The sequence below is a fragment of the Scyliorhinus torazame genome, chromosome 22 (genome assembly GCF_047496885.1).
Source record: "Scyliorhinus torazame isolate Kashiwa2021f chromosome 22, sScyTor2.1, whole genome shotgun sequence".
NCBI classification, from domain to species: domain Eukaryota; kingdom Metazoa; phylum Chordata; class Chondrichthyes; order Carcharhiniformes; family Scyliorhinidae; genus Scyliorhinus; species Scyliorhinus torazame.
In genome coordinates, this window is record NC_092728.1 from 35,327,390 (window position 1) to 35,615,747 (window position 288,358).

The 288,358-nt window shown below is 50.0% G+C and overlaps 1 protein-coding gene across 1 annotated transcript; it reads right to left on the reverse strand.

Moving 5' to 3' along the window:
- Positions 1 to 94,290: 94,290 nt before the first annotated feature.
- On the reverse strand, positions 94,291 to 230,159 carry ufc1 (ubiquitin-fold modifier conjugating enzyme 1). The gene is made up of 6 exons (XM_072488044.1): positions 229,956 to 230,159; positions 190,157 to 190,224; positions 177,245 to 177,308; positions 136,248 to 136,324; positions 105,419 to 105,509; positions 94,291 to 95,049 (listed from the first exon to the last, which is right to left on the reverse strand). The coding sequence occupies exons 1-6, from the start codon at positions 230,076 to 230,078 to the stop codon at positions 94,966 to 94,968; spliced, it is 507 nt and encodes a 168-aa protein (XP_072344145.1). The 5' UTR covers positions 230,079 to 230,159; the 3' UTR covers positions 94,291 to 94,965.
- Positions 230,160 to 288,358: the final 58,199 nt, after the last annotated feature.

Sequence of the window (288,358 nt, forward strand, 5' to 3'; positions counted from 1 at the left end):
CCACATCTATCAGAACCTGATCAATTAAACTCCCTCATCTATCAGATTCTGATCAATCAGACCCCACATCAATCAGAATAGATCAACCAGACCCCGCATTAACCCCAATGTGGTGAATCAGACCGCCACATCAATCAGAATCTGATCAATCAGAACCCACATCAATCAGAATCTGATCAATTAAACTCCACATCAATCAGAATCTGATCAATCAGTACCCACATCAATCAGAATCTGATCAATTAAACTCCCACATACAAAGAACAAAGAAATGTACGGCCCTCCAAGCCCGTGCCGACCATGCTGCCTGACGAAACTACAATCTACCATAATCTGATCAATCAGTTCACACATCTATCTGAATCTGAGCATCTAGACCCCGCATCTATCAGAATCTGATCAATCAGAACCCTCCATCAATAAGAATCTGATCAATCAGACCCCACATCAATGAGATCTCCCCATGTTTCAGAATCTGATCAATCAGACCCCCACATCTATCAGAATCTGATCAATCAGACCCCACATCCATCAGAATCTGAATAATCAGAACCCCACATCTATCGGAATCTGGTCAATCACACCCCGCATCTATCGGATGCCGATCAATCATTCCCCACATCTATCAGAATCTGATCAATTAAACTCCGTATCTATCAGAATCTGATCAATCAGATCCCACATCAATCAGAATCTGATCAGTCAGACGCCACATCTATCAGAATCTGATCAATCAAACTCCACATCTGTCAGAATCTGACCAATCAGAATCCGAATCTACCAGAATCTGATCAATTATATCCCCACATCAATCAGTCCCCCACATCAATCAGAATCTGATCAATCTGAAGCCACATCTATCAGAATCTGATGAATCAGACCATACATCAATCAGAATCTGGTCAATCAGATCCCAAATCAATCAGAATCTGATCAATTACACTCCCACATCTATCAGAATCTGATCAATCAGTCCCCCACATCTATCACAATCTGATCAATCAGAATCCCCACATCAATCAGAATCTGATCAATTAGATCCCCACATCTATCAGAATCTGATCAATTAAACTGCCAGATCTATCAGAATCTGATCAATCAGACCCCACATCTAACAGAATCTGATCAATTAAACTGCCAGATCTATCAGAATCTGATCAATCAGACCCCCACATCAATCAGATTCTGATCAATCAGAACCCACATCAATCAGAATCTGATCAATCAGACCCCACATCTATCAGAATCTGATCAATCAGAACCCCCCATCGATCCGAATCTGATCAATCAGTCCCCACATCAATGAGAATCTGATCAATCAGACCCCACATGAATCAAAATCTGATCTATCAGAATCTGATCAATTAAACTCCCTCATCTATCAGAATCTGATCAATTAAACTCCCACATCAATCAGAACCTGATCAATCAGACCCCACATATATCAGAATCTGATCAATCAGAACCCCCCATCGATTCGAATCTGATCAATCAGCCCCCACATCGATGAGAATCTGATCAATCAGACCCCATATGAATCAAAATCTGATCAATCAGAACCCCCCACCTATCAGAATCTGATCAATTAAACTCCCTCATCTATCATAATCTGATCAATCAGACCCCCACATCTACCAGAATCTGATCAATCAGTCCCCTCCATCTATCAGAATCTGATAAATTATACTCCCACATCTATCAGAATCTGATCAATCAGTCCCCCACATCTATCAGAATCTGATCAATTAAACTCCCACATCTATCAGAATCTGATCAATCAGTCTCCACATCTATCTGGATCGCATCAATCAGTCCCCCCATTTATGAGAATGTGATCAATAAAACCCCCATAACTATCAGAATCTGATCAATCAGTCCCCCACATCTATCAGACTCTGATCAATCAGACCCCACATCAATCAGAATCTGATCAATCAGACCCCACATCAATCAGAATAGATCAATCAGACCCCGCATCTATCAGAATCTGATCAATTAAACGCCCACAACAATCAGAATCTGATCAATCCGTCCCCCACATCAATCAGAATCTGAACAATCAGAAGCCACATTTATCAGAATCTGATGAATCAGACCACACATCAATCAGTATCTGATCAATTAAACTCCCACATCTATCAGAATCTGATCAATCAGATCCTCCAATCAATCGGAATCTGATCACTGATACACCCTCATCAACCAGAATCTGATCAATCAGACACCCACATCTATCAGAATTTAATCAATCGGAACCCACACCAATCAGAATCCGATCAATTAAACTCCCACATCAATCAGAATTTGATCAGACCCCACATCGATCAGAATCTGATCAATCAGATCCCCACATCTATCAGAATCTGATCAATCAGAACTCACATCAATCAGAATCTGATCTAGTAAACTCCCACATCTATCAGAATCTGATCAATCAGTCCCCACATCTACCAGAATCTGATCAATCAGTCCCCCACATCTATCAGAATCTGATCAATCAGAACTCCCCACTTGAAGCACAATCTGATCAATCAGACCCCACATCAATCAGAATAGATCAATCAGACCCCGCATCTATCAGAATCTGATCAATTAAACCCCCACAACAATCTGAATCTGATTAATCCATCCCCCACATAATCAGAATCTGATCAATCAGAAGCCACATCTATCAGTATCTGATCAATCAATCCCCCACATCTATCAGAATCTGATCAATTAAACTCCAACATCTATCAGAATCTGATCACTCAGTCCCTACATCTATCAGAATCTGATGAATCAGGTCCCCCATCTATCAGAATCTGATCAATTAAACTTCCACATCTATCAGAATCTGCTCAATCTGTCCCCCACATCTATCAGAATCTGAACAATTAAACTCCCACATCTATCAGAATCTAATCACTCAGTCCCCACATCTATCAGAATCTGATCAATCACTCCCCCCATCGATCAGAATCTGATCAATTAAACTCCCACACCTATCAGAACCTGATCAATCAGTCACCCATATCTATCAGAATCTGATCAATTAAACTCCCACATCTATCAGAATCTGATCAATCAGTCCCCACATCTAACTGGATCGCATCAATCAGTCCCCCCATATATCAGAATCTGATCAATTAAACGCCCAGATCTATCAGAACCTGATCAATCAGACCCTACATCAATCAATATCTGATCAATCAGACCCGGCATCTATCAGAATCTGATCAATCAGACCCGACATCTATCAGAATCTGATCAATCAGAACCCCCCATCGATCCGAATCTGATCAATCAGTCCCCACATCAATGAGAATCTGATCAATCAGACCCCACATGAATCAAAATCTGATCTATCAGAATCTGATCAATTAAACTCCCTCATCTATCAGAATCTGATCAATTAAACTCCCACATCAATCAGAACCTGATCAATCAGACCCCACATATATCAGAATCTGATCAATCAGAACCCCCCATCGATTCGAATCTGATCAATCAGCCCCCACATCGATGAGAATCTGATCAATCAGACCCCACATGAATCAAAATCTGATCAATCAGAACCCCCCACCTATCAGAATCTGATCAATTAAACTCCCTCATCTATCATAATCTGATCAATCAGACCCCCACATCTACCAGAATCTGATCAATCAGTCCCCTCCATCTATCAGAATCTGATAAATTATACTCCCACATCTATCAGAATCTGATCAATCAGTCCCCCACATCTATCAGAATCTGATCAATTAAACTCCCACATCTATCAGAATCTGATCAATCAGTCTCCACATCTATCTGGATCGCATCAATCAGTCCCCCCATTTATGAGAATGTGATCAATAAAACCCCCATAACTATCAGAATCTGATCAATCAGTCCCCCACATCTATCAGACTCTGATCAATCAGACCCCACATCAATCAGAATCTGATCAATCAGACCCCACATCAATCAGAATAGATCAATCAGACCCCGCATCTATCAGAATCTGATCAATTAAACGCCCACAACAATCAGAATCTGATCAATCCGTCCCCCACATCAATCAGAATCTGAACAATCAGAAGCCACATTTATCAGAATCTGATGAATCAGACCCCACATCTATCAGAATCTGATCAATCAGATCCTCCAATCAATCGGAATCTGATCACTGATACACCCTCATCAACCAGAATCTGATCAATCAGACACCCACATCTATCAGAATTTAATCAATCGGAACCCACACCAATCAGAATCCGATCAATTAAACTCCCACATCAATCAGAATTTGATCAGACCCCACATCGATCAGAATCTGATCAATCAGATCCCCACATCTATCAGAATCTGATCAATCAGAACTCACATCAATCAGAATCTGATCTATTAAACTCCCACATCTATCAGAATCTGATCAATCAGTCCCCACATCTACCAGAATCTGATCAATCAGTCCCCCACATCTATCAGAATCTGATCAATCAGAACTCCCCACTTGAAGCACAATCTGATCAATCAGACCCCACATCAATCAGAATAGATCAATCAGACCCCGCATCTATCAGAATCTGATCAATTAAACCCCCACAACAATCTGAATCTGATTAATCCATCCCCCACATAATCAGAATCTGATCAATCAGAAGCCACATCTATCAGTATCTGATCAATCAATCCCCCACATCTATCAGAATCTGATCAATTAAACTCCAACATCTATCAGAATCTGATCACTCAGTCCCTACATCTATCAGAATCTGATGAATCAGGTCCCCCATCTATCAGAATCTGATCAATTAAACTTCCACATCTATCAGAATCTGCTCAATCTGTCCCCCACATCTATCAGAATCTGAACAATTAAACTCCCACATCTATCAGAATCTAATCACTCAGTCCCCACATCTATCAGAATCTGATCAATCACTCCCCCCATCGATCAGAATCTGATCAATTAAACTCCCACACCTATCAGAACCTGATCAATCAGTCACACATATCTATCAGAATCTGATCAATTAAACTCCCACATCTATCAGAATCTGATCAATCAGTCCCCACATTTAACTGGATCGCATCAATCAGTCCCCCCATTTATCAGAATCTGATCAATTAAACCCCCAGATCTATCAGAACCTGATCAATCAGACCCTACATCAATCAATATCTGATCAATCAGACCCGGCATCTATCAGAATCTGATCAATCAGACCCGACATCTATCAAAATCTGATCAATCAGGACCCCCCATCTATCAGAATCTGATCAATCAGTCCACACATCGATCAGAATCTGATCAATTAAACTCCCACATCTATCAGAACCTGCTCAATCTGTCCCCCACATCTATCAGAATCTGATCAATAAAACTCCCACATCTATCAGAATCTGATCAATCAGTCCCCACATCTATCAGAATCTGATCAATCAGTCCCCCACATCTATCAGAATCTGTTCAATTAAACTCCCACATCTATCAGAATCTTATCACTCACTCCCCACATCTATCAGAATCTGATCAATCAGATCCCCCATCTATCAGAATCTGATCAATTAAACTCCCACATCTATCAGAATCTAATCAATCAGTCCCCCACATTTATCAGAATCTGATCAATCAGACTCCCACATCTATCAGAATCTGATCAATCAGACCCCACATCCATCAGAATCTGAATAATCAGAACCCCGCATCTATCGGACGCCGATCAATCAGATCCCACATCAATCAGAATCTGATCAATCAGACCCCACATCTATCAGAATCTGGTGAATCAGAACCCACATCAGCCACATCTATCAGAATCTGATCAATCAAACTCCACATCTGTCAGAATCTGACCAATCAGACCTAGAATCTACCAGAATCTACCAGATCCCGAAGGTGAGGGGAACGGAATATACGGCTATAGCCATTTCGGATCATGCCCCACACTGGGTGGACTTGGAGATAGGGGAGGAAACAGGAGGGCGCCCACCCTGGAGAATGGACATGGGACTAATGGCGGATGAGGGGGTGTGCCTAAGGGTGAGGGGATGTATTGAAAAGTACTTGGAACTTAATGACAATGGGGAGGTTCAGGTGGGAGTGGTCTGGGAAGCGCTGAAGGCGGTGGTTAGGGGGGAGCTGATATCAATAAGGGCACATAAAGGGAAGCAGGAGAGCAAGGAACGGGAGCGGTTGCTGCAAGAACTTTTGAGGGTGGACAGACAATATGCGGAAGCACCGGAGGAGGGATTGTACAGGGAAAGGCAAAGGCTGCATGTGGAATTTGACTTGCTGACTACAGGCACTGCAGAGGCACAATGGAGGAAGGCGCAGGGTGTACAGTATGAATATGGGGAGAAGGCGAGCAGATTGCTGGCACACCAATTGAGGAAAAGGGGAGCAGCGAGGGAAATAGGGGGAGTGAGGGACGAGGAAGGAGAGATGGAGCGGGGAGCGGAGAGAGTGAATGAAGTGTTCAAGACATTTTATAAAAAATTATATGAAGCTCAACCCCCGGATGGGAGGGAGAGAATGATGGACTTTTTGGATCGGCTGGAAATTCCCAAGGTGAAAGAGCAGGAAAGGGTGGGACTGGGAGCACAGATCAAGGTAGAAGAAGTGGTGAAAGGAATTAGGAACATGCAGACGGGAAAGGCCCCGGGACCGGACGGATTCCCAGTTGAACTTTACAGAAAATATTTGGACTTGCTCGCCCCGGTACTGACGAGGACCTTTAACGAGGCAAAGGAAAGGGGACAACTGCCCCCGACTATGTCTGAAGCAACGATATCGCTTCTCTTAAAGAAGGAAAAGGACCCGCTACAATGCGGGTCCTACAGACCAATTTCCCTCCTAAATGTGGATGCCAAGGTCCTGGCCAAGGTAATGGCAATGAGAATAGAGGAATGTGTCCCGGGGGTGGTTCACGAGGACCAAACTGGGTTTGTGAAGGGGAGACAGCTGAACACGAATATACGGAGGCTGTTAGGGGTAATGATGATGGCCCCACCAGAGGGTGAAACGGAGATAGTAGTGGCGATGGATGCCGAGAAAGCATTTGATAGAGTGGAATGGGATTATTTGTGGGAGGTGTTGAGGAGATTTGGTTTTGGAGAGGGGTATGTTAGATGGGTGCAGCTATTGTATAGGGCCCCAGTGGCGAGTGTGGTCACGAATGGACGGGGATTGGCATATTTTCGGCTCCATAGAGGGACAAGGCAGGGATGTCCTCTGTCCCCATTACTGTTTGCACTGGCGATTGAGCCCCTGGCGATAGCGCTGAGGGGTTCCAAGAGATGGAGGGGAGTACTTAGGGGAGGAGAAGAACACCGGGTATCTTTATATGCGGATGATTTGCTACTATATGTGGCGGATCCGGCGGAGGGGATGCCAGAAATAATGCGGATACTTGGGGAGTTTGGGGATTTTTCAGGGTATAAATTGAACATGGGGAAGAGTGAGCTGTTTGTGGTGCATCCAGGGGAGCAGAGTAGAGAAATAGAAGACCTACCGTTGAGGAAGGTAACAAGAGACTTTCGTTACCTGGGGATCCAGATAGCGAAGAATTGGGGCTCATTACACAGGCTAAATTTAACGCGGTTGGTGGAACAGATGGAGGAAGATTTCAAGAGATGGGATATGGTAGCACTGTCAATGGCAGGGAGGGTGCAGGCGGTTAAGATGGTGGTCCTCCCGAGATTCCTCTTTGTGTTTCAGTGCCTCCCGGTGGTGATCACGAAGGCTTTTTTTACAAGGATAGAAAAGAGCATCATGGGTTTTGTTTGGGCCGGGAAGACTCCGAGAGTGAGGAAGGGATTCTTACAGCGTAGTAGGGATAGGGGGGGCTGGCACTACCGAGCCTAAGTGAGTACTATTGGGCCGCTAATATTTCAATGGTGAGTAAGTGGATGGGGGAGGAGGAGGGAGCGGCGTGGAAGAGATTAGAGAGGGCGTCCTGTAGGGGGACCAGCCTGCAGGCTATGGTGACAGCCCCATTGCCGTTCTCACCGAGGAACTACACCACGAGCCCGGTGGTGGTAGCTACACTGAAGATTTGGGGACAGTGGAGACGACATAGGGGAAAGACCGGAGCATTGGGGGGGTCCCCGATAAGAAACAACCATAGGTTTGCCCCGGGGGGAATGGATGGGGGATATGGAATGTGGCAAAGAGCAGGAATAACGCAACTGAAAGATCTATTTGTGGATGGGAAGTTCGCAAGTCTGGGAGCACTGACCGAGAAATATGGGTTGCCCCAAGGGAATGCATTCAGGTACATGCAATTGAGGGCTTTTGCGAGGCAACAGGTGAGGGAATTCCCGCAGCTCCCGACACAAGAGGTGCAGGACAGAGTGATCTCAAAGAAATGGGTGGGGGATGGTAAGGTGTCGGATATATATAGGGAAATGAGGGACGAAGGGGAGACTATGGTGGATGAACTAAAAGGGAAATGGGAAGAAGAGCTAGGGGAGGAGATCGAGGAGGGGCTGTGGGCAGATGCCCTAAGCAGGGTAAACTCGTCGTCCTCGTGTGCCAGGCTAAGCCTGATTCAGTTTAAGGTATTACATAGGGCACATATGACTGGAACACGGCTCAGTAAATTTTTTGGGGTGGAGGATAGGTGTGCGAGGTGCTCGAGAAGCCCAGCGAATCATACCCATATGTTTTGGTCATGCCCGGCACTACAGGGGTTTTGGGTGGGGGTGACAAAGGCGCTTTCAAAAGTAGTAGGAGTCCGGGTCAAACCAAGCTGGGGGTTGGCTATATTTGGGGTTGCACAAGAGCCGGGAGTGCAGGAGGCGAGAGAGGCCGATGTTTTGGCCTTTGCGTCCCTAGTAGCCCGGCGCAGGATATTGCTAATGTGGAAAGAAGCCAAGCCCCCGGGGGTGGAGACCTGGATAAATGACATGGCGGGGTTCATAAAGCTAGAGCGGATTAAGTTCGTCCTAAGGGGGTTGGCTCAAGGGTTCACCAGGCGGTGGCAACCGTTCGTCGAATATCTTGCGGAAAGATAGATGGGGGAAAAAAAAAAGAAGGCAGCAGCAGCAGCCCAGGATTTGGGGGGGGGGGGGGGGGGAGGGAGGGGGAGGGATGGGGGGGGTGGGCGGGGGGGGTGTTGCCTGTGACAAGGCAGTTGCCAATTAGGGCTAGTTTTCATTTTTGTTATTTAATATTTATTTATTTTTTGTTTTTTGTTTATATAAAAAAGGTCATTGTTATCTGTATTGTTATAATGTTGTGTAAAGGATGCACAATGTGCTGTGTTGGTTGACCAAAAATTTTCAATAAAATATTTATTAAAAAAAAAAAGAGCAGTATTACGGTGGCGGAGAGGATGCTAGATGGGGACTCATCTTCCGAGGTAGTATGGGCTGAGGTTAGAAACATGAAAGGAGAGGTCAACCTGTTGGGAGTCTTCTATAGGCCTCCAAATAGTTCTAGGGATGTAGAGGAAAGGATGGCGAGGATGATCCTGGATAAGAGCGAAAGTAACAGTGTAGTTATTATGGGAGACTTTAACTTTCCAAATATTGACTGGAAAAGATGTAGTTCGAGTACATTAGATGGGTCGTTTTTTGTACAGTGTGTGCAGGAGGGTTTCCTGACACAATATGGTGACAGGCCAACAAGAGGCGAGGCCACGTTGGATTTGGTTTTGGGTAATGAACCAGGCCTGGTGTTGGATTTGGAGGTAGGAGAGCACTTTGGGGACAGTGACCACAATTCGGTGACGTTTACGTTAGTGATGGAAAGGGATAAGTATACACCGCAGGGCAAGAGTTATAGCTGGGGGAAGGGCAATTATGATGCCATTAGACGTGACCTGGGGGGGATAAGATGGAGAAGTAGGCTGCAAGTGTTGGGCACACTGGATAAGTGGAGCTTGTTCAAGGATCAGCTACTGCGTGTTCTTGATAAGTATGTACCGGTCAGGCAGGGAGGAAGGCGTCGAGCGAGGGAACCGTGGTTTACCAAAGAAGTGGAATCTCTTGTTAAGAGGAAGAAGGAGGCCTATGTGAAGATGAGGTGTGAAGTTTCAGTTGGGGCGATGGATAGTTACAAGGTAGCGAGGAAGGATCTAAAGAGAGAGCTAAGACGAGCAAGGAGGGGACATGAGAAGTATTTGGCAGGTAGGATCAAGGAAAACCCAAAAGCTTTCTATAGGTATGTCAGGAATAAGCGAATGACTAGGGAAAGAGTAGGACCAGTCAAGGACAGGGATGGGAAGTTGTGTGTGGAGTCTGAAGAGATAGGCGAGATACTAAATGAATATTTTTCGTCAGTATTCACTCAGGAAAAAGATAATGTTGTGGAGGAGAATGCTGAGACCCAGGCTAATAGAATGGATGGCATTGAGGTATGTAGGGAAGAGGTGTTGGCAATTCTGGACAGGCTGAAAATAGATAAGTCCCCAGGTCCTGATGGGATTTATCCTAGGATTCTCTGGGAGGCCAGGGAAGAGATTGCTGGACCTTTGGCTTTGATTTTTATGTCATCATTGGCTACAGGAATAGTGCCAGAGGACTGGAGGATAGCAAATGTGGTCCCTTTGTTCAAAAAGGGGAGCAGAGAAAACCCCGGCAACTATAGACCGGTGAGCCTCACGTCTGTAGTGTGTAAAGTCTTGGAGGGGATTATAAGAGACAAGATTTATAATCATCTAGATAGGAATAATATGATCAGGGATAGTCAGCATGGCTTTGTGAAGGGTAGGTCATGCCTCACAAACCTTATCGAGTTCTTTGAGAAGGTGACTGAACAGGTAGATGAGGGTAGAGCAGTTGATGTGGTGTATATGGATTTCAGCAAAGCGTTTGATAAGGTTCCCCACGGTAGGCTATTGCAGAAAATACGGAGGCTGGGGATTGAGGGAGATTTAGAGATGTGGATCAGAAATTGACAAGCTGAAAGAAGACAGAGGGTGGTGGTTGATGGGAAATGTTCAGAATGGAGTTCAGTTACAAGTGGAGTACCACAAGGATCTGTTCTGGGGCCGTTGCTGTTTGTCATTTTTATCAATGACCTAGAGGAAGGCGCAGAAGGGTGGGTGAGTCAATTTGCAGACGATACTAAAGTCGGTGGTGTTGTCGATAGTGTGGAAGGATGTAGCAGGTTACAGAGGGATATAGATAAGCTGCAGAGCTGGACTGAGAGGTGGCAAATGGAGTTTAATGTAGAGAAGTGTGAGGTGATTCACTTTGGAAGGAATAACAGGAATGCGGAATATTTGGCTAATGGTAAAGTTCTTGGAAGTGTGGATGAGCAGAGGGATCTAGGTGTCCATGTACATAGATCCCTGAAAGTTGCCACCCAGGTTGATAGGGTTGTGAAGAAGGCCTATGGAGTGTTAGCCTTTATTGGTAGAGGGATTGAGTTCCGGAGTCAGGAGGTCATGTTGCAGCTGTACAGAACTCTGGTACGGCCGCATTTGGAGTATTGCGTACAGTTCTGGTCACCGCATTATAGGAAGGACGTGGAGGCTTTGGAGCGGGTGCAGAGGAGATTTACCAGGATGTTGCCTGGTATGGAGGGAAAATCTTTTGAGGAAAGGCTGATGGACTTGAGGTTGTTTTCGTTGGAGAGAAGGAGGTTAAGAGGAGACTTAATAGAGGCATACAAAATGATCAGGGGGTTAGATAGGGTGGACAGTGAGTACCTTCTCCCGCGGATGGAAATGGCTGGCACGAGGGGACATAGCTTTAAACTGAGGGGTAATAGATATAGGACAGAGGTCAGAGGTAGGTTCTTTATGCAAAGAGTAGTGAGGCAGTGGAATGCCCTACCTGCTACAGTAGTGAACTCGCCAACATTGAGGGCATTTAAAAGTTTATTGGATAAACATATGGATGATAATGGCAGAGGCTGAGTAGACTGGGACTACACTCATTGGAATTTAGAAGAATGAGGGGGGGCTCTGATAGAAACATAAAAACTGAATAGTTATGATAGAAGCAGGGAGGTTGTTTCCACAGGCGGGTGAAACTAGAACCATGGGGCATTGCCTCAAAATAAGGGGGAGCTGATTTAGGACTGAGTTGAGGAGAAAATTCTTCATTCAAAGGGTTGTAAATCTCTGGAATTCCCTGCCCAGTGAAAAAGTTGAGGCTACCTTGTTGGATGTTTTTAGTCCATCGCCGGCATCTCTACATCATGGTTACCATCGACACTGCAAACTGCCGGCTCAAAGTGGAAAGGATCTCCAAGAAGATCGCGCGTATAAACACTGACATTAAGTTTCTCCAAAGATGCAAGAAAACAGACGAGATCGCGAAAAGGCTACAGGTCACAAACCCACTGAAGTCGACCTACAACACAGACTACGCTGAGAGACTCTGCCATCGCACCTCTCTCACACTCCTCAACCACCTCATACACCAGCTCTACAGCAGACGCCGCAATCTGGAAACCAAGATAGAGGCCATATTCTCAACCTGCGCTCAGGACGCAGCAGACCAGCTGCGGAACACCGCCAAACAGATGAGACAACAATATTACGCCACCTATATGCACACCAAGAACAGGAAGCTTGAGAAACTCGGCATCACCACCAGCAGCAACCAAGCCACCCCCGGTACCATAGTAGAAAACAATACAGGGAAATCTATTGTCAACTTGTCGGACTACACCCTTCAACCAGACGACATCGAAGTCCTCAGCAGAGGGCTCAATTTCTGCACCACCACCAAAATGGACCCCATCAGTCTCGCGACAGACACGAAGGAATTCATCAGGCGAATGAGGCTCCAGGAATTCTTCCACAGGCCACATGAGGCCGACAGCGAACCCAATAAGTCAACCAATGAACCGGAACAGCCGACCGAGAGATCTGTGGTGCGGCAACTGAAGAGGAAAGAGTCGAAGTGGACCCCTCGGAAGGCCGCTGCCCGAGACTTGACATGTATGCTCAAGCCGTCAGGAGTCGCGTCAATGCCAGATTCATCAGTCGCATTCACAAGACAGCCCCGAATATCACCCAAGCACAACGCAACGCCATCCGCGCTCTCAAGACCAACCGCAACATCGTCATCAAACCAGCATACAAAGGAGGGGCCACCGTCATACTGAACAGAACGGACTACTGCAAAGAAGTGTACCGACAAATCAACGACCAGGAACACTACAGACAGTTACCCGCAGATCCGACCAAGGAACACACCCGCCAACTCAACAGACTGATCAAGACCTTCGATCCAGACCTTCAGAGCACCCGACGTGCTCTCATCATCACATTGGAGATCTCTACTGCCTCCCGAAAATACACAAGGCCAACACACCAGGCCGTCCTATTGTATCAGGCAATGGGACCCTGTGTGAAAACCTCTCTGGCTACATCGAGGGCATCTTGAAACCCATCGTACAAGGAACGCCCAGCTTCTGTCGCGACACGACGGACTTTCTACAGAAACTCAGCACCCATTGACCAGTTGAACCAGGAACATTCCTCGTCACAATGGACGTCTCGGCACTCTACACCAGCATCCCCCATGATGACGGCATTGCTGCAACAGCCTCAGTACTCAACACCGACAACTGCCAATTTCCAGACGCAATTCTGCAACTCAGCTTCATTCTGGATCACACCTTCACCTTCGACAACAAGTTCTTCATCCAGACGCACGGCACAGCCATGGGAACCAAATTCGCACCTCAATATGCCAACATCTTCATGCTCAAGTTTGAACAAGATCTCCTCACCGCACAGGACCTTCAACCGACGTTATACACCAGATACATCGATGACATTATTTTCCTTTGGACCTACGGCGAAGAATCACTGAAACGACTACACGATGACATCAATAAGTTCTATCTCACCATCAGACTCACCATGGACTACGCTATAAAATCGGTTGCATTCTTGGACACACTCATCCCCATCAAGGACGGTCACCTCAGCACTTCGCTTTACTGCAAGCCCAAGGATAACCTCACGATGCTCCACTTCTCCAGCTTCCACCCTAAACACATTAAAGAAGCCATCCCCTTTGGACAAGCCCTCCGTATACACAGGATTGGCTCAGAAGAGGAACATAGAACATAGAAAATACAGCACAGAACAGGCCCTTCAAAGAACAAAGAACAAAGAAATGTACAGCACAGGAACAGGCCCTTCGGCCCTCCAAGCCCGTGCCGACCATACTGCCCGACTAAACTACAATCTTCTACACTTCCTGGGTCCGTATCCTTCTATTCCCATCCTATTCATATATTTGTCAAGATGCCCCTTAAATGTCCCTATCGTCCCTGCTTCCACTACCTCCTCCGGTAGCGAGTTCCAGGTACCCACTACCCTCTGCGTAAAAAACTTGCCTCGTACATCTACTCTAAACCTTGCCCCTCTCACCTTCAACCTATGCCCCCTAGTAATTGACCCCTCTACCCTGGGGAAAAGCCTCTGACTATCCACTCTGTCTATGCCCCTCATAATTTTGTATACCTCTATCAGGTCGCCCCTCAACCTCCTTCGTTCCAGTGAAAACAAACCGAGTTTATTCAATCGCTCCTCATAGCTTATGCCCTCCATACCAGGCAACATTCTGGTAAATCTCTTCTGCACCCTCTCTAAAGCCTCCACATCCTTCTGGTAGTGTGGCGACCAGAATTGAACACTATACTCCAAGTGTGGCCTAACTAAGGTTCTGTACAGCTGCAACATGACTTGCCAATTCATATACTCAATGCCCCGGCCAATGAAGGCAAGCATGCCGTATGCCTTCTTGACTACCTTCTCCACCTGTGTTGCCCCTTTCAATGACCTGTGGACCTGTACTCCTAGATCTCTTTGACTTTCAATACTCTTGAGGGTTCTACCATTCACTGTATATTCCCTACCTGCATTAGACCTTCCAAAATGCATTACCTCACATTTGTCCGGATTAAACTCCATCTGCCATCTCTCCGCCCAAGTCTCCAGACAATCTAAATCCTGCTGTATCCTCAGACAGTCCTCGTCGCTATCCGCAATTCCACCAACCTTTGTGTCATCTGCAAACTTACTAATCAGACCAGTTACATTTTCCTCCAAATCATTTATATATACTGCAAAGAGCAAAGGTCCCAGCACTGATCCCTGTGGAACACCACTGGTCACAGCCAGTTGTTGTGCCGAACCTTTGTCCGAGATTAATCATAGATTATCATTGAATTTACAGTGCAGAAGGAGGCCATTCGGCCCTTTGAGTCTGCACCGGCTCTTGGAAAGAGCACCCTACCCAAACTCAACACCTCCACCCAACACCAAGGGCAATTTGGACATTAAGGGCAATTTATCATTGGCCAATTCACCTAACCCGCACATCTTTGGACTGTGGGAGGAAACCGGAGCACCCGGAGGAAACCCACGCAGACACGGGGAGGACGTGCAGACTCAGCACAGACAGTGACCCAAGCCGGAATCGAACCTGGGACCCTGGAGCTGTGAAGCAATTGTGCTATCCACAATGCTACCGTGCTGCCCTTGAGAACAAATAAATCTACACTATATCATTTTACCGTAATCCATGTACCTATCCAATAGCTGCTTGAAGGTCCCTAATGTTTCCGACTCAACTACTTCCACAGGCAGTGCATTCCATGCCCCCACTACTCTCTGGGTAAAGAACCTACCTCTGATATCCCTCCTATATCTTCCACCTTTCACCTTAAATTTATGTCCCCTTGTAATGGTTTGTTCCACCCGGGGAAAAAGTCTCTGACTGTCTACTCTATCTATTCCCCTGATCATCTTATAAACCTCTATCAAGTCGCCCCTCATCCTTCTCCGTTCTAATGAGAAAAGGCCTAGCACCCTCAACCTTTCCTCATAAGACCTACTCTCCATTCCAGGCAACATCCTGGTAAATCTTCTTTGCACCTTTTCCCAAGCTTCCATATCCTTCCTAAAATGAGGCGACCAAAACTGTACACAGTACTCCAAATGTGGCCTTACCAAAGTTTTGTACAGCTGCATCATCACCTCACGGCTCTTAAATTCAATCCCTATGTTAATGAACGCAAGCACACCATAGGCATTCTTCACAGCTCTATCCACTTGAGTGGCAACTTTCAAAGATGTATGGACATAGACCCCAAGATCTCTCTGCTCCTCCACATTGCCAAGAACTCTACCGTTAACCCTGTATTCCGCATTCATATTTGTCCTTCCAAAATGGACAACCTCACACTTTTCAGGGTTAAACTCCATCTGCCACTTCTCAGCCCAGCTCTGCATCCTATCTATGTCTCTTTGCAGCCGACAACAGCCCTCCTTACTATCCACAACTCCACCAATCTTCGTATCGTCTGCAAATTTACTGACCCACCCTTCAACTCCCTCATCCAAGTCATTAATGAAAATCACAAACAGCAGAGGACCTAGAACTGATCCCTGCGGTACGCCACTGGTAACTGGGATCCAGGCTGAATATTTGCCACCCACCACCACTCTCTGACTTCTATCGGTTAGCCAGTTCGTTATCCAACTGGCCACATTTCCCACTATCCCATGCCTCCTTACTTTCTTCATAAGCCTACCATGGGGAACTTTATCAAATGCCTTACTAAAATCCATGTACACTACATCCACTGCTTTGCCTTCATTCACATGCTTGGTCACCTCCTCAAAGAATTCAATAAGACTTGTAAGGCAAGACCTACCCCTCACAAATCCATGCTGACTATCCCTAATCAAGCAGTGTCTTTCCAGATGCTCAGAAATCCTATCCTTCAGTACCCTTTCCATTACTTTGCCTACCACCGAAGTAAGACTAGTAATTCCCAGGGTTATCCCTTGTCCCTTTTTTGAACAGGGGCACGACATTCGCCACTCTCCAATCCCCTGGTACCACCCCTGTTGACAGTGAGGACGAAAAGATCATTGCCAACGGCTCTGCAATTTCATCTCTTGCTTCCCATAGAATCCTTGGATATATCCCGTCAGGCCCGGGGGACTTGTCTATTCTCAAGTTTTTCAAAATGCCCAACACATCTTCCTTCCTAACAAGTATTTCCTCGAGCTTACCAATCTGTTTCACACTGTCCTCTCCAACAATATCGCCCCTCTCATTTGTAAATACAGAAGAAAAGTACTCGTTCAAGACCTCTCCTATCTCTTCAGACTCAATACACAATCTCCCGCTACTGTCCTTGATCGGACCTACCCTCGCTCTAGTCATTCTCATATTTCTCACATATGTGTAAAAGGCCTTGGGGTTTTCCTTGATCCTACCCGCCAAAGATTGTTCATGCCCTCTCTTAGCTCTCCTAATCCCATTCTTCAGTTCCCTCCTGGCTATCTTGTATCCCTCCAATGCCCTGTCTGAACCTTGTTTCCTCAGCCTTACATAAGTCACCTTTTTCCTCTTAACAAGACATTCAACCTTTCTTGTCAACCATGGTTCCCTCACTCGACCATCTCTTCCCTGCCTGACAGGGACATACATATCAAGGACATGTAGCACCTATTCCTTGAACAAGTTCCACATTTCATTTGTGTCCTTCCCTGCCAGCCTATGTTCCCAACTTATGCACTTCAAATCTTGTCTGACAACATCGTATTTACCCTTCCCCCAATTGTAAACCTTGCCCTGTTGCACGTGCCTATCCCTCTCCATTACTAAAGTGAAAGTCACAGAATTGTGGTCACTATCTCCAAAATGCTCCCCCACTAACAAATCTATCACTTGCATTACCCAGTACTAAATCCAATATTGCCCCTCCTCTGGTCGGACAATCTACATACTGTGTTAGAAAAGCTTCCTGGACACACTGCACAAACACCACCCCATCCAAACTATTTGATCTAAAGAGTTTCCACTCAATATTTGGGAAGTTAAAGTCGCCCATGACTACTACCCTATGACTTCTGCACCTTTCCAAAATCTGTTTCCCAATCTGTTCCTCCACATCTCTGCTACTATTGGGGGGCCTATAGAAAACTCCTAACAAGGTGACTGCTCCTTTCCTATTTCTGACTTCAACCCATACTACCTCAATAGGGTGATACTCCTCGAACTGCCTTTCTGCAGCTGTTATACTATCTCTAATTAATAATGCCACCCCCCCCACCTCTTTTACCACCCTCCCTAATCTTATTGAAATATCTATAACCAGGGACCTCCAACAACCATTTCTGCCCCTCTTCTATCCAAGTTTCCGTGATGGCCACCACAACGTCGTCCCAAGTACCGATCCATGCCTTAAGTTCACCCACCTTATTCCTGATGCTTCTTGCGTTGAAGTATACACACTTCAACCCATCTCCGTGCCTGCAAGTACTCTCCTTTGTCAGTGTTCCCTTCCCCACTGCCTCATTACACGCTTTGGCGTCCTGAATATCGGCTACCTTAGTTGCTGGACTACAACTCCGGTTCCCATTCCCCTGCCAAATTAGTTTAAACCCTCCCGAAGAGTACTAGAAAACATCCCTCCCAGAATATTGGTGCCCCTCTGGTTCAGATGCAACCCTTCAGAGGAGGAGCATAACAGACATCTACAGACGCTAAAAGATGCCCTCGTACGAATGGGATATGGCACTCGACTCATCGATCGACAGTTCCAACGCGCCACAGCAAAAAACCACACCAACCTCCTCAGAGGACAAACAATCGACAGAGTACCCTTCGGCGTCCAGTTCTTCCCCGGAGCGGAGAAACCTCGACATCTTCTTCGCAGCCTTCAAAACGTCGTCAACGTAGATGAACATCTTGCCAAGGTCATCCCCACACCACCACTATTTGCCTTCAAACAACCACGCAACCTCAAACAAACTATTGTTTGCAGCAAACTACCCAGTCTTCAGAACAGCAACCACAACACCACACAACCCTGCCATGGCAATCTCTGCAAGACGTGCCAGATCACCGGCAAGGGTACCACCATTACACGTGAGAACACCACCCACCAGGTACGCGGTATATACTCGTGCGACGTAACCAACGTGGTCTACCTGATATGCTGCAGGAAAGGATGTCCCGAAGCATGGTACATTGTTGAGACCATGCAGGCGCTGCCACAACGGATGAACGGACATTGCGCAACAATCGCCAGGCAGGAATGTTCCCTTCTAGTCGGGGAACACTTCAGCAGTCAAGGGCATTCAGCCTCTGATCTCCGGGTAAGCGTTCTCCAAGGCGGCCTTCCGGAGGCACGACAACGCAAAATCACCGAGCAGAAACTTATAGCCATTGGATTCATGTCGCATTACATTCATCCCCCACCATCTATCCTGGGCATGCAAAATCCTACCAACTGTCCTGGTTTGAGACAATTCACACCTCTTTAACCTGGGGTTACCCCTATCTCTGGATCTGTAAAGACTTAATTACCTGCAAATGCTCGCATTCAAAGCATTGTCTTGCATCTTTGACTTTGTCTATATATATATATGTTTCTGGAACACACCTCTTCATTCACCTGAGGAAGGAGCAGTGCTCTGAAAGCTAGTGATTTGAAACAAACCTGTTGGACTTTAACCTGGTGTTGTAAGACTTCTTACTGTGCTCACCCCAGTCCAACGCCGGCATCTCCACATCATGGATGTTTTTAAGGCAAAGATAAATAGATTTTTGAACAGTAAAGGAATTTAAGGGTGAGCGGGCAGGTAAGTGGAGCTGAGTCCACAAAAGATCAGCCATGATCTCATTGAATGGTGGAGCAGACTCGAGGGGCCAGATGGCTTACTCCTGCTCCTAGTTCTTATGAAACTGCCTCCATATTTTGAGCGTGGCCACCACTACCGGACCCCCCCAAATGCCTTTTTGGGGCAAACGGAAGCGCCCTCAACCCCGGTTGCCAGCGCCTTCAACTCCGACCCCTTACAGGAACCTGCCTCCATCTTCACCCACAATGCCTCCATCTGTCTCCCTGCTCCAATCCCTCACTTTCTCACCATTCACTGTCCAATAATAATATAATACGTTTAGTAGGGCCAGGCCCCCCCCCCCTCGACCATCACCCTCTCTGGCGCACTGTCCTCCTCATCCTTGCTACCTTACCTGCCCACACAAATGACAGCCTCTCCACCCCCATAATAAAACGATTTCGGCAAAAAGACAGGCAAGCAATGAAACGAGAATAAAAACCGCAGCAAAATATGCAGCTTAGCCGCATACACCCCGCCTGCCAACAATAGGGGAAGGCCCACCTCAGCAAATCCTCCACCCTGCCCACCAAACTTGTAAAGTTCAATTTACGGAGCTAAGCCCAGTTCCGAACCATGTGCACTCCCAGATACCTATTGAGGGTTGTTGGCACCCAAAATGGCACCCTCCACACCCCAACTCCCACTCCGGAGAAGACACTACGAAACACTCACTTTTTCCCCAAATTTAAATTGTATCCTGAAAAAGCCTCGAATCTCCGAAGCAGTCCCATTATATGGCCCACTGAGGAGCCCGGATTGGAAATATACAACAGCAGACCATCAACATACAGAGACATCCTGTGCTCCACCTTATTTCCCTCCATTTATCCGAGCACTTCAGTGCTATGGTCAAAGGCCCTATTGCCAGCGCACACAGAAGGGGGAACATAGGCATCCCTGCCTCATTTCCCCTGTGCAAAGAGAAGTACCCTGAATCCATCTTGTTTGTACACACACTCGCCACCCTGTCCTTGTACAACAGCTTCACCCATGTCACAAACTTAGGCCCAATTCCAAACCTCTCCAACACCACAAACAAATAGCTCCACTCCACAGGATCAAATGTCTTTTCTGTATCCAGAGCCACAACCACCTCCAACTCCTTCTGTCGTGTTGGGTGTTCTGGTTCACAAACAAGCCAACAATGCTGGAAGTGGTGTAACACTATTTTATTAACTGTCCAACTATGCTAACACACTGTAAACGCGGGTATAAGCAATACCAGCTTAACTGTGGACCCTTTCCTATCAATAGCTATGGTGAGGCACTCAGCACATGGTGAATGCCTATGATGCAGGCTGTGAGCTCTGTGCTCTGAGCTGGTTGCTGCTAGAATGAGCGGGAACTCTCCTGTCCCCTGTCTTTATAGTGCTTGTGCTCTCACTGGTGATTGGCTGCGGTGTTATGTATGCTGGTTGGTCCTACTGCATGTCCATCAGTGTGTGTATGTGATTGCACCATAATGTACTGATGTATATTATGACATCCCCCTTTTTTTACAAAGAACATGTGCCTATGTGAGAATAAATAATGTGTAATCAGTGTATCTGACCATGTGTGTGCAGTATTTACATTACTATGTACATGAGGCTAGTCTATATACACGGGAAGGTGCCTGGTGCAGAGAAAAGAAAAACAAGGTGTTACACCAACAACAAAACTAATAACGAATGCTATAAACAAACTAGAGAAATGCTAAAACAGGATGAAAGAACAAAACATTGAGTCCAACAATGCAAGGCTCATAAATCAAGTCTCTGAGGTGGGCAACGAATTCGGGTTGACCATCTCAAGGGTGGGTCAGGAGCCACTGGCTGAGGATCGGGCCAGGCCACGGCCAAGTGAGAAGGATGCAGAGTATCCGGAAGCTCTACAAAGTCCAGGTCGAGGACAACAGGAGGGCGTGGCACCGGTGGAGGATCGCGTAGCGAGCGTGGAACCAGACGAAGGGCACGCCGATTGCGACGGTGAATGGAGCCATCAGGAAGACGAACCAGGAATGAGCGGGGAGCCACCAGCCGAAGAACCACAGCAGTCGCAGATCAGCCACCCTCCGGAAGATGGATTCGGACGTTGTCACCTGGCGCCAGAACAGGAAGATCAGTCGCTCGAGCGTCATGCGCCGCCTTGTGCTGCGCGTGAGACTGTTGCATCCGCTGAAGGACCGGAGCATGGTCGAGGTCTGGGACGTGAATGGACGGTACAGTGGTCCTGAGGGTGCGACCCATCAGCAGCTGGGCTGGTGACAGGCCCGTGGACAGTGGAGCCGAGCGATAGGCCAGCAAGGCGAGGCAGAAGTCGGATCCTGCATCAGCAGCCTTGCAGAGGAGCCTCTTTACGATGTGGACGCCCTTTTCTGCTTTGCCATTTGACTGGGGCTGCAGGGAACTGGACATCACGTGTACAAAGTTGTACCTGCTGGCGAAGTTAGACCATTCCTGGCTCACGAAGCAGGGGCCATTGTCTGACATCACAGTGAGTGGGATGCCGTGACGAGCAAAGGTCTCTTTGCAGGCACGGATAACAGCCGATGACGTGATGCCACGCGATAGCTGGAAAAATAATCAACTATGAGAACATAGTCCCTGCCGAGCGCATGGAACAGGTCCACGCCTACCTTAGACCAAGGGGATGTGACCAACTCATGGGGGCTGAAGGGTCTCCCGTGGTTGGGCTGGCTGGAACCGCTGACAGGTGGGGCAATTGAGCACAGTGTTGGCAATGTCCTCATTTATGCCAGGCCAGTAGACAGCCTCTCGGGCCCTCCGCTGGCTTCTGGATGGCCGTGATGGCTGCCACTTTGTCCGCATCCGGCCGCACACCCAACTGGGAGATGTGGTCCCCCAAGAACTTGAGTTCGGTCTGGCCGAAAGAACATTTGGCTCGGTAAAGGCGCGGGCCTTGATCCCATATTCGCTTAAAAACGCGTTGGAGGCGAATGGTATGCTCCTGTGGGATGGTGGACCAGATGATGATGTCATCCACATAGACGCGCACATCCTTGGTGCCCTCTATCATCTGCTCCATGAGGCGGTGGAACACTTCAGATGCTGATATGATTCCACATGGTATTCTATTGTAGCAGTACCTGCCAAATGGGGTGTTGAAAGTACACAGCTTTCGGACTTCCGGGTGCGGCGATGACCAGCTGAGTCGCACGTTTCGGCACCTCCCGTTGGAATGGACTTTTGGGCTCTTATTAGGAGCCCCAACGGCAATTTTTAACAGCCAAAATCACTGTGCGGTGAAATAGAAGGGAATCCCCCCGGATATATATGGAAAAAGGAGAGGATAGCGGCCGGATTGCAGTGGATCCTTTGGAGCAGCGGCAAGGAAGGGAAGGTGGCCTTTTGGTATGGGGCCCGGAGCAACAAGAGTTTCTGCGGCGCTGTGTGGAAGAGCTGAAGAAGGAGGTGTTGGCCCCGATGCTACAGGCGATTGAAGGGCGCAGTGTTGGCAATGGAGGCGCAGAGGACCCAGGAGCTGGAGCTTCGGGTCGTGAAGGCAAAGGCTGCTGAAAATGAAGATGAAATACAGGGCCTGGTGGTGAAGACAGAGACGCACGAGGCACAGCACAAAAGGTGTGTGGAGAGGTTGGAAGCCCTGGAGAATAATTCGAGGAGGAAGAATTTAAGAGTCCTGGGTCTTCCCGAAGGCGCAGAGGGGGCGGACGTCGGGGCATATGTGAGCACGATGCTTCATTCGCTAATGGGATCGGAGGTGGAGGGAGCTTATCGAGTTTTTATCATAGAATTTACAGTGCAGAAGGAGGCCATTCGGCCCATCGAGTCTGCACCGGCTCTTGGAAAGAGCACCCTACCCAAAGTCAACACCTCCACCCTACCCCCATAACCTAATAACCCCACCCAACACTAAGGGCAATTTTGGACACTAAGGGCAATTTATCATGGCCAATCCATCTAACCTGCACATCTTTGGACTGTGGGAGGAAACCGGAGCACCCGGAGGAAACCCACGCACACACGGGGAGGACGTGCAGACTCCGCACAGACAGTGATCCAAGCCGGAATCGAACCTAGGACCCTGGAGCTGTGAAGCATTTGTGCTATCCACAAGGCTACCGTGCTGCCCATTCTGAGCCCGAGTTCTGGCGCGAAGACCAAAGGCTGGAGAAATACCACGAGCTATAGTGGTGAGGTTTCACCGCTACAACGGCAGAGAGATGGTCCTAAGATAGGCGAAGATAACTCGGAGCTGTAGGTGGGAGAACGCGGTGATCCGCGTATACCAGGATTGGAGTGCGGAGGTGGCGAGAAGGAGGGCAAGTTTCAATCGGGCTAAGGCGGTGCTTCACAAAAAGGTTAAATTTGGAATGTTGCAACCGGCGAGACTGTGGGTCACACACCAAGGGAAGCACCACTACTTTGAGACGGCAGAAGAGGCGTGGACATTCATTGTGGACGAGAAGCTGGAATAGTCTGGCGAGAGAAAGAGCTTCTGGGATAAAGTGGTGGGGTGATTATGTGGGGCGAGGAAGGGGAAGGGGGTGGATGATTTTTCAATTTGTTAATTTTTCAGTCCTGTAACTTTTCTCTCTTCCCCTCGTTGGGGGGAGGGGGGATGACGAACTGTGGGCGCTGGTGGGAAGGAAGGGGGAAGGAGAAGGGAACTGCGCCATTAGGGACAGGGCCGAGTGGGAAACGCGGGCGTTGCTCCCGCGCTATGGTAATTATGGCGGGAACAGGGACGCAGGAAGGAGGGGGCCTCGCACAGTGAGGGGCCGAGGGCAAACTGGGAAGCCGAGGTCAGCCAGAGTTCGCTGACTTCTGGGAGCAACATGGGGGGTGTAATTACGCTAGAGGGGGGTCTAGCGGAGGGTGGGGGAGGGAGTTAACTGGGTTGCTGCTGCTAAGGGGAAGGGGGAGCTATTATGGGGCGGGGTGGTCGAGACGGGAGGGCACCGTCGGTGGGATATACGGGTACGTGGGAACCGGGTAAGGAGCTGGGTTAAAAAAGGGGATGGCTAGTCGACAAGGGGGGGGGGGTAAAGAGCCCCCCAACCCGGCTGATCACGTGGAACGTGAGAGGACTGAATGGGCCGATTAAAAAGGCACGGGTACTCGCACACCTAAAGAAATTAAAGGCAGATGTGGTTATGTTGCAGGAGACGCACCTGAAACGGACAGACCAGGTCAGACTATGTAAAGGATGGGTGGGACAGTTGTTTCATTCGGGTTTAGATGCGAAGCATAGGGGGGTGGCTATTTTAGTGGGGAAACGGGTACTGTTTGAGGCAAAGACCATAGTGGTGGACTGTGGGGGTAGATACGTGATGGTGAGTGGCAGATTGCAAGGGGAGGCGGTGGTTCTGGTGAACGTATACGCCCCGAACTGGGATGATGCAAACTTCATGAGGCGTATGTTGGGGCGTATCCCGGACCTGGAGGCGGGAAAGTTGGTAATGGGGGAAGACTTCAATATGGTGCTTGATCCAGGGCTGGACCGGTTGAGGTCCAGGACCGGGAGGAGGCCGGCAGCAGCCAAGGTGCTTAAGGACTTCTTGGAGCAGATGGGAGGAGTCGACCCCTGGAGATTTATTAGGCCGAGGAGTAAGGAGTTCTAATTTTTCTCCCATGTTGACAAAGTATATTCACGGATAGACTTTTTTGTCCTGGGAAGGGCACTGATTCCGAAGGTGACAGGGACGGAGTATACGGCCATAGCCATCTCGGACCACGCTCCACATTGGATAGATCTGGAGGTAGGAGAGGAAAAAGAACAGCACCCACTCTGGAGAATGGATATGGGCTTATTGGCGGATGAGGGGGTATGTCTAAGGGTGAGGGGGTGTATCGAAATGTACTTGGAGCTTAATGACAACGGAGAGGTTCAGGTGGGGGTGGTCTGGGAGGCGTTGAAGGCGGTGGTCAGAGGGGAACTGATATCCATAAGGGCACATAAAGGGAAGCAAGAGAGTAAAGAAAGGGAGCGATTGTTGAGAGAACTTTTGAGGGTGGACAGGCAATATGCAGAGGCACCGGAGGAGGGACTGTACAGGGAAAGACAAAGGTTACATATGGAATTTGACCTGCTGACCACGGGTAAGGCAGAGGCACAGTTGAGGAGGGCACAGGGTGTACAGTATGAGTATGGAGAGAAGGCAAGCCGGCTACTGGCCCAACAATTGAGGAAGAGGGTAGCGGCGAGGGAGATAGGCGGGGTGAGAGATGAGGAGGGAGAGATGGAACGGGGAGCGGAGAGAGTGAACGGGGTGTTCAAGGCATTCTATGAGAGGTTGTAGAAGGCTCAGCCCCCGGAAGGGAAGGAGGGAATGATGCATTTCCTGGATCAGCTGGAATTCCCGAAGGTGGAGGAGCAGGAGAGGGCGGGATTGGGAGCACAGATTGAGGTGGAGGAGGTGATAAAGGGGATTGGGAGCATGCAGGCGGGGAAGGCCCCGGGACCGGATGGGTTCCCAGTGGAATTTTATCGGAAATATATGGACCTACTGGCCCCGCTTTTGACGAGAACCTTTAATGAGGCCAGGGAAAGGGGGAAGCTGCCCCCGACTATGTCGGAGGCGACGATATCGTTACTTTTGAAGAAGGAAAAAGACCCGCTGCAGTGTGGGTCCTACAGGCCCATTTCTCTTTTGAACGTAGATGCTAAGCTCCTGGCCAAGGTGATGGCGACGAGGATAGAGGATTGTGTCCCGGGGGTGGTCCACGAGGATCAAACTGGGTTCGTTAAGGGGAGCCAGCTGATCACAAACATACGGAGGCTGCTAGGGGTGATGATGATGCCCCCACCAGAGGGGGAGGCGGAGATAGTGGTGGCGATGGACACAGAGAAAACATTCGACAGAGTGGAGTGGGACTACCTGTGGGAAGTGTTGAGGAGATTTGGTTTTGGAGAAAGGTTTATTGGATGGGTACAGCTGCTATATAGGGCCCCAGTGGCGAGTGTGATCACAAACAGGCAGAGGTCTGACTACTTCCGTCTTTATAGAGGGACGAGGCAGGGGTGTCCCCTGTCTCCGTTACTGTTTGCATTGGCAATTGAGCCCCTGGCCATAGCATTGAGGGGCTCCAGGAAGTGGAAGGGAGTACTCAGGGGAGGAGAAGAACACCGGGTATTGTTGTATGCAGATGATTTATTGCTGTATGTTGCGGACCCAGTGGAGGGGATGCCTGAGATAATGCAGACACTCAGGGAGTTTGGGGAATTCTCGGGGTACAAATTGAATATGGGGAAGAGTGAGTTGTTTGTGGTGCATCCGGGGGAGCAGAGTAGGGGAATAGATGATTTACCGCTGAGGAAGGTAACAAGAGATTTCCGGTACTTAGGGATTCAGATAGCCAGGAGTTGGGGAACCTTACATAGGCTAAATCTAACACGATTGGTGGAACAGATGGAGGAGGATTTTAAGAGATGGGACATGGTGTCCCTGTCACTGGTGGGTAGGGTGCAGGCGGTCAAAATGGTAGTCCTCCCGAGATTCCTTTTTGTGTTTCAGTGCCTCCCGGTGATGGTCACGAAGGCTTTTTTCAAGAAAATCGAGAAAAGTGTCATGAGTTGTGTGTGGGCTGGGAAGACCCCGAGAGTGAGGAGCAGCGTAGCAGGGATAGGGGGGGACTGGCACTACCGAGCTTAAGTGAGTACTATTGGGCCGCCAATATCTCAATGGTGTGTAAGTGGATGGGAGAAGGGGAGGGAGCGGCATGGAAGAGATTGGAGATGGCGTCCTGCAAAGGCTGTTGCCGTTCTCCCCGAAGAAATACACCACAAGTCCAGTGGTGGTGGCAACACTGAAAATTTGGGGGCAGTGGAGACGGCATAGGGGAATGACGGGAGCCTCGGTGCGGTCCCCGATAAGAAATAATCATAGGTTTGTCCCGGGGAGAATAGATGGGGGATTTAGAGCATGGCAGAGAGCTGAGATTGTGCAACTGAGGGATCTGTTCTTAGACGGGACGTTTGCGAGTCTGGGAGCGCTGGCGGAAAAATATGGGTTGCCCCAAGGGAATGCATTTCGGTACATGCAACTGAGGGCTTTTGCGAGGCAACAGGGGAGGGAATTCCCGCAGCTCCCGACGCAGGAGATTCAGGATAGAGTGATCTCAGGGACATGGGTGGGGGATGGTAGGGTGTCGGATATATACAGGGAAATGAGAGACGAGGGGGAGATCATGGTGGATGAGCTGAAGGGAAAATGGGAAGAAGAGCTGGGGGAAGAGATTGAAGAGGGGCTGTGGGCAGATGCCCTACGTAGGGTAAACTCTTCGTCCTCGTGCGCCAGGCTTAGCCTGATACAATTCAAGGTTTTGCACAGGGCGCATATGATCGAAGCAAGGCTCAGTAAATTTTTCGGGGTAGAGGATAGGTGTGGGAGATGCTCGAGGAGCCCAGCAAACCACACCCACATGTTTTGGTCATGCCTGGCACTGCAGGGGTTCTGGGTGGGGGTGGCGAATGTGATTTCGAAGGTGGTGGGGGTCCGGGTCGAGCCAAGCTGGGGTTTGAATATATTTGGGGTTGCAGAAGAGCTGGGAGTGCAGGAGGCGAGAGAGGCTGATGTTTTGGCCTTTGCGTCTCTAGTAGCCCGGCGACGGATATTGCTTATGTGGAAGGAAGCCAAACCCCCGGGCGTGGAGACCTGGATAAACGACATGGCAGGGTTTATAAAACTAGAACGGATAAAGTTTGCACTAAGGGGTTCGGCTCAAGGGTTCACCAGGCGGTGGCAACCGTTCATTAACTACCTCGCAGAACGATAAAGGAAATGGGAAGGTAACAGTATCAACCCAGGGGGTAGGGGGTGGGGGGGTGGAGGGCTCAGGTGGGTCCTCAGGGGTGTTTTTGTATAGATATTTGTACTTGGTTATGTATAGTGGATTGTTTGATTTTATTATTTGGGAGCGCTATTATTTTTGTTATGGCAGTTGCCATTTAGTTTATATATTATTTATTTATTTGTTAAAAACGGTCACTGTTATTTATATTGTTTTATTGTTGTAAAAAGGGAAAAACCTTTGTACTGTTTTGTTTGGCCGAAAAATTTGAATAAAATATATTTAAAAAAAAGAAAGTACACAGCTTTCTGCTGGACTTGTCCAATTGAATCTGCCAGAAGCCCTTTGATGCATTCAGCTTGGTGAATATGTTGGCTCGAGCCATTTCGCACGTGATCTCCTCACGCTTGGGGATAGGATAATGCTCCCGCATGATGTTGCGATTTAAATTCTTCGGGTCGATACAGATCCGGAGCTCGCCGGAAGGCTTCTTGACGCACCCCATGGAACTGACCCAGTCGGTTGATTCCGTCACTCTGGAAAGCACTCCTTGGTCCTGCAGCTGCTGCTTGAGGCGGTCCTTGAGGGGTGCTGGGACTCTGCGAGGTGCATGAACAACAGGCCTGTTTGAGCAGGGTTTTGTATGTGTAGGGAAGCGTGCCCATTCCTTCGAAGACATCTCGGTGTTGAGTGATGATGGCATTTAGTTGCGCCCTGAAGTCCGCATCTTGGAAGTCAGACGTGTCCTCTGGAGAGAGGGAATGTACGCGCTGCACGAGGTTGAGGAGCTTGCACGCCTGTGCGCCTAGCAGGGAATCCTTTGAGGAGCCCACGATCTCGAAGGGTAGGGTGACTTTTCGCGAGCTGTGCGTCACCTCGAGTTGGCATGACCCGGTGGCGGGGATGACGTTACCATTATAGTCGACCAGTTGGCAATTGGATGGAAGAATTGTTGGTTTGACCCCCAGGGTTTGAAACACTTACCATGCGAGGAGATTGGCGGAAGCACCAGTGTCCAGATGGAATCTGATCTGGGATCGGTTGACCGTCAGGGTGGCACACCAAAGAACAAAGAACAAAGAAATGTACAGCACAGGAACAGGCCCTTCGGCCCTCCAAACCTGTGCCGACCATGCTGCCCGACTAAACTACAATCTTCTACACTTCCTGGGTCCGTATCCTTCTATTCCCATCCTATTCATATATTTGTCAAGATGCCCCTTAAATGTCCCTATCGTCCCTGCTTCCACTACCTCCTCCGGTAGCGAGTTCCAGGCACCCACTACCACGCGTCGTCCGGATCAATGCTGTGCACCAACAGCGGCTGGTGCTTTCGATTCGGGGACAGCCTGTTCTTGGTTATGACAGCGACTCAAAAAGACTCCCTGTCCTCGGTGTCCCTGGTCTGCGTGAAGTCAGGATCGGACTCGGTGAAGGTGGGTTGGATTGCCCGAACATTCCTGCGAGGCTGGTTAAATCGTTGAGAGTTGGCAGGCTGGGCTGTTCAACAGCACCCTCGCACCCTCCCGTACATCTCCTCATCCGCCAGTAATCCCACATCAAGACGCCACAGCGGACGCTGGTCCCTCTCCTCTCCTAACTCCAGCTCCACCCAGTGCGGGGCGTGGTCTGAAATGGCTATGGCCAAATACTCCGTTCCTTCCACTTTCGGGATTAGCACCCTACTCAAAACAAAAAAATCTATCTGGGAGTAGGCTCTATGTACATGGGGAAAGAATGAGAATTCCCTGGCCAGGGGCCTAGCAAACCTCCATGGATCCACTCCCCCAATCTGGTCCATAAACCCCCGAAGCACCTTGGCCGCAGCCGGCCTCTTCCCTGTCTTGGATCTGGAGTGATCTAATGCTGGATCCATCACCGTGTTGAAATCCCCCCCCCCATTATCAAGCTTCCTGCCTCCAGGTCCGGAATCCGACCCAGCATGCGCTTCATAAATCCGGCATCATCCCAGTTCGGGGCATATACAAACAAAGAACAAAGAAATGTACAGCACAGGAACAGGCCCTTTGGCCCTCCAAGCCCGTGCCGACCATGCTACCCGACTAAACTACAATCTTCTACACTTCCTGGGTCCGTATCCCTCTATTCCCATCCTATTCATGTATTTGTCAAGATGCCCCTTAAATGTCACTGTCGTCCCTGCTTCCACCACCTCCTCCAGTAGCGAGTTCCAGGCACCCACTACCCTCTGCGTAAAAAACTTGCCTCGTACATCTACTCTAAACCTTGCCCCTCTCACCTTAAATCTATGCCCCCTAGTAATTGACCCCTCTACCCCGGGGAAAAGCCTCTGACTATCCACTCTGTCTATGCCCCTCATAATTTTGTAGACCTCTATCAGGTCGCCCCTCAACCTCCTGTGTTCCAGTGAGAACAAACCACGTTTATTCAACCGCTCCTCATAGCTAATGCGATACCAGGCAACATTCTGGTAAATCTCTTCTGCACCCTCTCGAAAGCCTCCACATCCTTCTGGTAGTGTGGCGACCAGAATTGAACACTATACTCCAAGTGTGGTCTAACTAAGGTTCCATACAGCTGCAACATGACTTGCCAATTCTTATACTCAATGCCCCGGCCAATGAAGGCAAGCATGCCGTATGCCTTCTTGACTACCTTCTCCACCTGTGTTGCCCCTTTCAGTGACCTGTGGACCTGTACTTCTAGATCTCTTTGACTTTCAATACTCTTGAGGGTTCTACCATTCACTGTATATTCCCTACCTGCATTAGACCTTCCCAAATGCATTACCTCACATTTGTCCGGATTAAACTCCATCTGCCTTCTCTCCGCCCAAGTCTCCAAACAATCTAAATCCTGCTGTATCCTCTGACAGTCCTCATCGCTATCCGCAATTCCACCAACCTTTGTGTCGTCTGCAAACTTACTAATCATACCAGTTACATTTTCCTCCAAATCATTTATATATACTACAAAGAGCAAAGGTTCCAGCACTGATACCTGTGGAACACCACTGGTCACAGCCCTCCAATTAGAAAAGCATCCTTCCATTGCTACTCTCTGCCTTCTATGACCTAGCCAGTTCTGTATCCACCTTGTATACGTTTACCAGTACCACCCACACCCCCTGCAACCTACCGCTCACCATCACGTATCGACCCCCATTATCCACTACGATATTCTTGGCCTCAAACGACACCCGCTTCCCCAACAGTATTGCAACCCCTCTGTTCTTCGCATCCAGCCCCGAATGGAATACCTGTCCTACCCATCCACTTCTCAACCTGACCTGGTCTGCCACCTTCAAATGTGTCTCCTGAAGCATGACCACGTCTGCCTTCAGTCCCTTTAAGTGTGCGAACACTCGGGCCCTCTTAACCTGCCCATTCAGGCCCCTCACATTCCAAGTTATCAGCCGGATTGGGGGGCTTCTCACCCTCCACCCCCCCCCCCCCCTGCCGACTAGCCATCTCCTTTTCTAGGCCAGTCACGTGCCCACGCCTCCAGTCCCCCAGAAGGCGGACCCCTGCCGTGACCACCTCTCCTATTTCCAGTTCCCCATTGGCCAATGCAGCAGCAACCCTATACCCCCCCCCCCGCGCTAGATCCATATCTAGCTCTTTTGCTCCCCCCAGAACACTCCCGTAAGTCAGCTGACTCCTGCTGACCCTGGCCTCTCCCGCCTTCCCATCGACCCCCCCAGTGTGGGAATCCCCCCCTCCCCCTCCTCCCTAGCAGTCAGTGTGGGCTCCTCCAACCCCCATCGCCGTCCTTCTCTAGCGCGGGAAAAAGCCCGCGCTTTCCTGAGCCGGCCCCGTCCCCTCTGGCGCAGCTCCCTTTGCGGCCTTATCTTAATTCCCCCATCCCCGAGCCTCCCCTCCCTCCAACACCGGAGCCCACACTCTCCCACAGTCTCCCCATCAAATCCCTTCATCCATCCCCATCCAGCACCCAACCAAGGGAACATTCCCTACACGTAGTTAAAACCATGTATACAGCAAACATCCCCCCCACAACAACAAACCCTCAAGTTGAGTCCAACTTTTCAGTCTGTATAAAGCTCCAAGCCTCCTCAGGCGTTTCGAAATAGTGGTGCCGATCTTGGAATGTGACCCACAATCGCGCTGGCTGCAGCATACCGAACTTCAGCCCCTTCCGATGGAGCCTGATTAAAGCCAGCTCTTTTCTTGGCCACCTCCGCACTCCAGTCCAGGTAGATTCGGATCTCCGTGTTCTCCCAGCTGCTGCTCCGCTCTTTCTTGGCCCATCTCAGGACACACTCTCTATCCATAAAGTGGTGGAACCTCACCACTACAGCCCTTGGCGGCTCGTTGGCTTTGGGTCTCCTTGCCAGGACCCGATGAGCCCCATCCAGCTCCAGGGGCCTTGGGAAAGCTCCCGCGCCCATCAGCGAATTGAGCATCGTGCTCACATATGCCCCGGCATCGGGCCCCTCAACTCCTTCAGGGAGACCCAGAATCCGAAGATTCTTCCTTCTCGACCTATTCTCCAGGTCCTCAAATCTTTCCGCCCACCTCTTATGCAGTGCCTCGTGTGCCTCCACCTTCACCGCCAGGCCCAAGATCTCATCCTCGTTCTCCGAGGCTTTCTGCCGCACCTCCCGGATCGCCGCTAGCTCCTGGGTCTCCACTAGCTTCTCAATCGCCGCCTTCATTGGCGCCAGCATTTCTGTCTTCAGCTCCTCAAAGCAGCGTTTAAGAAACTCCTGCTGCTCCTGCGACCACTGCGCCCATGCTGCTTGGTCTCCACCCGCCGCCATTTTGCTTTTTCTCTCCCTCACTTTTCGCTGCTCCAAGATCTCTTTTTTCACCGCTCCACTCCTGGTCCAATCCATATACTGTCGGGGGGACCTTGCTGTCACCTTCCCACACTGGAAGCAGTCAAACAAGTGCCGTTGGGGCCCCTCTAGAGATCCCTAAAGTCCATTCCCGGCGGGAGCTGCCGAACGTGCGACCTATTCAGGCATGGCCACAACCGGAAGTCAGTTAGCGACATTATCAACTCCTGGTGGCTCTACCATCATCCAATATGTTGATGACCTACTCCTTGCCAGCCCTGACTTCAACGCTAACCAGCGTGACACCGTTTACCTGCTCATCCGTCTCCATTCATGGGGATATGTGATCCCGCCCACTAAAGTTCATAAAGGCCAACGGCAGGTCAAATTTTTGGGTGTCCTAATAAGTGCTACGGATCTCTCCCTTACTCAGGAACGCATTACTCCTATACTGCAGACCCCATTTCCTACATCGCCCAAGCAGGTGCGAGCCTTTTTAGGATTGGTGAACTTTTGCAGACAATGGATTCCGAATGTTACTGTCCATACTAAAGATTTAACTCCGTACTCCTCTCAAAATGCTCCTCTTAAGTTTGAACTTCCTGATTCAGCAAAACAATCTTTTGTTACTCTCAAAAACGCCCTGGCTACCGTCCCAGCGCTAGGTCGACCTATGTATGACAGACCCTTTCAGTTGTACGTTAACGTTCTTGATGAATGTTCTAACACAAGAACACGGTGACCGGCGTCGCCCGGTCGCCTACTATTTTACAAAATTGGATCTTGCAGCTTGCGGTCTACCTCCCTGCACCCAAATTCTTACAGCTGTCCATTTGTTAGCACAGGCAGCCTCTAATCTGACCCTTCACCAGCCAGTACAAGTGCATACCTCTATTGTGGCTCTCCTAACGTCTCAGCAAACCCAGCATCTGACTCAAGCCCGCTTGAGCCGCTATGAGGTTTCACTATTGCAAAACCCCTACCTCTCTTTTCATTACTGTTCTACCTTAAATCCTGCTGTGTTCCTCGAACAGCCGCCCGATAACCTTGCGGACCCGCCACACGATTGTTTGCTTCGGAATCACTTCCTTACCGTGCCTCGCCCAGATTTAACGGACCGGCCTATTGATAATCCAGATCTAATTTTTTATGTTGATGGCAGTTCCTCCATTTCTCTCACTGGCATCCCACAGTCGGGATATGCCGTGGTAACCGACATTGACGTGCAGGAAGCAGCAGCCTTCGCGACCCCTGTCTCCGCACAAAAATCCGAGCTATTTGCCCTTACTCGAGCATGTATTTTGGCCACAGATAAAAGTACTAATGTTTACACTGACTCTAGGTATGCCTTTGGCGTGACCCACGATTTTGGTCGCCTCTGGCGGGAGCTCCCATTCTCACCTCTGCGGGAGCTCCCATTCAAAATGCTCTTTGGGTTAAAAATCTCCTCGATGCTATTCAGATTCCCCATCAATTGGCAATTATTAAATGTGCTGCGCACACAAAGGGAGACACTCCTGTTCAATTAGGGAATGCCCGTGCTGATTCGGCTGCTAAGGCTGCGGCTATATCAGCCTCTCTGATTGTTCCCAGTGGGGCTAATCAGGCTCTAAACCAGGTACCTGCATTAGGAACGAAGGGCATGCCAGACATAACTGAAGTTCATAATTTACAGAGGGATGCCTCTGATTCCGAGCGCACACTATGGAAGTCAATGGGGTATTCACACTCCTTGACACGAGACCGCTGGCTTACTCCCGTTGGTCAAGTTTGTATTCCGAATTCTTTATTGCCGGGACTTATTGATTATTTGCATTCTTGTACCCATCTTGGCAAGGAGGGAATGGTACAGCTACTCCTGAAAACTTGGTGACACCCAGATTTGAAAACAGCAGCGCAAACGCGGCTGCATCGATGCGTTATTTGCATGAAACATAATAAGGGTAAAGGCATTAAATGCCCTCCAGGAACCACTCCCTTGCCAGATGGCCCTTTTGCCTGTCTACTGCTTGATTTTATCGAATTGCCAAAAGCACAGTGCTATAAATATGGTTTAGTAATAATCGATGTGTTTAGTAAATGGATTGAAGCCTTCCCCACCACTAATTGTACGGCACATACAGTGGTGAAGTTGTTGTTAACGGAAGTCATTCCTCGTCTTGGGGTACCCAAAATGGTGAGCTCAGACAACGGACCACATTTTGTACCTCGGATCAATACTGAATTGTGCGAAGCACTCGTAATTAAACAGCAACTGCACTGCGCGTATCACCCGCAGGCTGCATGAATTGTGGAAAGAGCCAACGGGACTTTAAAAGAAAAATTATCGAAATTAACTGAAGAAACTGGGTTAAATTTTCCCCTGTGGTTGTCCCCCTCTCGAACAGGTATACCCCTTTGGATACTGTCGGGGGGGATAGCCTATCAGGGGAAAACAGCAGCAGCCAGAGCAGTGGCACCATGGCTGGCTCTGATGTTCAGAAGGGAGGGTCAAAGCGCAGGAGAGCAATAGTAATAGGGGACTCTATAGTCAGGGGCACAGATAGGCGCTTCTGTGGACGTGAAAGAGACTCCAGGATGGTATGTTGCCTCCCTGGTGCCAGGGTCCAGGATGTCTCCGAACGGGTAGAGGGCATCCTGAAGGGGGAGGGCAAACAGGCAGAGGTCATTCTACATATTGGTACTAACGACATAGGCAGGAAGGGGCATGAGGGCCTGCAGCAGGAGTTCAGGGAGCTAGGCGAAAGTTAAAAGACAGGACCTCGAGGGTTGTAATCTCGGGATTACTCCCTGTGCCATGTGCCAGTGAGGCTAGAAATAGGAAGATAGAGCAGCTAAACACGTGGCTAAACAGCTGGTGTAGGAGGGAGGGTTTCCGTTATCTGGACCACTGGGAGCTCTTCCGGGGCAGGTGTGACCTATATAAGAAGGACGGGTTGCATCTAAACCGGAGAGGCATAAATATCCTGGCCGCGAGGTTTGCTAGTGTCACACGGGAGGGTTTAAACTAGTATGGCAGGGGGGTGGGCACAGGAGCAATAGGTCAGAAGGTGAGAGCATTGAGGGAGAACTAGGGAATAGGAACAGTGGGGCTCTGAGGCAGAGCAGACAGGGAGAAGTTGCTGAACACAGCGGGTCTGGTGGCCTGAAGTGCATATGTTTTAATGCAAGAAGTATTACGGGTAAGGCAGATGAACTTAGAGCTTGGATTAGTACTTGGAACTATGATGTTGTTGCCATTACAGAGACCTGGTTGAGGGAAGGGCAGTATTGGCAGCTAAACGTTCCAGGATTTAGATGTTTCAGGCGGGATAGAGGGGGATGTAAAAAGGGAGGCGGAGTTGCGCTACTGGTTCGGGAGAATATCACAGCTGTACTGCGGGAGGACACCTCAGAGAGCAGTGAGGCTATATGGGTAGAGATCAGGAATAAGAAGGTTGCAGTCACAATGTTGGGGGTTTACTACAGGCCTCACAACAGCCAGCGGGAGATAGAGGAGCAGATAGGTAGACAGATTTTGGAAAAGAGTAAAAACAACAGGGTTGTGGTGATGGGAGACTTCAACTTCCCCAATATTGACTGGGACTCACTTAGTGCCAGGGGCTTAGACGGGGCGGAGTTTGTAAGGAGCATCCAGGAGGGCTTCTTAAAACAATATGTAGACAGTCCAACTAGGGAAGGGGCGGTACTGGACCTGGTATTGGGGAATGAGCCCGGCCAGGTGGTAGATGTTTCAGTAGGGGAGCATTTCGGTAACAGTAACCACAATTCAGTAAGTTTTAAAGTACTGGTGGACAAGGATAAGAGTGGTCCGAGGATGAATGTGCTAAATTGGGGGAAGGCTAATTATAACAATATTAGGCAGGAACTGAAGAACATAGATTGGGGGCGGATGTTTGAGGGCAAATCAACATCTGACATGTGGGAGGCTTTCAAGTGGCAGTTGAAAGGAATTCAGGACCGGCATGTTCCTGTGAGGAAGAAGGATAAATACGGCAATTTTCGGGAACCTTGGATAACGAGAGATATTGTAGGCCTCGTCAAAAAGAAAAAGGAGGCATTTGTCAGGGCTAAAAGGCTGGGAACAGACGAAGCCTGCGTGGAATATAAGGAAAGTAGGAAGGAACTTAAGCAAGGAGTCAGGAGGGCTAGAAGGGGGTCACGAAAAGTCATTGGCAAATAGGGTTAAGGAAAATCCCAAGGCTTTTTACACGTACATAAAAAGCAAGAGGGTAGCCAGGGAAAGGGTTGGCCCACTGAAGGATAGGCAAGGGAATCTATGTGTGGAGCCAGAGGAAATGGGCGAGGTACTAAATGAATACTTTGCATCAGTATTCACCAAAGAGAAGAAATTGGTGGATGTTGAGTCTGGAGAAGGGTGTCTAGATAGCCTGGGTCACATTGAGATCCAAAAAGACGAGGTGTTGGATGTCTTAAAAAATATTAAGGTAGATAAGTCCCCAGGGCCCGATGGGATCTACCCCAGAATACTGAAGGAGGCTGGAGAGGAAATTGCTGAGGCCTTGACAGAAATCTTTGGATCTTCACTGTCTTCAGGGGATGTCCCGGAGGACTGGAGAATAGCCAATGTTGTTCCTCTGTTTAAGAAGGGTAGCAAGGATAATCCCGGGAACTACAGGCCGGTGAGCCTTACTTCAGTGGTAGGGAAATTACTGGAGAGAATTCTTCGAGACAGGATCTACTCCCATTTGGAAGCAAATGGACGTATTAGTGAGAGGCAGCACGGTTTTGTGAAGGGAAGGTCGTGTCTCACTAACTTGATAGAGTTTTTCGAGGAAGTCACTAAGATGATTGATGCAGGCAGGGCAGTGGATGTTGTCTATATGGACTTCAGTAAGGCCTTTGACAAGGTCCCTCATGGTAGGCTAGTACAAAAGGTGAAGTCACACGGGATCAGGGGTGAGCTGGCAAGGTGGATACAGAACTGGCTAGGTCATAGAAGGCAGAGAGTAGCAATGGAAGGATGCTTTTCTAATTGGAGGGCTGTGACCAGTGGTGTTCCACAGGGATCAGTGCTGGGACCTTTGCTCTTTGTAGTATATATAAATGATTTGGAGGAAAATGTAACTGGTATGATTAGTAAGTTTGCAGACGACACAAAGGTTGGTGGAATTGCGGATAGCGATGAGGACTGTCAGAGGATACAGCAGGATTTAGATTGTTTGGAGACTTGGGCGGAGAGATGGCAGATGGAGTTTAATCCGGACAAATGTGAGGTAATGCATTTGGGAAGGTCTAATGCCGGTAGGGAATATACAGTGAATGGTAGAACCCTCAAGAGTATTGAAAGTCAAAAAGATCTAGGAGTACAGGTCCACAGGTCATTGAAAGGGGCAACACAGGTGGAGAAGGTAGTCAAGAAGGCATACGGCATGCTTGCCTTCATTGGCCGGGGCATTGAGTATAAGAATTGGCAAGTCATGTTGCAGCAGTATAGAATCTTAGTTAGGCCACACTTAGAGTACAGTGTTCAATTCTGGTCGCCACACTACCAGAAGGATGTGGAGGCTTTAGAGAGGGTGCAGAAGAGATTTACCAGAATGTTGCTTGGTATGGAGGGCATTAGCTATGAGGAGTGGTTGAATAAACTCGGTTTGTTCTCACTGGAAAGAAGGAGGTTGAAGGGAGACCTGATAGAGATCTACAAAATTATGAGGGGCATAGACAGAGTGGATAGTCAGAGGCTTTTCCCCAGGGTAGAGGGGTCAATTACTAGGGGGCATAGGTTTAAGGTGAGAGGGGCAAGGTTTAGAGTAGATGTACGAGGCAAGTTTTTTTACGCAGAGGGTAGTGGGTGCCTGGAACTCGCTACCGGAGGAGGTGGTGGAAGCAGGGACGATAGTGACATTTAAGGGGCATCTTGACAAATACATGAATAGGATGGGAATAGAGGGATACGGACCCAGGAAGTGTAGAAGATTGTAGTTTAGTCGGGCAGCATGGTCGGCACGGGCTTGGAGGGCCGAAGGGCCTGTTCCTGTGCTGTACATTTCTTTGTTCTTTGTAAATTGGCAAAAGTATTACCCTTGGCACTGTTTCACATGCGAGTGACTCCCCATTCGCGGACCGGACTGTCAGCTGCAGAGATAGTCTATGGTCGGCCAATGAGGACTCCCTGGGCTGCCCATGAAAAACCCGTAGAGGGAGTAGACCTCCACGTGATGGGGGAACAAATGCAGAACTATTTGAAGCAATTAACACTTGCTCTGAAGTTTCTCCACTCACAGGTAAAACAGGCACATCTCCCAGTAATGGCAGGGACAGCCGTCCCTCGATATCCAGTGATCAAACCCGGAGACCACGTGTTGGTGAAAAACTGGGACAGAAAGAAACTAGGACAACGCTGGAGCGGACCCTTCCTCGTACTGCTGACTACACCAACTTCCGTCAAACCTGAAGGACGTTCACCTTGGATACATCTATCCAATTGCAAGAAGATAGTCTCCAACCCAGACGAGAACACAGGATGAAGAACTTCATTATAATTTTTGGACTCTCTGGACTATTTAGCCTTAATGGCCACTCGGTAGTAAAAAAAACGACCTAAACGAGACCTGCCTTCCAATACCTATTTATATATGTCATATCATTATGCCGAAAAATTGAACGTAAGCAAGTGTTGGGTTTGTACCCACATCCCCGTCCATTCGAGGGAAGGAATACCTCTCCAATCCCTCCCCTTTCATATCGCAGAGACGGTTGAATGGATTTTACGACAAAATCAAACAGGGAGCAGGGAAGATCGGGCGGATATGGAAATATGGAGATTTGCTGGCTATGACATGACTAAATTTTCAGCTTTGTATCAACCTACCTATAATCATGCCTTGACTCCACCCTCCCTCACTGTCCACTCGTATAATGTTCAAGGGTCCATGTGTTTTAATAAATCAGGGAAAGGAAAGTTAATGGGGCAAAGTAGGTGCAACCTTACAGTTGACTGGCAAGGACCGGTACCAGGCATATCCAACAAGGGCATGTTTAACTGTGATTGGTCCAGGGTATGGAATATAACCTCTAACATTTCATGGGGACAGACATCCCCAATCCCCTGGATGACATCAGCTGATGATTTTACGGCCTATAATGGAACCTATTTCATATGCGGCACTACAGCATAACCATGGCTCCCCATTGATTGGACAGGATCCTGCTTTCTGGGATATGTTGTACCTCAAATGCGTCACCTACCCACCCTTAAGCACTCCCCCTCGCGAGCAAAAAGGATTATTTCTAAAACGGAACAGTTCTTTATGATAGCCTTTCCCTTGTACGGAACGGGCAAGGCATCCGACGAACTGATCCACATGGCCACAGCATTGGAACAACTGGCGAATGTAACGGCAGCAGAAGCCAGGGAAACTGGACAGGCACTGGCTGAGGTCTCAGCTGAGCTAGTAGCTGTCCGGACCGTGGCATTACAAAATTGACTGTCTTTGGATTATCTGTTAGCCTCGCAGGGCGGAACGTGTGCTATCATGGGTCAAGAGTGCTGTACTTATATTCCAGATGGCTCTGAAAATATCACTAACCTGGCCGACCATATTAAGAGACAGGCTGCTCAAATTCAAGAGATTAGCAGTGAATTTCATGACTATGGTTTCATGGTTAGGATGGTTGGGTCACGGATTATTTAATTGGATCTTTAAGGCCTTCATTCTACTACTCCTAATTCTACTAGGGATAGGATTTCTTGGTTGCTTGTGTAAATGCATTTTCAAATGAGTCATGGATATACCTATTTAACTAGTTGTCATGATATGACAAAAGGAGGGAATGTGATATGGTACGAATTAAGTAATGGCAAGATGGGAAAAATGGTCAATGGGAAAACTGGTCAAAAGGTTTGATACTATACAAGAAAGACTGAAACTATTCATTCCAGCTCCCCAGGCCCAGGTAAAGAATGCTGCCCTAACCATTTTCAGAGCTGTATGGCCGTAGGCCAACTCGGCATAACTTGAAGTCTGAAAAGATCAGCGAAGGTCGAGCCATTCCAAAACACCGGACCTCGGCAACTCCTGATAAAATTAACTCGTCATAACCCAGGGCCGTAGGAATTTAAAACAAAGATAATTCAGGAAGAAACAAGTCTATTCTGACCTTTCAATGTTCCCTCCGAGGACTAAATAATGGTATGAGTGATATGACCAAACATGATCTGGTCTTTGCTTCCGTTTGTATTTCCGATCAAACTCCTGACCATGCTGTTGTCACAAAATCTTGATAAAGTTAATGTATAAATATTAAGCTAATTCTCTGCAAAGCGCGGAACTTGTGACAGACTTAGCAGTTTTGTTGACTGCCCTCTGACTTCAAGTTTCAGCCATTACTGCAAGCAGTTGTTTTCGAAAATAAAGCTTGCTATTCTGTCTTAACGAGTGTGTTGAAAAGTACTCGTTCAAGACCTCTCCTATCTCTTCAGACTCAATACACAATCTCCCGCTACTGTCCTTGATAAGACCTACCCTCGCTCTAGTCATTCTCATATTTCTCACATATGTGTAAAAGGCCTTGGGGTTTTCCTTGATCCTACCCGCCAAAGATTTTTCATGCCCTCTCCTTAGCTCTTCTTCAGTTCCCTCCTGGCTATCTTGTATCCCTCCAACGCCCTGTCTGAACCTCGTTTCCTCAGCCTTACATAAGTCTCCTTCTTCCCCTTAACAAGACATTCAACCTCTCTTGTCAACCATGGTTCCCTCACTCGACCATCTCTTCCCTGCCTGACAGGGACATACATATCAAGGACACGTAGTACCTGTTCCTTGAACAAGTTTCACATTTCACTTGTGTCCTTCCCTGACAGCCTATGTTCCCAACTTATGCACTTCAATTCTTGTCTGACAACATCGTATTTACCCTTCCCCCAATTGTAAACCTTGCCCTGTTGCACGTGCCTATCCCTCTCCATTACTAAAGTAAAAGTCACAGAATTGTGGTAACTATCTCCAAAATGCTCCCCCACTAACAAATCTATTGCTTGCCCTGGTTCATTACCAAGTACTAAATCTAATATGGCCTCCCCTCTGGTCGGACAATCTACATACTGTGTTCGAAAAGCTTCCTGGACACACTGCACAAACACCACCCCATTTAAAATATTTGATCGAAAGAGTTTCCACTCAATGTTTGGGAAGTTGAAGCCACCCATGACTACTACCCTGTGACTTCTGCACCTTTCCAAAATCTGTTTCCCAATCTGTTCCTCCACATCTCTGCTACGATTGGGGGGCCTATAGAAAACTCCCAACAAGGTGACTGCTCCTTTCCTATTTCTAACTTCAACCCATACTACCTCAGTAAGCAGATCCGCCTCGAACTGCCTTTCTGCAGCTGTTATACTATCTCTAATTAACAATGCCACCCCCCCTCCCACCTCTTTTACCTCCCTCCCTAATCTTATTGAAACATCTATAACCAGGAACCTCCAACAACCATTTCTGCCCCTCTTCTATCCAAGTTTCCGTGACGGCCACCACATCGTAGTCCCAAGTATCGATCCATGCCTTAAGTTCACGCACCTTATTCCTGATGCTTCTTGATGTATACACACTTCAACCCATCTCCATGTCTGCAAGTACTCTCCTTTGTCAGTGTTCCCTCCCCCGCTGCCTCACTACATGCTTTGGCGTCCTGAATATCGGCTACCTTATTTGCTGGACTACAAATCCAGTTCCCATTCCCATGCCAAATTAGTTTAAACCCTCCCGAAGAATACTAGAAAACCTCCCTCCCAGGATATTGGTGCCCCTCTGGTTGAGATGCAACTCGTCCTGCTTGTACAGGTCCCACCTTCCCCAGAATGTGCTCCAATTATCCAAATACCTGAAGCCCTCCCTCCTGCACCATCCCTGCAGCCACGTGTTCAACTGCACTCTCTCCCTATTCCTAGCCTCGCTATCATGTGGCACCGGCTACAAACCAGAGATGACAACTCTGTCTGTCCTGGCTTTCAACTTCCAGCCTAACTCCCTAAACTTGTTTATTACCTCCACACCCCTTTTCCTACCTATGTCGTTGGTACCAATGTGCACCACGACTTCTGGCTGCTCTCCCTCCCCCTTAAGGATCCTGAAGACACAATCTGAGACAACCCCGTCCCTGGCACCTGGGAGGCAACATACCTTCCAGGAGTCTCGCTCGCGACCACAGAATCTCCTATCTATTCCCCTAACCATTGAATCTCCTATTACTGTTGCTTTTTTATTCTCCCCCCCTTCCCTTCTGAGCCCCAGAGCCAGACTCAGTGCCAGACACGATATAGGTAAAAAATGGGACAAGGTCCTACAAGCTGAATTCAGGGAATCATAGAATCATAGAAGTTTACAGCATGGAAACAGGCCCTTCGGCCCAACCAGTCCATGCCGCCCAGTTTTTACCATTAAGCTAGTCCCAGTTGCCCGCACTTGGCCCATAACCCTCTATACCCATCTTACCCATGTAACTATCTAAATGTTTTTTAAAAGACACAATTGTACCCGCCTCTACTACTACCTCTGGCAGCCCATTCCAGACACTCACTACCCTCTGAGTGAAGAAATTGCCCCTCTGGGCCCTTCTGAATCTCTCCCCTCTCACCTTAAACCTATGCCCTCTAGTTTTAGACTCCCCTACCTTTGGGAAAAGATGTTGACTATCTACCTTATCTATGCCCCTCATTATTTTATAGACCTCTATAAGATCACCCCTAAGCCTCCTACGCTCCAGGGAAAAAAGTCCCAGTCTATCCAGCCTCTCCTTATAACTCAAACCATCAAGTCCCGGCAACATCCTAGTAAATCTTTTCTGCACTCTTTCCAGTTTAATAATATCCTTTCTATAATAGGGTGACCAGAACTGCACACAGTATTCAAAGTGTGGCTGTACCAATGTCTTGTACGACTTCAACAAGACGTCCCAACTCCTGTATTCAATGTTCTGACCAATGAAACCAAGCATGCCGAATGCCTTCTTCACCACCCTGTCCATCTGCGACTCCACCTTCAAGGAGCTATGAACCTGTACTCCTAGATCTCTTTGTTCTATAACTCTCCCCAACGCCATACCATTAACTGAGTAGGTCCTGGCCTGATTCGATCTGCCAAAATGCATCACCTCACATTTATCTAAATTAAACTCCATCTGCCATTCGTCGGCCCACTGGCCTAATTGATCAAGATCCCGTTGCAATCCTAGATAACCTTCTTCACTATCCACTGTGCCACCAATCTTGGTGTCATCTGCAAACTTACTAACCATGCCTCCTAAATTCTCATCCAAATCATTAATATAAATCACAAATAACAGTGGACCCAGCACCGATCCCTGAGGCACATCACTGGTCACAGGCCTCCCGTTTGAAAAACAACCCTCTACAACCACCTTCTGTCGTCCAGCCAATTTTGAATCCAATTGGCAACCTCACCCTGGATCCCGTGAGCTTTAACCTTCTGCAACAACCTACCATGTGGTACCTTGTCAAAGGCTTTGCTAAAGTCCATGTAGACAACGTCTACTGCACTGCCCTCATCTCCCTTCTTGGTCACCCCCTCAAAAAACTTAATCAAATTTGTGAGACATGATTTTCCACGCACAAAGCCATGCTGACTGCCCCAAATCAGTCCTTGCCTCTCTAAATGCTTGTAGATCCTGTCTCTCAGAATACCTTCTAGCAACTTACCTACTACAGTTTTGGGAAGGGAGCATGTTGGAGCAGTGCTTTGGCTTCCTGAAGATGCGGTTCAGGTGCCTGGACCGCTCTGGAAGGGCCCTCCAGTATGGCGCTGGGAGAGATGCCCGCATCATCTTGGAGTTTCAGCGGGAGCGGAGTGCAGAGGCTGCTGGTGGGTGAGTATTGAAGTTTAAAATAACTTACCTTGCAGGGGCAATCACTGGGAGTTTCAGCGGGGGCTGAGTGCAGAGGCTGCTGGTGGGTGAGTATTGAAGTTTAAAATAACTTACCTTGCAGGAGCATCTCTTGGAGTTTCAGCGGGAGCGGAGTGCGGGGGCTGCTGGTGGGTGAGTATTTAAGTAAACACTTACCTGGTCCCGTTTCTGTTCCTCTTTGCTGTTGTATTTAAAAAAAAAATTTTTTTTTAAGGCGGGAACAGGAAGTTCGACCCGCGGACTTCTGGGAAGCGGCGTGCAGGGGTTGCCGGTAGGTGAGTATTTAGGTTTAAAATAACTTACCTTGCAGGGGCAATCACTTGGAGTTTCAGCGGGAGCGGAGTGCAGAGGCTGCTGGTGGGTGAGTATTGAAGTTTAAAATAACTTACCTTGCAGGGGCAATCACTGGGAGTTTCAGCGGGAACGGAGTGCGGGGGCTGCTGGTGGGTGAGTATTTAAGTTTAAAATAACTTACCTTGGAGGAGCATCTCTTGGAGTTTCAGCGGGAGCGGAGTGCGGGGGCTGCTGGTGGGCGAGTATGAAAGTAAACACTTACCTGGTCCCGTTTCTGTTCATCTTTGCTGTTGTATTTTTTTTTTTAAATTATTTTTTAAGGCGGGAACAGGAAGTTCTGGGAAGTCCCTCACCAATAAATTCTGGTGGAGAGGAAACCCGAGGCACTACACGTGTAGTGTCTCCCACCTGCCCTCCTCCTCTAACCTAATAATAAAACCCATTGGTGTGAGGTAAGTACCATATTGTATTATTATTATTATTTAAAAAAAAAAATTTAGTTGTTAGCCAGATCTTGGTTGAAAGTTAGAGGGATGGCAGGGAAGGGAGTGCAATGTTCCTCCTGCAGGATGTTTGAGGTGAGGGATGCCGTTAGTGTCCCTGCTGATTTTACCTGCAGGAAGTGCTGCCATCTCCAGCTCCTCCAAGACCGAGTTAGGGAACTGGAGCTGGAGTTGGAAGAACTTCGGATCATTCGGGAGGCAGAAGGATAGCAGATTCAGGGAATTAGTTACACCAAAGATTGGAGATAGATGGGTAACTGTAAGAGGGACTGGGAAAAAACAGTCAGTGCAGGGATCCCCTGCGGTCGTACCCCTGAGAAACAAGTATACCGCTTTGGATACTTGTGGGGGGGACGACTTACCAGGGGTAAGCCATGGGGTACGGGCCTCTGGCACGGAGTCTGTCCCTGTTGCTCAGAAGGGAAGGGGGGAGAGGAGCAGAGCATTAGTAATTGGGGACTCTATAGTCAGGGGCACAGATAGGAGATTTTGTGGGAGCGTGAGAGACTCACGTTTGGTATGTTGCCTCCCAGGTGCAAGGGTACGTGATGTCTCGGATCGTGTTTTCCGGGTCCTTAGGGGGGAGGGGGAGCAGCCCCAAGTCGTGGTCCACATTGGCACCAACGACATAGGTAGGAAAGGGGACAAGGATGTCAGGCAGGCTTTCAGGGAGCTAGGATGGAAGCTCAGAACTAGAACAAACAGAGTTGTTATCTCTGGGTTGTTGCCCGTGCCACGTGATAGTGAGATGAGGAATAAGGAGAGAGAGCATTTAAACACGTGGCTACAGGGATGGTGCAGGCGGGAGGGATTCAGATTTTTGGATAACTGGGGCTCTTTCTGGGGAAGGTGGGACCTCTACAGACAGGATGGTCTACATCTGAACCTGAGGGGCACAAATATCCTGGGGGGGAGATTTGTTAGTGCTCTTTGGGGGGGTTTAAACTAATGCAGCAGGGGCATGGGAACCTGGATTGTAGTTTTAGGGTAAGGGAGAATGAGAGTATAGAGGTCAGGAGCACAGATTTGACATCGCAGGAGGGGGCCAGTGTTCAGGTAGGTGGTTTGAAGTGTGTCTACTTCAATGCCAGGAGTATACGAAATAAGGTAGGGGAACTGGCAGCATGGGTTGGTACCTGAGGCTTCGATGTTGTGGCCATTTCGGAGACATGGATAGAGCAGGGACAGGAATGGATGTTGCAGGTTCCGGGGTTTAGGTGTTTAAGTAAGCTCAGAGAAGGAGGCAAAAGAGGGGGAGGTGTGGCACTGCTAGTCAAGAGCAGTATTACGGTGGCGGAGAGGATGCTAGATGGGGACTCATCTTCCGAGGTAGTATGGGCTGAGGTTAGAAACAGGAAAGGTGAGGTCACCCTGTTGGGAGTTTTCTATAGGCCTCCAAATAGTTCTAGGGATGTAGAGGAAAGGATGGCGAGGATGATCCTGGATAAGAGCGAAAGTAACAGGGTAGTTATTATGGGAGACTTTAACTTTCCAAATATTGACTGGAAAAGATATAGTTCGAGTACATTAGATGGGTCGTTTTTTGTACAGTGTGTGCAGGAGGGTTTCCTGACACAATATGTTGACAGGCCAACAAGAGGCGAGGCCACGCTGGATTTGGTTTTGGGTAATGAACCAGGCCAGGTGTTGGATTTGGAGGTAGGAGAGCACTTTGGGGACAGTGACCACAATTCGGTGACATTTACGTTAGTGATGGAAAGGGATAAATATACACCGCAGGGCAAGAGTTATAGCTGGGGGAAGGGCAATTATGATGCCATTAGACGTGACTTGGGGGGGATAGGTTGGAGAAGTAGGCTGCAAGTGTTGGGCACACTGGATAAGTGGAGCTTGTTCAAGGATCAGCTACTGCGTGTTCTTGATAACTACGTACCGGTCAGGCAGGGAGGAAGGCGTAGAGCGAGGGAACCGTGGTTTACCAAAGAAGTGGAATCTCTTGTTAAGAGGAAGAAGGAGGCCTATGTGAAGATGAGGTGTGAAGTTTCAGTTGGGGCGATGGATAGTTACAAGGTAGCGAGGAAGGATCTAAAGAGAGAGCTAAGACAAGCAAGGAGGGGACATGAGAAGTATTTGGCAGGTAGGATCAAGGAAAACCCAAAAGCATTCTATAGGTATGTCAGGAATAAGTGAATGACTAGGGTAAGAGTAGGACCAGTCAAGGACAGGGATGGGAAGTTGTGTGTGGAGTCTGAAGAGATAGGCGAGATACTAAATGAATATTTTTCGTCAGTATTCACTCAGGAAAAAGATAATGTTGTGGCGGAGAATGCTGAGACCCAGGCTATTAGAATAGATGGCATTGAGGTACGTAGGGAAGAGGTGTTGGCAGTTCTGGACAGGCTGAAAATAGACAAGTCCCCGGGGCCTGATGGGATTTATGCTAGGATTCTCTGGTACGCCAGGGGAGAGATTGCTGGACCTTTGGCTTTGATTTTTATGTCATCATTGGCTACAGGAATAGTGCCAGAGGACTGGAGGATAGCAAATGTGGTCCCTTTGTTCAAAAAGGGGAGCAGAGACAACCCCGGCAACTATAGACTGGTGAGCCTCACGTCTGTAGTGGGTAAAGTCATCTAGATAGGAATAATATGATCAGGGATAGTCAGCATGGCTTTGTGAAGGGTAGGTCATGCCTCACAAACCTTATCGAGTTCTTTGAGAAGGTGACTGAACAGGTAGACGAGGGTAGAGCAGTTGATGTGGTGTATATGGATTTCAGTAAAGCGTTTGATAAGGTTTCCCACGGTAGGCTATTGCAGAAAATACGGAGGCTGGGGATTGAGGGTGATTTAGAGATGTGGATCAGAAATTGGCTAGCTGAAAGAAGACAGAGGGTGGTGGTTGATGGGAAATGTTCAGAATGGAGTTCAGTTACAAGTGGCGTACCACAAGGATCTGTTCTGGGGCCGTTGGTGTTTGTCATTTTTATCAATTACCTAGAGGAAGGCGGGGTGGGTGAGTAAATTTGCAGACGACACTAAAGTCGGTGGTGTTGTCGACAGTGTGCAAGGATGTAGCAGGTTACAGAGGGACATAGATAAGCTGCAGAGCTGGGCTGAGAGGTGGCAAATGGAGTTTAATGTAGAGAAGTGTGAGGTGATCCACTTTGGAAGGAATAAAAGGAATGCGGAATATTTGGCTAATGGTAAAGTTCTTGGAAGTGTGGATGAGCAGAGGGATCTAGGTGTCCATGTACATAGATCCCTGAAAGTTGCCACCCAGGTTGATAGGGTTGTGAAGAAGGCCTATGGAGTGTTGGCCTTTATTGGTAGAGGGATTGAGTTCCGGAGTCAGGAGGTCATGTTGCAGCTCTTGGGACGGTCAATAGAGAATTAAAGGTGCTATATTTAAATGCGCGCAGTGTACGGAACAAGGTAGATGAGCTTGTGGCCCAGGTTGTGACTGGCAGGTATGATGTGGTAGGCATCACAGAGACATGGTTGCAGGGGGTTCAGGACTGGCATTTAAACATCCAGGGATTCACAACCTATCGAAAAGACAGGGAGGTGGGCAGAGGGGGCGGGGTTGCCTTGTTAATTAGGAATGAAATTAAATCAATAGCTCTAGATGACATAGGGTCAGATGATGTGGAGTCTGTGTGGGTAGAGTTGAGGAACCACAAAGGCAAAAAAAACATAATGGGAGTTATGTACAGGCCTCCTAACAGTGGTCAGGACCGGGGGCACAAAATGCACCACAAAATAGAAAGTGCATGTCAGAAAGGCAAGGTCACAGTGATCATGGGGGACTTCAATATGCAGGTGGACTGGGTAAATAATGCTGCCAGTGGACCCAAGGAAAGGGAATTCATTGAATGTTTACAGGAGGGCTTTTCGGAACAGCTTGTGATGGAGCCCACGAGGAACAGGCCATTCTGGACTTAGTGTTATGTAATGAGCCAGACTTGATTAAAGATCTTAAAGTAAGGGAGCACTTAGGAGGCAGTGATCATAATATGGTAGAATTCAATCTCCAATTTGAAAGAAAGAAGGTAGAATCAGATGTAAAGGTGTTACAGTTAAATAAAGGTAACTACAGGGGCATGAGGGAGGAACTGACGAAAATCGACTGGGAGCAGAGCCTAGTGGGAAAGACAGTAGAACAGCAATGGCAGGAGTTTCTGGGAGTAATTGAGGACACAGTACAGAGGTTCATCCCAAAGAAAAGAAAGGTTATCAGAGGGGGGATTAGGCAGCCATGGCTGACAAAGGAAGTTAGGGAATGCATCAAAGCAAAAGAGAAAGCCTATAATGTGGCAAAGAATAGTGGGAAGTCAGAAGATTGGGAAGGCTACAAAAACAAACAGAGGATAACAAAGAGAGAAATAAGGAAAGAGAGGATCAAATATGAAGGTAGGCTAGCCAGTAACATTAGGAATGATAGTAAAAGTTTATTTAAATACATTAAAAACAAACGGGAGGCAAAAGTTGACATTGGGCCGCTCCAAAATGACGCTGGTAATTTTGTGATGGGAGACAAGGAAATAGCTGAGGAACTAAATAAGTACTTTGCGTCAGTCTTCACAGTAGAAGACATGAGTAATATCCCCAAAATTCCGGAGAGTCAGGGGGCAGAGTTGAATATGGTAGCCATCACAAAGGAGAAAGTGCTAGAGAAACTAAGAGGTCTAAAATTGTTAAATCTCCGGGCCCAGATGGACTACATCCTAGAGTTCTAAAGGAGATAGCTGAAGAAATAGTGGAGGCGTTAGTAAGTCACTGGAGTCAGGGAAAGTCGCAGAGGATTGGAAAATCGCTGTTGTAACCCCCCTGTTCAAGAAGGGAACAAGGAAAAAGATGGAAAATTATTGGCCAATTAGCCTAACCTCGGTTGTTGGCAAGATTCTAGAATCCATTGTTAAGGATGAGATTTCTAAATTCTTGGAAGTGCAGGGTCAGATTAGGACAAGTCAGCATGGATTTAGTAAGGGGAGGTCATGCCTGACAAACCTGTTAGAGTTCTTTGAAGAGATAACAAATAGGTTAGACCAAGGAGAGCCAATGGATGTTATCTATCTTGACTTCCAAAAGGCCTTTGATAAGGTGCCTCACGGGAGACTGCTGAGTAAAATAAGGGCCCATGGTATTCGAGGCAAGGTACTAACATGGATTGACGATTGGCTGTCAGGCAGAAGGCAGAGAGTTGGGATAAAAGGTTCTTTTTCGGAATGGCAACCGGTGACGAGTGGTGTCCCGCAGGGTTCAGTGTTGGGGCCACAGCTGTTCTCTTTATATATTAACGATCTAGATGACGGGACTGGGGGCATTCTGGCTAAGTTTGCCGATGATACAAGGATAGTTGGAGGGGCAGGTAGTATGGAGGAGGTGGGGAGGCTGCAGAAAGATTTAGACAGTTTAGGAGAGTGGTCCAAGAAATGGCTGATGAAATTCAACGTGGGCAAGTGCGAGGTCTTGCACTTTGGAAAAAAGAAGAGAGGCATGGACTATTTTCTAAACGGTGACAAAATTCATAATGCTGAAGTGCAAAGGGACTTACTTGGGAGTCCTAGTCCAGGATTCTCCAAAGGTAAACTTGCAGGTTGAGTCCGTAATTAAGAAAGCAAATGCAATGTTGTCATTCATCTCAAGAGGCTTGGAATATAAAAGCAGGGATGTACTTCTGAAGCTTTATAAAGCATTAGTTAGGCCCCATTTAGAATACTGTGAGCAATTTCGGCCCCACACCTCAGGAAGGACATACTGGCACTGGAGCGGGTCTAGCGGAGATTCACACAGATGATCCCAGGAATGGTAGGCCTAACATATGAGGAACGTCTGAGGATCCTGGGATTATATTCATTGGAGTTTAGGAGGTTGAGGGGAGATCTAATAGAAACTTACAAGATAATGAATGGCTTAGGTTGATGTAGGGAAGTTGTTTCCATTAGCAGGGGAGACGAGGACCCGGGGGCACAGCCTTAGAATAAAAGGGAGTCACTTTAGAACAGAGATGAGGAGAAATTTCTTCAGCCAGAGAGTGGTGGGTCTGTGGAATTCATTGCCACAGAGGGCGGTGGAGGCCAGGACGTTGAGTGTCTTTAAGACAGAAGTTGATAAATTCTTGATTTCTCGAGGAATTAAGGACTATGGAGAGAGAGAGCGGGTAAATGGAGTTGAAATCAGCCATGATTGAATGGTGGAGTGGACTCGATGGGCCGAATGGCCTTACTTCCGCTCCTATGTCTTATGGTCTACAAAACTCTGGTACGACCGCATTTGGAGTATTGCGTACAGTTCTGGTCACCGCATTATAGGAAGGACGTGGAGGCTTTGGAGCGGGTGCAGAGGAGATTTACCAGGATGTTGCCTGGTATGGAGGGAAAATCTTATGAGGAAAGGCTTATGGACTTGAGGTTGTTTTCGTTGGAGAGAAGAAGGTTAAGAGGAGACTTAATAGAGGCATACAAAATGATCAGGGGGTTAGATAGGGTGGACAGTGAGAGCCTTCTCCCACGGATGGAAATGGCTGGCACGAGGGGACATAGCTTTAAACTGAGGGGTAATAGATATAGGACAGAGGTCAGAGGTAGGTTCTTTACGCAAAGAGTGGTGAGGCCGTGGAATGCCCTACCTGCAACAGTAGTGAACTCGCCAACATTGAGGGCATTTAAAAGTTTATTGGATAAGCATATGGATGATAATGGCATAGTGTAGGTTAGATGGCTTTTGTTTTGGTGCAACATCGTGGGCCGAAGGGCCTGTACTGCGCTGTATCGTTCTATGTTCTATCATGGCGGCCTGCTGCCTCCTCCACAACATCACGCAACAGAGAGGATGATGAATGCCAGGCTTCCTCCGATGAGGAGGGTGCGGGGGAGGACGAGCATGGACAGGACGTGTGGCAGGCACAGGGGGCCAACGTGCATGGGACACTCTGATCGCCTTCAGGTTCACAGACTGGGAGTGACTGGCGAGGGGCATGGACACTGCATCCTACCTGCACACCCCCCCCCCTCCCCGTTGACCTGCAACCCCCTCCGTGATGCATACCTGCCGCACTACTGGGGTGGTGCCCTGGGTTGGCAGTAATAGCGGGTCTGATCTGGTCCATGGGATGGAGAATGATGACAACCCGCTCTGTGATGAGCTCTGGTGCTCCAGATCGTTCAAAAAATGTAGCACTTTCCACCGTCCATCTGGCTGATCACTGCAAGCGAGCTGGTCATGCCATCATATGATCCCATCGAATCCTCTGGGGTGGCGGAGATGGGGACGGTGGGGTAGTGGGGGAGGGGTGGGTGGGGTGGGCCACCGGAGCGGTGAGCGCTGGCACAACTAAGTCCCTGAGCCAAGCTCACCCCCAACGTCCACCAGCACCCCATACCCACATCCCCTCTGCAGCCAGCCCAGACCAGACCACCCCTCACACCATTCTGACAGAACACCAAGGCAGGTTGCAGCATTGTGCACAGGTGTTTAATGTGAAAACGTAGCTACAGATTTGTGCCTGAGCCTCTCTCACTAAACTGTGCCCTGCAGCCATGCCAGCTGAGCTGGTGTCTAATTTTCTGGCCTTACGAGTCCTAGCTGGATCCCCAGATGGTATATTAGGAGAGGAGGAGTGCATCAAATTGCACCTGCTGTGATTCACGCCCTGTGACCTGGGTCCCTTTCTGGACGGACCGGGCCTGGATGGGCCCGGCTGCTGCTCGGATGTCCCAGATGGCGTGCTGCTTCTCTGTTTTGCCCACCAGATACACAAGGGACAGCAAGGGGGTGCTGGAGTCTGAGATGCTGCAGTGTTCCAGCACCTCCCCTGCGGGCCCCATCACCTCTGGGTGCCTGATGGACCCCGAGCTCCTCCATAGGAGGGGGGTGAGCGGAGATATTATCGAAGGCTCACCTGCCACCGACAGTCCTGGAGGTCTGCCGCCATCTCAACCATGGTCTGCATGCTCAGTGCCATGGAGCACAGGGAATGGACCACCTCCCTCTGAGACTGTGCCCCATCACCCACTGACTGTGCTACCACCTTCTGAGTCTGTACTACATTAACCAGTGACTGACTGCGCCACCACCTTCTGGGACTGGGCCACCTCCCTCTGTGTCAGTGCCACCAACGCGCTCAACCATGGCCTGCTATGACTGGGCCATGCTCAGGAGCGCCACTGCAATATCCAGGTGGCTGTGGCACATGGCTGCCTGTGAGACGGCAGCCATGTCCTGGGCCTCGGCCACCACCTGCACAGAGGGCCCTTGGCCTTGGACTAACTGATCTATAGCCAAAACTCTCGACCCCAAGGCTTCCACCATGGAAGCCACTCATGCAGTGTTGGTCTGGGTGGCACGCATGGCCAGCACCACCACCAGCTCTTGCACACGGTTGGACTCCTCGACCTGCGCCTGCAGGTATTGGATGCTCATCGAAAAACCCTCATATAGTCCATGGCTCTGAGACTGCATCTCCACTGTCCATTCCAGAAGCCTGAAACCCATCTGGACAGCAGGTCGTGCTTGGGGTAACCTGCCTTCCGACTCTCCATGTCCTCAGGAGTTCCTACCTCCACCAACAGTACCAGAGCTTTTGTGTGGTGTGCACTAGGTAGTGTCTCAGGAGCCTCTTCACTAAAGTGCTCAACCGAGGTGAGTGTCTCTGGGGCGATGGACAATGTTGGAGACAGCTGTAATGGGAAATCAGTGTCATCATTGGACTCGGGCTCCCATCCATATCGATGCCCTTCTCATTGCTCGACATTTGGGGGCTCTGCCTGTGGCTGGGGGCGGGGGACACCAGAAGGACCCGCCCCATCACCAGTAGCTCCTGCAAGACACAAGCAAAAAGCATAATTATAACACGGGCCGGGGGGGAGTGGGGTGTGTGGAGTGGAGGTGAAGGGGTGGTGACGGTGTGGGGTTGAGGGTGGTGTGGGGCTGAGGGTGGCATGAGGGTGAATGGTGTAGGGGGTCTGACACACGAGTCACAGGGAACCTCAATTCAGCGGGGTCTCACTTCCTCGCCTGAGACTGATCTCTACCCGCCGACTGTCCTTTCTTCAGGCCTGCCAACCACATCCAGGACCCTCTGCCCTGCCGCGGTGAGGGTCCGCCCATTAGCTATCTTCCAGTCCTCTGGCACCTCTCCTGTGGCCAGAGAGCAATTGAAAATTATTGCCAACACCTTTATTTCCTCCTTTGCCTCACTCAGAAGCCTGGGATATATTTCACCTGGCCCTGGAGATTTGCCTACCGTTTAGCAGACTAGATCACTCATAGAACATAGAACTGCACAGCACAGTACAGGCCCTTCGGCCCACGATCTTGTGCCCAACTAGTCTGAAGCTAAGATCAAATCAACCTACTCCCAATCATTCTAGTGCCATATGCCTATCCAATAACCACTTGAAAGTTCCGAAAGTGTCCGACTCCACTACCATAGCTGGGAGTGCGTTCCACGCCTCAACCACTCTCTGAGTAAAGAACATACCTCTGACATCCCTCCTACATTTTCCACCATGAACCTTATAGTTATACCCCCTTGTAACAGCTACATCCACCCAAGTAAAAAGTCGCTGAACGTCCACTCCATCTATCCCTCTCATCATCTTTTCCACCTCAATTAAGTCACCTCTCATCCTCCTTCGCTCCAATGAGAAAAGCCCTAGCTCCCAAAACCTTTCCTCAGAAGACCTACCCTCCAATCCAGGCAGCATCCTGGTAAATCTCCTTTGCACCCTTTCCAATGTTTCCACATCCTTCCCATAATGAGGTGACCAGAACTGCACACAATACTCCAAATGTGAACATAGAACAAAGAACAAAGAAAGGTACAACACAGTAACAGGCCCTTCGACCCTCCAAGCCCATGCCAACCATGCTGCCCAACTAAACTACAATCTTCTACACTTCCTGGGTCCGTATCCCTCTATTCCCGTCCTATTCATATATTTGTCAAGATGCCCCTTACATGTCACTATCGTCCCTGCTTCCACCACCTCCTCCGGTAGCGAGTTCCAGGCACCCACTACCCTCTGCGTAAAAAACTTGCCTCGTACATCTACACTAAACCTTGCCCCTCGCACCGTAAACCTATGCCCCCTAGTAATTGACCCCTCTACCCTGGGGAAAAGCCTCTGACTATCCACTCTGTCTATGCCCCTCATAATTTTGTAGACCTCTATCAGGTCGCCCCTAAACCTCCGTCGTTCCAGTGAGAACAAACCGAGTTTACTCAACCGCTCCTCATAGCAAATGCCCTCCATACCAGGCAACATTCTGCACCCTCTCTAAAGCCTCCACATCCTTCTGGTAGTGTGGCGACCAGAATTGAACACTATACTCCAAGTGTGGCCTAACTAAGGTTCTATACAACTGCAACATGATTTGCCAATTCTTATACTCAATGCCCCGGCCAATGAAGGCAAGCATGCCGTATGCCTTCTTGACTACCTTCTCCACCTGTGCTCCCCCTTTCAGTGAACTGTGGGCCTGTACACCTAGATCTCTCGGACTTTCAATACTCTTGAGGGTTCTACCATTCACTGTATATTCCCTAACTGCATTTGACCTTCCAAAATGCATTACCTCACATTTGTCTGGATTAAACTCCATCTGCCATCTCTCCGCCCAAGTCTCCAAACAATCTAAATCCTGCTGTATCCTCTGACAGTCTTCATCACTATCCGCAATTCCACCAACCTTTGTGTCGTCTGCAAACTTACTAATCAGACAAGTTACATTTTCCTCCAAGTCATTTATAGATACTACAAACAGCAAAGGTCCCAGCACTGATCTCTGAGGAACACCACTAGTCACAGCCCTCCAATTAGAAAAGCATCCTTCCATTGCTACTCTCTGCCTTCTATGACCTATCCACCTTGCCAGCTCACCCCTGATCCCATGTGACTTCACCTTTTGTACTAGTCTACCATGAGGGACCTTGTCAAAGGCCATATAGACAACATCCACTGCCCTACCTGCATCAATCATCTTTGTGACCTCTTCAAAAAAAATCAAGTTAGTGAGACACGACCTCCCCTTCACAAAACCATGCTGCCTCTCACTAATACGTCCATTTGCTTCCAAATGGGAGTAGATCCTGTCTCGAAGAATTCTCTCCAGTAATTTCCCTACCACTGACGTAAGGCTCACCGGCCTGTAGTTCCCTGCGTTATCCTTGCTACCCTTCTTAAACAGAGGAACAACATTGGCTATTCTCCAGTCCTCCGGGACATCACCTGAAGACAGTGAGGATCCAAAGATTTCTGTCAAGGCCTCAGCAATTTCCTCTCCAGCCTCCTTCAGTATTCTGGGGTAGATCCCATCAAGGCCTGGGGTCTTAACTACCTTAATATTTTTCAAGACGCCCAACACCTCGTCTTTTTGGATCTCAATGTGACCCAGGCTATCTACACACCCTTCTCCAGACTCATCAATGAGCAATTCCTTCTCTTTGGTGAATACTGACGCAAAGTATTAATTTAGTCCCTCGCCCATTTCCTCTGGCTCCACACATAGATTCCCTTGCCTATCCTTCAGTGGGCCAACCCTTTCCCTGGCTACCCTCTTGATTTTTATGTACGTGTAAAAAGCCTTGGGACTTTCCTTAACCCTATTTGCCAATGACTTTTCGTGACCCCTTCTAGCCCTCCTGACTCCTTGCTTAAGTTCCTTCCTACTTTCCTTATATTCCACACAGGCTTTGGCTGTTTCCAGCCTTTTAGCCCTGATACATGCCTCCTTTTTCTTTTTAACGAGGCCTACAATTTCTCTCGTTATCCAAGGTTCCCGAAAATTGCCGTATTTATCCTTCTTCCTCACAGGAACATGCCCGCCCTGAATTCCTTTCAACTGACACTTGAAAGCCTCCCACATGTCAGATGTTGATTTAGCCTCAAACATCCGCCCCTAATCTAGGTTCTTCAGTTCCCGCCTAATTTTGTTATAATTATCCTTCCCCCAATTTAGCACATCCACCCTAGGACCACTCTTATCCTTGTCCACCAGCACTTTAAAACTCACTGAATTGTGGTCACTGTTCCCGAAATGCTAGTGAAACTTCTACCACCTGGCCGTGCTCATTCCCCAATACCAGGTCCAGTACAGCCCCTTCCCTAGTTGGGCTGTCTACATATTGTTTTAAGAAGCCCTCCTGGATGCTTCTTACAGGAGGCCTGTAGTAAACTCCCAACATTGTGACTGCACCCTTTTTATTCCTGATCTCTACCCAGAGAGCCTCGCTGCCCTCTGAGGTGACCTCCCGTAGTACAGCTGTGATATTCTCCCTAACCAGTAACGCAACTCCGCCACCCCTCTATCCCACCTGAAACATCTAAATCCTAGAATGTTTAGCTGCCAATCCTGACCTTCCCTCAACCAGGTCTCTGTAATGGCAACAACATCATAGTTTCAAGTACTAATCCAAGCTCTAAATTCATCTGCCTTACCCGTAATACTTCTTGCATTAAAACATATGCACTTCAGGCCACCAGACCCGCTGTGTTCAGCATCTTCACCTTGTCTGCTCTGCTTTAGAGCCATACTGGTCCTATTTCCTAGTTCTCCCTAAATGCTCTCACCTTCTGACCTATTGCTCCCGTGCCCACCCCCCTGCCATACTAGTTTAAACCCTCCCTAGCAAACCTCGCGGCTAGGATATGTATGCCTCTCCAGTTTAGATGCAACCCGTCCTTCTTATATAGGTCACACCTGCCCCGGAAGAGCTCCCAGTGGTCCAGATAACGGAAACCCTCCCTCCTACACCAGCTGTTTAGCCATGTGTTTAGCTGCTCTATCTTCCTATTTCTAGCCTCACTGGCACGTGGCACAGGGAGTAATCCCAAGATTACAACCCTAGAGGTCCTGTCTTTTAACTTTCTGCCTAGCTCCCTGAACTCCTGCTGCAGGACCTCATGCCCCTTCCTGCCTATGTCGTTAGTACCAATATGTACCATGACCTCTGCCTGTTTGCCCTCCCCCTTCGGGACGCCCGCTACCCGTTCTGAGACATCCTGGACCCTGGCACTAGGGAGGCAACATACCATCCTGGAGTCTCTTTCACGTCCACAGAAACGCCTCCCTGTGGCCCTGACTCTAGAGTTCCCTATGACTATTGCACTTCTGAGCTTTGACCCTCCCTTCTGAACATCAGAGCCAGCCATGGTGCCACTGCTCTGGCTGCTGCTGTTTTCCCCTGATAGGCTATCCCCCCTGACAGTATCCAAAGGGGTATACCTGTTCAAGAGGGGGACAACCACAGGGGATTCCTGCACTGACTGCCTGTCCGTTCTGGTGGTCACCTATTTCTCTGCCTGCACCTTGGGTGTGACCACATCTCTATAACTGCGATCTATGACGCTTTCCGCCACCTGCATGCTCCTAAGTGCATCCAACTGCCGCTCCAACCGAACCATGCGGTCTGTGAGGTGCTCCAGTTGGGTGGTCTAACCAAGGTCTTGTACACTTGCAGCATAACCTCACGGCTCTTGAACTCAATCCCCCTGCTAATAAATCCTAACACACTATAGGCTTTCTTCACGGCTCTATCCACTTGGGTGGCAACTTTCAGAGATCTATGGACATGAACTCCGAGATCTCTCTGTTCGTTCACATTCCTCAGAACCCTGCCGTTAACCCTGGAATCCGCATTCAAATTTGTCCTGCCAAAATGAATCACCTCACACTTATCAGGGTTAAACTCCATCTGCCATTTTTCAGCCCAGCTCTGCATCCTATCAATGTCTCTTTGCAGCCTACAACAGCCCTCCACCTCATCCACTACTCCACCAATCTTGGTATCATCAGCAAATTTACTGACCCACACTTCAGCCCCCTCCTCCAAGTCATTGATAAAAATCACAAATAGCAGAGCACCCAGCACTGATCCCTGTGGTCCACCGCTGGTAACTGGTCTCCAGTCTGAAAATTTTCCATCCACCACCACTCTCTGTCTTCTATGTGATAGCCAGTTACTTATCCAATCGGCCAAATTTCCCTCGATCCCACACCTCTTTACTTTCTTCATGACCCGACGATGGGGCACCTTATCAAACGCCTTACTAAATTCCATGTACACGACATCAACTGCTCTGCCTTCATCTATGTACTTAGTTACCTCCTCAAAGAACCTCCTGTCTATGTTTTTTTGTTGGTTATGGGCCAGGGTTTAGAAACTCCAAAGTATATCATGTAGTTCACCTGACAGACAGTGTTTATTCATTTTGGTTACGATGAGCACAAATGCCTGCTTGTCAGCTGTTATTCAACAGAAGCCTTTGCACTTTTAATCAAACACAAGCTTTATTTTATGGATTTAATTAACATTTTTATAAACACACACAGTAAGCATTTTTATCAACTACCAACATAAATACCCCACACAGCTATAGTATTCTATGTATTTTCCCTCTTAAGCTGTTCCAATTTAATAACAAGATTCCATTACCCAGAAACCCTTTTCAAAGGTGTGGCCCAGCACACAGCACTCAAGGCCTGATATACACTCTTGTTTCCTTTTCAAAACAGCAGGTTTGAATTTCTTCCAGAAGAAAATTATTTCTTTTCAACTTATCAAGCAGTCTGGAAACAGCTTTTCAAATGCAGATAGAGAGACACTTCTTTTTTCAGCCTGCGCAGAACACCAGTTCAAACTCAAAGCGAAAGTAACAACCCAGCACCAGAGCCCAGCTCCACCCACACAATGACATCACTGAAGCCATGTGATAAGACAAAAACATTTCTTAAAGGGACACACCCATGGCACCACCCTTTTTCTTGATTGGAACATATTGGCCCTGCACTCTCTCTATTTCTTTCTTGAATGCATCTGACTGTTCTGACACAGATTTACCTAAAAGTGTCCACTCCCAGTCCACTCTGGCCAAATCATACCTGATCTTATTAAAATCGGCCTTCCCCCAGTTCGGAACTTTGATTTCAGGCCCATCGTTGTCCTTTTCCATAACTATCATGCATCTAATCGAGTTATGATCATTGTTTGCAAAATATTCCCCCACTGATATTTCAACCATCTGCCCAACTTTGTTACCGAAGCCCAGGACCACCCCCTCTCTTGTAGGTACTTCTACATACTAGCTGAAAAGATTCTCCTGGATGCATTTTAACAATAGTCGATTTCGGCGTGAGAACAGCTGGTGAGTGGTGAGTCAGTTTCAGCGGGAGCATTGCGGAAGGAGGTTGCTGGGAGGTAAGTCAACCTTTAAAAGCACTTGTCTTTGCAGGGGCAGGCCAGTCGATTTCGGCGTGAGAACAGCTGGTGAGTGGTGAGTCAGTTTCAGCGGGAGCATTGCGGAAGGAGGTTGCTGGGAGGTAAGTCAACCTTTAAAAGCACTTGTCTTTGCAGGGGCAGGCCAGTCGATTTCGGCGGGAGAACAGCTGGTGAGTGGTGAGTCAGTTTCAGCGGGAGCATTGCGGAAGGAGGTTGCTGGGAGGTAAGTCAACCTTTAAAAGCACTTGTCTTTGCAGGGGCAGGCCAGTCGATTTCGGCGTGAGAACAGCTGGTGAGTGGTGAGTCAGTTTCAGCGGGAGCATTGCGGAAGGAGGTTGCTGGGAGGTAAGTCAACCTTTAAAAGCACTTGTCTTTGCAGGGGCAGGCCAGTCGATTTCGGCGGGAGAACAGCTGGTGAGTGGTGAGTCAGTTTCAGCGGGAGCATTGCGGAAGGAGGTTGCTGGGAGGTAAGTCAACCTTTAAAAGCACTTGTCTTTGCAGGGGCAGGCCAGTCGATTTCGGCGGCGTGAGAACAGCTGGTGAGTGGTGAGTCAGTTTCAGCGGGAGCATTGCGGAAGGAGGTTGCTGGGAGGTAAGTCAACCTTTAAAAGCACTTGTCTTTGCAGGGGCAGGCCAGTCGATTTCGGCGGCGTGAGAACAGCTGGCTGGTTAGTCAATTTCAGCAGGAGCTGAGAATTTTTTTTTATTTTTTTATTTTAAATTAGTTTTTTAGGCGGGAACAGGAAGTCGACCCGCGGACGTCTGGGAAGACCCTCCCCAATAAATTCTGGTGGAGAGGAAACCCGAGACACTACACGTGTAGTGTCTCCCACCCGCCCTCCTCCTCTAACCTAATAATAAAACCCATTGGTCTGAGGTAAGTACCATATTTTATTATATTATTATTATTTTTTAGCCAGATCTTGGTAGAAAGTTAGAGGAATGGCAGGGAAGGGAGTGCAATGTTCCTCCTGCAGGATGTTTGAGGTGAGGGATGCAGTTAGTGTCCCTGCTGATTTTACCTGCAGGAAGTGCTGCCATCTCCAGCTCCTCCAAGACCGAGTTAGGGAACTGGAGCTGGAGTTGGAAGAACTTCGGATCATTCGGGAGGCAGAAGGGGTCATAGATAGCAGCTTCAGGGAATTAGTTACACCAAAGATTGGAGATAGGTGGGTAACTGTAAGAGGGACTGGGAAAAAACAGTCAGTGCAGGGATCCCCTGCGGTCGTACCCCTGAGAAACAAGTATACCGCTTTGGATACTTGTGGGGGGGACGACTTACCAGGGGTAAGCCATGGGGTACGGGCCTCTGGCACGGAGTCTGTCCCTGTTGCTCAGAAGGGAAGGGGGGAGAGGAGCAGAGCATTAGTAATTGGGGACTCTATAGTCAGGGGCACAGATAGGAGATTTTGTGGGAGCGTGAGAGACTCACGTTTGGTATGTTGCCTCCCAGGTGCAAGGGTACGTGATGTCTCGGATCGTGTTTTCCGGGTCCTTAGGGGGGAGGGGGAGCAGCCCCAAGTCGTGGTCCACATTGGCACCAACGACATAGGTAGGAAAGGGGACAAGGATGTCAGGCAGGCTTTCAGGGAGCTAGGATGGAAGCTCAGAACTAGAACAAACAGAGTTGTTATCTCTGGGTTGTTGCCCGTGCCACGTGATAGTGAGATGAGGAATAAGGAGAGAGAGCATTTAAACACGTGGCTACAGGGATGGTGCAGGCGGGAGGGATTCAGATTTTTGGATAACTGGGGCTCTTTCTGGGGAAGGTGGGACCTCTACAGACAGGATGGTCTACATCTGAACCTGAGGGGCACAAATATCCTGGGGGGGAGATTTGTTAGTGCTCTTTGGGGGGGTTTAAACTAATGCAGCAGGGGCATGGGAACCTGGATTGTAGTTTTAGGGTAAGGGAGAATGAGAGTATAGAGGTCAGGAGCACAGATTTGACATCGCAGGAGGGGGCCAGTGTTCAGGTAGGTGGTTTGAAGTGTGTCTACTTCAATGCCAGGAGTATACGAAACAAGGTAGGGGAACTGGCAGCGTGGGTTGGTACCTGGGACTTCGATGTTGTGGCCATTTCGGAGACATGGATAGAGCAGGGACAGGAATGGATGTTGCAGGTTCCGGGGTTTAGGTGTTTTAGTAAGCTCAGAGAAGGAGGCAAAAGAGGGGGAGGTGTGGCGCTGCTAGTCAAGAGCAGTATTACGGTGGCGGAGAGGATGCTAGATGGGGACTCTTCTGCCGAGGTAGTATGGGCTGAAGTTAGAAACAGGAAAGGAGAGGTCACCCTGTTGGGAGTTTTTTTATAGGCCTCCTAATAGTTCTAGGGATGTAGAGGAAAGGATGGCGAAGATGATTCTGGATATGAGCGATAGTAACAGGGTAGTTATTATGGGAGATTTTAACTTTCCAAATATTGACTGGAAAAGATATAGTTAGAGTACAATAGATGGGTCGTTTTTTGTACAGTGTGTGCAGGAGGGTTTCCTGAAACAATATGTTGACAGGCCAACAAGAGGCGAGGCCACGTTGGATTTGGTTTTGGGTAATGAACCAGGCCAGGTGTTGGATTTGGAGGTAGGAGAGCACTTTGGGGACAGTGACCACAATTCGGTGACGTTTACGTTAATGATGGAAAGGGATAAGTATACACCGCAGGGCAAGAGTTATAGCTGGGGGAAGGGCAATTATGATGCCATTAGACATGACTTGGGGGGGATAAGGTGGAGAAGTAGGCTGCAAGTGTTGGGCACACTGGATAAGTGGGGCTTGTTCAAGGATCAGCTACTGCGTGTTCTTGATAAGTATGTACCGGTCAGACAGGGAGGAAGGCGTCGAGCGAGGGAACCGTGGTTTACCAAGGAAGTGGAATCTCTTGTTAAGAGGAAGAAGGAGGCCTATGTGAAGATGAAGTGTGAAGTTTCGGTTGGGGCGATGGATAGTTACAAGGTAGCGAGGAAGGATCTAAAGAGAGAGCTAAGACGAGCAAGGAGGGGACATGAGAAGTATTTGGCAGGTAGGATCAAGGAAAACCCAAAAGCTTTCTATAGGTATGTCAGGAATAAGCGAATGACTGGGGAAAGAGTAGGACCAGTCAAGGACAGGGATGGGAAATTGTGTGTGGAGTCTGAAGAGATAGGCGAGATACTAAATGAATATTTTTCGTCAGTATTCACTCAGGAAAAAGATAATGTTGTGGAGGAGAATGCTGAGCCCCAGACTAATAGAATAGATGGCATTGAGGTACGTAGGGAAGAGGTGTTGGCAATTCTGGACAGGCTGAAAATAGATAAGTCCCCGGGACCTGATGGGATTTATCCTAGGATTCTATGGGAGGCCAGGGAAGAGATTGCTGGACCTTTGGCTTTGATTTTTATGTCATCATTGGCTACAGGAATAGTGCCAGAGGACTGGAGGACAGCAAATGTGGTCCCTTTGTTCAAAAAGGGGAGCAGAGACAACCCCGGCAACTATAGGCCGGTGAGCCTCACGTCTGTAGTGGGTAAAGTCTTGGAGGGGATTATAAGAGACAAGATTTATAATCATCTAGATAGGAATAATATGATCAGGGATAGTCAGCATGGCTTTGTGAAGGGTAGGTCATGCCTCACAAACCTTATTGAGTTCTTTGATAAGGTGACTGAACAGGTAGACGAGGGTAGAGCAGTTGATGTGGTGTATATGGATTTCAGCAAAGCGTTTGATAAGGTTCCCCACGGTAGGCTATTGCAAAAAATACGGAGGCTGGGGATTGAGGGTGATTTAGAGATGTGGATCAGAAATTGGCTAGCTGAAAGAAGACAGAGGGTGGTGGTTGATGGGAAATGTTCAGAATGGAGTACAGTCACAAGTGGAGTACCACAAGGATCTGTTCTGGGGCCGTTGCTGTTTGTCATTTTTATCAATGACCTAGAGGAAGGCGCAGAAGGGTGGGTGAGTAAATTTGCAGACGATACTAAAGTCGGTGGTGTTGTCGATAGTGTGGAAGGATGTAGCAGATTACAGAGGGATATAGATAAGCTGCAGAGCTGGGCCGAGAGGTGGCAAATGGAGTTTAATGTAGAGAAGTGTGAGGTGATTCACTTTGGAAGGAATAACAGGAATGCGGAATATTTGGCTTATGGCAAAGTTCTTGAAAGTGTGGATGAGCAGAGGGATCCAGGTGTCCATGTACATAGATCCCTGAAAGTTGCCACCCAGGTTGATAGGGTTGTGAAGAAGGCCTATGGAGTGTTGGCCTTTATTGGTAGAGGGATTGAGTTCCGGAGTCGGGAGGTCATGTTGCAGCTGTACAGAACTCTGGTACGGCCGCATTTGGAGTATTGCGTACAGTTCTGGTCACCGCATTATAGGAAGGACGTGGAGGCTTTGGAGCGGGTGCAGAGGAGATTTACCAGGATGTTGCCTGGTATGGAGGGAAAATCTTATGAGGAAAGGCTGATGGACTTGAGGTTGTTTTCGTTGGAGAGAAGAAGGTTAAGAGGAGACTTAATAGAGGCATACAAAATGATCAGGGGGTTGGATAGGGTGGACAGTGAGAGCCTTCTCCCACGGATGGATATGGCTGGCACGAGGGGACATAACTTTAAACTGAGGGGTAATAGATATAGGACAGAGGTCAGAGGTAGGTTCTTTACGCAAAGAGTAGTGAGGCCGTGGAATGCCCTACCTGCTACAGTGGTGAACTCGCCAACATTGAGGGCATTTAAAAGTTTATTGGATAAACATATGGATGATAATGGCATAGTGTAGGTTGGATGGCTTTTGTTTCGGTGCAACATCGTGGGCCGAAGGGCCTGTACTGCGCTGTATTGTTCTATGTTCTATGTAATTCCACTCCCTCTAAACCTTTCCACTTTGGCTTCCCCAGTTAATATTGGGGAAGTTGAAATCCCTCGCTATCACTACCCTATTACTTTTACACTTCTTTGAAATTTACCTACATATCTGCTCCTCTAATTGTCGGACTTTTTGAGATCCTATAGAACACTCCCACCAATGTGATTGCTCCTTTTTGGTTTTTAAGTTCTACCCATACGGAACCTTCGAAGATGTCGTCCCTCGTTACTGCTGTAACTGATTTCCTGAGCAGAATTGCGACACCCTCTCTTCTTTTACCTCCTTTCCTATCTCGCCTGAGCATTCCGTATCCTGAAATATTGAGCTGCCAATCTTGAGATGCAGAGGGATATAGGTGCCTGAGTACATAATAAGAACATAAGAACTAGGGGCAGGAGTAGGCCATCTGGCCCTTCGAGCCTGCTCCGCCATTCAATGAGATCATGGCTGATCTTTTGTGGACTCAGCTCCACTTTCCCGCCCGAAGACCACAACCATTTATTCTTATATTCTTCAAAAAACTATCTATTTTTATCTTGAAAACATTTAATGAAGGAGCCTCAACTGCTTTGCTGGGCAAGGAATTCCATAGATTCACAACCCTTTGGCTGAAGAGGTTCCTCCTAAGCTCAGTCCTAAATCTACTTCCCCTTATTTTGAGGCTATGCCCCCTAGTTATGCTTTCCCCCACCAGTAGAAAACAACCTCCCCGCATCTATCCTATCTATTCCCTTCATTATTTTATGTTTCTATAAGATCCCTCACCCCACATCCTTCTAAGTTTTAACGAGTACAGTCCCAGTCTACTCAACTCTCCTCATAAATTGCTGTACCTGGTATACAGGTACAGCAAGCAATTAGGAAAGCTAATGTAATATTATTGTTTATTATGAGGGGAATTGATTACAAAAGTAGGGAGGTTAAGCTTCAGTTGTACAGGACACTGTACAATGAAATGAAATGAAAGGGGTGGGACCACATCTGGTATATTATATCTAGTATTGTTTTCCTTATTTAAGGAAAGATATAACTACATTAGCAGTGCAGAGAAGGTTTCCTCCTCTAATACCAGGAATGAGCGGGTTGCCTTATGAGAAAGGTTGGACAGGTTAGGTTTGTATCCACTGGAGTTGTGAAGAGTGAGAGGCAACTTGATTGAAACCTGTAAGGTGCTCAGGGGCATTGACAGGGTGGATGTGGAGAGGATGTGTCCTCTTGTGGGAGAATCTAGAACTAGGGGTCACTATTTAAAAATAGGGGGTGGGTCATTTAAAACAGAGAGGAGGAGAACATTTTTCTCTCAAAGGGTCATACGTCTCTGGAAGTCTCTTCCTCAAAAGGTTGTGGAAGCAGAGTCTTTGATATTTTTATGGTTGGGAATCTATCTAGATTCGTGATTAGCAAGGTTGGGGGGGGGGGTGCAGATTTCAGGGAGTCAGCAGGGATATGGGGCTGAAGTTACAATCAGATCAGCCATGATCGTATTGGACGGTGGAACAGCAGGCTGGAGGGGCTGAGTGCCGTACTCGTGATTTGTGTGTGTCTTATGTATTTCAGATCTGAAATTCAAGTGGGTCGGTGCAGACTCGATGGGCCGAATGAGCTCCTTCTGTACTGTATGTTCTATGTTTACCTGTTGGGTCAGGTAACACCTGGAGGGAGGAAAACCGAGTGAATGTTTCAGATCGGTGGCCTTCTAACAGAAGTGGGAAAAATTAGGGATGTAACTGGTCTTAGGCAAGGAGGCAGGTGGAGGTACAGAGGCTGCAAAAAAAAAAAAAAAAGGTGAGGTGTGTAATTCTCTAGTCTTTCCTGCTGGTGGGATCTTGCAGTCCCACCAAAGTTGATCGCCATCACAGGTTCCCCAACAGCGGCACGGGTGAGGAAGATCCCGCCAGCAGCTGGCGATGAGCCATCTCTGTCACGGGGACTGGAGAATTCTGCCCAAATCTTCAATAGTGTGGAGGTCAGGAGGGTTTAAATGACAAAAACGTTGGCGCCGCAACGGGGCCCTTAAAAAACAAACCATGTCTAGAGATGGTGTCGATGGCAGAATGATGAACAGCTACTGCAAAGCAGTCATCACGTCTCTCTTTGGCTTCCTCAATGTGGAGCAAGCCGCACTGTGATCATCAAATACAAGGTAGTAAATTGAAAGGAGTGTGTGTAAATCACTGGAAGGAGCCCTGGACAGTGAGCTGGAGATTTATGTGGAGCACAACGGTAGCATTGTGGTTAGCACAATTGCTTCACAGCTCTAGGGTCCCAGGTTTGATTCCTGGCTTGGGTTACTGTCTGTGCGGAGTCTGCACATTCTCCCCGTATGTGCGTGGGTTTCCTCCGGGTGCTCCGGTTTCCCCCCACAGTCCAAAGATGTGCAGGTTAGGTGGATTGGCCATGATAAATTGCCCTTAGTGTCCAAAAATTGCCCTTAGTGTTGGGTGGGGTTACTGGGTTATGGGGATAGGGTGGAGGTGTGGGCTTGGGTAGGTTGCTCTTTCAAAGAGCTGGTGCAGACTCGATGGGCCGAATGGTCTCCTTCTGCGCTGTAAATTCTATGATTCTATGATAAACACTGGCATAGACCAGTTAGAGTGAATGGTCTGTTTCTCTACTCTATGTTCTATGAAATTTGCTAATCTCTATCTGTCCTGACAATGAATTAAGTAGCAATAATAATTGTGTCAAGGAAAGTGCGGCCTCTCCAGATGTGTCAGCCATTACCTGGTGGCCACGACAGTAGTGGATCTGTTCTTGGTTATCCGCAGAGTGATATCGAACCGGATCAGCAGCATTTATTTCCCCCTCAGCCTCCTCTCCAGCATACCAGCCTGCAGCCTCAGCGCCGTGCTAATTTACTTGGCCAAAGCACTTGACTCCGAAGGGCTGACTTTGGCTTTTAGTTTTGGTCTGTTCATTGCTATTTGCTGTCAGAAGCTGCACCGAGAGAAAAGCAGCAGTGGTTATCGCAGTGGTGTGTGCTGTGTTCTGCTGCTTCGGATAACACAGGCTGCTACTTGATGCAGTCTTAACTAAAGGATGCTCCAGACTCTGAAATGAGTTCAACGTGTTTATTGAACGATTAACACAGTTCTCAAATGAGTTTGACTCTCTGCTAATCTAACTGTAGTAACTCAGTATAACTGTACCAGCTTGCTCTCAGCCATGTGCTGGGGTGTGATGCTGCTGATCAACCCTATCTAACTCTCTAGATGTCTGTCTGTGGAATGTAATTGAAAATATGGAAAGATGTGTCATTTGAAACATGGAAGTCTGGCAATATCTGGTCTGAGGGAAACATGAGAGGATACAGGGAAAGATCCCACAAAGGGTTAACAGCAGCTGCCAGGGAAGGATTGTAACATGCAGATTATCATAGAATTTACAGTGCAGGAGGCCATTCGGCCCATCGAGTCTGCACCGGCTCTTGGAAAGAGCACCCCACCCAAGGTCAACACCTCCACCCCATCCCCATAACCCAGTAAACCCCACCCAACACTAAGGGCAATTTTGGACACAAAGGGCAATTTATCATGGCCAATCCACCTAACCTGCACATCTTTGGACTGTGGGTGGAAACCGGAGCACCCGGAGGAAACCCACGCACACACGGGGAGGATGTGCAGACTCCGCACAGAGTGACTCAAGCCGAATTGAACCGGGGACCCTGGAGCTGTGAAGCAATTGTGCTATCCACAATGCTACTGTGCGGCCCCAAGATATCCTTGGTCAAGCAGGCAAACAAGACAAACAGGATTTTGATTGAATCCAAAAACAATGGCTCACACCTTCATTGAAATTAACTATTTTAGTAAGCAGCTGGAAAGGATGAGGTTCAGTTAAATTTGGTGAGAATTCGAAGAGTGAAATTTTGCTAATACCAGGTAAATTAAAGAAAACTGGAGACTATCAGTCTACGAGAAACATAATTCAAAGCCAAAATCAAAGTCAAAATTATAAACGGAGGACACAATTGGAAAATAAAACTATAGAAATGACAGGAACCAAACCAAAAGTAATACCTCTTGAAGTCATAGCATTTTTGAATATCACAAAGGACACAATTTAATCAGATCTATGAGGTGAAGTCATGTCAAAATGAATACTTGGTTGGATTAGAAAGTTTAGATCAAGATACTTTTTACAATCAAAGTTAAATAAGAGTTACTTTACAATAAAGTCATAAAAACTAGATAACTGTTAGAAAAATATATAAACCCGAAGAAAGGGAACAGCAGGCAGAACCAGAACTCAGGGAGAAGCAGAGAAGGAACAAACAGCTAAGAGTCAGATTACAGTCAGCTCGGCCATGGGAAAGGTACAGCCGAGCTAAAACAGCTAATACATCTAAGGAAGACTAGAATTTAAAGAGTAGGCAGAGTCAGCTCAGAGATAGCCAGCAGAGTCAGCTCTCACAGCTCGGTACATGGGAAAGATAGGACACAGCAACCGAGCTCATCAGCGAATACATCTAAAGAAGACCATACTTTTAAGAGGATTGATTGTCAAGTTGGGCCTGAAGGTCCCTTCAACCAACCAGAAGGATCCAGAAGCAAGATCTTTTTCCTTTCTGTAAAGAAAGTAATTGTAGCTTTTAAAAGAAAAAATATAATAATAAAATAACTTTAATTTAACCTGAAATAGTGGTTATTCCAAAGTCTACTTTACTTACTTAGCAATGCGGGACCCAGGATTGATGCTACTAAGTGGTAAGTAGATGAAATCTTCGGTGAAGGTATGGGTTATACCGGGGGATAACTTGAAAATATAGTTTGACTTGAATAGCACCCACTGAAGCCTGCATCGGAGTCAGGGAGTGAGAATCCCTGATCACCATTTAGAATGTCGGCCCTTTTTGGTACAGGGGAAATTCTAAGAATAGTGGTGAGTTTTTAACTTCATGGCGCCCAGCGTGGAGGCCTAGAATATTAGAAGTTTCTAGGTAAAGCGAGGCTAGAATATTAGATGTTTTTAGTTAAGCAGAATGGGGGCTAGAATATTAGAAGTTTCTAGTTCTCAAACAACGGTTGGAATATTAGAAGTTTCTAACCGGCACAAAGGCTAGAATATTAGAAGTTTCTGGTCTATATGTGTGAGTCAGACTTTACCTGCCGAGTTTAGTCTGGAAAGTCATGTGTGATTGACTTTTGTAAGGATATTCTGTGGATCGAGGGGACATAAAACTCAGGTTGGGTGTGGAAATCAGCAGACTAGAAGATGCTGACCCTGAGAAAAAGTCTGCAAGACATCTTGGTGACAGCACTAAAAATCTTGCATCCATTACTGGTAAAAAGAGGCCAAAAATAAATCATCCTTGGAGTAAGGCAGATTGTGAGGAGACAGCCTAGAGGAGTGGGGATGCCTAGAACCTTTAGAGACCCTTAATTAAAACAGGAAGATAGTACCTTAGTTAGCCTTGGCTAGGGCCCAGAAAGGGTACTTATCCTTAATTTCAGAATGCAACTGAAAGGGACAACCAGGAACAGAACTTAGAATTCCGAAAAATGGCAATTAGAATAATCCTCTTGCTCTGAAACACGGTCAAGAGAGTTGAGGCAATGAAACAAGAATGGAAGAAATTAACAGAGGCAAAAAACTCCTGTATAAGTGAAACTTATCAGCACGGAGGGGTCTCAATTTTTGTTAAGAGTAACTAAAACCCTACTGAATAGAGGCCCAAGATCTAAGTGGACAAATGTATGTGTGTGTTTAATAAGGATTTGTGAAACCCTACAAAGTAGAGATCTAAGATCTGAGTGGATGAATGAGTGTGTGTCTGTTTAATAAGGAGTTGTGAATTTCCTTTGGTGTTTGTATTTTAAAAAAATGTTGTATTTTGCAAAACCGAGTTTCATATAAATTGGAAGTTATAAATGGCAGGTAGAAATGTGATCAGTATTATGAGGTAGTAAATCAGTATGTTCAGAACTAAATTGGTCTCAGAATAAACAGATAAAGAGTTTGTACTGGGCAGCAGTCTTTGAAACTGATGCGTTGCAATTGACACTTCAGCTCCGCAGGGTCCTAGTGCCCGATGATCACAGGAAAGTCACTGGCAAAAATAATGATGTTTAGAATGTTAAATACATTGAAGATGAAGCTTTAGAGAATAAAGATATTGGATCAAAAGTTATATTCAGAGGATTACTTGCAGTATCAGGAAATGAGAATCTGATGGCAGGAAGAGATTTGATAAAAATAAATGCAGGTAATAAAATTAAGATATTAAAACCAATTGATAATAGAGTAAATTTGGGTGAAGCTACCAACCAAGACTGCAGGGAAAATAATCAGTGAAGCTGTAAAATGTAAAGACAAGATTGTTCAGAATTTGGGTAAACATACAGTTGTATTAGAGAAGCATGGTGTCTGGAGCAAAATAAATTGTATCACAATTAAAACACATGACCTAATTGGTGGGAAGGCAGTGAATTAAAACCCTTTAGCAGCATTGATAGGACAGATGATCAAGTTAAAATGTCATGTTTGGAACTTACCTTCATAAAAATCCGGTCGTAATCAAAATAAAGTAATTAAAGTAAATGCAGTAGCAATATCAGGAATGTATCAGGGTAAGGTTTTGAACAGATTAGATCACTGAGTGAGCAAAAGGGGAGGAGTTTGAGATTCTTTGAATCTCACTCAGGGATGCAATGACAGAAGAGGCGGCTAAACGGACTTTAATTGTATGAAGGACATAAAGGATAAGGAAAATAAACCAGTTCAAAAAGAAAAAGGAAAGAAATGGTAGCAAAAGAAATCCGGAAGTCCTGGAGAGGGCACTTCTGGAGTGTTCAAACGAAAATAGAAAGTACAAATTAAAGAATAGGGCTCTCTCCACCCTTGACCTGTTCATTTGATTTTTCAGATGGAAAAAATAAATAACAGACAAACCAGTTCACAAGAAGGAAGAGAACTACACTCCAGAAAAGAATGTTTTAGACAGGATTGGGGGGAAACAATGATACAATTGGCTACATATTTGAGGGAATTAAATGACAGAGCTCGAAGGAAAACTTTACGGGTTAGAAACAAATCAAAATATCAAATTATTACTGAGCAGTGAAACCTCCGGTCAGACATCTCTAATTGGACATCAGCTGATGGATGATCTGCGGTCTCCACGGGGTATGGACTACGTGGTGAGTTATTAAGGGTCTCGGCAGACAGCAGTGACTGACGAGGAACCCCAATATGATAAATGACAATAGTTTAAGAATTTTTGTAGCTTGATGCCATGGCAGGAAAATTGTTAACAATGCAGCAAACAATATTGCATTGAAGAGCTGTTATAGTTATTGAGGAAGAAATGTCTTGTAAATTGGTAGGGACTGTTATGTACGATGAGAGGGGTATGTGTGCCGTTCGAGAACTTGATCAGCATTTCTAAATGGTGTGAATGTTTTAAGAGGGGGAATAGTGGTAGTTTAGTGTGTTTTCTTGATTTAACTACATAGAACATCACAAATAATATTGATGTTGTTTACACACCATATTTAGTATATAATGACTATTGGCCCCAAAGCCACAAAGGGATGTACTTTATTTTTAGTATTGGAATTGTGATAACAGTTGCCAATATGTAAAGTTGTAACACACAGTCTATTTGTGTGGTTAGGTGATGAGTAATGTGTTAAGATAAGACTTAATTTTTTGTTTTTACTGTGTATTTAACAATAGGGAAAATTTATTTGGAAAAAGAAAAAGTGTCAGTTCGATGTGGTTTTGCGAATACTGTGGGCATATTATATTGCAAATGTTGTAATGGAAAATATACACTTTCACGTGGTAAGGGAAATGATAACAGATGAAAGGGATTTGAAGGAAGTTTGGCAGAAAGATATTCTCTCATGTACACCAGGGGCTGGCAGGCATACATGGTTCAGGACAATGTTAGACATTAATGTGGAGAAGTCATGGATAGAAGCAGGATCAATTGAACCTTTTAAATTAATGAAGCAAGGGAATCAGTGGGTGGTACATGATATCATAATTTACCATTCCAATAAGACATGGAAAGCAATTTGGATGACGGAAAAATGGGACACTTAACAGCCAGTGATGGACAAAAGACCTTTTTGGTTACTGATGGACTGAGTTGTGTGCTATTTCTAAGGGACATGAGGAAGCTTCTACGGTGCTGCTACCCCAAGGAAGTAAAATGCTTTGGAGGTAGTGGAACACACAGATAAAGCTATTACGTTACCTTCCTGAGCGGCTGCGGCTATGGTTCACGGTAATTGGACTTGAGGAAAGAACGAAAAGAGACACTGGTCTGTGATATGGATACATTTACGAATTGATTTCGGTGAAAATTGAAAATCACAAAACATGTACATACAAATGAGAAAGATCGGGGATAAATGTTAGTTAGTACAATTAGATGGGGGGATAATTGACCAAATGATATAGTTATGGTCCAAATGTCAAGACGGGGTGTAATTGAAAATATGGAAAGATGTGTCATTTGAAACATGGAAGTCTGGCAATATGTGGTCTGAGAGAAACATGAGAGGATACAGGGAAAGATCCCACAAAGGGTTAACAGCAGCTGCCAGGGAAGGATTGTAAAATGCAGATATCCTTGGTCAAGCAGGCTTAGCAAACAAGAAACAGGATTTTGAATGAAGCCAAAAACAATGGCTCACACCTTCATTGAAATTAACTATCTTCGTAAATAGCTGGAAAGGATGAGGTTCAGTTGAATTTGGTGAGAATTCGAAGAGTGAAATTTTGCTAATACCAGGTAAATTAAAGAAAACTGGAGACTATCAGTCTACGAGAAACATAATTCAAAGCCAAAATCAAAGTCAAAATTATGAGCTGAGGACACAATTGGAAAATAAAACTACAGAAATGATAGGAACCAAACAAAAAGTAACACCTCTTGAAGTCAAAGCATTTTTGAATATCACAAAGGACACAATGTAATCAGATCTATGAAGTGAAGTCATGTCAAAATGAATACTTAGTTGGATTAGAAAGTTTAGATCAAAGATACTTTTTACAATCAAAGTTAAATAAGAGTTACTTTACAATAAAGTCATAAAAACTAGATAACTGTTAGAAAAATATATAAACCCGAAGAAAGGGAACAGCAGGCAGAACCAGAACCAGAACGCAGGGAGAAGCAGAGAAGGAACAAGCAGCTCAGAGTCAGATTACAGTCAGCTCGGCTATGGGAAAGGCACAGGGCATAGCAGCCGAGCTAAAACAGCTAATACATCTAAGGAAGACTAGAATTTAAAGAGTAGGCAGAGTCAGCTCAGAGATAGCCAGCAGAGCCAGCTCGGTACATGGGAAAGATAGGACACAGCAACCGAGCACATCAGCAAATACATCTAACGAAGACCAGACTTTAGAGAAGATTGATTGTCAAGTTGGGCCTGAAGGTCCCTTCAACCAACCAGAAGGATCCAGAAGCAAGATCTTTTTCCTTTCTGTAAAGAAAGTAATTGTAGCTTTTAAAAGAAAAAATATAATAATAAAATAACTTAATTTAACCTGAAATAGTGGTTATTCCAAAGTCTACTTTACTTACTTAGCAATGCGGGACCCAGGATTGATGCGACTAAGTGGTAAGTAGATGAAATCTTCGGTGAAGGTATGGGTTATACCGGGAGATAACTTGAAAATATAGTTTGACCTGAATAGCACCCACTGAAGCCTGCATCGGAGTCAGGGAGTGAGAATGCCTGATCACCATTTAGAATGTCGGCCCTTTTTGGTATAGGGGGAATTCTAAGAATAGTGGTGAGTTTTCAAAAACAGGAAAGAGGCAGGGTGTGAGTGCCTCATCCCTTTTATAGTGTTTATGTCATGCCCCCTTGTGGTGATGCCACCTCTAAGTGTCCTGGCTGCCCATTGGTTGTGTCCTATTCTGAGTGTTCATTGGTTGCATGTTTGCATATCATGACATCTCCCCTTTTTTTAATGTTTTATTTTTAGATGTATATCATCAGTCTGTCTAATGTGACTGACTGAGGAATACAGAACTGAACAACAAAACAAATGCTCATAAGTCCAGTCTCTGAAGCTTGGGTCTGATCCTCATCGACCACCGGAGAGGGGATAACGGTGTCTTGACAGGCGAGTGGGTGGCATGACTGGTGGCCTCGTGGTTCGAGGTGTCTGGAGGTGGCAATTCGACATGTGGAAATAGAGGGGAAAGTGGTTGTGGGCAAGCAACTTTTCGCAGTGCTCTTTGATTCCTTCGCACAATGGAGCCATCAGCCCTATGTGTGACATAGGATCTGGGCGCGGCCTGTCGAACAACGACAGCCAGAGCAGACCACCCACCATCCGGTATCTTGATCCTAACCGTGTCTGCCGGGGATAGGACGTCCAGATCGGTGGCATGTGCGTCATAGCCCTGCTTCTGGCCGTCATGAAGCTGCTGCATCTTCTGCAGCACCAGGAGGTGATCAAGGTTGGGCAGGTGTATGGCTGGAAGCGTCGTCCGTAGGTCCCTGTTCATTGAGCTGGCGAAAGTCGCCCGGTATGCAAGTGGTGCAAGGTGTATGTCGGAAGCGGAGTCAGAGGCCTCGCGGCTGAGCTGCTTAACGATGTGCACCCCTTTTTCGACTTTGCCATTGGACTGCGGATAGTGCGGACTGGATGTGACATGCTTGAAATTGTAGCTCTTGGCAAACGTGGACCATGGGCCATTGTTGCTCATGACGGTGTTCGGGATGCCATGCTGTGAGAATGTCTCTTTACACCCTTTGATGACTGTTCCGCACCTCAGGATAGTTCAAAAAGTAGTCGATGATTAAGATATAGTCGCGACCATTCGCGTGGAATAGGTCAATGCCAACCTTGGACCACGGAGAGGTCTCTAGGTCATGCGGTTGGAGCGTCTTCTTGCTCTGCGCTGGTTGGAACCTCTGACAGGTTTCACAGTTCAGGACCATGTCCATGATGTCCTGGTTGATGCCGGACCAGTGGACAGCTTGCCGGGCCCTGTGTCTGCACTTATCTACGCCCAGGTTTCACTCATGAATCTGCCGCAGCACCATGCTTTGGAGACATAGTGGGATGATTATCCTGTCCAGCTTGAGCAGGCTGCAGTCGATCAGCGTCAGGCCATCCTTGACGTTGTTGAATTGAGGGCATTGCCCTTTCTGCCAGCCATTGCTGAGATTGTGGATGACTCGCTACAACAGGGGGTCTTTGGCTCTCTCTTCTTGGATGAGAACGATCTTCTCATCTGTTGCCGGGAGGGTGCTTGCACACAGTTGTACCTGCAATTCAATGTGCTGGATGATCTCGTGGTTCACTGGGTGAGTTGACGGAGCGGGACAATGCATCGGCGATGATGAGCTCCTTGCCAGGTGTGTACACCAAATTGAAATCATACCTCCGGAGTTCGAGCAGAATTCTCTGCAAACGAGGCGTCATGTCGTTCAGGTCCTTTTGGATGAGGACCAGAGGCCTATGATCCATCTCAACAGTAAATGTTGGCAAGCCGTAGACATAATCATGAAATTTGAGGATGCCGGTGCGTAGACCTAAACACTCCTTCTCAATCTGCGCATATCTGGTCTCAGTGGGTGTCATTGCCAGTGACGCATATGCTACTGGTACCCAGGATGACGTGTCGTCTCTTTGAAGCAACACCGCCCCAAAGCCATCCTGACTCGCATCTGTGGATATCTTGGTCTCTTGGTCTGGGTCAAAAAATGCAAGGACAGGTGCAGTGGTGAGCTTGGCTTTCAGCTCCAGCCACTCTGATCAGTGCTCTGCCTTCCCTCTCAAAGGCGGTTGATTTTTTCACCAGGTTGCGTAGGGCCGTGGTGTGTGTGGCCAAATTCGGGATGAACTTGCCAAGGAAACTGACCATTCCCAGGAAGCGCCTTCTTGTCCTCGGGGACTTTCATTGCCTCGATGGCTTTAATTTTGTCTGTGTCTGGGCGCACACCGTTTTGCGAAATCTGATCGCCCAGGAACTTCAGCGTGGATGTCCCAAAACAGCACTTGGACCTGTTTAGCTTGAGGACATGTTCATGTGTGCGTCAGAATACTTTCTTGAGTAGCGACACATGTTCCTCTGGGGTTGTGGACCAGATTATGATATCGTCAATGTAGACACAAACCCCTTCTATTCCCTCCATCATCTGTTCCATGATGCGATGATAAATCTCTGATGCCGAGATGATGCCATATGGCATTCGGTTGTAGCAGAATCTGCCAAAAGGCATGTTGAAGGTGCAGAGCCTGCTGCTGGATTCTTCAAGTTGGATTTGCCAAAATCCTTGGGATGCGTCCAATTTTGTGAAGAAGCGCGCGTGCAGAACAAAGAACAAAAAAAAGTACAGCACAGGAACAGGCCTTTCGGCCCTCCAAGCCCATGCCGACCATGCTGTCTAACTAAACTAGAATCTTCTACACTTCCTGGGTCCGTATCCCTCTATTCATGTATTTGTCAAGATGCCCCTTAAATGTCACTATTGTCCCTGCTTCCACCACCTCCTCTGGCAGCGAGTTCCAGGCACCCACTACCCTGTGTAAAAAACTTGCCTCGTACATCTAATCTAAACTTTGCCCATCACACCTTAAACCTATGCCCCCTCGTAATTGACCCCTCTACCCTGGGGAAAAGCCTCTATCCACTCTGTCTATGCCCCTCATAATTTTGTAGACTTCTATCAGGTCGCCCCTCAACCTCCTTCGTACCAGTGAGAACAAACCGAGTTTATTCAACCGCTCCTCATAGCTAATGCCCTCCACATCAGGCAGCATTCTGGTAAATCTCTTCTGCACCCTCTCTAAAGCCTCCACATCCTTCTGGTAGTGTGGCGACCAGAATTGAACACTATACTCCAAGTGTGGCCTAACTAAGGTTCTATACAGCTGCAACATGACTTGCCAATTCATATACTCAATGCCCCGGCCAATGAAGGCAAGCATGCCGTATGCCTTCTTGACGACCTTCTCCACCTGTGTTGCCCCTTTCAGTGACCTGTGGACCTGTACACTTAGATCTCTCTGACTTTCAATACTCTTGAGGGTTCTACCATTCACTGTATATTCCCTACCTGCATTAGACCTTCCAAAATGCATTACCTCACATTTGTCCGGATTAAACTCCATCTGCCATCTCTCCGCCCAAGTCTCCAAAGAATCTAAATCCTGCTGTATCCTCTGACAGTCCTCATCGCTTTCCGCAATTCCACCAACCTTTGTGTCATCTGTAAACTTACTAATCAGACCAGTTACATTTTCCTCAAAGTCATTTATATATACTACAAACAGCAAAGGTCCCAGCACTGATCCCTGCGGAACACCACTAGTCACAGCCCTCCAATTAGAAAAGCATTGCTACTCTCTGCCTTCTATGCCCGAGCCAGTTCTGTTTCCACCTTGCCAGCTCACCCCTGATCCTGTGTGACTTCACCTTTTGTATTAGTCTACCATGAGGGACCTTGTCAAGGGCCTTACAGAAGTCCATATAGACAACATCCACTGCCCTACCTGCATCAATCATCTTTGTGACCTCTTCGAAAAACTCTATCAAGTTAGTGAGACACGACCTCCCCTTCTCAAAACCATGCTGCCTCTCACCAATACGTCCATTTGCTTCCAAATGGGAGTAGATCCTGTCTCGAAGAATTCTCTCCAGTAATTTCCCTACCACTGAAGTAAGGCTCACCGGCCTGTAGTTCCCTGGATTATCCTTGCTACCCTTCTTAAATAGAGGAACAACATTAGAACATAGAACATAGAACAATACAGCGCAGTACAGGCCCTTCGGCCCACGATGTTGCACCGAAACAAAAGCCATCTAACCTACACTATACCATTATCATCCATATGTTTATCCAATAAACTTTTAAATGCCCTTAATGTTGGCGAGTTCACTACTGTAGCAGGTAGGGCATTCCACGGCCTCACTACTCTTTGCGTAAAGAACCTACCCCTGACCTCTGTCCTATATCTATTACCCCTCAGTTTAAGGCTATGTCCCCTCGTGCTAGCCATTTCCATCCGCGGGAGAAGGCTCTCACTGTCCACCCTATCTAACCCTCTGATCATTTTGTATGCCTCTATTAAGTCTCCTCTTAACCTTCTTCTCTCTAACGAAAACAACCTCAAGTCCATCAGCCTTTCCTCATAAGATTTTCCCTCCATACCAGGCAACATCCTGGTAAATCTCCTCTGCACCCGCTCCAAAGCCTCCACGTCCTTCCTATAATGCGGTGACCAGAACTGTACGCAATACTCCAAATGCGGCCGTACCAGAGTTCTGTACAGCTGCAACATGACCTCCTGACACCGGAACTCAATCCCTCTACCAATAAAGGCCAACACTCCATAGGCCTTCTTCACCACCCTATCAACCTGGGTGGCAACTTTCAGGGATCTATGTACATGGACACCTAGATCCCTCTGCTCATCCACACTTTCAAGAACTTTTCCATTAGCCACATATTCCACATTCCTGTTTTTCCTTCCAAAGTGAATCACCTCACACTTCTCTACATTAAACTCCATTTGCCACCTCTCAGCCCAGCACTGCAGCTTATCTATATCCCTCTGTAACCTGCTACTTCCTTCCTCACTATCGACAACACCACCGACTTTAGTATCGTCTGCAAATTTACTCACCCACCCTTCTGCGCCTTCCTCTAGGTCATTGATAAAAATGACAAACAGCAACGGCCCCAGAACAGATCCTTGTGGTACTCCACTTGTGACTGTACTCCATTCTGAACATTTCCCATCAACCACCACCCTCTGTCTTCTTTCAGCTAGCCAATTTCTGATCCACATCTCTAAATCACCCTCAATCCCCAGCCTCCGTATTTTCTGCAATAGCCTACCGTGGGGAGCCTTATCAAACGCTTTGCTGAAATCCATATACACCACATCAACTGCTCTACCCTCGTCTACCTGTTCAGTCACCTTCTCAAAGAACTCGATAAGGTTTGTGAGGCATGACCTACCCTTCACAAAGCCATGCTGACTATCCCTGATCATATTATTATTAGCTATTCTCCAGTCCTCCGGGACATCCCCTGAAGACAGCGAGGATCCAAAGATTTCTGTCAAGGCCTCAGCAATTTCCTCTCTAGTCTCCTTCAGTATTCTGGGGTAGATCCCATCAAACCTTGAAGACTTATCTACCTCAATATTTTTCAAGACGCCCAACACCTCGTCTTTTTGGATATCAATGTGTCCCAGGCTATCTACACACCTTTCTCCAGACTCAACATCCACCAATTTCTTTTCTTTGGTGAATACTGATGTAAAGTATTCATTTAGTACCTCACCCATTTCCTCTGGCTCCACACATAGATTCCCTTGCTTATCCTTCAGTGGACTAACCCTTTCTCTGGCTGCCCTCTTGCTTTTTATGTATGTGTAAAAAGCCTTGGGATTTTCCTTAACCCTATTTGCCCATGACTTTTCGTGACCCCTTCTAGCCTGCCTGACTCCTTGCTTAAGTTCCTTCCTACTTTCCTTATATTCCACACAGGCTTCCCAGCCTTTTAGCCCTGACAAATGCCTCCTTTTTCTTTTTGACGAGGCCTACAATATCTCTCGTTATCCAAGGTTCCCGAAAATTGCCGTATTTATCCTTCTTCCTCACAGGAACATGCCCGCCCTGAATTCCTTTCAACTGACACTTGAAAGCCTCCCACATGTCAGGTGTTGATTTACCCTCAAACATCCGCCCCCAATCTAGGTTCTTCAGTTCCCGCCTAATATTGTTGTAATTAGCCTTCCCTTAATTTAGCACTTTCACCCTAGGACCACTCTTATCCTTGTACACCAGCACTTTAAAACTTACTGAATTGTGGTCACTGTTCCCGAAATGCTCCCCTACTGACTTCTACCACCTGGCAGGGCTCATTCCCCAATACCAGGTCTAGTACAGCCCCTTCCCTAGTTGGACTGTCTACATATTGTTTTAAGAAGCCCTCCTGGATGCTCCTTACAAACTCTGCCCCGTCTAAGCCCCTGGAACTAAGTGAGTCCCAGTTAATATTGGGGAAGTTGAAGTCTCCCATCACAACAACTCTGTTGTTTTTACTCTTTTCCAAAATCTGTCTACGTATCTGCTCCTCTGTCTCCCGCTGGCTGTTGTGAGGCCTGTAGTAAACCCCCAACATTGTGACTGCACCCTTCTTATTCCTTATCTCTACCCATATAGCCTCACTGCCCTCTGAGGTGTCCTCCCGTAGTACAGCTGTGATATTCTCCCTAACAAGGAGAATATCAAGGTCCGCCACCCCTTTTACATCCCCCTCTAACCTGCCTGAAACATCTAAATCCTGGAACGTTTAGCTGCCAATCCTGCCCTTCCCTCAACCAGGTCTCTGTAATGGCAACATCATAGTTCCAAGTACTAATCCAAGATCGACGTCCATCTGCCTTATCCGTAATACTTCTTGCATTAAAACATATGCATTTCAGGCCACCAGACCCGCTGTGTTCAGCAACTTCTCCCTGTCTGCTCTGCCGCAGAGCCATACTGGCCCTATTCCCTAGTTCTCCCTCAGTGCTCTCACCTTCTGACCTATTGCTCCCGTGCCCACCCCCCTGCCATACTCGTTTAAACCCTCCCGTGTGACACTAGCAAACCTCACGGCCAGGATTTTTATGCCTATCCAGTTTAGATGCAACCCGTCCTTCTTGTATAGGTCACACCTGCCCCGGAAGAGCTCCCAGTGGTCCAGATAACAGGAACCCTCCCTCCAGTGGTTTCACAGGTCGGCACAACATCGAGGGCCGAAGGGCCTGTACTGCGCTGTAATGTTCTATGTTCTACATCAGCTGTTTAGCCACGTGTACCATTTCACTCGTGATTTCTTCCCTTTTCGGGATGGGGTAATGTTCCCGCATAATGTTTTTGTTTAGATCCTTGGGGTCAATACAGATGCGTAGGTCCCCCGAAGGCTTCTTTACGCATACCATCGAGCTGACCCAGTCGCTTGGTTCAGTGACCTTGGAGATGATGCCTGTTTCTGCCTTCAGCACGGTAGCATTGTGGATAGCACAAATGCTTCACAGCTCCAGGGTCCCAGGTTTGATTCCGGCTTGGGTCACTGTCTGTGCGGAGTCTGCACATCCTCCCCGTGTGTGCGTGGGTTTCCTCCGGGTGCTCCGGTTTCCTCCCACAGTCCAAAGATGTGCGGGTTAGGTGGATTGGCTATACTAAATTGCCCATAGTGTCCAAAAGTGTTGGGTGGGGTTACTGGGTTATGGGGATTGGGTGGAGGTGTGGACCTTGGGTGGGGTGCTCTTTCCAAGAGCCGGTGCAGACTCGATGGGCCGAATGGCCTCCTTCTGCACTGTAAATTCTATGATTCTATGATTCAGGTGCTCTCTGAGTGGAGCAGGGGCACGTCGTGGTGCATGGACCACTGGCTTGGCATCAGGCCCCAGTAGAATTTTGTACTCGTACGGCAGCGTGCCGACCCCGCTAAATAGATCTGGGTACTGGGTTAGGATGAAGTCGATGCTGGCCAGTAGGTCCGACTGGGACGGCGTTGTTGTGTAGACCCTTGAATGAGGTTCAGTTGCTTGTAGGCGTGCGCACCTAGCAGGGACGCCCTGTCTGGTTTAACAATCTCGAGGGGTAAGCTTGCTTGTGTGTGTCGGCTGGACACCTGCAGATGGCAGGTCCCCAGTGCCTTGATTGCGTTTCCATTGTAGTCCAGGAGGTTGCAGGCAGCTGGAAGGATTGTGGGGGGCTTCTTGATTCCCTTGAAGTCCACCTGCGAAATCAGGTCGGCGGAGGCACCTGTGTCCAGTTTGAACTGGATGGGGCAGTGGTTGACCTTCATCACTGCATGCCATTCGTCCTCGGAATCCAGGGCCAGGATTGATTGGACTTGCGATGTGTCCAGTGTGGCATATTCGCACTTCGTAATAATGCCCACTTGATAAGTGTTGTCCAGGTATTCATCATCTGGGTCCGTCGCACTGCCTGGATCAGAGTCATGCATTCCGTGTTGCACACTTCTGATGCGCCGCTGTCAAAATTGGGAGGGCTGCCTCTTGCAGGGCAGTTTAAAAAAAAAAAATGGGCGATGCCGCAGTTTGGACACGTCATGACGTTGGTGTCATGACGCTCAGTGCATCATTGCGCATGCGTGGTGCGCTGCGGTTCTCGGACGTCTGCACCTGCGCAGTGTGGTTTTCGGCCGCTTTGTGTTCCCGATCGCATTGCTCACGCGTTGGGCCCCGGGAAGAGTGCGCGAAATGGCCACTTTCGTCAATGTGGAGGCACTGCATCTGGGAGATGGCTTGAACACACTCCACCTCATGGGAGGCTTGTTTTTCACTTTCTGCCGTTTTGTACTGTGAATAGCGATTTTTAGAGTGCTCATGCACAGTACACGTTTCAATCGCGACTGGCAGGGTCATGATTTTCAACAATTGCTCTCGCAGAAGATCAGAGTGGACCCCAAAAATGATTTAGTCTCTGATCATGGAGTCAGTGATATCACCGAAGTTGCAGGATTGCGCTAGCAGTCTAAGGTTAATTAGACAGGAGTTGAAGGATTCGTCTTTACCTTGAATCTTCTGCTTGAAGATGTAGTGCTCGAAGATTTCATTGGTGTCCACCTCGCAGTGGCTGTCGAATTTGTCCAGGATGGTTTTGTACTTTGTTTTGTCCTGCCCTTCGGAAAAGTGAAAGGAGTTGAAGATCTCTATCACATGGTCACCCGCAGTGGTGAGTAAAAGAGCTATCTTCCGAGCAATGGTCGCACCATTGAGGTTGGGTGCTTCCACGTATAGTTGAAATTTCTGCTTGAATGATCGCCAGTTGGCACTAAGATTGCCAGTGGTCCTGAGCTGATGAGGAGCCTGAATCTTGTCCATTGTGCCTGTATTCAGTAGCTGGTTGTCACGGATCTTGCTGAGTTGAACTAAATAGATTGAACAGTCTGGTATCATGTTGTGTTATGCTGCTTTGGATAACACAGGCTGCTACTTGATGCAGTCTTAACTAAAGGATGCTTCAGACTCTGAAACGAGTTCAATGTGTTTATTGAACTATTAACACAGTTCTCAAATGAGCTTGACTCTCTGCTAATCTAATCTCAGTCTATCTGTACCAGCTTGCTCTAAGCCACGTGCTGGGGTGTGATGCTGCTAATCAACCCTGTCTAACTCTCTAGATGTCTGTCTGTGGGAAAGGCATGGTGTGAGTGCCTCATCCCTTTTATTGTTTATGTCATGCCCCCTTGTGGTGATGTCACCTCTGAGTGTCCTGACTGCCCATTGGTTGTGTCCTATTCGGAGTGTTCATTGGTTGCATGTTTGCATATCATGACAGTGTGCACATGTGCTGTTTGAAAAACATTCCCTGTTGCTTCACATACGAGCCCCATGGTACATCATGTACCATTGTTTCACAGCATCAAATCCATATTCTATGCGTCCCCTGCCTGGAAGGTATTTGGCTGGGTTAATCATGTCCTCCATTCTTTCTGATCCTACTGCTCAATGTTTAGAGCATCAGGCACAAACCAGCTAACTTAGTTTGTGGGAGACTCCGACACCAAGTACTAGGAAGGGACAGACTGATTTTGACGTGGAGAACAGGAAGAAGTCCACTGTGTTGCTCTTTGCCATCTCAGGGACCTTCATCCTCCTCTGGATGGCCTACATAATTAATTTCTTCTATTTCCGACTTCGTCTAGGTTCCTATTTCTCTGGTTTCAATTTCAGTGAGCCGAGGATTATACTTCAGGAAAATGCAAACATGTTTCAACTTCTAAGCTGCTGCGCCAACTCTTGTATTTGCACTGCAACCTGGCGAAAGTTCAGGCGGGAACTGAAGGATAGGCTGAGATAGCGTCTGAATTAAAGTATTGAAACAGTGGCTGGCTGTGCTCATTCCATATTCTATCCCATCCCTGCTCTTCCTGTCTACATTCTGACCCAATGGTATGGCGGTATTGTCGCTGGACTCATAATCCAAAGAGCCAGAGTGAGGTGCTGGAGATCTGGGTTCAAATCCCACCATGGCATATCCAAAAACTAGGAATGAATTCTAATGATGATCATGAAATCATTGTCGAGTGTTACAAAAAACCCAAAACATCTGGTTCACTAAAGTCCTTTAGGGAAAAGAAAAGTCTGGACTGCATGCGACTTCAGTTAAATGCCCTAATTTAAGGGGAAATTAGGGATGGGCAATAAATGCTGGCCCACTGACACCTACATCCCAGGAACGAATAAACCTGGGGTGGGATTCTCCAGTCCCCCAGCTGGGTGTTTCCACTATTTGCTGGTGGCAGGGTCCTCTGGTCTCACCGCCTTCACTTGGAATTCCCACTAAAGCCACCCGCAAACTGGTCAGAGAATTCCAGCCCAGACCTTGCTGTGAGATCTCGTTTTAATCTCTATATGAATCGGCCAGGGAATCCAATTTTGGGCGTCCCTGCTTTTAGTTTTTCGGGAATATGTTGATCTTTTACATGAACCATCTCCACATTAAGATCCTTCCATTATTTATTTCCCATTTCCGCCTGCCAACCTTTGGCTCTAGTCCACCTGGGCCAGATTGCAATGCGACTCACTGGAGGATGCAGTTCTCCAGGAACTCAACCATTCCTGGTCCTTTTCTATGACTGCTCGAAATATTGTAATCACTGCACCCCAAATGCTGTACCTACCAAAACATCTTCCACTTACCGAACTTCGTTCACTACAGCTCGCCGCAGCCTGTGCGCCCTTTGTCACTCAGCCGCAAACACACCGCCAAAGAAAGTTCTCGTGTAGACACTTCATGAATTCTTCACTCAGAATCCCTGCAATGCAAAGGTGGCCATTCGGCCCTTTGAGTCTGCATTGAGCCTCTGACAAGGCAGCCCTCATGAGCCCATTCCCCCGCCCTATCCCTATAACTTCTGGGGTTTAGATGTTTTAAGAATATGGAGGGAGGTAAAAGAGGAGGGGGAGTGGCACTGTTAATTAGGGAGTGCATCACAGCTGCAGAAAAGGAGGTAGTCGAGGAGGGTTTGTCTACTGAGTCAGTATGGGTGGGTCAGAAACAAGCAGTCACTTTATTGGGAGTTTTCTATAGACCTCCGAATACCAGCAGAGAGATGGAGGAACAGATTGGGTGGCAGATCTTGAAAAGGTGCAGAAGTAACAGAGTTGTTGTCATGGGTGACTTCAACTTCCCCAATATTGACTGGAACCTCTTTACTGCAAATGGTTTGGATGGAGCACATTTTGTCAGGTGTATACAGGAAGGATTCCTGACTCAATATGTAGATAGGCCAACTAGAACATAGAACATTACAGCGCACTCCAGGCCCTTCGGCCCTCGATGTTGCGCCGACCTGTGAAACCACTCTAAAGCCCATCTACACTATTCCCTTATCGTCCATACGTCTATCCAATGACCATTTGAATGCCCTTAGTGCTGGCGAGTCCACTACTGTTGCAGGCAGGGCATTCCACGCCCTTACTACTCTTGGAGTAAAGAACCTACCTCTGACATCTGTCTTATATCTATCTCCCCTCAATTTAAAGCTATGCCCCTCGTGCCATCACCATCCGAGGAAAAAGGCTCTCACTGTCCACCCTATCCAATCCTCTGATCATCTTGTATGCCTCAATTAAGTCACCTCTTAACCTCCTTCTAACGAAAACAGACTCAAGTCCCTCAGCCTTTCCTCATAAGATCTTTCCTCCATACCAGGCAACATCCTGGTAAATCGCCTCTGCACCCTTTCCAATGCTTCCACATCCTTCCTATAATGCGGCGGCCAGAATTGCACGCAATACTCCAAATGCGGCCGCACCAGAGTTTTGTACAGCTGCAACATGACCTCCTGGCTCCGAAACTCAATCCCTCTACCAATAAAAGCTAACACACCGTAGGCCTTCTTAACAACCCTCTCAAACTGGGTGGCAACTTTCAGGGATCTATGTACATGGACACCGAGATCTCTCTGCTCATCCACACTGCCAAGAATCTTACCATTAGTCCAGTACTCTGTCTTCCTGTTATTCCTTCCAAAATGAATCACCTCACACTTTTCTGCATTAAACTCCATTTGCCACCTCTCAGCCCAGCGCTGCAGCTTATCTATGTCCCTCTGTAACTTGTAACATCGTTCCGTACTGTCCACAACTCCACCGACTTTAGTGTCATCTGCAAATTTACTAACCCATCCTTTCACGCCCTCCTCCAGGTCATTTATAAAAATGATAAACAGCAGTGGCCCCAAAACAGATCCTTGTGGTACACCACTAGTAACTGGACTCCAGTCTGAACATTTCCCATCAACCACCACCCTTTGTCTTCTTCCAACTAGCCAATTTCTGATCCACACTGCTAAATCACCCTGAATCCCATGCCTCCGTATTTTCTGCAGTAGCCTACCATGTGGGGAACCTTATCAAACGCTTTACTGAAATCTATATACACATCAACTGCTTTACCTTCATCCACCTGTTTGGTCACTTTCTCAAATAACTCAATAAGGTTTGTGAGGCACGACCTACCCTTCACAAAACCGTGTTGACTATCTCTAATCAAATTATTCCTTTCCAGATGATTATACATCCTATCTCTTATAAACCTTTCCAAGATTTTGCCCACAACAGAAATAAGGCTCACTGGTCTATAACCCTTCTTGAACAAGGGGACAATATTTGCTATCCTCCAGTCTTCTGGCACTATTCCTGTAGACAAAGATGACTTAAAGATCAACGCCAAAGGCTCAGCAATCTCCTCCCTAGCTTCCCAGAGAATCCTAGGATAAATCCCATCCAGCCCAGGGCACTAAGCTATTTTCACACTTTCCAGAATTGCTAACACCGCCTCCTTATGAACCTCAAGTCCTTCTAGTCTAGTAGCCTGAATTTCAGTATTCTCGACAACATTGTCTTTTTCCTGTGTGAATACTGACAAAAGATTCATTTAGCACCTCTCCTATCTCCCCGGACTCCATGCACAACTTCCCACTACTGTCCTTGACTGGCCCTACTCTTACCCTAGTCATCCGTTTATTCCTGACATATCTATCGAAAGCTTTAGGGTTATCCTTTATAGAACATAGAACAATACAGCGCAGTACAGTCCCTTCGGCCCACGATGTTGCACCAAAACAAAAGCCATCTAACCTACACTATGCCATTATCATCCATATGTTTATCCAATAAACTTTTAAATGCCCTCAATGTTGGCGAGTTCACTACTGTAGCAGGTAGGGCATTCCACGGCCTCACTACTCTTTGCGTAAAGAACCTACCTCTGTCCTATATCTATTACCCCTCAGTTTAAAGTTATGTCCCCTCGTGCCAGCCATTTCCATCCGCGGGAGAAGGCTTTCACTGTCCACCCTATCTAACCCCCTGATCATTTTGTATCATTATCCTACCTGCCAAAGACTTCTCATGTCCCAGGAGCCATAAGGGCTCTTTTTAGCTCTCTCTTTAGGTCCTTCCTAGCTAACTTGTAACTCTCGAGCGCCCTTAGAATTCTTCACAGATTCCCCAGAAATGGGACAATGTACTCAATTATGCCTTCTCTATTGCTACTGAAATACATTGCAGCCAGTAATACTAAATGGCCATATTTGTATCTGATCTTTGTAACTGTTACTATATCACAATCCTAGCTGGCACATTGAGCCAGCAGTACACTAACCGAATTTGCCATGCTCTGAAATGCATGTACCTCCAAACCTATCTTAGTCCAGCTTGTTTTCTCCTCTTTTTGGATTGCTCTGAACTCTCAACTACTTTTATCCTCACCCTGTTGCTCCCTCCCAGACCCCTTATGAGCTTCCTTATGCTATCATTATTGAGGATAAATAAGATGAAGTCACTGTTTTTACCGGTGCTGTCAACTTCAATTCTGCAGTTACTGAACCTCATACTGGCGCCATCACTAAAGCCAGCTATTGTCGGCATGGCGGCACAGTGGCTAGCATTGCTGCCTCACAGCGCCAAGGACCCAGGTTCGATTCCGGCGTTGGGTCATGGTCGATGTGGAGTTTGCTCGTTCTCCCTGCACCACATGGGTTTCCTCCAGGTTATCTGGTTTCCTTCCACAGTCCAAAGATGTGAATGTTAGGTGGTTTGGCGATGCTAGATTGCCCCTTAGTGTCCAAAGATGTTAAGAATATTGTGATAGGGCAGGAGAGTGAGCCTAGGTAGAGTGCACTATCAGAGGGTCAGTGCAGACCCGATGGGCCGACTGGTCTCCTTCTGTACTATAGGGATTCTATGATTTCTGCCTCAGTCATATCACCTAACTGTGCCCATCAAAGCTGATTTACTGCAGAAACCCTTAGTTCCTCTCAATGTAGCTATCTCAAAGTCTTCCTGGCTGCTCATTCGCATTCTACCCTCTGTACTGCGAGGTCATTCAAATCTCTGCTGTCTCTGTTGGCTTAGACCACCTCCCATTCCACAATAACCCTGTGCTCACTGATTTGCACTGCTTCCTGGTCAATCTCCAGATTTTAAAATGATCACCCTTGTTATGAAATCCCTCCATGGCCTCATTCCTTCCTTTTGTGTTATTTACACTCCTCCAATTTTGGTTGCTTGTGCAGCTCTGGGGCAGGATTCTTCGGAAATCAGCGGGGCAGGGAATTCTGGCGCGAAGGAGTGGAGTGAACCACTGCGGAATCCTCTGCACCTTCAGGGGCTAGGCCGGCGCCGGAGTGGTTTGAAAATGAAAATCGCTTATTGTCACAAGTAGGCTTCGAATGAAGTTACTGTGAAAAGCCCTTAGTCGCCACATCCCGGCGCCTGTTCGGGGAGGCCAGTCCGGGAATTGAACCGTGCTGCTGGCCTGCTTTAAAAGCCAGCGATGTAGCCCAGTGTGCTAAACCAGCCCCTGGTTTGCGCCGCGCCGGTCGGCGCGGAAAGGGCTTGGCGCAACACCAACCGCCGCCGAAGGGACTCCGCCGGCAGGCGCGAGTTCGCGCATGCCCAGGAGCGCAAGCGTGTGCTGGCGTCATCCCAGCGCATGCGCAGGGGGAGGTTCATCTCCGCACCGTCCATGGCGGACCATTACACCCGGCCGGCGTGAAGGAATAGAGTGCCCCCACGGGGCCAGATCCCCCCCCCCCCCCCGCGGATCCTGGAGGCCAGGTCCCGCCGGTAAATACCTGTCGTAACATATGCCGCCAGGACTCGCCGAAAACGGGTGGCCACACGGCCCATCGCGGGCCGGAGAATCACCGGGGGGGGGGGGGGGGGGGCGCTGCCAACAGCCCCCGACCGGCACAGCGCGATTCCCGCCCCTGCCAAATCCCCGGCGCCGGAGAATTCGGCAGCCGGCAGGGGAGTCGGAGAATCCCGCCCCTGGTTTTAACTGCTGCACCATCACAAGCTGACTCTTCAGGGCTACACCATTGTCACAACTGGGAGTGCGGTTCAGAACAACTCCACTGCCATTCTCAGGAGAATCATATGTTTCTAGAAATCAAATCCTTTTCTCCTGTGGACAGCACAATTCAAATTGAGACTAATGGTCTCCCACTCCCAGAAAGGGATCCTCAGTTTCAACATGAGCCGTTTGCAAAGTCATCAACCTTCCTGTTCCCTGTCAGTTTGCCACCAGAGAATCAGCACATTCACAACAATGAGAATCAGCAGAAAACAATTGCAAACCGAGCTGTCCGTATCCTGGGAGTGTTTGATGTGGATAGTGTAGAGGAAACTTTACTCTGTATCTAACCCTGTATCTGTCCTGGGACAGTTTGATGTGAATAGTGTAGTGGGAGACTTACTCTGCATCTAACCCCGTGCTGTACTTGTCCTAGGAGTGTTTGATGGGGGCAGTCGAGAAGGAGATTTACTCTTGATTCTAACTCCATGCTGTACATCCCTTGGGAGTATGTGATGGTGAGAGTTTAGAGAGAGATTTCCTCAGCATCTAACTCTATGCTCTACCTGTCCTGGGAGTGTTTGATGGCTATAATGCAGAGGGAGCTTTATTCTCTATCTAACTTTCTTTCCCAGGTCAGTCAGTATGGGTATAGAGGGATAGGGCACAAAGAAGTACTGAGGGTTTTGGCGAAGGTGGGTATCATGACTGGTACAGGCATGGAAGGCCGAAGGGCCTGATCCTGTGCTGTATTGTTCTTTATTCTTTATCCCTGTGCTCTACCTGTCCTTCGAATGTTTGATGGGGACAGTACACAAGGAACTTTACTCTATATCTAACCTCATGCTGTACCTGGGAGTATTTGATGGGAACAATGTAGCGGGAGCTTTACTCTGTATCAAACCAGAGCTGTACAGCCACGGGAATATTTGATGGTGACAGTTTAGAGGGAAATTTCCTCCATCTAACTCCTTGCTGCACCTGTCCTGGGAGCGTTTGATGGGGTAATGTAGAGGGAGCTTTACTCTGCATCTAACCCTTGTAAGATGTAGCAAATCCATCTTTTGGATGAACTCCATAGGATACTGGGATATTATATTAAACCTGATACAGCATGGCCAATTTCAAGTGGAAAAACAAACATTTTAAAGACATTATTGTTTTAAAGATTACATTCAAGCAAAATGGCTGCAAACCAGACATCGGAATATACAAGGTAAAAGCAAATTACTGCGGATGCTGGAAGCTGAAAACAAAAGAGAAAATTCTGGAAAATCTCAGCAGTAAGGAGAGAAAAGAGCTAACGTCAAAGGGTCATCTGGATTCAAAACGTTAGCTCTTCTCTCTCCTTACAGATGCTGCCAGACCTGCTGAGATTTATCAGCGTTTTTTCTTTTGGTATCGGAATATACAGCATCACCAGACCATCCAAGAAGTGAACAAAGGGGGCAATGAGTCATAGCAAAACTAGCTGACAAGATCACGCAGAGGAACCAAAGGAGAGACAATGGAAATGGTAACGAGTTTTACCCCAGCTATGTAGGATAATGCCTCCACTTTAGCATTCCTAGAAACCACCTTGGGACACTTTGCAACACCTCCCAAAATATTTTGGGCTCTTTGCCATTGAAACTGATCAATACCAGTTTCATCCTGTAAGTGCTTTACACCCATTGTTCTTAAACTGACCGATGGGAGGAGTCAGCCAATTTCAGTCAGGTAAACGGCCTTTAAAATATGGAACTCTGGCTAAGGGGGAAGAGTTGATTTCCAGCAGTTAATTCAGAGGCAGTCCACTGGAACGTTCTGTGAAGGAGAAGCGCCGGAGTGGATGTGAGTCAATTTCAAGTTAATTCCAGGGCAGTGAATTCAGAGAGCAGTTAATTCAGCAGTTTAACTCAGAAAGGAGTTCTGTGAGGAGTTCAGTTCGGTGCAGGAAAGGTGTATAATGTCGGAAAGCAGTGAATTCAGGTGTCCGGCCAGACAACTACTTTGTGGGCAGAGGAAGAAATAAGGAAGATCCAGCAGCAAGACTAAGAGACAGCAGCAAGCAAGACAGATGAACCATTTTTCTCAGCAGCAAAAAAGATCTTTGTTTTTAAAACGATCTGAGTGGTGAGTATATTCTCTCAGCCTTCAGAAATCCATAATTAGGCAGAGATTGAGGAGTGGTCCAGGATCTTTGTAAATTGTATAATTGTGACTTCACGTTGTGCCGTTATAGTTTCTTTCCACAGCAAAGTATTGTGGTGTCTGTTTTATTCACTGAGTTTAGTTGAATTTATTCTTGAATAAATTATTTTAAAATTAACTTTGACTAGTCTCTCTCTCTCATCATCCGTAATGGTGAGTCACCAAAACGCCAGAACATAATTCCGGGGTACAGAACCTGGAAAGGGTCCGAGCACTTCAAAAACATTCACTCAAGGGGGTCTACTGGTCAGGAATAAACAGTGGTCCCTCTCCCTCTTGTGAAGCTGTCCCAATGTGGCATTTCTGGGTTGTATTTCACTGCCTACACACAGTCGTGGGTAGCAGCCAGGGTATTCGTGTGGCATAAGGGCAAGCTCACTGATCAGGAATAAACAGCGAGTCTTTCTCTCTCTCTTGCAAAGCTGTCCCAGCGTGACACTTCCTGGTTGTGGTTTCAACTCTACAGTTACCAGTGGCATCCGAAACCAGTCTGTGATGTGTAAAAGAACCTTTGCACTCCGTGCTGTACCAGTCCTGGGAGTGTTTGATGGAGACAGTAAAGAGGGAGCTTCACTCTGTATCTAACCCATGTTGTATCTGAACTGGGAGGTTTTGATGGGGACTGTGCAATGGGAGCTTTCCCCTGTATCTAACCTCATGCTGTGCCTGTCTTGGAATTGTTTGAAGGGGACAATGTGTGCCCCACCTAAGGCCATCACCTTGCTATTTCTGCTAATAGTTTGATTTCATAATTATTTGGATTATCTCAGAGATTATAAAACTGGGAAGAGATATGACACTGGGTGTTGTGACTGAACAATTTCAATAAAACCTGACAGTGAGGAAAAGCTGTTTGTGTTGGTTTTCACTTGATCAGCTTGCTTGAATTAACACTCAGCCTCCGGCCTCTCACTTCAAAATGTCATTTTCAAACTCCAACGAAAATATTCTGCACTTTTATTATAATTTGTGACATGATGGAATTGTTTAAATATCTTCTGCTCTTTGCCCACTATCCCTGCTTTGTGCCCGTCTCGATCTTGGCATTAAACACCGACAATGTCTGCCACTAGTCAATCTTGTTCTGGAGGATGAAGGGAGTCAACAAGCTCTGGTTCCCTCTCCCCCGCTTTCCCTGCCGTGAGAGAAGTTTCCCAAGTCCTCTGTGCAAATCCCGGTGACAATGGAGAGAATTTGCCTTCCCCAGTGGTCATTCCCCCTCCTCACCCCCTGGAATCTCGGCTTCACACAATGACTCGGGAAGCTGCAGACAAAGGGATAGGGGAGGATGCACATCCCAATCACGAGCAGCAGAACACAAAACGTTGCTTTTTGCTGATGTGCCTGGAAGAGGAAACCCCAATGAAGCCTGCCCTGGGGAGGGGCACAGAGGATACAGTGGAAGGTGATGGCAGCAGGAGGTTAGGAGATAGGAGTAAAGACTTTGTTATGGAATTTGGGAATGGTTTGAACCGAACTAAAGGAAGTGAGCAGAGGTCCAGCGGGAACAGGCGTGTGATGATTTACTGGCGGACTGCACACCCTGCACAGTCCCTTCACCGGCACAGTTGCCCCAGCAGCCATGGGGTCTTCACTGCTCGTTGCTCCCACTCTGCTTCTAGCTCTTGTCCTGTCCTTGCTTGTGTTGGATGTGGCCTTTACTGATCAGCTCTGGGATCTCCACAGCGAGCCATGGTCCTAACTGTGAGGGAAACAAACAAACAATTGTAAGTACACCCCTAACAGCCAGAACCTATCCCACTCTCCCCACAGCCTGAACAAACCTGGCCTGACTGCAATGGCATGCAGCTTCAAACTTTCAGCACCTGGACAGCCAGCCCACAAGCAGGCACATGATTTACCGAGAAGGGGAACTGGGTCCAATTTCAGAATAAATGGATGGCGGAATTCCAGTGATGGGGATGTGCTGAGTAGTGGCTCCCCTCCTCTGAAAATAGGCTCTTTTCCTCAAAATGGCCTGCTGAAACAGGAAAAAAAAGTATCCCCTCACTAACACCAATGTGAACAACAGCAACTCCAGAGGCTGTAAACAGACGAGAAAGGGACAGCCAGGAGAAGCAAGTTGCAGAGCCAGCTAACGCACAAAGCACCGGCCACGCCAGAACGAGAAGGACCGGCTCACCGCACATGGAGCCCTTCCTCACCAGAGGGTGGATGGAGGATGTTCCTCTCCAAGGATCTAAGAGACGAAGACTGATAGCCAGGCTGCGGTCAGGGTGGCGATCGCTGCGACCATGCAGGTGGCCCTGGACAAGGCAGAGAGGCGATTGGAGGCCCAGGGGAACATCATAAAAGAATTAGAAAAAGCCTCAACAGACCAGAGTGACTGGATTGCCGCCCTGGGGAAGGAAATAGCGAGGTTGGTCGCGATGCAGGGGAGTCTGAAGGGAAGATAGAGGATCAGAAGAACTGGTCACAGCGGTGGAACTTATGGATAGTGGGCCTACCGGAAGCGATCAAAGGCAGGGACCCCACGGGCAATCTGGTGGGAAGGGATAGCTTCCCCAAACCGCCAGAAATAGACAGAGCCCATCGATCACTCTGCCCAAGACCCAAGGCTCGAGAGCAGCCGAGGGCGATAATCGCCAAAATGCACCAGAACCAAGGCAGTGAAAGAATCCTGTGCTGGGCAAGACAGACAACAAACTGCAACTGGGAAGGTCAGGGGATGAGAATCTCCAGGACATTGGGCCTTATCTGGCCTAGCGCTGGACAGAGTTCAACAGGGCAAAGGCAGCCCTGTACATAACCAGGTAAAATTTGAGATGCTGTACCCGGCCAAACTCTGGGTCACATTCTAGGGCAGGGGACACTTCTTCATGGCCCGTGCGGATGTGGGCAAATTTGTCCTGGAGAATGGGCTGGAAAAACAGCAGCAGGGACAGCGCTGAGGAAACTTTATTTATATAACCACCTCGAAAGACACTTTGCGCAGGACTGTGTGGCCTTGCTTCTGAGGACGGGAGTGACAGCGTAGGAGGGAAGGGGCGAGGGCAGCAGAACGCAGGAAAGGATGAGGAGAATGGCAGGAGGGGAAGATAGCGGGCGAAGGGTACATAAATATCCAACCCGGGAGGGGCACCACCACACTAGCGGGAAAGCTAACACCAGGAAGCACGAGCAAGAGGGGGGCTGCGGTGCATTTCCCGCAAGGGTACGCATCACTAACGGAGGACAGCTAGGGGACGAAACGGGGGAAGAGAACACCTGGGAGGGGGGGGAGCAACAGGAAGGGGAGCAATGACTTTAATTGTGTACAGGACCTAGGGACAGACAGGTCGAACCCCGAAATGGAGAAGACCTCTAACATGGCGAAAGAACTCAGCATATTCATTGAGCAGATGGAGCTAGTGGACCCATGGCAGTTCACCCACCCAGGGGAGAAGGAATTCTCCTTCTTCTCCAAGGTACACAACATATACACACGGATCGACTTCTTTGCAGTGGGGAAATCAGTGCTTCCAGAGATAGATAGTAAGAGCGGAATATTCCGCGATTGTAATCTCCGACCACGCTCCATATTATGTGGATTTGACGTTGGAGACGGGTGTGCCCAAATGCCCCACATGGAACACCGCCCTCCTGGCCGATAAGGCTTTCGGCAAGAAAATATCACAGGCCATAGATGACCTGGTGGATGGCCAGCTCCTCTACATCTTGGACCTGCAAAGCAGCATGGAGGGAATCATGGCCCTCTTGAAAGTGTTTGGAACCTTCTCGGGCTACAAACTCAACCTGAGATCTTCCTGGTGAACCCGCAAGGGGGAGGGGCAGAGCTGGAGGGGCTGCCATTCAAACGGGCCTGACACAAATTCCGCTACCTGGGGATCCAAATTGGCCTTGACTGGACACGGGTCCACAAGTGGAACCTGACCAGCCTGGTGGAACAAGTTAAGAAGGACCCGCAGAAGTGGGAAACTCTCCAGGGAGAGTGCAGATGACCAAGATGAACGCACTGCTCAGGTTCCTCTTCCTGCTCAGATCCAGACTGTCTTTACATCCCCAAGGCCTTTTTCAACTCAGTGGGAAAATTGATCATGGCATGCGTGTGTTTGGGGGGGAAATCCTAGGATCCCCCAAAAAGTCCTGTAGAGAACGAGAAGCATGGGGGGCCCTCCCAAACTACAATATTACCACTGGGCAGCAATAGCGGAAAGGGTAAAGGGGTGGATAAAGAACCGGAAGCTGAATGGGTGAGAATGGAGGAGACCTCCATTCTGGAGGTCCTGTCCGGGACCTCCCTCCTGGCCTTGGCTACGGCAGCGCTCCCATCCCCACTGACCAAACACTCAACGAGCACATTACGGTCGTGGAACCAACTACGACAGCACTTCGGTTTCACCACAATTTCCATTAAGGCCCCCATCTGCAACAACACAGGTTCGAGCAAACCAAAATGGACACCACCATCAAAAGGTGGAGACAGGATGGAGGGGGGGGGGGCAACAGTTAGGGAGTGACAACATTAGAGGAACTGACAGAGAAGGGGGAACGAGCTAAGGTACATGCAGGTCAAAAACATCTTACATAGGGAATCAAGGACATACCCATGACCACCGCAACCATCGCTGTTAGAGGACCTACTAGATGCGGACATCTGAGGGAGATGGAACTGCAGCGACCTGTATGGGCAACGACTGGGAAGGGCACACACTACACAACAAGACAAGGGAAAAGTGGGAGGAAGACCTTGGGTTTGCAATAGGTTGGGAACTCTGGAGCAAAGCACTGCACATGGTCTACTCCACCTCCACTTGCGCAAGGCTAAGCTTAATGCAGCTGAAAGTGGTACACAGAGCTCACTTAACCAGAACCCGAATGAGGTTTTCCCGGTGGTCGTGGACAAATGTGAACGGTGCCAAGGAGGCCCGGCCAACATGTTCTGGTCTTGCCCCAGACTAGTCGGGTACTGGACAGCCTTCTTCGAGGCATTGCCCAAAGTGGTGGGGATGAGGGTGGAGCCATGCCCAAGAGTGGCAGTCTTTGGGGTATCAGAACAGCCAGATCTCTTCATGGGGAGGAGGGCGGATGCCCTTGACTCCCCTAATGGCCCGCTGAGAATCCTGCTCGGCAGGCAGTCAGCAGCACCACCTAAAGCTGCCGACTGGCTGTCCGACCTATCGAAATTTCTCCAGATGGAGAAAATTAAATTCCCCATCCGGGGATCAAAAAAGGGCCTCCACAGTTCACCCAGTTGTACCCAGTGAGTAAATTTGCAGACGACACTAAAGTCGGTGGTGTTGTCGACAGTGCGCAAGGATGTAGAAGGTTACAGAGGGACATAGATAAGCTGCAGAGCTGGGCTGAGAGGTGGCAAATGGAGTTTAATGTAGAGAAGTGTGAGGTGATTCACTTTGGAAGGAATAACAGGAATGCGGAATATTTGGCTAATGGTAAAGCTAATGGCCTGTACTGCGCTGTATCGTTCTATGTTCTATGTACCAAGATCGGTTTTTAACCAATCGCTCATAAGCCAGAGGGAGGGAAGGGGAAGCCATAGTAAAACAATGGACACAAACGGAAATAAAGCAGGGCGGGTGAGAAGAGCGGGGGGGGAGGGGGATAAATAGGCATGGAGCCAACCATGCCCAACACATAACAAGATACAAGCCACCCCAACAGGAACAGGTAAAAAGACCCGACCAGGTGCCTAGGAGGAGTGAGGGATCAGGAGGAAAGGGGGCAGAGGAAAGCAGGGGATCCAACTAAAACTAAGCATTGTAACCAAGGTAAATAACCATGATGTGGAGATGCCAGTGTTGGACTGGGGCGAGCACAGAAAGAAGTCTTACATCACCAGGTTAAAGTCCAAAAGGTTTGTTTCGAATTACCAGCTTTCGGAGCACTGCTCCTTCCTCAAGTGAATGTGGAGGTGGATTCCAGAAACATAAAAGGGAAATAACGATAGATAACCGATGTACATATTATTTCTGTATATGTTCACGCTCATCTTTGCCCTGCATAATATGAAAAACCCCTTAATTAAAACATTTAAAAAAAAGAACAAATGGATGGCCTTTCATTATCATTGTAGCTCACACAACCGTTTTGTTTGAGATAGTTTGCCACAACGGGAGGTGCTGTTTGGCATCCAGCTATCAGCAGGCAGAGCATTCATACTGCCAGACAGCACAGGGTTAGATAGAGAATAAAGCTCCCTCTACACTGTCCCCATTAAACACTCCCAGGGCAGGGTTAGATAGAGAGTAAAGCTCCCTTTACACTGTCCCCATTAAACAGTCCCAGCACAGGGTTAGATACAGAGTAAAGCTCCCTCTACACTGTCCCCATCAGACACTCACAGCACGGGGTTAGATACAGTGTAAAGCTCCCTCTACACTGTCCCTATCAAACACTCCCAGGTCAGGCATAGCACGGGGTAGGTACAGAGTAAAGCTTCCTCTACACTGTCCCCATCAAACACTCTCCGAACACGTACAGCACGGGGTTAGATACAGAGTAAAGCTCCCTCCACACAGTCCCCATCAAACACTGTCAGAAAAGGTACAGCATGGGGTTAGAGAACAAAACTCCATCTATACTGTCCCCATCAAACACTCCCAGGACAGGTACAGCACAGAATTGGATACAGAGTAAAGTTCCCTTTACACTGTCCCCATCAAATACTCCAAGGACAGGTACAGCACAGGATTAGATACAGAATAAAGCTGCCTCTACACTGTCCCCAACAAACACTAAAATATTGGTGAAGACAAATGTAGGTCCCTTACAGTCAGAAACAGGGGAATGTTTAATAGGGGACAAGGGAATGACTGAACAACTAGCCCATAGAATAGAACCATAGAATCCCTACATGCAGAAGGAGCTCATTCAGTCCACTGGGCCTGTACCACCCTATTCCTATAACCCTTTAACCTAACCTACACAAAGGGGTACTTTAGCATGGCCAATCCAGTGGGCAGCACGGTAGCATTGTGGATAGCACAATTGCTTCACAGCTCCGGGGTCCCAGGTTCGATTCTGGCTTGGGTCACTGTCTGTGCGGAGTCTGCACATCCTCCCCGTGTGTGCGTGGGTTTCCTCCGGGTTCTCCGGTTTCCTCCCACAGTCCAAAGATGTGCAGGTTAGGTGGATTGGCCATGATAAATTGCCCTTAGTGTCCAAAATTGGCCTTAGTGTTGGGTGGGGTTACTGGGATAGGGTGGAGGTGTTGACCTTGGGTAGGGTACTTTTCCGGGGGCCGGTGTAGACTCGATGGGCCGAATGGCCTCCTTCTGCACTGTAAATTCTATGAAATTCTATGATCTATGATGAATCCACCTAACCTGCACACCTTTGGACTGTGGGAGGAAACCGGAGCACCCGGAGGAAACCAATGCAAACGCGGGGAGAAAATAGAAACTCCATACAGTCACCCGAGGCCAGAATTGAACCAGGGACCCTGGCGCTGTGAGGCAGCAATGCTAACCATTGTTCTAGCGTGACGCCCCTTTGGTTCTGTCTTCACAAATGAGGACACAGATACCAGGAATGTTGGGGATTGCAGGGTCTATTGATAGGGAGGAACTGAAGGAGATCATTATTAGTCGAGAAATTGAAGGCTGATAAATCTTGAAGGCTGATAAATTCCCCAAGGCCTGATAATCTACATTTGAGAGTGCTTGAGGATGTGGCTCTAGAAATAGTGGATGCATGGTCATCTTCCAGGATTCTATAGACACTAGAACAACCCTGGCAGGTAGCTAATGTAACTCTACTATTTAAAAACAGAGGTAGAGAGAAAACAGGGAATTATAGACCAGTCAGCCTGGCATCAGCAGTGGGGAAAATTCTAGAATCTATTATCAAAACATTTATAGCAAAGCACTTAGAAAGCAGTGGCAGGATCTGACAGTCAGCATGGATTTATGAAGGGGAAATCCTGCTTGACAAATCTACTGGAATTCTTCGAGGATGTAACCAGTAAGGTTGATGAGGATTTATTTGGACTTTCAGAAGGCTTTTTAAAAGTCCCCCACGAGAGATTAGAGTGTAAAATTAAAGTGTAATATTAGGGGTAGTGTATTGAGATGGATAGAAAACTGCTTGGTAGGGGATGTGCTTGAGGGCTTTGTTGCAGAATACCCTACACCCCCCAAGTGAGGACAACCCGCTATGGGGGACCCCCCCCCAGCTTTAGGCCCCTCCCTTTCAGGACCCCCACCAGTCACACCTCCAACCTTGCAGAGGCCCCTACTTACCTGCCCTGCACACTTCCACCCTTCAAACCATCCCCTCCACCCTCCTTTCATGGGCATGGCCCCCCTCGGGTCTCCGATGGCCCAGGGGACCGCCCGTGTGCTGTTCCACCTGATCTACGTTCTTGTGGACCAGCACTGATCGGCGCCCGACTGCAGCCTCCCTGGGAAGGCTGGAGAATCGAGGGAGGCCGGTGTATCCCGGGTGAGTAGGGTTTTAAATAGGTTTAAGACCTACTTCCGGGAGCGCCGTTTGGTCACACCCCATCTGGGCGGAGTTCCGACTCCGACACCTCGCGGGACTTGGGTGAATCTTGGCACTCGGCCCATCAAGTCTGCTCCGCCATTCAATCATGGCTGATATTCTTCGCATCCCCATTCTCCTGCCTTCTCCCCATAACCCCTGATCCCCATCTTGATTAAGAATCTATCTATCTCTGTCTTAAAGACACTCAGTGATTTGGCCGCCACAACCTTCTGCGGCAAAGAATTCCACAGATTCACCACTCTCTGGCTGAAGAAATTCGTCCTCATCTGTTTTAAAGGATCGTCCCTTTAGTCTGAGATGGTGTCCTCTGCTTCTAGTTTTTCCGATAAGTGGAACATCCTCTCCATGTCCACTCTATCCAGGCCTCGCAGTATCCTGCAAGTTTCAATAATATTCCCCCTCATCCTTCTAAACTTCAATGAGTACAGACCCAGAGTCCTCAGCAGTTCCTCATACAACAAGCTCTTCATACCAGGGATACATAAACATAAAAAAATAGGTGCAGGAGTAGGCCATTCTGCCCTTCGAGCCTGCTCCACCATTCAATATGATCATGGCTGATCATGCAAATTCAGTATCCCACTCCCACTTTATCTCCATACCCCTTGATCCCTCTAGCCGCAAGGGCCACGACCAGCTCCCTCTTGGATATATTCAACAAACTGGCCCCAAAAGCTTTCTGTGGTCGTGGATTCCACCAGTTCACAACTCTCCGAGAGAAGAAGTTCTCAGTCCTGAATGGCTTACCCGTTATTCTTAGGCTGTGACCCCTAGTTCTGGATGTCCCCAACCTCGGGAACATTCTTCCCACATCTAGCCTCTCCTGTCCCATTAGGATTTTATATGTTTCTATGAGATAAGAACAGAAGGACATAAGAACTAGGAGCAGGAGTAGGCCATCTGGCCCCTCGAGCCTGCTCCACCATTCAATGAGATCATGGCTGATCTTTTGTGGACTTTTGTGGATCATTCTTGTGAACCTCCTCTGGACCCTTTCCAAGGCCAGCACATCCTTCCTTAGATACAGGGCGCAAAACTGCTCACAATACTCCAAATGGGGTCTGACCAGAGCCCTATACAGCCTCAGAAGTACATTCCTGGTCTTGTATTCGAGACCTCTTGACATGAATGCTAACATTGCATTTGCCTTCCTAACTGCCGACTGAGCCTGCACATTAACCTAAAGAGAATCATGAACAAGGACTCCCAAGTCCCATTGTGCTTCTGATTTCCTAAGCATCTCCTCATTTAGAAAATAGTCTATGCCTCCATTTCTCCTTCCAAAGTGCATAACCTCACACCTTCTGCAGCCCACCTGCTTCCTCAATACTACCTGTCCCTTCACAGATCTTTGTATCACCTGCAAACTTAGCAACAGTGCCTTCAATTCCTTCTTCCAGATCATTAATGTATATTGTGAAAAGTTGTGGTCCCAGCACCACCCCTGAGGCACACCACTAGTCTCCGGCTGTCATCCTGAAAAAGACCCGTTTTTCCCCACTCTTTGCCTTCTGCCAGTCAGCCAATCCTCTATCCATGCCAGGATCTTACCCTTAACACCATGGGCTTTTAACTTATTTAACAGTCTCCTATGCGGCACCTTGTCAAAGGTCTTGTGGAAATCTAAATAAATCACGTCCACTGGTTTTCCTTTGTCTAACTTCCTTGTTACGTCCTCAAAGAACTGCAACAGATTTGTCAGACATGACCTCCCCTTGATGAAGCCGTGCTGACTCAGTCCTATTTTATCATGCACTTCCAAGTACTCTGCGATCTCATCTTTCATAATGGCCTCGAAAATCTTACCAATGACCGATGTCAGGCTAACCGGCCTATAATTTACCACCTTCAGCCTCCCTCCCTTCCTAAACAGCAGTGTTACATTAGCCACTTTCCAATCCTCTGGCAGCCTTCCTGCCTCCAGTAATTCCTGAAAGATCACCACCAATGTCTCCACAATCTCCTCAGCTATCTCTTTCAGAAACTTGGGGAGAAGTCCATCAGGTCCAGGTGATTTATCCACCTTCAGACCTTTCAGTTTCCCCAGAACCTTCTCAGTAATGGTCACTACACTCACCTCTGCCCCCTGGTTCTCCTGGAACTCTGGCATCTCACTGGTGTCTTCCACCATGAAGACTGATGCAAAGTAACTATTCAGTTCCTCTGCCATTTCTTTGTTTCCTATTATTACTTCTACAGCCACATTTTCCAGTGGTCCAATGTCTATTTTATATAACCTTTTATATATTGAAATAAACTTTTCCTAACTTCCTTTATATTACACGCTAACTTGCACTCATATTTCATCTTCTCCCTCCTTATTGCTTTAGTTGACCTCTGCTCGTTTTTAAAGGCTTCCCAATCCTCTGGCTTCCCACTAATCCTCGTCACTTTATATGTTTTTTTCTTTTACTTTTATGCTATTCTTGACTTCCCTCGTCAGCCATGGATGCCTTGTCCTCCCCTTAGCATTTTCCTCATCCTTGGGATGAATTTCTGTTGTGCCTCCCGAATAACCCCCAAAACTCCTGCCATTGCTGTTCCACTGTCTTCCCTGCTAGGCTCTGTCAAAGAAGACAGAGGGTAGCAGTGGAAGGGTGCCTTTCTGAATGGAGGACTGTGACTAATGGCGTTCCGCAGGGATCAGTGCTGATACCTTTGCTGTTTGTAGTATATATAAATGATTTGGAGTAAATGTAATTCTTTTGATTTGTAAGTGTGTGGATGACACAAACGTGGTGGAATTGCGGATCGCGATGAGGACTGTCAGAAGTTACAGCAGGATATCAATAGGTTTGAGACTTGGGCGGAGCGATGCCAGATGGAGTTTAATCAAGACAAATGTCAGGTAATGCATTTTGGAAGGTCAAATAGAGGTGTAAAATATACAGTTAGTAGCAGAACCCTGAAGAGTATTGACAGGCAGAGAGATCTGGGTGTACAGGTCCACAGGTCACAAAGTGGCAACGCAGGTGGAGAAGGTAGGCAAGAAGGGTTGTCTTCATCAGCATGGGCATGGAGTATAAAAATTGGCACGTCATGCTGCAGCAGTGTAGAACCGTAGATTGGCCATACTTGGAATATAACGTTCAATTCTGGTCGCCACACTACCAGAAAGATATGGTGACTTTGGAGAGGGTATTAGCTATGGAGGGCATTAGCTATGAGGAGAGGTTGGATAAACTCACTGCAACGACAGAGGTTGAGACCCCTGATAGAGGTCCACAAGATTCTGAGGAGCATGGAGAGAGTGGATAGTTAGAAGCTTTTTCCCACGGTGGAAGTTAATTACTAGGGGATAGAGGTTAAAGGTGCGAGGGGCAAAGATTAGAGATGTGTGAGGGAAGTTTTTTTTATACAGAGGGTAGTGGGTGCCTGGAACTCACTGCTGGAGGAGGGGATGGAAGCAGTACAATAGAGACATTTAAGGAGCGCCTTCACAAATACATAAATAGGATGGGAATAGAGGGTTACGGGCCCCATAAGGGTCGAAGGTTTTAAGTCAAGGCAACATGGTTGGCGCAGGCTTGGAGGACCGAAGGGCCTGTTCCTGTTTCTTTGTTGTCTGACCATCAGGAGCTTACCCCCAGTGCCATCAGGTGTCCCAGGCCAAACTTGGGGACATTGCGTGCCCACAATGGTTTGAAGTGATCTGTTAGACAAATCTTTCCACCTCTGAGAAAACATAAGTAAAATGTGAACGTACTAGACAACATAAAGAAGTAACAGGCATGCGTCCATAACAGCCCGGCCCTCGGTAACAGCCCAGCAAGAGCCAGGCCCTCGGCAAGGGGCAGGCCCTCGGCTAGGGGCAGGCCCTCGGTAAGAGCCATGCCCTCGGTGAGAGCAAGGCCATCGGTAAGAACCACGCCCTCGGTGAGAGCAAGGAGGGGCTCAGTCACAGGGAGGCGCTCATCCTTTCTCTCTTAACCAACCCTCTCTCGTCCCCGTCCTCCTCCCTCTCTGTCTGACACGGTCTCTCCCTCTCTCTCTGACAGTATCGCTCTCTCTCTGACACAGTCTCTCTCTCTCTGACACAGACTCTCTCTCTCTCTGACACACTCTCTCTCTCTCTGACACACTCTCTCTCTCTCTGACACACTCTCTCTCTCTCTGACACACTCTCTCTCTCTGACACACTCTCTCTCTCTGACACACTCTCTCTCTCTCTCTCTCTGACACACTCTCTCTCTCTGACACACTCTCTCTCTGCCTGACACACACTCTCTCTCTCTGTCTCTGCCTGACACGGTCTCTCTCTCTCTCTCTCTGCCTGACACGGTCTCTCTTTCTGCCTGACACGGTCTCTATCTTTCTGCCTGACACGGTCTCTCTGTCTCTGCCTGACACAGTCTCGCTCTCTCTCTCTCTCTCTGCCTGACACGGTCTCTCTTTCTGCCTGACACGGTCTCTATCTTTCTGCCTGACACGGTCTCTCTGTCTCTGCCTGACACGGTCTCGCTCTCTCTCTCTCTCTGCCTGACACGGTCTCGCGCTCTCTCTCTCTCTCTGCCTGACACGGTCTCGCGCTCTCTCTCTCTCTCTGCCTGACACGGTCTCGCGCTCTCTCTCTCTCTCTGCCTGACACGGTCTCGCGCTCTCTCTCTCTCTCTCTGCCTGACACGGTCTCGCGCTCTCTCTCTCTCTCTCTGCCTGACACGGTCTCGCGCTCTCTCTCTCTCTCTGCCTGACACGGTCTCGCGCTCTCTCTCTCTCTCTGCCTGACACGGTCTCGCGCTCTCTCTCTCTCTCTGCCTGACACCGTCTCGCGCTCTCTCTCTCTCTCTGCCTGACACCGTCTCGCGCTCTCTCTCTCTCTCTGCCTGACACCGTCTCGCGCTCTCTCTCTCTCTCTCTGCCTGACACCGTCTCGCGCTCTCTCTCTCTCTCTGCCTGACACCGTCTCGCGCTCTCTCTCTCTCTCTCTGCCTGACACGGTCTCGCGCTCTCTCTCTCTCTCTGCCTGACACGGTCTCGCGCTCTCTCTCTCTCTCTGCCTGACACGGTCTCGCGCTCTCTCTCTCTCTCTGCCTGACACCGTCTCGCGCTCTCTCTCTCTCTCTGCCTGACACCGTCTCGCGCTCTCTCTCTCTCTCTGCCTGACACCGTCTCGCGCTCTCTCTCTCTCTCTGCCTGACACCGTCTCGCGCTCTCTCTCTCTCTCTGCCTGACACCGTCTCGCGCTCTCTCTCTCTCTCTGCCTGACACCGTCTCGCGCTCTCTCTCTCTCTCTGCCTGACACCGTCTCGCGCTCTCTCTCTCTCTCTGCCTGACACCGTCTCGCGCTCTCTCTCTCTCTCTGCCTGACACCGTCTCGCGCTCTCTCTCTCTCTCTGCCTGACACCGTCTCGCGCTCTCTCTCTCTCTCTGCCTGACACCGTCTCGCGCTCTCTCTCTCTCTCTGCCTGACACCGTCTCGCGCTCTCTCTCTCTCTCTGCCTGACACCGTCTCGCGCTCTCTCTCTCTCTCTGCCTGACACCGTCCCCCCCTCCGCCTGAAACAGTCCCCCCCTCCGCCTGACACAGTCCCCCCCTCCGCCTGACACAGTCCCCCCCTCCGCCTGACACAGTCCCCCCCTCCGCCTGACACAGTCCCCCCCTCCGCCTGACACAGTCCCCCCCTCCGCCTGACACAGTCCACCCCTCCGCCTGACACAGTCCACCCCTCCGCCTGACACAGTCCACCCCTCCGCCTGACACAGTCCACCCCTCCGCCTGACACAGTCCACCCCTCCGCCTGACACAGTCCACCCCTCCGCCTGACACAGTCCACCCCTCCGCCTGACACAGTCCACCCCTCCGCCTGACACAGTCCACCCCTCCGCCTGACACAGTCCACCCCTCCGCCTGACACAGTCCACCCCTCCGCCTGACACAGTCCACCCCTCCGCCTGACACAGTCCACCCCTCCGCCTGACACAGTCCACCCCTCCGCCTGACACAGTCCACTCCTCCGCCTGACACAGTCCACCCCTCCGCCTGACACAGTCCCCCCCTCCGCCTGACACAGTCCCCCCCTCCGCCTGACACAGTCCCCCCGTCTGTCTGACACAGTCCCCCCCCCTCTGTCTGACACAGTCCCCCCCCCTCTGTCTGACACAGTCCCCCCCTCTGTCTGACACAGTCCCCCCCCTCTGTCTGACACAGTCCCCCCCCTCTGTCTGACACAGTCCCCCCTCCGCCTGACACAGTCCCCCCTCCGCCTGACACAGTCCCCCCTCCGCCTGACACAGTCCCCCCCTCCGCCTGACACAGTCCCCCCCTCCGTCTGACAGTCCCCCCCTCCGTCTGACAGTCCCCCCCTCCGTCTGACACAGTCCCCCCGTCTGTCTGACACAGTCCCCCCCCCTCTGTCTGACACAGTCCCCCCCCCCTCTGTCTGACACAGTCCCCCCCGCCTGACACGTTCCCCCCTCCGCCTGACACGTCCCCCCTCCGCCTGACACATCCCCCCTCCGCCTGACACGTCCCCCCTCCGCCTGACACGTCCCCCCTCCGCCTGACACGTCCCCCCTCCGTCTGACACAGTCCCCCCTCTGTCTGACACAGTCCCCCCTCTGTCTGACACAGTCCCCCCTCTGTCTGACAGTCTCTCTCTCCCTCCGAGTCTCTCTCTCTGTCACACAGTCTCTCTCTCTCTCTCTCTCTGACAGACAGTCTCTCTCTGACAGACAGTCTCTCTCTGACAGACAGTCTCTCTCTGACAGACAGTCTCTCTCTGACAGACAGTCTCTCTCTGACAGACAGTCTCTCTCTGACAGACAGTCTCTCTCTGACAGACAGTCTCTCTCTGACAGACAGTCTCTCTCTGACAGACAGTCTCTCTCTGACAGACAGTCTCTCTCTGACAGACAGTCTCTCTCTGACAGACAGTCTCTCTCTCCCTCCGAGTCTCTCTCTCTCTCTGACACAGTCTCTCTCTCTCCCTGTCTCCCTGACACAGTCTCTCTCTCTCTCTGTCTCCCTGGCACAGTCTCTCTCTCTCTCTGTCTCCCTGACACAGTCTCTCTCTCTCTCTGTCTCCCTGGCACAGTCTCTCTCTCTCTCTGTCTCCCTGACACAGTCTCTCTCTCTCTCTGTCTCCCTGACACAGTCTCTCTGTCTGCCTGACACAGTCTCTCTGTCTGCCTGACACAGTCTCTCTGTCTGCCTGACACAGTCTCTCTGTCTGCCTGACACAGTCTCTCTGTCTGCCTGACACAGTCTCTCTGTCTGCCTGACACAGTCTCTCTGTCTGACTGACACAGTCTCTCTGTCTGACTGACACAGTCTCTCTGTCTGACCGACACAGTCTCTCTGTCTGCCCGACACAGTCTCTCTGTCTGCCCGACACAGTCTCTCTGTCTGCCCGACACAGTCTCTCTGTCTGCCCGACACAGTCTCTCTGTCTGCCCGACACAGTCTCTCTGTCTGCCCGACACAGTCTCTCTGTCTGCCCGACACAGTCTCTCTGTCTGCCCGACACAGTCTCTCTGTCTGCCCGACTCCGTCTCTCTCTCTCTCTGCCCGACTCCGTCTCTCTCTCTCTCTGCCCGACTCCGTCTCTCTCTCTCTGCCCGACTCCGTCTCTCTCTCTCTGCCCGACTCCGTCTCTCCCTCTCTGCCCGACTCCGTCTCTCCCTCTCTGCCCGACTCCGTCTCTCCCTCTCTGCCCGACTCCGTCTCTCCCTCTCTGCCCGACTCCGTCTCTCCCTCTCTGCCCGACTCCGTCTCTCTCTCTCTGCCCGACTCCGTCTCTCTCTCTCTGCCCGACTCCGTCTCTCTCTCTCTGCCCGACTCCGTCTCTCTCTCTCTGCCCGACTCCGTCTCTCTCTCTCTGCCCGACTCCGTCTCTCTCTCTCTGCCCGACTCCGTCTCTCTCTCTCTGCCCGACTCCGTCTCTCTCTCTCTGCCCGACTCCGTCTCTCTCTCTCTGCCCGACTCCGTCTCTCTCTCTCTGCCCGACTCAGTCTCTCTCTCTCTGCCCGACCCCGTCTCTCTCTGCCCGACCCCGTCTCTCTCTGCCCGACCCCGTCTCTCTCTGCCCGACCCCGTCTCTCTCTGCCCGACCCCGTCTCTCTCTGCCCGACCCCGTCTCTCTCTGCCCGACTCCGTCTCTCTCTGCCCGACCCCGTCTCTCTCTGCCCGACCCCGTCTCTCTCTGCCCGACCCCGTCTCTCTCTGCCCGACCCCGTCTCTCTCTGCCCGACTCCGTCTCTCTCTGCCCGACCCCGTCTCTCTCTGCCCGACCCCGTCTCTCTCTGCCCGACCCCGTCTCTCTCTGCCCGACCCCGTCTCTCTCTGCCCGACCCCGTCTCTCTCTGCCCGACCCCGTCTCTCTCTGCCCGACTCCGTCTCTCTCTGCCCGACTCCGTCTCTCTCTGCCCGACTCCGTCTCTCTCTGCCCGACTCCGTCTCTCTCTGCCCGACACCGTCCCTCCCCCTCCGACACCGTCCCTCCCCCTCCGACACCGTCCCTCCCCCTCCGACACCGTCCCTCCCACTCCGACACCGTCCCTCCCCCTCCGACACCGTCCCTCCCCCTCCGACACCGTCCCTCCCCCTCCGACACCGTCCCTCCCCCTCCGACACCGTCCCTCCCCCTCCGACACCGTCCCTCCCCCTCCGACACCGTCCCTCCCCCTCCGACACCGTCCCTCCCCCTCCGACACCGTCCCTCCCCCTCCGACACCGTCCCTCCCCCTCCGACACCGTCCCTCCCCCTCCGACACCGTCCCTCCCCCTCCGACACCGTCCCTCCCCCTCCGACACAGTCCCTCCCCCTCCAACACAGTCCCTCCTCCTCCGACACAGTCCCTCTCTCTCTCCCCGACACAGTCTCTCTCTCTCTCCGACACAGTCTCTCTCCGACAGTCTCTCTCTCTCTCCGACACAGTCTCTCTCTCTCTCCGACACAGTCTCTCTCTCTCTCCGACACAGTCTCTCTCTCTCTCCGACACAGTCTCTCTCTCTCTGACACAGTCTCTCTCTCTCTCTCCGACAGTTTCACTCTCTCTCCGACAGTCTCTCTCTCTCTCTGGACACGGGAGCAATAGGTCAGAAGGTGAGAGCATTGAGGGAGAACTAGGGAATAGGGACAGTGGGGCTCTGAGGCAGAGCAGTCAGGGAAAAGTTGCTGAACACAGCGGGTCTCGTGGCCTGAAGTGCATATGTTTTAATGCAAGAAGTATTACGGGTAAGGCAGATGAACTTAGAGCTTGGATTAGTACTTGGAACTATGATGTTGTTGCCATTACAGAGACCTGGTTCAAGGAAGGGCAGGATTGGCAGCTAAACGTTCCAGGATTTAGATGTTTCAGGCGGGATAGAGGGGGATGTAAAAGGGGAGGCGGAGTTGCGCTACTGGTTCGGGAGAATATCACAGCTGTACTGCGGGAGGACACCTCAGAGGGCAGTGAGGTTATATGGGTAGAGATCAGGACTAAGAAGGGTGCAGTCACAATGTTGGGGGTTTACTACAGGCCTCCCAACAGCCAGCGGGAGATAGAGGAGCAGATAGGTAGACAGATTTGGAAAAGAGTAAAAACAACAGGGTTGTGGTGATGGGAGACTTCAACTTCCCCAATATTGACTGGGACTCACTTAGTGCCAGGGGCTTAGACGGGGCGGAGTTTGTAAGGAGCATCCAGGAGGGCTTCTTAAAACAATATGTAGACAGTCCAACTAGGGAAGGGGCGGTACTGGACCTGGTATTGGGGAATGAGCCCGGCCAGGTGGTAGATGTTTCAGTAGGGGAGCATTTCGGTGACAGTGACCACAATTCAGTAAGTTTTAAAGTACTGGTGGACAAGGATAAGAGTGGTCCTAGGATGAATGTGCTAAATTGGGGGAAGGCTAATTATAACAATATTAGGCGGGAACTGAATAACATAGATTGGGGGCGGATGTTTGAGGGCAAATCAACATCTGACATGTGGGAGGCTTTCAAGTGTCAGTTGAAAGGAATTCAGGACCGGCATGTTCCTGTCAGGAAGAAGGATAAATACGGTAATTTTCGGGAATCTTGGATAACGAGAGATATTGTAGGCCTCGTCAAAAAGTAAAAGGAGGCATTTGTCAGGGCTAAAAGGCTGGGAACAGACGAAGCCTGCGTGGAATATAAGGAAAGTAGGAAGGAACTCAAGCAAGGAGTCAGGAAGGCTAGAAGGGGTCACGAAAAGTCATTGGCAAATAGGGTTAAGGAAAATCCCAAGGCCTTTTACACGTACATAAAAAGCAAGAGGGTTGCCAGGGAAAGGGTTGGCCCACTGAAGGATAGGCAAGGGAATCTATGTGTGCAGCCAGAGGAAATGGGCGAGGTACTAAAGGAATACTTTGCATCAGTATTCACCAAAGAGAAGAAATTCGTAGATGTTGAGTCTGGAGAAGGGTGTGGAGATAGCCTGGGTCACATTGAGATCCAAAAAGACGAGGTGTTGGGTGTCTTAAAAAATATTAAGGTAGATAGGTCCCCAGGGCCTGATGGGATCTACCCCAGAATACTGAATGAGGCTGGAGAGGAAATTGCTGAGGCCTTGACAGAAATCTTTGGATCCTCACTGTCTTCAGGGGATGTCCCGGAGGACTGGAGAATAGCCAATGTTGTTCCTCTGTTTAAGAAGGGTAGCAAGGATAATCCAGGGAACTACAGGCCGGTGAGCCTTACTTCAGTGGTAGGGAAATTACTGGAGAGAATTCTTCGAGACAGGATCTACTCCCATTTGGAAGCAAATGGACGTATTAGTGAGAGGCAGCATGGTTTTGTGAAGGGGAGGTCGTGTCTCACTAACTTGATTTTTTTGAAGAGGTCACAAAGATGATTGATGCAGATAGGGCAGTGGATGTTGTCTATATGGACTTCAGTAAGGCGTTTGACAAGGTCCCTCATGGTAGACTAGTACAAAAGGTGAAGTCACACGGGATCAGGGGTGAGCTGGCAAGGTGGATACAGAACTGGCTAGGTCATAGAAGGCAGAGAGTAGCAATGGAAGGATGCTTATCTAATTGGAGGGCGTGTTCAGTGGTGAACCAGTGGTGTTCCACAGGGATCAGTGCTGGGACCTTTGCTCTTTGTAGTATATATATATATATATATATATATATATATAGTATATATAAATGATTTGGAGGAAAATGCAACTGGTCTGATTAGTCAGTTTGCAGATGACACAAAGGTTGGTGGAATTGCGGATAGCGATGAGGACTGTCAGAGGATACAGCACGATTTAGATTGTTTGGAGACTTGGGCGGAGAGATGGCAGGTGGAGTTTAATCCGGACAAATGTGAGGTAATGCATTTTGGAAGGTCTAATGCAGGTAGGGAATATACAGTGAATGGTAGAACCCTCAAGAGTATTGAAAGTCAAAGAGATCTAGGAGTACAGGTCCACAGGTCATTGAAAGGGGCAACACAGGAGGAGAAGGTAGTCAAGAAGGCATACGGCATGCTTGCCTTCATTGGCCGGGGCATTGAGTATAAGAATTGGCAAGTCATGTTGCAGCTGTATAGAACCTTAGTTAGGCCACACTTGGAGTATAGTGTTCAATTCAGGTCGCCACACTACCAGAAGGATGTGGAGGCTTTAAGAGAGGGGGCAGAAGAGATTTACCAGAATGTTGCCTGGTATGGAGGGCATTAGCTATGAGGAGCGGTTGAATAAACTCGGTTTGTTCTCACTGGAACGAAGGAGGTTGAGGGGAGACCTGATAGAGGTCTACAAAATTATGAGGGGCATAGACAGAGTGGATAGTCAGAGGCTTTTCCCCAGGGTAGAGGGGTCAATTACTAGGGGGCATAGGTTTAAGGTGAGAGGGGCAAGGTTTAGAGTAGATGTACGAGGCAAGTTTTTTACGCAGAGGGTAGTGGGTGCCTGGAACTCGCTACCGGAGGAGGTGGTGGAAGCAGGGACGATAGTGACATTTAAGGGGCATCTTGACAAATACGTGAATAGGATGGGAACAGAGGGTTACGGACCCAGGAAGTGTAGAAGATTGTAGTTTAGTCGGGCAGCATGGTCGGCACGGGCTTGGAGGGCCGAAGTGCCTGTTCCTGTGCTGTACATTTCTTTGTTCTTTGTTCTTGTTTGTTTGTTCTCCGACAGTCTCTCTCTCTCTCCGACACAGTCTCTCTCTCTCTCCGACACAGTCTCTCTCTCTCTCCGACACAGTCTCTCTCTCTCTCCGACACAGTCTCTCTCTCTCTCCGACACAGTCTCTCTCTCTCTCTCACCGACAGACTCTCTCCCTCTCTCCGACACAGTCTCTCTCTATCTCCGACACAGCCCCTCTCTCTCTCTCCGACACAATCTCGACACAGTCTCTCTCTCTCTCTGCGACACAGTCTCTCTCTCTCTCTCTCCGACAGTCCCTCACTTTCCGACAGTCCCTCTCGCTCTCTCTCTCCGACCCAGTCTCTCACTCTCTCCGACCCAATCTCTCACTCTCTCCGACACAGTCTCTCTCCCTCTCTCCGACACAGTCTCCCTCCCTCTCTCCGACACAGTCTCCCTCCCTCTCTCCGACACAGTCTCTCTCCCTCTCTCCGACACAGTCTCTCTCCCTCTCTCCGACACAGTCTCTCTCCCTCTCTCCGACACAGTCTCTCTCCCTCTCCGACACAGTCTCTCTCTCTCTCCGACACAGTCTCTCTCTCTCTCCGACACAGTCTCTCTCTCTCTCCGACACAGTCTCTCTCTCTCTCCGACACAGTCTCTCTCTCTCCGACACAGTCTCTCTCTCTCCGACACAGTCTCTCTCTCCCTCTCTCTGCGACACAGTCTCTCTCTCTCTCTCTCTCCGACACAGTCTCTCTCTCTCTCCGACACAGTCTCTCTCTCTCTCCGACACAGTCTCTCTCTCTCTCCGACACAGTCTCTCTCTCTCTCCGACACAGTCTCTCTCTCTCTCCGACACAGTCTCTCTCTCTCTCCGACACAGCCTCTCTCTCTCTCCGACACAGTCTCTCTCTCTCTCCGACACAGTCTCTCTCTCTCTCCGACACAGTCTCTCTCTCTCTCCGACACAGTCTCTCTCTCTCTCCGACACAGTCTCTCTCTCTCTCCGACACAGTCTCTCTCTCTCTCCGACACAGTCTCTCTCTCTCTCCGACACAGTCTCTCTCTCTCTCCGACACAGTCTCTCTCTCTCTCCGACACAGTCTCTCTCTCTCTCCGACACAGTCTCTCTCTCTCTCCGACACAGTCTCTCTCTCTCTCCGACACAGTCTCTCTCTCTCTCCGACACAGTCTCTCTCTCTCTCCGACACAGTCTCTCTCTCTCTCCGACACAGTCTCTCTCTCTCTCCGACACAGTCTCTCTCTCTCTCCGACACAGTCTCTCTCTCTCTCCGACACAGTCTCTCTCTCTCTCCGACACAGTCTCTCTCTCTCTCCGACACAGTCTCTCTCTCTCTCCGACACAGTCTCTCTCTCTCTCCGACACAGTCTCTCTCTCTCTCCGACACAGTCTCTCTCTCTCTCCGACACAGTCTCTCTCTCTCTCTCCGACACAGTCTCTCTCTCTCTCTCCGACACAGTCTCTCTCTCTCTCCGACACAGTCTCTCTCTCTCTCCGACACAATCTCTCTCTCCCTCTCTCTGCGACAGTCTCTCTCTCTCTCTCTTCGACACAGTCTCTCTCTCTCTCTCTCTCTCCGACACAGTCTCTCTCTCTCTCTCTCCGACACAGTCTCTCTCTCTCTCTCTCCGACACAGTCTCTCTCTCTCTCTCTCCGACACAGTCTCTCTCTCTCTCTCTCTCCGACACAGTCTCTCTCCGACACTGTCTCACTCTCTCCGACACAATCTCTCTCTCCCTCTCTCTGCGACACAGTCTCTCTCTCTCTCTCTCCGACACAATCTCTCTCTCCCTCTCTCTGCGACACAGTCTCTCTCTCTCTCTCTCCGACACAGTCTCTCTCTCTCTCTCTCCGACACAGTCTCTCTCTCTCTCTCTCCGACACAGTCTCTCTCTCTCTCTCTCCGACACAGTCTCTCTCTCTCTCTCTCCGACACAGTCTCTCTCTCTCTCTCTCCGACACAGTCTCTCTCTCTCTCTCTCCGACACAGTCTCTCTCTCTCTCTCTCCGACACAGTCTCTCTCTCTCTCTCCGACACAGTCTCTCTCTCTCTCCGACACAGTCTCTCTCGCTCTCCGACACAGTCTCTCTCGCTCTCCGACACAGTCTCTCTCGCTCTCCGACACAGTCTCTCTCGCTCTCCGACACAGTCTCTCTCGCTCTCCGACACAGTCTCTCTCTCTCTCCGACACAGTCTCTGTCTCTCTCCGACACAGTCTCTCTCTCTCTCCGACACTGTCTCTCTCTGTCTCCGACACAGTCTCTCTCCCTCTCTCCGACACAGTCTCTCTCCCTCTCTCCGACACAGTCTCTCTCCCTCTCTCCGACACAGTCTCTCTCCCCCTCTCTGACAGTCTCTTTCCCCCTCTCCGACAGTCTCTCTCCCCCTCTCCGACACAGTCTCCCTCCCCCTCTCCAACACAGTCTCTCTCTCTCTCTGACAGTCTCTCTCTCTCTGACACAGCCTCTCACTCTCTCTCTGCGACAGTCTTTCTGTCTCTCTCTCACTCTCTGACACAGTCTCTCTCTCCGACACAGTCTCTCTCTCTCTCCGACAGTCTCTCTCTCTCTCCGACACAGTCTCTCTCTCTCTCCGACAGTCTCTCTCTCTCTCCGACACAGTCTCTCTCTCTCTCCGACACAGACTCTCTCTCTCTCCGACACAGTCTCTCTCTCTCTCCGACACAGTCTCTCTCTCTCTCCGACAGTCTCTCTCTCTCTCCGACACAGTCTCTCTCTCTCTCCGACACAGCCTCTCTCTCTCTCCGACACAGCCTCTCTCTCTCTCCGACACAGCCTCTCTCTCTCTCCGACACAGCCTCTCTCTCTCTCCGACACAGCCTCTCTCTCTCTCCGACACAGCCACTCTCTCTCTCCGACACAGCCACTCTCTCTCTCCGACACAGCCACTCTCTCTCTCCGACACAGCCACTCTCTCTCTCCGACATAGCCACTCTCTCTCTCCGACACAGCCACTCTCTCTCTCCGACACAGCCTCTCTCGCTCTTTCCGGCACACACTCTCGCTCTCTCCGGCACACTCTCTCGCTCTCTCCGACACACTCTCTCGCTCTCTCCGGCACACTCTCTCGCTCTCTCCGGCACACTCCCTCCCTCTCTCCGACACAGTCTCTCTCCCTCTCTCCGAAACAGTCTCTCTCCCTCTCTCCGACACAGTCTCTCTCCCTCTCTCCGACACAGTCTCTCTCCCTCTCTCCGACACAGTCTCTCTCCCTCTCTCCGACACAGTCTCTCTCCCTCTCTCCGACACAGTCTCTCTCCCTCTCTCCGACACAGTCTCTCTCCCTCTCTCCGACACAGTCTCTCTCCCTCTCTCCGACACAGTCTCTCTCCCTCTCTCCGACACAGTCTCTTTCCCCCTCTCCGACAGTCTCTTTCCCCCTCTCCGACAGTCTCTCTCCCCCTCTCCGACAGTCTCTCTCCCCCTCTCCGACAGTCTCTCTCCCCCTCTCCGACAGTCTCTCTCCCCCTCTCCGACAGTCTCTCTCCCCCTCTCCGACACAGTCTCCCTCCCCCTCTCCAACACAGTCTCTCTCCCTCTCTCCGACAGTCTCTCTCTCCCTCCGACAGTCTCTCTCTCTCTCCGACAGTCTCTCTCTCTCTCCGACAGTCTCTCTCTCTCTCTCCGCGACAGTCTTTCTGTCTCTCTCTCACTCTCTGACACAGTCTCTCTCGCTCTCCGACACAGTCTCTCTCGCTCTCCGACACAGTCTCTCTCGCTCTCCGACACAGTCTCTCTCGCTCTCCGACACAGTCTCTCTCGCTCTCCGACACAGTCTCTCTCGCTCTCCGACACAGTCTCTCTCGCTCTCCGACACAGTCTCTCTCGCTCTCCGACACAGTCTCTCTCGCTCTCCGACACAGTCTCTCTCTCTCTCCGACACAGTCTCTCTCTCTCTCCGACACAGTCTCTCTCTCTCTCCGACACAGTCTCTCTCTCTCTCCGACACAGTCTCTCTCTCTCTCCGACACAGTCTCTCTCTCTCTCCGACACAGTCTCTCTCTCTCTCCGACACAGTCTCTCTCTCTCTCCGACACAGTCTCTCTCTCTCTCCGACACAGTCTCTCTCTCTCTCCGACACTGTCTCTCTCTCTCTCCGACACTGTCTCTCTCTCTCTCCGACACTGTCTCTCTCCCTCTCTCCGACACTGTCTCTCTCCCTCTCTCCGACACTGTCTCTCTCCCTCTCTCCGACACAGTCTCACTCCCTCTCTCCGACAGTCTCTCTCCCTCTCTCCGACACAGTCTCTCTCCCCCTCTCTGACAGTCTCTTTCCCCCTCTCCGACAGTCTCTCTCCCCCTCTCCGACACAGTCTCCCTCCCCCTCTCCAACACAGTCTCTCCCCCTCTCTCCGACAGTCTCTCTCTCTCTCTCTCCGACACAGTCTCTCTCCCTCTCTCCGACACAGTCTCTCTCCCTCTCTCCGACACAGTCTCTCTCCCTCTCTCCGACACAGTCTCTCTCCCCCTCTCTGACAGTCTCTCTCTCTCTCTCTCCGACACAGCCTCTCACTCTCTCTCTGCGACAGTCTTTCTGTCTCTCTCTCACTCTCTGACACAGTCTCTCTCTCTCTCCGACACAATCTCTCTCTCTCTGCGACAGTCTCTCTCTCTCTCTCCGACACAGTCTCTCTCTCTCTCTCTCTCTCTCCGACACAGTCTCTCTCTCTCTCTCTCCGACACAGTCTCTCTCTCTCTCCGACACAGTCTCTCCCTCTCTCCGACACAGTCTCTCTCTCTCTCCGACACAGTCTCTCTCTCTCTCCGACACAGTCTCTCTCTCTCTCCGACACAGTCTCTCTCTCTCTCCGACACAGTCTCTCTCTCTCTCCGACACAGCCTCTCTCTCTCTCCGACACAGCCTCTCTCTCTCTCCGACACAATCTCTCTCTCCCTCTCTCTGCGACAGTCTCTCTCTCTCTCTCTCCGACACAGTCTCTCTCTCTCTCTCTCCGACACAGTCTCTCTCTCTCTCCGACACAGTCTCTCTCTCTCTCTCTCCGACACAGTCTCTCTCTCTCTCTCTCTCCGACACAGTCTCTCTCTCTCCGACACAGTCTCTCTCTCTCTCCGACACAGTCTCTCTCTCTCTCCGACACAGTCTCTCTCTCTCTCCGACACAGTCTCTCTCTCTCTCCGACACAGTCTCTCTCTCTCTCCGACACAGTCTCTCTCTCTCTCCGACACAGTCTCTCTCTCTCTCCGACAGTCTCTCTCTCTCTCCGACACAGCCTCTCTCTCTCTCCGACACAGCCACTCTCTCTCTCCGACACAGCCACTCTCTCTCTCCGACACAGCCACTCTCTCTCTCCGACACAGCCTCTCTCTCTCTCCGACACAGCCTCTCTCTCTCTCCGACACAGCCTCTCTCTCTCTCCGACACAATCTCTCTCTCTCTCTCTCTCCGACACAGTCTCTCTCTCTCTCCCTCTCCAACACAGTCTCTCTCTCTCTCCGACACAGTCTCTCTCTCTCTCTCTCCGACACAGTCTCTCTCTCTCTCTCTCCGACACAGTCTCTCTCTCTCTCTCTCTCCGACAGTCTCTCGCTCTCTCCGGCACACTCTCTCGCTCTCTCCGGCACACTCTCTCGCTCTCTCCGGCACACTCTCTCGCTCTCTCCGGCACACTCTCTCGCTCTCTCCGGCACACTCTCTCGCTCTCTCCGGCACACTCTCTCGCTCTCTCCGGCACACTCTCTCGCTCTCTCCGGCACACTCTCTCGCTCTCTCCGGCACACTCTCTCGCTCTCTCCGGCACACTCTCTCGCTCTCTCCGGCACACTCTCTCGCTCTCTCCGGCACACTCTCTCGCTCTCTCCGGCACACTCTCTCGCTCTCTCCGGCACACTCTCTCTCTCTCTCCGACACAGTCTCTCTCTCTCTCCGACACAGTCTCTCTCTCTCTCCGACACAGCCTCTCTCTCTCTCCGACACAATCTCTCTCTCCCTCTCTCTGCGACAGTCTCTCTCTCTCCGACACAGTCTCTCTCTCTCCGACACAGTCTCTCTCTCTCTCTCTCCGACACAGTCTCTCTCTCTCTCTCTCCGACACAGTCTCTCTCTCTCTCTCTCCGACACAGTCTCTCTCTCTCTCTCTCCGACACAGTCTCTCTCTCTCTCTCTCCGACAGTCTCTCTCTCTCTCTCTCCGACACAGTCTCACTCTCTCTCCGACACAGTCTCACTCTCCCTCTCTCTGCGACAGTCTCTCTCTCTCTCTCCGACACAGTCTCTCTCTCTCTCTCTCTCCGACACAGTCTCTCTCTCTCTCTCTCCGACACAGTCTCTCTCTCGCTCTCTCCGACACAGTCTCTCTCTCGCTCTCTCCGACACAGTCTCTCTCTCGCTCTCTCCGACACAGTCTCTCTCTCGCTCTCTCCGGCACACTCTCTCGCTCTCTCCGGCACACTCTCTCGCTCTCTCCGGCACACTCTCTCGCTCTCTCGGCACACTCTCTCGCTCTCTCGGCACACTCTCTCGCTCTCTCGGCACACTCTCTCGCTCTCTCGGCACACTCTCTTGCTCTCTCCGACACACTCTCTCTCAGCGATTTTAATTTCATTTCATTTCTCCGACAAAGTCTCTCTCTCGCTCTCCGACAAAGTCACTCTCTCTCTCTCCGACAAAGTCTCTCTCTCTGTCTCACCGACAGACTCTCTCTCTCTCTCTATCTCCGACACAGTCTCTCTCTATCTCCGACACAGTCTCTCTCTATCTCCGACACAGCCCCTCTCTCTCTCTCCGACACAATCTCTCTCTCTCTGCGACACAGTCTCTCTCTCTCTCTCCGACAGTCTCTCTCTCTCCGACACAGTCTCTCCCTCACTTTCCGACAGTCCCTCTCGCTCTCTCTCTCCGACACAGTCACTCTCGCTCTCTCCGACAGTCTCTCTCGCTTTCTCCGACCCAGTCTCTCACTCTCTCCGACCCAATCTCTCACTCTCTCCGACACAGTCTCTCTCCCTCTCTCCGACACAGTCTCTCTCCCTCTCTCCGACACAGTCTCTCTCCCTCTCTCCGACACAGTCTCTCTCCCTCTCTCCGACACAGTCTCTCTCCCTCTCTCCGACACAGTCTCTCTCCCTCTCTCCGACACAGTCTCTCTCCCTCTCTCCGACACAGTCTCTCTCCCTCTCTCCGACACAGTCTCTCTCCCTCTCTCCGACACAGTCTCTCTCCCTCTCTCCGACACAGTCTCTCTCCCTCTCTCCGACACAGTCTCTCTCCCTCTCTCCGACACAGTCTCTCTCCCTCTCTCCGACACAGTCTCTCTCCCTCTCTCCGACACAGTCTCTCTCCCTCTCTCCGACACAGTCTCTCTCCCTCTCTCCGACACAGTCTCTCTCCCTCTCTCCGACACAGTCTCTCTCCCTCTCTCCGACACAGTCTCTCTCCCTCTCTCCGACACAGTCTCTCTCCCTCTCTCCGACACAGTCTCTTTCCCCCTCTCCGACACAGTCTCTTTCCCCCTCTCCGACAGTCTCTTTCCCCCTCTCCGACAGTCTCTCTCCCCCTCTCCGACACAGTCTCCCTCCCTCTCTCCGACAGTCTCTCTCTCTCTCCGACAGTCTCGCTCTCTCTCCAACAGTCTCTCTCTCTCTCTCCAACAGTCTCTCTCTCTCTCCAACAGTCTCTCTCTCTCTCCGACAGTCTCTCTCTCTCTCTCTGACAGTCTCTCTCTCTCTCTCTGACAGTCTCTCTCTCTCTCTCTCCGACACAGCCTCTCACTCTCTCTCTGCGACAGTCTTTCTGTCTCTCTCTCTCTCTCTGACAGTCTCTCTCTCTCTCTGACAGTCTCTCTCGCTCTCTGAGAGTCTCTCTCTCTCTCTGACAGTCTCTCTCTCTCTCTGACAGTCTCTCTCTCTCTCCCTGACAGTCTCTCTCTCTCCCTGACAGTCTCTCTCTCTCCCTGACAGTCTCTCTCTCTCCCTGACAGTCTCTCTCTCTCCCTGACAGTCTCTCTCTCTCTCTGACAGTCTCTCTCTCTCTCTGACAGTCTCTCTCTCTCTCTGACAGTCTCTCTCTCTCTCTGACAGTCTCTCTCTCTCTCTGACAGTCTCTCTCTCTCTCTGACAGTCTCTCTCTCTCTCTGACAGTCTCTCTCTCTCTGACAGTCTCTCTCTCTCTGACACAGTCTCTCTCTCTCTCCGACACAATCTCTCTCTCTCTGCGACACAGTCTCTCTCGCTCTCTCTCCGACACAGTCTCTCTCTCTCTCTCTCCGACACCGTCTCTCTCTCTCTCTCTCCGACACCGTCTCTCTCTCTCTCTCTCCGACACAGTCTCTCTCTCTCTCTCTCCGACACAGTCTCTCTCTCTCTCTCTCCGACACAGTCTCTCTCTCTCTCTCTCCGACACAGTCTCTCTCTCTCTCTCTCCGACACAGTCTCTCTCTCTCTCTGACACAGTCTCTCTCTCTCTCCGACACAATCTCTCTCTCTCTCCGACACAATCTCTCTCTCCCTCTCTCTGCGACACAGTCTCTCTCTCTCTCTCTCTCTCCGACAGTCTCTCTCTCTCCGACACAGTCTCTCTCTCTCTCCGACACATTCTCTCTCTCTCTCCGACACAATCTCTCTCTCTCTCCGACACAATCTCTCTCTCCCTCTCTCTGCGACACAGTCTCTCTCTCTCTCTCTCTCCGACAGTCTCTCTCTCTCTCTCTCTCCGACAGTCTCTCTCTCTCTCCGACACAGTCTCTCTCTCTCTCCGACACAGTCTCTCTCTCTCTCCGACACAGTCTCTCTCTCTCTCCGACACAGTCTCTCTCTCTCTCCGACACAGTCTCTCTCTCTCTCCGACACAGTCTCTCTCTCTCTCCGACACAGTCTCTCTCTCTCTCCGACACAGTCTCTCTCTCTCTCCGACACAGTCTCTCTCTCTCTCCGACACAGTCTCTCTCTCTCTCCGACACAGTCTCTCTCTCTCTCCGACACAGTCTCTCTCTCTCTCCGACACAGTCTCTCTCTCTCTCCGACACAGTCTCTCTCTCTCTCCGACACAGTCTCTCTCTCTCTCCGACACAGTCTCTCTCTCCGACACAGTCTCTCTCTCTCTCTCCGACACAGTCTCTCTCTCTCTCTCTCTCCGACACAGTCTCTCTCTCTCTCTCTCCGACAAAGTCTCTCTCTCTCTCTCTCTCCGACACAGTCTCACTCTCTCCGACACAATCTCTCTCTCCCTCTCTCTCTCTCCGACACAGTCTCTCTCTCTCTCTCCCTCTCCCCGACACAGTCTCTCTCTCTCTCTCTCCGACACAGTCTCACTCTCTCCGACACAATCTCTCTCTCCCTCTCTCTCTCTCCGACACAGTCTCTCTCTCTCTCTCCCTCTCCCCGACACAGTCTCTCTCTCTCTCTCTCCGACACAGTCTCTCTCTCTCTCTCTCCGACAGTCTCTCTCTCTCTCTCTCCGACAGTCTCTCTCTCTCTCCGACACAGTCTCTCTCTCTCTCCGACACAGTCCCTCTCTCTCTCCGACACAGTCTCTCTCTCTCTCCGACACAGTCTCTCTCTCTCTCCGACACAGTCTCTCTCTCTCTCCGACACAGTCTCTCTCTCTCTCCGACACAGTCTCTCTCTCTCTCCGACACAGTCTCCCTCCCCCTCTCCAACACAGTCTCTCTCCCTCTCTCCGACAGTCTCTCTCTCTCTCTCTCCGACAGACTCTCTCTCTCTCTCTCCGACAGTCTCTCTCTCTCTGACAGTCTCTCTCTCTCTCTCTCTGACAGTCTCTCTCTCTCTCTCTCCGACACAGCCTCTCACTCTCTCTCTGCGACAGTCTTTCTGTCTCTCTCTCACTCTCTGACACAGTCTCTCTCTCTCTCGGACACAATCTCTCTCTCCCTCTCTCTGCGACACAGTCTCTCTCTCTCTCTCTCTCTCTCTCCGACAGTCTCTCTCTCTCCGACACAGTCTCTCTCTCTCTCCGACACATTCTCTCTCTCTCTCCGACACATTCTCTCTCTCTCTCCGACACAATCTCTCTCCCTCTCTCTGCGACACAGTCTCTCTCTCTCTCTCTCTGCGACACAGTCTCTCTCTCTCTCTCTCTGCGACACAGTCTCTCTCTCTCTCCGACACAGTCTCTCTCTCTCTCCGACACAGTCTCTCTCTCTCTCCGACACAGTCTCTCTCTCTCTCCGACACAGTCTCTCTCTCTCTCCGACACAGTCTCTCTCTCTCTCCGACACAGTCTCTCTCTCTCTCCGACACAGCCACTCTCTCTCTCTCTCTCCGACAAAGTCTCTCTCTCTCTCTCTCCGACACAGTCTCTCTCCGACACAGTCTCACTCTCTCCGACACAATCTCTCTCTCCCTCTCTCTCCCACACAGTCTCTCTCTCTCTCTCTCTCCGACACAGTCTCTCTCTCTCCGACACAGTCTCTCTCTCTCTCTCTCCGACAGTCTCTCTCTCTCTCTCTCCGACAGTCTCTCTCTCTCTCTCTCCGACACAGTCTCTCTCTCTCTCCGACACAGTCTCTCTCTCTCTCCGACACAGTCTCTCTCTCTCTCCGACACAGTCTCTCTCTCTCTCCGACACAGTCTCTCTCTCTCTCCGACACAGTCTCTCTCTCTCTCCGACACAGTCTCTCTCTCTCTCCGACACAGTCTCTCTCTCTCTCCGACACAGTCTCTCTCTCTCTCCGACACAGTCTCTCTCTCTCTCCGACACAGTCTCTCTCTCTCTCCGACGCAGTCTCTCTCTCTCTCCGACGCAGTCTCTCTCTCTCTCCGACGCAGTCTCTCTCTCTCTCCGACGCAGTCTCTCTCTCTCTCCGACGCAGTCTCTCTCTCTCTCCGACGCAGTCTCTCTCTCTCTCCGACGCAGTCTCTCTCTCTCTCCGACGCAGTCTCTCTCTCTCTCCGACACAGTGTCTCTCTCTCTCCGACACAGTCTCTCTCTCTCTCCGACACAGTCTCTCTCTCTCTCCGACACAGTCTCTCTCTCTCTCCGACACAGTCTCTCTCTCTCTCCGACACAGTCTCTCTCTCTCTCCGACACAGTCTCTCTCTCTCTCCGACACAGTCTCTCTCTCTCTCCGACACAGTCTCTCTCTCTCTCCGACACAGTCTCTCTCTCTCTCCGACACAGTCTCTCTCTCTCTCCGACACAGTCTCTCTCTCTCTCCGACACAGTCTCTCTCTCTCTCCGACACAGTCTCTCTCTCTCTCCGACACAGTCTCTCTCTCTCTCCGACACAGTCTCTCTCTCTCTCCGACACAGTCTCTCTCTCTCTCCGACACAGTCTCTCTCTCCGACACAGTCTCTCTCTCTCTCCGACACAGTCTCTCTCTCTCTCTCTCCGACAAAGTCTCTCTCTCTCTCTCTCCGACACAGTCTCTCTCCGACACAGTCTCACTCTCTCCGACACAATCTCTCTCTCCCTCTCTCTGCGACACAGTCTCTCTCTCTCTCTCCCACACAGTCTCTCTCTCTCTCTCTCTCCGACACAGTCTCTCTCTCTCTCCCTCTCCGACACAGTCTCTCTCTCTCTCCGACACAGTCTCTCTCTCTCTCTCTCCGACACAGTCTCTCTCTCTCTCTCTCCGACACAGTCTCTCTCTCTCTCTCTCCGACAGTCTCTCTCTCTCTCCGACACAGTCTCTCTCTCTCTCCGACACAGTCTCTCTCTCTCTCCGACACAGTCTCTCTCTCTCTCCGACACAGTCTCTCTCCCCCTCTCTGACAGTCTCTCTCCCCCTCTCCGACACAGTCTCCCTCCACCTCTCCAACACAGTCTCTCTCCCTCTCTCCGACAGTCTCTCTCTCTCTCTCTCCGACAGACTCTCTCTCTCTCTCCGACAGTCTCTCTCTCTCTCTGACAGTCTCTCTCTCTCTCTGAGTCTCTCTCTCTCTCTCCGACACAGCCTCTCACTGTCTCTCTGCGACAGTCTTTCTGTCTCTCTCTCACTCTCTGACACAGTCTCTCTCTCTCTCGGACACAATCTCTCTCTCTCTCGGACACAATCTCTCTCTCTCTGCGACACAGTCTCTCTCTCTCTCTCTCCGACACAGTCTCTCTCTCTCTCTCTCTCCGACACAGTCTCTCTCTCTCTCTCTCTCCGACACAGTCTCTCTCTCTCTCCGACACAGTCTCTCTCTCTCTCCGACACAGTCTCTCTCTCCCTCTCTCTGCGAAACAGTCTCAGTCTCTCTCTCTCTCTCCGACACAGTCTCTCTCTCTCTCTCCGACACAGTCTCTCTCTCTCTCTCCGACACAGTCTCTCTCTCTCTCTCCGACACAGTCTCTCTCTCTCTCTCCGACACAGTCTCTCTCTCTCTCTCCGACACAGTCTCTCTCTCTCTCTCCGACACAGTCTCTCTCTCTCTCTCCGACACAGTCTCTCTCTCTCTCTCCGACACAGTCTCTCTCTCTCTCTCCGACACAGTCTCTCTCTCTCTCTCCGACACAGTCTCTCTCTCTCTCTCCGACACAGTCTCTCTCTCTCTCTCCGACACAGTCTCTCTCTCTCTCCGACACAGTCTCTCTCTCTCTCCGACACAGTCTCTCTCTCTCTCCGACACAGTCTCTCTCTCTCTCCGACACAGTCTCTCTCTCTCTCCGACAGTCTCTCTCTCTCTCCGACACAGTCTCTCTCTCTCTCCGACACAGTCTCTCTCTCTCTCCGACACAGTCTCTCTCTCTCTCCGACACAGTCTCTCTCTCTCTCCGACACAGTCTCCCTCTCTCTCTCCGACACAGTCTCTCTCTCTCTCCGACACAGTCTCTCTCTCTCTCCGACACAGTCTCTCTCTCTCTCCGACACAGTCTCTCTCTCTCTCCGACACAGTCTCTCTCTCTCTCCGACACAGTCTCTCTCTCTCTCCGACACAGTCTCTCTCTCTCTCCGACACAGTCTCTCTCTCTCTCCGACACAGCCTCTCTCTCTCTCTCCGACACAGCCTCTCTCTCTCTCTCCGACACAGCCTCTCTCTCTCTCTCCGACACAGTCTCTCTCTCTCTCTGCGACACAGTCTCTCTCTCTCTCTCTGACAGTCTCTCTCTCTCCGACAGTCTCTCCCTCACTTTCTGACAGTCCCTCTCGCTCTCTCTCTCCGACACAGTCACTCTCGCTCTCTCCGACCCAGTCTCTCACTCTCTCCGACCCAATCTCTCACTCTCTCCGACACAGTCTCTCTCCCTCTCTCCGACACAGTCTCTCTCCCTCTCTCCGACACAGTCTCTCTCCCTCTCTCCGACACAGTCTCTCTCCCTCTCTCCGACACAGTCTCTCTCCCTCTCTCCGACACAGTCTCTCTCCCTCTCTCCGACACAGTCTCTCTCCCTCTCTCCGACACAATCTCTCTCTCTCTCTCCGACACAATCTCTCTCTCTCTCCGACACAATCTCTCTCTCTCTCCGACACAATCTCTCTCTCTCTCCGACACAATCTCTCTCTCTCTCCGACACAATCTCTCTCTCTCTCCGACACAATCTCTCTCTCTCTCCGACTCAGTCTCTCTCCGATACAGTCTCTCTCTCTCTCTCCGACAGTCTCTCTCTCTCTCCGACAGTCTCTCTCTCCCTCTCTCTGCGACAGTCTCTCTCTCTCTCTCTCTCCGACAGTCTCTCTCTCTCTCTCTCTCCGACACAGTCTCTCTCTCTCTCCGACACAGTCTCCCTCTCTCTCCGACACAGTCTCCCTCTCTCTCCGACACAGTCTCCCTCTCTCTCCGACACAGTCTCCCTCTCTCTCCGACACAGTCTCCCTCTCTCTCCGACACAGTCTCCCTCTCTCTCCGACACAGTCTCCCTCTCTCTCCGACACAGTCTCCCTCTCTCTCCGACACAGTCTCCCTCTCTCTCCGACACAGTCTCCCTCTCTCTCCGACACAGTCTCCCTCTCTCTCCGACACAGTCTCTCTCTCTCTCCGACACAGTCTCTCTCTCTCTCCGACACAGTCTCTCTCTCTCTCCGACACAGTCTCCCTCTCTCTCCGACACAGTCTCCCTCTCTCTCCGACACAGTCTCCCTCTCTCTCCGACACAGTCTCCCTCTCTCTCCGACACAGTCTCCCTCTCTCTCCGACACAGTCTCCCTCTCTCTCCGACACAGTCTCCCTCTCTCTCCGACACAGTCTCCCTCTCTCTCCGACACAGTCTCCCTCTCTCTCCGACACAGTCTCCCTCTCTCTCCGACACAGTCTCCCTCTCTCTCCGACACAGTCTCCCTCTCTCTCCGACACAGTCTCCCTCTCTCTCCGACACAGTCTCCCTCTCTCTCCGACACAGTCTCCCTCTCTCTCCGACACAGTCTCCCTCTCTCTCCGACACAGTCTCCCTCTCTCTCCGACACAGTCTCCCTCTCTCTCCGACACAGTCTCCCTCTCTCTCCGACACAGTCTCCCTCTCTCTCCGACACAGTCTCCCTCTCTCTCCGACACAGTCTCCCTCTCTCTCCGACACAGTCTCCCTCTCTCTCCGACACAGTCTCCCTCTCTCTCCGACACAGTCTCCCTCTCTCTCCGACACAGTCTCCCTCTCTCTCCGACACAGTCTCCCTCTCTCTCCGACACAGTCTCCCTCTCTCTCCGACACAGTCTCCCTCTCTCTCCGACACAGTCTCCCTCTCTCTCCGACACAGTCTCCCTCTCTCTCCGACACAGTCTCCCTCTCTCTCCGACACAGTCTCTCTCTCTCTCCGACACAGTCTCTCTCTCTCTCCGACACAGTCTCTCTCTCTCTCCGACACAGTCTCTCTCTCTCTCCGACACAGTCTCTCTCTCTCTCCGACACAGTCTCTCTCTCTCTCCGACACAGTCTCTCTCTCTCTCCGACAGTCTCTCTCTCTCTCCGACACAGTCTCTCTCTCTCTCCGACACAGTCTCTCTCTCTCTCCGACAGTCTCTCTCTCTCTCTGACAGTCTCTCTCTCTCCGACACAGTCTCTCCCTCACTCTCCGACAGTCCCTCTCGCTCTCTCTCTCCGACACAGTCACTCTCGCTCTCTCCGACCCAGTCTCTCACTCTCTCCGACCCAATCTCTCACTCTCTCCGACACAGTCTCTCTCCCTCTCTCCGACACAGTCTCTCTCCCTCTCTCCGACACAGTCTCTCTCCCTCTCTCCGACACAGTCTCTCTCCCTCTCTCCGACAGTCTCTCTCTCTCTCTGACAGTCTCTCTCTCTCTCTGACAGTCTCTCTCTCTCTCTGACAGTCTCTCTCTCTCTCTCTCCGACACAGCCTCTCACTCTGTCTCTGCGACAGTCTCTCTGTCTCTCACTCTCTGACACAATCTCTCTCTCTCTCCGACACAATCTCTCTCTCTCTCTCTGCGACACAATCTCTCTCTCTCTCCGACACAGTCTCTCTCTCTCTCTCTCTCCGACACAGTCTCTCTCTCTCTCTCTCTCCGACACAGTCTCTCTCTCCCTCTCTCTCCGACACCGTCTCCCTCTCTCTCCGACACCGTCTCCCTCTCTCTCCGACACCGTCTCCCTCTCTCTCTCCGACACAGTCTCCCTCTCTCTCTCCGACACAGTCTCCCTCTCTCTCCGACACAGTCTCCCTCTCTCTCCGACACAGTCTCCCTCTCTCTCCGACACAGTCTCCCTCTCTCTCCGACACAGTCTCCCTCTCTCTCCGACACAGTCTCCCTCTCTCTCCGACACAGTCTCCCTCTCTCTCCGACACAGTCTCCCTCTCTCTCCGACACAGTCTCCCTCTCTCTCCGACACAGTCTCCCTCTCTCTCCGACACAGTCTCCCTCTCTCTCCGACACAGTCTCCCTCTCTCTCCGACACAGTCTCCCTCTCTCTCCGACACAGTCTCCCTCTCTCTCCGACACAGTCTCCCTCTCTCTCCGACACAGTCTCCCTCTCTCTCCGACACAGTCTCCCTCTCTCTCCGACACAGTCTCCCTCTCTCTCCGACACAGTCTCCCTCTCTCTCCGACACAGTCTCCCTCTCTCTCCGACACAGTCTCCCTCTCTCTCCGACACAGTCTCCCTCTCTCTCCGACACAGTCTCCCTCTCTCTCCGACACAGTCTCCCTCTCTCTCCGACACAGTCTCCCTCTCTCTCCGACACAGTCTCCCTCTCTCTCCGACACAGTCTCCCTCTCTCTCCGACACAGTCTCCCTCTCTCTCCGACACAGTCTCCCTCTCTCTCCGACACAGTCTCCCTCTCTCTCCGACACAGTCTCCCTCTCTCTCCGACACAGTCTCCCTCTCTCTCCGACACAGTCTCCCTCTCTCTCCGACACAGTCTCCCTCTCTCTCCGACACAGTCTCCCTCGCTCTCCGACACAGTCTCCCTCGCTCTCCGACACAGTCTCCCTCGCTCTCCGACACAGTCTCTCTCGCTCTCCGACAGTCTCTCTCTCTCTCTCCGACAGTCTCTCTCTCACTCTCTCCGACAGTCTCTCTCTCACTCTCTCCGACAGTCTCTCTCTCACTCTCTCCGACAGTCTCTCTCTCACTCTCTCCGACAGTCTCTCTCTCACTCTCTCCGACAGTCTCTCTCTCTCTCTCCGACACAGTCTCTCTCTCTCTCTCCGACACAGTCTCTCTCTCTCTCCGACACAGTCTCTCTCTCTCTCCGACACAGTCTCTCTCTCTCTCCGACACAGTCTCTCTCTCTCTCCGACACAGTCTCTCTCTCTCTCCGACACAGTCTCTCTCTCTCTCCGACACAGTCTCTCTCTCTCTCCGACACAGTCTCTCTCTCTCTCCGACACAGTCTCTCTCTCTCTCCGACACAGTCTCTCTCTCTCTCCGACACAGTCTCTCTCTCTCTCCGACACAGTCTCTCTCTCTCTCCGACACAGTCTCTCTCTCTCTCCGACACAGTCTCTCTCTCTCTCCGACACAGTCTCTCTCTCTCTCCGACACAGTCTCTCTCTCTCTCCGACACAGTCTCTCTCTCTCTCCGACACAGTCTCTCTCTCTCTCCGACACAGTCTCTCTCTCCGACACAGTCTCTCTCTGTCTCCGACACAGTCTCTCTCTGTCTCCGACACAGTCTCTCTCTCTGTCTCCGACACAGTCTCTCTCTCTCTCTCCGACACAGTCACTCTCTCTCTCCGACAGTCTCTCTCTCACTTTCCGACAGTCCCTCTCTCTCTCCGACACACTCTCTCTCTCCGACACAGTCTCTCTCCCTTTCCCCGACACAGTCCCTCTCCCTTTCCCCGACACAGTCCCTCTCCCCGACACAGTCCCTCCCTCTCCCCGACACAGTCCCTCTCCCTCTCCCCGACACAGTCCCTCTCCCTCTCCCCGACACAGTCCCTCTCCCTCTCCCCGACACAGTCCCTCTCCCTCTCCCCGACACAGTCCCTCTCCCTCTCCCCGACACAGTCCCTCTCCCTCTCCCCGACACAGTCCCTCTCCCCGACACAGTCCCTCTCCCTCTCCCCGACACAGTCCCTCTCCCTCTCTCCGACACAGTCCCTCTCCCTCTCCCCGACACAGTCCCTCTCCCTCTCCCCGACACAGTCCCTCTCCCTCTCCCCGACACAGTCCCTCTCCCTCTCCCCGACACAGTCCCTCTCCCTCTCCCCGACACAGTCCCTCTCCCTCTCCCCGACACAGTCCCTCTCCCTCTCCCCGACAGTCCCTCTCCCTCTCCCCGACACAGTCCCTCTCCCTCTCCCCGACACAGTCCCTCTCCCTCTCCCCGACACAGTCTCTCTCTCTCTCTCGCTCCGACAAAGTCTCTCTCTCTCTCTCCGACAGTCTCTCTCTCTCTCTCCGACAGTCTCTCTCTCTCTCTCCGACACAGTCTCTCTCTCGCTCCGACAAAGTCTCTCTCTCTCTCTCCGACAGTCTCTCTCTCACTCTCCGACAGTCCCTTTCCCTCTCTCTTTCCGACACAGTCTCTCTCTCTCCGACAGTCTCTCGCTCACTCTCTCTCTCTGACACTCACTCTCTCTAAGCGATTTTCATTTCATTTCATTTCTCCGACAATGTCTCTCTCTCACTCTCTCCGACAGTCTCTCTCTCTCTGACACATTCTCTCTCCGACACAGTCTCTCTCTCTCTCTCTCCGACAGTCTCTCTCTCTCTCTCTCTCCGACAGTCTCTCTCTCTCTCTCTCTCCGACAGTCTCTCTCTCTCTCTCTCTCCGACAGTCTCTCTCTCTCTGACAGCCTCTCTCTCTCTCTCTCTCCGACACAGCCTCTCACTCTCTCCGACACAGTCTCTCTCCCTCTCTCCGACACAGTCTCTCTCCCTCTCTCCGACACAGTCTCTCTCCCTCTCTCCGACACAGTCTCTCTCCCCCTCTCCGACACAGTCTCTTTCCCCCTCTCTGACAGTCTCTTTCCCCCTCTCTGACAGTCTCTCTCTCTCTCTGACAGTCTCTTTCTCTCACTCTCCGACAGTCTCTCTCTCTCTCTCTCCGACAGTCTCTCTCACTCTCTCTCTCCGACAGTCTCTCTCTCCGACAGTCTCTCTCTCTCTGACAGCCTCTCTCTCTCTCTCTCTCCGACACAGTCTCTCTCTCTCTCCGACACAGTCTCTCTCTCTCTCCGACACAGTCTCTCTCTCTCTCCGACACAGTCTCCCTCTCTCTCCGACACAGTCTCCCTCTCTCTCCGACACTCTCTCTCCGACACAGTCTCCCTCTCTCTCCGACACAGTCTCCCTCTCTCTCCGACACAGTCTCCCTCTCTCTCCGACACAGTCTCCCTCTCTCTCCGACACAGTCTCCCTCTCTCTCCGACACAGTCTCCCTCTCTCTCCGACACAGTCTCCCTCTCTCTCCGACACAGTCTCCCTCTCTCTCCGACACAGTCTCCCTCTCTCTCCGACACAGTCTCCCTCTCTCTCCGACACAGTCTCCCTCTCTCTCCGACACAGTCTCCCTCTCTCTCCGACACCGTCTCTCTCTCTCTCCGACACCGTCTCTCTCTCTCTCCGACACCGTCTCTCTCTCTCTCCGACACCGTCTCTCTCTCTCTCCGACACCGTCTCTCTCTCTCTCCGACACCGTCTCCCTCTCTCTCCGACACCGTCTCCCTCTCTCTCCGACACCGTCTCCCTCTCTCTCCGACACAGTCTCCCTCTCTCTCCGACACAGTCTCCCTCTCTCTCCGACACAGTCTCCCTCTCTCTCCGACACAGTCTCCCTCTCTCTCCGACACAGTCTCCCTCTCTCTCCGACACAGTCTCCCTCTCTCTCCGACACAGTCTCCCTCTCTCTCCGACACAGTCTCTCTCTCTCTCCGACACAGTCTCTCTCTCTCTCCGACACAGTCTCTCTCTCTCTCCGACACAGTCTCTCTCTCTCTCCGACACAGTCTCTCTCTCTCTCCGACACAGTCTCTCTCTCTCTCTCCGACACAGTCTCTCTCTCTCTCCGACACAGTCTCTCTCTCTCTCCGACACAGTCTCTCTCTCTCTCCGACACAGTCTCTCTCTCTCTCCGACACAGTCTCCCTCTCTCTCCGACACAGTCTCCCTCTCTCTCCGACACAGTCTCCCTCTCTCTCCGACACAGTCTCCCTCTCTCTCCGACACAGTCTCCCTCTCTCTCCGACACAGTCTCCCTCTCTCTCCGACACAGTCTCCCTCTCTCTCCGACACAGTCTCCCTCTCTCTCCGACACAGTCTCCCTCTCTCTCCGACACAGTCTCCCTCTCTCTCCGACACAGTCTCCCTCTCTCTCCGACACAGTCTCCCTCTCTCTCCGACACAGTCTCCCTCTCTCTCCGACACAGTCTCCCTCTCTCTCCGACACAGTCTCCCTCTCTCTCCGACACAGTCTCCCTCTCTCTCCGACACAGTCTCCCTCTCTCTCCGACACAGTCTCCCTCTCTCTCCGACACAGTCTCCCTCTCTCTCCGACACAGTCTCCCTCTCTCTCCGACACAGTCTCCCTCTCTCTCCGACACAGTCTCCCTCTCTCTCCGACACAGTCTCTCTCTCTCTCCGACACAGTCTCTCTCTCTCTCCGACACAGTCTCGCTCTCTCTCCGACACAGTCTCGCTCTCTCTCCGACACAGTCTCGCTCTCTCTCCGACACAGTCTCCCTCTCTCTCCGACACAGTCTCCCTCTCTCTCCGACACAGTCTCCCTCTCTCTCCGACACAGTCTCCCTCTCTCTCCGACACAGTCTCTCTCTGCGACAGTCTATCTCTCTCTCCGACAGTCTCTCTCTCTCACTTTCCGACAGTCCCTCACGCTCTCTCTCTCTGACACAGTCTCTCGCTCTCTCCCCCCGACAGTCTTTCGCTCTCTCTCTCTCCGACAGTCTCTCGCTCCGACAGTCTCTCGCTCGCTCTCTCCGACACAGACTCTCTCTCTCCGACAGTCTCTCGCTCACTATCGCTGTCTCAGTCTCTCTCTCTCTCTCTCTCTCTGACACTCACTCTCTCTAAGCGATTTTCATTTCATTTCTCCGACAGTCTCTCTCTCGCTCTCCGACAGTCTCTCTCTCGCTCTCCGACAGTCTCTCTCTCACTCTCTCCGACAGTCTCTCTCCGACAGTCTCTCTCTCTCTCCGACAGTCTCTCTCTCTCTCCGACAGTCTCTCTCTCTCTCCGACAGTCTCTCTCTCTCTCCGACAGTCTCTCTCTCTCTCCGACAGTCTCTCTCTCTCTCCGACAGTCTCTCTCTCTCTCCGACAGTCTCTCTCTCTCTCCGACAGTCTCTCTCTCTCTCCGACAGTCTCTCTCTCTCTCCGACAGTCTCTCTCTCTCTCCGACAGTCTCTCTCTCTCTCCGACAGTCTCTCTCTCTCTCCGACAGTCTCTCTCTCTCTCCGACAGTCTCTCTCTCTCTCCGACAGTCTCTCTCTCTCTCCGACAGTCTCTCTCTCTCTCTCCGACAGTCTCTCTCCCCGACACATTCTCTCTCTCCCTCTCTCCCTTTCTCCGACACAGTCTCTCTCCCTCTCTCCGACTCAGTCTCTCTCCGATACAGTCTCTCTCTCTCTCTCCGACACAGTCTCTCTCTCTCTCCGACACAGTCTCTCTCTCTCTCCGACACAGTCTCTCTCTCTCTCCGACACAGTCTCTCTCTCTCTCCGACACAGTCTCTCTCTCTCTCCGACACAGTCTCTCTCTCTCTCCGACACAGTCTCTCTCTCTCTCCGACACAGTCTCTCTCTCTCTCCGACACAGTCTCTCTCTCTCTCCGACACAATCTCTCTCTCCCTCTCTCTGCGACACAGTCTCTCTCTCTCTCTCTCCGACACAGTCTCTCTCTCTCTCTCTCTCCGACACAGTCTCTCTCCCCCTCTCCGACCCAGTCTCTCTCCCCCTCTCCGACACAGTCTCTCTCCCCCTCTCCGACACAGTCTCTCTCCCCCTCTCCGACACAGTCTCTCTCCCCCTCTCCGACACAGTCTCTCTCCCCCTCTCCGACACAGTCTCTCTCCCCCTCTCCGACACAGTCTCTCTCCCCCTCTCCGACACAGTCTCTCTCCCTCTCTCCGACACAGTCTCTCTCCGACACAGCCTCTCGCGCTCTCCCACACAGTCTCTCGCGCTCTCCCACAGTCTCTCGCGCTCTCCCACAGTCTCTCGCGCGCTCCCACAGTCTCTCGCGCTCTCCCACACAGTCTCTCGCGCTCTCCCACACAGTCTCTCGCGCTCTCCCACACAGTCTCTCGCGCTCTCCCACACAGTCTCTCGCGCTCTCCCACACAGTCTCTCGCGCTCTCCCACACAGTCTCTCGCGCTCTCCCACACAGTCTCTCGCGCTCTCCCACACAGTCTCTCGCGCTCTCCCACACAGTCTCTCGCGCTCTCCCACACAGTCTCTCGCGCTCTCCCACACAGTCTCTCGCGCTCTCCCACACAGTCTCTCGCGCTCTCCCACACAGTCTCTCGCGCTCTCCCACACAGTCTCTCGCGCTCTCCCACACAGTCTCTCGCGCTCTCCCACACAGTCTCTCGCGCTCTCCCACACAGTCTCTCGCGCTCTCCCACACAGTCTCTCGCGCTCTCCCAGTCTCTCGCGCTCTCTGACGCAGTCTCTCGCTCACTCCGACAGCCTCTCGCTCACTCCGACAGCCTCTCGCTCACTCCGACAGCCTCTCGCTCACTCCGACAGCCTCTCGCTCACTCCGACAGCCTCTCGCTCACTCCGACAGCCTCTCGCTCACTCCGACATAGTCTACTCTGACAGTCTCACTCTCTCTCTTTGATACAGTCTCTCTCTGACACACTCTTTCCCTCTCTGACAGTCTAATCTGACACAGTCTTCTCTCTCTGACACTGAAGGGATGTGGAAAGTCTTAGCTTCAGTGAGACAATGAGGTTGCTGCGGTGAAATGAAGGGAGAGATGAGTAGTGATGACCTTAATCGCCTGAGATTCAGTCATTACATCACAACCCATCTATCTCGCATTCTCCCTGCTACCCACCCCACCCCCACATTCCTACCTGTACATTTTGGCTGTCTTTCCATCCAGTTCTGGAATGGCAATCTCGGGTGCTGTCGTGGGGTATGTGACGGGAATCTGCAGAAAGAGTGAAGGCAATCAGTCCTGGTCTCGTCCGCAACAGACTGTCCAAATTCCTCCCTCACTCCAAGGCCGGCAGACAGATCATGTCTTCACTGAACCTCTGGGTCCTTGCACGAAGGAACACTCTTCACGGAGGGTCCAACTGGGCAAATTCGCAATGTAGGGATGAGAGAAAAAAAATTCCTCCTCAAAATCCACAGCTTTGGCTGCAAGAGGGATTGATCAGAGATCAGAGGCTGCAGTTACTCGGAGATGTACGAGGAGAATGGGCCTTTTCGCCTTACAATTTGGAACAAAGAACAATACACATTAGCAACAGGCCCTTCGGCCCTCAAAGCATGTACCAGTGGCCAAAACCCTCAGCACTTCCTAGTACCATATCCCTCTATACCCATCCTATCCATGTATTTGTCAAGATACCTTTTGGATTGGATTTGTTTATTGTGTCAGGTGGATGTACCTTTAAGAAATGTGTTTTTTTCAACTAGCTGCAGCGATGTCAGTGTGTGGGTGAAGCTGGGCTGGCCGTCTGTCTTTTTACTTTCGTTTTAAGCTGGGAGCTGCAGTGTGTCTTAGTATAGCTTTCAGTTGGAGAGCTGCATTTGAACCAAGCAGATGTATTTCGGCGCCTCACTCTTCATGAAAAAGAATGTCTCCAGATCATTTGATGATTTCAAAGTAATACCAAAGTAATACCAAAATAATCTTTGTAAAAAAGTTTTTTTTGACTTATGGATGTTGTTAGGAATGTTATTAAGGGTTATCTATAGAGTACTGTATCTGTGGGGATTATCAGGGTTGGTAGTTGAAAAACTGTTTACTGTGTGTTTATAAAATGTTAACTGGATTCATAGAATAAACATTGTTTTGTTTAAAAATAATATCAGTTCTCTGTTGCATCACACCTGTAAAGTGGGCCCTTGTGCTCCCAGTGAGCCAGAGAAGACACAGCCAGAGTAAGACAGCAAAGAGTGAGTTTGAGAATTTGAAGCTGGGTGGGGAGGAGGTGCTTTTTAACCCTGGTAAGTGACTGGTAAATAGTTTTTCTTTTCATTGTCTAATTTATTTATTTATTTTTTCTTTCGTTGTTTGGAATTATAGTTGTATAAGTTAACCTAAGGTTTAAGACATGCCAGGTGGTCCCAGACCAGTGTCATGCTCCTCATGTGCGATGTGGGAGCTCAGGGACACGTCCACTGTCCCTGGCTCCTTCACGTGCAAGAAGAGTGTCCTGTTGCAGCTCCAGTTAGACCGCTTGATGGCTCTGGTGCTGCGGATGGACTCACTTTGGAGCATCCGCGATGCTGAGGATGTCGTGGATAGCATGTTTAGCGAGTTGGTCACACCGCAGGTGAAAGTTACTGAGGGAGATAGAAAATGGGTGACCAAAAGACAGAGCAAGAGTAGGAAGGCAGTGCAGGTGTCCCCTGCGGTCATCTCCCTGCAAAACAGATATACCGTTTTGGATACTGTTGAGGGAGATGGCTCAGCAGGGGAAGGCAGCAGCAGCCAGGTTCATGGCACTGTGGCTGGCTCTGCTGCACAGCAGAGCAGGAAGAAGAATGGCAGGGCTATATTGATAGGGGGCTCAATCGTAAGGGGAATAGACAGGCAGTTCTGCGGATGCAATTGAGACTCCAGGATGGTATGTTGCCTCCCTGGTGCAATGGTCAAGGGTGTCTCGGAGCGGCTGCAGGACATTCTGGGGCGGGGAAGGGTGAACAGCCAGCTGTCGTGGTGCACATAGGCACCAACGATATAGGTAAAAAATGGGACAAGGTCCTACAAGCTGAATTCAGGGAATCATAGAATCATAGAAGTTTACAGCATGGAAACAGGCCCTTCGGCCCAACCAGTCCATGCCGCCCAGTTTTTACCATTAAGCTAGTCCCAGTTGCCCGCACTTGGCCCATAACCCTCTATACCCATCTTACCCATGTAACTATCTAAATGCTTTTTGAAAGACACAATTGTACCCCCCTCTACTACTACCTCTGGCAGCCCATTCCAGACACTCACTACCCTCTGAGTGAAGAAATTGCTCCTCTGGGCCCTTCTGAATCTCTCCCCTCTCACCTTAAACCTATGCCCTCTAGTTTTAGACTCCCCTACCTTTGGGAAAAGATGTTGACTATCTACCTTATCTATGCCCCTCATTATTTTATAGACCTCTATAAGATCACCCCTAAGCCTCCTACGCTCCAGGGAAAAAAGTCCCAGTCTATCCAGCCTCTCCTTATAACTCAAACCATCAAGTCCCGGCAACATCCTAGTAAATCTTTTCTGCACTCTTTCTAGTTTAATAACATCCTTTCTATAATAGGGTGACCAGAACTGCACACAGTATTCCAAGCGTGGCCGTACCAATGTCTTGTACAACTTCAACAAGACGTCCCAACTCCTGTATTCAATGTTCTGACCAATGAAACCAAGCATGCCGAATGCCTTCTTCACCACCCTGTCCACCTGCGACTCCACCTTCAAGGAGCTATGAACCTGTACTCCTAGATCTCTTTGTTCTATAACTCTCCCCAACGCCATACCATTAACTGAGTAGGTCCTGGCCTGATTCGATCTGCCAAAATGCATCACCTCACATTTATCTAAATTAAACTCCATCTGCCATTCGTCGGCCCACTGGCCGAATTGATCAAGATCCCGTTGCAATCCTAGATAACCTTCTTCACTATCCACTGTGCCACCAATCTTGGTGCCATCTGCAAACTTACTAACCATGCCTCCTAAATTCTCATCCAAATCATTAATATAAATCACAAATAACAGTGGACCCAGCACCGATCCCTGAGGCACACCACTGGTCACAGGCCTCCAGTTTGAAAAACAACCCTCTACAACCACCCTTTGCCTTCTGTCGTCCAGCCAATTTTGAATCCAATTGGCAACCTCACCCTGGATCCCGTGAGCTTTAACCTTCTGCAACAACCTACCATGCGGTACCTTGTCAAAGGCTTTGCTAAAGTCCATGTAGACAACGTCTACTGCACTACCCTCATCTACCTTCTTGGTCACTCCCTCAAAAAACTCAATCAAATTTGTGAGACATGGTTTTCCACGCACAAAGCCATGCTGACTGCCCCGAATCAGTCCTTGCCTCTCTAAATGCTTGTAGATTCTGTCTCTCAGAATACCTTCTAGCAACTTACCTACTACAGACGTTAGGCTCACCGGTCTGTAGTTCCCAGGCTTTTCCCTGCTGCCCTTCTTAAACAAGGGCACGCCACTCTCCAATCTTCAGGCACCTCACCTGTGGCTGCCGATGATTCAAATATCTCGGTTAGGGGACCCGCAATTTCCTCCCTAGCCTCCCACAACATCCTGGGATACATTTCATCAGGTCTCGGGGATTTATCTACCTTGATGCGCTTTAAGACTTCCAGCACCTCCTCCTCTGTAATATGCACACTTCTCAAGACATCACTATTTATTTCCCTTAGTTTCCTAACATCCATGCCTTTCTCCACCGTGAATACCGATGAGAAATATTCATTCAGGATCTCACCCAACTCTTGTGGCTCTGCACATAGATGTCCTTGTTGATCCTTAAGAGGCCCGACTCTGTCCCGAGTTACTCTTTTCCCCTTTATGTATCTGTAGAATCTCTTTGGATTCTCCCTTGCATTATTTGCCAAAGCAATTTCATGTCCCCTTTTTGCCCTCCTGATTTCCCTCTTAACTCTATTGAGGGAGTTAGGAGTTAAACTAAAAAGTAGGACCTCAAAGGTCATAGGCTTCAGAGAGGGTGCAGAAGAGATTTACCAGAATGTTGCCTGGTATGGAGGGCATTAGCTATGAGGAGCGGTTGAATAAATTCGGTTTGTTCTCACTGGAACGAAGGAGGTTGAGGGGCGACCTGATAGAGGTCTACAAAATTATGAGGGGCATAGACAGAGTGGATAGTCAGAGGCTTTTCCCCGGGGTAGAGGGGTCAATTACTAGGGGGCATAGGTTTAAGGTGAGAGGGGCAAGGTTTAGAGTAGATGTACGAGGCAAGTTTTTTACGCAGAGGGTAGTGGGTGCTTGGAACTCACTACCGGAGGAGGTGGTGGAAGCATGGACGATAGTGACATTTATGGGGCATCTTGACAAATACATGAATAGGATGGGAATAGAGGGATACGGACCCAGGAAGTGTAGAAGATTGTAGTTTAGTCGGGCAGCATGGTCGGCACGAGCTTGGAGGGCCGAAGGGCCTGTTCCTGTGCTGTACATTTCTTTGTTCTTTGTTCCTTGTTCTTTGTAGAACATAGAACATAGAAAATTACAGCACAGAACAGGCCCTTCGGTCCACGATGTTGTGCCGAACCTTTGTCGTAGATTAATCATAGATTATCATTGAATTTACAGTGCAGGAGGCCATTCGGCCCATTGAGTCTGCACCGGCTCATGGAAAGAGCACCCTACCCAAGGTCAACACCTCCACCCAACACTAAGGGCAATTCTGGACACTAAGGGCAATTTATCATGGCCAATCCACCTAACCTGCACATCTTTGGACTGTGGGAGTAAACCGGAGCACCCGGAGGAAACCCACGCACACACGGGGAGGATGTGCAGAGTCCGCACCGACAGTGACCCAAGCCGGAATCGAACCTGGGGCCCTGGAGCAGTGAAGCAATTGTGATATCCACAATGCTACTGTGCTGCCGTTAAGAACAAATTAATTTACACTATATCATTCTACCATAATCCATGTACCTATCCAATAGCTGCTTGAAGGTCCCTAATGTTTCCGACTCAACTACTTCCACAGGCAGTGCATTCCATGCCCCCACTGCTCTCTGGGTAAAGAGTAATCTCAGGATTGCTACCGGTGCCACAAGCTAGTCAGAGTAGGAATGTCAGGATAGGTAGGATGAATGCGTAGCTCGAGAGATGGTGCAAGAGGGAGGGATTCAAATTCCTGGGGCATTGGAACCGGTTCTGGGGGAGGTGGGACCAGTACAAACTGGACGGTCTGCACCTGTGCAGGACTGGAACCGATGTCCTAGAACCGGTGTTTGCTAGAGCTGTTGGGGAGGGTTTAAACTAATGTGGCAGGGGGATGGGAACCGATGCAGGAAGTCGGAAGATAGTAAAACAGGGACAGAAACAAAAGGCAGTAAGGGGGAAAGTGTAAGGCAGAGAAGCCATAGTCAAAAATCAAAAAGGGCGACAGTACAAGGTACAGTGACTGCGGGGAGCTCAGTGAATAGTACCAGGAATACTAAAAGAAATAAAACGGGAAGTGAAAACATTAATGGTAAGCGACGCAGCAGGTTGTTACATGAAGGTATGGGTTCGACGACAAGGAAAATTAGGAGAAAGTAAGAGGAAATACAACTTAGGAGAGGTTACTGATCGAGGTGTTAGGATTCAGAACAGAGGTAAAAAAGCCAACATAAGTGTACTTTACCTGAATGCTCGTAGTATTCGGAATAAGGTAAATGAGTTGATGGCGCAAATCAGCGTGAATGACGATGATTGAGTGGCCATTACTGAAACATGGTTAAAGGATGGTCACGACTGGGAGTTAAATATCCGAGGGTATCAAACTATTCGGAAGGACAGAGTGGATGGTAAGGGAGGTGGTGTAGCTCTGTTATTTAAGGATGACATCCGGGCAATAGTAAGGGATGATATCGGTGCTATGGAGGATCAGGTTGAATCCATTTGGGTGGAAATCAGGAATAGTAAGGCGAAAAAGTCACTGATAGGAGTAGTCTATCGGCCACCAAATAGTAACATTATGGTGGGGCAGGCAATAAACAACGAAATAACGGATGCATGTAGAAATGGTACAGCAGGTATCATGGGGGATTTTAATCTACATGTCGATTGGTTTAACCAGGTCAGTCAAGGCAGACTTGAGGAGGAGTTTATAGAATGTATCCGCGATAGTTTCCTAGAACAGTATGTAATGGAACCTACGAGGGAACAAGCGGTCCGAGATCTGGTCCTGTGTAATGAGACAGGATTGATTAATGATCTCATAGTTAAGGATCCTCTCGGAAGGAGCGATCACAATATGGTGGAATTTAAAATACAGATGGAGGGCAAGAAGGTAAAATTAAACACTAGTGTTTTGTGCTTAAACAAAGGAGATTACAATGGGATGAGGGAAGAACTAGCTAAGGTAGACTGGGAGCAAAGACTTTATGGTGAAACAGTTGAGGAACATGTGAAGAACATTCCAAGCGATTTTTCACAGTGCTCAGCAAAGGTTTATACCAACAAAAAGGAAGGACGGTAGAAAGAGGGAAAATCGACCGTGGATATCTAAGGAAATAAGGGAGAGTATCAAATTGAAGGAAAAAACATACAAAGTGGCAAAGGTTAGTGGAAGACTAGAGGACTGGGAAATCTTTAGGGGGCAACAGAAAAGTACTAAAAAAGCTTAAAAGAGTAAGATAGATTAGGAGAGTAAACTTGCTCAGAATATAAAAAGATAGTAAAAGTTTCTACAAATATATAAAACAAAAAAGAGTGGCTGAGGTAAATATTGGTCCTTTAGAGGATGAGAAGGGAGATTTAATAATGAGAGATGAGGAAATGACTGAGGAACTGAACAGGTTTTTTGGGTCAGTCTCCACAGTGGAAGACACAAATGACATGCCAGTGACTGATAGAAATGAGGCTATGACAGGCGAGGACCTTGAGAGGATTGTTATCACTAAGGAGGTAGTGATGGGCAAGCCAATGGGGCTACAGGTAGACAAGTCTCCTGGCCCTGATGGAATGCATCCCAGAGTGCTAAAAGAGATGGCTAGGGAAATTGCAAATGCACTAGTGATAATTTACCAAAATTCACTAGACTCTGGGGTGGTCCCGGCGGATTGGAAATTAGCAAACGTGACACCAATGTTTAAAAAAGGAGGTAGACAGAAAGCGGATAATTATAGGCCAGTGAGCTTAACTTCGGTAGTAGGGAAGATGCTGGAATCTATCATCAAGGAAGAAATAGCGAGGCATCTGGATGGAAATTGTCCCATTGGACAGACGCAGCATGGGTTCATAAAGGGCAGGTTGTACCTAACTAATTTAGTAGAATTGTTTGAGGACATTACCAGTGCGGTAGATAACAGGGAGCCAATGGATGTGGTATATCTGGATTTCCAGAAAGCCTTTGACAAGATGCCACACAAAAGGTTGTTGGAGTTTCAGCGGGAGCGGAGTGCAGAGGCTGCTGGTAGGTGAGTACTGTGATTTAAAGTAACTTACCTTACAGGAGCAGATCTTGGAGTTTCAGCGGGAGCGGAGCGCAGAGGCAGCTGGTAGGTGAGTATTAAAGTAAACACTTACCTGGTCCCGTTTTCGGTCCCTCTTTCCTGTTGTTTTTTTAAAATTTTATTGTTTAAGGCGGGAACAGGAAGTTCGACCCGCGGACTTCTGGGAAGTCCCTCACCAATAAATTCTGGTGGAGAGGAAACCCGAGACACTACACGTGTAGTGTCTCCCACCCGCCCTCCTCCTCTAACCTAATAATAAAACCCATTGGTGTGAGGTAAGTACCATATTGTATTATTATTATTATTATTTTTAAAAAAAATTAATTTAGTTGTTAGCCAGATCTTGGTAGAAAGTTAGAGGGATGGCAGGGAAGGGAGTGCAATGTTCCTCCTGCAGGATGTTTGAGGTGAGGGATGCAGTTAGTGTCCCTGCTGATTTTACCTGCAGGAAGTGCTGCCATCTCCAGCTCCTCCAAGACCGAGTTAGGGAACTGGAGCTGGAGTTGGAAGAACTTTGGATCATTCGGGAGGCAGAGGGGGTCATAGATAGCAGCTTTAGGGAATTAGTTACACCAAAGATTGGAGATAGATGGGTAACTGTAAGAGGGACTGGGAAGAAGCAGTCAGTGCAGGGATCCCCTGCGGTCGTTCCCCTGAGAAACAAGTATACCGCTTTGGATACTTGTGGGGGGGACGACTTACCAGGGGTAAGCCATGGGGTACGGGCCTCTGGCACTGAGTCTGTCCCTGGTGCTCAGAAGGGAAGGGGGAAGAGGAGCAGAGCATTAGTAATTGGGGACTCGATAGTCAGGGGCACAGATAGGAGATTTTGTGGGAGCGTGAGAGACTCACGTTTGGTATGTTGCCTCCCAGGTGCAAGGGTACGTGATGTCTCGGATCGTGTTTTCCGGGTCCTTAAGGGGGAGGGGGAGCAGCCCCAAGTCGTGGTCCACATTGGCACTAACGACATAGGTAGGAAAGGGGACAAGGATGTCAGGCAGGCTCTCAGGGAGCTAGGATGGAAGCTCAGAACTGGAACAAACAGAGTTGTTATCTCTGGGTTGTTGCCCGTGCCACGTGGTAGTGAGATGAGGAATAGGGAAAGAGAGCAATTAAACACGTGGCTACAGGGATGGTGCAGGCGGGAGGGATTCAGATTTCTGGATAACTGGGGCTCTTTCTGGGGAAGGTGGGACCTCTACAGACAGAATGGTCTACATCTGAACCTGAGGGGCACAAATAACCTGGGGGGGAGATTTGTTAGTGCTCTTTGGGGGGGAGGTTTAAACTAATGCAGCAGGGGCATGGGAACCTGGTTTGTAGTTTTAGGGTAAGGGAGAATGAGCACAGATTTGACGTCGCAGGAGGGGGCCAGTGTTCAGGTAGGTGGTTTGAAGTGTGTCTACTTCAAAGCCAGGAGTATACGAAATAAGGTAGGGGAACTGGCAGCATGGGTTGGTACCTGGGACTTCGATGTTGTGGCCATTTCGGAGACATGGATAGAGCAGGGACAGGAATGGATGTTGCAGGTTCCGGGGTTTAGGTGTTTTAGTAAGCTCAGAGAAGGAGGCAAAAGAGGGGGAGGTGTGGCGCTGCTAGTCAAGAGCAGTATTACGGTGGCGGAGAGGATGCTAGATGGGGACTCATCTTCCGAGGTAGTATGGGCTGAGGTTAGAAACAGGAAAGGAGAGGTCACCTGTTGGGAGTCTTCTATAGGCCTCCAAATAGTTCTAGGGATGTAGAGGAAAGGATGGCGAGGATGATCCTGGATAAGAGCGAAAGTAACAGGGTAGTTATTAAGGGAGACTTTAACTTTCCAAATATTGACTGGAAAATATATAGTTCGAGTACATTAGATGGGTCGTTTTTTGTACAGTGTGTGCAGGAGGGTTTCCTGACACAATATGTTGACAGGCCAACAAGAGGCGAGGCTACGTTGGATTTGGTTTTGGGTAATGAACCAGGCCAGGTGTTGGATTTGGAGGTAGGAGAGCACTTTGGGGACAGTGACCACAATTCGGTGACGTTTACGTTAATGATGGAAAGGGATAAGTATACACCGCAGGGCAAGAGTTATAGCTGGGGGAAGGGCAATTATGATGCCATTAGACGTGACTTGGGGGGGAGAGGGTGGAGAAGTCGGCTGCAAATGTTGGGCACACTGGATAAGTGGAGCTTGTTCAAGGATCAGCTACTGCGTGTTCTTGATAAGTATGTACCGGTCAGGCAGGGAGGAAGGCGTAGAGCGAGGGAACCGTGGTTTACCAAAGAAGTGGAATCTCTTGTTAAGAGGAAGGAGGAGGCCTATGTGAAGATGAGGTGTGAAGTTTCAGTTGGGGCGATGGATAGTTACAAGGTAGCGAGGAAGGATCTAAAGAGAGAGCTAAGACGGGCAAGGAGGGGACATGAGAAGTATTTGGCAGGTAGGATCAAGGAAAACCCAAAAGCTTTCTATAGGTATGTCAAGAATAAGCGAATGACTAGGGAAAGAGTAGGACCAGTCAAGGACAGGGATGGGAGGTTGTGTGTGGAGTCTGAAGAGATAGGCGAGATACTAAATGAATATTTCTCGTCAGTATTCACTCAGGAAAAAGATAATGTTGTGGAGGAGAATGCTGAGACCCAGACTATTAGAATAGATGGCATTGAGGTACGTAGGGAAGAGTTGTTGGCAATTCTGGACAGGCTGAAAATAGATAAGTCCCCAGGGCCTGATGGGATTTATCCTAGGATTCTCTGGGAGACCAGGGAAGAGATTGCTGGACATTTGGCTTGGATTTTTATGTCATCATTGGCTACAGGAATAGTGCCAGGGGACTGGAGGATAGCAAATGTGGTCCCTTTGTTCAAAAAGGGGAGCAGAGACAACCCCGGCAACTATAGACCGGTGAGCCTCATGTCTGTAGTGGGTAAAGTCTTGGAGGGGATTATAAGAGACAAGATTTATAATCATCTAGATAGGAATAATATGATCAGGGATAGTCAGCATGGCTTTGTGAAGGGTAGGTCATGCCTCACAAACCTTATCGAGTTCTTCGAGAAGGTGACTGAACAGGTAGACGAGGGTAGAGCAGTTGATGTGGTGTATATGGATTTCAGTAAAGCGTTTGATAAGGTTCCCCACGGTAGGCTATTGCAGAAAATACGGAGGCTGGGGATTGAGGGTGATTTAGAGATGTGGATCAGAAATTGGCTAGCTGAAAGAAGACAGAGGGTGGTGGTTGATGGGAAATGTTCAGAATGGAGTTCAGTTACAAGTGGCGTACCACAAGGATCTGTTCTGGGGCCGTTGCTGTTTGTCATTTTTATCAATGACCTAGAGGAAGGTGGGTGAGTAAATTTGCAGACGACACTAAAGTCGGTGGTGTTGTCGACAGTGTGGAAGGATGTAGCAGGTTACAGAGGGATATAGATAAGCTGCAGAGCTGGGCTGAGAGGTGGCAAATGGAGTTTAATGTAGAGAAGTGTGAGGTGATTCACTTTGGAAAGAATAACAGGAATGCGGAATATTTGGCTAATGGTAAGGTTCTTGGAAGTGTGGATGAACAGAGTGATCTAGGTGTCCATGTACATAGATCCCTGAAAGTTGCCACCCAGGTTGATAGGGTTGTGAAGAAGGCCAATGGAATGTTGGCCTTTATTGGTAGAGGGATTGAGTTCCGGAGTCAGGAGGTCATGTTGCAGCTGTACAAAACTCTGGTTCGGCAGAAATTGGAGTATTGTGTACAGTTCTGGTCACCGCATTATAGGAAGGACGTGGAGGCTTTGGAGCGGGTGCAGAGGAGATTTACCAGGATGTTGCCTGGTATGGAGGGAAAATCTTATGAGGAAAGGCTGATGGACTTGAGGTTGTTTTCGTTGGAGAGAAGAAGGTTAAGAGGAGACTTAATAGAGGCATACAAAATGATCAGGGGGTTAGATACGGTGGACAGTGAGAGCCTTCTCCCGCGGATGGAAATGGCTGGCACGAGGGGACATAGCTTTAAACTGAGGGGTAATAGATATAGGACAGAGGTCAGAGGTAGGTTCTTTACGCAAAGAGCAGTGAGGCCGTGGAATGCCCTACCTGCAACAGTAGTGAATTCGCCAACATTGAGGGCATTTAAAAGTTTATTGGATAAACATATGGATGATAATGGCATAGTGTAGGTTAGATGGCTTTTGTTTCGGTGCAACATCGTGGGCCGAAGGCCCTGTACTGCGCTGTATCGTTCTATGTTAAGATAAAGATGCATGGCATTAAGGGTAAAGTAGTAGCATGGATTGAGGATTGGTTAATTAATAGAAAGCAAAGAGTGGGGATTAATGGGTGGTTCTCTGGTTGGCAATCAGTAGCTAGTGGTGTCCCTCAGGGATCAGTGTTGGGCCCACAATTTACATCGATGATTTGGAGTTGGGGATCAAGGGCAATGTGTCCACGTATGCAGACGACACTAAGACGAGAGGTAAAGCAAAAAGTGTAGAGGATACTGGAAGTCTGCAAAGGGATTTGGATAGGTTAAGTGAATGGGCTAGGGTCTGGCAGATGGAATACAATGTTGACAAATGTGAGGTTATCTATTTTGGTAGGAATAACAGCAAAAGGGATAATTATTTAAATGATAAAATATTAAAACATGCTGCTGTGCACAGAGACCTGGGTGTGCTAGTGCATGAGTCGCAAAAAGTTGATTTACAGGTACAACAGGTGATTAAGAAGGCAAATGGAATTTTGTCCTTCATTGCTCGAGGGACGGAGTTTAAGACTAGGGAGGTTATGCTGCAATTGTATAAGGTGTTAGTGAGGCCACAGCTGGAGCATTGTGTTCAGTTTTGGTCTCCTTACCTGAGAAAGGACGGACTGGCGCTGGAGGATATGCAGAGGAGATTCACGAGGTTAATCCCAGATCTGAAGGGGTTGGATTACGAGGAGAGATTGAGTAGACTGGGACTGTACTCGTTGGAATTTAGAAGGACGAGGGGGGGATCTTATAGAAACATATAAAATTATGAAGGGAATAAATAGGATAGATGCGGGCAGGTTGTTTCCACTGGCGGGTGAAAGAAGAACTAGGGGGCATAGCCTCAAAATAAGGGGAAGTAGATTTAGGACGGAGTTTAGGAGGAACTTCTTCACCGAAAGGGCAGCACGGTAGCCTTGTGGATAGCACAATTGCTTCACAGCTCCAGGGTCCCAGGTTCGATTCTGGCTTGGGTCACTGTCTGTGCGGAGTCTGCACATCCTCCCAGTGTGTGCGTGGGTTTCCTCCGGGTGCTCCGGTTTCCTCCCACAGTCCAAAGATGTGCAGGTTAGGTGGATTGGCCATGATAAATTGCCCTGAGTGTCCAAAATTGCCCCTAGTGTTGGGTGGGGTTACTGGGTTATGGGGATAGGGTGGAGGTGTTGACCTTGGGTAGGGAGCTCTTTCCAAGAGCCGGTGCAGACTCGATGGGCCGAATGGCCTCCTTCTGCACTGTAAATTCTATGATTCTATGATAATCTATGAAAGGGTTGTGAATCTATGGAATTCCTTGCCCAGTGAAGCAGTTGAGGCTCCTTCATTAAAAGTTTTTAAGATTGTTCAAGGAACAGCTACTGCGTGTCCTTGATAAGTATGTACCTGTCAGGCAGGGAGGAAGTGGTCGAGTGAGGGAACCGTGTTTTACTAAAGCAGTCGAAACACTTGTCAAGAGGAAGGAGGAGAGTTATGTAAAGATGAGACATGAAGGTTCAGTTAGGGCGCTCGAGAGTTACAAGTTAGCTAGGAAGGACCTAAAGAGAGAGCTAAGAAGAGCCAGGAGGGGACATGAGAAGTCTTTGGCAGGTAGGATCAAGAATAACCCTAAAGCTTTCTATAGATATGTCAGGAATAAAAGAATGACTAGCAAAAGAGTAGGGCCAGTCAAGGACAGTAGTGGTAAGTTGTGCTTGGAGTCCGAGGAGATAGGAGAGGTGCTAAATGAATATTTATTGTCAGTATTCACACAGAAAAAAGACAATGTTTTCGAGGAGAATACTGAGATTCAGGCTACTAGGCTAGAAAGGCTTGAGGTTCATAAGGAGGAGGTGTTAGCAATACTGGAAAGTGTGAAAATAGATAAGTCACCTGGGCCGGATCGGATTTATCCTAGGATTCTCTGGGAAGCTCGGGAGGAGATTGCTGAGCCTTTGGCCTTGATCTTTAAGTCATCTTTGTCTACAGGAATAGTGCCAGAAGACTGGAGGATAGCAAATGTTATCCCCTTGTTCAAGAAGGGGAGTAGAGATAACCCCGGTAACTATAGACCAGTGACCCTTACTTCTGTTGTGGGAAAAATCTTGGAAAGGTTTATAAGAGATAGGATGTATAATCATCTGGAAAAGAATAATTTGATTAGAGATGGTCAACACGGTTTTGTGAAGGGAACGTCGTGCCTCACAAACCTTATATAGAGTTCTTTGAGAAGGTGACCAAACAGGTGGATGAGGGTAAAGCAGTTGATGTGGTGTATATGGATTTCAGTAAAGCGTTTGATAAGGTTCCCCATGGTCGGCTACTGCAGAAAATACGGAGGCATGGGATTCAGGGTGATTTAGCAGTTTGGATCAGAAATTGGCTAGCTGGAAGAAGACAAAGGGTGGTGGTTGATGGCAAATGTTCAGACTGGAGTCCAGTTACTGGTGGTGTACCACAAGGATCTGTTTTGGGGCCACTGCTGTTTGTCATTTTTATAAATGACCTGGAGGAGGGCGTAGAAGGGTGGGTGAGTAAATGTGCAGATGACACTAAAGTCGGTGGAGTTGTGGACAGTGCGGAAAGATGTTACAAGTTACAGAGGGACATAGATAAGCTGCAGCGCTGGGCTGAGAGGTGGCAAATGGAGTTTCATGCAGAAAAGTGTGAGGTGATTCATTTTGGAAGGAATAACAGGAAGACTGAGTACTGGGCTAATGGTAAGATTCTTGGCACTGTGGATGAGCAGAGAGATCTAGGTGTCCATGTACATTGATCCCTGAAAGTTGCCACCCAGGTTGAGAAAATAGATAAGTGGGTATAAGTGGGCACTTATTGGGTATCCTTGTTAAGAAGGCGTATGGTGTGTTAGCTTTTATTGGTAGAGGGAGAGAGTTTCGGAGCAATGAGGTCATGTTGCAGCTGTACAAAACTCTGGTGCGGCCGCATTTGGAGTATTGCATGCAATTCTCGTCACCGCATTATAGGAAGGATGTGGAAGCATTGGAAAGGGTGCAGAGGAGATTTACCAGAATGTTGCCTGGTATGGAGGGAAGATCTTATGAGGAAAGGCTGAGGACTTGAGGCTGTTTTCGTTAGAGAGAAGAAGGTTAAGAGGTGACGAATGATATTGTAGGCCTCGTCAAAAAGAAAAAGGAGGCATTTGTCAGGGCTAAAAGGCTGGGAACAGACGAAGCCTGTGTGGCATATAAGGAAAGTAGGAAGGAACTTAAGCAGGGAGTCAGGAGGGCTAGAAGGGGTCATGAAAAGTCATTGGCAAATAGGGTTAAGGAAAATCCCAAGGCTTTTTACACTTACATAAAAAGCAAGAGGGTAGCCAGGGAAAGGGTTGGCCCACTGAAGGATAGGCAAGGGAATCTATGTGTGGAGCCAGAGGAAATGGGCGAGGTACTAAATGAATACTTTGCATCAGTATTCACCAAAGAGAAGGAATTGGTAGATGTTGAGTCTGGAGAAGGGGGTGTAGATAGCCTGGGTCACATTGTGATCCAAAAAGACGAGGTGTTGGGTGTCTTAAAAAATATTAAGGTAGATAAGTCCCCAGGGCCGGATGGGATCTACCCCAGAATACTGAAGGAGGCTGGAGAGGAAATTGCTGAGGCCTTGACAGAAATCTTTGGATCCTCGCTGTCTTCAGGGGATGTCCCGGAGGACTGGAGAATAGCCAATGTTGTTCCTCTGTTTAAGAAGGGTGGCAGGGATAATCCCGGGAACTACAGGCCGGTGAGCCTTACTTCAGTGGTAGGGAAATTACTGGAGAGAATTCTTCGAGACAGGATCTACTCCCATTTGGAAGCAAATGGACGTATTAGTGAGAGGCAGCACGGTTTTGTGAAGGGGAGGTCGTGTCTCACTAACTTGATAGAGTTTTTCGAGGAGGTCACTAAGATGATTGATGCAGGTAGGGCAGTAGATGTTGTCTATATGGACTTCAGTAAGGCCTTTGACAAGGTCCCTCATGGTAGACTAGTACAAAAGGTGAAGTCACACGGGATCAGGGGTGAACTGGCAAGGTGGATACAGAACTGGCTAGGCCATAGAAGGCAGAGGGTAGCAATGGAGGGATGCTTTTCTAATTGGAGGGCTGTGACCAGTGGTGTTCCACAGGGATCAGTGCTGGGACCTTTGCTCTTTGTAGTATATATAAATGATTTGGAGGAAAATGTAACTGGTCTGATTAGTAAGTTTGCAGACGACACAAAGGTTGGTGGAATTGCGGATAGCGATGAGGACTGTCTGAGGATACAGCAGGATTTAGATTGTCTGGAGACTTGGGCGGAGAGATGGCAGATGGAGTTTAACCTGGACAAATGTGAGGTAATGCATTTTGGAAGGGCTAATGCAGGTAGGGAATATACAGTGAATGGTAGAACCCTCAAGAGTATTGAAAGTCAAAGAGATCTAGGAGTACAGGTCCACAGATCACTGAAAGGGGCTACACAGGTGGAGAAGGTAGTCAAGAAGGCATACGGCATGCTTGCCTTCATTGGCCGGGGCATTGAGTATAAGAATTGGCAAGTCATGTTGCAGCTGTATAGAACCTTAGTTAGGCCACACTTGGAGTATAGTGTTCAATTCTGGTCGCCACACTACCAGAAGGATGTGGAGGCTTTAGAGAGGGTGCAGAAGAGATTTACCAGAATGTTGCCTGGTATGGAGGGCATAAGCTATGAGGAGCGATTGAATAAACTCGGTTTGTTCTCACTGGAACGAAGGAGGTTGAGGGGCGACCTGATAGAGGTATACAAAATTATGAGGGGCATAGACAGAGTGGATAGTCAGAGGCTTTTCCCCAGGGTAGAGGGGTCAATTACTAGGGGGCATAGGTTTAAGGTGAGAGGGGCAAAGTTTAGAGTAGATGTACGAGGCAAGTTTTTTTACGCAGAGGGTAGTGGGTGCCTGGAACTCACTACCGGAGGAGGTAGTGGAGGCAGGGACGATAGGGACATTTAAGGGGCATCTTGACAAATATATGAATAGGATGGGAATAGAAGGATACGGACCCAGGAAGTGTAGAAGATTGTAGTTTAGTCGGGCAGTATGGTCGGCACGGGCTTGGAGGGCCGAAGGGCCTGTTCCTGTGCTGTACATTTCTTTGTTCTTTGTTAATTGAGGCATACAAGATGATCAGAGGATTAGATAGGGTGGACAGTGAGAGCCTTTTTCCTCGGATGGTGATGTCTAGCACGAGGGGACATACCTTTAAATTGAGGGGAGATAGATATAAGACAGATGTCAGAGGTAGGTTCTTTACTCAGAGAGTAGTAAGGGCGTGGAATGCCCTGCCTGCAACAGTAGTGGACTCGCCAACACGAAGGACATTCAAAAGGTCATTGGATTGACATATGGACAATAAGGGAATATAGTGTAGATGGGCTTTAGAATGGTTTCACAGGTAGGCGCAACATCGAGAGCCGAAGGGCCTGTACTGCGCTGTAATGTTCTATGTTCTATAACGATAGATAGTTTTTTGAAGAATAAAGGGATTAAGGGTTATGGTGTTCAGGCCGGAAAGTGGAGCTGAGGCCACAAAAGATCAGCCATTATCTCATTGAATGGCAGAGCAGGCTCGAGGGGCCAGATGGCCTGCTCCTAGTTCTTCTGTTCTTACAACCAAAATCTATTAAAAGTTGTGGGTCAGATGAACTCCATAATATACTTTGATGTTCTCTAAACCCTGACCCATAATAAATTGGGGGCTCGTGGGATAAAAGTCCACCTTTCGTGATTTGGTTGGCTTAGTGAACTTAAAGACAGTGAGGGGTGAGCATATTTGTGTTTGCTTTTCAGGTGCGGTATTCCATTTTAAGTAGGGAGCGTGTTGTGGACAATGGTTCTTTCAGAGGCTCGGTTTTTGGGGGTGGAGAAGGTCACACGCAGTACCTTACGAATCAAGACTAAAAAAAGGCTTTTAGATTCGGCAACAACATTGCAGCTAGCATTACCTGTCAGCGCACAAAAAGAAGAGCTGAACATTTAAAATTGCCTGAGATCCAGTCTGACTCATTAGAAATGGCAAAAATTCAGTTACGGATCAAACAACTGGAACATGAAAAAGAATTACCCTAGCAGAACAAGAGAAAGGGAGGTACAGATCAGGGAAAAAGAAAAAGAGAGGAAAGGGAAAAAGAGAGAGAGAGTTTGAACTTTAGAAAATGGCCATGAAACATGACAGTCAGTAAAAATTGGCAGATGTAAAGAGAAACGTACAGTTTGATACGGATAAAGAGAAGGTGTGTCATAGGCGAAGGCTTGGTGGGGATCTATTTAAATATGTCCAAGCATTGCCAAGGTTTGACGAGGAGGTGGTAGAAGCCTTTTTCATTTCATTTGAGAAGGTGGCCAAACAAATGAAATGGCCACAAGACATGTGGGTATTACTGATTCAAACAAAGCTGGTAGGTAGGGCAAGTGAAGTGTTTGCATCATATCAGAGGAGCTATCTGGGACGTATCAGGAGGTGAAAAAATCCATCTTAGGTGCATACGAACTAGTGTCTGAAGCCTACAGACAAAGGTTTAGAAATTTAAGGAAAGAACTTGGTCAAACATACATGGAGTGTGAAAGGATCAAACAGAGTAATTTTGGTATGTGGATAAGGGCTTTGAAAATAGACCAAACGTATGAAGCTCTCAGAGAAATTATACTTTTGGAGGAGTTTAAAAATTCAATTCCTGATGTAGCGAGAACTCGTGTGGAAGAGCAGAGGGTTAAAATTACGAGGTTAGCAGCAGAAATGGCAGATGATTAGGAATTAGTTCATAAATCAAAGCTTGGTTTCCGACATCAGTTTCATCCTGTGAGGGATAGAAACTGGGGAAAAGAGAAATACTCAACTGATAGAGGTAAAGGAGATCTGATGGGAGATAATAAGGAGAGTGTACCACAGACTAAAAAAGAAATCCAGGAGGGTGGAAGAGACATGAAAAGTTTCAAATGTTTTCACTGTAATAAACTAGGCCATGTAAAGTCACAGTGTTGAAGAAAAACACTGGGAAGGCTGATGTGATAAAACAGGATAAGTCAGTGTGATTTGTTAAAGTGGGAACAGAAAGCCCAAGTGAAGCGAAGGAGGTGCAAATGATTGTACAGCCTGATCAAGAAGTGATTGATAAGAAGGTGCCAGATCTCTTAAAGAATTTATTTGTGTGAGTAAAGTTTACTCATGTGTATCAGAAGGAGTAGGTAAAGAAGTCAATATTCTAAGAGATACGGGAGCTAGTCAATCTTTGATGGTAAGAGATGAGGAGTTATGTAGTTTGGGACGAATATTGCCAGAAAATGTGAAATTCAGGGTGAGAGGAGTAGTGTTCCATTATATAAGGTAAGGTTGGAAAGTCCAGTGAAGAGTGGTGAAGTGGTAGTAGGGGTAATAGATAAACTATCTTGTCCAGGAAGACAGTTTATCTTGGGCAAAAAATACAATCGGATCAAGGATCAAATTTTACTTAAATTCTTTACGAGATATGGACTACCCACAGAAACACAATCGGATCAAGGATCGAATTTTACCTCAAAGTTATTCAAAGGAGTTATGGATAGCTTAGGAATAAAACAATTTAAATCAACTGCGTACCATCCAGAATCGCAGGGAGCGTTAGAAAGGTGGCATCAGACATTAAAGACAATGTTGAGGGCTTATTGTCAAGATTATCTAGAGGATTGGGATAAAAGAATTCCATACGTACTATTTGCAATTAGGGATGCACCCAATGAGTCAGCCAAATTCAGTCCTTTTGAACTAATTTTTGGTCATGGGGTAAGAGGGCCACTTCAATTGATTGAGGAAAAATTGGTGAGTGAGCAGTCGGAACTTACATTACTGGATTACGTGTCAAATGTTAGGGAACGATTAAATAGAGCAAGGGAATTAGCTAGACAACATTTAAAAGTTGTACAACATGTGATGAAGCGGGTAGTGGACAAGAAATCCAAAGTTCGTAGTTTTGTCAGTGGAGATAAAGTTTTAGTATTGTTACCAGTGGTCGGTGAACCTTTAAAAGCAAGATTTTGTGGACCTTATCAGATTGAAAGGAAATTAAGTGAGGTGAATTATGTTAAGAACGCCAGATTGAAGGGAAACTCACCGAGTGTGTCACGTGAATATGCTTAAAAGGTACTTTGAAAGGGAAGGAGAGCAAATGGAGGAGGTTTTAATGATTCTAACTCAAAGTGAATAACCAAACCCAAATGACTTTGAATTTGACATCCCTCAAATTAAATTGGAAACCGAGGATGTTCTTAAAAATTGGGATAAATTGTTGAGTTACCTTCCAGAGGAAAAACAAACTGACCTGAAAGAGTTATTGATATCATATGGGCAAGTTTGTGGAGTTAAGTTGGGAAGCACTAAAATGGCTTTACATGATGTATACTTTGGAGCATCCGCGATGCTGAGGAGGTTGTGGATAGCACGTTCAGTGAGTTGGTCACACCGCAGATTAGGATTGGTGAGGGAGACAGGGAATGGGTGACCAAAAGACAGAGAAAGAGTAGGAAGGCAGTGCAGGTGTCCCCTGCGGTCATCTCCCTCCAAAACAGGTATACCGTTTTGGATACTGTTGGGGGAGATGACTCACCAGGGGAAGGCAGTAGTAGCCAGGCTCATTGCACCGTGGCTGGCTCTGTTGCACAGAAGGGCGAGAAAAAGACTGTCAGGGCTACAGTCATAGGGGATTCAATCGTAAGGGGATTAGACAGGCGTTTCTGTGGTCGAAAACGAGACTCCAGAATGGTATATTGCCTCCCGAGTGCACGGGTCAGGGATGTCCCAGATCGGCTGCAGGACATACTGAAGGGAGAGGGTGAACAGCCAGTTGTCGTGGTGAAAACAGGCACCAACGATATAGGTAAAAAACGGGATGAGGTCCTACAATCAGAATATAGGGAGTTAGGAGATAAGTTAAAAAGTAGGACCTCAAAGGTAGTAATCTCAGGATTGCTACCAGTGTCACGAGACAGTCAGAGTAGAAATTCAAGAATAGTCAGAATGAATACATGGCTTGAGAGATGGTGCAGGAGGGAGGGGGTTCAGATTTTTGGGACATTGGAACCGGTTCTGGGGGCGGTGGGACCATTACAAATCGGATGGTCTACACCTGGGCAGGACTGGAACCAATGTCCTAGGGGGGTGCTTTTGCTAACACTGTTGAGGATGTTTTAAACTAATGTGGCAGGGGGATGGGAACCAGATTAGGAAGTTAGAGGTCAGTAAAGAGGCAGCAACTAAAGCCAGTAAGGTACTAGATAATAAACTCAATGTGACAAAGGGGAAGAGTAGACAGGGAAAAGATGAAGAACGCAAAGGGACAGGTGGTCCGAGGTGCATATGTTTCAATGCGAGAAGTGTAGCAGGTAAGGCAGATGAACTTCGGGCTTGGATTAATACCTGGGAATATGGGGCGAAATTCTCCATTATCGGCGGAAAGTCCGCCGATCGGCGCAAAAAACGGCGCAAATCCCACTTGCGTCACGTCATAAAAATGGGCCGATAGTCTGCGGCCCGAAATGGGCTAGCAGCGACGTAACGGCCGCGCAGCTCCCCCCCACCCGACCGGAACAGCCGACCGCAACACCCGACTTGATGGCTGGCCGTCGCTCAGCCCTGAGGTTCGAGTCACGCGATGTGGAGGCGCTCCTGGACGCGGTGGAGCAGAGGAGGGACGCCATGTATCCCGGGTTCGGCCGCAGAGTTGCCCCACGCCACAGCCGGCGTCTGTGGAGGGAAGTGGCAGAGGCCGTCACCGCTGTGGCCCTGACACCACGGACAGGCACCCAGTGCCACAAGAAGGTGAACGACCTCGTCAGAGCAGGCAGGGTGAGCCTCCCCCATATCTCCCCCCACCCCATATCCCCCCTCCCCCATATCCCCCCCACCCCCATATCCCCAAGTGAATCCAGCCCTAACCTTAACCTCTGCAATGCACGCGCAACCGATGGCGTGCATTCATATACCTGCCTAACACTGTTGCCTTTTACCCCTGCCACCCCCCCCCCCCCCCACAGGAGAAGCGCGCACACAACAATAGGGAGCATGTGAGGACTGGAGGAGGGCCCGCTGATGAGAGGCCACTGACCGTACACGAGGAAAGGGCCCTGGAACTGGTTGGCGGACCCGAGGACCGGGAGGTTGCTGATGCAGAGGTCGGGGGCCCACCAGCAAGTGAGCCATCAACAGCCCGTCCCCATATCCCCCCTCCCCTATATCCCCCTCCCCCGTATTACCTGATCACTGCCTGATGTCTAACCATGCATGCTTCATTGTGTATCGCAGGACCAAACGTCCAGATGCACACCGCCCGCAGGATGCCCCTCGGAGACCACAGGAGACGGAGAGACCCGCACCCTCCAGCATGCGACGCCCGCAGGATGCCCCTCGCACACCACGGGAGACGGAGAGACCCGGACCCTCCAGCATGCGACGCCCGCAGGATGCCCCTCGCACACCACGGGAGACGGAGAGACCCGGACTCTCCAGCATGCGACGCCCGCAGGATGCCCCTCGCACACCACGGGAGACGGAGAGACCCGGACCCTCCAGCATGCGACGCCCGCAGGATGCCCCTCGCACACCACGGGAGACGGAGAGACCTGGAGCAACAGGGAGACCACACCCCCGTCACGTGCGGGAGCGACCACCCAGCGATGAGGGGGGCAGCCACAGGCCCCCGTCACATCCGAGCCAGGACACCACTACCCGGGACACCCCTACCCGGGACACCCCTACCCGGGACACCCCTACCCGGGACACCCCTACCCGGGACACCCCTACCCGGGACACCCCTACCCGGGACACCCCTACCCGGGACACCCCTACCCGGGACACCCCTACCCGGGACAGCACTACCCGGGACAGCACTACCCGGGACAGCACTACCCGGGACAGCACTACCCGGGACAGCACTACCCGGGACAGCACTACCCGGGACAGCACTACCCGGGACAGCACTACCGGGGACAGCACTACCGGGGACAGCACTACCGGGGACAGCACTACCGGGGACAGCACTACCGGGGACAGCACTACCGGGGACAGCACTACCCGGGAAGACGAAATACCGGACAGTGACTCAGAGTGGATGGGTGGAGACGAACCCCCACCCCAAAGTGCCATGGAGACAGAGTGGGACGAAGAGCACGACACAACGCCACTGCTGTCACCAACACCCTCCACCATCGCAGAAACACTCACCACGGTTGGGCACTTTAGTGATGAGGCGTCTAGTACACTCACTGGTGCGCACAACACAGCCGTCCCGGTACAGCAGGTGGAGGTAGGAGCAGCAGAGGGACCGGGCGGTCGGAGGGCAGCCCAGGCCAAGCGAACATCTGCCGCCCAGATGGATCCCGGGTTCCTGCAGTTACCACACCCACACATAGATCCGATGCAACCACCGACACTGAGACGAGCGAATAGGGTGACGGGTGGCTTGCGGCGGCTGCGGTCGCAGGTGGAGGAGTCCACCCGCGTCCAGGAGCTGGGAGTGGTCCCGGTCATGCGTGCCACCCAGGCTGACACCGCACGGGTGGCGTCCACGGTGGAGGCAATGGGTGCGACGGTGTCAGACATGGGGAACGGTTTGCGAGGCCTGGGGCCTTCCGTGCAGGCGGCGTCTGTGGCCCAGGAAATGGCTGCCCTCTCACAGGAGGCCATGAGCCAGTGTCAGCGCCAGATGGCAGAGGCGCTCAACGCCATAGCCCAGTCTCAGCAGGCCATGGCCCAGTCTCAGCAGGCCATGGCCCAGTCTCAGCAGGCCATGGCCCAGTCTCTGCAGGCCATGGCCCAGTCTCTGCAGGCCATGGCCCAGTCTCTGCAGGCCATCGCTGAGGGCATCGGCGCCAGTGGCCATGTGCGAGCCGGCGTCGCACTGTCACAGACAGGGTTTGACAACCCCCTGGGCTCCATGGCTGCAAACCTGCAGACCCCTGTCGATACCAGCACGGGCCTCCAGGACTGGCAGCGCCAGATGTCGGGGGGGGCGTCGGATGGCCAGTCCATTCGCATCCCCCACCCATGTAGAGGCCTGGGGGCCATCGGGCACCCCGAGGGAGGAGGAGGTGGTGTGGTCCGTCCCGGGTCCCCCTGTAGGGGTGGTCCCGGTACACCGCGACACCTCGGACTCCCCCCCCCCTTCCGTCCCAGGTGCATCGGGTGGGCAACGGGCAGGACAGGCTGGCAGCTCGCCATCCCAGTCGCCCGGGCCGCAGCCTGGCCCATCTAGGCCAGGACGCCCCAGGAAACGGCCACCAAAGGGATCCAGTGTCAGAGGGCAGGAATCACAGGAGTCCACCTCCAGTTCTGCTGTACCGTCTGGGGAACCACGTAGACGTAGTCAAAGGGCCCGTAAGGCCACACAATTAGACACTGAGTAAGTTGGCACGGGTGCAGGGCACAGATGAGTTTTAGGGGCTAGGGCACGTGCATGAACTCCTTTGGTTATTAAAGTCAATGTTACACCTACCGAAGCTGCCTTTGTGCTCTGTCCAAAGTGTGCGGGCGTGTCATGTACGTTGAGCGCAAGTGTGTGTGTGACGGGTGGTCTTACCTCAGCCCCAGGTGAGTCTGCCCCCTTCCCCCTGGGCCGCCATCAACATCCCCCGGGCAGAGGACGGGACCGTGCGCTGCAGTGTCAGGGATGGTCCGGGTGGATGGTGGTACTGTGGCCATGGGTCAGACATAGTCCAACGATGTAGAGCCAGGAGCTCATCGGAGGCGGGTTGTCATCATCCTCCATGGCCTGCGATAGACACGCGTCCACCCGCAACTGGGTGAGCCCGGCCCGTTGTGCCGCCGGTGGATCGGCAATTGGGGGGGGGTGGGGGGGGTGGTGTGCATGCGGGTGGGGTGTGTGGGGTTGGGGAGGGGGGGTGAGGGTGCTGGGTGGGTGGATGGGTGGGGGGTGTGGGTGGTCGGCTGTTGCCATGGTGTGCGGTCTGTGGCCATACTACCCGATTCCCACGCCCATCTAGTCAGTGAAGCGGGCGTCTATCTGTCTGTCCCGTGCCCGCTGGGCCAGCCGGTAACGGTAGACAGCCACCCGCCTGTGTCTACCCCGTCTGCCCTGACCATTGCCCCTATCCCCCTCATCTGGGGAGGACTGGGCCTCTTCCTGCTGCTCCTCCACTCCGCCCTCCTCTGCCTGCGGCACATCGCCCCTCTGCTGGGCTATGTTGTGCAGGACGCAGCACACCACAATGATGCGGCCGACCCTATCTGACCGATACTGGAGGGCGCCCCCAGAGAGGTCCAGGCACCTGAAACGCATCTTCAGCACGCCAAAGCACCTCTCGATCACTCCCCTTGTCGCTACATGGGCATCATTGTAGCGGTTCTCCGCCTCATTGCGTGGCCTCCGTATAGGCGTCATCAGCCACGATCGCAATGGGTAACCCCTGTCGCCCAGCAACCAGCCCCTCAGCCGGGGATGGCGTCCCTCGTACATGCCGGGGATGGATGACCGCGACAACACCAATGAGTCGTGTACACTGCCTGGGTGACGGGCGCAGACGTGCAGGATCATCACGCGGTGGTCGCAGACCACCTGTACGTTCATCGAATAGGTCCCCTTCCTATTAGTGAACACGGCCCTGTTCTCTGCAGGTGGCCGCACCGCGACGTGCATCCCATCGATCGCGCCCTGGACCATGGGGAACCCGGCAACGGCAGAGAAGCCCACGGCCCGGGCATCTTGGCTGGCCCGGTCCACGGGGAAGCGGATGTAGCGGTGCGCCATGGCATTAAGGGCATCTGTCACTGCCCGGATGCACCGATGTCTGCGATATGCCGGACAGGTCCCCACTCGGTGCCTGTAAAGACCCCGTTGCATAAAAGTTCAGGGCCACCGTAACCTTGACGGACACGGGGGGAGGGTGTCCCCCGCCAGTGCCACGCGGTGACAGGTGTGCCAGCAGGTGGCAGATGTGTGCCACGGTTTCCCGGCTCATCCGGAGTCTCCTCCTGCATTCCCGGTCCGTGAGGTCCTGGTATGACTGCCGGGGCCGGTACACACGGGGCGCCCTCGGGTGCCTCCGTTGCCGTGGGGCCGCGACGTCCTCCTCCCCCTCCTCGTCCTGTCGGTCAGGTGTCCCTCCAGCCTGGGCGGCTGCCGCCTGCCCCTCTGCAGCAGCCTGCGCCGCCTCTCTGGCACGCTCCTCCTCCTCCTCCTCCTCCTCCTCATCCAGGGCAACATAGACATGAGCGGCTGCCACCACGGCGGCCAACATCGCTGGATGGTCTGAAAACATGACGGCCTGGTGGGGGGGGGGGAACGACGACATGTCATCATTGCCCATATCCCCTCCTCCCCCCAGCCAGGTGGCATGGACCGCATGGGTCCAACTGTTGGAGGCTGGCACCTGGCCAGGTGGACCAACTCATTTGCCCTCCCATCACCCACCCCGGCACGGACCCCCCCAACCCCCAACCTCCACCCCAGCACGGACCCCCCCCCCAACCTCCACCCCAGCACGGACCCCCCCCCAACCTCCACCCCAGCACGGACCCCCCCCCCCCCAACCTCCACCCCAGCACGGACCCCCCCCCAACCTCCACCCCGGCACGGACCCCCCCCCCCCCCCAACCTCCACCCCAGCACGGACCCAACCCCCAACCTGGCACGGACCCCCTCCCGGCACTCCCCCGGAGCTCAGCCTACTCTAACCACCCCCACCCCCGCCGCACACACACACACACACACACACACAAGCCGAGACACACCTCTCCTCACGCAATCAGTCTGCGGCCACGCCATTTCCTGCCCAGAGCCAACCCCCCAGGCCGTCACTCACCTCCTCGCTGGTCGGCGTGAGCCTGGAGCACCGGGTCACGCCGATGAAAAGGAGGTTTGAGTCACGTCGACGTGAACGGTCATCACGTCGACGGGACTTCGGCCCATCCGGAAGGGAGAATATCGGCAGGCTGAAAATCGGCTGCCTTGCGCAGACCCGTGACATTCTCCGCGGCAGCGGCACCATTAACGCCCCGCCGACTTTTCTCCCTTCGGAGACTTCGGCGGGGGCGGGATTCACGGCGGCCAACGGCCATTCTCCGACCCGGCGGGGGGTCGGAGAATGACGCCCATGATGTTATTGGTATTACGGAGACTTGGTTGAGGGAAGGGCAAGACTGGCAACTAAATATCCCAGGGTATAGATGCTTCAGAAGGGATAGAGAGGGAGGTAAAAGGGGTGGAGGAGTTGCATTACTGGTCAGAGATGATATCACAGCTGTGATTAAGGAGGGCACGATGGAGGATTCGAGCACTGAGGCAATATGGGTAGAGCTAAGAAATAGGAAGGGTTCACTAACATTGTTGGGACTTTACTACAGGCCTCCCAAAAGCGAGCGTGAAGTAGAAGTGCAAATATGTAGACAGATTATAGAAAAACGTAGGAGCAATAGGGTGGTCGTGATGGGAGATTTTAACTTCCCCAGCATTGAATGGGACTCGTGTAGTGTTGGAGGCGTAGATGGAGCAGAATTTGTAAGGAGCATCCAGGAGAGTTTTTTAGAGCAGTATGAAAATAGTCCAACCCGGGGGTCCATACTGGACCTGGTATTGGGGAATGATCCCGGCCAGGTGGTTCAAGTTTCAGTCGGTGATTACTTTGGGAACAGCGATCACAAAGAACAAAGAACAAAGAAATGTACAGCACAGGAACAGGCCCTTCGGCCCTCCAAGCCCGTGCCGACCATACTGCCCGACTAAACTACAATCTTCTACACTTCCTGGGTCCGTATCCTTCTATTCCCATCCTATTCATATATTTGTCAAGATGCCCCTTAAATGTCCCTATCGTCCCTGCTTCCACTACCTCCTCCGGTAGTGAGTTCCAGGCACCCACTACCCTCTGCGTAAAAAACTTGCCTCGTACATCTACTCTAAACCTTGCCCCTCTCACCTTAAACCTATGCCCCCTAGTAATTGACCCCTCTACCCTGGGGAAAAGCCTCTGACTATCCACTCTGTTTATGCCCCTCATAATTTTGTATACCTCTATCAGGTCGCCCCTCAACCTCCTTCGTTCCAGTGAGAACAAACCGAGTTTATTCAATCGCTCCTCATAGCTTATGCCCTCCATACCAGGCAACATTCTGGTAAATCTCTTCTGCACCCTCTCTAAAGCCTCCACATCCTTCTGGTAGTGTGGCGACCAGAATTGAACACTATACTCCAAGTGTGGCCTAACTAAGGTTCTATACAGCTGCAACATGACTTGCCAATTCTTATACTCAATGCCCCGGCCAATGAAGGCAAGCATGCCGTATGCCTTGTTGACTACCTTCTCCACCTGTGTTGCCCCTTTCAATGACCTGTGGACCTGTACTCCTAGATCTCTTTGACTTTCAATACTCTTGAGGGTTCTACCATTCACTGTATATTCCCTACCTGCATTAGCCCTTCCAAAATGCATTACCTCACATTTGTCCGGATTAAACTCCATCTGCCATCTCTCCGCCCAAGTCTCCAGACAATCTAAATCCTGCTGTATCCTCAGACAGTCCTCATCGCTATCCGCAATTCCACCAACCTTTGTGTCGTCTGCAAACTTACTAATCAGACCAGTTACATTTTCCTCCAAATCATTTATATATACTACAAAGAGCAAAGGTCCCAGCACTGATCCCTGTGGAACACCACTGGTCACAGCCCTCCAATTAGAAAAGCATCCCTCCATTGCTACCCTCTGCCTTCTATGACCTAGCCAGTTCTGTATCCACCTTGCCAGTTCACCCCTGATCCCGTGTGACTTCACCTTTTGTACTAGTCTACCATGAGGGACCTTGTCAAAGGCCTTACTGAAGTCCATATAGACAACATCTACTGCCCTACCTGCATCAATCATCTTAGTGACCTCCTCGAAAAACTCTATCAAGTTAGTGAGACACGACCTCCCCTTCACAAAACCATGCTGCCTCTCACTAATACGTCCATTTGCTTCCAAATGGGAGTAGATCCTGTCTCGAAGAATTCTCTCCAGTAATTTCCCTACCACTGAAGTAAGGCTCACCGGCCTGTAGTTCCCGGGATTATCCTTGCTACCCTTCTTAAACAGAGGAACAACATTGGCTATTCTCCAGTCCTCCGGGACATCCCCTGAAGACAGCGAGGATCCAAAGATTTCTGTCAAGGCCTCAGCAATTTCCTCTCCAGCCTCCTTCAGTATTCTGGGGTAGATCCCATCAGGCCCTGGGGACTTATCTACCTTAATATTTTTTAAGACACCCAACACCTCGTCTTTTTGGATGACAATGTGACCCAGGCTATCTACACCCCCTTCTCCAGACTCAACATCTACCAATTCCTTCTCTTTGGTGAATACTGATGCAAAGTATTCATTTAGTACCTCGCCCATTTCCTCTGGCTCCACACATAGATTCCCTTGCCTATCCTTCAGTGGGCCAACCCTTTCCCTGGCTACCCTCTTGCTTTTTATGTACGTGTAAAAAGCCTTGGGATTTTCCTTAACCCTATTTGCCAATGACTTTTCATGACCCCTTCTAGCCCTCCTGACTCCTTGCTTAAGTTCCTTCCTACTTTCCTTATATGCCACACAGGCTTCGTCTGTTCCCAGCCTTTTAGCCCTGACAAATGCCTCCTTTTTCTTTTTGACGAGGCCTACAATATCACTCGTCATCCAAGGTTCCCGAAAATTGCCGTATCTATCTTTCTTCCTCACAGGAACATGCCTGTCCTGTATTCCTTTCAACTGACACTTGAAAGCCTCCCACATGTCAGATGTTGATTTGCCCTCAAACATCCGCCCCCAATCTATGTTCTTCAGTTCCCGCCTAATATTGTTATAATTAGCCTTCCCCCAATTTAGCACATTCATCCTCGGACCACTCTTATCCTTGTCCACCAGTACTTTAAAACTTACTGAATTGTGGTCACTGTTACCGAAATGCTCCCCTACTGAAACATCTACCACCTGGCCGGGCTCATTCCCCAATACCAGGTCCAGTACTGCCCCTTCCCTAGTTGGACTGTTTACATATTGTTTTAAGAAGCCCTCCTGGATGCTCCTTACAAACTCCGCCCCGTCTAAGCTCCTGGCACTAAGTGAGTCCCAGTCAATATTGGGGAAGTTGAAGTCTCCCATCACCACAACCCTGTTGTTTTTACTCTTTTCCAAAATCTGTCTACCTATCTGCTCCTCTATCTCCCGCTGGCTGTTGGGAGGCCTGTAGTATACCCCCAACATTGTGACTGCACCCTTCTTATTCCTGATCTCTACCCATATAGCCTCACTGCCCTCTGAGGTGTCCTCTCGCAGTATAGCTGTGATATTCTCCCGAACAAGTAGCGCAACTCCGCCTCCCCTTTTACATCCCCCTCTATCCCGCCTGAAACATCTAAATCCTGGAACGTTTAGCTGCCAATCCTGCCCTTCCCTCAACCAGGTCTCTGTAATGGCAATAACATCATAGTTCCAAGTAGTAATTCAAGCTCGAAGTTCATCTGCCTTACCCGTAATGCTCCTTGCATTAAAACATACGCACTTCAGGCCACCAGACCCGCTGTGTTCAGCAACTTTTCCCCGTCTGCTCTGCCTCAGAGCCACACTGTCCCTATTCCCTAGTTCTCCCTCAATGCTCTCACCTTCTGACCTATTGCTCCCGTACCCACCCCCCTGCCATACTAGTGTGACACTAGCAAACCTCGCGGCCAGGATATTTATGCCTCTCCGGTTTAGATGCAACCCGTCCATCTTATACAGGTCACACCTGCCCCGGAAGAGCTCCCAGTGGTCCAGAAAACAGAAACCCTCCCTCCTACACCAGCTGTTTAGCCACGTGTTTGTCTGCTCTATCTTCCTATTTCTAGCCTCACTGGCACGTGGCACAGGGAGTAATCCCGAGATTACAACCCTCGAGGTCCTGTCTTTTAACTTTCTGCCTAGCTCCCTGAACTGCTGCTGCAGGACCTCATGCCCCTTCCTGCCTATGTCGTTAGTACCAATATGTACAACGACCTCTGCCTGTTTGCCCTCCCCCTTCAGGATTCCCTCTACCCGTTCGGAGACATCCTGGACCCTGGCACCAGGGAGGCAACATACCATCCAGGAGTCTCTTTCACGTCCACAGAAGCGCCTATCTGTGCCCCTGACTATAGAGTCCCCTATTACTATTACTCTTCTGCGCTTTGACCCTCCCTTCTGAACATCAGAGCCAGCCGTGGTGCCACTGCTCTGGCTGCTGCTGTTTTCCCCTGATAGGCTATCCCCCCCGACAGTATCCAAAGGGGTATATCTGTTCGAGAGGGGGACAACCACAGGGGATTCCTGCACTGACTGCCTGCCCTTTCTGGTGGTCACCCATTTCTCTGCCTGCACCTTGGGTGTGACCACATTTACATAACTGTTTCTCTGCCTGCACCTTGGGTGTGACCACATTTACATAACAATTCCGTAAGTTTTAGAATACTCATGGACAAAGATGAGAGTGGTCCTAAAGGAAGAGTGCTAAATTGGGGAAAGGCCAAGTATAACAAAATTCGGCAGGAGCTAGGGAATGTGGATTGGGAGCAGCTCTTTAAGGGTAAATCCACATTTGAAATGTGGGAGTCTTTTAAGGAAAGGTTGATTGAGTGCAGGACAGACATGTCCCTGTGAAAATGAGGGATGGAAATGGCAAGATTAGGGAACCATGGATGACGGGTGGTTGTGAGACGAGCTAAGATGAAAAAGGAAGCATACATAAGATCTAGGCAACTTAAATCTGATGAAGCTTTGGAGGAATATTGGGAATGTAGGACAAATCTCAAACGCGCAATAAAGAGGGCTAAAAGGGGTCATGAAATATCTTTGGCTAACAGGATTAAGGAAAATCCCAGAGCCTTTTATTCGTATATGAGGAGCAAGAGGGTATCTAGAGAAAGGATTGGCCCACTCAAAGACAAAAGAGGGAATTTATGCGTGGAGTCAGAGGAAATGGGTGTGATTCTTAATGAGTACTTTGCATCGGTATTCACCAAGGAGAGCGACATGACAGATGTTGAGGCTACATAGAACATTACAGCGCAGTACAGGCCCTTGGGCCCTCGATGTTGCGCCGACCTGTGAAACCACTCTAAAGCCCATCTACAGTATTCCCTTATTGTCCATATGTCTATCCAATGACCATTTGAATGTCCTTAGTGTTGGCGAAACCACTACTGAATGCAGGCTGGGCATTCCACTCCCTTACTACTCTCGGAGTAAAGAACCTACCTCTGACATCTGTCTTATATCTATCTCCCCTCAATTTAAAGGTATGTCCCCTCGTGCTAGACATCACCATCTGAGGAAAAAGGCTCTCACTGTCCACCCTATCCAATCCTCTGATCATCTTGTATGCCTCAATTAAGTCACCTCTTGACCTTGTTCTAACGAAAACAGCCTCAAGTCCCTCAGCCTTTCCTCACAAGATCTTCCCTCCATACCAGGCAACATTCTGGTAAATCTCCTCTGCACCCTTTCCAATGCTTCCACATCCTTCCTATAATGTAGTGACGAGAATTGCACGCAATACTCCAAATGCGGCCGCACCAGAGTTTTGTACAGCTGCAACATGACCTCATGGCTCCGAAACTCAATCCCTCTACCAATAAAAGCTAACACGCCGTACGCCTTCTTAACAACCCTCTCAACCTGGGTGGCAACTTTCAGGGATCAATGTACATGGACAACGAGATCTCTCTGCTCATCCACACTGCCAAGAATCTTACTATTAGCCCAATACTCAGTCTTCCTGTTATTCCTTCCAAAATGAATCACCTCACACTTTTCTGCATTAAACTCCATTTGCCGCCTCTCAGCCCAGCGCTGCAGCTTATCTATATCCCTCTGTAACTTGTAACATCCTGCCGCACTGTCCACAACTCCACCGACTTTAGTGTCATCTGCAAATTTACTCACCCATCCTTCTACGCCCTCCTCCAGGTCATTTATAAAAATGACAAACAGCAGTGGCCCCAAAACAGATCCTTGTGGTACACCACTAGTAACTGGACTCCAGTCTGAACATTTCCCATCAACCACCACCCTTTGTCTTCTTCCAGCTAGCCAATTTCTGATCCAAACTGTTGAATCACCCTGAATCCCATGCCTCTGTATTTTCTGCAGTAGCCTACCATGGGGAACCTTATCAAACGCTTTACTGAAATCCATATACACCACATCAACTGCTTTACCCTCATCCACCTGTTTGGTCACCTTCTTAAAGAACTCTATAAGGTTTGTGAGGCACGACCTACCCTTCACAAAACCGTGTTGACTATCTCAAATCAAATTATTCCTTTCCAGATGATTATACATCCTATCTCTTATAAACCATTCCAGGATTTTTCCCACAACAGAAGTCAGGCTCACTGGTCTATAGTTACCGGGGTTATCTCTACTCCCCTTCTTGAACAAGGTGACAACATTTGCTATCCTCCAGTCTTCTGGCACTATTCCTGTAGACAAAGATGACTTAAAGATCAAGGCCAAAGGCTCAGCAATCTCCTCCCTAGCTTCCCAGAGAATCCTAGGATAAATCCCATCCGGCCAGGTGACTTATCTACTTTTGCACTTTCCAGAATTGCTAACACCTCATCCTGCGGATGGATGTTTAAATACTCTAGGTCAAGTCGGCATAAGGATGGGGGAAGTTTTGGGTATTCTAAAAGGCATTAAGGTGGAAAAGTCCCCAGGTCCGGATGGGATCTATCCCAGGTTACTGAGGGAAGCGAGGGAAGAAATAGCTGCGGCCTTAACAGATATTTTTGCAGCATCCTTGAGCACGGGTGAGGTCCTGGAGGACTGGAGAATTGCTAATGTTGTCCCTTTGTTTAAGGAGGATAGCAAGGATAATCCAGGGAATTATAGACCTGTGAGCTTGACTGTGGTCGGCAAACTGCTGGAGAAGATACTGAGGGATAGGATCTATTCACAGTTGGAAGAAAATAGACTTATCAGTGATAGGCAGCATGGTTTTGTGCAGGGAAGGTCATGTCTTACAAACCCAATAGAATTCTTTGAGGAAGTGACAACGTTAATTAATGATGGAAGGGCTGTAGATGTCATATACATGGACTTCAGTAAGGCATTTGATAAAGTTTCCCATGGCAGGTTGATGGAAAAAGTGAAGTCGTATGGGGTTCAGGGTGTACTAGTTAGATGGATAAAGAACTGGCTGGGCAACAGGAGACAAAATGTAGTGGTGGAAGGGAGTGTCTCAAAATGGAGAAAGGTGACTAGTGGTGTTCCACAGGGATCCATGCTCGGACCACTGTTGTTTGTGATATACATAAATGGTCTGGACGAAGGTATAGGTGGTCTGATTAGCAAGTTTGCAGATGATACTAAGATTGGTGGAGTTGCAGATAGCGAGGAGGACTGTCAGAGAATACAGCAAAATATAAATAGATTGGAGAGTTGGGCAGAGAAATGGCAGATGAAGTTCAATCCAGGCAAATGCGAGGTGGTGCAGTTTGGAAGATCTAATTCAAGAGCTGAATATACGGTCAATGCAAGAGTCCTGGGGAAAACTGATGTACAGAGAGATCTGGGAGTTCAGGTCCATTGTACCCTGAAGGTGGCAACGCAGGTCGATAGAGTGGTCAAGAAGGCATACAGCATGCTTGCCTTCGTCGGACGGGGTATTGAGTACAAGAGTCGGCAGGTCATGTCACAGTTGTATAGGATTTTGGTTAGGCCACATTTGGAATACTGCGTGCAGTTCTGGTCGCCACATTACCAGAAGGATGTGGATGCTTTAGAGAGGGTGCAGAGGAGGTTCACCAGGATGTTGCCTGGTACGGAGGGTGCTATCTATTAAGAAAGGTTGAGAGATTAGGATTGTTTTCGTTGAAAAGACGGAGGTTGAGAGGGGACGTGATTGAGGTCTACAAAATTATGAGAGGTATGGACAGGGTGGATAGCAACAAGCTTTTCCCAAGAGTGGGGGTGTCAATTACGAGGGGTCACGATTTCAAGGTGAGAGGGGGAAAGTTTAAGGGAGATGTGCGTGGAAAGTTTTTTTACGCAGAGGGTGGTGGGTGCCTGGAACGCTTTGCCAGCGGAGGTGGTAGAGGCGGGCACAATAGCATCATTTAAGATGCATCTAGACAGATATATGAACGGGCGGGGAACAGAGAGAAGTAGATCCTTGGAAAACAGGCAACAGGTTTAGATAAAGGATCTGGATCGGTGCAGGCTGGGAGGGCCGAAGGGCCTGTTCCTGTGCTGTAATTTTCTTTGTTCTTTGTAGATGTGGGAAATGCTGTTCCAATTAAACAACATCCCTATAGACTTAACCCTTTAAAATTGGCACAGGTTAACAAAGAAATTGAAAGTATGCTTAAAAATGGCATAATTGAAGTGGATTGCAGCCAATGGAGCTCACCCAGAATGATGGTACCGAAAGCAGGCAGTACCCAACAGTTGTGTGTGGACTGTAGAAAGGTTAATGCAGTTACAAGAATGGATCTTATCCTATCCCACGCTTGGAGGATTGCATTGAGAAAGTGGAACAATCAGCTTTTATTTTCAAACTGGATTTACTTAAAAGTTACTGGCAGGTATCTTTATCCAAAAGGGCGAAGGAGATTTCAGCTTTGTGACTCCAGATGGTATATACCAATTCAAAGTTATGCCATTTGGCATGAAAAATGCCCCAGCCACATTTCAACGGTTAACTAACAAAGTTGTTTCCGGATTACCCAATTGTGCGGTATACATTGACGATCTGGTAATTTTTAGCCAGACATGGAAAGAACATTTGAAGCACCTGATTGAGTTATTCGATCGACTTCAGGAGGCGGGATTGTCAGTAAACCTAGCCAAAAGTGAATTTGGGAAAGCCAAAGTCACTTTCCTTGGCCATACAATCGGACAGGGTTGAATGGTCCCACGGGATGTGAAAACAAAAGTTGTTGGGGAGTTTCCAATACCCTCGACACGAAGGGAAACAATGCGATTTCTTGGCATGAGTGGAGTTTACTGGAAATTTGTGCCGAACTTTAGCAGTGCGGTTGCTCCACTGACGGACTTGCTAAGGAAGCGTAGCAAATTTAAGTGGACAGCGGAATGTCAACAGGCATTTGACGGCCTGAAGGCTGTGGTAACCACTGCTCCTGTATTAGCCATCCCAAATTATACAAAACCATTCAAAGTGGCTGTTGATGCGAGTGATGTGGGCATAGGTGCGGTGCTTCTACAAGATGACGATTAAGGATCAGAGCGGCCCATTGGTTATTTTTCTAAGAAATTAAATACGCACCAGAAGAAGTATTCAACGACTGAGAATGAGACTGAGAGCTTGGTGCTAGCTTTGCAACATGTTCACATTTATGTGACCAGCAATCCGTCTGACACAATTATATATACTGATCATAATCCATTGACGTTTTTGGAGCGATTCCAGAATAACAATGCCAGACTGTTTCGATGGAGTTTATTGTTACAGCCGTTTCATTTCAAAATAATACATGTGGCAGGACGAGAAAACGTGATAGCCGATGCTTTGTCACAAATCCGATTGCGAAAAGCAGGTTTGGTGGAGGAAGAAGAACTAATAGACTATGCTATTATACCTGTTTGCGTGTTTTATTTTATGAAATGAAAAAGTATTTTACTGTCAATATTTCTTAAAGGAAAGTGAAAAGATGAAAAATGAAACCATCTTGAAGTTGATGGTTTATTTTTTTCTCTTGGGGGGGAAATGTCAGGTGGATGTACCTTTAAGAAATGGGTGTTTATCAAATAGCTGCAGCGATGTCAGTGTATGGATGGAGCTGGGCTGTTCGTCTGCCTTTTTACTTTTGGTTTGAGCTGGGAGCTGCAGTGTCTTAGTTTCGCTTTCAGTTGGAGAGCTGCAGTTGAACCAAGCAGATGTATTTTGGCCTCTCTATTCATGAAAAAGAATGTCTCCAGATCACTTGATGATTTCAAAGTAATACCTGTTTCTGTAAGGAATATAAACCTACTGTCTTTGTACAAAAGGGTTTTTTGACTTATGGATGTTGTTAGGAAAGTTATTAAGGGTTACCTATAGAGTATTGTATCTGTGGGGATTATCAGGGTTGGTAGTTGATAAACTGTTTACCGCGTGTTTATAAAATGTTAATTGGATTCATAGAATAAACATTGTTTTTGTTTAAAAATACTTTTAGTTCTCTGTTGCATCACACCTGTAAAGTGGGCCCTTGTGCTCCCCATAACCAAAATCTATTAAAAGTTGTGGGTCAGGTGAACCCCATGATATACTTTGATGTTCTCTAAACCCTGACCCATAATAATTGTCACGTATACCAAGGTACTGTAAAAAGTATTTTTCTGCGAGCAGCTCAACAGATCATTAAGTACATGAAAATGAAATTCATAATAGGGTAACACAAGGTACACAATGTAACTATATAACACCGGTATTGGGTGAAGCATACAGGGGTGTAGTGGTAATCAGGTCAGTCCATAAGAGGGTCGTTTAGGAGTCTGGTAACTGTGGGGAAGAAGCTGTTTTTGAGTCTGTTCGTACGTGTTCTCAGACTTTTGTATCTCCTGCCCGATGGGAGAAGTTGGAAGAGTGAGTAGGCCAGGTGGGAGGGGTCTTTGATTAAGAACGCCTTTTGAACGCTGTTAATGAATCTGCTTCCACAACCTCCCCTGGCAACGCGTTCCAGGCACTCACCATCCTCTGCGTATAAAACCTGCCTTGCACATTGCCTCATGAACCTTAAACCTATGCCCCCTAGTGACTGACCCTGGAAAGAGTGCCTGCCCATCCACTCTATCCGTGCCCCTCAAAATCTTGTAGACCTCTATCAGGTCACCCCTCAACCTCCGTCGTTCTAATGAAAACAGTCCGAGTCTATTCAGCTTCTCCACAGAGGTAATACCCTCCAGACCAGGCAACATCCTGGTAAACCTTCTCCGCCATCTCTCCAAAGATTCCACATCCTTCTGGTAGTGTGCCGACCAGAATTGTGCGCAATAGTCCAAGTGCGGCCTTACCAAGGTTCTATACAACTGTAGCATGACTTGCCAGTTTTTATACTCGATGCCTCGTCCAATGAAGGCAAGCATTCCATCTGCTTTCTTGACTACCTTGTCCACTTGAGTTGCCACTTTCAAAGATTTGTGGATCTGTACGTCCAGCTCTCTCTGACTTTCTATATTCCTGAGAGTTTTGCCATTTCCGGTATATTTCCCCTCTGTGCGAGATCTACCAAAATGCATTACCTCACATTTGTCTGGATTAAACTCCATTTGCCATTTCTCTGCCCAAGTCTCCAACCTATCTATGTCCTGCTGTATCCTCTGACAATCCTCAACACTATCTGCCACACCACCAACCTTGGTGTCATCCGCAAACATACTAATCAGACAAACTACATTTTCCTCCAAATCGTTTATGTATACTACACACAAGAGGTTCCGGCACCGATCCCCATGGAACACCACTAGTCACAATGTTCCATTCAGAAAAACACCCTTCGACTGCTACACTCTGCCTTCTTTGACCGAGCCAGTTCTGTATCCATTTTACCACCTCACCTCTGATCCCGTGTGACTTCACCTTTTGTACCAGTCTGCCATGAGGCACCTTGTCAAAGGCTTTACTGAAGTCCATGGAAATAACATCCACCACCCTCCCCTCATCAATCATCTTTGTCACCTCCTCAAAAAACTCGATGAAGTTAGTGAGGCACGACCTCCCTTTCACAAAATCATTGTCTATCGCTGATGAGTCCATTTGTTTCCAAATGGGTATAAATCCTGTCCCTGATAATTCTCTCCAATAATTTACCGAATACTGATGTGAGGCTCACCGGCCTATAGTTTCCAGGATTATGTCTGCTACCTTTTTTAAACAGCGGTACCACATTAGCTATTCTCCAGTCCTCTGGGATCTCACCTGTAGTCAACGAGGATACAAAGGCCCCAGCAATTTCCTCCCTTGCTTCACTCAGTATTCTGGGATAAATCCCATCCGGCCCAGGAGACTTATCTACCGGAATATCTTTTAAAACACCCAATACCTCCTCCTTTTGATGTCAACAAGATGAGAAGAGATTGGTAACCGCAGCATTCCGCATTTAAATAATACTCTGCTGCTCTATTTTTCCTGCCAAAGTGGACAACCTCTCATTTCCACACGTTAAACTCCAGCTGCTATTTCTTTTACCCACTCAGTCACCTATCTAGCTCCCTTTATTTTGTCTTTTACTATTAAAGATGAGATCACAGAGTACTTGGAAGTGCATGATAAAATAGGACTGAGTCAGCACGACTTCGTCAAAGGGAGAAGGGAGGGCATGTCTGAGAAATCTGCCAAGAGTTCTTTGAGGTGGTGACAAAGGTGAACCAGTGGACGTGATTTATTTAGATTTCCAGAAGGCCTTTGACAAGGTGCTGCATAGGAGACTCAAATAAGTTAAGAGCCCATGGTGTTAAGGATAAAATCCTGGCATGGATAGAGGATTGGCTGACTGGCAGAAGGCAGAGAGTGGGAATAAAGGATGGCAGCCAGTGACTAGTGGTATGCCTCAGAGGTCTGTGCTGGGATCACAACTTTTCACAATATACATTAATGATCTGGAAGAAGGAACTGAAGACATTGTTGCTAGGTTTATAGATGATACAAAGAGCTGTAGAGGGACAGGTAGCATTGAGGAAGCAGGGCAGGAGAGTGAGCATAGAAGTGGCAGATGGAATACAATGTGGAAAAGTCTGAGATTCTGCACTTTGGATGGAGGAATGGAGGCATAGACTATTTTCTAAATGGGGAAATGCTTAGGAAATCAGAAGCACAAAGGGACTTGGGAGTTCTTGTTCACGATTCTCTTAAGATTAACGTACAGGTTCAGTCGGCAGTTAGGAAGGCAAATGCAATGTTAGCATTCATGTCGAGAGGGCTAGAATACAAGACCAGGGGTGTACTTCTGAGGCAGTATAAGGTTCTGGTCAGACGCCATTTGGAGTATTGGGAGCGGTTTTGGGCCCCATATCTAAGGAAGGATGTACTGGCCTTGGAAAGGGTCCAGAGGAGGTTCACAAGATTGATGCCTGGAATGATGCCTGGATAGAATGGATGTGGAGAGGATGTTTCCACTTGTAGGAAAAACGAGAAGCAGAGGACACCATCTCAGACTAAAGGGACCTTTAAAACAGAGATGAGGACAAATTTCTTCAGCCAGAGGGTGGTGAATCTGTGGAACACTTTGCCGCAGAAGGCTGTGAAGGCCAAATCACTGAGTGTCTTTAAGACAGAAATGGACAGGTTCTTGATTAATAAGGGGATCAGGGGTTATGGGGAGAAGGCAGAAGAATGAGGATGAGAAAAATATCAGCCATGATTGAATGGCGGAGCAGACTCGAGTGGCATAATTCTGCTCCTATGTCTTATGGTCCATGGTCTTTTAAAAAAAAATTTAGAGTACACAACTCTTTTTTCCAATTAAGGGGTAATTTAGCGTTGCCAATTCACCTACCCTGCACATCTTTGGGTTGTGGGGTGAGACCCACGCAGAGTGGGGGAATGTGCAAACTCCACACGGACAGTGACCAGGGGCCGGGATTGAACCTCGGTATCATGAGGCAGCAGTGCTAACCACTGCGCCACCGTCTTTTCAGAGTCTTGGTATCCTCCTTACAACTTGCTTCCTGATCTATCTTCACACCGTCAGCAAATCTGGCCTCAGGACTGTCATCCGAGTTTCTAATACAGATTGCAAATAGCCGAGGTTCCAGCACTCAACCCTGCAGCACTCCACACATTACAGAATGCCAACCTGAAAATGACCCTTTTCTCCCGACTGCCTGTTTCCTGTAACTTGGCCAATCCCCCATCCATGCTGATATATCGCAACAAACTTGATCAGCTCGTGACTTTTTAATGTGGCAGAAATCCATATACGACACATATTGGATCCCCTTTCTCCACCCTGCTTTCACATCCTCAAAGAATTCTAATCAATTAATTCAACATGGTTTCCCTTTCACAAAAACATGTTGACTCTGCCTGATTGGTTTATGCAGGCAATGTGGATAAGAAGTTGGTTGAGTGACAGGAAGCAGAGAGTGGTGAAAAGTGGTTGTTTTTCAGGGTGGAGGAAGGATATGTCTTGGTGTTCGCCCGTTTCCCGAAAGACGTGCTGGTAAGCAATTTGGACATTCTGAATTCTCCGTGTACCCGAACAGGCGCCGGAAATGTGGCGACGAGGGGCTTTTCATAGTAACTTCATTGCAGTGTTAATGTAAGCCTACTTGTGACCATAAAGATTATTATTTATTATTAAATGAGTGTGTAAATGTGTGTATATGTGTAAATGAGCGTGTGCATGTTTAAATGTGTGTGTAAATGAGTGTGTAAATGAGTGTGTTTGTGGGTTTATGTATGTGTTCATTTGTATGTTTGTATATCTGCCTGCGTGTTGATGTATCGATACACATGTCAGTTGAGATAAAGAGCCAGCCTTGCTGCACGGTTAAAAAAAAAAGCTGTTACTCACATCAAACTCAATGTCAAATTCATATTTCAGAAGCTCGTGAATGTACCAGCATTTTCCAAACCACCTGGGAGAGAGGGAGAGAGACGATAAAAAAATTCCTAAAATCTGATCAAATGCAGTTCCTCAGGCCTCCCTCCCTCTTCCAACAAGCACTGCGGTGGGTGAAGCCAAGACAATGTTTCCAGAAGTACCTCATCCACAACAGAGCAGTTTGATTGATCACCACTGGATTCAACATCCATTACCTTGCACGAGCTCTCTGTGGCTACAGCATAACACTGCCGTAACTTACCAATCTTCCTGAAAATACCTCCCTTTTCTATGAGCCCCATCGATGACGTCATGACCAGCAATGCCTTGAGACCCCTCCCTCCTCTGGTGTTCCTCAAGTTTATCATTGGCTCCCTCCTTTTTCTCGAATATGGCTGTCCTCAGTACCATCTGAACCCCAGTGTTGGTGTTCACATCTACACTGCAGTCACCCAACCACACATCTTTAACTCAGCAAACTGCCTATCTCAAATCCAGAGCTGGAAGAGCAGACGTTTCCTCCAATTGAGTATTGGCAAGCCATCGTCTCCAATCGTTAGTTCCTGACTCGATCTCTCTCCCTGGCAACAGTCTGCAATTAAGAATCAGACCACCACAAAAACAGCCAATTCCACCTTGGTATCATCGCCCTCAGTAACATCGCCCATTTCACCTGGGTAACATCACTGTCCGTAACATTGCCCTCAGTAATATCGCCCTCGCTAAGATCACCCATTTCCACCTCACTAACAATGCCCTCGGTAACATAGCATTTTTCCACCTTGGTAACATCACCCGCATCACCAATTCCACCTCGGTAACATCACAAATAGGGGCTAAACAGCTGGCCTGTAATGCAGAACAAGGCCAGCAGCACGGTTCAATTCCCGTACCGGCCTCCCCGAACAGGCGCCGGAATGTGGCGACTAGGGCTTTTCACAGTAACTTCACTGAAGTCTACTTGTGACAATAAGCGATTATTATTATAAATTCCACTTCGGTAACATCACCCAGATCACCAATTTCATCTCGGTAATATCACCCATTTCTACCTTAGTAACATCACAAATTCCACTTCGGTAACATCACCCGCATCACCAATTCCATCTCGGTAACATCACCCGTTTCCACCTCGGTAACATTACAAATTCCACTTCAGTAACATCACCCACATCACCATTTCCACCTCGGTAACATCGCACATTTCCACCTCGGTAACATCACCATTTCCACCTCGGTAACATCACTAATTCCACCTCAGTAACATCGCCCACATCACCATTTCCACCTCGGTAACATCGCCAATTCCACCTCGGTAACATCACTAATTCCACCTCAGTAACATCGCCCACATCACCATTTTCACCTCGGTAACATCGCCAATTCCACCTCGGTAACATCGCCAATTCCACCTCCATAACATCACCATTTCCACCTCGGTAATATCACAAATTCCACCTCGGTAACATCACCCACATCACTAATTCCACCTCGGTAACATCACCAATTCCACCTCTGTAACATCGCCAATTCCACCTCGGTAACATCGCCAATTCCACCTCGGTAACATCGTCAATTCCACCTCGGTAACATCGCCAATTCCACCTCGGTAACATCGCCAATTCCACCTCGGTAACATCACCCACATCACCAATTCCACCTCGGTAACATCACCAATTCCACCTCGGTAACATCACCAATTCCACCTCGGTAACATCGCCAATTCCACCTCGTTAACATCACCCACATCACCAATTCCACCTCAGTAACATCAGCAATTCCACCTCGGTAACATCACCCACATCACCAATTCCACCTCAGTAACATCACCAATTCCACCTCGGTAACATCACCCACATCACCAATTCCACCTCGGCAACATCACCAATTCCACCTCGGTAACATCGCCAATTCCACCTCGGTAACATCGCCAATTCCACCTCGGTAACATCGCCAATTCCACCTCAGTAACATCGCCAATTCCACCTCAGTAACATCACCCACATCACCAATTCCACCTCGGCAACATCACCAATTCCACCTCGGTAACATCACCCACATCACCCAATCCACCTCGGTAACATCACCAATTCCACCTCGGTAACATCACCAATTCCACCTTGGTAACATCACCCACATCACCAATTCCACCTCGGTAACATCACCAATTCCACCTCCGTAACATCACCCACATCACCAATTCCACCTCTGTAACATCACCCATTTCCACTTCGGTAACAACACCCATTTCCACCTCGGTCACATCGCTCATTTCCACCTCACTAATAATGCCCTCGGTATCACCCACAACACCAATTCCACCTTGGTAACATCGCCAATTCCACTCGGTAACATCGCACATTTCCAGCTCAATAACATCACCCTTGGTAACATCATCTATTCCTACCTCGGTAACATGACCCACGGTAACATCGCCCATATCCACCTCAGTAACATAGTCCTAGATAGATTACCCATTTCCACCTTGGCAACATCACCCTCGGTAACATCGCCCATTTGCACCTCAGTGACATCACCCTCGGTAACATTGCCCATTTCCACCACGATAACATCGCCCATATCCACCTCGGTAACATAGTCCTAGATAGATTACCCATTTCCACCTTGGCAACATCACCCTCGGTAATATCCCCCTCGGTAACATCGCCGTTTTCCACCTCGGTAACATAGTCATCGGTAACATCGACCATTTGCATCTCGGTAACATCGCCCATATCGGTAACATCACCCAGATCCACCTCGGTAACATCACCCAATTCCAGCTCGGTAACATCGTCCTTCATACATTACCCATTTCCACCTCGGTAACATCACCCAATTCCAGCTCGGTAACATCGTCCTTCATACATTACCCATTTCCACCTCGGTAACATCACCCAATTCCAGCTCGGTAACATCGTCCTTCATACATTACCCATTTCCACCTTGGCAACATCACCCTCGGCAACATCGCCCATTTGCACCTCGGTAACATCGCCCATTTGCACCTCCATAACATCGCCCATTTCCACCTCGGTAACATTGTCATCGGTAACATCATCCTCGGTAACATCATCCTGCAGGATGTTTGAGGTGAGGGATGCAGTTAGTGTCCCTGCTGATTTTACCTGCAGGAAGTGCTGCCATCTCCAGCTCCTCCAAGACCGAGTTAGGGAACTGGAGCTGGAGTTGGAAGAACTTCGGATCATTCGGGAGGCAGAAGGATAGCAGATTCAGGGAATTAGTTACACCAAAGATTGGAGATAGGTGGGTAACTGTAAGAGGGTCTGGGAAAAAGCAGTCAGTGCAGGGATCCACTGCGGTCGTTCCCCTGAGAAACAAGTATACCGCTTTGGATACTTGTGGGGGGGGGGACTTACCAGGGGTAAGCCATGGGGTACGGGCCTCTGGCACGGAGTCTGTCCCTGTTGCTCAGAAGGGAAGGGGGGAGAGGAGCAGAGCATTAGTAATTGGGGACTCTATAGTCAGGGGCACAGATAGGAGATTTTGTGGGAGCGTGAGAGACTCACCTTTGGTATGTTGCCTCCCAGGTGCAAGGGTACGTGATGTCTCGGATCGTGTTTTCCGGGTCCTTAGGGGGGGAGGGGGAGCAGCCCCAAGTCGTGGTCCACATTGGCACTAACGACATAGGTACGAAAGGGGACAAGGATGTCAGGCAGGCTTTCAGGGAGCTAGGATGGAAGCTCAGAACTAGAACAAACAGAGTTGTTATCTCTGGGTTGTTGCCCGTGCCACGTGATAGTGAGATGAGGAATAGGGAGAGAGAGCATTTAAACACGTGGCTACAGGGATGGTGCAGGCGGGAGGGATTCAGATTTTTGGATAACTGGGCTCTTTCTGGGGAAGGTGGGACCTCTACAGACAGGATGGTCTACATCTGAACCCGAGGGGCACAAATATCCTGGGGGGGAGATTTGTTAGTGCTCTTTGGGGGGGTTTAAACTAATGCAGCAGGGGCATGGGAACCTGGATTGTAGTTTTAGGGTAAGTGAGAATGAGAGTAGAGAGGTCAGGAGCACAGATTTGACGTCGCAGGAGGGGGCCAGTGTTCAGGTAGGTGGTTTGAAGTGTGTCTACTTCAATGCCAGGAGTATACGAAACAAGGTAGGGGAACTGGCAGCATGGGTTGGTACCTGGGACTTCGATGTTGTGGCCATTTCGGAGACATGGATAGAGCAGGGACAGGAATGGATGTTGCAGGTTCCGGGGTTTAGGTGTTTTAGTAAGCTCAAAGAAGGAGGCAAAAGAGGGGGAGGTGTGGCACTGCTAGTCAAGAGCAGTATTATGGTGGCGGAGAGGATGCTAGATGGGGACTCTTCTTCCGAGGTAGTATGGGCTGAAGTTAGAAACAGGAAAGGAGAGGTCACCCTGTTGGGAGTTTTTTATAGGCCTCCTAATAGTTCTAGGGATGTAGAGGAAAGGATGGCGAAGATGATTCTGGATATGAGCGAAAGTAACAGGGTCGTTATTATGGGAGACTTTAACTTTCCAAATATTGACTGGAAAAGATATAGTTCGAGTACAATAGATGGGTCGTTTTTTGTACAGTGTGTGCAGGAGGGTTTCCTGAAACAATATGTTGACAGGCCAACAAGAGGCGAGGCCACGTTGGATTTGGTTTTGGGTAATGAACCAGGCCAGGTGTTGGATTTGGAGGTAGGAGAGCACTTTGGGGACAGTGACCACAATTCGGTGACGTTTACGTTAATGATGGAAAGGGATAAGTATACACCGCAGGGCAAGAGTTATAGCTGGGGGAAGGGCAATTATGATGCCATTAGACGTGACTTGGGGGGGATAAGGTGGAGAAGTAGGCTGCAAGTGTTGGGCACACTGGATAAGTGGGGCTTGTTCAAGGATCAGCTACTGCGTGTTCTTGATAAGTATGTACCGGTCAGACAGGGAGGAAGGCGTCGAGCGAGGGAACCGTGGTTTACCAAGGAACTGGAATCTCTTGTTAAGAGGAAGAAGGAGGTCTATGTGAAGTTGAAGTGTGAAGTTTCGGTTGGGGCGATGGATAGTTACAAGGTAGCGAGGAAGGATCTAAAGAGAGAGCTAAGACGAGCAAGGAGGGGACATGAGAAGTATTTGGCAGGAAGGATCAAGGAAAACCCAAAAGCTTTCTATAGGTATGTCAGGAATAAGCGAATGACTAGGGAAAGAGTAGGACCAGTCAAGGACAGGGATGGGAAATTGTGTGTGGAGTCTGAAGAGATAGGCGAGATACTAAATGAATATTTTTCGTCAGTATTCACTCAGGAAAAAGATAATGTTGTGGAGGAGAATGCTGAGCCCCAGGCTAATAGAATAGATGGCATTGAGGTACGTAGGGAAGAGGTGTTGGCAATTCTGGACAGGCTGAAAATAGATAAGTCCCCGGGACCTGATGGGATTTATCCTAGGATTCTCTGGGAGGCCAGGGAAGAGATTGCTGGACCTTTGGCTTTGATTTTTATGTCATCATTGGCTACAGGAATAGTGCCAGAGGACTGGAGGACAGCAAATGTGGTCCCTTTGTTCAAAAAGGGGAGCAGAGACAACCCCGGCAACTATAGACCGGTGAGCCTCACGTCTGTAGTGGGTAAAGTCTTGGAGGGGATTATAAGAGACAAGATTTATAATCATCTAGATAGGAATAATATGATCAGGGATAGTCAGCATGGCTTTGTGAAGGGTAGGTCATGCCTCACAAACCTTGAGTTCTTTGAGAAGGTGACTGAACAGGTAGACGAGGGTAGAGCAGTTGATGTGGTGTATATGGATTTCAGCAAAGCATTTGATAAGGTTCCCCGCGGTAGGTTATTGCAAAAAATACGGAGGCTGGGGATTGAGGGTGATTTAGAGATGTGGATCAGAAATTGGCTAGCTGAAAGAAGACAGAGGGTGGTGGTTGATGGGAAATGTTCAGAATGGAGTACAGTCACAAGTGGAGTACCACAAGGATCTGTTCTGGGGCCGTTGCTGTTTGTCATTTTTATCAATGACCTAGAGGAAGGCGCAGAAGGGTGGGTGAGTAAATTTGCAGACGATACTAAAGTCGGTGGTGTTGTCGATAGTGTGGAAGGATGTAGCAGGTTACAGAGGGATATAGATAAGCTGCAGAGCTGGGCTGAGAGGTGGCAAATGGAGTTTAATGTAGAGAAGTGTGAGGTGATTCAGTTTGGAAGGAATAACAGGAATGCGGAATATTTGGCTAATGGTAAAGTTCTTGAAAGTGTGGATGAGCAGAGGGATCTAGATGTCCACGTACATAGATCCCTGAAAGTTGCCACCCAGGTTGATAGGGTTGTGAAGTAGGCCGATGGAGTGTTGGCCTTTATTGGTAGAGGGATTGAGTTCCGGAGTCGGGAGGTCATGTTGCAGCTGTACAGAACTCTGGTACGGCCGCATTTGGAGTATTGCGTACAGTTCTGGTCACCGCATTATAGGAAGGACGTGGAGGCTTTGGAGCGGGTGCAGAGGAGATTTACCAGGATGTTGCCTGGTATGGAGGGAAAATCTTATGAGGAAAGGCTGATGGACTTGAGGTTGTTTTCGTTGGAGAGAAGGAGGTTAAGAGGAGACTTAATAGAGGCATACAAAATGATCAGGGGGTTGGATAGGGTGGACAGTGAGAGCCTTCTCCCGCGGATGGATATGGCTGGCACGAGGGGACATAGCTTTAAACTGAGGGGTAATAGATATAGGACAGAGGTCAGAGGTAGGTTCTTTACGCAAAGAGGAGTGAGGCCGTGGAATGCCCTACCTGCTACAGTAGTGAACTCGCCAACATTGAGGGCATTTAAAAGTTTATTAGATAAACATATGGATGATAATGGCATAGTATAGGTTAGATGGCTTTTGTTTCGGTGCAACACTGTGGGCCGAAGGGCCTGTACTGCGTTGTATTGTTCTATGTAACATCATCCTCGGTAACATCGCCCATTTCCACCTCGGTAACATCACCCTCAGTAACATCGCTCATTTCCACCTCGGGAACATCGCCCAGTTCCACCTCGGTAACATCGCCCATTTCCCCCTCGGTAACATCGCCCATTTCCCCCTCGGTAACATCACCCTCGGTAACATCGCCAATTTCCCCCTCGGTAACATCGCCCATTTCCACCTCGGTAACATCGCCCTCGGTAACATCGCCCATTTCCACCTCGGTAACATCGCCCTCGGTAACATCGCCCATTTCTACCTCGGTAACATCGCCCATTTCCACCTCGGGAACATCGCCCATTTCCACCTCGGGAACATCACCCATTTCCACATCGGGAACATCACCCATTTCCACCTCGGGAACATCACCCATTTCCACCTCGGGAACATCGCCTATTTCCGCCTCGGGAACATCGCCCATTTCCCCCTCGGTAACATCGCCCATTTCTACCTCGGTAACATCACCCTCGGTAACATCGCCCATTTCCACCTCGGTAACACCATCCTCAGTAACATCACCCATTTCCACCTCGGGAACATCGCCCATTTCCACCTCGGTAACATCACCCATTTCCACATCGGGAACATCACCCATTTCCACCTCGGTAACATCGCCCATTTCCACCTCGGGAACATCACCCTCGGGAACATCACCCTCGGGAACATCACCCATTTCTACCTCAGTATCATCACCCTCGGTAACATCACCCATTTCCACTTTGGTAACATCACCCATTTCCACCTCGGGAACATCACCCATTTCTCCCTCGGTAACATCACCCATTTCCACCTCGATAACATCACCCATTTCCACCTCGGCAACATCACCCATTTCCACCTCGGGAACATCGCCCATTTCCACCTTGGCAACATCTCCCTCGATAACATCACTCATTTCCACCTCGATAACATCACCCATTTCCACCTCGGTAACATAGTCTATTTCCACCTCGGCAACATCACCCTCGGTAACATCACCCATTTCCACCTCGATAACATCACCCATTTCCACCTCGGTAACATCACCCATTTCCACCTCGGCAACATCACCCTCGATAACATCGCCCATTTCCACCTCGATAACATGACCCATTTCCACCTCGGTAACATCACCCATTTCCACCTCGGTAACATCGTCCATTTCCACCTCGGCAACATCTCCCTCGATAACATCGCCCATTTCCACCTCGATAACATCACCCATTTCCACCTCGGTAACATCACCCATTTCCACCTTGGCAACATCGTCCTCGGTAACATAGCCCATTTCCACCTCGGTAACATCACCCTCGGTAACATCGCACATTTACATCTCGGTAACATGACCCATTTCCACCTCGGTATCACCACCCTCGGTAACATCGTTCATTTCCACCTCGTTATCATCACCCTCGATAACATCGCCCATTTCCACCTCGGTAACATCGTCATCGGTAACATCACCCATTTCCACCTCGGTAACATCACTCTCGATAACATTGCCCATTTCCACCTCGATAACATCACCCATTTCTACCTCGGTAACATCGTCCATTTCCACCTCGGCAACATCTCCCTCGGTAACATCGCTCATTTCCACCTCGGTAACATCACCCTCGGTAACATCGCCCATTTCCACCTCGATAACATCACCCATTTCCACCTCGGTAACATCACCCATTTCCACCTTGGCAACACCGTCCTCGATAACATCACCTATTTCCACCTCGGGAACATCGTGCTCGATAACATTACCATTTCCATCTCAGTAACATCGCCATCGGTAACATTACCCATTTCCACCTCTGTAACATCGCCCATTTCCCCCTCGGTAACATCGGCCATTTTCACCTCAGTGACATCGCCCATTTCCATCTCGGCAACATCACCCTCGGTAACATTGCTCATTTCCACCTCAGTAACATAGTCCGGTAAAATTACCTATTTCCACCTTGGTAACATCACCCTGGGTAACATTGCCCATTTCCACCTTGGGAACATCACCCTCGGTAACATCACCCATTTCCACCTTAGTAACAACTCCCATTTCCACCTCAGTAACATCGCCCTCGGTAACATCGCCCATTTCCATCTTGGTAACATCACCCTTGGTAACATCACCAATTTCCACCTCGGTAACATCACCGATTTCCACCTCGGTAACATCGTCCTCAGTAACATCGTCCATTTCCACCTTGGCAACATCACCGTTAGTAACGTCGCCCATTTTCACCTCGGTGACATCGCCCATTTCCCCCTCGGTAACATCACCCTCGGTAACATCGCCCATTTCCACCTCGGTAACATCACCCTCGGTAACATCGCCCTCGGTAACATCGCCCATTTCCACCTCGGTAACATCGCCCTCGGTAACATCGCCCATTTCTACCTCGGTAACATCGCCCATTTCCACCTCGGGAACATCGCCCATTTCCACCTCGGGAACATCGCCCATTTCCACCTCGGGAACATCACCCATTTCCACATCGGGAACATCACCCATTTCCACCTCGGGAACATCACCCATTTCCACCTCGGGAACATCGCCTATTTCCGCCTCGGGAACATCGCCCATTTCCCCCTCGGTAACATCGCCCATTTCTACCTCGGTAACATCACCCTCGGTAACATCGCCCATTTCCACCTCGGTAACATCACCCTCGGTAACATCGCCCTCGGTAACATCGCCCATTTCTACCTCGGTAACATCACCCTCGGTAACATCGTCCATTTCCACCTCGGCAACATCTCCCTCGGTAACATCGCTCATTTCCACCTCGGTAACATCACCCTCGGTAACATCGCCCATTTCCACCTCGATAACATCACCCATTTCCACCTCGGTAACATCACCCATTTCCACCTTGGCAACACCGTCCTCGATAACATCACCTATTTCCACCTCGGGAACATCGTGCTCGATAACATTACCATTTCCATCTCAGTAACATCGCCATCGGTAACATTACCCATTTCCACCTCTGTAACATCGCCCATTTCCCCCTCGGTAACATCGGCCATTTTCACCTCAGTGACATCGCCCATTTCCATCTCGGCAACATCACCCTCGGTAACATTGCTCATTTCCACCTCAGTAACATCGTCCGGTAAAATTACCTATTTCCACCTTGGTAACATCACCCTGGGTAACATTGCCCATTTCCACCTTGGGAACATCACCCTCGGTAACATCACCCATTTCCACCTTAGTAACAACTCCCATTTCCACCTCAGTAACATCGCCCTCGGTAACATCGCCCATTTCCATCTTGGTAACATCACCCTTGGTAACATCACCGATTTCCACCTCGGTAACATCACCGATTTCCACCTCGGTAACATCGTCCTCAGTAACATCGTCCATTTCCACCTTGGCAACATCACCGTTAGTAACGTCGCCCATTTTCACCTCGGTGACATCGCCCATTTCCCCCTCGGTAACATCACCCTCGGTAACATCGCCCATTTCCACCTCGGTAACATCACCCTCGGTAACATCGCCCTCGGTAACATCGCCCATTTCCACCTCGGTAACATCGCCCATTTCCACCTCGGGAACATCGCCCATTTCCACCTCGGGAACATCACCCATTTCCACCTCGGGAACATCACCCATTTCCACCTCGGGAACATCACCCATTTCCACCTCGGGAACATCGCCTATTTCCACCTCGGGAACATCGCCCATTTCCCCCTCGGTAACATCGCCCATTTCTACCTCGGTAACATCACCCTCGGTAACATCGCCCATTTCCCCCTCGGTAACATCGCCCATTTCTACCTCGGTAACATCACCCTCGGTAACATCGCCCATTTCCACCTCGGTAACACCATCCTCAGTAACATCACCCATTTCCACCTCGGGAACATCGCCCATTTCCACCTCGGTAACATCACCCATTTCCACATCGGGAACATCACCCATTTCCACCTCGGTAACATCGCCCATTTCCACCTTGGGAACATCACCCTCGGGAACATCACCCTCGGGAACATCACCCATTTCTACCTCAGTATCATCACCCTCGGTAACATCACCCATTTCCACTTTGGTAACATCACCCATTTCCACCTCGGGAACATCACCCATTTCTCCCTCGGTAACATCACCCATTTCCACCTTGGCAACATCGTCCTCGGTAACATAGCCCATTTCCACCTCGGTAACATCACCCTCGGTAACATCGCACATTTACATCTCGGTAACATGACCCATTTCCACCTCGGTATCACCACCCTCGGTAACATCGTTCATTTCCACCTCGTTATCATCACCCTCGATAACATCGCCCATTTCCACCTCGGTAACATCGTCATCGGTAACATTGCCCATTTCCACCTCGATAACATCACCCATTTCTACCTCGGGAACATCGCCCATTTCCACCTCGGCAACATCTCCCTCGATAACATCGCCCATTTCCACCTCGGTAACATCGTCCATTTCCACCTCGGCAACATCTCCCTCGGTAACATCGCTCATTTCCACCTCGGTAACATCACCCTCGGTAACATCGCCCATTTCCACCTCGATAACATCACCCATTTCCACCTCGGTAACATCACCCATTTCCACCTTGGCAACACCGTCCTCGATAACATCACCTATTTCCACCTCGGGAACATCGTGCTCGATAACATTACCATTTCCATCTCAGTAACATCGCCATCGGTAACATTACCCATTTCCACCTCTGTAACATCGCCCATTTCCCCCTCGGTAACATCGGCCATTTTCACCTCAGTGACATCGCCCATTTCCATCTCGGCAACATCACCCTCGGTAACATTGCTCATTTCCACCTCAGTAACATCGTCCGGTAAAATTACCTATTTCCACCTCGATAACATCACCCTGGGTAACATTGCCCATTTCCACCTTGGGAACATCACCCTCGGTAACATCACCCATTTCCACCTTAGTAACAACTCCCATTTCCACCTCAGTAACATCGCCCTCGGTAACATCGCCCATTTCCATCTTGGTAACATCACCCTTGGTAACATCACCGATTTCCACCTCGGTAACATCACCGATTTCCACCTCGGTAACATCGTCCTCAGTAACATCGTCCATTTCCACCTTGGCAACATCACCGTTAGTAACGTCGCCCATTTTCACCTCAGTAACATCGCCCATTTTCAACTCGGTAACATCACCCTCGGTAACATCGCCCTCGGTAACATCGTCCATTTCCACCTTGGCAACATCACCGTTAGTAACATCGCCCATTTCCACCTCGGTAACATCACCCTCGGTAACATCGCCCTCGGTAACATCGTCCATTTCCACCTTGGCAACATCACCGTTAGTAACTTTGCCCATTTCCCCCTCGGTAACATCACCCTCGGTAACATCACCCTCGGTAACATCGTCCATTTCCACCGTGGCAACATCACCGTTAGTAACATCGCCCATTTTCACCTCGGTAACATCGCCCATTTTCAACTCGGTAACATCACCCATTTTCACCTCGGTAACATCACCCATTTCCACCTTGGTAACATCACTGTTGGTAAGATCGCCCATTTTCACCTTGGTAACATCACCCTCGGTAACATCGGCCTCGGTAACATCACCTTTTCCACCTCGGTAACATCGACCATTTTCACCTCAATAACATCGCCCATTTCCACCTCGGTAACATCGCCCTTGATAACATCGCCCATTTCCACCTCGGTAACATCGCCCATTTCCACTTCGGTAACATCGCCCTCGGTAACATCGCCCATTTCAATCTTGCATCTTGCAACATCACCCATTTACCCAGTAACATCATCTTCGGTAACACCGAAGGTTGGAATTGAACCCGGGTCCCTGGCGCTGTCGGGCAGCAGTGCTAACCACCCCAGTGTTTTGGCTGCCCGACGTGTGGCACACAGCACCCTGGCTACACAACCTTTAATCAGACTGACAGGCTCTTCGAGATTACCTTTCTGATGTTTACAGTCACTCACCGTGTCCCATCTTTGTTTGACTCCAGTCTGAACCAATCATTGTCTGCCTTCTTGTTATTTTCCACATACTGTCAAGAGAATGAATATTTTAAAATGAAAAGGAGTGCAACATTAAACAACACTAAAGCACCCTGGTCTGCTCCATCCCTTCCTGAAGAGCCAGACTAAGGATTGTGGGATAGGCAACAGTCCTCAGCCAGTAGTAATCAGGCAGGTTATAACAGTCTGATTCGTAAGTTTGCAGGTGACATGAAGATTGACCGAGTTGCTGATCGTGCCGAGGATTGTCAGAGGTTACAACAGTATATGAATAGATTGGAGACTTGAGCACAGAAATGACAGATGGAGTTTAATCCGGCCAAATGCGAGGTGATGCATTTTGGAGGATCAAATCTAGGTATGAATTATAATGTAAATGGCAGAACCCTGAGGAACATTAGCATACAGAGGGATCATAGAATGTACGGTGCAGAAGGAGGCCATTCGGCCCATCGAGTCTGCACCAGCCCTTGGAAAGAGCACCCTCCCCAATCCCACACCTTCACCATATTCCTGTAACACAGTAACCCCACCCAGTCTTTTTAGACACTAGGGCAATTTAGCATGGCCTATCCACCTAACCTGCACATCTTTGGATTGTGGAAGGAAACCGGAGCACCCGGCGGAAACCCACGCAGACACGGGGAGAACGTGAAGACTCCGCACAGACAGTACCCAATCCGGGAATCGAACCTGGGACCCTGGAGCTGTTAAGCAACTAACAAATATGTGCTAACCAATATGCTACCGTGCTGCCCCTGATCTGGACGTGCAGGTCCACAGTTCCCTAAAAGTTACAACACAGGTGGCCAGGGTGATTAAGAAGACATATGACATGCTTGCATTCATCAGCCGGACCATTGAATACAGGAATTGGGAAATCGTGTTGCTGCTATATAAAATCTTGGTTCACCACATTTGGAGTATTGCGTGCACTTCAGTTCACCACATTATCAGGAGGACGTGGAAGTTTTGGAGAGAGTGCAAAAGAGGTTCGCCAGGAGGTTACCTGGTCTGAGGGTGTTGGCTATGAAGAGAGGTTGAATAAACTAGGATTGTCTTTACTGGAAAGACGGAGACTGAGGGGAGACCTGATAGAGGCCTACCAAATTACGAGGCATAGACAGGGTGGATATTCAGAGGCTTTTTCCAGGGGTGGAAGTGTCAATTACAAGGGGGCACAGGTTCAAGGTGAGAGGGGAAAAGTTTAAGGGACAAGGTGCACGGTACGTTTTTCCGCACAGAGTGGTGAGTGCCTTGAACGCGCTGCTAGAGGATGTGGTGGAAACAGGCACATTAGCAGCATTTAAGAGGCATCTGGATGGATACATGAATAGGGAGGAAATAGAGGAATACGGGCCGAGTAAGGGCAGAAGGTTTTTCTTTTAGTTAGGGCATCATGATCGGCACAGGCTTGGAGGGCCAAAGGGCCTGGTCCTATTCTGTACTTTTCTTTGTTCTTTGTACTCCACTCTTGTACAACGCCGCCTTTGCCCTGCTAAAGGCCGCCTCTTCATCAGGTCCACCATAGGATTCTGGTAAATACGAATACCGGTGCCTTCCCACGTCACCTCTCGTGTCTGGTTGGCCCACCTCAGCACCTTCTCCTTTAACTGATACCCATGGAATCAGACTATCACTGGTGGTTCATTTGACTGCGGTTTTGGCTGAAGCGAACAGTGGGGGGGACGTCATGCCCCTCCTCCATCGGGTTCCTCAGCATCATTGCCAATAAACTCTGTCAGCCTCAGGCCCTCAACTTCCTCGGCGAGCCTCACAATCTTCAAATTCTGCCGTTGCAATCTATTCTCAAGGTCCTCCACCTTGGCTCTCAGGCCCTTATTTCTTTTCTCACCGAAGTCAATTCAACTTCCAGCGAGGCGAGCTTGTCAACTGTGCCTCCTCCACCACCTTCAACACCTCACCCTTCTCCCACACCGTCTCAGATGTTCTTCCAAGTGACTCCCTGATTGGGAAAAGCAGACCCTGCGCTGACTGAGCAATTCCAACATCTCCCTCTCATACCTCTCAAAATGATTGCTGAACTGTCGTTCCACCGCAATCACCTCCGCCAGTGCCTCTACCGTTTATATAGGCAACTCCACTCGGCGAGCTTGCCTCCCCCATCTTCCCTGCCATTGCACATTTCGCTGTGTTTGACCCTGCCGGCGGACTGCCGTTCCAATTCTTTTTCCCAGTATTCCTCGCTGGCTGTTGGACATTCCTGCCAACTAAGTCTCCCCTGGGAGAAATTTTCTGAAGATTTTCCCCCCCAAAACAGGTGGAAAGGACCAAAAACCCACGACTCTAGTGGGAGCTACCCAACATGCGACCTCCTACATGGGCAGCATGGTAACGCAGTGGTTAGCATTGTGGCTTCACAGCACCCGAGTCCCAAGTTCAATTGCCGGCTGGGTCATTGTGCGGAGTCTCCCAGTGCCTGCGTGGGTTTTCTTCGGGTGCTCTGGTTTCCTCCCAATAGTCCCGAAAAACGTGCTGTTCGGTAATTTGGAAATTCTGAATTCTACCTCTGTATACCCGAACAGGTGACAGAATGTGACGACAAGGGGCTTTTCAAAGTAACTTTATTGCAATGTAAGCCTACTCGTGGCAATAATTATTATTATTGTATCACCACTGGAAGTCGCGAAACCATAAACCTGACTGCGTGGAGTTGGCACATTCTCCCCGTGTCTGCGTGGGTTTCCTCCGGGTGCTCCGGTTTCTTCCCACAGTCCAAACTTCCCATCTCACTGGAACGACGGAGGTTGAGGGGCGACCTGATAGAGGGCTACACAATTATGAGGGGTATAGACAGGATGGATAGTCAGAGACTTTTTCCCAGGGTAGAGGGGTCAATTTCTAGGGGGCATAGGTTTAAGGTGAGAGGGGCAAGGTTTAGAGTAGATGTACGAGGCAAGATTTTTACGCAGAGGGTAGTGGGTGCCTGGAACTCGCTGCCGGAGGAGGTGGTGGAAGCAGGGGCGATAGTGACGTTTAAGGGGCATCTTGACAAATACATGAATAGGATGGGAATAGAGGGATACGGACCCCGGAAGTGTAGAAGATGTTAGTTTAGATGGCATGGTCGGCACAAGTTCCTTGCTGTACTTTTCTGTGTTCTTCGTTCTAAAGGTGTGCAGATTAGAGAGATTAGCCACATCAATGCATGGGGGAGTGAACCTAGGTGAGGTGCTTTTCAAAAGGTCGGTGCAGACCCATGAATGTCCTCCTTCAGCACTGTTGGAGTTCTATGATTCATTCATGCCATGTGAGCGTCGCTGGCTATGCCAGCATTTATTATCCATCCCCAATTGCCCTTGATGTGCATGCTGTTTCAATAATTTGATTGAGCAACTTAATGAAGTGACAGGGGAGAATTGACTTGGTTAGTGTGGCTCAGGTCGAGAATATGGACTTTCAAAAGGGATTTCATGAAGTGTTGCCTCATGGAAGTGCAAAAAATGCATAGGTTTTAAAAAAAAGTCGTATCAGAATGCAAAACCGGATAAGGGCAGACAACAGAGCGGTGTAACTGATTGACTGTTTCTCAGTCAGTCTAGACAACAGTGCACGGCAAGGAAACAGAAAATGATGGCAGATACAGGCAGCAAATATCTAGAGGGAAACAGGGCTAACCTTTGTCAAAACAGAGTTCAACCAGAAATGTTCCTGTCCCCACACATGCCGCGTACAAAGATATATAGAGGGACAGATAGTATTGAGGAAGCAGGGGGGCTGCAGAAGAACTTGGAAAGGCTAGGAGAATGGGCAGATGGAAGACAAGAAGACAATGTGGAAAAGTGTGAGGTTACGCCCTTTGGAAGGAGGAATGGAGGCTCAAACTATTTTCTAAATGGGAAAAGGCGAAGGAAATCAGAAGCACAAAGGGACTTAGGAGTCCTAGTTCAAGATGCGCAAAAGGTTAATGTGCTGGTTCAGTTGGCAGTTAAGAAGGCAAATGCAATGTTAGCATTCATGTCGACAGGGCTAGAATACAAGACCAGGGATGTACTTCTGAGGCTGTATAAGGCTATGGTCAGACCCCATTTGGAGTGTTGGGAGCAGTTTTGGGCCCCGTATCTAAGGAAGGATGAGCTGGCCTTGGAAAGAGTCCAAAGGTTCACAAAAATGATCGCTGGAATGAAGAGCTTGTCGTATGAGGAACTGTTGAGGATTCTGGGTCTGTACTCGTTGGAGTTCAGAAGGATGAGGGGGATCTTACTGAAACTTACAGGATACGGAGAGGCCTGGATAGAGTGGGCATGGAGAGGAAAGGCTTTTTACACGTACATAAAAAGCAAGAGGGTAGCCAGGGAACGGGTTGGCCCACTGAAGGATAGGCAAGGGAATCTATGTGTGAAGCCAGAGGAAATGGGCGAGGTACTAAATGAATACTTTGCATCAGTATTCACCAAAGAGAAGGGATTGGTAGATGTTGAGTCTGGGGAAGTGTGTGTAGATAGCCTGGGTCACATTGAGATCCAAAAAGACGAGGTGTTGGGCGTACATGAATCGGATGGGAAGCGATGCTACCGTGGGCAGCACGGTTGCATTGTAGATAGCACAATTGCTTCACAGCTCCAGGGTCCCAGGTTCGATTCCGGCTTGTGTCACTGTCTGTGCGGAGTCTGCACATCCTCCCAGTGTGTGCGTGGGTTTCCTCCGGGTGCTCCGGTTTCCTCCCACAGTCCAAAGATGTGCGGGTTAGGTGGATTGGCCATGATAAATTGCCCTTAGTGTCCAAAATTGCCCTTAGTGTTGGGTGAGGTTACTGGGTTATGGGGATAGGGTGGCGGTGTTGACCTTGGGCAGGGTGCTCTTTCCAAGAGCCGGTGCAGACTTGATGGGCCGAATGGCCTCCTTCTGCACTGTAAATTCTATGATAAATTCTAGAGGGATACGGACCCAGGAAGTGTAGAAGATTGTAGTTTAGTCGGGCAGCATGGTCGGCACGGGTTGGGAGGGCCGAAGGGCCTGTTCCTGTGCTGCACATTTCTTTGTTCTTTGTCTTGAAAAATATTAAGGTAGATAAGTCCCCAGGGCCTGATGGGATCTACCCCAGAATACTGAAGGAGGCGAGAGAGGAAATTGCTGAGGCCTTGACAGAAATCTTTGGATCCTCACTGTCTTCAGGAGGACTGGAGAATAGCCAATGTTGTTCCTCTGTTTAAGAATGGTAGCAAGGATAATCCAGGGAACTACAGGCCGGTGAGCCTTACGTCAGTGGTTGGGAAATTACCGGAGAGAATTCTTCGAGATAGGATCTACTCCCGTTTGGAAGCAAATGGGCATATTAGTGAGAGGCAGCATGGTTTTGTGATGGGGAGGTCGTGTCTCACTAACTTGATAGAGTTTTTCGAAGAGGTCACAAAGATGGGGCAGCACGGTAGCATTGTGGATAGCACAATTGCTTCACAGCTCCAGGGTCCCAGGTTCGATTCCGGCTTGGTTCACTGTCTGTGCGGAGTCTGCACATCCTCCCTGTGTGTGTGTGGGTTTCCTTTGGGTGCTCCGGTTTCCTCCCACGGTGCAAAGATGTGCAGGTTAGGTGGATTGGCCATGATAAATTGCCCTTAGTGTCCAAAATTGCCCTTAGTGTTGGGTGGGGTTACTGGGTTATGGGGATAGGGTGGAGGTGTTGACCTTGGGTAGGGTGCTCTTTCCAAGAGCCGGTGCAGACTCGATGGGCCGAATGGCCTCCTTCTGCACTGTAAATTCTATGATAATCTATGATGATGATTGATGCAGATAGGGCAGTGGATGTTGTCTATATGGACTTCAGTAAGGCCTTTGGCAAGGTCCCTCATGGTAGACTAGTACAAAAGGTGAAGTCACACGGGATCAGGGGTGAGCCGGCAAGGTGGATACAGAACTGGCTAGGTCATAGGAGGCAGAGAGTAGCAATGGAAGGATGCTTTTCTAATTGGAGGGCTGTGACTAGTGGTGTTCCGCAGGGATCAGTGCTGGGACCTTTGCTCTTTGGAGTATATATAAATGATTTGGAGGAAAATGTAACTGGTCTGATTAGTAAGTTTGCAGACGACACAAAGGTTGGTGGAATTGCGGATAGCGATGAGGACTGTCGGAGGATACAGCAGGATTTAGATTGTTTGGAGACTTGGGCGGAGAGATGGCAGATGGAATTTAATCCGGACAAATGTGAGGTAATGCATTTTGGAAGGTCTAATGCAGGGAGGGAATATACAGTGAATGGTAGAACCCTCTCTCTGAAAGTCAGAGAGATCTAGGTGTACAGGTCCACAGGTCACTGAAAGGGGCAACACAGGCGGAGAAGGTAGTCAAGAAGGCATACGGCAAGCTTGCCTTCATTGGCCGGAGCATTGAGTATAAGAATTGGCAAGTCATGTTGCAGCTGTATGGAACCTTAGTTAGACCACACTTGGAGTATCGTGTTCAATTCTGGTCGCCACACTACCAGAAGGATGTGGAGGCTTTAGAGAGGGTGCAGAAGAGATTTACCAGAATGTTGCCTGGTATGGAGGGCATTAGCTAAGAGGAGCAGTTGAATCAACTCGGTTTGTTCTCACTGGAACGACGGAGGTTGAGGGGCGACCTGATTTCATAGAATTTACAGTGCAGAAGGAGGCCATTCGGCCCATCGAGTCTGCACCGGCTCTTGGAAAGAGCACCCCACCCAAGGTCCACACCTCCACCCTATCCCCAAAACCAAGTAACCCCACCCAACAATTTTGGACACTATGGGCAATTTAGCATGGCCAATCCACCTAACCCGCACATCTTTGGACTGTGGGAGGAAACCGGAGTACCCGGAGGAAACCCACGCAGACACGGGGAGGATGTGCAGACTCCGCACAGACAGTGACCCAAGCCGGAATCGAACCTGGGACCCTGGAGCTGTGAAGCATTTGTGCTATCCACAATGCTACTGTGCTGCCCTGATAGAGGTCTACAAAATTATGAGGGGCATAGACAGAGTGGATAGTCAGAGGCTTTTCCCCAGGGTAGAGGGGTCAGTTACTAGGGGGCATAGGTTTAAGGTGCGAGGGGCAAGGTTTAGAGTAGATGTACGAGGCAAGTTTTTTTTTTTTTTTTTTTTTTTTTTTTTTTACACAGAGGGTAGTGGGTGCCTGGAACTCTCTACCGGAGGAGGTGGTGGAAGCAGGGACGATAGTGACATGTAAGGGGCATCTTGACAAATACATGAATAGGATGGGAATAGAGGGATACGGACCCAGGAAGTGTAGACGATTGTAGTTTAGTCAGGCAGCATGGTCGGCACGGGCTTGGAGGGCCGAAGGGCCTGTTCCTTGTGAAGAGTGGTGTCCCGCAGGGTTCAGTGTTGGGGCCACAGCTGTTCTCTTTATATATTAACGATCTAGATGACGGGACTGGGGGCATTCTGGCTAAGTTTGCCGATGATACAAAGATAGGTGGAGGGGCAGGTAGTATGGAGGAGGTGGGGAGGCTGCAGAAAGATTTAGACAGTTTAGGAGATTGGTCCAAGAAATGGCTGATGAAATTCAACGTGGGCAAGTGCGAGGTCTTGCACTTTGGAAAAAAGAATAGACGCATGGATTATTTTCTAAACAGTGACAAAATTCATAATGCTGAAGTGCAAAGGGACTTGGGAGTCCTAGTCCAGGATTCTCTAAAGGTAAACTTGCAGGTTGAGTCCGTAATTAAGAAAGCAAATGCAATGTTGTCATTTATCTCAAGAGGTTTGGAATATAAAAGCAGGGATGTACTTCTGAAGCTTTATAAAGCATTAGTTAGGCCCCATTTAGAATACTGTAAGCAATTTTGGGCCCCACACCTTAGGAAGGACATACTGGCACTGAAGCGGATCCAGCGGAGATTCACACGGATGATCCCAGGAATGGTAGGCCTAACATACGATGAACTTCTGAGGATCTTGGGATTATATTCATTGGAGTTTAGGAGGTTGAGGGGAGATCTAATAGAAACTTACAAGATAATGAATGGCTTAGATAGGGTGGACGTAGGGAAGTTGTTTCCATTAGCAGGGGAGACTAGGACCCGGGGGCACAGCCTTAGAATAAAAGGGAGTCACTTTAGAACAGGGATGAGGAGAAATTTCTTCAGCCAGAGAGTGGTGGGTCTGTGGAATTCATTGCCACAGAGGGCGGTGGAGGCCGGGACGTTGAGCGTCTTTAAGACAGAAGTTGATCAATTCTTGATTTCTCGAGAAATTAAGGGCTATGGAGAGAGATCAGGTAAATGGAGTTGAGATCAGCCATGATTGAATGGTGGAGTGGACTCGATGGGCCGAATGGCCTTACTTCCGCACCTATGTCTTATGGTCCTGTGCTTTTCTTTGCTCTTTTGAAATACTAGAACCCGAGGGCGCAGCCTCAGACTGAAGCAACTATCCTTTAAAACAGAGATGAGGAGGAATTTCTTCAGCTAGTGGGTGGTGAATCTGTGGAACTCTATGCCGCAGAAGGCTGTGGAGGCCAATTCACTTAGTGTCTTTAAGACCGAGATAGATAGGTTCTGGATTAATAAGTGGATCAGGGATTATGGGGAGAAGGCAGGAGAATGGGGATGAGGATTCGACTTCCGGCGGGGGAGGAGAGCGGTCGCAGGTTGAGGGGCTCCTGATTTTGCTGCTCACACCTATCATAGAACATTACAGCGCGGTACAGGCCCTTCGGCCCTCAATGTTGCGCCGACGTTTGAAACCATTCTAAAGCCCATCGACACTATTCCCTTATCATCCATATGTTTTTCCAATGACCATTTAAATGCCCTTAATGTTGGCGAGTCCACTAGTTACAGGCAGGGCATTCCATGCCCTTACTACTCTGAGTAAAGAACCTACCTCTGACATCTGTCCTATATCAATCACCCCTCAATTTAAAGCTATGACCCCTCGTGCACGACATCACCATCCGAGGAAAAAGGCTCTCACTGTCCACCCTATCTAATCCTCTGATCATCTTGTATGCCTCAATTAAGTCACCTCTTAACCTTCTTCTTTCTAAAGAAAATAACCTCAAGTCCCTCAGCCTTCCCTCATAAGATCTTCCCTCCAGACCAGTCAACATCCTGGTAAATCTCCTCTGCACCCTTTCCAAAGCTTCCACATCCTTCCTATAATGAGGCGACCAGAACTGCACGCAATACTCCAAATGTGGCCGCACCAGAGTTTTGTACAGCTGCAACATGACCTCATGGCTCCGAAACTCAATCCCTCTACCAATAAAAGCTAACACACCGTACATCTTCTCAATCTCAACCCTCTCAATCTGGGTGGCAACTTTCAGGGATCGATGTACATGGACACCAAGGTCTCTCTGCTCATCCACAGTACCAAGAATCTTACCATTTGCCCAGTACTCAGTCTTCCTGTTAGAACATATAGAACAATACAGCGCAGTACAGGCCCTTCGGCCCACGATGTTGCACCGAAACAAAAGCCATCTAACCTACACTATGCCATTATCATCCATATGTTTATCCAATAAACTTTTAAATGCCCTCAATGTTGGCGAGTTCACTACTGTAGCAGGTAGGGCATTCCACGGCCTCACTACTCTTTGCGTAAAGAACCTACCTCTGACCTCTGTCCTATATCTATTACCCCTCAGTTTAAAGTTATGTCCCCTCGTGCCAGCCATATCCATCCGCGGGAGAAGGCTCTCACTGTCCACCCTATCCAACCCCCTGATCATTTTGTATGCCTCTATTAAGTCTCCTCTTAACCTTCTTCTCTCCAACGAAAACAACCTCAAGTCCGTCAGCCTTTCCTCATAAGATTTTCCCTCCATACCAGGCAACATCCTGGTAAATCTCCTCTGCACCCGCTCCAAAGCCTCCACGTCCTTCCTATAATGCGGTGACCAGAACTGTACGCAATACTCCAAATGCGGCCGTACCAGAGTTCTGTACAGCTGCAACATGACCTCCCGACTCCGGAACTCAATCCCTCTACCAATAAAGGCCAACACTCCATAGGCCTTCTTCACAACCCTATCAACCTGGGTGGCAACTTTCAGGGATCTATGTACATGGACACCTAGATCCCTCTGCTCATCCACACTTTCAAGAACTTTACCATTAGCCAAATATTCCGCATTCCTGTTATTCCTTCCAAAGTGAATCACCTCACACTTCTCTACATTAAACTCCATTTGCCACCTCTCAGCCCAGCTCTGCAGCTTATCTATATCCCTCTGTAACCTGCTACATCCTTCCACACTATCGACAACACCACCGACTTTAGTATCGTCTGCAAATTTACTCACCCACCCTTCTGCGCCTTCCTCTAGGTCATTGATAAAAATGACAAACAGCAACGGCCCCAGAACAGATCCTTGTGGTACTCCACTTGTGACTGTACTCCATTCTGAACATTTCCCATCAACCACCACCCTCTGTCTTCTTTCAGCTAGCCAATTTCTGATCCACATCTCTAAATCACCCTCAATCCCCAGCCTCCGTATTTTTTGCAATAGCCTACCGTGGGGAACCTTATCAAACGCTTTGCTGAAATTCATATACACCACATCAACTGCTCTACCCTCGTCTACCTGTTCAGTCACCTTCTCAAAGAACTCAATAAGGTTTGTGAGGCATGACCTACCCTTCACAAAGCCATGCTGACTATCCCTGATCATATTATTCCTATCTAGAGGATTATAAATCTTGTCCCTTATAATCCCCTCCAAGACTTTACCCACTACAGACGTGAGGCTCACCGGTCTATAGTTGCCGGGGTTGTCTCTGCTCCCCTTTTTGAACAAAGGGACCACATTTGCTGTCCTCCAGTCCTCTGGCACTATTCCTGTAGCCAATGATGACATAAAAATCAAAGCCAAAGGTCCAGCAATCTCTTCCCTGGCCTCCCATAGAATCCTAGGATAAATCCCATCAGGTCCCGGGGACTTATCTATTTTCAGCCTGTCCAGAATTGCCAACACCTCTTCCCTACGTACCTCAATGCCATCTATTCTATTAACCTGGGGCTCAGCATTCTCCTCCACAACATTATCTTTTTCCTGAGTGAATACTGACGAAAAATATTCATTTAGTATCTCGCCTATCTCTTCAGACTCCACACACAATTTCCCATCCCTGTCCTTGACTGGTCCTACTCTTTCCCTAGTCATTCGCTTATTCCTGACATACCTATAGAAAGCTTTTGGGTTTTCCTTGATCCTTCCTGCCAAATACTTCTCATGTCCCCTCCTTGCTCGTCTTAGCTCTCTCTTTAAATTCCTTCTTAGCTCTCTCTGTTATTCCTTCCAAAATGAATTACCTCAGTTTTTTGCATTAAACTCCATTTGCCACCTCTCAGCCCAGCTCTGCAGCTTATCTATGTCCCTCTGTAACGTGTTACATCCTTCCGCACGGTCCACAACTCCCCGACTTTAGTGTCATCGGCAAATTTACTCACCCATTCTTCTACGCCTTCCTCCAGGTCATTTATAAAAATGGCAAACAGCAGTGGCCTCAAAACATATCCTTGTGGTACACCACTAGTAACTGGACTCCAGTCTGAACATTTCCCATCAACCACCACCCTTTGCCTTCTTCCAGCTAGCCAATTTCTGATCTAAACTGCTAAATCACCCTGAATCCCATGCCTCTGTATTTTCTGCAACACCCTACTGTGGGGAACCTTATCAAACGCTTTACTGAAATCCATATACACCAACTCAACTGCTTTACCCTCGTCCACCTGTTTGGTCACCTTCGCAAAGAACTCAATAAGTTTTGTGAGGCACGACCTGCCCTTCACAAAACCGTGTTGACTATCTCTAATCAAATTATTCCTTTCCAGATGATTGTACATCCTATCTCTTATCTTCCTTTCCAAGACTTTGCCCACAACAAAAGTAAGGCTCACTGGTCTATAGTTACCGGGGTTGTCTCTACTCCCCTTCTTGAACAAGGGGACAACATTTCCTGTCCTCCAGTCTTCTGGCACTATTCCTGGAGACAATGTTGACATCAAGATCAAAGCCAAAGGCTCAGCAATCTCCTCCCTAGCTTCCCATAGAATCCTAGGATAAATCCCATCCGACCCAGGGGACTTATCTATTTTCACACTTTCCAGAATTGCTAACACCTCCTCCTTAAGAACCTAAAGCCCTTCTAGTCTAGTAGCCTGTATCTCAGTATTCTCCTCGACAACATTATCTTTTTCCTGTGCGAATACTGACAAAAAATATTCATTCAGCACCTCTCCTATCTCATCGGACTTCACGCACAACTTCCCACTAATGTCCTTGACTGGCCCCACTCTTACCCTAGTCATTCTTTTATTCCTGACATATCTATAGAAAGCTTTAGGGTTATCCTTGATCCCACCTGCCAAAGACTTCTCATGTCCCCCCCTGGCTCTTCTTAGCTCTCTCTTGAGGTCCTTCCTAGCTAACTTGTAACTCTCGAGCACCTTAACTGAATCGCCACTTCTCATCTTTACATAAACCACCTTCTTCCTCTTAACAAGTGATTCAACTACTTTAGTAAACCATGGTTCCCTCGCTCGACCACTTCCACCCTGCCTGACAGGGACATACTTATCAAGGACACGCAGTAACTGTTCCTTGAACAAGCTCCACATTTCAATTGTGCCCATCACCTGCAGTTTCCCTCCCCATCCTATGCATCCTAAGTCTTGCCTTATCGCATCATAATTGCCTTTTCCCCAGCTATAACTCTTGCCCTGCGGTATATACCTATCCTTTTCCATCGCTAAAGTAAACGTAATCAAATTGTGGTCACTATCACCAAAGTGCTCACCTACCTCCAAATCTAACACCTGGCCAGGTTCATTTCCCAGTACCAAATCCAATATGGCCTCGCCTCTCGTTGGCCTATCTACATACTGTGTCAGGAAACCCTCCTGCACAAATTGGACAAAAACGGACCCATCTAACGTGCTCGAACTATAGCGTTTCCAGTCAATATTTGGAAAGTTAAAGTCCCCCATAACAACTATCCTGTTACTTTCGCTCCTATCCAGAATCATCTTTGCAATCCTTTCCTCTACATCTCTGGAACTTTTCAGAGTCCTATAGAAATCTCCCAGCAGGGTGACCTCTCCTTTCCTGTTTCTGACCTCAGCCCATACCACCTCAGTAGACGAGTCCTCATCGAACGTCCTTTCTGCCGCCGTAATACTGTCCTTGACTAACAATGCCACTCCTCCCCCTCTTATACCACCTTATCTGAGCTTACTGAAATATCTAAACCCCGGCACATGTAATAACCATTCCTGTCCCTGCTCTATCCATGTCTCCGAAATGGCCACAACATCGAAGACCCAGGTACCAACCCATGCCGCAAGTTCACCCACCTTATTTCGGATGCTCCTGGCATTAAAGTAGACACACCTTAATCCACTTTCCTGCCTGCCGGTACACTCCTGCAACTTTGAAACCTTACTCCTGACCTCACTACTCTCAATCTCCTGTGTATTGGAGCTACAATTCAGGATCCCAGACCCCTGAACTAGTTTAAACCCTCCCGAAGAGCATTAGCAAATTTCTCCCCCAGGATATTAGTACCCCTCTGGTCCAGGTGTAGACCATTCCGTTTGTAGAGGTCCCACCTACCCCAGAATGAGCCCCAATTATCCAAGTATCGGAAACCCTCCCTCCTGCACCATCCCTGTAGCCACGTGTTCAACTGCTCTCTCTCCCTATTCCTCGTCTCGCTAGCACGTGGCGCGGGTAACAACCCAGAGATAATAACTCTGTTTGTTCTCGATCTAAGTTTCCACCCTAGCTCCCTGAATTCCTGCCTTACATCCCTATCCCTTTTCCTACCTATGTGGACCACGACTTGGGGCTGCTCCCTCTCCCCCTGAAGGATCCCGAAAACTCGATCCGAGACATCGTGAACCCTGGCACCTGGGAGGCAACATACCAACCGCGAGTCTCTCTCGTTCCCACAGAGTCTCCTATCTATCCCCCTAACTATAGAGTCACCAATGACTAATGCTCTACTCCTCTCCCCTTCCCTCTGAGCAACAGGGACAGACTCTATGCCAGAGACATGTACCCTATGGCTTACCCCTGGCAAGTCATCCCCCCAACAGTATCCAAAGCGGTATACTTGTTATTCAGGGGAACGACCACAGGGGATCCCTGTACTGACTGCTTCCTCCCAGCCCCTCTCACTGTCACCCATCTGTCTTTATTCTTTGGAGTAACTACATTCCAAAAGCTTCTATCTATGACTACCTCTGCCTCCCGAATGATCCGAAGTTCATCCAGCTCCAGCTCCAGTTCCCCAACACGGTTTCTGAGGACCCCTTCAAACACTCAACTCATCCTAGCCCTTGTGAAATGTACCCGATGCACCACTTAAGAGCGCAAACTTGCCCGACCGAGCCCCCCAACTGTCCACAGCAGGAGAGTGCGGCGGCAAAAGAGGAGCGGCAATCCCCGTGAAGCTGACGTAATCGCTTAGGAGCAGGGCCAGCGACCAAGAGAGAGAGCCCCCCCCACCCCACAGATCAGTGGCGACCACGTAGTGAGCGGTGAGACAAAGGGAAAACTTCTCTCGCGACCCCCCTGACCCAGTGAGAGGGAAGGGAAAAGAGGATGAGAAGTGGGAAGAAAAAAGAAAAGAAAGAAAGGAAGGAAGGGCAGCAACTACAACCATCCCCCCAACAAAACAAAAAAATAAACCCGAAGCCTGAGACAGACCCAGCCAGAGCAGAGGAGCAGGGGATGGGAGAGCAACCCCAGGGTAAGGAACAGCAGCATGGAAAGAGAGAGAGAGAGAGAGAGAGAGAGAGAGAGAGAGAGAGAGAGAGAGAGAGAGAGAGAGAGAGAGAGAGAGAGAGACAGATGGCTGGAGGAAAGAAAAACACCAAAATGAAGGGACGCAAAGCAGCAGCAGCGAGGGAAAAGCGCAGGAGCGGCGGACGCGTAGGCAGGCTGCCCCACAAGACGAGACGGAGGTTGGGGCGAGCCTGAAAGGGAAAAAGGTGGCCGACCAAACAGCAGAGCAGGAACAGGATGCAGCGACCAGCATAAAGGAGGCGTTCTGGTCGGAGCTCCACGCAATGGTGAAGGAGGCGCTGGCGGAGACGGCGCACAAAATGCAGCAGACAATCAAAGACCTGGAAACGAAAGTATAGGCACGGGAGAAAACGATTCTGGAGTTGGAGTTGGCTGCCTCGGACCAGAGCAACAGGCTGACAGCCCTAGAAGCCGAGGTGAAAAGGTTAGTAACAGCCCAGGGGAGCCAACGAGGGAAAGTGGAGGACCAGGAAAATAGGTCCAGACGGCAGAACATTAGAATAGTGCGTCTGCCAGAGGGTATAGAGGGGCAGAGACCCATCAGGCTACATCACCCAAATGATGGGCAAGCTAGTGGGAAAGGAGGTATTCCCAAACCCACCAGAAATAGGTCGCTCCGACCCAAGCCCAAAGCAGGGGAGCACCCCAGAGCGATTATCGCAAGGCTGCACCGGTTCCAAGACCGGGAGAAAATTCTATAGTGTGCCCGGCAAACGAGACAGAGCACGTGGGAAGGGAAGAACATAAGGATGTATCAGGACATTGGGGCGGACCTGCCCAAAAGAAAAGTTGAGTTCAACAAGGCGAAATCAGCACTTTACAAAAGCAAGGTGAAATTTGGGATGTTATTCCCAGCCAAACTCTGGGTTTGGCCGGGAACATTTCAGGGGAAAGATCTGTATTTTAACACCCCTGCAGTGGCTGATGAGTTTGTTAGAGTGAACAAACTGGGGGAGGAGCAAACACAGCCACGATGAAAGACACGGGGACGGAAAGGGAAGGGAAAACTGGAACAAAGAGCGGAGGACAGACCGCAAACAAGGACAACGGGATCATGAACTGCGCACGTGTGTTATGTCTTGCACAGGACTGTTTCAGAGCTTGTCTCCTCTCTCAATGCAATGGGGGAGTGGAGCGAGGGAAATGAGGGTGAGAAAAGGAGACAGGAGGGCGAGAAAAGGGTCAGTAGGAGGAAGGGAGCGCCTGGCACAAGTAGGGGAGGAGGGGGAAACAGAGTGACGGGGTGGGGGGGAAAGAGTCGGGTGGAGAGCGCAGAACAAAAGAGAAGCAAAGAGAAGGGTGAGATAGCGAAGCAGTACAAACATAAGCCTCGGCGGGCATGGAGCAGGGCGAGTATCCAAGAGGGTGCCGCAAACAGCCACTCGGGAGGGCATCAGGGTGAAGAGAGACTCCGGAATGCAGGGGTGCACCCACATGGCGTACACGCAGCTGGCGGCCACATTGGGTGCCCCCTGGACAAAGGAAAACTCCAGAGCGCTGGAGCCCGACCCCATGGTGAGAGTGGCGACGCTGGCCATTTTGGATGGCCCCCAAGCAAAGGGAAACCCCAAAGTGCAGAGGCACGTCCACCAGGTAAGTATGGGTGATCCCGCAGGACTGGGGGTCAGAAACCCTCCCACCAGGATTGTTACCTGCAATGTAAGGGGACTCAACGGCCCAGTGAAAAGATCCAGAGTCTTCGCCCACCTATGAAGCCTAAAAGCCGACATAAATAATTTACCTGCAGGAGATGCACCTGAGGGAGAAGGACCGATTGCTGGTAAGGAAGGGCTGGGTGGGACAGATGTACCATTCATGTTACAGGACGAGGGCTAGGGGAGTAGCAATACTAATTAACAAGAGTACGAGGTTTACGGAAACCAAGACAGTTACGGACCCAGGGGGACGGTACGTCATGGTCAGCGGTGTCCTGGAAGTGGCACCGGTTGTACTGGTAAATGTGTACGCTCCCAACTGGGATGACACAGAATTCATAAAGAAGACCATGGCGGAAATCCCCAACCTTGACACACACCGACTGATTGTGGGGAGACTTTAACTGCGTGCTGGACCCACTGACCGACCGTTGAAACCCCAGAATGGAGGTTCATGGAGGTTCTTACACCCGGGAGAAAAGGAGTTCTCGTTCTTTTCGCAGGTGCACAAGTATCGACTTCTTGGCAGTGGAGAAATTGGTGCTTCCAGGGATCACGGGAACGGACTACTCCGCGATCGTCATCTCCGACCACGCTCCACACTATGGATGTGAGGTTGGAGACACGTCGGGCCCAGCGCCTCACATGGAGGCTGGACACTGACCTCCTGGCTGACAGGGCCAAAAACTATCGCGGGCCATCGGCGATTACGTTTGTAATAACCAAAACGGGGAGGTCTCACCCTCCATGTTTTGGGAGGCACTGAAGGCTGTGATCAGAGGACAGATCATAGCCTACAAGGCAAGCAGAGATAGGGAAGAGAGGATGGCCAGGCAACAGCTCGTGGACTCCATCCTGGAAGTCGATAGAAAATACTGCGAGGCCACGACCGTAGGGCTGCTGGCGGAGAGGAAAAAGCTGCAAATGGACTTGAACCTGCTATCCACTAGGAAAGCAGTGTACCAACTCTGCCAGACACAGGGGACTTTCTACGAACATGGAGACAAGGCTGGCCGCCTATTGGCTCACCAGCTGAGAAAGCAGGCAGCCACAAGGGAAATGGCACAGGTTAATTCAGCCCCCCTCAATTATAATTATCTTTAAAGCTGGCGCAACCATTCCCAAGGCCGTTACTGCAATTTGTCTGGTACAAAAACAAGTGATTACAGCTTGCTACCAGAAAGCCTGTCTTGACATTCCTGCACACAAAGCTTTATCTAACATTTTGTTTTCCCATAAAGTTCCAATCCATCTTGAGCCAAACTCTCACATGCAGGTGGCGGAAAGTGTCATAGATAGCAGTTATAGTGATGTGGTCACCCCCAAGGTGCAGGCAAAGAGATGGGTGACCACCAGAAGGGGAAGGCAGTCAGTGCAGGAATCCTCGGTGGTTGTCCCCCTCTCGAACAGGTATACTGCTTTGGATACTGTTGGGGGGGGGGGGGGGGGGGGGGGAGAAATAGCCTATCAGCGGAAAACAGCAGCAGCCAGAGCAGTGGCACCACGGATGGCTTTAATGTTCAGCAGGGAGGGTCAAAGCGCAGAAGAGCAATAGTTATAGGGGACTTTATAGTCAGGGGCAGAGAGGCGCTTCTGTGGACGTGAAAGAGACTCCAGGATGGTATGTTACCTCCCTGGTGCCAGGGTCCAGGATGTCTCAGAACGGGTAGCGGGCGCCCCGAAGGGGGAGGGCAAACAGGCAGAGGTCGTTGTACATATTGGTACTAACGACATAGGCAGGAAGGGGCATGAGGTCCTGCAGCAGGAGTTCAGGGAGCTAGGCAGCAAGTAAAAAGACAGGACCTCCAGGGATGTAATCTCGGGATTACTCCCTGTGCCACGTGCCAGTGAGGCTAGGAATAGGAAGATAGAGCAGATAAACACGTGGCTAAACAGCTGGTGTAGGAGGGGGGGTTTCAGTTATCTGGACCACTGGAAGCTCTTCCGGGACAGGTGTGACCTGTATAAGAAGGACGGGTTACATCTAAACTGGAGAGGCATAAATATCCTGGCCGCGAGGTTTTCTAGTGTCACACGGGATGGTTTAAACTAGTATGGCAGGGGGGGGGTGGGTACCGGAGCAATAGGTCAGAAGGTGAAAACATTGAGGGAGAACTAGGGAATAGGGCCAGTATGGCTCTGACGAAGAGCAAACAGGGAGATGTTGCCGAAAACAGCAGGACTGGTGGCCTGAAGTGCATATGTTTTGATGCAAGAAGTATAACAGGTAAGGCAGATGAACTTAAGAGCTTAGATTAGCACTGGGAACTATGATGTTGTTGCCATTACAGAGACTTGGTTGAGGGAAGGACAGGATTGGCAGCTAAACATTCCAGGATTTAGATGTTTCAGGCGGGATAGAGGGGGATGTAAAAGGGGTGGAGGAGTTGCGCTACTGGTTAGGGTGAATATCACAGCTGTACTGCGGGAGGACACCTCAGAGGGCAGCAAGGCTATATGGATAGAGATCAAGAATAAGGCTGCAGTCACAATGTAGGAGGTTTACTACAGGCCTCCCAAAAGCGAGTAGTAGTTTCAGTAGGGGAGCATTTTGGAAACAGTGACCACAATTCAGTAGTTTTAAAGTGCTGGTGGACAAGGATAAGAGTGGTCCTAGGGTGAATGTGCTAAATTGGGGGAAGACTAATTATAACAATATTAGGCGAGAACTGAAGAACCTAGATTGGGGGTGGATGTTTGAGAGTAAATCAACATCTGACATGTGGGAGGCTTTCAAATGTCAGTTGAAATGAATTCAGGACCGGCATGTTCCTATGAGGAAGGAGGATAAATAAGGCAAATTCCGGGAACCTTGGATAACGAGGGAGGCCTCGTCAAAAAGAAAAAGGAGGCAGTTGTCAGGGCTAGAAGGCTGGGAACAGACGAAGCCTGTGTGGAATATAAGGAAAGTAGGAAGGAACTTAAGCAAGGAGTCAAGAGGGCTAAAAGGAGTCACGAAAAGCCATTGGCAAATAGGGTTAAGGAAAATCCCATGGCTTTTTACACGTACCTAAAACGCAAGAGGGTAACCAGAGAAAGGGTTGGCCCACTGAAGGATGGAATCTATGAGTGGAGCCAGAGGAAATGGGCAGGGTACTAAATGAATACTTTGTATCAGTATTCACCAAAGAGAAGTAATTGGATGTTGAGTCTGGAGAAGGGGGTGTAGATAGCCTGGGTCACATTGAGATCCAAAAAGAAGAGGTATTGGGCGTCTTGAAAAATATTAAGGTGAATAAGTCCCCGGGGTCTGATGGGATCTACCCCAGAATACCGAAGGAGGCAAGAAAGGAAATTGCTGAGGCCTTGACAGAAATCTTTGGATCCTCACTGTCTTCAGGTGATGTCCCGGAGGACTGGAGAATGGACAATGTTGTTTGTTTGTTTAAGAAGGGTAGCAAGGATAATCCAGGGAACTACAGGCCAGTGAGCCTTATTTCAGTGGTAGGGAAATTACTGGAGAGAATTCTTTGAGACAGGATCTACTCCCATTTGGAAGCAAGTGGTCGTATTAGTGAGAGGCAGCATGGTTTTGTGAAAGGGAGGTCGTGTCTCAAAGAAGAACAAAGAAATGTACAGCACAGGAACAGGCCCTTCGGCCCTCCAAGCCCGTGCCGACCATACTGCCAGACTAAACTACAATCTTCTACACTTCCTGGGTCCGTATCCTTCTATTCCCATCCTATTCATATATTTGTCAAGATGCCCCTTAAATGTCCCTATCGTCCCTGCTTCCACTACCTCCTCCGGTAGTGAGTTCCAGGCACCCACTACCCTCTGCGTAAAAAACTTGCCTCGTACATCTACTCTAAACTTTGCCCCTCTCACCTTAAACCTATGCCCCCTAGTAATTGACCCCTCTACCCTGGGGAAAAGCCTCTGACTATCCACTCTGTCTATGCCCCTCATAATTTTGTATACCTCTATCAGGTCGCCCCTCAACCTCCTTCGTTCCAGTGAGAACAAACCGAGTTTATTCAATCGCTCCTCATAGCTTATGCCCTCCATACCAGGCAACATTCTGGTAAATCTCTTCTGCACCCTCTCTAAAGCCTCCACATCCTTCTGGTAGTGTGGCGACCAGAATTGAACACTATACTCCAAGTGTGGCCTAACTAAGGTTCTATACAGCTGCAACATGACTTGCCAATTCTTATACTCAATGCCCCGGCCAATGAAGGCAAGCATGCCGTATGCCTTCTTGACTACCTTCTCCACCTGTGTTGCCCCTTTCAATGACCTGTGGACCTGTACTCCTAGATCTCTTTGACTTTCAATACTCTTGAGGGTTCTACCATTCACTGTATATTCCCTACCTGCATTAGCCCTTCCAAAATGCATTACCTCACATTTGTCCGGATTAAACTCCATCTGCCATCTCTCCGCCCAAGTCTCCAGACAATCTAAATCCTGCTGTATCCTCAGACAGTCCTCATCGCTATCCGCAATTCCACCAACCTTTGTGTCGTCTGCAAACTTACTAATCAGACCAGTTACATTTTCCTCCAAATCATTTATATATACTACAAAGAGCAAAGGTCCCAGCACTGATCCCTGTGGAACACCACTGGTCACAGCCCTCCAATGAGAAAAGCATCCCTCCATTGCTACCCTCTGCCTTCTATGGCCTAGCCAGTTCTGTATCCACCTTGCCAGTTCACCCCTGATCCCGTGTGACTTCACCTTTTGTACTAGTCTACCATGAGGGACCTTGTCAAAGGCCTTACTGAAGTCCATATAGACAACATCTACTGCCCTACCTGCATCAATCATCTTAGTGACCTCCTCGAAAAACTCTATCAAGTTAGTGAGACACGACCTTCCCTTCACAAAACCGTGCTGCCTCTCACTAATACGTCCATTTGCTTCCAAATGGGAGTAGATCCTGTCTCGAAGAATTCTCTCCAGTAATTTCCCTACCACTGATGTAAGGCTCACCGGCCTGTAGTTCCCGGGATTATCCTTGCTACCCTTCTTAAACAGAGGAACAACATTGGCTATTCTCCAGTCCTCCGGGACATCCCCTGAAGACAGCGAGGATCAAAAGATTTCTGTCAAGGCCTCAGCAATTTCCTCTCCAGCCTCCTTCAGTATTCTGGGGTAGATCCCATCCGGCCCTGGGGACTTATCTACCTTAATATTTTTAAGACACCCAACACCTCGTCTTTTTGGATCACAATGTAACCCAGGCTATCTACACCCCCTCTCCAGACTCAACATCTACCAATTCCTTCTCTTTGGTGAATACTGATGCAAAGTATTCATTTAGTACCTCGCCCATTTCCTCTGGCTCCACACATAGATTCCCTTGCCTATCCTTCAGTGGGCCAACCCTTTCCCTGGCTACCCTCTTGCTTTTTATGTACGTGTAAAAAGCCTTGGGATTTTCCTTAACCCTATTTGCCAATGACTTTTCATGACCCCTTCTAGCCCTCCTGACTCCTTGCTTAAGTTCCTTCCTACTTTCCTTATATGCCACACAGGCTTCGTCTGTTCCCAGCCTTTTAGCCCTGACAAATGCCTCCTTTTTCTTTTTGACGAGGCCTACAATATCACTCGTCATCCAAGGTTCCCGAAAATTGCCGTATTTATCTTTCTTCCTCACAGGAACATGCCTGTCCTGTATTCCTTTCAACTGACACTTGAAAGCCTCCCACATGTCAGATGTTGATTTGCCCTCAAACATCCGCCCCCAATCTATGTTCTTCAGTTCCCGCCTAATATTGTTATAATTAGCCTTCCCCCAATTTAGCACATTCATCCTCGGACCACTCTTATCCTTGTCCACCAGTACTTTAAAACTTACTGAATTGTGGTCACTGTTACCGAAATGCTCCCCTACTGAAACATCTACCACCTGGCCGGGCTCATTCCCCAATACCAGGTCCAGTACCACCCCTTCCCTAGTTGGACTGTTTACATATTGTTTTAAGAAGCCCTCCTGGATGCTCCTTACAAACTCCGCCCCGTCTAAGCCCCTGGCACTAAGTGAGTCCCAAGCAATATTCGGGAAGTTGAAGTCTCCCATCACCACAACCCTGTTGTTTTTACTCTTTTCCAAAATCTGTCTACCTATCTGCTCCTCTATCTCCCGCTGGCTGTTGGGAGGCCTGTAGTATACCCCCAACATTGTGACTGCACCCTTCTTATTCCTGATCTCTACCCATATAGCCTCACTGCCCTCTGAGGTGTCCTCTCGCAGTATAGCTGTGATATTCTCCCGAACAAGTAGCTCAACTCCGCCTCCCCTTTTACATCCCCCTCTATCCCGCCTGAAACATCTAAATCCTGGAACGTTTAGCTGCCAATCCTGCCCTTCCCTCAACCAGGTCTCTGTAATGGCAACAACATCATAGTTCCAAGTAGTAATCCAAGCTCGAAGTTCATCTGCCTTACCCGTAATGCTCCTTGCATTAAAACATATGCACTTCAGGCCACCAGACCCGCTGTGTTCAGCAACTTCTCCCCGTCTGCTCTGCCTCAGAGCCACACTGTCCCTATTCCCTAGTTCTCCCTCAATGCTCTCACCTTCTGACCTATTGCTCCCGTGCCCACCCCCCTGCCATACTAGTTTAAACCCTCCCGTGTGACACTAGCAAACCTCGCGGCCAGGATATTTATGCCTCTCCGGTTTAGATGCAACCCGTCCATCTTATACAGGTCACACCTGCCCCGGAAGAGCTCCCAGTGGTCCAGAATACGGAAACCCTCCCTCCTACACCAGCTGTTTAGCCACGTGTTTGTCTGCTCTATCTTCCTATTTCTAGCCTCACTGGCACGTGGCACAGGGAGTAATCCCGAGATTACAACCCTCGAGGTCCTGTCTTTTAACTTTCTGCCTAGCTCCCTGAACTCCTGCTGCAGGACCTCATGCCCCTTCCTGCCTATGTCGTTAGTACCAATATGTACAACGACCTCTGCCTGTTTGCCCCCCCCTTCAGGATTCCCTCTACCCGTTTGGAGACATCCTGTACCCTGGCACCAGGGAGGCAACATACCATCCTGGAGTCTCTTTCACGTCCACAGAAGCGCCTATCTGTGCCCCTGACTATAGAGTCCCCTATTACTATTACTCTTCTGCGCTTTGACCCTCCCTTCTGAACATCAGAGCCAGCCGTGGTGCCACTGCTCTGGCTGCTGCTGTTTTCCCCTGATAGGCTATCCCCCCCGACAGTATCCAAAGGGGTATATCTGTTCGAGAGGGGGACAACCACAGGGGATTCCTGCACTGACTGCCTGCCCTTTCTGGTGGTCACCCATTTCTCTGCCTGCACCTTGGGTGTGACCACATTTACATAACTGCGATCTCTGACGCTTTCCGCCACCTGCATGCTCCTAAGTGCATCCAATTGCTGCTCCAACCGAACCATGCGGTCTGTGAGGAGCTGCAGTTGGGTGCACTTTCTGCTTCCAGCGTCCCGGATGGCTTCATCTGCAGAAAGTGCACCCAACTGCAGCTCCTCACAGACCTCATGGTTCGGTTGGAGCAGCAATTGGATGCACTTAGGAGCATGCAGGTGGCGGAAAGCGTCAGAGATCGCAGTTATGTAAATGTGGTCACACCCAAGGTGCAGGCAGAGAAATGGGTGACCACCAGAAAGGGCAGGCAGTCAGTGCAGGAATCCCCTGTGGTTGTCCCCCTCTCGAACAGATATACCCCTTTGGATACTGTCGGGGGGGATAGCCTATCAGGGGAAAACAGCAGCAGCCAGAGCAGTGGCACCACGGCTGGCTCTGATGTTCAGAAGGGAGGGTCAAAGCACAGAAGAGTAATAGTAATAGGGGACTCTATAGTCAGGGGCACAGATAGGCGCTTCTGTGGACGTGAAAGAGACTCCAGGATGGTATGTTGCCTCCCTGGTGCCAGGGTACAGGATGTCTCCGAACGGGTAGAGGGAATCCTGAAGGGGGGGGCAAACAGGCAGAGGTCGTTGTACATATTGGTACTAACGACATAGGCAGGAAGGGGCATGAGGTCCTGCAGCAGGAGTTCAGGGAGCTAGGCAGAAAGTTAAAAGACAGGACCTCGAGGGTTGTAATCTCGGGATTACTCCCTGTGCCACGTGCCAGTGAGGCTAGAAATAGGAAGATAGAGCAGACAAACACGTGGCTAAACAGCTGGTGTAGGAGGGAGGGTTTCCGTATTCTGGACCACTGGGAGCTCTTCCGGGGCAGGTGTGACCTGTATAAGATGGACGGGTTGCATCTAAACCGGAGAGGCATAAATATCCTGGCCGCGAGGTTTGCTAGTGTCACACGGGAGGGTTTAAACTAGTATGGCAGGGGGGTGGGCACGGGAGCAATAGGTCAGAAGGTGAGAGCATTGAGGGAGAACTAGGGAATAGGGACAGTGTGGCTCTGAGGCAGAGCAGACGGGGAGAAGTTGCTGAACACAGCGGGTCTGGTGGCCTGAAGTGCATATGTTTTAATGCAAGGAGCATTACGGGTAAGGCAGATGAACTTCGAGCTTGGATTACTACTTGGAGCTATGATGTTGTTGCCATTACAGAGACCTGGTTGAGGGAAGGGCAGGATTGGCAGCTAAACGTTCCAGGATTTAGATGTTTCAGGCGGGATAGAGGGGGATGTAAAAGGGGAGGCGGAGTTGCGCTACTTGTTCGGGAGAATATCACAGCTATACTGCGAGAGGACACCTCAGAGGGCAGTGAGGCTATATGGGTAGAGATCAGGAATAAGAAGGGTGCAGTCACAATGTTGGGGGTATACTACAGGCCTCCCAACAGCCAGCGGGAGATAGAGGAGCAGATAGGTAGACAGATTTTGGAAAAGAGTAAAAACAACAGGGTTGTGGTGATGGGAGACTTCAACTTCCCGAATATTGCTTGGGACTCACTTAGTGCCAGGGGCTTAGACGGGGCGGAGTTTGTAAGGAGCATCCAGGAGGGCTTCTTAAAACAATATGTAAACAGTCCAACTAGGGAAGGGGCAGTACTGGACCTGGTATTGGGGAATGAGCCCGGCCAGGTGGTAGATGTTTCAGTAGGGGAGCATTTCGGTAACAGTGACCACAATTCAGTAAGTTTTAAAGTACTGGTGGACAAGGATAAGAGTGGTCCGAGGATGAATGTGCTAAATTGGGGGAAGGCTAATTATAACAATATTAGGCGGGAACTGAAGAACATAGATTGGGGGCGGATGTTTGAGGGCAAATCAACATCTGACATGTGGGAGGCTTTCAAGTGTCAGTTGAAAGGAATACAGGACAGGCATGTTCCTGTGAGGAAGAAAGATAAATACGGCAATTTTCGGGAACCTTGGATGACGAGTGATATTGTAGGCCTCGTCAAAAAGAAAAAGGAGGCATTTGTCAGGGCTAAAAGGCTGGGAACAGACGAAGCCTGTGTGGCATATAAGGAAAGTAGGAAGGAACTTAAGCAAGGAGTCAGGAGGGCTAGAAGGGGTCATGAAAAGTCATTGGCAAATAGGGTTAAGGAAAATCCCAAGGCTTTTTACACGTACATAAAAAGCAAGAGGGTAGCCAGGGAAAGGGGTGGCCCACTGAAGGATAGGCAAGGGAATCTATGTGTGGAGCCAGAGGAAATGGGCGAGGTACTAAATGAATACTTTGCATCAGTATTCACCAAAGAGAAGGAATTGGTAGATGTTGAGTCTGGAGAAGGGGGTGTAGATAGCCTGGGTCACATTGTGATCCAAAAAGACGAGGTGTTGGGTGTCTTAAAAAATATTAAGGTAGATAAGTCCCCAGGGCCGGATGGGATCTACCCCAGAATACTGAAGGAGGCTGGAGAGGAAATTGCTGAGGCCTTGACAGAAATCTTTGGATCCTCGCTGTCTTCAGGGGATGTCCCGGAGGACTGGAGAATAGCCAATGTTGTTCCTCTGTTTAAGAAGGGTAGCAAGGATAATCCCGGGAACTACAGGCCGGTGAGCCTTACTTCAGTGGTAGGGAAATTACTGGAGAGAATTCTTCGAGACAGGATCTACTCCCATTTGGAAGCAAATGGACGTATTAGTGAGAGGCAGCACGGTTTTGTGAAGGGAAGGTCGTGTCTCACTAACTTGATAGAGTTTTTCGAGGAGGTCACTAAGATGATTGATGCAGGTAGGGCAGTAGATGTTGTCTATATGGACTTCAGTAAGGCCTTTGACAAGGTCCCTCATGGTAGACTAGTACAAAAGGTGAAGTCACACGGGATCAGGGGTGAACTGGCAAGGTGGATACAGAACTGGCTAGGCCATAGAAGGCAGAGGGTAGCAATGGAGGGATGCTTTTCTAATTGGAGGGCTGTGACCAGTGGTGTTCCACAGGGATCAGTGCTGGGACCTTTGCTCTTTGTAGTATATATAAATGATTTGGAGGAAAATGTAACTGGTCTGATTAGTAAGTTTGCAGACGACACAAAGGTTGGTGGAATTGCGGATAGCGATGAGGACTGTCTGAGGATACAGCAGGATTTAGATTGTCTGGAGACTTGGGCGGAGAGATGGCAGATGGAGTTTAATCTGGACAAATGTGAGGTAATGCATTTTGGAAGGGCTAATGCAGGTAGGGAATATACAGTGAATGGTAGAACCCTCAAGAGTATTGAAAGTCAAAGAGATCTAGGAGTACAGGTCCACAGGTCATTGAAAGGGGCAACACAGGTGGAGAAGGTAGTCAAGAAGGCATACGGCATGCTTGCCTTTATTGGCCGGGGCATTGAGTATAAGAATTGGCAAGTCATGTTGCAGCTGTATAGAACCTTAGTTAGGCCACACTTGGAGTATAGTGTTCAATTCTGGTCGCCACACTACCAGAAGGATGTGGAGGCTTTAGAGAGGGTGCAGAAGAGATTTACCAGAATGTTGCCTGGTATGGAGGGCATAAGCTATGAGGAGCGATTGAATAAACTCGGTTTGTTCTCACTGGAACGAAGGAGGTTGAGGGGCAACCTGATAGAGGTATACAAAATTATGAGGGGCATAGACAGAGTGGATAGTCAGAGGCTTTTCCCCAGGGTAGAGGGGTCAATTACTAGGGGGCATAGGTTTAAGATGAGAGGGGCAAAGTTTAGAGTAGATGTACGAGGCAAGTTTTTTACGCAGAGGGTAGTGGGTGCCTGGAACTCACTACCGGAGGAGGTAGTGGAAGCAGGGACGATAGGGACATTTAAGGGGCATCGTGACAAATATATGAATAGGATGGGAATAGAAGGATACGGACCCAGGAAGTGTAGAAGATTGTAGTTTAGTCGGGCAGTATGGTCGGCACGGGCTTGGAGGGCCGAAGGGCCTGTTCCTGTGCTGTACATTTCTTTGTTCTTTGTAAATTAGTTAGGCACGACCTGCCCTTTATGAACCCATGCTGCGTCTGTCCAATGGGACAATTTCCATCCAGATGCCTCGCTATTCTTCCTTGATGATAGATTCCAGCATCTTCCCTACTACCGAAGTTAAGCTCACTGGCCTATAATTACCCACTTTCTGCCTACCTCCTTTTTTAAACAGTGGTGTCACGTTTGCTAATTTCCAATCCGCCGGGACCACCCCAGAGTCTAGTGAATTTTGGTAAATTATCACTAGTGTATTTGCAATTTCCCTAGCCATCTCTTTTAGCACTCTGGGATGCATTCCATCAGGGCCAGGAGACTTGTCTACCTTTAGCCCCATTAGCTTGCCCATCACTACCTCCTTGGTGATATCAATCCTCTCAAGGTCCTCACCCGTCATAGCCTCATTTCCATCAGTCACTGGCATGTTATTTGTGTCTTCCACTGTGAAGACCGACCCAAAAAACCTGTTCAGTTCCTCAGCCATTTCCTCATCTCCCATTATTAAATCTCCCTTCTCATCCTCTAAAGGACCAATATTTACCTTAGCCACTCTTTTTTTGTTTTATGTATTTGTAGAAACTTTTACTATCTGTTTTTATATTCTGAGCAAGTTTACTCTCATAATCTATCTTACTCTTCTTTATAGCTTTTTTAGTAGCTTTCTGTTGCCCTCTAAAGATTTCCCAGTCCTCTAGTCTCCCACTGATCTTTGCTACTTTGTATGTTTTTTCCTTCAATTTGATACTCTCCCTTATTTCCTTAGATATCCACGGTCGATTTTCCCTCTTTTTACCGTCCTTCCTTTTTGTTGGTATAAACCTTTGCTGGGCACTGTGAAAAATCACTTGGAAGGTTCTCCACTGTTCCTCAACTGTTTCACCATAAAGTCTTTGCTCCCAGTCTACCTTAGCTAGTTCTTCTCTCATCCCATTGTAATCTCCTTTGTTTAAGCACAAAACACTAGTGCTTGATTTTACCTTCTCACTCTCCATCTGTATTTTAAATTCCACCATATTGTGATCGCTCCTTCCGAGAGGATCCCGAACTATGAGATCCTGAATCAATCCTGTCTCATTACACAGGACCAGATCTAGGACCGCTTGTTCCCTCGTAGGTTCCATTACATACTGTTCTAGGAAACTATCGCGGATACATTCTATAAACTCCTCCTCAAGGCTGCCTTGACCGACCTGGTTAAACCAATCAACATGTAGATTAAAATCCCCCACGATAACTGCTGTACCATTTCTACATGCATCTGTTATTTCTTTGTTTATTGCCTGCCCCACCATAATGTTACTATTTGGTGGCCTATAGATTACTCCTATCAGTGACTTTTTCGCCTTACTATTCCTGATTTCCACCCAAATGGATTCAACCTTATCCTCCATAGCACCGATGTCATCCCTTACTGTTGCCCGGATGTCATCCTTAAATAACAGAGCTACACCACCTCCCTTACCATCCACTCTGTCCTTCCGAAAAGTTTGATACCCTCGGATATTTAACTCCCAGTCGTGACCATCCTTTAACCATGTTTCAGTAATGGCCACTAAATCATAGTCATTCGCGATGATTTGCGCCATCAACTCATTTACCTTATTCCGAATACTACGAGCATTCAGGTAAAGTACACTTATGTTGGCTTTTTTTACCTCTGTTCTGAATCTTAACACCTCGATCAGTAACCTCTCCTAAGTTATATTTCCTCTTAACCTTTCTCCTAATTTTCCTTGTCGTCGAACCCACATCTTCCTGTAACAACCTGCCGCATCGCTTACCATTAATGTTTTCACTTCCCGTTTTATTTCTTTTAGTATTCCTGGTCCTATTCACTGAGCTCCCCTCAGTCACTGTACCTTGTACTGTCGCCCTTTTTGATTTTTGACTATGGCTTCTCTGCCTTACACTTTCCCCCTTACTGCCTTTTATTTCTGTCCCTGTTTTACTACCTTCCAACTTCCTGCATCGGTTCCCATCCCCCTGCCACATTAGTTTAAACTCTCCCCAACAGCTCTAGCAAACACCCCCCCTAGGACATCGGTTCCAGTCCTGCCCAGGTGCAGACCGTCCGGTTTGTACTGGTCCCACCTCCCCCAGAATCGGTTCCAATGTCCCAGGATTGAACCTCGAGGTCCCTCTGCTCCTGTACTCCCCTCAAAGTTGACCATTGAGCCTACATTATCTCCCCATGTTTCTTCTACCAAAATGCAGCATCTCATATTTCACAGCATTGGAAGTTAATCTGCCTGATGTCTGCCTATTTGAGCAACTTGTCAATGTCTCTCTGAATTTGCATAGCGTCATCCTCACATTTCACTATTCTTCCTCATTTAGTATCATCTGCAAATTCAGGGACTTTGCCCTCAACACCCACTTCTAAATCATTTATATAAATCAGAAAAAGCAAGGATTCCATCACCGAGCCCTGGGGAACACCACTTTCATCTTGTCTCCAATCTGAAAATGCCCATCTATATCCACGCTCTGTTTCCTATCTCTTAGTCAACTTATAATCCATGCTGCCAAGGACCCATCAATCCAAAATATTTTTAATTTATTAACCAACCTGCCATGTGGCACTGTATCAAATGCTTTCTGAAATTCCAAATATACATCAATCGCACTACCTTCATCCACTGTCAGAGTCACCTCGTCAAAGAACTCAATTAAATTTGTCAGACATGACCTGCCCTTGAAAAAGCAATGTTTGTCTCCAAGTGTATATTTATCTCATCCCGTATTATGGCCTCCATCAGTTTTCCCATGATTGATGTCAAGCTGACAGGTCTACAGTTGCCTGGGTTATCTTTTGCCCCTTTCTTAGACAACAGCATCACATTTGCAAATCTCCAGTCCCCTGATGCACAATCAATCACCTCAGAAACGAGATTGCAGACAATTGAAGGCTTTAATGCGCTAGATGTTTCCCCCAGCAGCGCAGGTACAGAAGGAAGCTGCTGGGGCAGCACCAGCTCTTATACCCTGCCTTGCAAGGTGGAGCTAACATGCAAGCTTATCCAATGGAACAAGTACATTCTCCACAAATGGTATTCCGGCATTACTAGGTACAGTAATCCTCCTAACACAGACTACCACATTCACCCCCTGTTAAAAAAAAGAGTCCGGCGGGGGTGGCGGCTTCGTACTACAATGTGGTAGAAGTTATAGTTATGAAGGTACCGTAATGCCTCCGTACAGCGTTTTGGCTCATTACAACAGTAATGTACATTTCAAAAGGAAGCAATTAGTCGATCGGGGGCCTTCGTCGTCCTCTGCGATCGTCGTAGCTTTGGTGGTGATGTCGTTGGGAGGTTCAGGCGTCTGTGACTCCGGGAGCGTGGTTTTGGCTTCTGCGGCGGCTTCATCACCCCTAGACGTGGCTGGCGGAATGGCCGACTGGCCTGGGAAGGGGGCAGCTGTGGGGTACGCCGGTGGGCAGGGCCTAGACGGGCCGGTGGAAGAACCAATCCACCTGGGAAGGGGGTGGCTGTGGGGTGCGCCGGTGGGAGGGAGGGTGGTGCTGGTGGCGGGGGGGGGGGGGATCCAGCGGGTGCCAGGTCCCGTAGGGAGACCGTATCCTGTCGGCCATCGGGTACGCCACGTAGGCGTACTGAGGGTTAGCGTGGAGGAGATGGACCCTCTCGACCAATGGGTCCGATTTGTGCGCCCGCACGTGTTTTTGGAGCAGGACGGGTCCAGGAGCTGCCAGCCAGGTCGTGAGCGAGGTCCCAGAGGAGGACTTCCTGGAGAAGACAAGGAGACGTTCGTGAGGTGTTTGGTTGGTCGTGGTACACAGCAGTGACCGGATGGAGTGGAGGGCATCCGGGAGGACTTCCTGCCAGCGGGAGACTGGGAGATTCCTGCACCGCAGGGCCAGTAGAACGGTCTTCCAGACCATTTCGTTCTCCCTCTCTACCTGTCCGTTACCCCGGGAGTTGTAACTGGTCGTCCTGCTCGAGGCAATGCCCTCGCTGAGCAGGAATTGACGCAGTTCGTCGCTCATAAAGGAGGACCCCCTATCACTGTGTATGTAGGCGGGGAAACCGAACAGCGTAAAGATACCATGGAGGGCTTTTCTGAAGGTGGTTGCGGTCATGTCGGGGCAGGGGATGGCGAAAGGGAATCGGGAGTATTCATCAATCACGTTCAGGAAGTACGTGTTGCGGTCGGTGGAGGGGGCCTTTGAAGTCCATATTGAGGCGTTCAAAGGGACGGGAAGCCTTTATCAGGTGCACTTTCTCTGGCCTGTAGAAGTGCGGCTTGCACTCCGCGCATATTTGGCAATTCCTGGTGGCTGTCCTGACCTCCTTGATGGAGTAGGGCAGGTTGCGGGTCTTGATGAAGTGGGAAAATCGAGTGACCCCCGGGTAGCAGAGGTCCTCGTGGAGGGCTCGGAGGCGGTCCACTTGTGCGTTGGCACATGTGCCGCGGTATAGGGCATCAGGAGGCTTGTTTAGCTTCCCGGGACGATACAAGATCTCATAGTTGTAGGTGGAGAGTTCGATCCTCCACCGTAGGACCTTGTCGTTTTTTATCTTGCCCCGCCGTGCATTATCGAACATAAAAGCAACTGACCGTTGGTTAGTGAGGAGAGTGAATCTCCTGCCGGCCAGGTAATGCCTCTAATGTCGCACAGCTTCTACTATGGCCTGGGCCTCCTTTTCGACTGAGGAATGGCGGATGTCGGAGGCGTGGAGGGTGAGAAGGCGGCCACGGGTCTGCCCGTTTGGTTGAGGGTGGCTGCCAGAGCTACGTCGGACGCGTCGCTCTTGACCTGGAAAGGGAGGGACTCGTCGATGGCGTGCATCGTGGCCTTTGCAATGTCTGCTTTGATGCGGCTGACGGCCTGGCGGGCCTCTATCGACAGGGGAAAAACTGTGGATTGGATCAGTGGACGGGCCTTGTCCGCATAGTTGGGGACCCACTGGGCATAGTAAGAAAAAAAGCCTAGGCAGCGCTTCAGGGCCTTGGAGCAGTGAGGGATGGGGAACTCCATAAGGGGGCGCATGCGTTCAGGTCGGGGCCTATCAGTCCATTACGCACTACGTAGCCGAGGATGGCTAGGCGGTTGGTGCTAAGCACGCATTTATCCCTGTTATACGTTAGGTTAAGGATTTTTGCAGTTTGGAGGAATTTCCGGAGGTTGGTGTCGTGGTCCTGCTGGTCGTGGCCGCAGATGGTGACATTATCGAGGTACGGGAATGTGGTACCGGTCAACCATTCGGTCCATCTCTCGCTGGAAGACCGAGACCCCGTTAGTGACACCGAAGGGAACCCTTAAGTGGTAGAGCCGCCCATCTGCTTCGAAGGCAGTGTATTTGCGGTCACTAGTGGGGATGGGGAGCTGGTGGTAGGCGGACTTAAGATCCACCGTGGAGAAGACCTTGTAATGTACGATCCTGTTGACCAGGTCGGAAAGGCGGGGGAGAGGGTACGCGTCGAGCTGCGTAAACCTGTTGATGGTCTGACTAGTCGATGACCATCCTATGCTTCTCCCCGGTCTTTACCACCATTACTTGAGCTCTCCAGGGGCTGTTGCTAGCCTCAATGACACCTTCCTTCAGTAACCGTTGGACATCTGACCTAATAAAAATCTGGTTCTGGGCACGATACCGCCTGCTCCTGGTGGCGACGGGTTTGCAATCCGGGGTGAGGTTCGCAAACAGGGAGGGCGGATTGACCTTAAGGGTCGCGAGGCTGTAGACAGTGAGGGGGGTATAGTGCCGCCGAATTTGAAAGTTAAGACTTTGGAGGTTACACTGAAAATCCAATCCTAGGAGAGTGGCCGCGCAGAGGTGGGAAAGGAGGTAGAGTCTGTAGTTTTTGAACTCCCTTCCTTGGACTGTGAGGTTAGCTATACAAAACCCCTTGATCTCTACTGAGTGAGATCCGGAGTCCAGGGAGATTTTTTGATTAACGGGGTGGACGGGGAAAGAACAGTGTCTTACCGTGTCGGGGTGTATGAAGCTCTCCGTGCTCCCAGAGTTGATTAGGCAGGACGTTTCATATCCGTTGATCAGCACTGCAGTCAATAGTGTTCGGGGCCCAGACTGGTCCAGGGTCACCGAGACTACTCGTGGCAGCAGTTGAATATTCTCTTCGGGTGGTGAGTGGTCAGCCGAGCAGGGGTCCTGGGGGCCCATTCAAGATGGCGGCGCCCATTGGTCGCACATGGCCGGGGGTGCACAAAATGGCAGCACCCATCCATCGCAGGTGGCGTCCACGGTACAAAATGGCGGCGCCCGGAGACCGTGGAGAGGGTTGTGGCGGCGGTCCGCATTCACCACCGGAGACCGCAGCGACCGCCAGGGGCCTGGCATACCGCCACGAAGTGGCCTTTTTTACCGCATCCCTTGCAGGTGGATGCGCGGGCTGGACAGCGCTGTCGGGGGGGGGGGGGGGGGGGGGGGTGCTTGGTCTGCCTGCAAAAATAGCGGCGGTGCCCCCCGGGGTTGCCAGGCCACCTTGCAGCACAAGCTTGTGGGGGGATGGGAGATGTCTCGGGATCGGCCGCGGGGGGGTTCCACGCTGCCCACAGGGCTGCCGCGCGGTCGGGGACGTAAGCGCGGGCATTTCGGGAGGCCACGCCCAGGGAGCTGGCAAGGGCCCATGCCTCGAGGCCTAGGGTGTCTTTCTCCAGCAATCGCTGGCGGATTTGGGAGGACAGCATACCTGCACCGAAAGCGTCCCGGATCAAAAGTTCTGGGTGGTCGCTCGCCGAAACTTGCCGCAGTTTTTCCCCAACACCAGGAGCGCACGGTAGAATTCTTCCAGCAATTCCCCAGGGATCTGTCGTCTCGTCCCTCGCAGATGTCGAGCGTAGATCTGGTTTACCGGGCAAATATAATGTCCTTTCTGCAGCTCCATTGCGGCATCGAAGTCGTCCGCGTCCTCGATGAGGGTGTAAATTTCTGGGCTCACCCTCGAGTGCAGGATTTGCAGTTTCTGTTCTCCCGTTGATGTGTTTTCGGCCGTTCCAAGGTATCCGTTAAAACACGCCAGCCAGTGCTTGAAGGTTGCCGCTGAGTTGGCCGCTTGGGTTGCAGACACTCCGGCTTGATTCTGAGCTCCATTCTTTTAAATCTAGCATATTAAATTGATGCACAATCAATAACCTCAGAAATGAGATTGGAGACAATTGAAGGCTTTAATACGCTAGATGTTTCCCCCAGAAGGAAGCTGCTGGGGCAGCACGGGCTCTTATACCCCACCTTGCATGGCGGAGCTAACGTGCAAGCTTATCCAATGGAACAAGTACATTATCCACCAATGGTATTCCGGCATTAATAGGTACCGTAATCCTCCTAATACAAACTACCACATCCCCAGGACTAATCCTATGTTTAGAGAAGCCTGGAAAATTTCTGTTAACAGCTCCACAATATGCTTCCTTACCTCTCTAAGCAAACTAGTGAATCTGTGGAACTCTTTTCTGCAGAAGGCTGTGGAGGCCAAATCACTGAGTATCTTAAAGACAGAGATAGATGGGTTCTTGATGAATAAGGGGATCAGTGGTTATGGGGAGAAGGCAGGAGAATGAGGATGAGAAAAATATCAGCCATGATTGAATGGCGGAGCAGACTCAATGGGCCAAGTGGCCTAATTCTGCTCCTATGTCTTATGCGTCCCATCTGGGCCTGGCGACTTCTCTACCTTATGGTGTAAGAATGGTACAGACTTCAGGGTAGTAGACAGGTGAAATGAGCAGAATAACTGCTGCTGAAATTTCACATGAGCTTTGGTTGGAAGAATGAGGCGGCGACAGTAACATTCGAAAGTGGGGTTGGAAAGGTGGAGGAACGGGTGGAGCAACTGGTGGAGCGGGGAACGGCTGGAGCAGGGGCCAGGAAGCCGGGGGTGGAGCGGGGGCCAGGAGGCCGGGGGTGGAGCGGGGGCCAGGAGTGGAGCGGGGGCCAGGAGGCCGGGGGTGGAGCGGGGGCCAGGAGGCCGGGGGTGGAGCGTGGGCCAGGAGGCCGGGGGTGGAGCGGGGGCCAGGAGGCCGGGGGTGGAGCGGGGGCCAGGAGGCCGGGGGTGGAGCGGGGGCCAGGAGGCCGGGGGTGGGGCGGGGGCCAGGAGGCCGGGGGTGGGGCGGGGGCCAGGAGGCCGGGGGTGGGGCGGGGGCCAGGAGGCCGGGGGTGGGGCGGGGGCCAGGAGGCCGGGGGTGGGGCGGGGGCCGGGGGTGGAGCGGGGGCCAGGAGGCCGGGGGTGGGGCGGGGGCCAGGAGGCCGGGGGTGGGGCGGGGGCCAGGAGGCCGGGGGTGGGGCGGGGGCCAGGAGGCCGGGGGTGGGGCGGGGGCCAGGAGGCCGGGGGTGGGGCGGGGGCCAGGAGGCCGGGGGTGGGGCGGGGGCCAGGAGGCCGGGGGTGGGGCGGGGGCCAGGAGGCCGGGGGTGGGGCGGGGGCCAGGAGGCCGGGGGTGGGGCGGGGGCCAGGAGGCCGGGGGTGGGGCGGGGGCCAGGAGGCCGGGGGTGGGGCGGGGGCCAGGAGGCCGGGGGTGGGGCGGGGGCCAGGAGGCCGGGGGTGGGGCGGGGGCCAGGAGGCCGGGGGTGGGGCGGGGGCCAGGAGGCCGGGGGTGGGGCGGGGGCCAGGAGGCCGGGGGTGGGGCGGGGGCCAGGAGGCCGGGGGTGGGGCGGGGGCCAGGAGGCCGGGGGTGGGGCGGGGGCCAGGAGGCCGGGGGTGGAGCGGGGGCCAGGAGGCCGGGGGTGGAGCGGGGGCCAGGAGGCCGGGGGTGGAGCGGGGGCCAGGAGGCCGGGGGTGGGGCGGGGGCCAGGAGGCCGGGGGTGGGGCGGGGGCCAGGAGGCCGGGGGTGGGGCGGGGGCCAGGAGGCCGGGGGCCAGGAGGCCGGGGGTGGGGCGGGGGCCAGGAGGCCGGGGGTGGGGCGGGGGCCAGGAGGCCGGGGGTGGGGCGGGGGCCAGGAGGCCGGGGGTGGGGCGGGGGCCAGGAGGCCGGGGGTGGGGCGGGGGCCAGGAGGCCGGGGGTGGGGCGGGGGCCAGGAGGCCGGGTGTGGGGCGGGGGCCAGGAGGCCGGGGGTGGGGCGGGGGCCAGGAGGCCGGGGGTGGGGCGGGGGCCGGGGGTGGGGCGGGGGCCAGGAGGCCGGGGGTGGAGCGGGGGCCAGGAGGCCGGGGGTGGAGCGGGGGCCAGGAGTGGGGCGGGGGCCAGGAGGCCGGGGGTGGGGCGGGGGCCAGGAGGCCGGGGGTGGGGCGGGGGCCAGGAGGCCGGGGGTGGAGCGGGGGCCAGGAGGCCGGGGGTGGGGCGGGGGCCAGGAGGCCGGGGGTGGGGCGGGGGCCGGGGGTGGGGCGGGGGCCAGGAGGCCGGGGGTGGGGCGGGGGCCAGGAGGCCGGGGGTGGGGCGGGGGCCAGGAGGCCGGGGGTGGGGCGGGGGCCAGGAGGCCGGGGGTGGGGCGGGGGCCAGGAGGCCGGGGGTGGGGCGGGGGCCAGGAGGCCGGGGGTGGGGCGGGGGCCAGGAGGCCGGGGGTGGGGCGGGGGCCAGGGGGCCGGGGGTGGGGCGGGGGCCGGGGGTGGGGCGGGGGCCGGGGGTGGGGCGGGGGCCAGGAGGCCGGGGGTGGAGCGGGGGCCGGAGCGGGGGCCAGGAGTGGAGCGGGGGCCGGGGGTGGAGCGGGGGCCAGGAGGACGGGGGTGGGGCGGGGGCCAGGAGGACGGGGGTGGGGCGGGGGCCAGGAGGACGGGGGTGGGGCGGGGGCCAGGAGGACGGGGGTGGGGCGGGGGCCAGGAGGACGGGGGTGGGGCGGGGGCCAGGAGGACGGGGGTGGGGCGGGGGCCAGGAGGACGGGGGTGGGGCGGGGGCCAGGAGGACGGGGGTGGGGCGGGGGCCAGGAGGACGGGGGTGGGGTGGGGCGGGGGCCAGGAGGACGGGGGTGGGGTGGGGCGGGGGCCAGGAGGCCGGGGGTGGGGTGGGGCGGGGGCCAGGAGGCCGGGGGTGGGGTGGGGCGGGGGCCAGGAGGCCGGGGGTGGGGTGGGGCGGGGGCCAGGAGGCCGGGGGTGGGGTGGGGCGGGGGCCAGGAGGCCGGGGGTGGAGCGGGGGCCGGGGGTGGAGCGGGGGCCAGGAGGCCGGGGGTGGAGCGGGGGGTGGAGCGGGGGGTGGAGCGGGGGGTGGAGCGGGGGCCGGAGCGGGGGCCAGGAGGCCGGGGGTGGAGCGGGGGCAGGGGGGGGGGTGGAGCGGGGGCAGGGGGGGGGGTGGAGCGGGGGCAGGGGGGGGTGGTGGGGCGGGGGCCAGGAGGCCGGGGGTGGAGCGGGGGCCGGGGGTGGAGCGGGGGCCAGGAGGCCGGGGGTGGAGCGGGGGGTGGAGCGGGGGCCGGAGCGGGGGCCGGAGCGGGGGCCAGGAGGCCGGGGGTGGAGCGGGGGCAGGGGGGGGGGTGGAGCGGGGGCGGGGGGGGGGGTGGAGCGGGGGCAGGGGGGGGGGTGGAGCGGGGGCAGGGGGGGGGGTGGAGCGGGGGCAGGGGGGGGGGGTGGAGCGGGGGCAGGGGGGGGGGGTGGAGCGGGGGCAGGGGGGGGGTGGAGCGGGGGCAGGGGGGGGGGGTGGAGCGGGGGCGGGGGGGGGGGTGGAGCGGGGGCAGGGGGGGGGGGTGGAGCGGGGGCAGGGGGGGGGGTGGAGCGGGGGCAGGGGGGGGGTGGAGCGGGGGCAGGGGGGGGGTAGAGCGGGGGCAGGGGGGGGTGGAGCGGGGGCAGGGGGGGGGGTGGAGCGGGGGCAGGGGGGGGGGTGGAGCGGGGGCAGGGGGGGGGGTGGAGCGGGGGCAGGGGGGGGTGGAGCGGGGGCAGGGGGGGGGTGGAGCGGGGGCGGGGGGGGGTGGAGCGGGGGCAGGGGGGGGTGGAGCGGGGGCAGGGGGGGGGTGGAGCGGGGGCAGGGGGGGGGTGGAGCGGGGGCGGGGGGGGGTGGAGCGGGGGCAGGGGGGGGGGGTGGAGCGGGGGCAGGGGGGGGGTGGAGCGGGGGCGGGGGGGGGGTGGAGCGGGGGCGGGGGGGGGGGTGGAGCGGGGGCAGGGGGGGGGGGTGGAGCGGGGGCAGGGGGGGGGTGGAGCGGGGGCGGGGGGGGGGTGGAGCGGGGGCGGGTGGAGCGGGGGCAGGGGGGGGGTGGAGCGGGGGCAGGGGGGGGGTGGAGCGGGGGCAGGGGGGGGGTGGAGCGGGGGCAGGGGGGGGGTGGAGCGGGGGCAGGGGGGGGGTAGAGCGGGGGCAGGGGGGGGTGGAGCGGGGGCAGGGGGGGGGGTGGAGCGGGGGCAGGGGGGGGGGTGGAGCGGGGGCAGGGGGGGGTGGAGCGGGGGCAGGGGGGGGTGGAGCGGGGGCAGGGGGGGGTGGAGCGGGGGCGGGGGGGGGGTGGAGCGGGGGCGGGGGGGGGTGGAGCGGGGGCGGGGGGGGGTGGAGCGGGGGCAGGGGGGGGTGGAGCGGGGGCAGGGGGGGGGTGGAGCGGGGGCGGGGGGGGGGTGGAGCGGGGGCAGGGGGGGGGGGTGGAGCGGGGGCGGGGGGGGGGTGGAGCGGGGGCAGGGGGGGGGGTGGAGCGGGGGCAGGGGGGGGGGGTGGAGCGGGGGCAGGGGGGGGGGTGGAGCGGGGGCAGGGGGGGGGGTGGAGCGGGGGCAGGGGGGGGGGTGGAGCGGGGGCAGGGGGGGGGGGGAGATCTGGCAGTGAGATCCAGACTCGGAAGGTTGGCCCTGTTCTCTCTCCACAGATACTGTCAGACTGGCTGAGATTATCCAGCACTTGCTGTTTTTCTCCCCTCCCCCCTCTATTTTCATTCAACATGATTTATATCTGGTAAAATTAAATGTTCAAAGAAAATTACAAAAAATTCCAATCTTTTGTAATGTGCTCATTGTTCTTTGCACAGAAATTGGGAACGCCAGGCCTATCCGGGAGAGTTGACAGCCCCTGGTCTAAGTAGAGTCAGCTCCCCGATATATTCGACGGTGACAACCAGCCGGCTCCACCAGACGAGCTGAAGAGGAAATCGTTCCGGCGAACGCCTTTCACTGTGACACCCGGTTCCAGTCGCCCCGCTCCAGGTAACCGTGGGGGTATGGTGCGGGTCAGACATTACCTTGATCAGCGCCTGGTACTCCTCCTTGAGCCGCTCTCGCCAGCGCTCGCCGCCTCGCGGGCCAGCATTGGCTCGCAGCAGCGGGATTCCGCTCAGAATGCGGCGGGTGGCCTCATCCGACATCTTCCCCCCCCGTCAGTCAAGCAGGGCTGAGATAGGTTTGCAGACACGGGGAAAGGGGGCGAGGCGGTACTGCGCAGACGCGGGGATGTGAGAGCAATGCGCAGGCGCATGTAGGATGTCGTACTACGCAGGCGCGAGGTTTGGATAGCGGATGTGGCCTTCCAGGTGGATTGTGGGAAATGTATTTCTCAGTGCTCTGTCTTTCCAAATACAGTCTCAACGTACAGGGAGATGGGGCACACACATAATAACCTTGGATGGCTAGGACACCAGTCCCATCCCGAATTGTCCTTGAGGAGGTGTAGGGCTGCCTTCTTGACCCACTGCAGTCCATGTGGTGGAAGTACAGCCACAGGCTATGAGGGAGAGAGTTCCAGGATTTTCACCCACCGAAGGAACATAGAACATACAGTGCAGAAGGAGGCCATTCGGCCCATCGAGTCTGCACCGACCACCTAACTTCCACCCTATCCCCATAACCCAATAACCCCTCCTAACCTTTTTGGTCACTAAGGGCAATTTATCATTGCCAATCCACCTAAACTGCACGTCTTTGGACTGTGGGAGAAAACCGGAGCACCCAGAGAAAACCCACGCAGACACAGGGAGAATGTGCAGACAGTGACCCAGCGGGAAATCAAACCTGGGACCCTGGGGCTGTGACGCCACAGTGATATCAACTTGTGCTATCGTGCTGCCCAAACGATGACATATTTCCAAGTTGGCATGATGAGGGACTTTCCGGATGGTGGGGTTCCCAGGTATCTGCTGCCCTTGTCCTTCTAGATGGTAATGGCCATGGGTTTGGAAGGTCACAGATCAACCATTATCCGATTGAAGGATGGAGGGGTTAAGTTATTTCCTGTCCGTTAATATTCCGTCAGAGGAGGCTTGGTATTGCAGGATTTTTGATTTTTTTTAAATTTGATTTTATTGTCACACATACCGAAGTACAGTGAAAAGTATTTTTCACTGGACAGAAGGAGGCCATTCAATCCATCTTGCTCGTGCAAAAGATTCCCCCGCTTTTAAGCATGTATTCAATTCACTCTTGAAAATTATTGGATCTACGTCCCCTCCCTATTCCAGATTAGAGGATGTTGTAGATATGCCGGCGTTAGTCTGGGGTGGGCACAGTTTGAGGTCTTACAACACCAGGTTAAAGTCCAACAAGTTGGAGAGGATCTCCAACAAGATCGCGCATATAGACACTGACATTCACCTGATGAAGGAGCTGCGCTCCGAAAGCTAGTGATTCGAAACAAGACTGATGGACTTAGAACATAGAACGATACAGCGCAGTACAGGCCCTTCGGCCCGCGAAGTTGCACCGAAACAAAAGCCATCTAACCTACACTATGCCATTATCATCCATATGTTTATCCAATAAACTTTAAAATGCCCTCAATGTTGGCGAGTTCACTACTGTTGCAGGTAGGGCATTGCACGGCCTCACCACTCTTTGCGTAAAGAACCTACCTCTGTCCTATATCTATTACCCCTCAGTTTAAAGCTATGTCCCCTCGTGCTAGCCATTTCCATCCGCGGGAGAAGGCTCTCACTGTCCACCCTGTCTAACCCCCTGATCATTTTGTATGCCTCTATTAAGTCTCCTCATAACCTTCTTCTCTCTAACGAAAACAACCTCAAGTCCATCAGCCTTTCCTCATAAGATTTTCCCTCCATACCAGGCAACATCCTGGTAAATCTCCTCTGCACCCGCTCCAAAGCTTCCACATCCTTCCTATAATGCGGTGACCAGAACTGAACGCAATACTCCAAATGCGGCCGTACCAGAGTTTTGTACAGCTGCAACATGACCTCATGACTCCGGAACTCAATCTCTCTACCAATAAAGGCCAACACTCCATAGGCCTTCTTCACAACCCTATCAACCTGGGTGGCAACTTTCAGGGATCTATGTACATGGACACCTAGATCCCTCTGCTCATCCACACTTCAAAGAACTTTACCATTAGCCAAATATTCTGCATTCCTGTTATTCCTTCCAAAGTGAATCACCTCACACTTCTCTACATTAAACTCCATTTGCCACCTCTCAGTCCAGCTCTACAGCTTATCTATGTCCCTCTGTAACCTGCTACATCCTTGCGCACTGTCGACAACACCACCGACTTTAGTGTTGTCTGCAAATTTACTCACCCACCCTTCTGCGCCCTCCTCTAGGTCGTTGATAAAAATGACAAACAGCAACGGCCCCAGAACAGATCCTTGTGGTACGCCACTTGTAACTGAACTCCATTCTGAACATTTCCCATCAACCACCACCCTCTGTCTTCTTTCAGCTAGCCAATTTCTGATCCACATCTCTAAATCACCCTCAATCCCCAGCCTCCGTATTTTCTGCAATAGCCTACAGTGGGGAACCTTATCAAACGCTTTACTGAAATCCATATACACCACATCAACTGCTCTACCCTCGTCTACCTGTTCAGTCACCTTCTCAAAGAACTCGATAAGGTTTGTGAGGCATGACCTACCCTTCACAAAGCCATGCTGACTATCCCTGATCATATTATTCCTATCTCGATGATTATAAATCTTGTCTCTTATAATCCCCTCCAAGACTTTACCCACAACAGACTTCTAACCTGATGTTGTAAGACTTCTTACAGATTAGAAGAATGGGAGAAGAATTTGCAGCACCTCTCTGCTCATTTTGACAATTAACTAAAATCCGTGGCCTCTGGTCACCAGCACTCATGCAGTGAAACAGTTTCTGGATTTACACTCTCAAAACCCCTCTGAAATCTCTGCTTAATATCTCCGTTTGAAGGAGGACAATCTCGGCTTCTCTCACCTCTCGCAAAACTGAAGTCCTTCCACCCCTTATTGCAAGAAGAGTTATTGGAAGTACAGGAGTGAGGACATTATGCTGCAGCTTCATAGGGTTGATGTGATCACACCTGAAGTACAGTCTGAAATTTCTCTCTCCAAATATAACTGTATTGTACAAAAGTAAGGAAGGATATGGGTGGCTGTTATAACCTGCCAGATTATTATTGGCTGGGAACTAATGACAATATATTTTAGTTTATTGGCAACTCAACAACACAGCAACATGCAGAAACAGCATAGTAAAGAAAGAACAAGTAACATGCCAAAAAGAACAGAACTGCCAAAAACAGTTACAAGATACAAAAACCACCAGCACACACACACACAACCACCCCCTATCCCCAATGGCAGCCCCACATGGGTGGAAAAGGCACCCAAACGAGTAACGGAAAAGGGCAACCGATTCAGGACATGGCAGAAGAGAGAGGGAACTCCCTCCTCAGAACTGTTGTAACCTGCCCAGCTGGCTGGGGGCTATTAGTAAGTAGTGCAGTGTAACAACATTATCAGAACAGCGTAACAGAACAATCACTAAAGGTTGATTCAAATGCAATAAAGCAGTGTCCAACTTGAAACTCACTGACTCCCGGTTCAGTTTGAAAAGTTCACCAACAATCCAGAAAGTGGCCATTTGGAGCTTTGGCAATATCCGGGGAGTACCCCAGATATTCTCTCCAAAGAAAAGTCAGTAAAGGGTGTCAGAATCCCGAAGTCATAGAATTTACAGTGCAGAAGGAGGCCATTCGGCCCATCGAGTCTGCACCGGCTCTCGGAAAGAGCACCCTACCCAATGGCAACACCTCCCCCCTATCCCCATAACCCAGTAACCCCACCCAACACTAAGGGCAATTTTAGACACTAAGGGCAATTTATCATGGCCAATCCACCTAACCTGCACATCTTTGGACTGTGGGAGGAAACCGGAGCACCCGGAGGAAACCCACGCACACACGGGGAGGACGTGCAGACTCCGCACAGACAGTGACCCAAGCCGGAATCGAACCTGGGACCCTGGAGCTGTGAAGCAATTGTGCTATCCACAATGCTACCGTGCTGCCCGGTTCCATGCTGTCCCACATCAACATTCCAAGGGGCCTAACCCAGGAGCCACCCACCCCTTGCCCCTCCCTCCCCACCGCTTTACTGTTGTTCTCTCTGACAGGGGTTGGGTCTGGATACTCAGCAACAGTCCCACCGCGGGGATAGCGACGTCTCCCAGGAGCAGCTGCAGCTCGCTATTACCCCTCACCACGAGCTGCAGGTGGCAGGGCGCGATCCGCACTTTGTGATTCTCGGACACCGGGTATTCCAGTACAGCCACCAAGTAAATCACCACCCCAGCCCCAAGTCTCTCTGCATGGTTACTCCTCTTGAACAGCCTATTCACTCAGCTGACCGGGAACTGCAAACCTGACCTGGAGGAGTGAGAGTTCCGTCCGTCCCCGGTCTGCCATTTCCAGCAACAAATCCGCTCCAGCTTCCCCTCCTCCTCTCCTCTCTCATCATAGAATTCACAGTGCCGAAGGAGGCCATTCAGCCCATCGAGTCTGCAACGGCCCACTTAATTCGCCCACATCCACCCTGTCCACCCAGCACTAAGGGCAATTTTGAACACTAAGGGCAATTTATCATGGCCAATCCACCTAACCTGCACATATTTGGACTGTGGGAGGAAACCGGAGCACCCGGAGGAAACCCACGCACACACGGGGAGAACATGCAGACTCCGCACAGACAGTGACCCAAGCTGGGAATCGAACCTGGGACCCTGGAGCTGTGAAGCAATTGTGCTATCCACAATGCTACCGTGCTGCCCATCCTTCCTCCATGCAGCTCAACACTGGAAACAGTAGCAGCACAGAGACAGAGAGAGTAATATTTTGATTTATTAACAACTCAACAGTTACATATCAAAAACAGTTGCAAGGCACAAAGCCTCAACACACTTCAACAATTACATATCAAAAACAGTCAGTGTGTCTACTTCAATGCAAAGAGCATCCGGAATAAGGTAGGTGAACTTGGAGCGTGGATTGGTACTTGGGACTACGATGTTGTGGCCATTACGGAGACATGGTTAGAACAGGAACAGGAATGGTTGTTGGAAGTTCCGGGGTATAGATGTTTCAGTAAGAGTAGGGAAGGTGGTAAAAGAGGTGGAGGAGTAGCATTGTTAATCAAGGATAGTTTAACAGCTGCAGAAAGGCAGTTTGAGGGAACCATGGTTCACAAAAGAGGTTGAATGTCTTGTCAAGAGGAAAAAGGAAGAGTATGTAAGGATGAGAAAACAAGGTTCGGTAGGGTTCCTTGAGGGTTACAAGGTAGCAAGGAATGAGCTGAAAAAAGGGCTAGGAGGGGGCATGAGACGTCCTTGGCGGGTCGGATCAAGGAAAACCCCAAGGCTTTTTACTCTTACGTGAGAAATAAAAGAATGACCAGGGTGAGGGTAGGGCCGGTGAAGGACAGTAGTGGGAACTTGTGCATGGAGTCAGAAGAAATAGGAGAGGCGTTGAATGAATAGTTTTCTTCAATGTTCACAAAGGAGAGGGGCCGTGATTTTGAGGATGAGAGTGTGATTCAGGCGGGTAGGCTGGTGGAAGTAGATGTTCTGAGGAAGGATGTATTAGCAATTTTGAAAAACCTGAGGGTCGACAAGTCCCCTGGCCAAATGGGATATACCCAAGGATTCTTTGAGAGGCAAGGGATGAGATTGCAGAGTCTTTGGCTTTGATCTTTGGGTCCTCGCTGTTCAGATAGTGCCAGAGGACTGTAGAGTGGCGAATATTGTTCCTGTTCAAGAAAGGGAACAGGAATGACCCTGATAATTGTAGGCCAGTTAGTCTTACTTCGGTGGTCGGGAAGATAATAGAAAAGGTCCTGAAGGATAGGATTTATGACCATTTGGAAAGATGCAGCTTAATCCGGGATAGTCAACACGGATTCGTGAAGGGTAGGTCTGGCCTCACAAATTTGATTGAATTATTTGAGGAGGTAACTAAGTGTGTAGATGAAGGTAGAGCAGTTGATGTCGTTTACATGGATTTTAGTAAGGCGTTTGATAAGGTTGCCCATGGTCGGCTCATGAAGAAAGGAAGGAGGTGTGGGATAGAGGGAAATTTGGCCAATTGGATAAGTAACTAGCTATCACATAGAAGACAGAGGGTGATGGTGGATTGAAAATTTTCAGACTGGAGATCAGTTACCAGCGGTGTACCATAGGGATCAGTGCTGGGTGCTCTGCTATTTGTGATTTTTATCAATGACTTGGAGGAGGGGGCTGAAGGGTGGGTCAGTAAATTTGCTGATGACACCAAGATTGGTGGAGTAGTGGATAAGATGGAGGGCTGTTGTAGGCTGCAAAGAGACATTGATAGGATGCAGAGCTGTGCCGAGAAATGGTGAAAAACGGGCAGCACGGCAGCATTGTGGATAGCATAATTGCTTCACAGCTCCAGGGTCCCAGGTTCGATTCTCGGCTTGGGTCACTGTCTGTGCGGAGTCTGCACGTTCTCCCTGTGTGTGCGTAGGTTTCCTCCGGGTGCTCCGGTTTCCTCCCACAGTCCAAAGATGTGCAGGTTAGGTGGAATGGCCATGCTAAATTGCCCTTAGTGTCCAAAATTGCCCTTAGTGTTGGGTGGGGTTACTGGGTTATGGGGATAGGGTTGTAGCCATGTAAAATGGCTGCGTTCCGATTAATCTAGCCAAAACCCAGTTTAAAATGGCTAACCCGAAAGACTGCTGGGAAAAGCAGCCAAGAAGACACAGGCAGGCAGCTGCAGACAGGTTTGCATATTCAGCTCTGGGAACGTAGCCCAGATCGATACTCAGGGCTATCAACAGCCCTTCAACCCAGGTATCCGCAGTTTCATTCAGGACTGTTTACACCTAATCAACTCAGACATCCACAGTTAAATCGGCTATCCCCGGGAACAATTGCAACATATTAGCAATTGAATACCGGGCCAGACCTGTCGGCGCCTGCAGTGGCCGAAACAAAGACAGGTGAGCGACCACCCCCCGATCAAGGAATCGCCTCACCATTGGACACATCGACCCCAGAGACTGGGGACAGAATCCAATCACTTGGGACTCAGGGTCAAGGGCTGCCCCGGGAGGCGGGAAGCCCCTGGGCCCTATAAAAGTAAAGGTCCAAGTTCAGATCTCTCTCTCTCTCATCTTCGCCTGTTCGAGACCTTTGGAAGACCAGCCACCGGTAGCAGTAAGTTTGAATCCAACGATCGCCAACCTGTAGAGACACCTATACACCGACCTGTAGCAGCCTTTTGAATCCCGCGGGCCAGATTTGATTGGACAGGCCATTCGTTTCCCTGACCTGGTGGGCTCTTCCTAAGTTAAGTATTGGCCAGTAGTGATAGGTTTATTATATAGAAAGTAGTATTAGGGTATTAATATTGCTTGTTGTATATAATAAATGACCGTTTTAATCCTTACTAAGCGGTGTGCTGTGTTATTAATCATAACCCAAACTTGAACCACGTGGCGGTATCATAAAGATACCTGGTGACTCATGAGCAAAGGTGACCTAAACAGAGCAAATAGACTAAAGCTAGAAAGAGCAACATAATTGGCGACTCCGCCGGGACCCGACATAGAAGTGGAAAACCACTCCGGGAGAACCCCAACATTTTGAATTAGAATCCAATCGAAAAAAAAAAACCCACAAGTGTTCAAGCGGTTCTGGTTAATAATTCACAATTCGGAAGTGTGTATATGCATGCGTAACTAACAGGGTTATAAGGCAAAACTGATAGCTTTTTTGTTGCGTCAAACTATCGGCAGTTGGTATTTCGGAAATTAGCGCAAGCCGTACCCGTATCTACCACACCACCTTGACCCCCTGTTCCAAATTCGAACGTAATGAGCAGATAAGAGAGAGCCATGCAGGCAATGCAAGCGCCTCATGAACCCCGAAGATTTTGCTGTCGCACCAGTCAGCAGCGTAGGAGCGGGACAGTGTCCCGTTTGGGAAGTGGAAATCCGCAAAATTCTGCAGGGCAAAGGATGGCCTGTGTGGAAGGATTTCTGCAAGAATGACGACTCAGGTCCTGGAAGTATAGGGCATACTTGGTGGGAGAACCTGAGTGAGATTCACAGAAAGAGTTTAGCAAAAGCGCGCAAGCCGATGGCAATTGTGTCCTGTCTGGCACAATTGCGAGGCACAGAGGAGGTCGTCAGGACGCTCCGCAAGGAAATAGAAGGCATACATAGAACATAGAACAATACAGCGCAGTACAGGCCCTTCGGCCCACGATGTTGCACCGAAACAAAAGCCATCTAACCTACACTATGCCATTATCATCCATATGTTTATCCAATAAACTTTTAAATGCCCTCAATGTTGGCGAGTTCACTACTGTAGCAGGTAGGGCATTCCACGGCCTCACTACTCTTTGCGTAAAGAACCTACCTCTGACCTCTGTCCTATATCTATTACCCCTCAGTTTAAAGTTATGTCCCCTCGTGCCAGCCATATCCATCCGCGGGAGAAGGCTCTCACTGTCCACCCTATCCAACCCCCTGATCATTTTGTATGCCTCTATTAAGTCTCCTCTTAACCTTCTTCTCTCCAACGAAAACAACCTCAAGTCCGTCAGCCTTTCCTCATAAGATTTTCCCTCCATACCAGGCAACATCCTGGTAAATCTCCTCTGCACCCGCTCCAAAGCCTCCATCGGATAAGTAAAACCGATATATGTGAAATTGAGAAAGAGAACCAGGAATTGAAAGGGAAATTAGCAGCAAAAGACGAAGAGGTGGCTGACGCCAAACGGGGTCACCAATCTTGTCTGGCGCACTTGAGTAGTTTCCAGTCACAGTATGAGAAGGCTTATCAGGACCTGCAGCGTGCAGTCCTGGTAAAGAAAGAAACAGAAAACCAGTTAGAGAAGCTCCAGAAACAATGCAGTGATCTCAAGGCAGCCTTGAGAGCGCTCCACGCCACAACAACGGAACAAAGGCAGAGTACTTTGGACCATGCGAAGTGCCGAAAGCAGATTGCAGACTTGAAAGCACTGCTTTCTGTCCAAAAGGGATTTCAAGAAACCTTTGGGGAAAGTTTAGAACAGGAAGACGGCCCTGATTGGGAAGAATTGCAAGAGACAGCGCAGAGATATGTTCAGGGAGCATGTGCACAGGAAAAACCCCAAAGGAGGAAAGCTCCCCCACCCCCCACACAACAGATAATACAGGCTCCCATGAACCCTGGAACAACCCACCGCACCGCCACAGCAGACGCGGCGGACGTCTTATATTCCACCCCCCTCACAGTGACCCAATTACGGGACGCGTGTGCCAAAATCACACCGTTCCTCCCCGCTTCAGACCCACACCATTTCTTTGCCACCGTCAAACACCAGGCGACCATGTACTGCCTGGATGAGAAAGAGCAGGTGAAGCTCACGGTCCTCAGCTTAGACCCATCGGTCGCTGGCCCTTCCTGACCCACAGAATGTAGGAGGAGGCACCCTTGCAGAAATGCATACTGCGATCCTGGATGTGATCGGGTACAACCGGGGCGACCCCGTAGACGGTCTGAATAAATGCAGACAGAAAAAGTCTGAACACCCCACAGCGTTCGCAGGACTCTTGTGGATTCATTTTGAAGCCGTTTTCGCCAACGTAGATCGCGCCCATTTGTCCGCAGACAATATGGCCAAGTGGACCCGCACCTTTATCTCCCATGCCACGGAAGCAGGACAGAATGCCTGTAACAATTATGACCCCTCGGAGGAGGCTCATAATGAGAAGTGGGTGGTCAAGAGATTGTCCCGCGTTTGGGAACAAGCGGCTCACGGTAAATCAGCCACTAGAACCCCCGAGGAAAACCAAGCTGCCGCAGATGTGCAGGCAGTAAGAACCACTCTTCACAACCCCGCCTGGGTAAACGAGGGAAAGAACAGCCCTCCAGCCAAGCCGCAAGAGTGCTAAAATTGCGGACAATTGGGACATTTTGCTAAGGAATGCAATGGCCCTAAGAAACCACAGAGAGCCCAACAAACAGGCACTCCCAATAAGAGAAAGGCAGAGCCCATACATAGCGTTAGCGCCCAGCCCGATCAGACAGACGCGACCGGAACGGCATGACGGTGTATAGGCTCCCCCAGCTGGGTCTGCGATACCCTTTGGGATAGGTCAGGACGACCCGTAGTCGCAGCAAAGGTTAGGGGACAGCCGATTAAGTTTCTCTTAATCTTAGCACAACCTTAAATTAGCACAACCCTAATTAGGTTAATTAGCACAACCTTAAATTCCTCCACCCTTGGTAAGGACACGTGGCCCACCACATCCACTATCACCCTCAGCGGCTTCACAGGCCACTCACAACAGGGGCATATCACAACCCCTGTACCCATCCAAATCGGCACCCTTAGTACAAAACACCACGAAGTGTTAGTCGACCTGCCCCCAACAGGAGAGCACATTTTGGGGATCGACTTCATGAACTCTCACCACCTCTCTTTCGATCCAGTCAACCAGTGTGTCTGGAAGATGGCGAAATCCGCTAGTGAATCCGCTAGTGAAACACTCAATATAGGGGACTACATGAACAAAATCAGCGCCGTAGGCGAGTTTTGGTTCAACCCCACCACACTCAACACGGACCGACAGGTTAGGGCAGTCCTGCAAAAGAACAGGGCAGTATTTGCAACCCACAAACAAGACTGTGGACGGATGACCGGTTCCGTACAGATAACTGGACCGGACCCTAGACCCCAAAAACAGTACGGATTTCCCCTAGAAGCAGAGGGAGAAATCCTAAAGGTCACAGAAAGCTTATTAGAGCAGGGCGTCCTAAGATCGGTAGCCTCAACTAATAATGCCACGATTTGGCCAGTGAGGAAACCCGACGGATCATGGCGCTTGACCATTGATTATCGGGAACTCAATAAAGTCACCCCCGCAGCAGCCCCCACCGTTGCAACAAGTCCCGAGACCATGCTCAAACAGGGACTCCATGCCCGATATTTCATGGTTTTGGACGTCAGTAATGGGTTCTGGTCAATTCCATTGGCAAAGGCGCGCCAGTACAAATTTGCCTTCACTTTCAGAGCGCAGCAGTATATGTGGACATGCCTGCCACAAGGCTTCCACAACTCCCCCTCCATTTTCCACCGACAGCTGGCAAATGGACTAGCAAAGTTTTCTCGCCCCGAATGTCTGGTACAGCATTACTGCAGACAGACACAAAGGAAGAGCACATTGAGCTTCTGTCCGAACACCTGGAGTTACTACACTCCATTGGCTGTAAAGTAAACCCCAAGAAGGCCCAAATATTGGAAGAAAAGGTGATATATTTGGGTACTATCATCACACACGGCAAACACGAGATCGAGCACAAAAGAATTGACTCGATCACTAAATTGCCCCTTCCCCAACACGTGTCAGCCCTCCAGTCATTTTTAGGACTGGTTGGCTACTGCCGAAACCACATTGTCGGTTTCGCCAGCAAGGCAGCGCCCCTCTCAGACCTCCTAAAGAAAGGAGCCCCCTGGGAGTGGCTTCCGCAGCATACGGAGGCTGTGGAATCACTAAAACAGGCACTCATAGCCGCCCCCGCACTACAAGTTCCCGACCCGCTTTCCCCTTATGCCATAGAGGTAGCGACCACAGACCGCACCCTTTCAGCCGTGCTCCTGTAGGAATGGCACGACCAGCTAAGACCCGTAGCTTATGCCTCCCGAATTTTAGATGCTGTGGAGCAGGGATTTTCAGCCTGTGAGAGGCACCTGCTCGCAGTTTTCTGGGCAGTCCAGTACTTCTCATACATTACCGGACTGAACCCCATCACCATTTTGACCGAGCACACCCCCACACAACTTTTACTGAACGGACGACTTAAAGACGGTACCGTCAGCCAAATCTGCGCTGCTAGGTGGACCCTTCTCTTACAAGGACGGGACATCACAATAAAACGGACAAAGACTCACACATACTTAGCGGACAATCTACAATACCCTGGAACCCCCCATGAGTGTGAAATCATCTCGCCCCACCCTAATACTTTATAGCCAGAACACCCCCCAGAAAACTAGCCACTCCATCTCAGAACCCCCCTCACCCGGACACGTGTGACCCCATCAGGATTTATGTGGATGGATCTTCCACAATCCTGGATGGGCAACGCATAACAGGTTGTGGGATTGATATGGAGGACGCGCAGGGACGCGCCCTCGAAGAAATCGCATTAAAACTGCCCGGGCACTTAGGCGCGCAGGCAGCAGAGCTTGCGGCCATCGCCTACATTATAGAGCACCCAGATTCATTCCCCAGCCCAGCAGACATATATTCAGACAGTCTATACGTCTGCAACAGCCTCACCGAATTTCTGCCCCTCTGGGAAACAAGAGGATTTGTTTCAGCGGATGGAAAACCCCTCCCCTCAGCCCCATTACTCCGCCATATTCTGGAAAAGGCCAAGAACAGGACTTTTGGCATTATAAAAGTCCGCAGCCACCATCGTTCTTCCCCCCCTGGAAATGTAAAAGCCGACGCGCTGGCTAAGGCAGGATCCAGGCATAGGTACTTTTGGAAGCCCCCCGGGAGCGCCCCAGTGAGTGCACCAGTGAGTGCAGTTCAGGTCGCGCAGACTAGGATCGAGGATCTAGTAGCGGCCCAGAAGCAGGATAGCGCTCTCACTGAGATCGTGAAAGGGAAGTTTCCAGCCTCATACGAGAGGTTCCGGAATACCATAACCACACATGATGGTGTGGTGCTAAAAGACAGCCTTTACGTGGTTCCTGTACAAGATAGGAATCAGGTGACCTGTCTATTCCATGACGGCCATGGACACCAGGGAATAGAACCCACCGCAGCCCACCTCAAGCAGCTTTGTTGGTGGCCAAATCTTAAAGAGGATGTATCACATTACATCGAAAATTGCCTCATCTGCGCGCAAAACAACCCAGATAGGTATGCCAAAAAGGCACATCTCAGCCACACCCGACCCGTTAACGGCCCCTGGACTAACCTCCAGATCGATTTTATAGGTCCATTGCCCTCTTGTAGGAATGGCTATAAATATGTTCTGGTGGTCATTGACACTTTTACAAAGTGGGTGGAAGCATTTCCAGCCCGCACCAACACCGCGAAATCCACCGCCAAAATCCTAACCCACCACATCTTCACAAGATGGGGACTCCCCCGCAGTATTGAATCGGACCAAGGTTCTCACTTTACGGGACTGGTCATGCAGAACGTCCTCACGATATTTGGCATAACCCAAAAATTTCACATTGCGTACCACCCTCAGTCGAGTGGTATAGTGGAGCGCATGAATCGGACCCTAAAAACCACCCTTAGAAAAATGGTCCAGCAAAACAACACCACTTGGGATTCGGTCCTCCCCTTTGCGCTGATGTTTTTGCGTAACACTGTTTCCACCTCCACAGGTTTCACCCCACACACCCTCATGACCGGACGCCCCATGAAAGGGACAGAATACTTGCTAGGTTTAGACCTAACCAGCCCCGAAGTCACGGCCCTCACCCACGAGAAGGCCGTGGAACAACTACTTGCAAATATAGAAACGGCTCAGCTAGCAGCCGCTGTTAAATTGGGAACTAAAAGGAAACAGAGCAAGGCCTGTTTTGCTAAGGCAGTACATGCCACGGAGTACAACATAGGACAGCAAGTAATGTTGTCCGTGTACAACCCCAGCACGTTTCTGTCTCCAAAATACTCGGGTCCCTATTCAATTACGGACAAAATAAGCCCGTCGGTATATAAAATTAAATACCAAAATGGTAAGACTGCATGGTTTCACATAAACCAGCTCAAGGTTTATGGACCACAGTCAAACCACTCCCACCACGTCATGCTTGACGCAGCCGACCTAACCCCGCCCACATCCAACGTCACCACACCCACCCCTTCCACGTCCAGCCCAGACACGGACTCGCCACCGGCTCCACCCACGAACTTTACGCTCCACCCCGGAATGCCCACAGACTGCAGCAGCACAGACAGCGACTGTGACTCTGACGACAGCCACAGCACGCCTCTCTACCATCCTGGTCCCACACCCAGCACTCCGACTTCGACTCCGGTGACCCCTTCCTCATCACCTACTTAAATAAACCCCACCACCGACCACCAAACTACACGGACGACCCCGACTTTGTCCCCACCCAACTCGACACCACTCATTGGCACCGCGACAACTCCTGCAGACTCGTCCGCAACGACGAGGACGATCCCAACTCACACCACGCAGCCCTTTCCGCCCTGATCCACTCCAGAGTTTGGCACCCGGGAGACGGTGACGACCTCGGGCCTGACTCCGCCAACCCTTTTGCGACCCTGTTCGCAACCAAGAACTGAGGTGTCCACATGATGATTTAAAGGAGACACTTGGTGAAAAGTGTTGTCCTTCCTGATGGAACCTGCAGAATGTTTTATGTTACATGTCTGTTTGTTAAATGTTTATGTTGTCTGTCCGTTTGTTAAATGTTGTTCGTCCTACAGGAGAATTTTCTCACCGCCCCACACCCATTCACCTGAACTTTTTAACTTTTCCCGCTGACACCCACCGCGGCCACACGCCGATTCTGCCGAAACCTCTGAGGACTTGCCTCAGACACCCACCACCGCCACACGCCCATTCTGCCGAAACCTCTGAGGACTTGCCTCAGAGGCCCACCAGACCAGATGCCCAATCGTAGCTACTCTTCTGATTGGATGGTAGAATCAGAACAGTAACCCCACCATGATGACTACATTTTTGTCCGTTCTTTGGTCGCTCAGGCAGTGGAGAAACGGCGTGAGACCCGCCCTACCTGGGAACCCCCCGTTGGTCAAAAACGCTCTGGTAGGGAAGATACGGTATTGGTAGCCGTCCTACCCGGGGACTCCACCGAAATCGTGCCCGTCGCGGCCCACACGCACCTCATTCGAACTTTACTTTCAAAAACCGTTTTATTTTATTTAGGCAACCTTTGGGTTGCTGCCACATGCTATTTACATCCTAGAGCATTTGGATGATAAAGTTAGCACTGGTCCACCATTGGGAAGTGTGCCGTGTCCAAACATTTGTTTTGAAAAAAAAAATGGGGGGAGAGTCACATACTGTGACCAATTATAAGGGTTAATTGGCCCCAAGAAGGACAGACACACTAACACACCAGATATTAAACCGAAGTATTTACACACACTACGCTTGTCTTACAGAACTCCAGAAGCTCCAAGTCCGGAGAAAACCAGCAAACAGGAAAAGGAAAAGAAAGAAGACATCCATGAGGATTCCTTTCTTCGTGCTCAACATATTTATTGTGGATTTTTTGTTGCGCGATAACGCGGACCCCATTACTCCAAACCCCCCTGCCGTTAACGCTTCACTGCCCCGTAGTACCGAGGGCCCAGTCACCAACCACGCTGCATTATCCTGGTGTGCCAAGTTCATAACTTGGTACTCCCTATCGTACATCATTGAGGCACTGTTGGCATTTGCTATACTCAGTTGTGCAGTACAGACCATGCACCTCCGCAAGTGGAAAAGGAGAGCGTACCGCGCTCGAACCCCGGTCTATCGGATCCGATCCCCGATATTCGGCTATGACCAGACCCCAGACCCCCCCGACCTATAAAGAATAAAGAGTATTCACGTGCATTATTCCTGTAAATAAAGAAATATACGGAACGTTTCATTAAAAAAAAGTATGATCCTGAGCTTGACTGCCAAGCCAGGAAAGAGTATATTAAATGTTGTGATTGTTGTTGTATGTTTTAGGACGATAGGATAATGCAATGTTTAGGAGTATAGAGTGTTTAGGTAAAATTAGAGGTTCCCAGTTTATTTTTTTATAGATACATGCCCCTGCCTGACATAGCGCCCTCAAGAATTGTTTAGGTAAATTTTTGTGCATAGCTAGGGTCAGAGTAGTGGCCATGTGGGAGGTGCCCCCCCCCCCCCAAGTCGGGAAACGAAGAGGACAACAGTTATGTGAGGATTATGGGAGGAGGAGGAGCAGTCTCTGTCAGGGAGAGAACCTGAGAACATCTAAGACACTCAGAGGGTAAGAAGGTAAGTAAGTGATTTTTACTCATTTTTACTTTTATACCTTTTTCAAATTGTGTGTGTCGGGGGGAAATTGAAGTGACATCAGAGAAAAGCTGTGGCCTGAGTGGCTGGTTGGGAATCTACACTAATTAAAAAAATTAAGCATTGGTAACTAATTAAACATAATTACTTAATTATAATTTAGAGGGATATCTAAGCCAGAGATCGGAGAGTACTATATTTAGCTTTCGCATTTCTATTAGAAATCTAGTGCTAGGAAACAGATAGTTAACAGTAACTTTGAAATCTTTTAACAAATTTTTTTTTTTTTTAATTTAAATTTTAATTTTAATTAATTGATGCAATGTCAGTTAGAGGGGTGCAGTGCTCTGACTATGAGATGTGGCAGGTCCGGGAGGCTTCCAGCGTCCCGGATGGCTTCATCTGCAGAAAGTGCACCCAACTGGAGCTCCTCACAGACCGCATGGTTCGGTTGGAGCAGCAATTGGATGCACTTAGGAGCATGCAGGGGGCGGAAAGCGTCATAGATCGCAGTTATGTAAATGTGGTCACACCCAAGGTGCAGGCAGAGAACTGGGTGACCACCAGAAAGGGCAGGCAGTCAGTGCAGGAATCCCCTGTGGTTGTCCCCCTCTCGAACAGGTATACCCCTTTGGATACTGTCGGGGGGAATAGCCTATCAGGGGAAAACAGCAGCAGCCAGAGCAGTGGCACCACGGCTGGTTCTGATGTTCAGAAGGGAGGGTCAAAGCGCAGAAGAGTAATAGTAATAGGGGACTCTATCGTCAGGGGCACAGATAGGCGCTTCTGTGGACGTGAAAGAGACTCCAGGATGGTATGTTGCCTCCCTGGTGCCAGGGTCCAGGATGTCTCCGAACGGGTAGAGGGCATCCTGAAGGGGGAGGGCAAACAGGCAGAGGTCGTTGTACATATTGGTACTAACGACATAGGCAGGAAGGGGCATGAGGTCCTGCAGCAGGAGTTCAGGGAGCTAGGCAGAAAGTTAAAAGACAGGACCTCGAGGGTTGTAATCTCGGGATTACTCCCTGTGCCACGTGCCAGTGAGGCTGGAAATAGGAAGATAGAGCAGCTAAACATGTGGCTAAACAGCTGGTGTAGGAGGGAGGGTTTCCGTTATCTGGACCACTGGGAGCTCTTCCGGGGCAGGTGTGACCTGTATAAGAAGGACGGGTTGCATCTAAACCGGAGAGGCATAAATATCCTGGCCGCGAGGTTTGCTAGTGTCACACGGGAGGGTTTAAACTAGTATGGCAGGGGGGTGGGCACGGGAGCAATAGGTCAGAAGGTGAGAGCATTGAGGGAGAACTAGGGAATAGGGACAGTGTGGCTCTGAGGCGGAGCAGACAGGGAGAAGTTGCTGAACACAGCGGGTCTGGTGGCCTGAAGTGCATATGTTTTAATGCAAGAAGTATTACGGGTAAGGCAGATGAACTTAGAGCTTGGATTAGTACTTGGAACTATGATGTTGTTGCCATTACAGAGACCTGGTTGAGGGAAGGGCAGGATTGGCAGCTAAACGTTCCAGGATTTAGATGTTTCAGGCGGGATAGAGGGGGATGTAAAAGGGGAGGCGGAGTTGCGCTACTGGTTCGGGAGAAGATCACAGCTGTACTGCGAGAGGACACCTCAGAGGGCAGTGAGGCTATATGGGTAGAGATCAGGAATAAGAAGGGTGCAGTCACAATGTTGGGGGTTTACTACAGGCCTCCCAACAGTCAGCGGGAGATAGAGGAGCAGATAGGTAGATAGATTTTGTAAAAGAGTAAAAATGACAGGGTTGTGGCGATGGGAGACTTCAACTTCCCCAATATTGACTGGGACTCACTTAGTGCCAGGGGCTTAGACGGGGCGGAGTTTGTAAGGAGCATCCAGGAGGGCTTCTTAAAACAATATGTAGACAGTCCAACTAGGGAAGGGGCGGTACTGGACCTGGTATTGGGGAATGAGCCCGGCCAGGTGGTAGATGTTTCAGTAGGGGAGCATTTCGGTAACAGTGACCACAATTCAGTAAGTTTTAAAGTACTGGTGCACAAGGATAAGAGTGGTCCTAGGATGAATGTGCTAAATTGGGGGAAGGCTAATTATAACAATATTAGGCGGGAACTGAAGAACATAGATTGGGGGCGGATGTTTGAGGGCAAATCAACATCTGACATGTGGGAGGCTTTCAAGTGTCAGTTGAAAGGAATTCAGGACCGGCATGTTCCTGTGAGGAAGAAGGATAAATACGGCAATTTTCGGGAACCTTGGATGACGAGAGATATTGTAGGCCTCGTCAAAAAGAAAAAGGAGGCATTTGTCAGGGCTAAAAGGCTGGGAACAGACGAAGCCTGCGTGGAATATAAGGAAAGTAGGAAGGAACTTAAGGAGTCAGGAGGGCTAGAAGGGGTCACGAAAAGTCATTGGCAAATAGGGTTAAGGAAAATCCCAAGGCTTTTTACACGTACATAAAAAGCAAGAGGGTAGCCAGGGAAAGGGTTGGCCCACTGAAGGATAGGCAAGGGAATCTATGTGTGGAGCCAGAGGAAATGGGCGAGGTACTAAATGAATATTTTGCATCAGTATTCACCAAAGAGAAGAAATTGGTAGATGTTGAGTCTGGAGAAGGGTGTGTAGATAGCCTGGGTCACATTGAGATCCAAAAAGACGAGGTGTTGGGTGTCTTAAAAAATATTAAGGTAGATAAGTCCCCAGGGCCTGATGGGATCTACCCCAGAATACTGAAGGAGGCTGGAGAGGAAATTGCTGAGGCCTTGACAGAAATCTTTGGATCCTCGCTGTCTTCAGGGGATGTCCCGGAGGACTGGAGAATAGCCAATGTTGTTCCTCTGTTTAAGAAGGGTAGCAAGGATAATCCTGGGAACTACAGGCCGGTGAGCCTTACTTCAGTGGTAGGGAAATTACTGGAGAGAATTCTTCGAGACAGGATCTACTCCCATTTGGAAGCAAATGGACGTATTAGTGAGAGGCAGCACGGTTTTGTGAAGGGAAGGTCGTGTCTCACTAACTTGATAGAGTTTTTCGAGGAGGTCACTAAGATGATTGATGCAGGTAGGGCAGTGGATGTTGTCTATATGGACTTCAGTAAGGCCTTTGACAAGGTCCCTCATGGTAGACTAGTACAAAAGGTGAAGTCACACGGGATCAGGGGTGAGCTGGCAAGGTGGATACAGAACTGGCTAGGCCATAGAAGGCAGAGAGTAGCAATGGAAGGATGCTTTTCTAATTGGAGGGCTGTGACCAGTGGTGTTCCACAGGGATCAGTGCTGGGACCTTTGCTCTTTGTAGTATATATAAATGATTTGGAGGAAAATGTAACTGGTCTGATTAGTAAGTTTGCAGATGACACAAAGGTTGGTGGAATTGCGGATAGCGATGAGGACTGTCGGAGGATACAGCAGGATTTAGATTGTTTGGAGACTTGGGCGGAGAGATGGCAGATGGAGTTTAATCCGGACAAATGTGAGGTAATGCATTTTGGAAGGTCTAATGCAGGTAGGGAATATACAGTGAATGGTAGAACCCTCAAGAGTATTGAAAGTCAAAGAGATCTAGGAGTACAGGTCCACAGGTCATTGAAAGGGGCAACACAGGTGGAGAAGGTAGTCAACAAGGCATACGGCATGCTTGCCTTCATTGGCCGGGGCATTGAGTATAAGAATTGGCAAGTCATGTTGCAGCTGTATAGGACCTTAGTTAGGCCACACTTGGAGTATAGTGTTCAATTCTGGTCGCCACACTACCAGAAGGATGTGGAGGCTTTAGAGAGGGTGCAGAAGAGATTTACCAGAATGTTGTCTGGTATGGAGGGCATTAGCTATTAGGAGCGGTTGAATAAAGTCGGTTTGTTCTCACTGGAACGAAGGAGGTTGAGGGGAGACCTGATAGAGGTCTACAAAATTATGAGGGGCATAGGCAGAGTGGATAGTCAGAGGCTTTTCCCCAGGGTAGAGGGGTCAATTACCGGGGGCATAGGTTTAAGGTGAGAGGGGCAAGGTTTAGAGTAGATGTACAAGGCAAGTTTTTTACGCAGAGGGTAGTGGGTGCCTGGAACTCGCTACCGGAGGAGGTGGTGGAAGCAGGGACGATAGTGACATTTAAGGGGCATCTTGACAAATACATGAATAGGATGGGAATAGAGGGATACGGACCCAGGAAGTGTAGAAGATTGTAGTTTAGTCGGGCAGCATGGTCGGCACGGGCTTGGAGGGCCGAAGGGCCTGTTCCTGTGCTGTACATTTCTTTGTTCTTTGTTCTTCACGCTTCGCGTTAGGATCACAAGGCGGGAATGTAGCCATGTAAAATGGCTGCGTTCCGATTAATCTGGCCAAAACCCAGTTTAAAATGGCTAACCCGAAAGACTGCTGGGAAAAGCAGCCAAGAAGACACAAGCAGGCAGCTGCAGGCAGGTTCGCATATTCAGCTCTGGGAACGTAGCCCAGATCGATACTCAGGGCTATCTACAGCCCATCAACCCAGGTATCCGCAGTTTCATTCAGGACTGTTTACACCTAATCAGCTCAGACATCCACAGTTAAATCGGCTATCCCCGGGAACAATTGCAACATATTAGCAATTGAATACCGGGCCAGACCTGTCGGCGCCTGCAGTGGCCAAAACAAAGACAGGTGAGCGACCACCCCCCCGATTGAGGAATCGCCTCACCATTGGACACATCGACCCCAGAGACTGGGGACAAAATCCAATCACTTGGGACTCAGGGTCAAGGGCCGCCCCGGGAGGCGGGAAGCCCCTGGGCCCTATAAAAGTAAAGGTCCAAGTTCAGATCTCTCTCTCTCATCTTCGCCTGCTCGAGACCTTCGGAAGACCAGCCACCGGTAGCAGTAAGTTTGAATCCAACGATCGCTATCCGGTAGAGACACCTAGCCACCGATCTGTAGCAGCCTTTTGAATCCCGCGGGCCAGATTTGATTGGACAAGCCATTCGTTTCCCTGACCTGGTGGGCTCTTCCTAAGTTAAGTATTGGCCAGTAGTGATAGGTTTATTGTATAGAAAGTAGTATTAGGGTATTAATATTGCTTGTTGTATATAATAAATGACCGTTGTTTTAATCCTTACTAAGCGGTGTGCTGTGTTATTAATCATAATCCAAACTTGAACCACGTGGCGGTATCATAAAGATACCTGGCGACTCATGAGCAAAGGTGACCTAAACAGAGCAAATAGACTAAAGCTAGAAAGAGCAACAGGGTGGAGGTGTGGGCTTGTGCAGGGTGCTCTTTCAAAGAGCCGGTGCAGACTCGATGGGCCGAATGGCCTCCTTATGCACTGTAAATTCTATGAAAACACGATGAGATAGAGTTTAACCCTGATAAGTGTGAGGTGATTAATTTTGGTAGAAAAAATTTGAATGCAGATTACAGGGTCAATGGCAGTGTTCTGAGGAATGTGGAGGAACAGAGAGATCTTGGGGTTCATGTCCACAGATCTCTGAAGGTTGCCACTCAAGTGGATAGAGCCATGAAGAAGGCTTACATAGAACATAGAACGATACAGCACAGTACAGGCCCTTCGGCCCACGATGTTGCACCGAAACAAAAGCCATCGAACCTACACTATGCCATTATCATCCATATGTTTATCCAATAAACTTTTAAATGCCCTCAATGTTGGCGAGTTCACTACTGCTGCAGGTAGGGCATTCCACGGCCTCACTACTCTTTGCATAAAGAACCTACCTCTGACCTCTGTCCTATATCTATTACCCCTCAGTTTAAAGCTATGTCCCCTCGTGCCAGCCATTTCCATCCGCGGGAGAAGGCTCTCACTGTCCACCCTATCTAACCCCCTGATCATTTTATATGCCTCTATTAAGTCTCCTCTTAACCTTCTTCTCTCCAACGAAAACACCTCAAGTCCATCAGCCTTTCCTCATAAGATTTTCCCTCCATACCAGGCAACAACCTGGTAAATCTCCTCTGCACCCGCTCCAAAGCCTCCACGTCCTTCCTATAATGCGGTGCCCAGAACTGTACGCAATACTCCAAATGCGGCCGTACCAGAGTTTTGTACAGCTGCAACATGACCTCCTGACTCCGGAACTCAATCCCTCTACCAATAAAGGCCAACACTCCATAGGCCTTCTTCACAACCCTATCAACCTGGGTGGCAACTTTCAGGGATCTATGTACATGGACACCTAGATCCCTCTGCTCATCCACACTTCCAAGAACTTTACCATTAGCCAAATATTCCGCATTCCTGTTATTCCTTCCAAAGTGAATCACCTCACACTTCTCTACATTAAACTCCATTTGCCACCTCTCAGCCCAGCTCTGCAGCTTATCTATATCACTCTGTAACCTGCTACATCCTTCCACACTGTCGACAACACGACCGACTTTAGTCGTCTGCAAATTTACTCACCCACCCTTCTGCGCCCTCCTCTAGGTCATTGATAAAAATGACAAACAGCAACGGCCCCAGAACAGATCCTTATAGTGTGCTAGCGTTTATTAACAGGAGGCTTGAGTTTAAGAGCCGCGGGGTTATGCTGCAACAATACATGACCCTGGTGAGACCACATTTGGAGTATTGTGTGCTGTTCTGGTCACCTCATTATAGGAAGGATGTGGAAGCATTGGAAAGGGTGCAAGGAGATTTACCAGGATGCTGCCTGGTTTGCAGGATAAGTCTTATGAGGAAAGGTTGAGGAAGCTCGGGCTTTTCTCTTTGGAGCGGAGGAGGATAGGAGGCGACTGAATAGAGGTTTATAAGATAATGAGGGGGATAGATAGAGTGGAGGTTCAGAGACTATTTCCTCGGGTGGATGTAGCTGTTACAAGGGGGCATAACTATAAGGTTCAGGGTGGGAGATATAGGAGGGATGTCCGAGGTAGGTTCTTTACTCAGAGAGTGGTTAGGGTGTGAAATGGACTGCCTGCTTTGATAGTGGAGTCGGACACTTTAGGAACTTTCAAGCGGTTATTGGATAGGCACATGGAGCACACCAGAATGACAGTGAGTGGGATAGCTTGATCTTGGTTTAGGACAATGCTCGGCACAACACCGAGGGCCGAAGGGCCTGTTCTGTGCTGTACTGTTCTATGTTCTATAAGACTCCCACATTTCCATAAGACCATAAGACATAGGAGCGGAAGTAAGGCCATTCGGCCCATCGAGTCCACTCCACCATTCAATCATGGCTGATTTCAACTCCATTTACCCGCTCTCTCTCCATAGCCCTTAATTCCTCGAGAAATCAAGGATTTATCAACTTCTGTCTTAAAGACACTCAACGTCCCGGCCTCCGCCACCCTCTGTGGCAATGAATTCCACAGACCCACCACTCTCTGGCTGAAGAAATTTCTCCTCATCTCTGTTCTAAAGTGACTCCCTTTTATTCTAAGGCTGTGCCCCCGGGTCCTAGTCTCCCCTGCTAATGGAAACAACTTCCCTACATCCACCCTATCTAAGCCATTCATTATCTTGTAAGTTTCTATTAGATCTCCCCTCAACCTCCTAAACTCCAATGAATATAATCCCAGGATCCTCAGACGTTTCAAATGTGGATTTACCCTTAAACAGCTGCTCCCAATCCACATTCCCTAGCTCCTGCCGAATTTTGTTATACTTGGCCTTTCCCCAATTTAGCACTCTTCCTTTAGGACCACTCTTGTCTTTGACAATGAGTGTTCTAAAACTTACGGAATTGTGATCGCTATTCGCAATGTAATCACCGACTGAAACTTGAACCACCTGGCCGGGATCATTCCCCAATACCAGGTCCAGTATGGTCCCTTCCCGAGTTGGACTATTTACATATTGCTCTAAAAAACTCTCCTGGATGCTCCTTACAAATTCTGCTCCATCTATGCCTCCAACACTACATGAGTCCCATTCAATGTTTGGGAAGTTAAAATCTCCCATCTCAACCACCCTATTGCTCCTACATTTTTCTATTATCTGTCTACATATTTGTACCTCTACTTCACGCTCGCTTTTGGGAGGCCTGTATTAACGTCCCAACAATGTTACTGCACCCTTCCTATTTCTTAGCTCTACCCATATTGCCTCAGTGCTCGAATCCTCCATTGCGCCCTCCTTAATCACAGCTATGATATCATCTCTGACCAGTAATGCAACTCCTCCACCCCTTTTACCTCCCTCTCTATCCCTCCTAAAGCATCTATACCCTGGGATATTTAGTTGCCAGTTTTGCCCTTCCCTCAACCAAGTCTCAGTAATGCCAATAACATCATATTCCCAGGTACTAATCCAAGCCCTAAATTCATCTGCCTTACCTGCTACACTTCTCACATTGAAACAAATGCACCTTAGACCAACTGCCCCTTTGCGTTCATCTTCTCTTCCCTGTGTTTTGACTTCCGGTTGCGGCGATGGGGAGCTAAGCCGCACATTTTGGCAGCTCCCGCGATAACGGACTTTTGCGCTCTCCAGAGGAGCCCCAACGGAAATTTTTTGATTAAATCCCGTGTGGGAAGGTGAAGTAAGGTCCCCCCTTACATTGTATGGCGGAGATTAGCGGTGGAGCGTCGGAGAAAGAGGCTCTGGAGCAGCGGCAAAAACGAGGGGGAAAAAACAAGATGGCGGAGGGCGGAGATCGAGCAGTATGGGGGCCGGACCAGCAGGAGTTCCTCAAGCGATGTGTGGAGGAGCTTAAAAAGGAGGTGCTGGCGCCATTGCTGTTGGCAATCGAGGGGCTGAAGGAGACCCAGAAGGCTCAGGCGGTGGAGCTCCGCGAGATGAGGGATAAAACGAATGAGAACGAGGATGAGATCCTGGGCCTGGCGGTAAAGATGGAGGCGCACGAGGCGGTGCACAGGAGGTGGGCCGAGAGACTCGAGGTCCTGGAGAACAGGTCGAGGAGGAAGAATCTCCGGATTCTGGGTCTCCCCGAAGGAGTGGAGAGAGCTGATGCCGGGGCGTACGTGAGTACGATGCTCCATTCGCTGATGGGTGTGGAGGCCTCTCTGAGCCCCCTGGAGCTGGAAGGGGCTCACCGGGTCCTGGCGAGGAGACCCAAGGCTGATGAGCCGCCAAGTGCAATAGTGGCAAGGTTCCATCACTTTGCGGACAAAGAATGTGTTTTGAGATGGGCCAAGAAGGTGCGGAGCAGTAGATGGGAGAATGCGGTGATCCGAGTCTACCAGGATTTGAGCGCGGAGGTGGCAAGGAGGAGAGCTGGCTTCAACCGGGCCAAGGCGGTGCTGCACAAAAAAAGAGTCAGGTTTGGCATGCTGCAGCCTGCATGACTGTGGGTCACTCATCAGGACCGACACCATTATTTTGAAACGCCAGAAGAGGCTTGGACCTTTATCCAAATGGAAAAATTGGACTCGAACTGACGGGCTGTGGTTGTGGGGGGGATGTTGGCTGTATAAGGGTGTTATAACCTGCCTACTTACCATTGGCTGGGGACTAATGACAATCCCACAATCCTGTGGGAGTATGAGCTTCCCCAATGAAGGGGGGGGCGGAGAAACCATTAGTAAACTCCAAGTATAAATAAAGCTGGCCAGTTTGGAAACAGCAGGAAGGAGTGTGCAGCAAGGGAAGTTGCTGCTGCTGTTATATATATATATGTTATTGTAAATAAATGTTATTACTTTGTATCCTTAAAACTCGTGCTGGATTCTTCGTGGCCCTCACAAAAACGGGGTTGTAAATATATTTGTAAAGAATGCTTCATGGGTGGGATGATGGATGGGGATGTGGGGAGAGTTCTGGTTAAAATTCTTTTTTTTCTGTTGACGAGATAGTGGGGAATGTGGGCGTCGGTGCTTGAGGGAGGTGAGACTCGGGGATGGGGGAACTGGGATAATGGCCGCATCAGGAGCTGCGCCACAGGGGGAGGGGCTGGCTCAGGAAATCGCGGGCCTTTTCCCGCGCCGGGGGGGGTGGGGGGGATGGAGGAAGGTAAGGAGGAGGAGAGACTCCCACATGGGGAGATCAACGGGAGGCGGGGGAAGCCGGGATCAGCAGAAGTCAGCTCACTCACGGAAGTATTATGGGGGGAGCAAAAGAGCTAGATGTAAATCTAGCAGAGGTGGGGGGGAGGGAAGGGGGGGCAAGGGGGGGACAATAGGGTTGCTGCTGCACTGGCCGAGGGGGAACTGAAAATGGAAGAGATGGTCGGGGCGGGGGTTCCCCGTCTGGGGGACTGGAGGGTGCGGGACGCGCGGGCTCGGGACTGGCCTAAGATAGGAGATGGCTAGTCGGCGGGAGAGGGGGGGGGTGGCGGGGAGCCCCCCAATCCGGCTGATCACTTGAGAGGCCTAAATGGGCCGGTTAAGAGGGCCCGAGTGTTCGCGCACCTAAAGGGACTGAAGGCAGACGTGGTCATGCTTCAGGAGACACATCTGAAGGTGGCAGATCAGGTCAGGTTAAGGAAGGGATGGGTAGGACAGGTGTTCCAGTCGGGGCTAGATGCGAAGAATAGAGGGGTGGCAATATTGGTGGGCAAGCGGGTGTCGTTTGAGGCCAAGAATATAGTAGCGGACAATGGAGGCCGATACGTGATAGTGAGCGGTAGGTTGCAGGGGACGGAGGTGGTATTGGTAAATGTATACGCCCCGAACTGGGACGATGCTGGATTCATGAAACGGATGTTGGGGCCTATTCCAAGGGAGCTTGATAATGGGTGGGGATTTTAACACGGTGTTGGACCCAGCATTTGATCGTTCCAGATCTAGGACGGGGAAGAGGCCGGCTGCGGCCAAGGTGCTCAGGGGGTTTATGGATCAGATGGGGGGAGTAGATCCGTGGAGATTTGCCAGGCCTTTGGCCAGAGAATTTTCTTTTTTCTCCCATGTCCATAAGGCCTACTCCCGGATAGATTTTTTTGTTCTGGGCAGGGCATTGATCCCAAAAGTGGAGGGAACGGAGTATTCGGCCATAGCCATTTCAGACCACGCCCCGCATTGGGTGGAGCGAGAGATGGGGGAGGAGAGGGACCAACGCCCGTTGTGGAGGTTGGACTGCTGACAGACGAGGAAGTGTGTGGGAGGGTGTGGGGTGCATCGAAAGGTACCTGGAGGCCAACGACAACGGGGAGGTGCAGGTGGGAGTAGTATGGGAGGCGCTGAAGGCGGTGGTCAGGGGAGAGTTAATCTCCATCAGGGCTCATAGGGTGAAGAGAGAGGGCAGGGAAAGGGAGAAGTTAGTGGGGGAGATTTTAAGGGTGGACAGGAGATATGCAGAGGCTCCTGATGAGGGACTACTCAGGGAGAGACAAAGTCTCCAGACGGAGTTCGACCTGTTGACCACAGGGAAGGCAGAGGCACAGTGGAGGAAGGCACAGGGGGAGATGTATGAATATGGGGAGAAGGCGAGTCGGATGCTGGCACATCAGCTCCGTAAGAGGATGGCAGCAAGGGAAATAGGTGGAGTCAAGGATGGCAGGGGAACTACGGTGCGGAGTGCGGTGAAAGTGAATGAGGCATTCAAGGCCTTTTACGAGGAGCTGTACAGGTCCCAGCCCCCAGAGGGAAAAGAGGGGATGCGACGATTCTAGGACCAACTGAGGTTCCCGAGGGTGGAGGAGCAGGAGGTGGCTGGTTTGGGGGCGCCAATTGGGGTGGGGGAGCTAGTTAAAGGACTGGGGAGCATGCAGGCAGGGAAGGCCGGATGGGTTCCCGGTGGAGTTTTATAGGAAGTATGTAGATCTGTTAGCCCCGCTGTTGGTAAGGACCTTCAATGAAGCAAGGACAATGTCGGAGGCGACGATCTCTTTGATCTTGAAGTGGGATAAGGACCCACTGCAATGCAGGTTGTATAGACCGATCTCGCTCCTCAACGTAGATGCTAAGTTGCAGGCAAAAATGTTGGCTACGAGGATTGAGGATTGTGTCCCGGGTAGTGATTCACGAGGACCAGACAAGATTCGTAAAGGGTAGGCAGCTAAACACCAATGTGCGGAGGCTCCTAAATGTGATAATGATGCCATCGGTGGAGGGAGAGGCGGAGATAGTGGCAGCCATGGACGCGGAGAAGGCCTTTGACCAAGTAGAGTGGGAGTATCTCTGGGAAGTGTTGAGGAGGTTTGGGTTCGGGGGAGGGTTTATTAGTTGCGTTAAGCTCCTGTATAGAGCCCCGGTGGCGAGTGTGGTCGCGGACCGGCGGAGGTCGGAGTATTTCCGGCTGTATCGAGGGACGAGGCAGGGGTGCCCCCTGTCCCCTCTGCTGTTTGCATTAGCAATTGAACCTCTGGCCATGGCGTAAAGGGAGTCGGGGAAATGGAAGGGGGTGGTCCGAGGGGGAGAGGAACATCGAGTGTCGCTGTACGCAGACGACATGTTGCTGTATATGGCGGATCCAGTGGAGGGGATGGTTGAGGTCATGCAGATCCTAAGGGAGTTTGGAGACTTCTCAGGCTTAAAGCTCAATGTGGGAAAGAGTGAGCTCTTTGTGGTGCACCCGGGGGATCAGGGAAGAGGGACAGACGACCTACCGTTGAGGAGGGCTGAAAGGAGCTTTCGATACTTGGGGGTTCAGGTAGCTAGGAGCTGGGGGGCGCTGCACAAACTTAATTTGACGCGGCTGGAGGAACAGATGGAGGAGGATTTTAGAAGGTGGGACATGTCGATTTCGGCGGGAGAACAGCTGGTGAGTCAGTTTCAGCAGGATCAGTGCGGAAGTGGCTGCTGGGAGGTAAGTCTGTCCTTTAAAAGCACTTGTCTTTGCAGGGGCAGGCCAGTCGATTTCGGCGGGAGAACAGCTGGTGAGTCAGTTTCAGCGGGAGCAGTGCGGAAGTGGCTGCTGGGAGGTAAGTCTGTCCTTTAAAAGCACTTGTCTTTGCAGGGGCAGGCCAGTCGATTTCGGCGAGAGAACAGCTGATGAGTCAGTTTCAGCGGGAGCAGTGCGGAATTGGCTGCTGGGAGGTAAGTCTGTCCTTTAAAAGCACTTGTCTTTGCAGGGGCAGGTCAGTCGATTTCGGCGGGAGAACAGCTGGTGAGTCAGTTTCAGCGGGAGCAGTGCGGAAGTGGCTGCTGGGAGGTAAGTCTGTCCTTTAAAAGCACTTGTCTTTGCAGGGGCAGGCCAGTCGATTTCGGCGGGAGAACAGCTGGTGAGTCAGTTTCAGCGGGAGCAGTGCGGAAGTGGCTGCTGGGAGGTAAGTCTGTCCTTTAAAAGCTCTTGTCTTTGCAGGGGCAGGCCAGTCGATTTCGGCGGGAGAGCAGCTGGTGAGTCAGTTTCAGCGGGAGCAGTGCAGAAGTGGCTGCTGGGAGGTAAGTCTGTCCTTTAAAAGCACTTGTCTTTGCAGGGGCAGGCCAGTCGATTTCGGCGGGAGAACAGCTGGTGAGTCAGTTTCAGCGGGAGCAGTGCGGAAGTGGCTGCTGGGAGGTAAGTCTGTCCTTTAAAAGTATTTGTCTTTGCAGGGGCAGGCCAGTCGATTTCGGCGGGAGAACAGCTGGTGAGTCAGTTTCAGCGAGAGCAGTGCGGAAGTGGCTGCTGGGAGGTAAGTCTGTCCTTTAAAAGCACTTGTCTTTGCAGGGGCAGGCCAGTCGATTTCGGCGGGAGAACAGCTGGTGAGTCAGTTTCAGCGGGAGCAGTGCGGAAGTGGCTGCTGGGAGGTAAGTCTGTCCTTTAAAAGCACTTGTCTTTGCAGGGGCAGGCCAGTCGATTTCGGCGGGAGAACAGCTGGTGAGTCAGTTTCAGCGGGAGCAGTGCGGAAGTGGCTGCTGGGAGGTAAGTCTGTCCTTTAAAAGCACTTGTCTTTGCAGGGGCAGGCCAGTTGATTTCGGCGGAAGTGGAGCTGGCTGGTTAGTCAATTTCAGCAGGAGCTGAGAATTTTTTTTTTTAAATTAGTGTTTTAGGCGGGAACAGGAAGTCGACCCGCGGACGTCTGGGAAGACCCTCACCATTAAATTCTGGTGGAGAGGAAACCCGAGACACTACACGTGTAGTGTCTCCCACCCGCCCTCCTCCTCTAACCTAATAATAAAACCCATTGGTCTGAGGTAAGTACCATATTTTATTATATTATATTATTATTTTTTATAAAAAATTTAATTTAGTTGTTAGCCAGATCTTGGTAGAAAGTTAGATGAATGGCAGGGAAGGGAGTGCAATGTTCCTCCTGCAGGATGTTTGAGGTGAGGGATGCAGTTAGTGTCCCTGCTGATTTTACCTGCAGGAAGTGCTGCCATCTCCAGCTCCTCCAAGACCGAGTTAGGGAACTGGAGCTGGAGTTGGAAGAACTTCAGATCATTCGGGAGGCAGAAGGGGTCATAGATTCAGGGAATTAGTTACACCAAAGATTGGAGATAGGTGGGTAACTGTAAGAGGGACTGGGAAAAAGCAGTCAGTGCAGGGATCCCCTGCGGTCGTTCGCCTGAGAAACAAGTATACCGCTTTGGATACTTGTGGGGGGGACGACTTACCAGGGGTAAGCCATGGGGTACGGGACTCTGGCACGGAGTCTGTCCCTGTTGCTCAGAAGGGAAGGAGGGAAAGGAGCAGAGCATTAGTAATTGGGGACTCCATAGTCAGGGGCACAGATAGGAAATTTTGTGGGAGCGTGAGAGACTCACGTTTGGTATGTTGCCTCCCAGGTGCAAGGGTACGTGATGTCTCGGATCGTGTTTTCCGGGTCCTTAGGGGGGGAGGGGGAGCAGCCCCAAGTTGTGGTCCACATTGGCACTAACGACATAGGTAGGAAAGGGGACAAGGATGTCAGGCAGGCTTTCAGGGAGCTAGGATGGAAGCTCAGAACTAGAACAAACAGAGTTGTTATCTCTGGGTTGTTGCCCGTGCCACGTGATAGTGAGATGAGGAATAGGGAGAGAGAGCAATTAAACACGTGGCTACAGGGATGGTGCAGGCGGGAGGGATTCAGATTTCTGGATAACTGGGGCTCTTTCTGGGGAAGGTGGGACCTCTACAGACAGGATGGTCTACATCTGAACCTGAGGGGCACAAATATCCTGGGGGGGAGATTTGTTAGTGCTCTTTGGGGGGGGTTTAAACTAATGCAGCAGGGGCATGGGAACCTGGATTGTAGTTTTAGGGTAAGGGAGAATGAGAGTATAGAGGTCAGGAGCACAGATTTGACGTCGCAGGAGGGGGCCAGTGTTCAGGTAGGTGGTTTGAAGTGTGTCTACTTCAATGCCAGGAGTATACGAAACAAGGTAGGGGAACTGGCAGCATGAGTTGGTACCTGGGACTTCGATGTTGTGGCCATTTCAGAGACATGGATAGAGCAGGGACAGGAATGGATGTTGCAGGTTCCGGGGTTTAGGTGTTTTAGTAAGCTCAGAGAAGGAGGCAAAAGAGGGGGAGGTGTGGCGCTGCTAGTCAAGAGCAGTATTACGGTGGCGGAGAGGATGCTAGATGGGGACTCTTCTTCCGAGGTAGTATGGGCTGAAGTTAGAAACATGAAAGGAGAGGTCACCCTGTTGGGAGTTTTTTATAGGCCTCCTAATAGTTCTAGGGATGTAGAGGAAAGGATGGCGAAGATGATTCTGGATAAGAGCGAAAGTAACAGGGTAGTTATTATGGGAGACTTTAACTTTCCAAATATTGACTGGAAAAGATATAGTTCGAGTACAATAGATGGGTCATTTTTTGTACAGTGTGTGCAGGAGGGTTTCCTGAAACAATATGTTGACAGGCCAACTAGAGGCAAGGCCACGTTGGATTTGGTTTTGGGTAATGAACCAGGCCAGGTGTTGGATTTGGAGGTAGGAGAGCACTTTGGGTACAGTGACCACAATTCGGTGACGTTTACGTTAATGATGGAAAGGGATAAGTATACACCGCAGGGCAAGAGTTATAGCTGGGGCAATTATGATGCCATTAGACGTGACTTGGGGGGATAAGGTGGAGAAGTAGGCTGCAAGTGTTGGGCACACTGGATAAGTGGGGCTTGTTCAAGGATCAGCTACTGCGTGTTCTTGATAAGTATGTACCGGTCAGGCAGGGAGGAATGCGTCGAGCGAGGGAACCGGTGTTTACCAAGGAAGTGGAATCTCTTGTTAAGAGGAAGAAGGAGGCCTATGTGAAGATGAGGTGTGGAGTTTCAGTTGGGGCGATGGATAGTTACAAGGTAGCGAGGAAGGATCTAAAGAGAGAGCTAAGACGAGCAAGGAGGGGACATGAGAAGTATTTGGCAGGAAGGATCAAGGAAAACCCAAAAGCTTTCTATAGGTATGTCAGGAATAAGCGAATGACGAGGGAAAGAGTAGGACCAGTCAAGGACAGGGATGGGAAATTGTGTGTGGAGCCTGAAGAGATAGGCGAGATACTAAATGAATATTTTTCATCAGTATTCACTCAGGAAAAAGATAATGTTGTGGAGGAGAATGCTGAGCCCCAGGCTAATAGAATAGATGGCATTGAGGTACGTAGGGAAGAGGTGTTGGCAATTCTGGACAGGCTGAAAATAGATAAGTCCCCGGGACCTGATGGGATTTATCCTAGGATTCTCTGGGAGGCCGGGGAAGAGATTGCTGGACCTTTGGCTTTGATCTTTATGTCATCATTGGCTACAGGAATAGTGCCAGAGGACTGGAGGACAGCAAATGTGGTCCCTTTGTTCAAAAAGGGGAGCAGAGACAACCCCGGCAACTATAGACCGGTGAGCCTCACGTCTGTAGTGGGTAAAGTCTTGGAGGGGATTATAAGAGACAAGATTTATAATCATCTAGATAGGAATAATATGATCAGGGATAGTCAGCATGGCTTTGTGAAGGGTAGGTCATGCCTCACAAACCTTATTGAGTTCTTTGAGAAGGTGACTGAACAGGTAGATGAGGGTAGAGCAGTTGATGTGGTGTATATGGATTTCAGCAAAGCGTTTGATAAGGTTCCCCACGGTAGGCTATTGCAGAAAATACGGAGGCTGGGGATTGAGGGTGATTTAGAGATGTGGATCAGAAATTGGCTAGCTGAAAGAAGACAGAGGGTGGTGGTTGATGGGAAATGTTCAGAATTGAGTACAGTCACAAGTGGAGTACCACAAGAATCTGTTCTGGGGCCGTTGCTGTTTGTCATTTTTATCAATGACCTAGAGGAAGGCGCAGAAGGGTGGGTGAGTAAATTTGCAGACGATACTAAAGTCGGTGGTGTTGTCGACAGTGCGCAAGGATGTAGCAGGTTACAGAGGGACATAGATAAGCTGTAGAGCTGGACTGAGAGGTGGCAAATGGAGTTTAATGTAGAGAAGTGTGAGGTGATTCACTTTGGAAGGAATAACAGGAATGCGGAATATTTGGCTAATGGTAAAGTTCTTGAAAGTGTGGATGAGCAGAGGGATCTAGGTGTCCATGTACATAGATCCCTGAAAGTTGCCACCCAGGTTGATAGGGTTGTGAAGAAGCCTATGGAGTGTTGGCCTTTATTGGTAGAGGTATTGAGTTCCGGAGTCGGGAGGTCATGTTGCAGCTGTACAGAACTCTGGTACGGCCGCATTTGGAGTATTGCGTACAGTTCTGGTCACCGCATTATAGGAAGGACGTGGAGGCTTTGGAGCGGGTGCAGAGGAGATTTACCAGGATGTTGCCTGGTATGGAGGGAAAATCTTATGAGGAAAGGCTGATGGACTTGAGGTTGTTTTCGTTGGAGAGAAGAAGGTTAAGAGGAGACTTAATAGAGGCATACAAAATGATCAGGGGGTTGGATAGGGTGGACAGTGAGAGCCTTCTCCCGCGGATGGAAATGGCTGGCACGAGGGGACATAACTTTAAACTGAGGGGTAATAGATATAGGACAGAGGTCAGAGGTAGGTTCTTTACGCAAAGAGTAGTGAGGCCGTGGAATGCCCTACCTGCTACAGTAGTGAACTCGCCAACATTGAGGGCATTTAAAAGTTTATTGGATAAACATATGGATGATAATGGCATAGTGTAGGTTAGATGGCTTTTGTTTCGGTGCAGCATCGTGGGCCGAAGGGCCTGTACTGCGCTGTATTGTTCTATGTTCTATGTTCTATGTTGCCACTCTCGCTGGCGGGCAGGGTACAGTCGATTAAAATGGTGGTCCTCCCGAGGTTTCTTTTGGTATTCCAATGCCTCCCAATTGTGATTACCAAGGCCTTCTTTATTCATAGAATTTACAGTGCAGAAGGAGGCCATTCGGCCCATCAAGTCTGCACCGGCTCTTGGAAAGAGCACCTTACCCAAGGTCCACACCTCCACCCTATCCCCATAACCCAGTAACCTCACCCAACACTAAGGGAAATTTTGGACATTATGGGCAATTTATCATGGCCAATCCACCTAACCTGCACGTCTTTGGACTGTGGGAGGAAACCGGAGCACCCGGAGGAAACCCACGCAGACACGGGGAGAATGTGCAGACTCCGCACAGACAGTGACCCAAACCGGGAATCGAACCTGGGACCCTGGAGCTGTGAAGCAATTGTGCTATCCACAATGCTTCCGTGCTGCCCTTTCAGAGGGTAAGCAGGAGCATTCTGGGATTTGTGTGGGCAACTAAGACCCCGAGGGTAAAGAGGAGGTTGCTGGAGCGTAGCAGAGATGGTTGGCGTTACCAAATTTGGGTGGCTTCTACTGGGCAGCCAACGTGGCGATGATCCATAAGTGGGTGATGGAGGGAGAGGGGGCGGCGTGGAAGAGGTTGGAGATGGCGTCCTGCAAAGGAATGAGCCTGGGGGCGCTGGTGACGGCACCGCTGCCACTCTCGCCGACAAGGTACACCACGAGCCCGGTGGTGGCGGCAACGCTAAAGATCTGGGGGGAATGGAGACGACACAGGGGAGCGATGGGAGCCTCGGTGTGGTCCCCGATTAGGGATAACCATTGGTTTGTCCCAGGAAGGATGGACGGGGGGTTTCAGAGCTGGCATCGGGCAGGGATTAGAAGAATGGGGGACCTGTTCATCGATGGGACGTTTGCGAGCTTAGGGGCGCTGGAGGAGAAATTTGGACTACCTCCGGGAAATGCCTTCAGGTACATGCAAGTGAGGGCGTTTGTGAGACGGCAGGTGAGGGAATTCCCACTGCTCCCGGCACAGGTGATTCAAGACAGGGTGACTTCGGGCGTATGGGTCGGGGAGGGCAAGGTGTCGGCGATATACCAGGAGATGAAAGAAGAGGGGGAGGCTTTGGTAGAGGAGCTGAAAGGTAAATGGGAAGAAGAGCTGGGGAGGAAATTGAGGAGGGGCTGTAGCCTGATACAGAGCGCATATGACGGGGGCGAGGCTGAGTAGGTTCTTTGGGGTGGAGGACAGATGTGGGAGGTGCTCAGGAAGTCCGGCGAACCATGTCCATATGTTTTGGTCATGCCCGGCACTGGAGGGGTTCTGGAGGGGAGTTGCGGGAACAGTATCTAAGGTGGTGAAAGTCCGGGTCAAGCCAAGCTGGGGGCTAGCACTATTTGGAATAGTGGATGAGCCGTGAGTGCAGGAGGCGAAAGGATGCATTCTGGCCTTTGCATCCCTAGTAGCCCGGCGAAGGATCTTGTTAATGTGGAAAGAGGCGAAGCCCCCCCAGCGTGGAGGCCTGGATAAATGATATGGCAGGGTTTATCAAGTTGGAGAGGATAAAGTTTGCCTTGAGAGGGTCTGCGCAGGGGTTCTACAGGCGGTGCCAACCGTTCCGAGACTATCTCGCAGAGTGTTAGATGAAGGTCGGACAGCAGCAAACCGGGGGGTGAGGGGGGGATATCTTTCGTGGGGGGGGGGGGGGGGGAGGAGGGAGGGAGGGGGATTGTTTTTTTTTCTGGGGGGCATTTGAGCAAGAAAACACATGAATGATCCGGAAAACTGACATGTACGGGAGGAATCCAATGTACAAAGTTCTGTATCATTGATTTGCCATGTTCATGTCTTGCTGTGCGAGCTTTCTTTCTTTTTTGTTACGGGGGGGGGGGTTTGTCTGTAAGGTTGAAAATTTTGTTTAAAAATTCTTAATAAACATATTTTTTTAAAAAAGAAATCTCTTCCCTGTCTACTCTTCCCCTTAGTCACGTTGAGTTTATTATCTAGTACCTTATTGGCTTTAGTTGCTGCATCTTTACTGACCTCTAACTTCCTAATCTGGTTCCCATCCCCCTGCCATATTAGTTTAAAACCTCCCCAACAGTGTTAGCACAAGCTAGGACATTGGTTCCAGTCCTGCCCAGGTGTAGACCATCCGATTTGTAATGGTCCCACCGCCTGCAGAAGCGGTTCCAATGTCCCAAAAATCTGAACCCCTCCCTCCTGCACCATCTCTCAAGCCACGTATTCATTCTGACTATTCTTGAATTTCTACTCTGACTGTCTCGTGGCACTGGTAGCAATCCTGAGATTACTACCTTTGAGGTCCTACTTTTTAACTTATCTCCTAACTCCCTAAATTCTGATTGTAGGACCTCATCCCGTTTTTTACCTATATCGTTGGTGCCTATATGCACCATGACAACTGGCTGTTCACCCTCCCCCTTCAGTATGTCCTGCAGCCGATCTGAGACATCCCAGACCCGTGCACCCGGGAGGCAACATACCATTCGGGAGTCTTGTTTTCGACCACAGAAACGCCTGTCTACTCCCCTTACGATTGAATCCCCTATGACTATAGCCCTGCCAGTCTTTTTCCCGCCCTTCTGTGCAGCAGAGCCAGCCACGTGCCATGAGCCTAGCTACTACTGCCTTCTCCTGGTGAGTCATCTCCCCCAACAGTATCCAAAACGGTATATATGTTCTGGAGGGAGATGACCGCAAGGGACACCTGCACTGCCTTCCTGCTCTTTCTCTGCCTTTTGGTCAGCCATTCCCTGTCTCCCCCAGCAACCCGGCGTGACCAACTCATTGAGCGTGCTATCCACAACCTCCTCAGCAACGCGGATGCTCCAAAGTGAGTCCATCCGCAGCTCCAGAGCCCTCATACGGTCTAACAGGAGCTGCAGCTGGACACACTTCCTGCACATGAAGGAGTCAGGGGCATCGGCCGCGCCCCTGAACTCCCACATTGAGCACGAGGAGCATAACACGGGTCTGGGATCTCCTGCCATTTTTACACTTTACCTTAAATGATTACAAATATAATACAAATAATGAATAAGTCAAAGGAATAAAGATTTTACTTGCCAATCACACGGAGAGTTAAATTTCTCCCAGCTACTGCTAGTTGGAGCACTTTCCTTGCCAGCCAATCAGGTCACTGCTTTGCTGTGATGTCACTCTTGAAGGTAAGTTTTTAAAGTTTTTAAAGAGGAAAACTTAGTTTCCCGACAGACACCTGGCCACTGCCCCCACCAAAAATCTGAAGGCCGTTGCTGTTGCTAACTTTTGGTTGGTCACTTGGCTCTGTTTTATAACCTTTTCTCTCGAGTCGCCAGGTATCTTTATGATACCGCCACGAGGTTCAAGTTCGAGTAATGACCAATAACTCAATACACCGATTAGTAAGATTTAAATCAAAGCACATTTATTATACACAGTAATCGCTACTCATGCACAAATTCTACGTCTAAGCTACTTCTAAGACTAACAGGCCTGTACTTAACTTCGGACTGGCCCACCAGGTCAGGAAAACAAATGGCCTTTCGTTCGGGTTCTGAGTCTGCGGGATTCGGAGTTGGTACGGATTGATAGCTGGGAGCGCCTATCTCGTAGCGAGTGTTGACCTAAGACTTACGATCTCTTGGCGGCCGTTGGACCGGTCACGGTCAATGTTGGTTCGCGTTGCTGGGTGACCCGGTCAAGAAGAACGATTTGAACTTGGGGACTTAACTTTATAGTCCCCAGGGGCTTCCCGCCTTTCGGGCGGACCCTGTACCTGGTTCTAGGTGATTGGACTTTGTTCCAATCGCTTGGTTCGATTTCTCCAATACTGGAGCGGTTCCCTGATCGATGGGCGGTCTTGAGGTGTCCGTTAACCTCTTTTGTGTTGGCTTTTGCTTGCGTCGGGGAGTCTGGCTTAGTCTTGTTTGTCCCAAATGTTGCTATTGTTCCCGGGGATTGCTTATTAGTATGTAGATGGTTGCTACATTATTATGCAGATGGCTGCTAGTATCGATGCTGTCTGGGCCTTTGCAGAGTTAAATACACAGCAAACTTGCACCTGCTGGTTTCTACCTGTGTTGGCTGAATTTCCCTTCAGCCTTTGCCGTTCGCCATTTTAAATCGGGACTTGGCCAACTCAGGTGGCTACACTACTCCGGCAGCTGTGTCCCCTCCGCTCTCCTCGCGCTCTTTTATCCTGTGTCCCCGCACCTCTCCTCGCGCTCTTTTATCCTGTGTCCCCGCCGCTCTCCTCGCGCTCTTTCACTGTGTCCCCGCCGCTCTCATCGCGCTCTTTCACTGAGTCTCCGCCGCTCTCCTCGCGCTCTTTCACTGAGTCCCCACCTCTCTCCTCTCTGCTCTTTCACTGCAGGCTGTGACGTCATGGTTCAGCTTCTTTCTACTTCTACCTGCCCTCGAATCTCCCTCTTGATCTTTATTCGGCTGGGATCCTTACAGTAATTGTCTTTTTTTTTGGTTAGAGGAGGAGGTAGGGAGGGAAACACTGAAGAAGTGTTTCAGGTTTAACTGTCACTTGACAACAGCTCCTCCACAAACCACCTTCAAGATACGGTGACCGCAATGCACTGATGCAAATTTTCCCTGCAACAGCCAATCAGCAGCTCTGCTCTACTGGCCTCCGCTGGATGCTTGCCTTGACTTGAACACCTAGGGTGTCTTGCTCAGGTACACTTTCTGGATGCAGTGACCGCAATGCATTGATGCAAATTTCCCCCCGCAACAGCCAATCAGCAGCTCCGCTCTACTGCCCTCTGCTGGAGCAGCTCCGCTCTACTTCCCTCTACTGCCACTCTCCTAGCGCTCTTTCACTGCAGGCTGTGATGTCACGGTTCAACTTCTTTCTACTTCTACCTGCTCTCGAATCTCCCTCTTGAGCTTTACTCGGCTGGGATCCTTACAGTGATGGTCCTTTTTGGGGGGTTAGAGGAGAAAGTAGGGAGGGGAACACTGAAGAAGTGTTTCCGGTTTAACTGTCACTTGACAACAGCTCCTCCACAAACCACCTTCAAGATACGCTGATCGCAATGCACTGATGCAAATCTTCCCTGCAACAGCCAATCAGCAGCTCGGCTCTACTGCCCTCTGCTGGATGCTTGCCTTGATTGAACACCTAGGGTGTCTTGCTCAGGTACACTTTCTGGATGCAGTGACCGCAATGCACTGATGCAAATTTTCCCTGCAACAGCCAATCAGCAGCTCCGCTCTACTGCCCTCTGCTGGAGCAGCTCCGCTCTACTGCCCTCTACTGCTGCTCTCCTCGCGCTCTTTCACTGCAGGCTGTGATGTCACGGTTCAACTTCTTTCTACTTCTACCTGCCCTCAAATCTCCCTCTTGATCTTTACTCGGCTGGGATCCTTACAGTGGTTGTCTTTTTTGTTTGGTTAGAGGAGGAGGTAGAGAGGGAAATACTGAAGAAGTGTTTCAGGTTTAACTGTCACTTGACAACAGCTCCTCCACAAACCACCTTCAAGATACGGTGACCGCAATGCACTGATGGAAATTTTCCCCGCAACAGCCTTTCAGCAGCTCCGCTCTACTGCCCTCTGCTGGATCAAGGAAAACAAGGATATCCTTTTTTTAAAGCAGGGTATCCAGACATAGAACATAGAACAGAGAAAATACAGCACAGAACAGGCCCTTCGGCCCACGATGTTGTGCCGAACCTTTGTCCTAGATTAATCATAGATTATCATTGAATTTACAGTGCAGAAGGAGGCCATTCGGCCCTTTGAGTCTGCACCGGCTCTTGGAAAGAGCACCATACCCAAACTCAACACCTCCACCCAACACCAAGGGCAATTTGGACATTAAGGGCAATTTATCATTGGCCAATTCACCTAACCCGCACATCTTTGGACTGTGGGAGGAAACCGGAGCACCCGGAGGAAACCCACGCAGACACGGGGAGGACGTGCAGACTCCGCACAGACAATGACCCAAGCCGGAATCGAACCTGGGACCATGGAGCTGTGAAGCAATTGCACTATCCACAATGCTACCGTGCTGCCCTTAAGAACAAATAAATCTACACTATATCATTTTACCGTCATCCATGTACCTATCCAATAGCTGCTTGAAGGTCCCTAATGTTTCCGACTCAACTACTTCCACAGGCAGTGCATTCCATGCCCCCACTACTCTCTGGGTAAAGAACCTACCTCTGATATCCCTCCTATATCTTCCACCTTTCACCTTAAATTTATGTCCCCTTGTAATGGTGTGTTCCACCCGGGGAAAAAGTCTCTGACTGTCTACTCTATCTATTCCCCTGATCATCTTATAAACCTCTATCAAGTCGCCCCTCATCCTTCTCCGCTCTAATGAGAAAAGGCCTATAACCCTCAACCTTTCCTCGTAAGACCTACTCTCCATTCCAGGCAACATCCTGGTAAATCTTCTTTGCACCTTTTCCAGAGCTTCCACATCCTTCCTAAAATGAGGCGACCAGAACTGTACACAGTACTCCAAATGTGGCCTTACCAAAGTTTTGTACAGCTGCATCATCACCTCACGGCTCTTAAATTCAATCCCTCTGTTAATGAACGCGAGCACACCATAGGCCTTCTTCACAGCTCTATCCACTTGAGTGGCAACTTTCAAAGATGTATGAACATAGACCCCAAGATCTCTCTGCTTCTCCACATTGCCAAGAACTCTACCGTTAACCCTATATTCCGCATTCATATTTGTCCTTCCAAAATGGACAACCTCACACTTTTCAGGGTTAAACTCCATCTGCCACTTCTCAGCCCAGCTCTGCATCCTATCTATGTCTCTTTGCAGCCGACAACAGCCCTCCTTACTATCCACAACTCCACCAATCTTCGTATCGTCTGCAAATTTACTGACCCACCCTTCAACTCCCTCATCCAAGTCATTAATGAAAATCACAAACAGCAGAGGACCCAGAACTGATCCCTGCGGTACGCCACTGGTAACTGGGATCCAGGCTGAATATTTGCCATCCACCACCACTCTCTGACTTCTATCGGTTAGCCAGTTCGTTATCCAACTGGCCAAATTTCCCACTATCCCATGCCTCCTTACTTTCTGCATAAGCCTACCATGGGGAACTTTATCAAATGCCTTACTAAAATCCATGTACACTACATCCACTGCTTTACCTTCATCCACATGCTTGGTCACCTCCTCAAAGAATTCAATAAGATTTGTAAGGCAAGACCTCCCCCTCACAAATCCGTGCTGACTATCCCTAATCAAGCAGTGTCTTTCCAGATGCTCAGAAATCCTATTCTTCAGTACCCTTTCCATTACTTTGCCTACCACCGAAGTAAGACTAACTGGCCTGTAATTCCCAGGGTTATCCCTAGTTCCTTTTTTGAACAGGGGCACGACATTCGCCACTCTCCAATCCCCTGGTACCACCCCTGTTGACAGTGAGGACGAAAAGATCATTGCCAACGGCTCTGCAGTTTCATCTCTTGCTTCCCATAGAATCCTTGGATATATCCCGTCAGGCCCGGGGGACTTGTCTATCCTCAAGTTTTTCAAAATGCCCAACACATCTTCCTTCCTGACAAGTATTTCCTCGAGCTTACCAATCTGTTTCACACTGTCCTCTCCAACAATATCGCCCCTCTCATTTGTAAATACAGAAGAAAAATACTCATTCAAGACCTCTCCTATCTCTTCAAATACACAATCTCCCGCTACTGTCCTTGATCGGACCTACCCTCGCTCTAGTCATTCTCATATTTCTCACATATGTGTCAAAGGCCTTGAGGTTTTCCTTGATCCGACCCGCCAAAGATTGTTCATGCCCTCTCTTACCTCTCCTAATCCCTTTCTTCAGTTCCCTCCTGGCTATCTTGTATCCCTCCAATGCCCTGTATGAACCTTGTTTCCTCAGCCTTACATAAGTCACCTTTTTCCTTTTAACAAGACATTCAACCTCTCTTGTCAACCATGGTTCCCTCACTCGACCATCTCTTCCCTGCCTGACAGGGACATACATATCAAGGACACGTAGCACCTGTTCCTTGAACAAGTTCCACATTTCACTTGTGTCCTTCCCTGCCAGCCTATGTTCCCAACTTATGCACTTCAATTCTTGTCTGACAACATCGTATTTACCCTTCCCCCAATTGTAAACCTTGCCCTGTTGCACGTACCTATCCCTCTCCATTACTAAAGTGAAAGTCACAGAATTGTGGTCACTATCTCCAAAATGCTCCCCCACTAACAAATCTATCACTTGCCCTGGTTCATTACCCAGTACTAAATCCAATATTGCCCCTCCTCTGGTCGGACAATCTACATACTGTGTTAGAAAAGCTTCCTGGACACACTGCACAAACACCACCCCATCCAAACTATTTGATCTAAAGAGTTTCCACTCAATATTTGGGAAGTTAAAGTCGCCCATGACTACTACCCTATGACTTCTGCACCTTTCCAAAATCTGTTTCCCAATCTGTTCCTCCACATCTCTGTTACTATTGGGGGGCCTGTAGAAAACTCCTAACAAGGTGACTGCTCCTTTCCTATTTCTGACTTCAACCCATACTACCTCAATAGGGTGATACTCCTCGAACTGCCTTTCTGCAGCTGTTATACTATCTCTAATTAATAATGCCACCCCCCCACCTCTTTTACCACCCTCCCTAATCTTATTGAAACATCTATAACCAGGGACCTCCAACAACCATTTCTGCCCCTCTTCTATCCAAGTTTCCGTGATGGCCACCACATCGTAGTCCCAAGTACCGATCCATGCCTTAAGTTCACCCACCTTATTCCTGATGCTTCTTGCGTTGAAGTATACACACTTCAACCCATCTCCGTGCCTGCAAATACTCTCCTTTGTCAGTGTTCCCTTCCCCACTGCCTCATTACATGCTTTGGCGTCCTGAATATCGGCTACCTTAGTTGCTGGACTACAAATCCGGTTCCCATTCCCCTGCCAAATTAGTTTAAACCCTCCCGAAGAGTACTAGCAAACCTCCCTCCCAGGATATTGGTGCCCCTCTGGTTCAGATGCAACCCGTCCTGCTTGTACAGGTCCCACCTTCCCCAGAATGCGCTCCAATTATCCAAATACCTGAAGCCCTCCCTCCTACACCATTCCTGCAGCCACGTGTTCAACTGCACTCTCTCCCTATTCCTAGCCTCGCTATCACGTGGCACCGGCAACAAACCAGAGATGACAACTCTGTCTGTCCTGGCTTTCAACTTCCAGCCTAACTCCCTAAACTTGTTTATTACCTCCACACCCCTTTTCCTACCTATGTCGTTGGTACCAATGTGCACCACGACATCTCTATGAAGCATACTTACCTGGGTCTGCTAACTGTATTTAAACGTTAATTTTGACCTGAGAATGATGTTGTTTGAGTGGAGATAAAGATAGCAGCTGGAAGTTATTGCTTCATTCTGTTGTTAAGCATTGTTCATCTGGTGATTGTAAATTATTGCCTTTATAATGTTGAAGGTTGTAATACTATGTTAGTGATAAAGTTTGTTTTATTATACCAAATCCCTATTTCTACGCAAAGTATCCTTTCTTCACACTCTTACAAATTAAATTAAATATTGGGGTTTCTGTGCGGTATCCTCGAAACTGTTGGGTCTGTTCCAGGATTGTAATACTAGCTCGGGCAAGTTGATCCAGATTGGCCGCCTTGAGATGAGGTGTTTGCTGGGCGATTGGGCAATGTCTTCTACCAGTGACAGATCGGGATTTTGCACACCCTGTGCAATTAACACAACGGGTTTGTGGTGGCTGTATGAATGTAGGGATTTTGGATACAATGTATGATAGGCATTCGGTGCAGTAAGGGTTAAAAGCCTGAGTTAGTGTGTGTTTGACTGCTGCAATCATGTTTTAAAAGAAGTCCTAGTTTGGGGGCCTGGGTTGCAATTAAGCCATTGTAAAAAGCTTGGACTTTTGAGTTTTGTTTGGATTTTGGGGTCATTGGACAGAAACCCCAAAATCCAAACAAATCAAGTCTGCTCTGGGGTCATAATAGTGGCATGATGTTGCAGAGCACAGGTATCCAATTTGTCTTTATGCCACTGTGCTATCATTTCTTCATGGAACAACATCACGATTAACACTTTAAAACTTCAATAATCTCATTCACACAGGGAAACTATTATACAAATCATGCAAAGACTTCATCTTGTCACAGAGAATAATTTATTTGTTGCAGAGTGAATGGGATACCAGTTGGATACCAGGCAGGACGTAATACGTCAGGAAAATGTATCTCGCCATTTAGTTAGATTTTTAAAAAAGACAAGATTTCCCAGGAAACATCCACAAGTAAAGAAATATCTGTAATAGAAGCATTTCAATCTGGATGCACAGTGCTGCTGTTAATGATGCAGGAAGGTAAATGGATGAAACCGAAGGCAATTGATCACGGAGCAAACACTTGCACATCATGACTCCAAAGCCTGTCACTGTCAGTCTCTACCCACCTCCAGCCAGCTATTGAAAATGACCCTCAGGAATCAAGGTGCACACATTGGCAGGTCAGCATTCTTGGGAGGGTGCAGAATGCCTGGGACAACATACCTTGGAGACTTAGCCTCGAAAATAATATAGAGGCAGAATGAGGAGGTAACCTGGAAGAAAGGCAGCCAATGCTTCCACTCCTTTCTTCCATTAAAGGGCCCCAACTACATCTCTGCAATTGATGCGGCGTACACGACAATCCAAACTTTCTATCAGTCGGCACTAAATCGTGACTGGGAAACCTCAAGGGCTTTCGGTGAGAGTTTCACGACATCTTTAAACTGTGGCCTGACAGAAGGTATCACGCTTAAATAAACTAGCACCATGCAAGGTAAAATAACTAATCACATTTATCTACATTCAACTAATATACAGAAGCAAAGATTCTCAGATTATACTGGAACTGACAGGTCAGTAATTTGCAACAGCTGGCATAACATCACTAACCAATCGTTAAGGTGTTTCATATGAAATATATTCGACGGAGAGATGGCCTAATGCCCTTCATCTTCCTTTACAAAAGGAACAGAATGAAGGATCCATTAAAAGCTTCTTCCATCACCTTTAGTTCATTTGCGTCAATGAGACGCCGCGCTACCGACATGCAGGAACGATTTCACACACATTCATCAGAAATCATACAAAAATTTAGAATACATAGGGTGCGATTCACGCAAGTGGAGACCAAGTCCCGACGCCGGAGTGCAAACCGGAGTGTTTCACTCCGGGGTCGGAGCCCGCTCCCAGCCCCCTATTCTCCCGCCCCCGGGGGGCTAGGAGCGGGGTCGTGTATTTTACGCGCGCTGGGCCTTGGTGTCGCGTATTTTGCGCGCGCTGGGCCTTGGCGCCGTGTAAAAAGCGGTGCCGTGTAAATGACGCGGCCGGCATCGCGTAAATGAAGTCACCCGCGCATGTGCGGTTGCCGTCCTCCCCGAGGCCGCCCCGCAAGAAAATGGCGGATGGATCTTGCGAGGCGGCGGAGGAAAGGAGGTCCTCCTTTAGAGAGGTCGGCCTGCCGATCGGTGGGCCCCGATTGCGGGCTAGACCCCATCGGAGGCCCCCCCAGTGAAGGAACCCCCCTCCCCCCCCCCCCCACAGGCTGCCCCCCCGCCCCCAGTGTTCCCGCACAGTTCCCGCTGGCAGTGACCAGGTGTGGAACCTGTCGTGTCGGAGCGGCCGCTCAGCCCATCCGGACCGGAGAGTAGCGGGGGTACCGGAGAATCGCCGCTGTGTCTCGGGCGATCTCCGGCTGGCGCAGCGCAGAACTCGACGAGGCCGTTCTCGCCGGTTGGGAGAATGGCGGGACGGCGTCTGACCGGTGTCGCGCGATATAATGGCGTGGCCAGCGATTCTTCCAACCGGTGCTGCCTCGGAGAATCACGCCCATAGTGTCCCAACAGTGCAGAAGGAGACCATTCAGCCCATCGAGTCTGCACCGATCCTCCGAACGAGCACCCTACCTAGGTCCACTTCCTGCCCACTCCACCCTATCCCCATAACCCCACCTAACCTTTGGACACTAAGGGACAATTTAGCAAGGCCAATCCACCTAACCTGAACACCTTTGGACACTAAGGGAAAATTTAGCACGGCCAATCCCCCTAAACTGCACATCTTTGAACACTAAGGGGCAATGTTAACATGGCCAATCCACCTAACCTGCAAGATCTTTGGACGGTGGGAAGAAACCGGAGAATCCGGAGGAAACCCATGCGCACACGAGGACAATGTGCAAACACCACAGTCACCCGAGGTCGGAAAATGGTCAGGCAGTTGTTCCAGGGAGCAGCAATGCCAATGGGCGGCTGATTCCTGCGGCACCACCAGAAGAGGTGGGTGAGGTAGGTGCACTGCTGGGAGCAAACACACTTCATAAACATGAGCCACGTCAAATAGTAAAAGCCACAGTGAAATGCAGTTCCAATAATTATTTACATGATGGTCACCCAACACTGGGTATTCAAGGCCCCCAGTGTAGAACTACGAAGGTCCTTCAGGTGAGAGCCAAGGCCCAGTCTGTCTTCTCAGGGGCACTATTCAAAGAGTAGGGGTGTCCAACCCCCATCCTCCTCCACCCTGCCAGGGGGTGCACTCGCAGCCCAGTGGAGGTGCAGAATCGCTTGGCGCAGGGGCGCACTCAAAGGGTTTCTCGCCCCGGTGGACGCGCAGGTGGGCATCCAGGATGCTGGGCGAGCGGAACCACTTCCCGCACTCCGCACAACAGAATCTGTAACTCTCCCTGACAGCCAAGGCCCCTGTGCCTTGGGACACTCCCGTCTCCTCCGCTGCTCCCTTGGCGTTCTGCTTTTTCTCTTGCATCATCACGATCTGCCCAGTAGAAAAGAAAACAAGGTCAACCACCAACAATTTAGCAGAGATTGAGAACGAGGCAGGAAAATCCCCCAGCCCTTCACCTGGTCTCCTTCGATTTACTCCCACTGTAGCTGAAAACATGTCTCATCCTGTCATGCGAGTGCACAATGATTAGATTTACTCAGTGAGGTCATGACTGACTGATCCAAGACCTACATAGAATCATAAATTGTGACAGCCCAAGGAAAATCGTTCCATCATGTCCATGTTAGCTTTCTGAAAGGGCTATGCAATTAGTCCCCACCCCCAGCTCTTTCCACACATCTTTACAAACTTCGCTTTTCAAGTATAGAATCCGCACAGTGCAGTAGGCCATTCGGCCCATCTGGTCTACACCAACCCTCCGAAAGGGTACCCTACCTCGGCCCACTGCCTCCGCCCTATTCCCGTAGCCCCACTTAACCTTTGGACACGAAGGGGAAATTTGGCATAGCCTATCCACCGGGAGGAAACTGGAGCACCACACAGACACGGGGAGAAAGGGAAAACTCCACACAGACGGTATTGAACCTATCCCCTTCGGGAATATATTTCCATCGCCCTTTCAGGCAGCACCCTAATAGCTTCACTTGCCAATTATTTGAAATTTGCCTCCTCGGGTTACTGGTCCAATCATCACGGGAAACACCTCCTCACTCACTGGAATCGCTTCGATCAAATCTCCCCGAACCATCTCAGTTCCAATGAGGATTAATCCCTGCTTTCCTGCTGCCTCTGTTCAGAAGGAACCCCCTTGAAGCTCTGCCCCAAAATAGTTTTCTCAACATGCCCTGCCTCCTTCAAAAGATGGAGGCACACTGCTGACCACAGGCCACATGAGCATAAGTAGACGATTCGGACCATCAAGAGAATGGTCTTAGATTTCAAGCTAAGAAGCAGGACCTCTAGGGTTGTAATCTCGGGATTACTCCCTGTGCCACATGCCAGTGAGGCTAAAATAGGAGGATAGTGCAGCTAAACACATGGCTAAACCAGTGGTGTAGGGGGGAGGGTTTCAGATTTCTGGACCATTGGGATCTCTTCTGGGGCAGGTGCAACCTGTACAAGAAGGAGGGGTTGCATCTAAACGCGAGGGGAACCAATATCCTGGCTAGGAGGTTTGCTAGTATCACTCAGGAGGATTTAAACTAATCTGGCAGGGGGGTGGTTACCAGATTGTTAGCTTAGAAGGTGTCATAACTGAAGGGGAAATTGAGAACAAAAATAACAGAACATCACCCTCAGGCAGAACAAAAAAGGTGACTTGTGTGAGAAGGGAGGTGGTCAATGCAGGATTGTACCTTAATACGTGCAGTATACGGAACAAGGTAAATGAGCTTGTTGCGCACATTGAAATTGGCCGGTACGATGTTGTGGGCATCAGAAACGTGGCTGCAAGGGCATCAGGTCTAGGATCTAAATATACAAGGATTTGTGTCCTATCGAAAGGACAGGCAGATGGGCAAAGGGGGCGGGGTTGCATTGTTATTAAGGAACAAAGTTAAATTGATATCAAGGAGCGATACAGAATCAGAAGACATAGAATCTCTGTGTGTAGAGTTGAGGAATCGCAAAGATAAAAAGACCCTGATGGGAGTTATGTACAGGCCCCCTAGCAGTAGTCAGGATGTGGGGCAGAAAATAAATCAGGAGATAGAGAAAGTATGTAAAAAAGGCAATATCACAATAACCATGGGCGACTTAAATATGCACGTGGACTGGGAAAATCAGGATCCCAAGAAAAGGAATTTGTGGAATGTTTAACAGATGGTTTTTTGGAGCAGCTTGTGGTAGAGCCCACTAGGGAACAGGCAATTCTGGATTTGGTGATGTGTAATGAGGCAGACTTGATTAGGGATGTTAAGATGAAGGAAACCTTAGAGAGCAGTGACCACAATATGATAGAATTTACCTTGCAGTTAGAGAGGGAGAAGCTAAACTCCGATGTAACGGTATTACAATTAAATAAGGGTAACTACAAAGACATGAGGGAGGAGCTGGCCAGAGTTGATTGGAAAAGGAGCCTAGCACAGAAGACAGTGGAACAGCAATGGCAGGAGTGTTTGGGAGTTATTCGGGAGGCACAGCAGAAATTCATCCCAAGGAAGAGGAAACATGCTAAGGGCAGGACAAGGCATCCATGGTTGACGAGGGAAGTCAAGGACAGCAAAAAGCACAAGAAAAAGCATACAAAGTGTCAAGGAATAGTGGGATGCCAGAGGATTGGGAATCATTTTAAAGGGAGCAGAGGAAAACTAAAAAAGCAATAAGGGGAGAGACGATGAAATATAAGTGCAAGATAGCTAGTAATATTAAAGAAGATAGGAAGAGTTTCTTTCAATCTATAAAAGGTAAGAGAGAGGCAAAAATAGACATTGGACCACTGGAAAGCATAGCTGGAGAAGTAATAATAGGAAATAAAGAAATGGCAGACAAACTGAATAGTTACTTTGCATCAGTCTTCACGGTGGAAGACACCAGTGGGATGCCAGAGCTCCAGGAGAATCAGAGGGCAGAGGTGAGTGCAGTGAGGAGAAGGTTCTGGGGAAACTGAAAAGTCTGAAGGGGGATTCGAAAAGAGATGGCTGAGGAAATTTTGGAGGCATTGGTGGTGATCTTTCAGGAATCACTGGAGGGAGGAAGGGTCCCATAGGACTGGAAAGTGGCTAATGTAACACCGCTGTTTAAGAAGGGAGGGAGGCAGAAGATGGGAAATTATAGGACGGTTAGCCTGACTTTGGTTATTGGTAAGGTTTTAGAGTCTGTTATTAAAGATGAGTTCGCAAAGTGCTATTTTCTAAATGGGGAAATGCTCAGGAAGTCAGAAACACAAAGGGATTTGGGTGTCCTTGTTCACGACTCTCTTAAGGTTAATATGCAGGTTCAGTCGGCAGTTAAGAAGGCAAATGCAATGTTAGCATTCATGTCAAGAGGGCTAGAATACAAGACCAGGGATGTATTTCTGAGGTTGTATAAGGCTCTGGTCAGACCCCATTTGGTGTTTTGGGAGCAGTTTTTGGCCCCGTATCTAAGGAAGGATGTGCAAACCTTGGAAAGGGTCCAGAGGAGGTTCACAAGAATGAGCCCTGGAATGAAGAGCTTGTCGTATGAGGAACGGTTGAGGACTCTGGATCTGTACTCGTTGGTGTTCAGAAGGATGAGAGGGGATCTTACTGAAACTTACAGGATTTGTGGCCTGGATAGAGTGGACGTGGAGAGGATGTTTCCACTTGTAGGAAAAACTAGAACCAGAGGACACCATCTCAGACTAAAGGGACGATCCTGTGAAACAGAGATGAGGAGGAATTTCTTCAGCCAGAGGGTTGTGAATCTGTGGCACTCTTTGCTGCAGAAGGTTGTGGAGGCCAAATCACTGAGTGTCTTTAAGACAGCCATAGATAGGTTCTTGATTAATAAGGGGATCAGGGGTTATGGGGAGAAGGCAGGAGAATGGGGATGAGAAAATATTAGCCATGATTGAATGACGGAGTAGACTCGATGGGCCGAGTGGCATAATTCTGCTCCTATGTCTTCTGGTCTTATGGAGACTGCTCTGCCTGTCAATGAGACCGTGACTGGCCTGATGTGATAATCCTCAACAGCACTTTCCTGCCTGCTCTGTGAAGAAAAGAAAGAGGGAGAGTTAGTGGGGAGAGATGCATCGAGAAAGGTGGTCTAGCTGAGTCAAGGAAAGGGAGAGAGCGAGAGAGGGGAGCTGAGTCTCAAGTCAGGGCAGGAGAGTCAGTTTGCAGAGGATTACGTCGGGTACACGGAACAACCTATTCAGCCCAGCCAGACCATTCCGGTGTTTATGCTCCACTGTTGCATCCTCCTATCTGTCCCCATCTATCCCTCTATTCCCTTCTCCCTTACATTCTGCTTTCCTTAAACACACCAACACTACACACCTCAACCATTCCCTATGGGAGCGAATCCAACATTCTGCCCACTCCCTGCAGGTGTGAGTTCCACCTTCTCCCCACACTCTGTGGGAGCAAGTTTCAATTCTCCCCACACTCTGTGGGAGCAAGTTTCAATTCTCCCCACACTCTGTGGGAGCAAGTTTCAATTCTCCCCACATCTTGTGGGAGCAAGTTTCAATTCTCCACACATCCAGTGGGCGCGAGTCCCAATTCTTCCCACACCCTGTGGGAACGAGTTCCAATTCTCCCCACTCCCTGTGGGAGCGAGTTCCATGTTCTTCTCCACTCTCTGTGGGAGAGTCCCACGTTTTCCCCACTTCCTGTGGGAGCAAGTCCCACATCCTCCCCATTCCTTGTGGGAGAGAATTCCTCATCCTCCCCACACCCTGTGGGAGAGAGTCCCACATTCTCCCCACTCCCTGTGGGAGAGAGTCCCACATTCTCCCCACACCCTGTGGGAGAGAGTCCCACATTCTCCCCACTCCCTGTGGGAGAGAGTCCCCCATTCTCCCCACTCTGTGTAAAGAGGTATGTCCTGAACTCCCTGATTGGATTTCTTGAGCACAATGCGAAATTGCTCACCCACACAAGCGGAATCATTCTCTGTATTCAAAATCTTAGCTCTAGCTTTGCGCAGGTGAAGGAGACACATCCTGAGTGTGTGAGACACATCCAGAGTGGGAATTGGAACTTGGTAATTTGGTGCAGTGAGGTAATTCGGTGCAGAGTGGGAGAAGGTGCTTTTTCCCTACTGTTTTGTTTTCTTTCTTCTGGCTTGTAACTGTTAATCTGCAGGGAGAGAACCAGAAAACATCCTGGGAAGGTAAGTGATTTGTATTTTATTTTTATTACCGTTTCAAATTGTGTGTGTGTGGGGGGGGGGGGGGACTGTAAGTGACATCACAGCAAAGCTGTGACCTGATTGGCTGGTTTGGAATCTTAAATTTGAAAAAAAAAATAATATTGCAAAAATAAATCCAACTGATTAACTAGATAGTGGAGTAACTAAACCTGAGGGCAGAGATCGGTATTTAGCATTTAATTTTATAGTAAAAATCATCTAGCGTCAGGGCCATGTAGTTAATTGTAACTCAGTCTAACAATAATTTAAGTGTTTATTTTAAACTAATTAACTAGTGCTTAAATGTCACTCAGCGGGGTGCAGTGCTCCAACTGTGAGATGTGGCAGATCTGTGACGCTTCCAGCATTCCGGTCAACTACATCTGCAGCAAGTCCAATGGCAGCTCATCACACCCAGTGTGGTTCGGTTGGAGCAGCAATTGGATGCACTTAGGAGCATGCAGGTGGCGGAAAGCATCATAGATAGGAGTTATAGAGATGTGGTCACACCCCAGGTGCAGGCAGAGAGATGGGTGACCACCAGAAGGAACAGGCAGTCAGTGCAGGAATCCCCTGTGGTCGTCCCCCTCTCGAACAGCTATACCGCTTTGGATACTGTTGGGGGGAATAGCCTATCAGGGGAAAACAACAGCAGCCAGAGCAGTGGCACCACGGCTGGCTCTGATGTTCAGCAATGAGGGTCAAAGCACAGAAGAGCAACAGTCATAGGGGACTCTATAGTCAGGGGCACAGATAGGCGTTTCTGTGGATGTGAAAGAGACTCCAGGATGGTATGTTGCCTCCCGGGTGCCAGGGTCCAGGATGTAGGCAGTGGGCATCCTGAAGTGGGAGGGCAAACAGGCAGAGGTCGTTGTACATATTGGTACTAACGACATAGGCAGGAAGGGGCATGAGGTCCTGCAGCAGAAGTTCAGGGAGCTAGGCAGGAAGTTAAAAGACAGGACCTCTAGGGTTGTAATCTCGGGATTACTCCGTGTGCCACGTGCCAGTGAGGCTAGAAATAGGAAGATAGAGCAGCTAAAAACGTGGCTAAACAGCTGGTGTAGGAGGGAGGGTTTCCGTTATCTGGACCTCTGGGAGCTCTTCCATGGCAGGTGTGACCTGTATAAGAAGGATGGGTTGCATCTAAACTGGAGAGGCATAAATATCCTGGCTGCGAAGTTTGCTAGTGTCACACAGGAAGGTGTACACGAGTACGGCAGGGGGGTGACCTGGAGCAATAGGTCAAAGGTGAAAAAATTGAGGGAGAACTAGGGAATATGGCCAGTGTGGTTCTGAGGAGGAGCATACAGGGAGATGTTGTTGAAAACAGCGGGACTGGTGGCCTGAAGTGCATATGTTTTAATGCAAGAAGTAAACAGGTAAGGCAGATGAACTTAGAGCTTGGATTAGTACTTGGAACTATGATGTTGTTGCCATTACAGAGACCTGGTTGAGGGAAGGACAGGATTGGCAGCTAAACGTTCCAGGATTTAGATGTTTCAGGAGGGATAGAGGGGGATGTAAAAGGGGTGGAGGAGTTGCTCTACTGGGTAGGGAGAATATCACAGCTGTACTGCGGGAGGACACCTCAGAGGGCAGCGAGGCTGTATGGGTAGAGATCAGGAATAAGAAGGGTGCAGTCACAATGTTGGGGGTTTACTACAGGCCTCCCAACAGCCAGCGGGAGATAGAGCACCAGATAGGTAGACAGATTTTGGAATGGGGTAAAAGCAACAGGGTTGTTGTGATGGGAGACTTTAACTTCCCCAATTTGATCACTGCCCCAGCTCGATCCCTATTGCCCAGCTCAATCCCAGCTACCTCTGCTCGATCCCAGCTGCCCCTGCTCGATCCCAGCTGGCTCCGCTCGATCCCAGGTGCCCCCGCTCGATCCCAGCTGCCCCCGCTTGATCCCAGCTGCCCCCGCTCGATCCCAGCTGCCCCCGCTCGATCCCAGCTTCCCCGCTCGATCCCAGCTTCCCCCTCTCGATCTCAGCTGCCCCCGCTCGATCCCAGCTGCCCCTGTTCTATCCCAGCTGCCCATCTCAATCACTGCTGACCTACTTGATCCCAGCTGCCCCCGCTCAATCCCAGCTGCCCCCGCTCGATCCTAGCAGCCCCCGCTCGATCCCAGCTGCCCCTGTTTGATCCCAGATGCCCAACTCAAGCACTGCTGTCCAGCTTGATCCCAGCTGCCCCCGCTCGATCCCAACTGCCCCTGCTCGATCCCAGCTGCCCCCGCTCGATCCAAGCTGCCCCAGCTCGATCCATGCTGCCCAACTCAAGCACTGCTGTCCAGCTTGATCCCAGCTGCCTCCGTTCAATCCCAGCTGTCACAGCTCGATCCCAGCAGCTTCAGCTCGATCCCAGCAGCCCCAGCTCGATCCCAACTGCCCCAACTCGATGTCTGTCCCAGCTCAGCCCCAGCTTGAGTTCTGCTGCCCCAACTTGATCCCTGTCCTAGCTCAATCTCTGTCCCAACTCGATTTCAGCTACCCCAGCTCAATCCCAACTGCGCCTGCTCAATCTCGGTCCAAGTTTGATCGCAGCTCGATTCCAGCCCCAGCTCGATCCCAGCCCCAGCCTGATCCCAGCCCCAGCTCAATCCCAGCCCCGGCTCGATCCCAGCCCCGGCTCGATCCCAGGTGCCCCCGCTCGATCCCAGCTGCCCCCGCTCGATCCCAGCTTCCCCCGCTCGATCCCAGCTTCCCCCGCTCGATCTCAGCTGCCCGCGCTGAGGGGTTGGATTACGAAGAGAGGCTGAGTAGACTGGGACTGTACTCGTTGGAATTTAGAAGGATGAGGGGGGATCTTATAGAAACATATAAGATTATGAAGGGAATAGATAGGAGAGATGCGGGCAGGTTGTTTCCACTGGCGGGTGAAAGCAGAACTAGGGGGCATAGCCTCAAAATAAAGGGAAGTAGATTTAGGACTGAGTTTAGGAGGAACTTCTTCACCCAAAGGGTTGTGAATCTATGGAATTCCTTGCCCAGTGATGCAGTAGAGGCTCCTTCATTAAATATTTTTAAGATAAAGATAGATAGTTTTTTGAAGAATAAAGGGATTAAGGGTTATGGTGTTCGGGCCGGAAAGTGGAGCTGAGTCCACAAAAGATCAGCCATGATCTCATTGAATGGTGGAGCAGGCTCGAGGGGCCAGATGGCCTACTCCTGCTCCCAGTTCTTATGTTCTTATGATCCCAGCCCCAGCTCGATCCCAGCCCCAGCTCGATCCAGCCCCGGCTCGATCCCAGCCCCAGCTCGATCGCAGCCCCGGCTCGATCCCAGCCCCGGCTCGATTCCAGCCTCCAGCCCCGGCTCGATCCCAGCCCTGACTCGATCCAGCCCCAGCTCTATCCCAGCCCCAGCTCAATCCGAGCCCCAACTCAATCCCAGCCACAACTCGATCCCAGCCCCGGCTCGATCCCAGCCCCAGCTCGATCGCAGCCCCGGCTCGATCCCAGCCCCGGCTCGATTCCAGCCTCCAGCCCCGGCTCGATCCCAGCCCTGACTCGATCCAGCCCCAGCTCTATCCCAGCCCCAGCCCAATCCCAGCCACAGCTCGATCCCAGCCCCAGCTTGATCCCAGTCCCGGCTCGATCCCAGCCGCAGCTCAATCCCAGCCCTGACTCGATCCAGCCACAGCTCTATCCCAGCCCCAGCTCGATCCCAGCCCCAGCTCGATCCCAGCCCCAACTCGATCCCAGCCCCAGCTTGATCCCAGCCCCGGCTCGATCCCAGCCGCAGCTCAATCCCAGCCCTGACTCGATCCAGCCACAGCTCTATCCCAGCCCCAGCTCAATCCCAGCCCCAGCTCGATCCCAGCCCCGGCTCGATCGCAGCCCCGTCTTGATTCCAGCCCCAGCTCGATCCCAGCCCCAGCTCGATCCCAGCCCCAACTCGATCCCAGCCCCAGCTCGATCGCAGCCCCGGCTCGATCCCAGCCCCGGCTCGATTCCAGCCTCCAGCCCCGGCTCGATCCCAGCCCTGACTCGATCCAGCCCCAGCTCTATCCCAGCCCCAGCTCAATCCCAGCCACAGCTCGATCCCAGCCCCAGCTTGATCCCAGTCCCGGCTCGATCCCAGCCGCAGCTCAATCCCAGCCCTGACTCGATCCAGCCACAGCTCTATCCCAGCCCCAGCTCGATCCCAGCCCCAGCTCGATCCCAGCCCCAACTCGATCCCAGCCCCAGCTTGATCCCAGCCCCGGCTCGATCCCAGCCGCAGCTCAATCCCAGCCCTGACTCGATCCAGCCACAGCTCTATCCCAGCCCCAGCTCAATCCCAGCCCCAGCTCGATCCCAGCCCCGGCTCGATCGCAGCCCCGTCTTGATTCCAGCCCCAGCTCGATCCCAGCCCCAGCTCGATCCCAGCCCCAACTCGATCCCAGCCCCGGCTCGATCGCAGCCCCGTCTTGATTCCAGCCCCAGCTCGATCCCAGCCCCAGCTCGATCCCAGCCCCAACTCGATCCCAGCCCCAGCTTGATCCCAGCCCCGGCTCGATCCCAGCCGCAGCTCAATCCCAGCCCTGACTCGATCCAGCCACAGCTCTATCCCAGCCCCAGCTCAATCCCAGCCCCAGCTCGATCCCAGCCCCGGCTCGATCGCAGCCCCGGCTCGATTCCAGCCTCCAGCCCCAGCTCGATCCCAGCCCCATCTCGATCCAGCCCCAGCTCGATCCCAGCCCCAGCTCGATCCCAGCCACTGCTCGATCCCAACCCCGGCTCGATCCCATCCCCAGCTCGATCGCAGCCCCGGCTCGATCCCAGCCCCAGCTCGATCCCAGCCCCAGCTCGATCGCAGCCCCGGCTCGATCCCAGTCCCGGCTCGATTCCAGCCCCCAGCCCCAGCTCGATCCCAGCCCTATCTCGAACCCAACCCCAACTCCATCCCAACTGCGCCTGCTCAATCTCTGCCCCAGTTTGATCGCAGCTCGATTCCAGCCACAGCTCAATCCCAGCCACAGCTCGATACCAGCCACAGCTCTATCCCAGCCCCGGCTCGATCCCAGCCACAGCTCGATCCCAGCCCCGGCTCGATCCCAGCCCCAGCTCGATCGCAGCCCCGGCTCGATCCCAGCCCCGGCTCGATTCCAGCCTCCAGCCCCGGCTCGATCCCAGCCCTGACTCGATCCAGCCCCAGCTCTATCCCAGCCCCAGCTCGATCCCAGCCACAGCTCAATCCCAGCCCCGGCTCGATCCCAGCCCCGGCTCGATCCCAGCCCCAGCTTTTAACGTGAAAAGGAAGAGGATGGGTGGCCAGCCAGGAAAACCTTGGAATAGTCGAATCTGGGATAGCATGACCAATCCACCTAACATCTTTGGACTGGGGGAGGAAACCGGAGCACCTGGAGGAAACCCATGCAGACACAGGGAGAATGTACAAACTCCACACAAACAGTCACCCGAGACCGGAATTAAACCCAGGTCCCAGATGTTGTGATGCAGCAGTGCTAATCAATCTGAATTGTGGGTTTGCCGGAGGGGATGGAGGATAGATCTGTACTTGGTTAATATATCTATGTGTTGCCGCAATCACATATCACTAGACAGAACATAAAACAGAGCTTCATGCATGGAGTAAATTGTAGCTTTATTCAGTCAGTTATAAAATGTCTCTTGATCAGATCAGTTTGCTTGCAAATACAAAGTTTTAGAAAGTTTGTTTTAGCCAAGCAAATACGGGTGACTGAGTTGAATTCAATACAAATTACAGTTCTTGATAATTTCTTCGAATCAAAATACAAAGAAGTTGGAAATAAACAAAATGGCACTAAAGCAAAGCATAGGAAATAGCGAAAGAAACAAAGTAAGATGATCCCGGGATGAATTGTTCAAAACCGGCACCTAGCTTTAAGGTAATTGCTATCGGCAATGTTCTGTCCCCTTTCTGGCTGTGATTGGGTCATAATATAGTTCATTCAATTCGATTGAAATGACTGTCCATCAAATTTTTGATGTGGTGCGACTGAGATATTTCATTCCCACCAAACTTTATCCGTTGTCTTGAAAACTGGGCGAGGAATACTGCCCAGATTTTCATACGAACAAAATGTGTCCTTGCGTCTGTCTGGCCTATTTTAATCTGATCATTCACGCGCTATTCAGCAGTTTTTACTGTCATGTTTGAAATGTGTGACTTTAATAAACAATTTTAATAAACCATTTTACTTCAAAACCATTTCTTCCTTTAAACTTATTACATATGAAAAAGTTAGATTTCTATCAGTCCCCCCTTTGATTATTCAAAAGGTTAATGAGATGAATCAAAATGATATAGAAATTAAGAAAGAAAGGAAGAAATGCAATAGGACAGTTGTAAGCGTAGAGAGAAACTCATTCACATTGCTTCTAATGGTTCACTTGTTTGAGAACAGCCTTCAACAACAGAGTGGAAAAGACTTGCAAGCATTACAAACATTCTGGTATATTTCAATAAAACAAATCAAATGATAATATATCTCGAGGGGATGGCAGGGAAGGCAGTGCAATGTTCCTCCTGCAGAATGTTTGAGGTGAGGGATTTGTCAGTGTCCCTGCTGATTTCACCTGTGGGAAGTGCACCCATCTCCAGCTCCTCAGAAACCGCGTTAGGGAACTGGAGCTGGAGCTGGATGAACTTCGGATCATTCGGGAGGCTGAGATGGTCATAGATAGTAGCTTCAGGGGTGTGGGGGCGTTGGGAGTGTTGGGGGGGACTGGGGTATCAGGGGCGATGTTGGGGGGGGTTTGGGGGGTGTCACGGTGCCCAACTATCTACTCGACCCACATGAGCCCCGGGACCCCCTGGAGCGAACCCATGGCGTGCTGTCTCCT

What these genes read in the sequence shown, in the direction of transcription:
- ufc1 (XM_072488044.1), bottom strand. Translation starts at nt 230,078, where the DNA reads ATGTCGGATGAGGCCACCCGCCGCATTCTGAGCGGAATCCCGCTGCTG. An exon ending in AGTACCAGGCGCTGATCAAG is followed by an intron (nt 190,225 to 229,955) that starts GTAATGTCTGAC and finishes TTCTCTTGACAG; the next exon opens with TATGTGGAAAATAACAAGAA. An exon ending in GACACCTGATGGCACTGGGG is followed by an intron (nt 95,050 to 105,418) that starts GTAAGCTCCTGA and finishes TTTCCCTCACAG; the next exon opens with TTAGGACCATGGCTCGCTGT.